The sequence below is a fragment of the Hyperoodon ampullatus genome (assembly GCF_949752795.1).
Source record: "Hyperoodon ampullatus genome assembly, chromosome: 13".
NCBI classification, from domain to species: Eukaryota; Metazoa; Chordata; class Mammalia; order Artiodactyla; family Ziphiidae; genus Hyperoodon; species Hyperoodon ampullatus.
Genome location: NC_136926.1, coordinates 29,247,929 through 29,500,285, shown reverse-complemented (window position 1 = coordinate 29,500,285; position 252,357 = coordinate 29,247,929). Strand labels below are relative to the sequence as shown.

At 40.9% G+C, this 252,357-nt stretch overlaps 2 protein-coding genes across 2 annotated transcripts; one reads left to right on the top strand and one right to left on the bottom strand.

Annotated features, from left to right (window-relative positions):
- Positions 1-5,229: 5,229 nt before the first annotated feature.
- Positions 5,230-24,550, top strand: PRELID3A (PRELI domain containing 3A; the record flags this gene model as incomplete). The annotated part of the gene is made up of 6 exons (XM_079717034.1): positions 5,230-5,261; positions 20,708-20,876; positions 21,513-21,602; positions 22,774-22,844; positions 22,937-23,039; positions 24,497-24,550. The coding sequence occupies 6 exons, from the start codon at positions 5,230-5,232 to the stop codon at positions 24,548-24,550; spliced, it is 519 nt and encodes a 172-aa protein (XP_079573160.1).
- A 36,056-nt stretch (positions 24,551-60,606) lies between these two features.
- On the bottom strand, positions 60,607-243,071 carry SPIRE1 (spire type actin nucleation factor 1; the record flags this gene model as incomplete). Its single annotated transcript, XM_079717033.1, is given in 18 exon segments — positions 60,607-60,865; positions 63,132-63,268; positions 63,365-63,427; positions 63,429-63,441; positions 63,913-63,983; positions 64,570-64,707; positions 68,463-68,636; positions 70,867-71,009; positions 75,482-75,569; positions 85,235-85,407; positions 94,766-94,895; positions 96,070-96,156; positions 102,584-102,748; positions 106,410-106,487; positions 127,846-127,971; positions 140,717-140,950; positions 218,724-218,758; positions 242,774-243,071. Coding segments are annotated over 18 exon segments (2,412 nt in total).
- Positions 243,072-252,357: the final 9,286 nt, after the last annotated feature.

The window sequence follows — 252,357 nt, the reverse complement described above, 5'->3', positions numbered from 1 at the left end:
ATAAGAGAATGAATTACAACATCAAACCCTAACAATGCAAGTTTCATGAATGATAATAGCAGAACATTTAGAATATTCCTAGTCACCACTTTACTTGGTAGTGATCAAACATTTTTCTAAAACTGTTGGTCACAGTAGTGCACAAAAATCATAAAGTTCCTAGATTTTTCCTAGTTGTATCTTCTTGAGAGAAAACTGATGATTGTTTTGGACACCAGACCCCTTGGTCATAAGCCATCTTTGCAATGCCAGAGGCATAATGGGAATTGGATAGAATTAAAGTGCCTAGAAACAGAAATAAGGAGCAAAAATTAGACTACCTATTGTAGAGACTTACTTCAGGAATTGTATTTAAGGGTTGGGAAGAGGAATTAATTACATAGAAGCATATACCATAGAAAGTAAAAGGTCACAGAGATATACTGTTTTAGTAAAACATGAGAATATCTTGGCTGTGTTGAGGTTCAGGATAGTTCTGACTCTGGTTAGAGAACTGTCTCTGGATAACAATAATATTCCTACATAGGATCTTGGAAGATCTAGATGCTGATGGTGCCGGCTGGAATCCTGCCTTCCTGCCCTCTTGTTCTAACTGCATGGAGGGTTGAGGAATCCCTGTAAGTCAGATCTTCATGATCATTGTATTTCAGGATCAATTAAACATCAGAGCCTAATGAAGAATATCCATGACAGTGGGAAAGGAACGGCTCCAAAAGTTCTTCAAAACTCCTTACCTGCTGGGAGATTGATTTTCTCTCTAAATTAAAAAGCTATTCTGGTACAGCACTTTTCAAACTTATTTTTTTTAGCAGCAGACTCTTGTAAAAGTGAAATTTTGACACCGAATCTCGATATATAAACTGTGAATAGATTAACAAAAAAGACTAGGACCACCGGTTGAAAAGCCTCTCAATTTACCCCACAGGTGACCCACAAAGGCACTAGGGTTTCCTAAACTCGACCAGGTGGCTCTGCAGTGGTGACAACAGATGGAGCCCCACCCACCCTGGCCAAACTGCTCCCAGGTTCATGACGCCCTTGGAGTCATCCTTGACTCACTGAACAAGCACTTATCTGGAGCTCACTGTTTGCCAGGTACTGGGACTGAGCGTGGGCACAGAGAAATGAGCCAGGCCTGGTCCCATCCCAGAGCTCAGTCTAGTGCAGGACGCCTTTCCAAACTCCAGAGCGCTGTGATTGCCTTGGCTGCTCATTAACAATGCCTGTTCCTGGGCCTCACCTCAGAGATAACAATTCAAAAGCTAAGAGAGAGGTTGAGTCTAGACACCTGCTTCCTTAATAAGCATAATCTGGTGGGAGAGACAGAAACACAAACTGGTGCAGTAAGTCTAAAATACTGTGCCGAGAGTAACGATGGAGGTATCGGGAGCAGCCGCAGGAGGGTGAGGGGGCCGAGGACCACCCCAGGGCACGGCCAAACAGAGCTCTGGAGGGTGTGTGGCAGGGTCATGGGACACCGCTCTGAGGGGCCAGCTAGGGAGCTGTGCAGGAAGCCGGAGAGGGTGGTGCTGGATGGAGCCAGGTCAGGAGTCAGCAGGGATGGTGACAGCAATACTAACCACAGTCATGTACTCTGTCCTCATTAATTCCTACAAGTCCCAAAGGACTTTGTTTTTTTTACTAGTAGCGTTCCCATGTCAAGGATGATGATACTGACATTTGGAGAGGTTAGCAATTTGCAGAATGGGAGCCAGGACTGGAACCCAGGTTTGTTCCTCTTCAAACCCATGCCTTCAGCTACAACTATTAAATCGTATTGGCTCTTAAAGAATGCGGAAGAAGTAAGGGATTAAAACAATCTAGAAGAGGTAAATCCCAAAGGACTCGATGATCGTTTGGATGTAGGGGTCCGAGTCTAGCTTGGGGCGCCTGGGTGTTGCCAGGGGCCTGGGCAGTGAATCCTAGGAGAGGAGTCTGTTTAAGGTGGGAGATGCGTGGCCATGATGCGTTTGAAGTAGGACCTAGAGAACACCCCGTGGGCAACTGGACAGATGGGTAGGAATGAGATGGAGAGGCAGGCTGGGGACTTAGAGGAAACCAGGACACTCAGTGAATCACTCAGGGAGCAGGTGTAGAGGGGGAAGAACAGAGAGGGAAGAGGCGTGTGTCCTGGGAAGGACCAGTACAGAGGATGCAGAGGGAGCAGAGGTCTCAGGAGAGAAAGCCCAGTACTTCTCATGCAGCACAGAGGCCCGGGGCAGGGGGACAGAACAGCACCCGTTGGACTGGAAGTGCGATGGTTACTGATGACTAACGAGAGGTTTCGGGAGCCTGTTCCAGCCTGCGGTGGAATACATAGCAGTAAAGGAGCAGGAAGAGCAGGTGTGGACTCTTGCTTTGAAAGGTTTGGATGTGAAGTGGGGCACAGCTCCCAAGATGCTGTGTGGTGGGGCCAGGGGTCTCCATTTCTAACAGGCTCCCGGGCAGCTCTGCTGCTCCTGGACCAGATTTGGTGGAACAGAGTGAGTGAAATGGTGGTCTTTGTCCAAAAATGGAGGTAGCAGTATAGGACTTGAAGCCGGGTGTGACGTTCATCTGTGTTCAACAGTCATTGATTTATTGTGTGCCTATTAGGTTTCTGACTCTGGAAGTAACAAGGATAATGCTAACCTAGTTCCTGATGGTCATAACACGTAGTGGTAAGTCTCAGATGCAAGTACGTACAAGTAGTGATGGAACCACAGAGGTGCTGACACCTGAGCCAGGCTTGGCCGCTGGGACCCAACAGCTGTGTGTGAGATGGCTTTGAAGGTGAGGCGGGTGCAGGTCACAGTGAGCCTGAAGGCCACCCTCACTGCACTCCTGCCCTCGGGCCCCAGCTCCACCACTAAGTAGTGTCTCTACAGAGATGTTTCCTGGTTAGGGTCTTGGTTTCCCCACAAACTCTCACTGCAGTGTCTTCTGTCACCATCGGCCCAATTTCTTCAGCCTCATGCTCAATCGTGTTTGTGGAAAATGCTGATTGTAAATGATGATGCTTTTTTTTTTAAACTTTTTTTTCAGTGGTTTGAGAGACGACAATTTATTTATTTATTTGTTTGTTTGTTTTTTTGTTTATTTATTTATTTATTTTTGGCTGCATTGGGTCTTCATTGCTGCGCGCGGGCTTTCCTCTATTTGCGGTGAGCGGGGGCTACTCTTCGTTGCAGTGCACGGGCTTCTCATTGCGGTGGCTTCTCTTGTTGCGCAGCATGGGCCATAGGCACGAGGGCTTCAGTAGTTGTGCCACGCAGGCTCAGTAGTTGTGGCTCACAGGCTCTAGAGCGCAGGCTTAGTAGTTGTGGCACACGGGCTTAGTTGCTCCACAGTATGTGGGATCTTCCCGGACCAGGGCTCAAACCTGTGTCCCCTGCATTGGCAGGCAGATTCTTAACCACTGTGACACCAGGGAAGTCCAGTGATGATGCTTTTTAAAGCCAGAATGACAGCACTGAGCTCAGAGCCCAGCACAGGGCGTGTTCCATAGCTGGCCACAACGGCCAGTGACTGCAGCATGGCTGTGGGGGACTCATCTCAGCTCTGCCCTCAGAGTGTGATCACTTGGCGCACTTTTACACCTCCTCAAACCCCAGTCTGCTTGCTAATAAAATGGGCAGCAGCGCTGACATGGGAAGATCGCCATGAGGTTAGAGCGCATGTGGCAAAGGTGGAGTGTGTGGAGCATGGAGATGGTGGGGCCAGGGTCCTAGCCCAGGTCTTTGGGCTGCTTCTGCTCTGCCCCCACTTCACTGACTCATCACACACGTAGGCTCGGGATGACTGCTCACTGTGGGTGTTGCGCTGGGTACTGCCCTTACACCCCAGCTCTTTCTGCAGAGGGTCACCCTCTTCTCAAACTAGCATCTCGCTTCTCTGCATTTGAACTGTATTTGTGGAAGCGCAGGGTAAATACAAATCTACAGTAAAAATGATTTTTCCCGAGTGCAAAAGGGAAAGGGTCTCTCCTTTATCCTTTCTTAGAGCATCTACTCTAAAACACTTCTAAGTTGTCTTTTTGAGATCTATGTAAATGTTTTTATTTATTTTTAGTTAAAAAAATTTTTTTTGGCTGCTTTGGATCCTCACTGCACGCGGGCTTTCTCTAGTTGAGGCGAGCGGGGGCTACTCTTCGTTGCGCTGCCTGTGCTTCTCATTGCAGTGGCTTCTCTTGTTGCGGAACATGGGCTCTAGGCACGCAGCCTTCAGTAGTTGCGGCACGCGGGCTCAGTAGTTGCAACAGGCGGGCCCTAGAGCGTGCGGGCTTCAGTAGTTGTGGCTTGCAGGCTCTAGAGTGCAGGATCAGTAGTTGTGGCGCACGGGCTTAATTGCTCTGCGGCATGTGGGATCTTCCTGGGCCAGGGCTTGAACCCATATCCCCTGAGTTGGCAGGCGGATTCTTAATCACTGCGCCACCAGCAAAGTCCTATGTAAATGTTTTTAAAGGCTAAGTAGGCCTTCGGCCAGCTGAACAACCCAGGAATGGAATGTTTTTTCTCAGGGACTTGGGAGCCATCCTTTTGAAACATTAGCCTAACTTACAGGGAGCACCTGGCTTCAGGCTGCAACCCTACCTCCTATGGGAATGAGAAATATATTTCTCCTTTGGACAAAGACAAGTAGTGAACTCAAGTGGCCACTCCAATTGCTGGATGAACTTAGGATGAGCTCTGACAAGTGGTGCTGTCAGTCCTTTCACTTGACATCCGGGTCTCGAGGGTCGCACCTGCCTGGCTACATAAAGGGTTGGATTTCGTGGGGTCTTTGAACCACACAGCGGACTGCCTGCGAGGGGCCTCACGTTCTGGTTTAAGGCCTTTCCACACCTGCTGCTTCCCTACCGCCCCCCGCCCCAACTCCGCGGAGAGACTTGTCGGGCTGGTGGGACACACTGTTCCTTATCCTTCCCAACAGTGGGAACCGGCGTGGCTGGAAGGAGCTTTGGGAGAATTTGGACCACCTGACCAGTAGGAATGAGCCCCGCCCCCATCTCTGCAGTGGCACCAGGGGCCCCGCCCCCGCCCCGCTGCGTAGTCGGTGCTCGCCGCCGGCACAGCTACTGCCAGTCCCTCCGCGCAGCCTTGGTGCCGCCGCTCTCGTGATGGGCGGACGCCCAGTCCGGACCCGCCCACTCCCTGAACTGCCCACACACCGCGTCCACACGCCCCGCCCCCAGCGGAGCGGAGCATCCGGGGCCTGGAGCACCCTGGGCCGCGCTCTGCGTGGGCGGCAATGAGGGTCTGGAGCTCGGAGCATGTGTTCGGGTGAGCCGGCTGCGGCCGCAGTGAGTCCAGACTGGCCTGGGCCTGAGCCGCGGCCTCCGGGAGGGCGGGCTCTGTCCTTCTTTGGGCTGCGCTGCGGGCAGTGACCTGCAAGGGCCTGGGGTGGGGGGACCGCGTATTCGCCCCTGCTGGCCTGGCCTCACCTCGCGCGGGGCTGTCACAGGGGGTGGGGGCAGGACCCGCCGAGTGGCTGATCACGGCCTCCAGAGGGATCCGGCGTGGGCACGTGGGGGCTTTGGCCCTGAATGCACTGTGGGCACTGGAAAGCCTCCAGCTGATTAAAAGTGCCCTCGTGACCTAGGCGGTATCTTCTCTTGTCACTTCATCTGTGACACTCTGAGCTCATTCTTTCATATTTTTTAAAGGAACTAAGATTTTTAAATTCCTTGATCCCACTTAGAACAGCATTTCGTTGTTTAATTTAAAAAATACTGCATGAAATAGAATTGTCATCCTTTGAACTTTTCATGTAAAATTATAATGAAAATTTATCAGTGGGTTAGAAACCTCCGAAATTGGGCTTCCCTGGTGGCGCAGTGGTTGGGAGTCCGCCTGCTGATGCAGGGGACACGGCTTCGTGCCCCGGTCCGGGAGGATCCCGCGTGCCGCGGAGCGGCTGGGCCCGTGAGCCGTGGCTGCTGAGCCTGCGCGTCCGGAGCCTGTGCTCCGCAACGGGAGAGGCCACAACAGTGAGAGGCCCACGTACCGCAAAAAAAACCTCCGAAATTATTTTAATGAAATCTTTACACTTGATGGGATCCAATTTTAGTGTTGAGTTTTGTACAGCCTGCAGCCTGTAGAAAAATCTCATCTGGGGTTCCATTCCCAGACTTACTCCAGAGATTTTCTCAGTTCTCCCAAAGATGGGACATGCCGGGCACCATCTGGATGCAGAGGGGACAGGTTAAGTTCCTGCAGATGGTGAATGCCCAGGCTGTGCACCTCAGGCCAGGACTGCCCTACAAATTCAGGAAATGTTGGTCGACAAGCAGAAGTGAATTGTCAGCTGTGAAAAGTCACTATTGATAATATTCACCCATTTAAATCATACAATTCAACGACTTTTAGTAAATTTACATAGTTGTACACAGCTCCATAGTCCAGTTTTAGAACATTTCCTCATCCTACAAAGACCTCTCATGCCCGTCTGCAGTCACTCTCCACTCCTCTCCCCAGCTAGATCAGTATCTGCTTCCTGTTTCTATGGATTTGCCTTTTCTGGACATTTCACATAAATGCAATCATACACCAAACCGTCTTCTGTGTTTGGCTGCTTTCACTTAGCATGATTGTTGAGGTTCATCCGTGTGGTAGTGTGCATCCTTGCTTCAACCCTCACTTCATTCATTTTGTGTCCCTGGCATGTAGTAGGTGCTCAGTGAGGGACCAAGAAATATCCTGGGGAGCAGATGTCCTTTGAAATGAGGGCGACTGGCCACCAGAGGAATTCCCGTCAACCCCTGAGCTCCTGTGGACTGGGCACAGATCTCCTCCCATTGATTTTTGAACTTAAAAGCCAAGTGCCATGATGAGAATTGACAAATGTGGAAGACAGCTGGGGGGAGGTCACGCGGCTGCCAGGGCGGGTGACATGATGCTGTGTGGCAGCATCACATCTGCAGGACGGTACCGATTTGGAAGCCTGGCTTTCTAGCTGAGCTTCCCGTGGAGTTTTCCCCTTGCTTAGTCCCTTGAAATCCCTGATTTTTTTCCTCTGAGGATTACACACCTTTTTCTTTCTGTACTTGTTTTCTTTTTATATGTTTGTTGAATATTTAATTGGAAATAATAAATTTACTCTTGAAAGGCCAAAAATAATCAGGCACAAAGACTTAAAAATTTTTTTTATTGAAATACAGTTGATTTACAATGTTGTATTAGTCCCCCCCACCCCCTGCTGCACCACAGACATGTGGGATCTTAGTTCCCTGACCAGGGCTCAAACTGCACCCCTGCAGTAGAAGCATGGAGTCTCAACCACTGGACCACCAGGGAAGTCCAACAATGTTGTATTTGTTTTAGGTGTACTGCAAAGTGATTCAGATTATATATACACACACACACACACACACACACACACTCTTTTTTAGATTCTTTTCCATTATAGGTTATTACAAGATACTGAGTATAGTTCCCTGTGCTATACACAGGCCCTTGTTGGTTATGTATTTTATATATAGCAGTGTGTATACTTTAATTCCCAACTCCTAATTTAATTCCCTCCCTTCCCCCTTTGGTAATGGTAAGTTTGTTTTCTATGTCTGTGAGTCTATTTCTGTTTTGTAAGTAAGTTCATTTGTATCATTTTTTTTAAGATTCCACATGTAAGCAATATCATATGATATTTGTCTTTGCTTGACTTTTACTTCACTTGGTATGATAATCTCCAGGTCCATCCACGTTGCTGCAAATGACATTACTTCATTCTTTTTTTATAGCTGAATAGTATTCCATCGCGTACGTATACCACATCTTTATCCGTTCATCTTTAGATGGACATTCAGGTTGCTTCCATATCTTGGCTATTGTAAATAGTGCTGCAGTGAACGTTGGGGGTGCATGTATCTTTTAGAATTATAGTTTTATCTGGATATATGCCCAGGAATTGGATTGCAGGATCATATGGTAACTCTATTTTTAGTTTTTTTGAGGAATGTCCCTACTGTTTTCCATAGTGGCTGCACCAATTTACATTTGCACAAACAGTGTAAGAGGGTTCCCTTTTCTCCACACCCTCTCCAGCATTTGTTATTTGTAGACTTTTTAATGATGGCAGCTCTGACTGGTGTGAGGTGGTACCTCATTGTAGGTTTGATTTACATTTCTCTAAGGATTAGCAATGTTGACCACCTTTTCATGTGCCTATTGGCCATCTGTGTGTCTTCTTTGGAGAAATGTCTATTTAGGTCTTCTGCCCATTTTTGGATTGGGTTTTTTTGTTGTTGTTATTGAGCTGTATGAGCTGTTTGTATATTTTGGAAATTAATCAGTTGCATAGTTTGCAAAAATTTCTCCCATTCCATAGGTTGTCTGTTTGTTTCATTTTGTTTCCTTTGCTAGGGCACGAAAACTTTTGAGTCAAGTTTTCCTCCATTGTTCACACGCCAAAGAAACCCTGGGCACTGGAGATCAGACAGAGCTGAGAGCAGTATAAACTCCCACAGAAATGGAGAGCCCTTTGGTTTAAAGTAGATTAAATAGTAGTGGAAAATATAGGGCCGAAATACAAACATATAGAAAGGGGCACTTAAAAATTAACAGGCTGGTAAATGCAGGCTTATAAATCCCATCCTTACAGCATTGACTGAGGTTTCAGGTGGACTATAACAAAATCTTTAATAACAGCCAGTATGAGTAGATTCCCAGCAGAGTCAAGGCTGTACACTGCTTGGATTCCAGCAGCTCCCAGGAGAGGTCTCTAGTAGGCAGTGTCCCTCTCAGGGAAGTAAGGAGGAGAGGCTGCCCTAAAGCAGGCTTGCTCTCTGGCCAGGAGGAGGGAACCCCCTCCCTTTTTAAATAAGAGAAATGGAATGTTACAGGTAGGAGGTGAAGTGCCCACTGTCCCCTCCTAGTGCTGTTCCCTCCTCTCTCTCACAGGCGGTCATGATTGTGAACCTGGTGGGTAGCCTCCCGAAGGTATATGTTCCATAAACAAAATGTAGTATTGTTTGTTTTTTTAAAATAGAAATCACTGGCACCATCTTGTATAGATCTTTTCAGTTTCCCTTTCTTCTCAACAGTGTGTTCCTGAGATCTGTGCATGTGTGTGTGTGTATCTATTTGAGATCTGTGTGTATACATGTACACATACACATTTGTATCTCAGCCATATAGTATTCCAATATTTCATTTATTCCATAAAGAATATGTCACCATTTTTTCTTTCTCTTATTGAAGGGACATCGTTTCCCCCTTATTACAAATCGTGTTGTGGTGACCACTCCTGTGTATATTTCTGGGTCACTTAATCAAGGACATTTACTTAGGCCAGAAATCCTCAAACTCGTCAGCAGTAGGACCTCTTTACACTCTTAGAAAATATTGGGGACCCAAACAGTGTTTGTTTATGTGGGTTAAATCTACTAATATTTACCATATTAGAAATTAAAACTGATAAATTTAAAGATATTTATTAATTTATTAAAATTAACAGTAATAAACCTATTACATTAAGGTAAATAACATTTCTTAAATTTAAAAAACCTGTAGTTTCCAAAACCCCTCAAAGTAGTAAGAGTGGCACTGTTTTGTTTATTTTTTCCCAATTTCTATAATGTCAGGCTGCATAGACAGTTTTTTTATTGTCAACAGATTTTATTTTTTTTAATTTTATTAAAAAATAATTTAATTAATTAATTTTTGGCTGCGTTGGGTCTTCGTTGCGGCACGCGGAATCTTCGTTGCAGCATGTGGGATCTTTCATTGCAGCACCCAAGGTTCTCTCTAGTGGCACATGGGCTCCAGAGCCTGTGGGCTCTCTAGTTGAGGCACACAGGCTCAGTAGTTGTGGTGTGCAGGCTTAGTTGCCCTGTGGCACGTGGGATCTTAGTTCTCCGACCAGGGATCAAACCCGTGTCCCCTGCATTGGAAGGTGGATTCTTTACCACTGGACTACCAGGGAGGTCCCTGTATGGACGCTAACTTGATGGTCCTGTCGGCTTTTGCATTCAGTGTTTGCAGTCTGTTGTTTTGGTTGAAGTAAATTATTAAAATCCAGCCTCACACTGTATGTGAGTAAAACCTAGTTGGCAAAGGTATTTCGAAAGTCTTTAAAAATAGTCATGGCTGTTCTTTGCTACTGCAACGAAACAAGCAGTAGTTTCTCAAATTAATTGCAGTGTAAAATCTGACACCACGAGGACCAGAGTAACTGGCCCGTCTCGTACTTTGAATGAGTCCTTCTCCCATGTGATCTGTGACATCTCGCACTGGTCACTTGGCTGTGTGGGTCACCGGGTACAGTGTGGGGCAAGCAGCAGGCCCATGGTAGTGATGCAAGTTTTCTAAAATTCCAGTTTTCACTTAGAAGCTCAAGTTTTATCTTTGGCAGCAAATGCCATCAGGTGTTTTCCTCCAAGTGACAGGCTCACTTCATTCATCTTTGAGAAAATGCCTGTCCGACACCCACGTCTGAGTGACCACAGTTTGTGGTCAGTAGTTTCAAGGAGAAGTGGTGGCTGGGGAAGCACAGTAGCTGAGCTGCCACCCATGTGGCCGCCAGTGCTTCCCGACCAGCAAGGCCTCCCGCGTCCTTTCTGTGCCCTCGCTCAGAACGAGGGATCCAGGTGTAGTAAAATGAGTCCTTTTACTCTCTCATCAGGGATGGGCCCTGAGTGCACAGCTCAGCAGTGACCACCATGCAGCCTTGGCCCGGCCATCACTCCTGGGGAGAGGCTGGCAGTTTGTGGTCTGACTTGGGCTCCTGCAGCTTTGGCTGATGTCGTGCAGCCAGAAGGGCAGGCCCTCCCAGCAGCGCCCAGGCTCCCGGAGGGGCCAGAGAGCCCAGCTTTGTGGGCCTTGCTCCAAGAACCACTGGGCTGGCCCTGGGTCTCTTGGGGTCTGAGCACTTTTCCTTCATCTTTTTTTGTTTAAACATATATTTATTTTATTTCATTTCATTTCCATTCCATTTTATTTTTTTTTTATTTCATCACGCTGGGTCTTAGTTGCGGCAGGTGGGCTTTCTTTTTTTTAAAATAAATTTATTTATTTATTTATTTATGGTTGTGTTAGGTCTTCATTGCTGCATGCGGGCTTTCTCTAGTTGCGGCACGTGGGGGCTAGTCTTTGTTGCGGTGCATGGGCTTTTCATTGCAGTGGCTTCTCTTGTTGCGGAGCACGGGCTCTAGGTGCATGGACTTCAGTAGTTGTGGCACGCGAGCTCAGTAGTTGTGGCTCGTGGGCTTGGTTGCCCCGTGGCATATGGGATCTTCCCAGCCCAGGGCTTGAACCTGTGTCCCCTGCATTGGCAGGCGGATTCTTAACCACTGCACCACCAGGGAAGTCCCCACACAGGCTTTTTTAGTTGCAGCTCACGGGCTCCTCAGCTGTGGCCTGCAGGCCCCTTAATTGTGGCATGTGAACTCCCAGCCGCAGCATGTGGCATCCAGTTCCCTGACCAGAGATCAAACCTGGGCCCCCTGCATTGGGAGAGCAGGGTCCTAATCACTGTGCCACCAGGGAAGTCCCTCCTTCAATTTTTTTTTGGACTCATTATTATGCACATTATGCAAGAGTGGAGACTGGAATAATGAGTGCAGTGCCCTCCTGCATGCTAACGGTGCCTCTCACAGATGTCTGGTCTCATGCGCCCCCATTTCCTGCTCCTTCCCCTGGGTTGTTGTAGGCAGGTCCCAGGCACTCTGTGTCCTCACCCCACTTCGTATTTCCGACATCCTCGCTGAGCCTAGAGTTGCCTTGTTCTTCCTCACCAATGCCCCTGAGTGGGACCAGCAATTGCCCCCTCCCTGGCTGCCAGTCCAGACGTGCGCCCCCAGCCCCCAGTGCTGCTGCTGGCCCGTTCCTGCAGCACGGGCACGGAGCGTGCTGGGGCAGCTCACAGGCCACCGTGCTCACCATTAGCCTCTGCCAAGGCCGGGGACCTTTATCCCGAGGATGAACTTCAGCAAGTCTCCCTTCTGCCTCCCCCAGGAGTGGGGCCCATTCACATGTCCACCTGTAGGCCTGGCTTCCTGCTCCCACATCCTCCCGACACTTGGCATTGCCAGACTTCTCAGCTTTTCCCAGTCAAATGAGTATTGGGCTATTTTCTTTAACCAAGAAGTGTGTGATACTGACTTGTGTACTTAAACCTTGTAATTTAAAAAATATTATTTTTTAAAATGAATTTATTTATTTATTTAGTTTTGGCTGTGTTGGGTCTTCATTGCTGCACGTGGGCTTTCTCTAGTTGTGGCGAGTGGGGGCTACTCTTCATTGCTGTGCACGGGCTTCTCATTGTGGTGGCTTTTCTTGTTGCGGAGCACGGCCTCTAGGTGCGTGGGCTTCAGTAGCTGTGGCATGCAGGCTCAGTAGTTGCGGCACACAGGCTTAGTTGCTACGCGGTATGCGGGATCTTCCCAGACCAGGGATAGAACCCGTGTTCCCTACATTGGCAGGTGGATTCCTAACCACTGTGCCACCAGGAAAGTCCCTAAAAAATATTATTATGTTTATCCTTTTCCTGCTTCATTCTGTTGATGTCTGGAAATTATTTTTTATGTGTTTTAAGCACGTTGTATTTAGTTGAAATCATCAATTAGAAAGATGCAAGGTTTCTATATAAAAGAAAGCATTGTGTTGGGCTTCCCTGGTGGCGCAGTGGTTGAGAATCCACCTGCCGATGCAGGGGACATGGGTTCGTGCCCCGGTCCGGGAAGATCCCACATGCCGCGGAGCGGCTGGGCCCGTGAGCCATGGCCGCTGAGCCTGCGCGTCCGGAGCCTGTGCTCCACAACGGGAGAGGCCACAACACTGAGAGGCCCGCGTACCGCAAAAAAAAAAAAAAAGCATTGTGTGAGATGTGCTTAATACAAATGTATATCAACTTTCAGATAATTTCAAGTAATTTTAGAAGACAGACCCTATTCTGCCTAAAGTAATGATTTTTATGGGAACTACTCTGGGGACCTTGACTTACAAAGCTCACAGCTTATTTCACTGGGCAGCCCCCATCCCCCGCCTCTGCTTTCATGAGTATGTGGATTCTCCCTCCTTCCGCAGAGTTGTCGACTGCGCCCCTGACAGTTCTTTTCCTGAGAAGAAAGGCTTCCTGTCCCCTGCAGAGTGATCAGGACCAGCCTCATCTTTGCTTCTTTGGAGCTGGTGGACATGTTAGTGCAGTGACACGATTCCATGGCTTGAAAAAGCATTTCTTGGTTAAAGAGCAGGGCTTCTGGACCTGACAGTGCAGAGGCCGTGGGTGTGACAGAAAGATTGTGGAGTAGGGGCTGGGAGGCCCAGCTCTAGTCTGCATCTCATTGCTAGCTTTTTGACCTGGGATGAGCGTTTTATGAGGATAAAGTAAATTCATGGTCAATAAGTTATATTTAAAAAGGACATCAAAGATGAAACAAAAACCTTCAATATGTTCATAATCTTTGATGTTTAATTTAGTAATTCCATTCTAGAAATTTATCCTAAGGAAAAAGACATATGTTGAAAGGCTGGTGTGAACCAGTTTTCCCTGCTGCCTTCATTGTACAGTGAAGGTTGGATGTGATCAAAATAATCCGCCAGAGAAGATTGGTTCAAGATGGCAGAGTAGAAGGATGTGTGCTCACTCCCTCTTGTGAGAGCACCGGAATAACAACTAACTGCTGAACAGTCATCGGCAGGAAGACACTGGAACTCACCAAAAAACATAACCCATATCCAAAGACGAAGGAGAAGCCACAGTGAAACAGTAGGAGGGGCTCAATCACAATAAAACCAAATCCCATAACTGCTGGGTGGGTGACTCACAAACTGGAGAGCACTTATACCACAGAAGTCCACCCACTGGAGTGAAGGTTCTGAGCCCCACGTCAGGTTTCCCAACCTGGGGGTCTGGCAAAGGGAGGAGGAATTCCTAGAGAATCAGACTTTGAAGGCTAGTGGGATATGATTGCAGGACTTCGACAGGACTGGGGGAAACAGAGACTCCACTCTTGGAGGGCACACACAAAGTAGTGTGTGCATCAGGACCCAGGGGAAGGAGCAGTGACCCCATAGGAGTCTGAACCAGACCTACCTGCTAGTGTTGGAGGGTCTCCTGCAGAGGAGGGGGTAGCTGTGTCTCACTGCAGGGACAACACACTGGCAGCAGAAGTTCTGGGAAGTTCTCCTTGGTGTGAACCCTCCCAGAGTCTGCCATTAGCCCCACCAAAGAGCAGGGTAGGCTCCTGTGTTGGGTCACCTCAGGCCAAACAACCAACAGGGAGGGAACCCAGCCCCACCCATCAGCAGTCAAGTGGATTAAAGTTTTACTGAGCTCTGCCCACCAGAGCAACACCCAGCTCTACCCACCACCAGTCCCTCCCATCAGGAAACTGGCACAGACCTCTTAGATAGCCTCATCCACCAGAGGGCAGACAGCAGAAACAAGAAGAACTATAGTCCTGCAGCCGGTGGAACAAAAACCACATTCACAGAAAGATAGACAAGATGAAAATGCAGAGGGCTATGTACCAGATGAAGGAACAAAATAAAACCCAGAAAAACAACTAAATGAAGTGGAGATAGGCAACCTTCCAGAAAAAGAATTCAGAAAAATGATAGTGAAGATGATTCAGGACCTCGGAAAAAGAATGGAGGCAAAGATGGAGAAGATGCAAGAAATGTTTAACAAAGACCTAGAAGAATTAAAGAACAAACACCTAGAAGAATTAAAGAACAAACAAACAGAGATGACTCATACAATAACTGAAATGAAAAATACACTAGAAGGAATCAATAGCAGAATAACTGAGGCAGAAGACCAGATAAGTGACCTGGAAGACAGAATGGTGGAATTCACTGCTGCAGAACAGAATAAAGAAAAAAGAATGAAAAGAAATGAAGACAGCCTAAGAGACCTCTGGACAACATTAAATGCAACAACATTCGCATTATAGGGGTCTCGGAAGGAGAAGAGAGAGAGAAAGGACTCAAGAAAATATTTGAAGAGATTATAGTCGAAAACTTCCCTAACATGGGAAAGGAAATAGCCACCGAAGTCCAGGAAGGGCAGAGAGTCCCAGGCAGGATAAACCTAAGGAGAAACATGCCGAGACACATAGTAATCAAATTGACAAGAATTAAAGGCAAAAATTATTGAAAGAAACAAGGGAAAAATGACAACATACAAGGGAACTCCCATAAGGTTAACAGCTGATTTCTCAGCAGAAACTCTACAAGCCAAAGGGGAGTGGCATGATATATTTAAAGTGATGAAAGGGAAGAACCTACAACCAAGATTACTCTACCCAGCAAGAATCTCATTCAGATTCGATGGAGAAATCAAAAGCTTTACAGACAAGCAAAAGCTAAGAGAATTCAGCACCACCAAATCAGCTCTACAACAAATGCTAAAGGAAATTCTCTAAGTGGGAAACACAAGAGAAGAAAAGGACCTACAAAAACAAACCCATAGCAATTAAGAAAATGGTACTAGTAACATACATATCGATAATTACCTTAAACATGAATGGATTAAATGCTCCAACCAAAAGACACAGGCTTGCTGAATAGATACAAAAACAAGACCTGTACATATGCTGTCTACAAGAGACCCACTTCAGACCTAGGGACGCAAACAGACCGAAAGTGAGGGGATGGAAAAGATATTCCAGACAAATGGAAATCAAAAGAAAGCTGGAGTAGCAATATTCATATCAGATAAAATAGACTTTAAAGTAATGTTACAAGAGACAAGGACACTACATAATGATCAAGGGATCAATCCAAGAAGAAAATATAACAATTATAAATGTATATGCACCCAATATAGGAGCACCTGAATACATATGGCAACTGCTAACAGCTATAAAAGAGGAAATCAACAGTAACACAATAATAGTGGCAGACTTTAACACCTCACTTGCACCAATGGACAGATCATCCAAAATGAAAATAAATAAGGGAACAGAAGCTTTAAATGATACAATAGACCAGATAGATTTAATTGATATTTATAGGACATTCCATCCCAAAACAGCAGATTACACTTTCTTTTCAAGTGCACATGGAACATTCTCCAGGATAGATCACATCTTGGGTCACAAATCAAGCCTCAGTAAATTTAAGAAAATTGAAATCATATCAAGCATCTTTTCTGACCATAACGCTATGAGATTAGAAATCAATTACAGGGAAAAAAACGTAAAAAACAAAAACACATGGAGGCTAAACAATACGTTACTAAACAACCAAGAGATCACTGAAGAAATCAAAGAGGAAATCAGAAAATACTTAGAGACAAATTACAATGAAAACACGATGGTCCAAAACCTATGGGATGCAGCAAAAGCAGTTCTAAGAGGGAAGTTTATAGCAATTTAAGCCTACCTCAAGAAACAAGAAAAATCTCAATCTATCCTTACACCTAAAGGAACTAGAGAAAGAAGAATAGACAAAACCCAAAGTTAGTAGAAGGAAAGAAATCATAAAGATCAGAGCAGAAATAAATGAAAAAGAAACAAAGAAAACAGTAGCAAAGATCAATAAAACTAAAAGCTGGTTCTTTGAGAAGATAAGCAAAATTGATAGACCATTAGCCAGACTCATCAAGAAAAAGAGGGAGAGGACTCAAATCAATAAAATTAGAAATGACAAAGGAGAAGTTACAACACACACTGCAGAAATGCAAAGCATCCTAAGAGACTACTACAAGCAGCTCTATGCCAATAAAATGGACAACCTGGAAGAAATGAACAAATTCTTAGAAAGGTATAACCTTCCAAGAATGAACCAGGAAGAAACAGAAAATATGAACAGACCAATCACAAGTATTGAAATTGAAACTGTGATTAAAAATCTTCCAACAAACAAAAGTCCGGGAACAGATGGCTTCACAGATGAATTCTGTCAAACATTAGAGAAGAGCTAACACCCATCCTTCTCAAACTCTTCCAGAAAATTGCAGAGGAAGGAATACTCCCAAACTCATTCTATGAGGCCACCATCACCCTGATACCAACCCAGACAAAGATATCACAGAAAAAGAAAATTACAGACCAATATCACTGATGAACATAGACACAAAAATGCTCAACAAAATACTAGCAAACTGAATCCAACAACACATTAAAAGGATCATACCCCATGATCAAGTGGGATTTATCCCAGGGATGCAAGGATTCTTCAGTGTGTGCAAATCAATCTGTGTGATACACCATATTAACAAATTGAAGAATAAAAAACTATATAATCATCTCAACAGATGCAGAAAAAGCATTTGACAAAATTCAACACCCATTTATGATAAAAACTCTCCAGAAAGTGGGCATAGAGGGAACCTACCTCACCATAATAAAGGCCATATATGACAAACCCACAGCAAACATCATTCTCAATGGTGAAAAACTGAAAGCATTTCCTCTAAGATCAGGAACAAGACAAGGATGTCCACCTTCGCCGCTGTTATTCAACATAGTTTTGGAAGTTTTAGCCACAGCAATCAGAGAAGAAAAAGAAAAAAAAGGAATCCAAATCAGAAAAGAAGAAGTAAAATTGTCACTGTTTGCAGATGACATGATACTATACGTAGAGAATCCCAAAGATACCACCAGAAAAGTACTAGAGCTAATCAATGAATTTGGTAATGTAGCAGCATACAAAATTAATGCACAGAAATCTCTTGCATTCCTGTACACTAATGATGAAAAATCTGAAAAAGAAATTAAGGAAACACTCCCATTTACCATTGCAACAAAAAGAATAAAATACCTAGGAATAAACCTACCTGGGAGACAAAGGACCTGTATGCAGAAAACTATAAGACACTGATGAGAAAAATTAAAGATGATACAAACAGATGGAGAGATATACCATTTTCTTGGATTGGAAGAATCAATATTGTGAAAATGACTCTACTACCCAAAGCAATCTACAGATTCAGTGCAATCCCTATCAAATAACCAATGGCATTTTTTACAGAACTAGAACAAAAAGTCTTAAAATTTGTATGGAGACACAAAAGACCCCGAATAGCCATAGCAGTCTTGAGGGATAAAGACAGAGCTGGAGGAATCAGACTCCCTGACTTCAGACTATACTACAAAGTTACAGTAATCAAGACAATATGGTACTGGCACAAACACAGAAATATAGATCAATGAAACAGGATAGAAAGCCCAGAGATAATATCCACGCACCTATGGTGAAGTAATCTATGACAAAGGAGGCAAGGGTATACAATGGAGAAAAGACAGTGTCTTCAATAAGTGATGCTGGGAAAACTGGACAGCTACAGGTAAAAGAATGAAATTAGAACACTCCCTAACACCATACACAAAAATAAACTCGAAGTGGATTAGAGACCTAAATGTAAGACCGGACTCTATAAAACTCTTAGAGGAAAACATAGGAAGAACACTCTTTGACATAAATCACAGCAAGATCTTTTTTGACCCACCTCCTAGAGTAATGGAAATAAAAACAAAAATAAACAAACTGGACCTAATGAAACTTAAAAGCTTTTGCAAAGCAAAGGAAACTACAAACAAGACGAAAAGACAACCTTCAGAATGGGAGAAAATATTTGCAAACGAATCAACGGACAAAGGATTAATCTCCAAAATATATAAACAGCTCATACAGCTCAATATTAAAAAAACAAACAACTCAATCAGAAAATGGGCAGAAGACCTAAATAGACATTTCTCCAAAGAAGACGTACAGATGGCCAAGAAGCACGTGAAAAGCTGCTCAACATCACTAATTATTAGAGAAATGCAAATCAAAACTACACGAGGTATCTCACCTCACACCAGTTAGAATGGGCATCATCAGAAAATCTACAAACAACTAATGCTGGAGAGGGTGTGGAGAAAAGGGAACCCTCTTGCACTGTTGGTGGGAATGTAAATTGATAACAGCCACTATGCAGAACAGTATGGAAGTTCCTTAAAAAACTAAAAATAGAATTACCATATGACCCAGCAATCCCACTAGTGGGTATATAGCCAGAGAAAACCATATTTCAAAATGAAAAATGCACCCCAATATTCATTGCAGCACTATTTACAACAGCCAGGTCATGGAAGCAACCTAAATGCCCAGCAAGAGACGAATGGATAAAGAAAATGTGGTACATATATACAATGGAATATTACTCAGCCATAAAAAGGAATGAAATTGGGTCATTTGTAGAGACGTGGATGGATCTACAGACTGTCATGCAGAGTGAAGTAAGTCAGAAAGAGAAAAACAAATCTCGTATATTAACACATATATGTGGAACCTAGAAAAATGGTACAGACGAACCAGTTTGCAGGGCAGAAACAGAGACACGGATGTAGAGAATAAATTTATGGACACCAAGGGGGGAAAGTGGTGGGGGGGGGGTGGTGTGATGAATAGGGAGATTGGGATTAACATATATACACTAATATGTATAAAATGGATAACTAATAAGAACCTGCTGTATAAAAAAATAAATAAAATAAAATTCAAAAAAATACCAAAAAAAAAGAAATGTAAGGTGTCCAGGATTAAATGATGATGAAAGTAATATAAATAAAAGAAAAACTAGATTTAAAACATAATAATAATCCACCAGAGGGGTCTGGTTACAGCACTGTCCACAGAGTGGCCTGTTGTGCAGTTACTTAGAGTCATATTTCTGAAAATAGCCTCATGATGCAGGAAAATGTTCGTCTGTTACATATAAAAAGCGGTGATCAGTGCATGTAAGGAGCATGATCCCAGTTTAATTTCTGAGCGTGTGCACGTCTGTGCATGCATGCATGTCTCCAGGTCTGGGGTCTGGGCTGTGTCTGTACATGCCGCTCAAACCGGTGTGGGTACATATGGGGAAACAACAGTGTTGTTGAGACGCACTCACCTCTGTGGGGATGCACCTGGGTGCGCATCCTGAAGGAAAACCCAGGATAGCAGCGCCTGGGGAAGGTCCACCCTGAGTACCCTGGACTCTGAGCCGTTGGACGCCCTTAGGGCTGCCAGCCTCAACAGGCACAGAGCTCTGGGGAGCAGGGGCAGCTGTGTGGTCTCTGATGGCAGGAAACAAACAGGGACACTGGTGTCCACCCCTCACTCCAGGGCTCAGGGCCAGAGGGGAGGGGTGGCGTCTACAGGACGCCTGCACAGACTTGTCTCCAGATAGTGAAATTGTGGATTTTTATTTTCCTCATCCTGCGTTATTTTTTGAATTTTCAAATACATTTTTTAATAATCAGAAAACATATGTAGCCATTTCAAGTCACATACTGCTTAGAAGTTGGAACAAAGTAGTTGCTTCAGGACCTCATAGCTGGGCAGCAGCTGTGGGCGATCCGTGTTGGGCAGGTGTGCTGCTTTGGCCTGTGGTGGGCTGCAGGGGTGAGGCGGGTGGTCAGCAAAAAGGCCCCCACAGTTACTGCGACCAGGTGGAGGCGGGAATGAGCCCTGGCCCCCTGGCCTTGCAGCCCACAGAGCAGCACGGGAGGTGGTAACAGGCAGGGGATAGGGACATTGTCTCTTGCCCAGAAGCCCCAGACCAAAGGGTTCTGCCTCTTTAGGCTCTGCAGGGCTGGGGAAGGAGGGGGCCCTCAGCCAAGCTGGGACGGCCAGGCCTGAGCCTGGTCTGCGCCCCCCGCCCGCCCCCTGGTTGCCCGGGGGATCAGGGATCCAGGATCTGGGTCCAGAGCCCAACTCCTCAGGTGTATTTGTTGGAACAAAGCTTGAAGAACAGGGTTGACCTGACTTTGGACCCACTGCCCACTCATGCTGGTGGTTGCGTTTTCCTCCAGCCACCCGTGGGACACAGTCATCAAGGCTGCCATGAGGAAGTACCCGAATCCCATGAACCCCAGTGTCGTGGGCGTTGACGTGCTGGAGCGCAGTGTGGACAACCGGGGCCGGCTTCACAGCCACCGCCTCCTTAGCACCGAGTGGGGGCTGCCTGGCCTCGTGAGAGTGGTGAGCCCCCAGTGGAGCCTGGCTGCACCCGCATGACCCCCAGCTACACTCACACAGCCATCTACACCCGCCGGCCCAGCTGGCACCCATATGCAGGGAATGACAACCTTCCCATTTGGGATTTCTGGGAAGCCCCAGAGATGGTTTGTTTCTCTGTGAATTGAGTTAATCGTCCACCTGAGTGTTCAACACATCCCCTGACCCACCTGCAGTGGGGACACTGCCCACAGGACCCCCAAAACCCCATGACCCCCAGCCCCCCACCCCAGCCTCATCGTCCTGCTTGGTGTGGCCTGAACCCCAGAGTTGGCTCCACACAGTGGGGCCTGGGGGGTGGGGGTCAGGGTCGGTCCACAGCTGACTCACCAGCCGGACCTTGTCCTCAACCTTGACCTCAGCGCCCCAGTTCCTGCCCTGCTTTCTCCTCTGTCTAAGCACCGGTTCCTATGTCCCTGATTTGTGTGTCCGTTCCACCTGCTGGACAGAGGCACCTGGAGGAGCTGGAGGCGCTGCTGCAGCCACACCTGCATCCCTGGTTGAAGAGATGGGTAGCGGATAGGAAATGGCGGTCAGTGTTCCAGGATATAAGGTGGAGTTTCTAACACGTCACTATGCTGGTTTTGCTTTGTTTTTCAGATTTTGGGAACCAGTAGGACTTTGACATACATCAGAGAACATTCTATTGTGGATCCAGTGGGAAAGAAAATGGAGCTCTGTTCCACCAATGTAAGCAATGGCCACGATGGTGCGTAATGTCTTCATTTAATTTTATTTCCAGCCCACCTTTCGTCTAAATGATCTTTTATTTTTAATAGAAAGGCTGACTTTATTTAGCAGTATCTTACTTGTCTTTTATTCCAGTATAAAAATGTATAGAAGAACACACATAATGATGTGAACACACCTTTGTAACCAGTGGGCAGGCCAGGAGACAGACTGGCAGCCCTGGGGCCCCCGTGCTCCTCCCCAGTGCCTCCCCACCGCCCCCCCCAGCCGCCATCCTGCCCGCCAACAACACACTTGGCTCTTTGCAGCCACTGAAACAGCCACTTTTCTCCTGGCCTCCTCTCTCACGTCTCACAATGAAGAACCATTGATATTGGCCTAATGCACATTCAAAGAGCGTGTTGGGGAAAACGGGTGGCCCAGGAGCATGGTTTATGTCAGATCCATTAGCCTGTGGGTCATGTCACTGTGTGCGGAGGCTCCTTGGTTTACTGCCTGGACCTCTGCCGGGGACCCCCTTTCCTCGGCCCAGGCAGCCCTTCCGCAAAGTCACAGGGAGCCGGGTGGGTGTGTCCACATGACCCATTACTGACAGTTTATATATTGTTCTCTCTTCTCTTTCACTTGGAAAATTCCTCTTCCTCCTTCAAGAAGGCTTAGTTGTCGGTAAAGAGGGATGGTTCTTGCTGTTGTAGGAGTTCTAGTGGAAAGGAAGGGCTTTGGGCGGGACAGCCGCATGCCTGCGTCCTGGTTATCACAGAATCGCTGTTGGCTGCGGGTGTCAGTGATCAACCTGTTCTGAGCCTCACTTTCCTTTTCTAAAAAAGAGCCAACCTCACCGTATTGTCCTGAGGATTAATGAAAGAAAATTAGGTTTATTAAATACAGAGCCTGGCATAAAAATATTGCACATACAATGATGACAGCTAATGAGCCCGACTCAGGTTTGGGTGGGGTGTGGAGGGAGGGCGGTGACTGTCGCCAGGAGCCGCCAGGACTCGGTGTCCCTGGACCGTACTTTGGCCGTGCCTCCTGGGCCTTGGCGGGCCTTGGCGTTTCTTCTGCTCTGGCTCCAGTAAGTGCAGATTCGGGGATGGGAGGAGTGGGAGCAGATGGTCTGGGAGGAAATGCAAGAGAAATAGAACCTACAGCCATTGTTTCCTGTTTTAAGATCACACTCACAAACTGGGTGTCAGTGAGTGAGAGGCTGGTGTACACACCCCACCCAGAGGACCCAGGAAGGTAAGCGGACATTGAAGTCCAAGGCTGGGGTGGGGCGGGGGCTCCCCCCGCCCTCCGGCTGCTCAGCCCCTTCACTTCTCGCTCTCCTGCAGGACCGTGCTCACCCAAGAAGCCGTCATCACCGTGAAGGGGATCAGCCTCGGCAGCTATCTGGAAAGTTTGATGGCCAACACGATATCGTCCAATGCAAAGAAGGTACCGTCTCTAGCTGTTCGGGGGCCAGATGAGCGGGGGTCCTACTGACCACGGGCAGGTGGGGAGGGCTCCAGGCCTGGGGGAGCACAGGCCATCAAGGCAGCCACCCCTTCCAGGAGCCGAGCCATCTGGGCTCAGTTAACAAGACACACCCCACACGTCCAGGACAGGTATTGGCGTGGGCAGGCAGGACACTCGGGATTTTCAGCAGTTTCATATTTAATCGGTATTGAGTGGCTCCGGCTGAGCTTCTCCGTGTGCAGGGTTTCCCTTTGCCTCTCGCTCTGGTGGGATTTGGGAGCGAGCCTTGTGGAGGGAGTGGGGGAGGGATGGACCAGGAGGAGGCTGTCAGCCCTGGCCTCCTCTCCAGCGGGGTTGGCAAGAAGAGCTTGGGTGTTTGGGAGGCACACCCCAGGCAGTGCTGGGTGCCAGAACAGGGCCTGGCTGTTCGCCCAGCTCCCCTTGCCGTCCTCCTTCTGCTGCCACCCCGACTCTCCCCTTCTCTCTCTCGTTCTTTTTGGTCAGAAGAGATTCTTCATTCTGGGACCAGTGGGATGGCACCTAAGCCGTCCTTCCCTTCCTACCACGCTCAGGTCACGGCTTGGCCAAGAGCCATTTATTCTTGCATTTAGGCTCATTGGTCTAGTCACTAATACAGAGCCAGTCTGCCCTATTTTTAGAAAAATCCAGATTTGAGGAAGGTCGGCAGTAGCTCAGCTCAGTTCACGAAAGTCGGGGAGGCCTCCTGCCCAGAGCAGCATGCATCATGTCTACTCTGCGAGCCCTGGGGACAGAACCTGACTGACTCACTCTGTGTGTCCAGAGTCTGGCTTAGGGCAGGCCTGAGTGTTTGCTGAAGAATATTTTGGGAGGAAGGCAGCACTGGGTGAGACCAGAGTCACCTCAGCCCTTAATGAGAAAAGTCAGGGGAAACTTAGGCCAGATCAAGGTCTTTTATTTCACTTTATTTGGGGGTTGCTGTTTTGGAGGCCTATGGAGAATCATGGCCGCCCAGCTGTGGTTGCCATCCGACAGCATCCCAGACAAGTTTGGGGGATGCGGGGGCAGCCAGTGGCCTGAAGATGGAGGAGGAGCCAGAGAGAGAGGAAGATGGAGGTGGAGAGGCAGGTGGCCCCGCACGCGGTTCAGGAGCCAGAAGTTAGGGGTGACTCACGGAGGAGGCTGAGGGGCTGCGCTCCCCTCACTGCCCTCAGTAGGTGACGGCACTCATGAGGGGTGCGGACTCAGCATAGCTCAAACTGGTGCGGGAATTTCAGGCAGAACAGGTGCCACCTTATTTCTGGGGCTGAGAAGCTGCCTGCAGAACGTCTTGGCTGTGTTTGCTTCAGAGCCGCAGGGCTGTCCCTGTGCATTTATGTGACCTGCATAGCCTGCTGTCTGTGGTGAGACAGGCAGGACTTCTGACACCACGTTGAAATCTTTCTGTGTTGCTCCAGGGGTGGGCTGCTATTGAGTGGATAATTGAAAATGCTGAACGTGCCGTGAGCTAACGAGGCCTGCAGCGCCCCTTGTGCTGAGCGGCGGTAACTACAGGATTCTTGAACCTGGGGAGGATCTGGTGCCTGCTCACCGTGTGCATGGCCTGCGTGCTGGGAGGGGGTCTGCAAGACACAGCTGCATGGGGGTCTCCAGCCCTGTAGTGAAAAACCTAACTGGGTTCATCCTCCTCTGAATGCACCAACTCGTTTCGTGGCAGGATTTATGTTCAGGTTTGTTATCTCGTCTCTGAGGGCAGTTCATCTTCTCCTTCAGGCTGTTCTCAGCACATGGTCATGCGTCCCGGGACTGGTGTGTCCTCAGCAGGAAGGCTCTCACGAGCAGGTCCAGACAGTGTGAAGGGCTGATCTTTTTTTTTTTTTTAATTTTTATTTTTATTTTTATTTTTTTATTAGTTTCTGCTTTATAACAAAGTGAATCAGTCATACATATACATCTGTTCCCACATCCCCTCCCTCATGCATCTCCCTCCCTCCCACCCTCCCCATCCCACCCCTCCAGGCGGTCACAAAGCACCGAGCTGATCTCCCTGTGCTCTGCGGCTGCTTCCCACTATCTATCTACCTTACGTTTGGTAGTGTATATATGTCCATGCCTCTCTTTCCCTTTGTCACAGCTTACCCTTACCCTTCCCCATATCCTCCAGTCCATTCTCAAGTAGGTCTGTGTCTTTATTCCCGTTTTACCCCTAGGTTCTTCATGACATTTTTTTTTTTTAAATTCCATATATATGTGTTAGCATACGGTATTTGTCTTTCTCTTTCTGACTTACTTCACTCTGTATGACAGACTCTAGGTCTATCCACCTCATTACAAATAGCTCAGTTTCGTTCCTTTTTATGGCTGAGTAATATTCCATTGTATATATGTGCCACATCTTCTTTATCCATTCATCCGATGATGGACACTTAGGTTGTTTCCAGCTCCGGGCTATTGTGAATAGAGCTGCAATGAACATTTTGGTACATGTCTCTTTTTGAATTATGGTTTTCTCAGGGTATATGCCTAGTAGTGGGATTGCTGGGTCATATGGTAGTTCTATTTTTAGTTTTTTAAGGAACCTCCATACTGTTCTCCATAGTGGCTGTACCAATTCACATTCCCACCAGCAGTGCAAGAGTGTTCCCTTTTCTCCACACCCTCTCCAGCATTTATTGTTTCTAGATTTCTTGATGATGGCCATTCTGACTGGTGTGAGATGATATCTCATTGTAGTTTTGATTTGCATTTCTCTAATGATTAATGATGTTGAGCATTCTTTCATGTGTTTGTTGGCAGTCTGTATATCTTCTTTGGAGAAATGCCTATTTAAGTCTTCTGCCCATTTTTGGATTGGGTTGTTTGTTTTTTTGCTATTGAGCTGCATGAGCTGTTTATAAATTTTGGAGATTAATCCTTTGTCAGTTGCTTCATTTGCAAATATTTTCTCCCATTCTGAGGGTTGTCTTTTGGTCTTGTTTATGGTTTCCTTTGCTGTGCAAAAGCTTTGAAGTTTCATTAGGTCCCATTTGTTTATCTTTGTTTTTATTTGCATTTCTCTAGGAGGTGGGTCCAAAAGGATCTTGCTGTGATTTATGTCATAGAGTGTTCTACCTATGTTTTCCTCTAAGAGTTTGATAGTTTCTGGCCTTACATTTAGGTCTTTAATTCATTTTGAGCTTATTTTTGTGTATGGTGTTAGGGAATGATCTAATCTCATACTTTTACATGTCCCTGTCCAGTTTTCCCAGCACCACTTATTGAAGAGGCTGTCCTTTCTCCACTGTACATTCCTGCCTCCTTTATCAAAGATAAGTTGGCCATATGTGCGTGGGTTTATCTCTGGGCTTTCTATCCTGATCCACTGATCTATCTTTCTGTTTTTATGCCAGTACCACACTGTCTTAAGTACTGTAGCTTTGTAGTATAGTCTGAAGTCAGGCAGCCTGATTCCTCCAGCTCCGTTTTTCGTTCTCAAGATTGCTTTGGCTATTCGGGGTCTTTTGTTTTTCCAAACAAATTTTGAAATTTTTTGTTCTACTTCTGTGAAAAATGCCAGTGGTAGTTTGATAGGGATTGCATTGAATCTGTAGATTGCTTTGGGTAGTAGAGTCATTTTCACAATATTGATTCTTCCAATCCAGGAGCATGGTATATCTCTCCATCTATTTATATCATCTTTAATTTCTTTCATCAGTGTCTTATAATTTTCTGCATACAGGTCTTTTGTCTCCTTAGGTAGGTTTATTCCTAGATATTTTATTCTTTTTGTTGCAATGGTAAATGGGAGTGTTTTCTTGATTTCATTTTCAGATTTTTCATCATTAGTGTACAGGAATGCCAGAGATTTCTGTGCATTAATTTTGTATCCTGCTACTTTACCAAATTCATTGATTAGCTCTAGTAGTTTTTCGGTAGCATCTTTAGGAGGGCTGATCTTATGGGGGCAGTTTTCACTGGGGGCAAGACTAGAATACCTGCCCACGTTCCTGTGAAGTTGCCCCAGGCCTGGGCGTCAGTGCTGTGGTGAGAAGGCAGCCCTCCTCCCCTCGTGCTGCCAGCTGTGCATCCTCACTGGCCAGTCGCTTTTAGTGGCCGAAGCCATCTGCAGCATCTCCATGAGCTTCACAAACACTCCTTGGTTTCCTAGACCAAGTGGCTGGGGTGTCAGAGCGGACTTGACACTCGTGTGGTCAGCAGTCATCTCTGTACTTCGTAAGGTCAGAGTTTCCTGCTTCCCTCTGTTCAGGGAATCCTTACACTCCTTCCTTGAACCTCCTCTCACTCTTGGCTTTCCGAGCTGTGCTGCTCTGGGCCCTGCTTCCCACCATTGGTCGGTCGGTCGGTCTGTCTGTCTATAGCATGTGTGCACACTCAGTGCCTCTGTCAACAGACGTGAGCCCCGTGGCTCAGGCTCCTTTAAGAACTTCCTGCTAATTTTGTTTAAGCCACTGACGCTTAGGTTTGCCAGGACCTTCACCTTGAACCTAGGATCATGACCTTCTTCCTTGGATGAACCAGTAGGGTGACCTCATGCAGAGCGCCTGCCCACCTTGTGGGCGTCCTGCTTGTGCATGTGCATGTGCATGTGTGTGTTTGATGGTGTGTGTGGAGTGTGTGTGGTGTATATGTGATGCTGTTCCTTTGAGTTGTGGACTCTGTCACATTCTGTTTCCTCATAAACTAGAGCTAAACTGCCTCAATCTTTAATCAGATGCCTCACCAAAAAAACCATCAAAAAGCAGGAAAAGGAAGAGAAGAAGGAAGAAGCAAGTCTGGAGTGTGGTCCTGGCTGGGTTGGGAGAGGCGGGAGCTGCTGGGCCACAGCCTCCACCAGGCTTGTCGGTCATGACCACACAGGGCAGGAGGCCCGGCTGGTGGTGGCACCCGTGGAGTGAGGCCCGGGGAGCAGACCTGCTGGGAGGAGGCCGGGCCGCCGCTCTGCCCACTCCACGCTGAGCCACACACCTGCTCTGCCACCTGAGCTGGGTTTGCTCAGACGGCTCTGGGGACTTATCTGTCCTTCCTCAGCTCCAGCTCTCCTGCCGACTCTCGGGGTCTCACTAAAGAGCTTGTCTCTTTTCAGAGGACACCCCATTTCCCTCACTCGCCCTTGATCCACGGTCTCACTGCTGGTCTCTTCACACATATCTGGCCACCAGTTGTCACCTCAGAGGCAGTTGACGTGTGTCCCTGTCTTACCCCCGTCACGGATCTGCACACGCTAGAGTCGGGGTGTCCACCCCAATGGCGACACAGGGACAGTTAGGATTGGTGGGCATAGCCGCGTGCTCTGCCCTTGGGCTGCAACTAGACTGTCCCACTGTCCGGGGCCCCCGGCCGGACCGCAGCCTGTGCTGCTCCTCACCACGCAGGCACCTGCAGCCACTATCAGGAGGTCGCAGCAAAAGGGCTGTGATTTCAAGCTCTCAGCTGTCCTCTTAGCGTCAAGGTACCTCCCACTGGGAGTTCTAATTTTCTCATTTTCAAAAGTAAAATGTAGTATCTCTTCTGGTGTGTTTCAAATTATAAAAACTTTAGAGAAGCTCTCCTCTGTAAAGGATGGGTAGAACTATATTCTACTGTGGTTTTTTTAGATACTGCTTTTTCTTTGATAATAGTACTTCCAATCCAAAATGAAATGAAATTCATTTTTATTTTTAGGAGAATATTTTATGCACATAGCATATGGTGAAATAGAGTTAAAAGTTTTATGACAAAAACAATCCCTCTTACCTCTTCTGCAAAGCACTCTTCTACCCTTCTGAGGGGACTGTTCACTCTTTTGATAGTTTTGGCATTTACTGTTAGATTTCTAAATAAAGAAGCATATTCTGCTATTTCTTGATTCAACAATTTTAGACTTTATCTGCTGACTTCCTGCCATGGTAGGTGGTTATTTTCTCTCTTAAATCTTCCCCTCTCCCATTTCTCCAATGTAGCTATATTGTAACTTATTGTTAAAAGCACATTGGTTCCATAATTAAAACATACATAACTTGTTTACTACCAAGTGAAAAAGTGTACTGTAATTACATTTTCTTTCTTTTTTAAAAAAAATTATTTATTTATTTATTTTGGCTGCGCCGGGTCCTATTTGCGGCATGCGGGATCTTCGCTGCGGCATGCAGGATCTTTAGTTGTGGCATGTGGACTTCTTAGTTGAGGCATGTGGGCTCTAGTTCCCTGACCAGGGATTGAACCTGGGCCCCCTGCATCAGGAGCACGGACTCTTACCCACTGGACCACCAGGGAAGTTCCTACATTTTCTTTCTTACATAGCTTTTTTCTCCTTGAAGGTAGTAACTGTCTTATCCTCTTCATCTGTTTAATCTTATTTTTAGAAGTCTCTGGCTGAGTCCCCCACACTCTTCACCTCTTCGCCTGCTCTCTGCAGCACCTTGTGACATCCTTTTCCAAGGTCAGACCCTGTAGGTAGCACATCCCTTTCTCATTTCTCTGGCGCTGTACTTCCTGGAGGCCGGTCTTGCTCTCTCTGACTAGCAGCTGTGTGGCTGTCATCCCTCCTGGCCATTTCCTCGGCCCGTCTCCCCTCCTGGAGCCCTTGTCTCCTGGCCTCCCTGCCTTCCTCTCTCTGTTTCTTACCACAGGATGGGGAAGGACACCCCATAGTAGCTTCCAAGATTTGGCACATCTGAAAATGTCCCTTCTGTTCCCACTCTTCACTCAGAGTTTGGTTGGACATACAGCTGTAGATAAAGATACTTTCAGAATTTTGAAGGCACTGCACCATCGTTTTCCACTCCAATTCCTGAGCCTCTGTATGTGGCTTTTTTTTCTCTCTGAAAGCTTTCAGGATCTCTTTGTTCCTGCTGTGAAATTTCATACAGCTAAGCCTTGCTTGAAGTGATCTTTTTAAAGCTCTCTGTGCTGCACTATGTGTGTTAAATTCCTGGTTTTGATGCTGCGCTACAATTATGTAAAACGTTACTGAGGGATGTCGGCTGTTCCTGTACTACCTTTGCAGCTTCCAGTGAGTCTACATTAATTTCAAAATTAAAGGTTAAAAAAATACATAAATAGTGACTTCATGGAAAATGGTAGAGGTGGGTGCTCCCACTTCTGAAACAAATCAATAAATAGTCCTCCCATTGAAACAGTCAATAAACTAGCAAGAAAAAGTATGACAGAATCAACTTTTGTAGAACTCTGGATTCTAGTCAAATACCTAAACCAACAAGTGGGGCGCTGAAGGAATCTTGATTAACCCACCCTGCAGATTTTGGACTTCGCAGCCTCCAAAAGTAGAGCAGCCAATTCATTAAAATAAATCCCTGTGTGTATGTGTGTATGTGTGTGTATACACACACATACACACACACACACATTCTATTGGTTCTGTTTCTCTGGAGAACCCTAATACACTATTGAAGCTAAAACTGGTATCAGTTCAAACTAGATTTTTATGAATTTAAGATGATAATTATAATTACCAGGATACCCAGTAAGAAAATAACTAAAAACTATATAACAAATAAAGGGGGAATCAAAATGTTATACTAGAAGAAAATCAAACATAATAGGAGGCAGTGAAGAAAGAATTCAGGAACAAAAGTGAAATTTATAGAAAACAAATAGCAAAATGTAAGAAGTTAGTACATCTTTAACATTTACTTTAAAGGTAAATGGATTAAGTTTACCAATTAAAAGACAGAGATTGGCAGAATGAATGAAAAAACATGATCCTACTATATATGCTGCCTATAAAAGACTCACTTTAAAGCCAAAGAGATAAATAGGTTAAATGTGAAAGGATAGAAAAAGATATTCCATGAAAATGGTAACTAAAAGAGAGCTGAGCTGGGTGGCCACACTAATATCAGAAAAGACGGGCTTTAAGGCAAAAATTGTTACAAAAGGCAAAGAAAGATATATATATATACCACACTACAGAACCCTCAAATATATTCAGCAAACATTAGCAGAAGAGAGAAATAGACAATTCTATGATAGAGACTTCAGTAGTCCACTTTCAATAATGGATAGAATGTCCATTATTGGATAGACAGAAGATCAGTAAATAAATGGAGGATTTGAAGTACACTGTAAACCAACTTGACCTAACACATATATAGAACACTTCACCTAATAACAGCAGAATACACATTCTTCTCAAGAGCACATGGAATATTCTCCAGGATAGACCATATGTTAGGCCAAAAACCAAGTGTCAGTAAATTTAAGAAGACTGAAATTATAGAAAGTATCTTTTGTCATCACAATGAAATGAAGTTAGAAATCAGTAGCATAAGGAAAACTGGAAAATTCACAAATGTGGAATTAAAAAAACATACATCTAACAACCAGTGAGTTAAAGAAGAAATTATAAGTGAAATCATAAAATGGGATGAATGAAAATGAAAACAACATATTAAAACTTATGCAGTGAGAGCAGTGCTCAGATGGAAATTCATAGTTACAAACACATAGGTTAAAAAAAGAGGAAAGCTGTCAAATCATTAACCTGACTTTAAGGACCTAGAAAATGAAGAAGAAGATAAATCCATGGCTTGCAGAAGGAAAGAAATGATAAAGATTAGAGAGGAGATGAAATAGAAACTAGGAAAATAATGGAATTATTGAAACTAAAAGTTGTTTTGAAAGATTAACAAAATTGACAAACCTTTAGTTAGACCAAGAACAAAAGAGGATTCAAAATAAAAAAATCAGAATTGAAAGCGGGGGCATTACTACAGACCTTACAGAAGTAACAGGATATAAGAAAATACAGGCATACCTCATTTTACTGCATTTCACTTTGCTGCACTTTGCAGATACTGCATTTTTTTTTTTTTTTACAAATCGAAGGTTTATGGCACCTCTGCCTCAAGCAAGTCTGTTGGCACCATTTTTCCAATAGCATTTGCTCACATCATGTCTCTGTGTCATGGTTTGGTAATTCTTGCAATATTTCAAACTTTTTCATTATTATTATATTTGTTACGGGGATCTGTTATCAGTGATCTTTGATGTCACTACTACAACATGCTGAAGGCTCAGATAATTAGCATTTTTTTAGCAATAAAGTATTTTTAAATTAAAGTATGTATACATATTTTTAGACATAGTGGTATTGCATACTTAATATACTACAGTATAGCATAAAATTAACTTTTATATGCACTGGGAAATCAAAAATTTCTTGTGACTCGCTTTATTGTGATATTCGCTTTATTTTCATGGTCTGGAATTGAACCTGCCATATCTCCAAGTTATGCCTGTACTATGAATGATTATACCAGAACAAATTAGATAACCTAAGTGAGATGGACAAATTTCTAGAAACACACAACTTAACCAAAACTGATTCAGGAAGAAACAGAAAATCTCAACAGGCCTGTAACAGGTAGAGATTGAATCAGTAATTAAAAACCTCCCAACAAAGAAAAGTCCAAACATTAAAGAAGAATTAACACCAATCCTTCACAAACTCTTCCAAAAAAACAGAGGAGGGAATACATCCTAACATTCAGAGATAGGTATTAGCCTGATACTAAAATTAGGCAAAGACACCCCCAGAAAATAAAACTACAGACTGATATCCTTTATGAATATTGATGCAAAAATCCTTAACAAGGGCTTCCCTGGTGGCGCAGTGGTTGAGAGTCCGCCTGCCGATGCAGGGGACACGGGTTCGTGCCCCGGTCTGGGAAGATCCCACATGCCGCGGAGCGGCTGGGCCCGTGAGCCATGGCCACTGAGCCTGTGCTCCGGAGCCTGTGCTCCGCAAGGGGAGAGGCCACAACAGTGAGAGGCCCGCCTACCGCAAAAAAAAAAAAAAAAAAAATCCTTAACAAAATACTTGTAAGCTGAGTAGGAAATAGAGAGTAGGAAAATAATAGAATTATTAAACCAGAGTTGTTTTGTTGAAAAGATTAACAAAATTGACAAACCTTCCAACTTTTTCACTAGTTTTTATCTTGGCAGACTGTTCTAGATTTCTAAATCTTTCCTGTTCATTATGGCATCCTGTCCTTGCTTCCCTCCTGTCTATGGAGATGAGTGTGAAGGGAGCTTTCCTCTGTGTCCGTCTGTGTTGGGGGCTTCACTCTGACACACTCAGTGCGAAGCATTGCCCTCTACACTGGGTGACCCTTTTCTGCAGTGAACCTCTTGTTCCATGACCTCTAGGTAACTCTGTATAATCTCATAGAGGTAATGGTCTAAAGTTGTCATGTAGGGAGTTCTGTTCTAGAGGGAGACATGAATATTTGTCATTTTGGAAACCATGGTTTTTACAAATATATATATATACACATACATTTTTATTGCAGTATAGTTGATTTACAGTATTTTATGTAAGTTTCAGGTGTACTACATAGTAATTCACAATTTTTAATGGTTATATTCCATTTATAGTTATTATAAAATATTGACTATATTCCCTATGCTGTACAATATATCCTTATTGCTTCTCTATTTTATACGTAGTAGATTGTTCCTCTTAATCCCCCACCCCTATTGTGCCCCTTCCCTCTCCCCACTGGTAACCTCTAGTTTGTTTTCTGTATCTGTGAGTCTGTGCAAACCACATTTTTTTTTTTTTTTTTGTGGTATGCGGGCCTCTCACTGTTGTGGCCTCTCCTGTTGCGGAGCACAGGCTCTGGACGTGCAGGCTCAGCGGCCATAGCTCACGGGCCCAGCCGCTCCGCGGCATGTGGGATCTTCGCAGACCGGGGCACAAACCCGTGTCCCCTGCATCAGCAGGCGGACTCTCAACCACTGCGCCACCAGGGAAGCCCTGCAAACCACATTTTTGAAGCGGGGATAAAAGTGCCAGAAAGGGTGGATTCTTGTGAGTCTTCTACAATGGCTATGGTGTGCAGAAATCCCCTGCGTAGTTTTGGAGGAAGATTGCATTTTTAGGGCAAGGACAGTTGTAAATGTCAGTTATTTGGACTCTTTAATTTTCTGGTAGAATGAAGTTGGGTAAAAATAAGCACATGCATGTGCTGGGTTTTTATTCTCCTATGTTTTCCATTATCAATACATTTTTTCCTTGGGGGGTGTTAGTCATTAAGAAAGCAGTAGTGATTATCTTCAAAATTTGTTTAGTGCAAAAGTGTTTGGCTTTGTAACTTTCAGTTTGGTCTGGAAGTGGATTCAATATTTATTTGTATTTGGAATTCACCATTAGTACAGTAGCAAATGTTGTCTGACAGAATACACGAAGCTGAGTGTGGATGGTCCTGTGAAACTTAACCTTGATTTCTAATTTGAGAAATACTCTCTGCTAGCGTTTCTTAATGAGTATCTGTCAACGCTGCTGTTGCACTGACCTTCAGAAGGTACCCCCAGCACCCAGGGGCGGCCCCCTCTCCTGAGATGACCTAGGCAGGAGGCTGGAGAACATGAGCGTGGTGGGACCTGACCGAGGCCTTCTTCCCCGGGAGGATCCTCACTGCTATTCTCTCAGCCGGGTCACAAGGCCTTGGAGTGGGTTATCGGCTGCCTGAACTCAGAGCTGGTGGGGCTGGCAGCCCCCACCTGCGCCAGGGCTTGAAGCACCACTGGCACCTAGCCTTGTGGTTCCCTGCACCCAGGACAGGAGACACAGAGTCCAGGCAGCAAGTTGACAGCCGGGGCTGCACACACACGCTCTACATGTGTGTCCAAGGGAACATTCGCGGTTACTGCATGCGTGCCTGGGGATACTGAGGAGAAGGACTCTGGAAGGGGGCTGAATTTGCTACATGTGGGCCTGTTGTTCACCTTTACCTTTCTTTTTTTGGTGGAAACATTTTTTAAGAAGTTAAACTTTTTTTTTTTTTTTGTCATACGCGGGCCTCTCACTGCTGTGGCCTCTCCCGTTGCGGAGCACAGGCTCCGGACGCGCAGGCTCAGCGGCCATGGCTCACAGGCCTAGCCACTCCGCGGCATGTGGGATCTTCCCGGACCGGGGCACAAACCCGTGTCCCCTGCATTGGCAGGCCGACTCTCAACCACTGCGCCACCAGGGAAGCCCCAAGAAGTTAAACTTTTTTTTTTTTTTTTTTTTTTTTTTTTTTTGCTGTACGTGGGCCTCTCACTGCCGTGGCCCCTCCCATTGCGGAGCACAGGCTCCGGACGCGCAGGCCCAACGGCCATGGCCCACGGGCCCAACCGCTCCGCGGCACGTGGGATCCTCCCAGACCGGGGCACGAACCCGCGTCCCCTGCATCGGCAGGCGGACTCCCAACCACTGCGCCACCAGGGAAGCCCAGAAGTTAAACTTTTGATATCCCTTCCCTAGAAACCAAAGTATCAGGGTGAAAAAGGAATGGCTTTCTCACACTCCGTAACCTCCCACATTCAAATGGAAAGTTCTTGTGGGTGCTGATCCGCAGGTTTGCTGGGTGGATATTTGCCTCGGATTCTCAGGAAGGATGACCGGTCAGAGGGCGGGAGTAGGTTTTAAAGGTGAGAGGCTGAGGTTGGCCTTGGAGCTTGTTAACATGACACATTCCAGGCCTCAGCCCCGGGGCTCCTGCCAGGTCCGGCTGTGACTGCTCAGACCAGGCCTGGCGCTCAGTGGCCCAGGAGCCCTGTGCTCCATCAAGGGCTGGGCGTGGCCTCTGCCCAGCCTCCACCGACCTGCCCGTACTCAAGTCTCGTGTTCTACAAACATCACTTAATTTGTCAGATTTCATTATCTCCCACTGACCACAGACCTTAGACTTAATTACAGACATGTGTTTTTAATTATACGTATATAGTAACATAAAGCATCCTTATTTCATTTTAGTTTCTGAACATGAAATGGGATACATTTTTATGTTTAACCAAACCAACCAGTTTAGTGTTTTAGAGAAATGAGTATCAGGAGGAGGTGTTTATTTTGATAATGTATTACTTGCGTAAGGTTTATTTTTTTGCCAAAAGCATAGAAAGAAATCCAGAATTCTGCTGCCTTTCCTCAGTTTCCTGTGTTACATCCCTGTTATTGTGGCCCTGAAGTCTGGTAGGAATAAAGTTGAAATGCACTAGTTACTGTGTCAAGTATGCAGATAAACCAGAAGTTAGTGGGCTGATGTTCAAGAGAAACCGAGAGTATTTTCCGGAAGCTGGGCCCCAGGCCATCCCGTGGTCTGTGTAGGCGCCAGCCTCCTGGTCAGGTGGCCCCGCCTCGCCGTTACTGTAGAAGCAGTGCCAGGGGCTCTGGGATCAGAGGCTTCTCTTCTTGTAGGAAAAGCGATGGTGCTGAATATCCTTTGAAGAGTCTTCTGCCCATTTGGCATTAGAACCAACTGTTGCAAATGTCTCTGATTTGAGCCAGTGTCTTTTGTCTTTGTAAGAGTGGGTGACTGTTTGCGCCAGCATTTCTGTCCTCATGTTAAGGAACGGGGTGCTTTGATGTAGGAGTTACCTGCTGGGTGTCTGTTACGAGTTACATTTTCTTCCAGAGTAGTCTTCCCTAGCGGACCTCCACTTACAGCTAGGCCTTAGTGAATGCCCATATATTAAGAACAGATTTTCACAGGTTCTGTTACAACTTCAGTATCCAAAGGAGAGGCAGGGTTGTTCTGGTGACTCTGGCGGCTAGGGAGAGAGCACTTTGCCAGCCCACCGTGGGGCTAAAAGCGTGCGGGAGTGAACCGGGCAGACCACGTGACCCCTGAGCTTTGTTCCTGTCTGTAAAGTGTGGACACTGGGACCTACCTCAAAGTATCCAACCAGAAAGTGAGGTGAAGGTCTCATGGCTCCCGGTCCACAGCGCTGTTTCTGCCTGTGCTGGCCTGTCGCTGGGCTGCAGAGTCCCTTGAGGGGACCACTGGTGGGGCTGGAATTGGGAACACTGGGCTTCACTGATGGAACATACTTTTTTTTAACAATGGTATGTTTTGTTTTTTAAAAAAACTTCTATAATCACTAGTAAGAGTTAACTATCAACAGTGAAAGAGGCAGGCAGTAAGAAATGAATGGACACTGACTCAGTAGTGAATTGGATTTCTGGCCTTGACTTCTTCTCATCACGTTCTATGCTTGTGTTTTCAGCTGTTATAGGACAGTTTGCTTAGGGCAGGATTTGGCAAACCACAGCCCATGAGGTGGGAATGGTTTTTGTATATTTAAGGGTTATAAATAAACCCCTCCACACAGGAGCGTATGTGACAAGAGACCTAAGAGGCCCATGAAGGCTGAAATATTTACCATCTGGCCTTTTACAGAAAAAGTTTCTGTAAAGCCAACCCCTTTCTTAGAAATTCCACCATATCTTTCAATCAGCATAAATAAAACTAAATTTGGTCCCTTCCACCAAACTGCTTTCCTCTCCCTGCTTTCTAATCAGTGCTCCTTCTATTTCCCAAGTACAAAACCTGAGGTATTTGAGACGTCTTCCCCCTGCTCGTTCTCTGTAGCCATTTGGAAACCAAATATTGCTCTAAAAGGTCTCATCAATTCTCTGTCTTCTCATTTCACCGTCTCTGTCTGGTTTAGGTGCTTATTGCGTGGGGTGGCTGGCTGTCTCCTGCTGACCACGCCCACATGTGGCCTCCTCCATAGAAAGGGCTGACCTGTGGGGTCAGTGAAATACTGCAGAATACCCCATCATGGGCGTGGCTTCCCAGGCTTGTCATGAAAGATGTGCTCTGGGGCAAGCTGGATGCCAGGTTGTGCGGACATGGGAGGAGCCGTCCTGGAAGCAGATCCTCTGGCCCCAGTGAAGCCTTCAACTAAGTGCCACCTGCATTAGAGACCCAGACTGGAACCACCCAGCTAGAGCTGCACCCCACCTCCTGACCCATAGAAACCTGTGAGGCACTAAATGTTTATTATTAACTGATACTTCACCATGTACTAAGTACACTCACCTTTGAACTGGTCTCCCTTTCCTTCTGTTCCACTTCTTGTCAGATTATCAAAAATAATCCTGTCATAACTCCCTTTGATTAAAAAGCTAGAGCAATTTCTCATTACCTTTTTTTATTTTTTATTTTTAAATTTTATTGGAGTATAGTTGACTTAGTGTTGTGTTAGTTCCAGGTGTACAGCAAAGTGATTTAGTTATACATGTATTCATTCTTTTTCAGATTGTTTTCTCAAATAGGTTTTCACAGAATATTGAGTAGAGTTCCCTGCGCTATACAGTAGGCCCTTGTTGGTTATCTGTCTTATATATAGCAGTGTGATTTATCCCTCTCCACCACGTTTCCTCTTTGGTAACCACAAGTTTGTTTCCGATATGTGTAAGTCTGTTTGTTTTGTAAATAAGTTCATTTGTATCATTTAAAAAAATTAGATTCCACATATGAGTGCTATCATATATTTGTCTTTCTCTGTCTGACTTACTTCACTTAGTGTGATAATCTGTAGGTTCATCCATGTTGCTGCAAATGGCATTGTTTCATTCTTTTTTATGGCAGAGTAATACTCCATCATATATATGTACCACATCTTCTTTATCCATTCCTCTGTCGATGGACATTTAGGTTGCATCCATGTCTTGGCCATTGTAAATAGTGCTGCAGTGAACACTGGGGTGCATGTATCTTTTTGAATTATGATTTTCTCTGGATATAGGCCCAGGAGTGGGATCGTTGGATCATATGGTAGCTCTATTTTTAGTTTAAGGAAGCTCCATACTGTTCTTCATATTGGCTGTAACAATTCACATTCCCCACAACAGTGTACGAGGGTTCCCTTTCTCCACACCCTCTCTAGCATTTACTGTTTGTAGACTTTTTGATGGTGGTCATTCTGACAGAAGTGATACTTCATTGTAGTTTTGATTTGCATTCCTCTGATAATTAGTGATGTTGATGTCTTTTTATGTGTTTTTTGGCCATTTCTTTGTCTTCTTTGGAGAAATGTCTATTTAGATCTTCTGCCCATTTTGCGATCGGGTTGTTTGGTTTCTTTCTTTTTTTTTTTTTGATATAGAGCTGCATGAGCTGTTTGTATATTTTGTAGATTAATACTTTGTTGGTCACTTTGTTGGCAAATGGGGTAGGCAACACCATTCTGTGGGTTGTCTTTTCATTTTGTTTATGCTGTGAAAAAGCTTTTAAGTTTAATTAGGTCCCATTTGTTTATTTTTGTTTTTATTTTCATTACTTCTACAAGGTGGATTGAAGACATTGCTGCAATTTATGTCCAAGAGTGTTCTGCCTATGTTTTCCTCTAGGAGTTTTATAGTGTCCAGCCTTACATTTAGGTCTTTGATCCATTCTGAGTTTATTTTTGTGTATGGTGTTAGAGAGTGTTCTAATTTCATTTTTTTACATGTAGCTGTTCAGTTTTCCCAGCACCATTTATTGAAGAGACTGTCTTTTCTCCACTGTATTTTCTTGCCTCCTCTGTCATAGATAAATTGACCATAGGTGCATAGGTTTATTTTGGGGCTTTCTATCCTGTTCCATTGATCTATATTTCTGTTTTTGCACCAGTACCATACTGTTTTGATGACTGTAGCTTTGTAGTATAGTCTGAAGTCAGGGAGCCTGATTCCTCCAGCTCCATTTTTCTTTCTCAGGATTGCTTTGGCTATTTGGGGTCTTTTGTGTTTCCATACAAATTTAAAAATTTTTTGTTCTAGTTCTGTGAAAAATGCCATTGGTAATTTTTTTTCTGGCCGTGCCCAACAGCATGTGGGATCTTAGTTCCCTGACAAGGGATAAAACCTGTGCCCCCTGCATTGGAAGTGTGGAGCCTTAACCACTGGACTATCAGGGAAGTCCGCCATTGGTAATTTGATAGGGATTGCTCTGAATCTGTAGATTGCTGTGGGTAGTATAGTCATTTTGACAATATTGATTCTTCCAATCAAGAACATGGTATATCTTTCCATCTATTTGAGTGATCTTCGATTTCTTTCATCAGCATCTTATAGTTTTCAGAGTAAAGGTCTTTTGTCTTCTCAGGTATGTTTACTCCTATATGTGTATATATATATATATTTTTTTAAGATATATTTATTTTTATTTTTGGCTGCATTGCGTCTTCATTGTGGCATGCGGGATCTTTCATTGTGGCATGTGGGCTCTTCATTGTGGTGCGCGGGGTTCTCTCTAGTTGTGGCATGTGGGTTTTCTCTTCTCTAGTTGTGGTGCACAGGCTCCAGAACGTGTGGGCTCTGTAGTTTGCGGCATGCAGGCTCTAGTTGAGGCGCACAAGCTCAGTAGTTGTGGCATGCGGGCTTAGTTGCCCTGTGGCATGTGGGATCCAATTTTCCTGACCAGGGATGGAACCCAAGTCCCCTGCATTGTAAGGCGGATTCTTTACCACTGGACCACCAGAGAAGTCCCTATTGCTATTTTATTCTTTTTGATGCGATGGTAAATGGGATTGTCTCCTTAATTCCTCTTTCTGATCTTTTGCTGTTAGTATGTAGGAATGCAAGAGATTTCTGTGTATTAATTTTGTATTCTGCAACTTTACTGAATTCACTGATGAGCTCTAGTAGTTTTCTGGTCGCATCTTTAGGATTTTCTATGTATAGTATCATGTCATCTGCAAACAGTGACTGTTTTACTTCTTTTCCAGTTTGGATCCCTTTTATTTCTTTTTCTTCTCTGACTGCCGTGGCTAGGACTTCCACCAGTATGTTGAATAAAAGTCGCAACAGTGGACATCCTTGTCTTATTCCTGATCTTGGAGGGAATGCTTTCAGCTTTTCACTGTTGAGAATGATGTTAGCTCTGGGTTTGTTGTATATGGCGTTTATTATGTTGAGGTAAGTTCCCTCTATGCCCACTCTCTCACTGGAATCAAAACCAAGGTCTAGGCATTGGCCCAGATGATTCTGATCCAGGTGTCATCAGACCACACTTTGGGGCATATTGGGTCCCCTCCCTCCTCTGAACCTACCTTGAAATCTACTTCCATGAAGGTGTTCTTGAATGACACCAGCTCACAGCTTACTACAAATTCCTAGACATTTATATTGCTTTGGATTTTTTTGAACTATTTACACATGTATTTGACCAGGAGCCAAGATGAGATGTTTACTTTGCACGCACAGCCCTGGGCATTCACTGAGTGCTTGGTGATGTGAGGACTGGATTCAGAATCATAGCCCTTGGTGGGAAAAGCAGGTGGAAACACAGCAGGGTCATGAGCACAGCATTGGAAGTGGTGACCTCAGGTGTGATGCTGGGCTAGTAGTTTGACCTTGGGCAAATGACCACCTTGCTGTTCCTGTTTTTCAGATGTAAAAGAGGGTATGCACAGCACCTGCTTAGAGTTGAGTATCAGAGTTGTGGGTGAGGGTACTTTGCACAGTACTTGATATGGAAAAGTGCTTGAAACCAAGCAGGACCCTGCAGGGCCTTTGTGGTGACAGACCCCACCCTCCCGTGTCCCCTGCCTCTTGTTTGTAGAAAAGCTTTAGCCTGCTAGGCCTTCCCCAATTTGCAAAGAGCAAATTTAATCAGAGAATGGAGAAAATGCAGAAACAAATGAAAACAGTCAAGCAAGTCAAAGTAATGATAATTTAGCCATTAAATGAACTCAAGGACCTTTAATTCCTCCTCAAGGGCTATAAGTAATATCCTGAACTATATCCTGAGTTGCTTTGCAGATACTAAACCCTCACCAGGTGGAGAAGTTAACTGCATGTTGACCACAAGCATATAGACCCCTAGAGTGGTTAGAATCAGAAGGTTGATGATGTTAGCTGTTGAAATACCACCCTGTTACCTCACCACCCACCAATCAGACAAATGTCCACAGGCTGATATGGCACCCATGACCCTCTCCCTCACCTTGTCTTTAAAAACCCTTGCCTGAAGGACATCAGGGAGTTTGGGTCTTTTGGTCACGAGCTGCCCATTCTCCTTGCTTGACCCCATGTTGGGTGCCTTGCAATAAATGCTGTACTTTCCTTCACCACAACCCAGTGTCAGTAGGTTGGCTTTGCTGCCTGTTGGGCGAGTGGACCCAAATTTGGCTGGAAAACAATTTTGGTGACCCAGGTGGGCCTTCCATCCCAAGTGGGCATCTTGCCAATGGCACACTGGCCCCTGGCCATTGGCAGCTCATGGATCCTGTCCAGCAGCTGCCTGAGCACTTTTTTCTCAGGAGCAGCCCCAAGTGCTTGCACTGACTGGACATTGCTGGCTCATGGCAGTTTTGATTCAATGGTGAAGGAAACAAGGCTCTGGTCCTGATCTGGTCTGGTCCGTGAGATCTCTCTGGTAAATGGCAGAACTTCCTATGTGACTACACCAGGGTATTCTTCCCTACTGGGCTGCCTTGCTTGGAATTTTCCTTTTGGCGGGGGCTGTGTGGAGGGGAGACGTAAAACTTGGTCATCTGGTTTTAAGTGGAATGCCACTTTAATTGGATTTCCCCTTCTGGGTCGAGGAGTCCCTCAGCCATCCAGCACTGCCTGAGTGGTAACTGGAAAACTCCCTGTTAGACCAAGGCTGATCTGCACCCCTGTCTGGAATTCCAGATAAGAAACTTTCCATTCTCATGCTAGGGAACTACAACCCTGAAAGGCCACCAGATGACACTCTGCCTGGTTCTGATGTGTTTCTGGAAATATCCACAAAATGAGAAAAAAGGGGGGGGGGGAATCGGAGCTCTGTTCCATCTCGTATTCCCCTGGGATGTATTTTGCAAAACTGGGAGAGCTTTAGTTATGCTTCTACAAAGAGATAGAAAGAAAATGATTTTTCCAACACTGTGTGGCCACAATATTCTTTAGGCTTGAGAAAAATTCCAAAACTGGTTCTTTTTTTACTCAGAGAAAACTGGCTTGATAAACTATTTTTTCAAAATTCTGACCCTGAGAGAACAAAAGTATTCCTAGGAGAAAGCTTTAAGTTATAACTCTTATCATGTACTTGGAATGCAAACACAGTCCACAATGCCTGAGACTATAGCCTTGGGTTAATAAGTAGAACCTGAAACTGAAAGGAAAAAAGGGAAAAGAGGCTTAAAATTCAAGTGAGTAAACTTACTCCAACTGTTATTTATAAACTAATGAGTTTTATAATGTCTGATTCATGACTAAGTTTTAAAATAAAGCTATGAGATCTCTGATTCTGTCTTCATGTAAAAATGAATCTATGAATGAGCTCTATTTAATTTGCTTAAAGGAAATGAAGTGCTATATAAAATCTCAGAAATACAACAAACTCTCACGTGATCTGGGGAATATTCAATATTAAATTAATATCTGGCATTAAAGTTTCAGTTTGTTGGTTTAATTAATACAGAAATGTCTTTAGAGTCATCAATATTAAATATAATACTTTTATCATACCTAGATTTAATAGAAGCCAAATAAGTTCATATTATATTTGCTGTAAAATTTGTCAGCAAAAAAATTAACTTGGTATGATGATATTTTCATAAGCACTGAAATAGAGATAAATGGGATAGAAGCTTTTAGGTGAACTCTTTAGGAATAATTATGCTTTAATTTCTCCAGAGGTTGGTAACTTGAAATTTTAGAATTTTACTAAATTAAGGTAAATGATGAGAATTCATTGAATGTCTAGATCATTTTTAATTAAGATAAAATACTGGAATATTGATTGCTAGGCAAGTCTAAGTTTGCCTATCTTCTTATGAGAGAAAAGCTAAAAACGTATGTTTATCAGACAAACGTCTTGGACCATGTTAAAAGAAAGAAATTATGCTATGAGAAAATGTATGTTTTTAAAGGTTATGGAACGTTTTCATTAAATGTGCCAGTCAGGAAATGCTGATGTAAGAAACAGTTCACAATTGCTTGCTTCTTGGTTTTTGCTAGAGAATAAGGTTTTTAAAGCTTAAAAATTACAATATATATGCAATTAAACTACTAAAGATAGTAAGGGAAGCTTTACAATATGTAAAGAAAGTAGTATATATGTTGTCAGTGAGAGCAGGTATAAAGAATGGAAATATTTTGTTAAGTGAAAAGAAGAGTAATTTTATCCTAGAGCTGGTTGTTTCTGGATGAGAAATAAAATAAGGGACAAACTAATATGGATACAGAAAGTGATAGAATGTTTGTGGAAAAGGAACCTTGAGGAAAGAGTTTTTTTGTTCGTGGTCAACATTGGCTAAGATTAGATTCAATTTAATTAAGTAAATAAATTTTGTTACTAAAAGTAGGCTGGTACAAACTGGAGTTTGATTTTCTCTGTTAAGAGAACAAAGTTTTCCTGCAATATTGAGCTGCTTTTGATAACAGATGGTAAGCTTCATAGGTTTTTCTTTCTCTTTGGGATGTTTCAAAGGGCCCGTAAAGCATCTCAGTGAGAAATATTAAACTAATTAGAATTATTTGGTATATTAAATTACATGAGAAGCATTGGCAAATAAGTGGTGATAAACATTCTTAGGTTATACTGTATGGATAAATGTCATTAGTATAAGTGTTCTAGAAATTATATGAGGTTCCTAAAATTTGAATATGTCCTGATACTATGTTATCAGTCAATTTTAGCTATTATCTTAAAATGTTGTATATCAACTTGGTTAAGTTTGTCCAATTGCATTTTAATCAGATCTTTACCTGTGCCTTTTTAAGTCTTTTTTCATCCATGGAGAGTTATTGTTTCACTCTGATGCTTTTGCAAAAATGCTTCATCTTCAGGACGATTCATAGAAAGGACTTTTGGACAAGTACAGGTTTCTGATAACTTTCAGATCATACAGCTGAACTTGGTAAGAAATTAAAGAATTATAATAGAAACCCTAATGACCTCATAAAACTGTTTACCAAATGTTTGTCTCCGTATTAAAATGGAAAGAACATTCTCTAGTAAAGCTGTCACAGAGTATAACTAATCATGACATGTATCACTGCTTGTTTTAAGTCTGTTGTTAGAAGCACATGTACAATGTTTATGGGACAATTCAGTATAATTGATAAAATGTATAGCCTATAAAATGCTTCCCCATTAATCTAGCTCTGAGCTTGTTTACTGTCAGTTTTCCCCCAATGTGGACAACTAGGCAAATGTGTGTACACACAAAAGTAGGCCTAGCACTGAGGGACAGGATAACCAGGGTAGGCAACTACCACCCTGGGCATCGCAGGGCAGGCAACTACCACCCTGGCATCGAGGGACAAATATTTTGATCATCAATGCTTTCTGTAGAAAGATTTGCAATCAAAAGGGGAAAATGATGGAGGAAAATTCTCACATATTGAGGTAGGGGGATGTCATTCTGGTGTACACATGATTTAACTTGAACTTTAGGCTAATCAAAACAGTCTGTTTATGGCCTATTAAACATACATCATACATCCGCTTTAACCACTAAATGAAATAATGCATTTAAAAAAATAGAATAACCATGGTTCAGGCATCCAAATGGAGCTGGGTGTCCGTTGTGGACATGGTTTCAGACATATTCCTGTATTACTGAGAACTTAAATTTTCTGAATTGTATCAGACTCAGGGACACCACCAGCTGTTCTCAAAACATTATCTGCTAGCAGCTGCCACCTTATGGTCATAAGGTCTCCTCTTGTAACTATGAAACCTTTCTCTTACTTTAGGAATAGTAATGACAAGTGAGACAACTCTAGACGCAGCCTCCCAGCAGAAGGCACTACATTCTTTAACAAGAATAATACGAGAAAGTAAAATTGCTTTAAATTTTGTTTTAGCAAAAAAGGAGATATATGTGTAATGGCCAGTAGCTCCTGCTATGTATATTAACACCCCAGAAAAGGTGAAACCCAAATAAATAGAATAATTCCGAAGGTTACTTGGTTACAGAATGTATGTAAAAAGGAATGACCCACTTCAAAACTTATTTTTTCTGATTGCTATCTGGAATAGGAAGACTCTTTCAGGGACTACTACCAGGGTGTGCATTTTGGTCATTATCATCACTGTAATATGAGTACTAATTTTCAAATATTTGTTCAGGTGCTATGACAAAGGAATCAGGGACTTCCCTGGTGATCCAGTGGTTAAGACTCCCATGTTTCCACTGCAGGGGGGTACAGGTTCAATCCCTGGTCATGGAATTAAGATCCTGCGTGCTGTGCGGTGAAAAAAAAAAGACAAAGCAATCAGAGAGGTAATATTTTTCATAATACAAAATATTGATGCTAAGCTTGAGACTTCTTTAAAATTAAAGTCAATGAAAGATTTGACAGCCAATATGGTGGAGTAGAAAGACCCTGAGCTCACTTCCTCTCACGAGCATGCCAAAATCACAACTATCTGCAGAACAACTACTGACGAAAAAGACTGGAACCTACCAGAAAAGATCTTCTAAAAAAAGCAATCCCAACAAGACAGGAGGGGCATACACATGATATAATCAAAATTCCATACCCCTCCCTTGGGTGGGCAACACACACCTGGAGAATAATTATATTGCAGAGATTCTCCTACAGCAGTGAGAGTTCTGAGCCCCATGTCAGGCTCCCCAGTCTGGAGGCCCAACACCGGCAAGATGAGCCCCCAGAGCATTTGGCTTTGAAGGCCAGCAGGGCTTAACTGGAGGAGGCCCACAGGACTGGGGAAATAAGAGACTTCACTCTTAAAGGGTGCACACAAAACCTCATGCACACTGGGACCCAGGGCGAAAGCAGTAATTTGATAGGAGCCTGGGCCAGACCTACCTGCAGGTCTTGAAGAGTCTCCTGGAGAGGTGGGGGGTGGCTGCAGCTCACCCTGGAGACATAGACACTGGGGGCAGACATAGTGGGGAACTTTCAGCTGTGTGAGCACTACTGGGGCTGGTGGCTGACATCTTGGATCATTAGTGCCAAGACCTGGCCCCACCAAACAGTCTGCAGGTGCCAGTGCTGGGACACCTACCGAAGGCCACTTCTCCAAGGTCAAGAAATGTAACCAACCTACCACATACATAAAAATACAAATAGCAACTTAGACAAAATGATGCGGCAGAAGATTATGTTCCAGACGAAGGAAAAAGATAAAACCCCAGAAGAAGAACTAAGTGAAATGGAGATAGGTAATCTACCCGAGAAAGAGTTCAGAGTAGAGATGATCAGAAGAACTCTGGAGGGGAATGGATGCACAGAGCAAGAAGTTAGAAGTTTTTCACAAAGAATTAGAAAACAGAACAACCAGAGATGAATAATACAGTAACTGAAATGAAGAATGCACGAGAAGGAATCAATAGTAGACTAAATGATTCAGAAGAACGGATCAATGAGCTGGAAGACAGAGTAGCAGAAATCACTGCCGCTGAACAGAAAAAAGTAAAAATGAAGAGAAATGGGGACAATTTGAGACCTCTGGGACAATATCAAGTGCACTAGTAGGGGTCCCAGAAGGAGAAGAGAGGGAGAAAGGGCCTGAGAAAATATATGAAGAGATAATAGCTGAAAACCTCCCTAACCTGGGAAAGGAAAGAGTTACCCAAGATCAGGAAAGAGGAACACACTAAGATGCACTGCAGTCAAAATGACAAAATTTATAAAAGATAGAATATGAAAAGCAGAAAATAACATACAAAGGAGCTCCCATAAGGCTATCAGCTGATTTTTCAGCAGAAACTCTTCAGGCCAAAAGGGACTGGCACAATATATTTAAAGTGATGAAAGGGAAAAACCTACAACCAAGAACACTCTACCCAGCAAGGCTCTCATTCATATTTGATGGAGAAATCAAAAATTTTACAGACAAGCAAAAGCTAAAAGAATTCAGCACCGCCACACCAGTTTTCAACAAATGTTAAAGGAAGTTCTCTAGGTGAAAAATAAAAGTTCACAGCTAGAAACAAGAAAGTTGCAGAATGAAAAAGCTCACCAGTAAAGACAAACATACAGTAAAGGTAGGAAATCATCTACACACAAAGCTAGAAGGGAGGTTAAAAGACAAAAGTAGTAAAATCATCTGTATCCACAATAAGCAGTTAAGGGATAACAAAAACAATTAGATGTAAAATATGATATCAAAAACAGAAATTGTGAGGGGAGGAGAGTACAAATGCAGGGTATTTAAAATGCATTGGAAATTAAGAGATCAGCAACTTAAAATAATCATGTATATATAAATACTGCTATACCAAAACCTCATGGTAACCACAAGCCAAAAATCTGTAATAGATAAACACACAAAAAAGAAAAAGGAATCCAGACATAATACTAAAGATAGTCATCAAATCACAACAGAACAAAGGAAGGAAAGAGGGAAAAAAAAGACCTACAAAAACAAATCCAAAATAATTAATGGGACTTCCCTGGTGGTCCAGTGGTTAAGACTGTGTGCTTCCACCTCAGGGGATGTGGGTTCAATCCCTGGCCCAGGAACTAAGATCCCACATGCTGCACAGCCAAAAAAAAAAAAAAAAAAAAATGGCAGTAAGAACATATGTACTGATAACTACATTGAATGTAAATGGACTAAATCCTCCAACCAAGAGACACAGACTGGCTAAATGGATACAAAAACAAGACCCATATATATGCTACCTACAAGAGACTCACTTCAGATCTAGAAATTCATACAGACTGAAAATGAGGGGATGGAAAAACGTGTTCCACGCAAACGGAAATCAAAAGAGAGCAAGAGTAGCAATACTTACATCAGACAAAATAGGCTTTAAATTGAAGACTGTTACAAGAGACAAAGAGGGACAGTACGTAAGAAGATATAACAATTGTAAACATAGGCACCCAACATAGGAGCACCTCAATATATAAGGCAAATATTAACAGACATAAAAGGAGAAAGTGACAGTAACACAACAGTAGTGGGGGACCATAATACCCCACTTACACCAATGGACAACTCATCCAGACAGAAAATCAATAAGAAAACACAGGCTTTAAATAACACATTAGACCAACTTGACTTGATTAATATTGATAGAGCATTCCATCCAAAAGCAGCAGAATACACATTTTTTTCCAACTGCACATGGAACATTCTCCAGGATAGATCACATGGTAGGTCACAAAACAAGCCTTGGTATGTTTAAGAAAATTGAAATCACACAAGCATCTTTTCCAACCACAACACTATGAGACTAGAAATGAACTACAAAAAAACAAAAAAAAAACCTGCAAGAAACCCAAACAGGTGGAAGCTAAACAACATGCCACTAAACAACCAATGGCTCACTGAAGAAATCAAAGAGGAAGTTAAAAAATACCTAGAGACAAATGAAAATGAAAACACAATGACCCAAAAACCTATAGGACACGGCAAAAGCAGTTCTAAGAAGGAAGGTTATAAAGATACAAGCTTACCTCAGGAAACAGGTAAAGTCTCAAACAGCCTAATTTTACACCTAAAGCAACTAGAGAAAGAAGAACAAACAAAATCCAAAGTTAGTAGAAGGAAAGAAATCATAAAGATCAGAGCAGAAATAAATGAAATAGAGACTAAAACAAAAACAAAACCAAAAAACAACAGAAAAGATCAATGAAACCAAAAGCTGTTTCTTTGAAAAGATAAACAAAATTGATAAACCTTTAACCAGACTCATCAGGAAAAAGGGCCCAAATCAATAAAATCACAAAAGAAAAAGAAGTTACAACCAATACCACAGAAATACAAAGGATCATAAGAGACTACTACAAGCAACTATATGCCAATAAAATGGACAACCTAGAAGAAATAGGCAAATTCTTAGGTACAATCTCCCAAGACTGAACAAGGAATAATTAGAATATGAACAGACCAATTATCAATACTAAAATTGATTAAGTAATTTAAAAACTCCCCCAAAACAGAAGTCCAGGACCAGATGGCTTCTTCACAGGTGAATTAGCGAAGAGTTAACACCCATCCTTCTGAAGCTATTCAGAAAAATTGAAGAGGAAGGAACACTTCCAAACTCATTCTATGAGGCCACAATCACCCTGATGCCCAAACCAGACAAAGATATCACACTCAAAAAAAGAAAATTACAGGCCAATATCACTGATGAACATAGACGTAAAACTCAACAAAATACTAGTGAACTAACTCCAACAATACATTAAAAGGATCATACACCATGATCAAGTGGGATTTATCCCAGGGATGCAAGTATTTCTCAATGTCCATGAATCAATCAATGCAATATAACATATTAACAAACTGAAGGATAAAAAACATTCGATCATCTCAGTAGATGCAGAAAAAGCTTTTGATAAAATTCAACATCCACCTATGATAAACTCTTCAGAAAGTGGGCATAGAGAGAACATACCTCAACATAATAAACGCCATATATGACAAACTCATACACAACAGCTAATATCATACTTAACAGTGAAAAGCTAAAACCATTCCCTATAAGATAAGGAACAAGACAAGGATGACCACATTTGCCACTTTTATTCAACATAGTTTTGGAAGTCCTAGCCATGGCAATCAGAGAAGAAAATGTAATAAAAGGGATCCAAACTGGAAAGGAAGAGGTAAAACTGTCACTGTTTGCAGATGACATACTATACCTAGAAAATCCTAAAGATGCCACCTGAAAACTACTAGAGCTCATCAATGAATCTGGTAAAGTTGCAGGATACAAAATTAATACACAGAAATCTGTTGCATTTCTATAGATTTAACAATGAACTATCAGAAAGAGAAATTAAGGAAACAGTCCTATGTACCATTGCATCAAAAAGAATAAAATACTTAGGTATAAACCTACCTAAGGAGGCAAAAGACCCGTACTCTGAAAACTATAAAACACTGATGAAAGAAATTGAAGACCACACAGATGGAAAGATATAGTGTGTTCTTGGATTGGAAGACTCAATATTGTTAAAATGACTGTACTACCCAAAGTAATCTACAGATTCAATGAAATCCCTATCAAATTACCAATGGCATTTTTCACAGGATTAGAACAAAAAAATTTTTTTAATTTATATGGAAACAGAAAAGACCCTGAATAGCCAGAACAATCTTGGGAAAGAATGGAGCTGGAGCAATCATGCTCCCTGACTTCAGACTATACTACAAAGCTACAGTCATCAAACAGTATGGTACTGGCACAGAAAAAGACACATAGATCAATGGAACAGGATAGATAGCCCAGAAATAAACCCATGAACTTATGGTCAATTAATCTATGACAAAGGAGGCAAGAATATACAATGGAGAAAAGACAGTCTTTTCAATAAGTGATGCTGGGAAAACTGGACAGTTACAGCTAAAAGAAGGAAATTAGAACATTCTCTAACACCATATACAAAAATAAACTCAAAATGGATTAAAGACCTAAATGTAAGACCAGACACTATAAAACTACTAGAGGAAAACATAGGCAGAATGCTCTTTGACATAAATTGCAGCAATATTTTTTTGGACTTCCTGGAGTAATGGAAACAAAAGCAGAAATAGATAAACAAACTAATTAAACTTAAAAGCTTTTGCACAGCAAAGGAAACCATAAACAAAACGAAAAGACAACCTATGGAATGGGAGAAAATTTTGCAAATGATGCAACCGACAAGGGATTGATTTCCAAAATATACAAATAGCTCATACAATTCAATAACAAAAAACCCAAACAACCCAATCAAAAAATGGGCAGAACAGAACTGCTGAGCCTGTGCTCTAGAGCCTGCGAGCCACAACTGCTGAGCCCGGGTGCCACAACTGCTGAAGCCTGCGTGCCTGGAGCCTGTGCTCCTCAACGGGAGAGGCCACCACAGTGAGAAGCCCACTCACCACAATGGAGAGTAGCCCCCGCTCGCCGCAACCAGAGAAAGCCCATGCACAGCAACAAAGACCCAACACAGCCAAAAATAAATAAATAAATAAAATAAATTTATTTAAAAAAAATGGGCAGAAAATCTAAATAGACATTTCTCCAAAGAAGACATGCAGATGGCCAACAGGCATGTGAAAAGATGCTCAACATCACTAATTATTAGAGAAATGCAAATCAAAACTACAATGAGGTATCACCTCACACCGGTCAGAATGGCCATCATCAAAAAATCTACAAATAATAAATGCTGGAGAGGATGTGGGGGAAAGGGAACCCTCTTACACTGTTTTGGCAGGAATGTAAATTGGTGCAGCCACTACAGAGAACAGTATGGAGGTTCCTTAAAAAACTAAAAACAGAGTTACCATATGATCCAACAATCCCATTCCTGGGCATATATCTGGAAAAGATAAAAACTCTAATTCAAAGAGATACATGCACCCCAATGTTCATAGCAGAACTATTTACAATAGCCAAGACATGGAAGCAACCTAAATGTCCATCAATGGATGGATGAATAAAGAAGCTGTGGTACATACATACAGTGGAATATTACTCAGCCATAAAAAAGAGTGAAATAATGCCATTTGCAACAACAACAAGGATGGACCTAGAGATTATACTAAGTGAAGTCAGAGAAAGACAAATATCATGCATCACTTATATGTGGAAAAAATGATATAAATGAACTTATATACAAACAGAAATGGACCCACGGACATAGAAAACAAATTTACAGTTACCAAAGGGGGATGGGGGTGACAGATAAATTAGGATTTGGGAATTAACATATACACACTACTATATATAAAACAGATAATCAACTGTATAGCACAGAGAACTATACTCAGTATACTGTAATAACCTATAAGGGAAAAGAATCTGAAAGAGAATACGTGTGTGTTGTGTGTATACCCACACCCATGTATAACTGAATTACTTTGTTGTACACCTGAAACACTGTAAATCAATTATACCTTTACTTAAAAAAATAATAAAGTCAATGACTTTCTCTCCTCTTATACTGAAAATTTGGCTTTGCCCCCATTCAGCAGTTAGTAGCCAGAGCAGTCATCATCCCTGTTCCCCTCAGGATTGAGGAATATCAAAGAAAAGGGGGGACTGAAACTGGGCAGGACCCTGTGGGGCCTTCCTTGTGACAGAACCCACCCTCCTGTGTCCCCTGCCTCTTGTTTGTAGAAAAGTTTTAGCCTCCTAGGCCTTCCCCAATGTCCAAAGAGCAGATTTAATCAGAGAAGTGAGAAAATGCAGAAACAAAGGAAGACAGTTAAGCAAAACAATAGTTTAGCCATAAAACAAAGTCAAGGACCTTTAGTTCTTCCTCAAGGGCAATAGAAAATATCCTGAGTTTTGCAGATACTAAATCCCCCACCAGGTGGAGAAGTTAACTACACGCTGACCATCGGCACACAGACCCCCCAGAGTGGTTGGAACCAGAAGGTTGATGATGTTGACTCCTGAAATACCACCCTGTTACCTCACCACCCACCAATCAAACAAACGTCCACAAGTTGATTAGGCACCCTGACCCTCTCCCTCACCTTGCCTTTAAAAATGCTTACCTGAAAGCCATCAGGGAGTTCTGGTCTTTTGATCATGAGCTGCCCATTCTCCTTGCCTGGCCCCATGTTGGGTGCCCTGCAGTAAATGCCGCACTTCCCTTCACAACCCAGTGTCAGTAGATTAGCTTTGCTGTGTGTCAGGCGAGTGAAATCAAGTTTGGTTCAGTAGTTCAGTAACGTGCTCAATTATTGGTAGCTATTAGCTACTAAAAATCAGCAAAATATTTTAAAAGTTATCAATAGTAACAGCACAAAATATCTAATCTCATAAAGCTTACCTTTTATCTTCCCTTATCTTCTTGGCCAAATTATTTTAATATGACAAATTTGAAATCATTTAATATATTTTATTTCAGCCCAGTTGGCACATTAATTTTAATCAAAGTATTATGATTACTACCATACTATGAAAGGGGCAAGTAGTAAAAAGGTAATGAGTACGAGCTCAGTGCTGATAAACATATGCTTTGCATTTATGTAGTGGCTTCAATTATGGGTCTTTAACATCTGCCCATCAATTTGTTAATGGAAAAAAGCTGGGTCAGGAGGCTGGGCTGTACATGGTGGCTCCACCCAGGGGCTCTGGAAGTGGAAGAGTACCTGGAGAGGAACTGTGATGAGTGGCATTTACAAGAGAGGGGTCAGAAACCCAGACTGGCAAGTAGGGTTTCTGCGAGCTGCAGGTAACCAGCAGATGCATGAGCTGCTGACTCAAGCCTCCCTATTCTAATGGCCCACGTTAGGCCTGCAGTGATTTGTTGACTTAGGATTGTACTCCTGCCTTAAAGGAAAAACACAGGGCTGTACGTGGCCCTTACGTGTTAAAGAGCACAGACTACACACTGTGTCAGCTCTTTTGAAGATGTTGATGGTTCCATCTTTGTATTGCTTTTTCTCATTTCCATATTGAACCTGCTCATTCATTGACTCCACAAACATTTACTGAGCACCTGTTGCATGCCAGATAGTTTTCCAAATCTAGGGATGTGGTGGTAAAGAAATCGGACAAATATCCGTGTTTTCATGGAACAATGTAATAGATGCTGAGTGCAGTGGAGAAAAAGAAGATGCAGGAGGAGTAGGAAGGGCAGGAAGCACTGCAGAGACACGGCAGTCGAGAAGCTATTGGAAGCAGCCCCTGGCCAGGGAGGAAGCCCGGTCTGTAGAGCTGTGAGACAGAACCAGGGAGTAAACGACTGCGTGAATGACACAAGGCCTCCGTCCCAGTTATTGGACCTGTTCAGTGATGGAATTTGGCAGAGCATAAGCATCTGCCTGGCCCTCGATGTGTTTCATCATGGCTGAGAACTGCGAGGGCCAAAGAGACAAGCTTCTTGGCTGGGGGTCCCATTACCACACATGGGAGGTGTGTAGACTGGGGACCCCTGTAGCTGTGGTAACTATTTCTTTGATCAAGCTGGACAGCAAGAGTTGTCTGTACTTTTGTTTCCACTTAACACAATTAAAAGTCTGTTACATGTAGTCATCCCTTCAGCTACTTGCTTCCCTTTACGTCTCGACAGGAGCACACGTCACACTGTGGGAACAGAGACCTGCCAAGACAGACCACGTCTTTCCATTGTGCAGGGCTGGGAGATGAACCACCAGTAACCAGACAGTGCCAACACAAAGTGGCGGGTGCAGAGGTGTGTGTTTGGGTTTTTTGGTCTGTTTTTAATATATGTCAACTCATCTTTCTGTTTTTTTTTTTTTTTTTTTAATTTTGGGAGATGGACTCAGGTTCTTTATAGCAAATAGTAAAACCGAACTTGCCTTTGCCTCCCCAGGTTTCAAATAAATGCAGCATATACTGTTTCTTGCATTCATGTAATATAATCAGGTTCGTCATCAATACAGAAATATTGTTTAATAACACTTGGCTTCAGTAAAAGTGCTGGCGTGGATGCACAGAGATCTCTCTGAGTTTCTCACTACAGTGGGTCATGCTCTCGGTTACTCAGCTGTTCAGTGTTTGTGCAGTATTGGTTCTTTGACCCTGTGTGTTGTGTCTCTCCTGGTTAAAAGTGACCTCAGAGACCACCTCATCCAACACCCTCACTTTAAAATGGAAGAAACTGAAATCCAGAAATGTTAAGGTGCCTTCCCAATGTCTGATAGCTGTTTTGCTGCCATGCTGGAGCACAGTTTAGTTAGAACCATTTCAGATACTTGAGACCAGGTACTGCTGGAAGGCTCTGCTTCACTAATTACAGACTAGTTTTTTTTTTTTCCAGTTATCAGAAAGCTCTTTTTGCAAGTGAATACCATTGTGGAGCAGGGTCAGCTCCAGTTCCTACCATGAAGGAGGTGTGCCCACCACCGGCTACACCAGGAGGAGTGCCTTAGGCCACCACAGGAGCCGCACAGAAGTGGGGGTGTCCAGCCAATTACACCCACAGTGCTCAGTCCAAGCTCACAGTCTGTGGATCTGACTCCTTAAATGACCTTGAGATTGTGGTAGGATGACCCAAGTCATCTTCCCTTCCTTGGTGGACAGCTGAAATCTTCTCAGGCTTCTTCTGTCTTTGGGGTGTCTAAGATCAAAGTTTTTTCCCTTTAAATGAGAAGTTATTCTGTTTTCTATTTACACCTTAGGCTCCCTGCTGCAGGAGCTACACTGCTGAGGTTTACCTGTGCAGAATCTTGCTGTTCCTTCTCTTTCTCCCAAGTGATTTCCTGAAGCTTTTACACCATGTTTGCTTAGGAATTTGATATTCAGGTTAGCTTTCCAGAAATCCTCAATTTCTCTTTGGCACTTCCACTCTCCCAAACACTGTTGCTTCCGGAAAAGTTTGGGGTGTGACATTTTCTGCTGTGTTACCCTAGGGAAAGGAACTGGAGGAGGTAGGCCAGGGACCAACAGATGATTCCTGCAGTTACATGGGAACATCAAAGCAAAGAAGAATTATACAGAAGGGCACACTTCTAGTGAGGCTGCCCCTTCTTTCTAGCCACTCCCGAGGGAAGGAAGTTCTGCCTTTTCTTCAATTCATAGACAGTCACGTTCGTTGGAGCTGCTCTGAGAGCACTCACTCCTAGTACAGGAGCCAGCGTCTGGCCCCCTGGGTGAGTGGAACATCCAGGTGATCCCTCAGCTTTTAAGCCCCAGGGACATAAGTGAACTTTAATTAATGCCCCAGTTTTCAAGAGCCTACTTTTAGAGAACTGTGTCCTGTCAGTTCTGAAGCCCTTTTACTTTCACTACTTCGATGGTAAGGAAGTGGCTCAGATTTTGCCACCAGCATCACAATCCAACAGCAGAAACAGAGCTGTAGAATGTTCCACACAGTAAAATCTATTCTAAATAGATAAATATATATACATCATACACATTTTAATGGAACGAGCCAGAACAGCATTATGAATTCAGTCTGCCAGGTAACTCCACCTGAACATTTAATTAGTGCAAGCAGAATTTTATATTAAGTAGGTTCTTAGCTCTTTAATTTTTTTGAATGAGCAAAGGGAGATGTTTCTAGAAGTGGGCCTTAGGCTGACATGCAGGAAGAAGGTGCATTCTGATGAATGTATGTGTATGTGTGTGTGTAACTGGAGTCTTGAAACACATCATATGTGCAATCAAGCCCTTACCTAGAAGAGTTCTCCTTATGAAATTCTAGACTCTGATGATTTGCAACTATACAACTTCTCAACAGGAGCTGAGAAGGAAAAAGAAAGATGCAGTTAAATAAGGGTTACCCAGAGCTTCCCTTCCTGGTACCCAACCTCTGTGTATCTGGAATCCAGGAGGCACAAGGCAAGGGCTGTGACCCGGATTCAGAAAGTCAGTGAACATTAGAATTATGAGCTGACATCTTGTTACACACATGTCACAGAGAAACTTTAGCGGAAGAAGAGCCTAAAATATATCTGGCAAATAAGTAATGAATTAATATCCCACTCAATATCACGTAATGTTTAAGATACGTAAAGGGCTAATGATGCTCTATATTTAGTTAACATAAAGACAAAAGAACTTTCCTAAATTCATTCTGGGTTTAATCTTCCTAATTTTTTCTTGACCCTTTAAGAGCTACAGCAAGAAATTTTCTTCATTGGACATTTTAAGAATATATACCTTGAGGAATTCGATTTAGGAAAAAAACTAAAAGCTTTATCTTTCTATACATAATTTGTCTCCATAGATGTGACTTCTTATATAATAATTGTTACATATACTATTTATAGATTTTAGTTTCCTACCCTGCTGAGCTGAAAAAGGAGGCAGGCTGCTCGGTGACACAGCAGAGTTACAGTGACTGCTCATTTTCATTTATTTTTCCAGTGTGGTCCTTGTAGATTGTATTTCTCAAGCTGATCGTAAACTGCTGATGTCATAATAAATATATCTTGTCTTCCCAACCTAGGTGGTTTCCAACAGCTAGTTACCAAAAGACATCATCATTTTACAACAGGAACTCCACACAGAAGGTATGATGTAAAGTCATTTATTTTCCCCTCGATAAATTTTAAAAGACTTTAATGGAAAACGTTTAGTACTGTCATGTCACGCTGAATGCCAGCAGTACCTTGACTTTTATACACACAGGAAGCCAGGTCAACGTGTACACATGTCCCCATGGCCCTTCAACAGTTTTGCATGTACAAAATTGTCTGCTATTTTGCTTTAGCAAACAGCAACATAATTTAAAACTTTCATGTCTCCTATGTGACACCTAAAATCAGTCCAACATTTATTAATACAGTTAGAAAAATAAAAGCCTTAAAAAATTCATGGTATGAGCTCATGGTGCTAATCACATGACATGAGTTTATGAGTTCATGGGATCTCATCAAATGTAAGATCATTTTAAAAATTCCTACATAACAACTTTCTGGTTTAATTTGAAAGGCTTAAGACTTGAAATCTAGTAAGACTGTTAAGTCGATGTACAAATCAATTACTTGATTTAACTTTTACTTGCCTTGGGAGAGTTAATTCTCATTGTCCACTGAATGAACGCCTTTCAAATATTAATAACTATATTACAGTATTTACAAGCTTTCTTATCTATCCTGAACTGATAGAAAGTTCAGCTGTGAGAAGGGTGAGCTCATGAGGCGGGGGATGCAAGGGAGGGTGTGAGCCTGGAGGGAGAGGGCGAAAGTGAAGCCCCCCGCTGGGATACATCAGGCTCCAGGAGACCAGCCAGCCAATGACACTGTTGTTGTCAGACCAGAAGTAAGTGCCAACAACCAGGACAAAGAGGAGGCCTGGGAAGGTGTGTTATCCCAGTAGGAAGGAAGGAAGAAGCTAGGCCTCAGGTCAAACGAGGCTGAGGACTGAAAGCATGCCCCACAGGCTGGCAGTGAATGACCCTCTGGAAGTTACCCGATTTGGTTGAGGTGCTGGGGATACATGCCATGGATAAGGGAGGGGGTAAGTGCAAGAATTTGTTTTGGCACCAGATAGTGATGCTGATTTGATTTCTACAATATTAGCTGTGCCATGTGCCCTTTTCTACTGTACTTTCTGCAAACTGTCCCACGGAGACCTACCACCCACTTGACCTCTTCAATACACTTGGCAAAGCCTGTTAGTGCTGTGGACAGTGCTGTGGACGCTCTGCTAAGAGGCGCCCACAATGCCCAGACAGCCTGCACAGTGTCACAAACCTGGAGAAGTGAAGTCAAAGACTAGATGTGCTAGATTTTATGTGCCTTGTGAATGTCGATGGGATTCTCATTTGGGGGGTTTAGTTTCTTGTGTTTTAATAACACCTGTAAACTAGTCGTTATTTTAAAAAGCACACTCTCCTAGGTCTGGTCTGTGCATGGATACAAACACCACCCCATCTCCCTTGCACCCTTCCTGGTGGCTGTTTAGAAGCTGCTCACACCAAAACTTTATAAATGAGATTCACTCAATATAATGTTTAAAGCTCTTACGTGAGAGTCTTTAAAACTTTAAACGTTTCCATAATCAGTAAGGGTTCTCTGGTGGCCCACTTTTACATGCAAATACAGACAAACTGTTAACATGCATTACTTCAGTCAATTGGTAAAGTTTATTTTGTAAGTGTAAGTAATTTTAAGCCATTTACTAATTTATAAATTTCGGTCACGTAAAACCACTACCAGGGCAGTTCTGAGGTATTACTGTTAATTCACTATAGAAATGTTCCTGTATTGTGAGGTGGTGTGAAGTGTGACTGCCCTGCCTTTTGGTGGCGCTGACTACAGATGTGTCCTAGAGAGCGTTCAGGAAACTGCTGTGTGTGTGCGTTAACTGAGCTTCCAAACGTGACTGGCAACTTGACTGGCTGGTCTGCCAAGCGAACCAAAATCATAACGACGGCCACGGAATGGGCCACACAAGTCGAGAAATGACAGATGTATGGTGCTGCCTCAACCTGGCTTCATCAAAACCCGTCCTACTCAAGTCACTTACAAGGAGAATGTGTGCAAAAAGCATCCACAAAGCCTATCAGCAGGTTAATTTTAAATGAACTAGACCATGTTTTTGCTTTTAAAATTCATTTATAAAAATAAATTTCAGTTTGAGACCTTAGATACCAAATTGTGGCTTAATTTAGTCGTGATGGCAAGACTAAAGTTAAGAAAACCGCAGTTGGAAATGTGAGCACTCCAGCTCGTTCCCTGCGGCGTGGCCGACGCGCTCACAGCCCTTCTCCTATTGGCCAAAATACTCAACTTCTGGACAAACTTCTAGCCTGCCCTTGTCCCCAAGCGCCACAAAACTTTAAACCTTAGACCTCCAATATAAAACTACTAGTAACCATAATACATTCAAGATAAGGAAAGCCCTGCACCTGCCTCGAGAGACACCGCCTCACCGCCCGGGCACAGACACAGCGTGGGGGACATGGGCGCCCACTTGAGCGTACAGCTTATTCAGATGCTTTGTACTGGAGCGCAGAGTAAAGTCCCTCCCAAGTCTTTATCTCAGAGCAACAGTAATTTAAAACCAGTTTGAGAGCATGAGCAAATCCTTGTAGGTTCTGTGCTGTGAGACGGTAACAGCCTGGCCCAGCCTCCAGGGATCTGTGTGCATCAGGTAGGAACACTGTCGGGTGGAAATGCCAATATTACTTAATGCTTAGACTGTGCTGACTTCGACGCCTGTGTTAGACTGATTTCTCACACCAGAAGCTTTCTGCCTCAGTCAGAAAATTATTTGCGGGACAGTAAAGAACTGAACTAAGGAAAAAGTTTCTGGCCTCCAAATCCCCAGACACACAGAAGCAAGTTTCAAACTACTGTCCTCTCTCAGTGCAGACAAGGGACTGGCTGATATGAACACAGTGTTCAGTCTGTGGAACAGTGTGATGCAGCAAAACCCTGATCTCATGCAAACCCGAACCAGTTAACTGCGAGAAGACAGCCCCGCTCAGTGTTCTCTCGTGAATGCGACTCTGCACACGAATGCATGGGGCTCAGACCTCACTGATGGTCCTCTCTGAAGGGCAGTACTCCGAAGGGCCTGCCGAGGACATGTAGAAAGACTGCGTTTTCCTTTTCAATCGGGCTCTTTTGTTGGCCAGCACCAGGCTATGCCGGCTTGAGTTGATGATTTCTGAAATGAACTTTTTGCAGTCTACACACACCTCCATGGTGCTCCAGTCCTCCATCAACTCTTTGGGAAATTGGAGTTCTTCATCTGATTTGTCCACAGACTTGGATTTTGAGGACAATCTGGAAAAAAACAAAACATTTACAACATCCATTATTATTACTTATAGTTCTACTGCAATAGTAAGAAAATATGTGCAAAAAAAGTAAATCTGTTGGCAAAACATGATGGAATGGGTGGGTGATTTAGTCATGTCAGTTTTTGTCCAAAGAAGAAGTTATAATTGGCGACAACTTTCCAAATATTTTTGGGGACTTCTATGGTGGCACAGTGGTTAAGAATCCACCTGCCAATGCAGGGGACACGGGTTCGATTCCTGGTACGGGAAGATCCCACATGCCGTGGAGCAACTAAGCCCGTGTGCCACAACTACTGAAGCCCATGTGCCATGACAACTGACCCGTGTGCTGCAACTACTGAAGCCTGCGTGCCTAGAGCCTGTGCTCCGCAACGAGAAGCCACCGCAATGAGAAGCCTGCGCACCGCAATGAAGAGTAGCTCCCGCTCACCACAACTAGAGAAAGCCCACACGCAGCAATGAGATCCAACGCAGCCAAAAATAAAAAAAATAAAGACATGTCAAATTATTTTTTAAAAAAACAAAATATTTTTTAAGAAAGAAACCAGGAAACCTTTTATTAAGAAATAATAATATGGGGCTTCCCTGGTGGCACAGTGGTTAAGAATCCACCTGCCAATGCAGGGGACACAGATTCGAGCCCTGGTTCGGGAAGATGCCACATGCCACGGAGAAACTAAGCCCGTGCGCCACAACTACTGAGCCTGCGCTCTAGAGCCTGTGAGCCATAACTACTGAGACCGTGTGCCACAACTACTGAAGCCTGTGCACCTAGAGCCTGTGCTCCGCAACAAGAGAAGCCACTGCAGTGAGAAGCCCGCACACCACGACGAAGAGTAGCCTCCACTCGCTGCAACTAGAGAAAGCCCACACGCAGCAACGAAGACCCAACGCAGCCAAAAATAAAAATAAATGAATAATGTTATATTAAAAAAAATACTACTACTAAAAGCACTTACTAACCCTTCTAGAATTTTTGGAAAATAGGATATTCAGAGTATTCACCTGACTACTATACATAGATAGATCATGAACTTTAACAACTGAAATGAAATGAAATACATGTTGCTAATCTCTCTGATTGAGAGAGAACTTCAAGTTCTTTCTCCAGTGACCCTGTGTCATGGTTAATGAACATTAGTTAACTGTAGATGGTAGGTCAGACTATAAGAAGCTGAAGTAAATTTATCTTAATCCTACGACAAATCCTGAAAAATTATCTTTGGACCAGCTTTCTTGTCATTTCGTATTTATCACATGTGCTTCCGCCTCCACAACAATTCTCTATATCTGGGTGACTGACTATTTGGATTCCAGAGAGCTGGAGTTAACTAGACCAACATCATCATAAATGTTTTGGGTAGTTTTTGGAAATAACTAGGAACCATCTACTCATTCACTATCTTAATTAAACCAAACAGGAACACAGAGCTAGTGCAGGAAAGAAGAGACCGTAGTTCGCCTGCCCTGAGCCCGTGGACAGCAGCCCATACTCAGAGGTCAGGATGGGGACTGAGCACAGGGGCAGGAACCTCGGGTACAGGTTACTGCTGGGCTCTCAGCTCCCTCACCTCACTGTCCACAGACCCTGACATGCAGAATGGCTACCGTCCAGCATCTGGCACCAACACCAGTGTCCCTCCCAAACAGGAGGCCGCTGGTGCATAAAATCCCAACACCCTGGGACCTGCCAGTGTGTGGTCTGACCTCCTGTCTTTCTTAAGGACCAACACTAACCTTACTCTGCATTAAATGCAAAGGGATGGGTATTCGGGCACCTTTTTTCTTTTAAATTGTCAGCTCTTGGCATAAAGCTTTATTTCTGCCTTTACAATAGGAAAGTAAGCCAAAGTTATCACAGACTACTGTAAACACAGGATTAAAAAGATTTTTTTTCAAAACTAAAGAAGGAAAGAAAGATTAGACTGTTATGTGCAAGTTTTCAACTCCATTGAAAACAAGGTCAGTTTTAAAGATGACTTTTAAAGGACACACAAAAGTAATTACTTCCAAAGTAGAAAAAAAATTAAACTGAGAGATTAAGTATCTTTCAGGGAGCTAGCCATCATCCCTTGTCATGTGACCTTTGGCAAGTTTTGGAGATTTGTGTACAAGTCAAAACTATATTAAAACCAAGCCACCCACCCACCCAAACCCCTGCAAGCCAAAACCCCACCATATCACCACAGTCCTCAAAAGAGCTCTCGTCTTTCACAAAGGATACACTGGAGACCCGGCCCCTTGCTCACCTGGCAATGCTCCGAAGTGGCCGATGGTGGCCAGTGGAGGGTTTTTCTGGCCTCATACAACTTTCCCCTCTCTGCAAGGCAGAAGGTCCCAATGAAAAGATAGGAAGGGTGGAGTATGGCTTGGAGGGCAGCCGCATCTAGTATCCCAAATAAAACGGAGAATGAGCAGTACTGTTAAAGAGGCAGAGTCAATAAAATTAGCACAAGTTGTGATTTCACTAAGCTTAGCTTACCTTTTTGCAACACTGTGAGCACACCGGCCTGTACACAAAATCAGAAGTGTTACTCAGCATGATAACCACGAATGCAACTGCAGAGTTAGAGAAGCTGCAGGCTGCGTGGCTGTGAATTTCTACAGTAAGTCCCCTGGACTCTCTGCTTCTTCTATCAGAACGTAACAAACTGAGACAACTAGATTGCCAAAAAGACAATCACACTGTAAAACTTAACTCTTACACTGTGTCCTATGAAAGGATCAACTTAAGTCTGTTTGGGATTTTCTTACTTGTCTATCCTGGGATCACATGACAGTCACATCTATTTTTTTCTGTTCAACATGACATATTATTATTAGACCTATCTTGGATATGAAAAGAAATACATGCAGAGAAACTTTCCAGGCTTAACATCAAATAATTGTCCACTCTTGAAGCAATCACTATTACTAACTTACAAGCACAGCACATGATAACAGACTGGATTATTTCTAGTATTGTGCCTCAGAGAAAAATGATGAAAACAGTGGATCCTTGACTGCTGTCATCAATTACAAAAGCCTTACCTCTTACAGAACTGACAGGTATAAGACCAAGTGAAGAAGGAAAATCTCCTGGTTCGGCAACAAAAGCAGAGCTACAAAATAAAAATTTTAAAGGAGAAAAAGGCATTGCCAATAATTAATTTCCTAATTTGCATGTCTGGACACATTTATATGTGGAAAGTTTAGTAGACAAAGGGAGAAGAGCATTTAGAGACCCTTTTATTAAGTCTGGTTCTGTGATCATTATAATCTGCTCTGTATTTGATTATAATTCTACCTTTAAATGGTAATAAAAGGCCACAGTTCTCAAGGGTCTTGCCACCATGGAAGCAACGTGAAGAAGGTTCTGAAAAAGTCTTCTCTGTTTCTCAGATACATTTTCTCTACAATCCTTTAAAAGTGTAACAACTAAGGGCAGACCTTGTTTTATGAAGGCATACCATTATTTATAATGGTGGTTTTAACCTTCTGGTTTTCAATTTCCCAGGGAGAAATAAAAATACTCACTTTTGTGAGCAAGGCAGAAGAGGGACTGCCTGCCACGGGGTAAGCCTCTTACCTCCTAGAATCCCCCCAAAGTCCTATGCCATCTGGCCAGCAGACAGTGTCCTCAGGGGACATGCCTGTGACCGACCACTCTTCTAACCCTGCTGATCCACCAACTGTAAGTGGCTCTACCTTTCCTTTTTTCAGAGCAGTGTAGACATCTTTATACTGTTGGTATTTTTCCAGCTCTGCCTTCACCAGGACCTGACGAATATGCATCACCTCCTCCACAGTAAGTGCTAGGCATTCCACTGGGTAGCAGAATTCCTCCTGAAATTCAAAATTCCACATGAATAAGAAGCTCCCACCACCCTTCTGGCAAGGCAAAGTTCCCCTTCAGATCAGTCACCTGGTTAGTAGCTTCAGAGAAGAAAAGAGGTTTCCCAGTAAACACTGGAGCAGAGCCGGCTCACTCTGGGGACCACACAGTTTCTAGTTACACTGAAACAAGAGGTGGCAGAAAACTTCCAGGGACCATGTGAAACACTGTAGCCACTGAAATTTCCAATTAACAAAATTTCCTCACATTTGTTTAAATGTTTTGCCTCAGGTATCTCTATTCCATGAAGTGGAGCTACATATCTATGAATTGAAATCTTGGGAAAAAAATGTTATTGTTCTAAACCAAATTTCTGTCAGTTTTCTCCTATGATTACACAAAGATATTATTTAGTTTTGTATTGTATATATCTGCTAATAGATAAATAGCAAATCTACAACATTGGTACTGTTTTAAAAACTGATTTGTGGTACCCAGAAGAGCCAAAAGAAGGTGGTTAGTAATCGATATTGAGAAGCGTTATTTAGTGGTAAGTTACATCAGCACAGCCTAAAAACTCCTAACAGTGTGAGTGGAACTGGACCTGGAAGCCAGCAGGCACTCCCGTCAGGCTGCCCCACGCTCTCCAGATCTCTCATCACTTTTAAACAACTGCGGAAGCACAGTCCGCACTGGACAGATGTGGAGACACTCAGAGAACTCTGACGATAAATATTGAAGTTGGCTGTCTTATGTTAATGGTTTCCCTAACAACAGTGGAGGAAGATGTTGATGTAACTGATCCCACTGAATAAAGAGCCTCACACCATCTGCTCCCCAGCCGGCCCTGCGCTTGATTGGTGGGCCCAGTAGAAAGACAGAACGGTTTTGTGCGCCCGCACCCTGCTGAACTTCACAAGGGCCATTGTGGCGAAGCGACACAACCCCGATGTCCTCGGTGCACACACGCTGTAACTCACGCCCACACACACAATAGTGCTGCTCACAGGCATTCTGGAATCAAACAAGCCAAAGGAGACAGCACAGGACTATGAGTGCAGTCAGTTTATGGAGTTTTAACATTTAGTTCTGTCTTTCAATCAGAGAAAAACAAAAATAAATCTAGGTTGCAAACTTGAAAAACATTAGCATTTACTAAAAAAAAAAAAGTAGTTTGCAGAACTACTGCTTCTTACAAATAATGCAAAATCATCTCTGTTCAAGCTAACTTAGGGAAGATTAAATTTGCTAAAAATGTTTTGGAAAAGATCCTGCAATTGAAGGTTTAAGATGAAGAGCTTAGTATCTGGAGGGTGGGAGGATAATTCATGTGCTCTAGGATGTCTGATATACTCAAAAAAACCCACCATCACCCAATTTTCTTTCAACGGGAAGAGCTTTCAAAGTTGGCACGTCCAGTATTTCCTGAGCTTCGCTTGACCCTGAGAACAGAGTGTGGGAATGGGCTCGTCTCTGAACGCTGGGCATCACAACTGTGCACAGATAGTAGGGTCGGCTGCACATGTCTGAACAGCGACTTTTCTCAGCTTCTGACACAGTTCGTAAGAAGTATCCCTACGGTCATCTTTATTCATCAGCAACAAGCATGACTATCGTACATTTTCTGACAGTTACCTATGTGACAATATTGCTGAGCTGGAGTAAAATAACATATGAATCTAACAAACAAGCAGAAGACCACTCCCTGAGATTGGCTGTAGTGTATTAGGAAGATGGTGATGGTGCCAATGTCACAGCTGCAACGCCTGGGTGGCGGGGATGCTCCACACACAGCAACCCAGACAGCCCGCAGCTCCCAGTCCTCAGTCTCAAGTCATAAAGGGGCCAGTCAAGCACACTTCCGACTTACTGCTTTGACCCATGCACAAATCCAGTGTTCCATCAGATGTAATAAGAAATTGTGCATTTTTTTGCGTTCTTGTTTTTTAAAATTTCAAGCAGATTACCCTTTAGTAAAATACCTTCCATCAGGTCAAATGCTAATGTTTTAATTCTGGTGCTTTTCCAAGGACAACAAAACTTTAATGCAACATGAAAGAAGATAATAGTTACTAGAATAGCTTTCATTATTTTTTTCAACTGACAAAAAATATTAATTCAACATCCTCAAAGCCAAATTAAACCTTAACGGATCTTGCTGAGATGCTGATGCCCCAAACTGTGAAGAGCACTCAGGGTTCCACCCGTGAGCCGAGCCCTAGTCCCCGCTGTTACGACGGGCCGGGTCACGTCTGCAGCAGGCACTGACCTCTGTTCATGGCATGGACTCCAGGGACCAGAGCAGCACAACTCTGATTCTCTGGCTGCCCTGTGCTTCAGTGTGGCTTCCAAATTTAGGAAAGGGAAGCTAAATCTTGAAGAGTTTTAATAGAGATTACAATATACTGTAGGAGCAGATGTGCCTTTAGAATCCACTGTTACGTACGTCACTAAAATGGCTGAGTTTTTGTTAAATATTCTGGTTATATTTACCATTCAAAAGGGGTCAGAGTTAGGGAGCACAGAAATCAGAGAGCATGGTGTATAATCTGGTTACTGAGCCAGAGAAGTTGAAATGGTCAAATTTAAAGAGTGTTCTTGGTTAGCAAAAACTTTATAAATAAGTAGCAGATATTTGACAATTATCCAAAACAACCATTGGTTTTTGTTTTTAATAAACCAAAGGAAGGCAGATTTAAATAAAAATAGCAAATATTAAGTTTAATTACTCTTCTTTTTTCAAGTTCACCTTTAAATTTCAAGGTGTTCTCTGTCTAAAGTCACATGTAGACTTAGTAGACAGACTGTTTGGGGAGGGTTGAAAATAAAAATAAAATAACAGCAGCAGGAGGGACAGGATTAAATGCCACCTCCACATCTGACCATGTGCTCACAGGGCCAGATCTAAAATGAAAAACGAGATTTATCCTGTATTTCACGGCAAATAAAGAGAAAGGAATCTGTTGTACCTCATTTACATTCAGTCTCTTTTCTAAACCAAGATGGGTCATAAAGAAAAACAAAGAAACCAGCTGCTGGTTCGCTTATCCAGGACAGGTCTGGTAAACAGAGGACTGTGGAGAGCCTGGCTGGGCGGCTGCCGACACCTGGTCAGCAGGTCAGCAGCTTGGGTCACACTGGGGGCAGGGGAAACCTCAATATGGTCTGAGGCTTTTTATCCCACTTAAGTTTGGAAACTATTATACTTCCTTTATAAAATGTATTCTGTATGAAAATCTCAAAAACAATACAAAATGAGATTTTAAATCACATCAATTAAAAAAAAACTTCAAATTTCTCTCTACAGAGAAGCACGGTGTTTTTTCATAACAACCACATAACATCCTGACCATCACAACACAGCTTTAAAGGTGCTGGAGAAGAGAAAGACTGCCCGAGCCTCCCTGGCCAGGCACCTGAGTGTATGGGCAACGGCTCTTCTGAGGGTGGGGCGGCCCTGGGCTGAGGGAAGGCCCTGATTGGGGGGTGAGGGGTGGGGGGACGTGGTTCAATCAGGGGGCTCAGAAGCACCGCCCACAGCTCCTCTGTGCTGATGCCGCTGCATTCTGAGTTTGTTGTCCTTTCGCTATCGTCCCGTCAATTGAGATCATGGTGTGATCTACGCATCTACCAAAGATTGGAATCAACAGTCAGAAGCGAAGTGTCCATCTAAGCTGTTAATTTTTGCAGAGTGCAGTAGCTGAGGGATCACTGCCAAAGAGGCAGAGAGGAAAATAATTCCCAGAACCAGCAGAAAGAGGCCAACCTTTGCGGATTTCCACCTGCTGGTAAAAGCTTTCTCACACAGATAATACATAGCCCCTGCTACCCCCAACAAGGCTGCCTCCAAAGGGTGAGAGCCGAGCAGAGAAGCTGTTTGAAGGGTAGAAAAAAGCGGTCGGAAAGGTGTCGTTGGCCATACTCTGGTTATCCTAGGAACCTGAACAATAGATAAAGGAAAAGAAAACGGCAGGGGAAAAAGAAAAGGAGAAAATAATGCTGAATATGAGTGACCTACAAATAGCGATTACAGAGCATGAAACAAAAATAAACAAAACGGAAACACCATGGAGGACGTTAATGGTAGATTCCACATGCAAGTCCATGCCATCGTCTGCATCCACATGTATCAGTCAGGAGCCCAACCATGCCTAGAGAACCTCAGAGTTCACATGGCAACACTTAAGCTTTCTGGAACTCGGTTGTCCTGTGAACACTGAGTCTCCTGCACGGGGCTCGGTGGGATGCAGGCCAGAGGCGAATGCAGAAACATACACCACGCAGCCGCCCCTCCCCCGGTCGGTACTTAAAAACAAGTCGCCTTCATTTAGAGGCATCATCCACAATCATCTGACCAAATGATGAAAAGAATTACACTTTCAACATCCTAAGGAAAGGGAGGAAGATACAATAAAAATGAAAATCAGTAACAACAAAGACATTTCTGCCATTTTTAGTTCAGAGCTTATAAATACAAAATGATTCCATGTTTTCTAAACCATAGCTAAAATTCTAAATTATCATACTTTAAAAACAATACTTACCAAGCTAGACAGCACTACCATTAAAGGAGTGTGATTTTATGGATTTCCCAAGATAAGCTAAGGCAAGAAAAGTCAGGACTTTGACCTGGAGGTTCTTTTGTCTCAGCTGGTGTCTAGAGGCACTTCGGGGGCAGAGTTCTGTGCCGACCACAGGTCTCCCCTGTCTGCTCACTGAGCCCCTTCTCCACCATGGCATGTGGGTTGTATCTTCCTCTCCTTCTCCACAAAAAACAACTGACAGCCGGACCACACACACACTGAGTTCCCCTTTACCAGGAAATATACCTCACGGGCCTTTCTTGGCAAAGCTTCCATCACTAGCCAAAAAATCCTTGTAGTTGATCTGACAGTTTCTTTACACTGATAATTTTAAAATTTAAGTCTAACCTCAACAATGATGTCATATGATCACAAGGCCAGGTACACAGCTGAATGCTAAACTGACTTCTAGGAAAAGCTGTGAAGAAAAGAATCTCCTAATCGTTGGACTTGTGAAAAAAAAAAAGGAGTTCTCTCTTTTTCAGTTGTGACAGTATTTTTCAGTTGTGACAATAACTGTGTATTTTGCTAAATAACTTATTAACAAAGTCTTTGGATTTTAAACTTTGAACCTGTCGGGTTAGAGTTCTGTTTTTCAGTTGGTAAACCACTGATGAGGCTGTACTTCACCATATATCAGCGTGTGGTGATTATTTAGGAGTTAGAGGAATCCTAACAGGAGTTGCCATGAAATCATTAGTTCTTTAATCACATTATTTGGGAACAGAGAAGACTGATCAATTTCAACACTATCAGCGTGGTTCAAACTTCGTTTCTTCACAAGATCCATACTACCTCCCTTCACCTGGACAGAGGGACCTCTATCATTGCTTCATTTGAACCCCTGATGATTCATCACAGCCTAAAAGTATGGACTGAGTGTAGTCCAGTGTTTTATTCATGAGAATCTGAAGAACGATTAGGTATCAGGTTGGCTGCTGGTAGAATTATTGACTGAAGCCCTGCATCTTGCCTGCAAGTATTTCAGAAGTCAAGTGGGACAGAAAGAGTCTTCGCAGGCTTCCTCTGGCTGGCAGACCTGTTAGCTCTTCCTGAAAGGGCCTCGTGTGCCACATCCCCTGTCTGAGAAATGAGTAGCCACTACATGAGCCTGGAAGTCTCCGGAAAACAGCAAAAACTGTTAACCCGTCCAAATAGCTGCTTTGGCTCCAATATCACAAAACATGCTCGAAAACAATGAACAATGGTTTTTCATGGATCAAAATTCTCCCCTTGGACTTCTGCCTCAATAAAAGAGTCTACTGTAGTCAGACTTCACTAAGTTTTCTGTTTAGTTTCAACAATTTTTAAGTGGATTAATGCCCTTTGAAAGGAAGAAAGTATTTCTTTAATAAATATCCATACTTTCAACCATTAAGTCTTCTGGGGGAAAAAAAGTACTTTAAATGAACAAAGAATGGTCAGACTTCATTTGGGTTACTCTTAGGTTTGGTTTTCTTTAGCTACTAAAAACCAATAAGGTTATTTAAAGTTCAGTCTAGCTTTTGGAAGCTTCTCAAGGAAGCTAATGATTCCAGACCCTCTAACTGCTCACAAGTTACTCTGCAGAGTCTGTCGGCTACTTACGAGAGACCGGGAGCTCTGCCTGGACGCTGGCAGGAACTGTCTCACGTTAGTGGGTGTTTCCTTTTCAATGGAATGTCGTCTCTGGGGTGGCTGCCGTCGTTCTGGCTGGGGTGTGGAGGATATGGGCAAGAACTTCGGAGGCTCTAAAGAAATGGAATGAACCACACTGAAATCAACTCTCTTATAAAAAAAACTTAGGTTTTGAATTTCTAACAGAAAACCCTTTGTCATTTGTGACAAACACTGCATTCAAAGATGAAGTGTTTATTTTGTTGGAGAGGTATATTAAGATTGGAGGTCCCTAGGGGGATACTGGAAGGACTGTTATAGAAGAATCTTTGCAAGATAAACTTGCTACATAAATAGCAAGGAAAAGGAAAAAACAGTTTTTAACATTCATTCAAATTCATGCATAAAATACAATATAAATAGTCTCTCAGATTTGTAATACAAATGCCATCATGTTATTTTCCACAGAATTTTGCAGTTAAAGAGTCTCAGGCTTTATTTAAATTTTTTTTAAATTGGACAAAAGACTTGTATTCAATAAAAAATTTTAAGAGCAAAAAAATCAAGAAATAGATCTTGGGCTTTATTTTAAAAGCATGTAAAAATTATGTATTCTGTGTGTCAAATCATACCAAAATTCTCAAGTGTACCCTCCTTTTACATTCTCCTTTTTGAAAATAAAAAATGAAAACTCTTTCTTCTTGATGTGTATCAAGACATTTTATCCTTAGGTTTAAATCAAGCTTTATTTAAATTTCAAAAAATAAATTTCAGCTTCAATGTTAATACTATATATGCCACTGCTCCTCTGCCTAGGAATATTTGGGGACAGGGTTTAACAGGAGAATGTCTCAGGGTCTGATTCACATTTTGGAAACATGAGGAGGACAACAGAAATCATTTCTGCTGTCAGAGCTTTACTTCTGTTATTGATTTCTTATCAATTGGTAGCCACCCCAGCTCACTTTTGGTTACTCTCTGCATGGAATATCTTTTTCTGTCCTTTCACTTTTAATCTGTTTATGTGTTTGCATCTCAGGGAGTCTTGTGTATACAGCATGTAGTTGGATCATGTGTTTATCCATTCTGCAAATATCTGTCTTTTGATTAGAGAGTTTAATCCATTTACATTGAAAGTAATTACTGATAAGAAGGGACTTACTTCTGTCATTGTGCTATTTGTTTTCTATATGCCTTATATCATTTCGTTCCTCATTTTCTGCATTCCTGTCCTGTTTTGTGTTTAGTTGATTTTTTATAGTGAAATGTTTAAATTCCTTTCTCATTTACTTTTTGTTTATATCCTATAGCTATTTTCTTTGTGGTTACCATAGGGATTATATTTAAGATCCTAACTTTATAACACTATAATTTGGATTAATACCTGCTTAACTTCAGTAACACACAAAACCTCTGCTCCTATACAGCTCTGTCCCCATCCCTTTTAGTTCACGGTGTCACAGAATTACATCTTTATATATTGTCTGCCCCAAATCAGACTAATAACTCTTTTAAATGCTTAAGTCTCTCAAATTATATAGAAAACAAGATTTGGAATTACAAACCAAAGTTACAGTAAAACTAGCTTCTGTACTAATAGTTCTTTTCTTCTTTAAATGTATTAGTTAAGTCATGCAGAAAACAAACAGTTACAACCCATTGTTATAATAATATTAGCTTTCATAATTGCCGATCTATTTATCTTTATTGAGATCTTTATTTCTCCATATGGCTTTGAGTTACTGTCTAGTGTCCTATCATTTCACCCTACAGGACTCTGTTGAGCATTTCTTGAAAGGAAGGTCTAATGGTCTTGAGTTCCCTCAGCTTTTGTTTATATGAGAATGTCTTGATTTCTCCCTCACTCTTGAAGGACAGTTTTGCCAGATATAGGATTCTCAGTTAATGACTTTTTTCTTTTAGCACTTAGAATATAGTGGCCCAGGGTCTACTGGCCTCCAAAGTTTCTGATGAGAAGTCTGCTGAAAATCTTACTGAGATCCCTTGTGTGTGATGACACTCTTCTCTCTTGCTGCTTTCAAGATTCTTCGTCTTTTGAAATTTTGAATATACGGGTTTCCCCCACTATCTGAAAGAGTATTCCTATGAATCCTTTCATAAACTGAAATGGTATAAAGCAAAGAAGTAAATACCTTAGGACACATCTTGCTAACGAATACACAAAATAAATCAAGGTAAAGCACAGATGCTCACAGACACAGTTCAAAGTTATGGTGGCCTGATGCAAAGGCTGAACACTTTTTTTTTTGTTTTTTTAAGAAAATTGGGCTGGAGATTTAAATTTATTTATTTATTTTAATTTTTGGCTGCATTGGGTCTTCGTTGCTGCACGCAGGCTTTCTCTAGTTGCGGTGAGCAGGGGCTACTCTTGGTTGTGGTGCACAGGCTTCTCACTGCAGTGGCTTGTTGCGGAGCACGGGCTCTAGGCACATGAGCTTCAGTAGTTGTGGCACGCGGGCTCTAGAGCGCAGGCTCAGCAGTTGTGGCTCACGGGCTTATTTGCTCTGCAGCATGTGGGATCTTCCTGGACCAGGGCTCGAAGCCGTGCCCCCTGCATTGGCAGGTGGATTCTTAACCACTGTGCCACCAGGGAAGCCCTGAACACTAGTTTTGCTTTTCAGCTTTTTTTTTTTTTGTAAAAGCAAAAATCCTCTGCTGATTTCTTTCAGTTAGTGAAAACAGGTACCAATGTAGGTCTTCTGTAAAAGTGAAGGGACATAAGATGAACTTTTGAAAAGCAGGGGATACCTGTAATGTGTCTTGGTGTGGGTCTCTTGACTTCACCTAAGTTGAGCTTCTTGGCTATTTATATTCATGTCTTTCATCAAACGTAGGAAGTTTTAGCCAGTATTTCTGCAAATATTCTGCCCCTTTCTTTCTCCTTTGCTCCTGGGACTCCCACAACGCATATGTTGGTCCATTTGATGGTGTTCCATAAGTCCCTTAGTCTGCTTTTTTCAATCTTTTTTCTTTCTGTTCTTCAGTCTTGATAATTTCCACTTGCTAATTCTTTCTTTTGCCTACTCAAATCTTTGAATGCCTCTAGTGAATTTTTCATATCAGTTATTGTACTTTTCAGCCCCAGAATTTCTTTTTTGTTTCTTTCTAGGTTTTCTCTCTACTGATATTTCCATTTTGTTCACACGTTGTTTTTTTTAACTTTCTTCACATCTTCATTTCTTTGAGCATCTTTAAAATTTTTGTTTTAATGTCTTTGTCTAGTATATCTGTCATCAGGTCTTTTTCTGGGACCCGTTTCTGTTATTTTGTTCTTCTGAATGAGCCATATTTTCCTGTTTCTTTATATGCCTTGTGATTTTTTGTTGAACACTGAACATTTGAATTTATCAATGTGGTAACTCTGGAAGTCAGATTTTCCCCTACCCAGGGTTTGTTGGGGTTTGTTATTGTTTTTGTTTATTGTTTTTCTTACTGTTGAAGGCTGATCTCTGAAGATCAGCCTGAGGTGTAAACTTAACATTTCCTCAGGTCTTTTATGAGCCATTCCCTGGGCAATCATAGTCACTTTCTAATTCTCCCATATGCATATGCTATTGTTTTTGAATGTTCTAGGCTTTTCACTCTCAAAAGGGGAAACATGAAAAATGAAGGGGTGGGGGAAAGGCACCAGCCCTTTAAATCCCCTGGAGATGACTTCAGCTAGAGGGGAGGGGGTGAAGCTAGCAACAGGGCAACAATGGCTGCCTGCCTCTTTGCACTTTTGAAATCAGAAGCAGTAATCAGCAATCAGAGGACAGATCCCCAATATTTGGAGGACAGGGTCCTTTTTGTCCACCCTGGCTCCTGCAAGCTGCTCTAAGAACAGCACACAGCCGCCTGTCATGTGGCTGGGGGTGGGGGATGAGTAGCTGCCACTGTGCTATGAGCTGAAATCTACTGAAATTAACCCTGGAAGTTTTAGGCATTCAACAGACTCCAGAGTTCCAAAAATAATTACATCAGACAGATTCTACCACTGCAGTTATTGTCTAGGTGAAAAGATAAATTCCGGTGCCTCCTACTCTGCCATCTTCCCAGAATCCTCCCCTTTAATATATAATTTTTAATCCTTTATATTAATCTTATAAATGAAAAGATTACCAATAGTATTTTTTAAATCACTTAACTTTAGATTCTGTATTGCCTGAAGAGTTATAAAGGTGTTTTTACTATCTACACATGTACGTGGGTAAGGATGTATGTGTGTGTGTGGGGGGGATGATAACAAGTGTGATTATTCAGAGCTTCTGGCTTTAATTTAGATAAGGAGGTAATTAACCTAAAAAATACAGAGAGACAGTTGACCTATTCCCTACAACTATTATCTGTAAGCCCAAAGGTGACTGATTTGTTATAAGGTGAGAATCTGAGACCCAATTGCCTGTTTAGCCCTAACTTATGATGTCATTCTAGGAAAATAACAATATTTCTCTTCCTGACTAGTGAAATTCCAGGGTTAGTTCTCTAATTAACTAGTTACCCCAAATGACAACAAGGCACTTTGGGATTCCCTTTTTTAGGTCAGGTATGTTTTTTAAGTTTTTTAAGGCATCTGACACTAGTTCTTTGTACTACAAATACTCACTCTTCCTTGTGGACACAGCCTCCAGAAAGGGAGCTTCAAGGAAGGAGGGAGATGCACTGCTACTGGCTGACCTGGGCAGAGTTTCTTCCTGAGAAAGGCAGAGAGAGAGAGAGAGAGAGAGAGAGAGAGAGAGATCTCATGCTAATTAATAATGTTCACTCATAAATATTTAACATGAGGCACCAAATTTTAATGTCAAAGGTTCAAGGCAAGTTGGAGACAAGCTAGAAGGGATCTAAAACTAGACATGTCTGGGTTGTGCCCTGGCTTTGTCCCTCATTAGAGTGATGTGACACTGAGCAAGTTTCTTATCTTAGTTTCATAATTTCCATAGGTCGCTACAAGGACAGATCTGAGAACACATTTAAAATGCTTACCATATTACCTAGCACACAAGAAATGGTGATTAGTATTATCATTAGTGGAGTATTTAACACATTTATAAAAGTAATAGAATTGGAACCCCACAAGGGTAGATGTGGTGTATCTTGTTCATCGTTGTTACCTAGTACCAAATCCATCACTTACTAAGTAATGAATAAATATTTGTTAAATGAATGAAAATAAATATTTCATGAAATGTCACATGAATCTAGAAAAATGTCTGCATTGTGCCAAATAAAGTTTAAATTACTATTACCAGTGAGAAGAGACCTTCTTAATTTGTTTTAGACTCTACCAAAATAAAGTCTAATATTTATTCATGAAAAATTTACTATTTACTACGTGACAGGGGATATACATTAACTAGAAGACAACTTATTTCCATAATATGTATAGAAAACTGCTAAATATTTAAAAATATACAAGTAAGTTAGATTAATATATTAATCTATGACTATGTGAAACAAATAGTGAAAATTCTCTCTGACCTACTTAGTTAAGGTGACTTTAAGAATTAGCCATTCACTAAAAACTGGCTTTACCTAAAACCTACTGCTGAAAGCGTTAGTTTTGAACACGCCTCACTACGAAGGATCTGGCCAAGGAACAAGAGAAGAAGAAAGCCTTGTAAACCGCACAGTCCAAACAAAGCCAGTCTGAGCAGCAACCTCCGCATTCTTGATACTCACCACCAAGAACAAGTCAGGCAACGTAAGCAAAGACTCACCCCAGACATGCTGGAGGTCACACAAGTCTCTAGAAAAGCCAGCAAGAACTAGCATAATCCCCTTCTGCTTATGGAAGGTCAAAAAGGAAATAAAAGCTAAGAGTATCTCATAGGAAAAGAAAAAAGGAGTCACACCAGGACTTTCCAGTAGTTATGAGGTGGGAGCTAGAAACAAACAGCAGAAACCATCCCCATTGCACATATTTCAGCCAACCTTCCCTAGAATCATTTTTATAGCCTAATTTCACGTAAGTCTGAGATATGTCCATGCCTTGCACCCCACTACTTACTGGTCTGAGATCCCCCCACTGAGAACAGCCAAGAGCCTGTCCTGGGCAGGCAGGGCCATTGCAGGGACTGGGTGTGGCTCAGGGCCTCTTGGGATTTGCTCCCAGAAGCTGTGGTTGGTCCTCTGGCTCTGCATGCCCACCTCAGGCAGTTGCACCCACTTTCAGACTACTTGAAAACTAATCCTACCATTAAAAAAATAAACTCAAACTGGATTAAAGACCTAAATGCAGAGGAAAACATAGGCAGAACAGTCTTTGACATAAATCGTAGCAATATTTTTTTGGATTCGTCTCTTAAAACAGGAAATAAAAGCAAAAATAAACAAATGGGACCTAATAAAACTTAAACTTCCTTTTGCACATCAAAGGAAACCACTGACAAAATGAAAAGACAACCTACTAAAGGGGAGAAAATATTTGCAAATAGTATGACTGATAAGGGGTTAATATCCAACATATATAAACAGTTCATACTATTTTTTTTTTTTTTCTGCGGTATGTGGGCCTCTCACTGTTGTGGCCTCTCCCGTTGCGGAGCACAGGCTCCGGACGCGCAGGCTCAACGGCCATGGCTCATGGGCCCAGCCGCTCCGTGGCATGTGGGATCCTCCCAGCCCGGGGCACGAACCCGTGTCCCCTGCATCGGCAGGCGGACTCTCAACCACTGCGCCACCAGGGAAGCCCCAGTTCATACTATTAAACATAAAAAAAAAACATTAAAAAAATGGGCAGAAGAACTGAACAGACATTTTTCCAAACAGGAAATGCAGGTGGCCAACAGGCACATGAAAAGATGCTCAACACTGCTAATCATCAGGGAAATGCAAATCAAAACCACAATGAGCTATCACCTCACACCTGTCATTTTGATGTCAGAATCGCTATCATCAAAAAACAAAAAAAAAAACCCCACAACTAACAAATGCTGGAGAGGATGCGGAGAAAAGGGACCCTGGTACACTACTGACAAGAATGTAAATTGGTTTAGCCACTGTAAAAAACAGTATGGTGATTTCTCAATAAACTAAAAATAGAACTACCATATAACCCAGCAATTCCACTCCTGGGTATGTATCTGAAAAAAAAAACCCACTAATTCAGAAAGATACATGAACCCCAATGTTCACAGCAGTATTATTTACAGTAGCCAAAATATGGAAGCAACCTAACTGTCCACCAATAGATGAGTGGCTAAAGAAGATGTGGTATATATATATATACACACACACACACAAATACACATATACATACAATGGAATATTAGCCATGAAAAAGAATAAAATTATGCCATTTGCAGCAACATGGATGGATATGGAGGGCATTGTGCTGAGTGAAATAAGTCAGAGAAAGGCAAATACTGTATGATCTCAATTATATGTGGGATCTAAAAAATACAACAAACTAGTGAATATAACAAAAAAGAAGCAAACTCACAGATATAGAGAACAAACTAGTGATTACCAGTGGTGAGAGGCAGTGGGGGAGGGGCAATAGAGGGGTAGGGGATTAAGAGGTACAAACTACTATGTATATAATAAGCCACAAGGGCTTCCCTGGTGGCGCAGTGGTTAAGAATCCGCCTGCCAATGCAGGGGACTCGGGTTCAAGCCCCGGCCAGGAAGATCCCACATGCCATGGAGCAACTAAGCCCATGTGTCACAACTACTGAGCCCGCATGCCACAACTACTGAAGCCTGCACACCTAGAGCCTGTGCTCCGCAACAAGAGAAGCCACCACAATGAGACGCCTGCGCAACGCAATGAAGCGTAGTAGCCCCTGCTTGCCGCAATTAGACAAAGCCCATGTGCAGCAATGAAGACCCAATGCAGCCAAATAAATAAAATTTAAAAATAAAATAAGCTACAAGTATATATTGTACAACGTGGGGAATATAGCCAATTTTTTGTTTGTTTGTTTTGTTTTGTTTTGCGGTGCGTGGGCCTCTCACTGTTGTGGCCTCTCCCGTTGCGGAGCACAGGCTCCGGACGCGCAGGCTCAGTGGCCATGGCTCACGGGCCTAGCCGCTCCGTAGCACGTGGGATCTTCCCAGACCGGGGCACGAACCCATATCCCCTGCATCGGCAGGCAGACTCTCAACCACTGTGCCACCAGGGAAGCCCCGCCAATATTTTTTAATGAGTATAAATGGAGGATAACCTTTAAAAATTGTCAATTACTGTATTTTACACCTGTAACGTATAAAATTATACATCAACTATATATATAAAGTATTTATTTTATAGAAAGAAAGAGAGAAAGGAAGAAAGAAAGAAAACTAATCTTCACCAGGATTAGTTCCTGCCCCAGAGGAGTCACGGAGACACCCAGAAGGGAACCTGGGGGCATGTGGTGTTCCTGTTATGTCCACTCCCATGGACTAAACATATTCTGCCTGGCTGAGGTGTTTCAATGGGTCTCTGACATCTCTTAACATTAGTCTTTTCTACAGCCTGGTCTGAAATTTGCTTATTTGTATTGTCTGATCCAAGTTACTAGTCTCTGACACTAAGTTAGGCCTTTTCTAGTTCTATGTCCTGACCATTGACTCTTAATCAGGTCCTGGATGCAATGAGGTCACTGTCAGAAGTCCCCCAGCTTTGCTCCTGGGGTGGCGCTGTCACTGAAGGCTGCCAGAATCGTCTCAGATGCCAGCCTGGCACCTGACTCACTTAACAGGAAGGAAAATCTCCTTCTTCCTGAAAAGAATCCCAGTGAAGGCACAGATACAGCTCCTTTGCTTAGTTTTCCTACTGAAAGCTTTGATATAGCTCCAATCAAAGCTTATCTTGACTTTTAAAATGTTACCTGGGACAGGCTAGCAGAGGTTATTAAAGATAAGCAAGAAACATTGAGGTTTAGAGTTTTAGGAAGAGAAAAAAAAGTGATGGAAAAAGATCTGGTGTTGGGAGGTCTGGTTTAGCAGGGATTCTGCTACTGAAAAGTTGTCTGACTTTCTATAGTTGGTCTCTATCTCTACTAGGGGCTCAGTTTTTCTCACTGAAAAGTAATGACGTTGAACAAGATTTCTAAGCCCCTTTCCAGTTTATGTTATTTTAAATTCAAGCATTCTCATATACTGCTAGTTGGAATACTACAAAGTTTATGAGATATGCAGATTTTGGAGTTAGACTTGGGTTTCAAATCCGTCTCTATAATTTACTCTTTAACAATCTTAGTTCAAAGACAACACCTTTCTGTGTGTCTGTTTCCTTATCTTTTATATAAGGATCATAGCTACTTCTAGGGTCTGATCAATTTATAATACCTAAAGTATAACATAGAGTTGGCTCAATAAAAAGTAGATATTAGAGCTTTCTTTAAGCAACTTGGCAATATGTATCAAAAGCTATAAATACGTACATTCTTTCACCTAGCAAACATTCTTCTAGAAATATCCTGAAAAATAATTCAAAGCAAAAATGTATCATAAGGATGTTCACAATATTATTGTTATTTATAATAACAGAAAATTGGTAACAGCTTAAATGTTCAAAAACAGGGGACTGGTTAAATATAATATGGCAAATTATTATGATAGAATACCACACAGATATTTGGCATCATGTTGAAAAAGGATTAATCAGATGGGAAAATGCTCATAGTATTCTGTTAAGTAAAAAACATGGGTTAGTTCCAGTTCTGGCAAAATGGCAGATTAGATAACCTATTCCTACGGCCTCAAGTAGGGTATAAAGTCTCTGGGTCACTACCAATAGCCCAGTTTCACAACTAGAAACTTTTAAGGACATCAATTCAAGCTTGTAGTTAATGCTGATTATTTAACTATTATAATTTAAACACACAAAGCTGCTGGGTAAATCTAAGAAAAAAAATCCCTTTACTGGTTCTGCAACTGGAGGTCTCACTTGACAGAAAGGAAGAAAATGCATTTCCTTGATGGAACAAAGGACGCACGGCATTAAGAAGACTGAGGGCAGGTCGTCATCTCATGGCTCTGAACAGGATTAAGGAGTTTTTCTCTCTACATAAAGCAGCTGAGTTTATGTTGATAAAGTAAATAATCATTAATATCCATTTCATAAGAATATCTGACTTATAATAATATATTGACTCTTTACAGGGAAATTCACTACTCAATGGGGAATATTTAGACAGGAACCTGTTCTTTGTGATAATTTGGGCCCAAGTTTAAGTTAACCTCAAAGACAGCAAGGGGCAACAGGAACTTTCTGGTGCACAATGGAGTCAAATGAAATATGTCTGCAGAGGTGAGCAGAGCTGCTACCCTGGAACGGTGGCAGTTACCTCTTAGTATGAAGTCTCTGTGGAAGAGAAAATTAAATGAGATCATGTACGAACGAGTTCACTATACAGTCGGTATTCTGGTGGCTGGGTTTTTTTGGTCTGTTTTTTTGTTTTTGGCTGTGCCGCATGGCTTGTAGGATCTTAGTTCCCCAACCAGGGATTGAACCCAGGGCCCTGGCAGTGAGAGCCTGCAGTCCTAACCACTGGACCACCAGAGAATTCCCCTGGAAGGTATTTCTTAAACCTGAGGGAAAAACCTCCGGTGGAGACTGCAAGGCCAGCAGGAGACGTGTGATCATGCACAGCAGCACTTCCTCCAGGAGTGAGTAGGGTGCCCCGTCCGCAGAGGGACGAGCTCAGTGTCAGGCGTGCTGGGACTTCCTAGGGGACACTTCCTCTGAGAACGGAAAAGGCATGAAGATGGGGAGGTGGCAGGGTAGGGAGTGGAGGGCAGGGCCTAGCCCCGCCTCCATTTCTAACTGACATGCCTTGTACTTCTACAGCTTTGATGTGAAGAAAAAGTTTTGGTCCTTAAAAAAAAAATTTGGAAGCCAATCAGTAAATGGGAGGGAAGGAGGAAAAATGGAGAAGTGGTAATAAAATTGAGGGGATGGAAGAAAAGAGTAAGACCAGCCTTTTCTGAGCTTCTTCTTTATTTGGCCTCCACTGTCCTTCCACTACAGGCCTGAGTCTTAGTCTTTGTTCCTGTGCAACCTCCACCAGGAATGGTTTAGACAAGTCAGAGAGGCGGGGTCAGTCCGCTCCTCCGCCCCCAGGGGAAGTCTAGGCCAGTAGGGGAGAAACAGGAGACCAGCTGTGACCTGGCCTGGCACGTGCCACAAACAGCGGAAGCCCTCTGCCCACTGCTCTCCTCGCCTGACTCCTCAGCCCAGGTCCTCCCTCTCCCTGAGGCTTCTCCAGCCCCCGGCCCCCAGGTGGCATCACACATGGGTGGCTCAAAAGGTGCCTGGCAGGCCGCAAGCACTCACCAAACACGTGTAATAACTCAGTGTATGCTTCTTATTTCTCATTTGGATTATGAGCAAGGGGACAAAGCCTATCACACTGCTGTCCCTTTACTGCTTACTGAAGGCATCTGGCAAATACATGAATGGAAAAAAATGGAGAGGCATTGGAAAAAAAAGAAGTTGGCGAAAAGGAAAAACAGGAGAAGAGTTAAAGAAAAAAGTGTGGAAAAACGTTACTATAAAATGTGAATGAAGACACTGCAATGTGATGTGGGATATATCTGTCTTAGTATCTGTGGCCATTTTTATAAGTGAGCAAATAGGACCAGAGATAAATCAATCTTGGTTTAGGAATTCCCTGACATCAGGAATCCATTAAGGTGGGGAAAAGAACACCCATCCATCAATTTAGAGAAGGCAGGACTCCTCAGCCTCTTTTCCGCTTTCATACTTATGCACAGAACTGCCACATTCTGGAGCTGGAGGAGACCTCAGATGGAGGACACAGTGGAGGCTGACACAAAGGGACCTGTCTTCGTGTCCTGTCCACAAAGCAGAGCCAGAGCCCACGGCACGTTCCTCACTAACTCACACTGTAAGGAAACCCGGCTTGAGTTTCAAGGTGCTTTGTTCATGTCTATAGAAACATCGGTTAATTGTCAGGCTTTACAAGAGACATTTTTCTGAGTTGGCTTCAACCAGTCAGTAGATAATCTTAAAGAGGCTAACGTTAAGAAAGCTTTTTAGGATGAACACAACTAATCTACCACAATTAAATTAAAGCCGAGTTTCATCAAAAGAAACCCTACGGAGCCTCAGAGAGGGCACCAAAAAAAAAAATACTGAAACTTTGATTATCACAAAGCCCAAGTTTGATTGAAATATAGCTGTTTAAAATTAAAGGCTTCTGCTCATCTGTGTTTTCTAAATTTTAAAGTTTGAACATATTTAGAAGTTTTTAAATTCTATATTCAGAAGTTAAAAAAAAAAAGGAATGTAAGGCATCTCACGTTCAGCATCTGTGCCCTGCCCCTCCTTAGTACTTTAGAGCATCAGCTGTAAGGGAAGAGGACAGAGGGGGGTGCTTGCTCCAGTCCTGGTCCAGGACCATTCCGTCTGTTCCAGAAATCAGAGGTCCCCACCTTACTCCCAATCATGGGAGCCATGATTGCCCAGGCCTGGACCAGCAGCCAGACAAAGACCAGGCTCAACACTTCTCAGCACCGTATTTCACACTTCCTTTCTAACTAATGGGCAGGCACGCAAACACAGCCTCGCTCTGATTAAGAGAACTGTGTCTAGCAAATCATCTCAAGATTTGGATTTAGGGCATCAGCACGATATTTTCACGAAGAGGAAAACTAAGACAACTGCAGAGGCTGCCCACTGCCCTCCTCATGGCCTGGGCGTTCTAGCTCAGGGCAGTGAAGGACGAAGAAAGGACAGGAAGGGGGTCCTGGACACGGGACGGCATGCTCCCTGCACCGGACACAGGTGCTCCCAGCAGACTCTGCGAGGGCGGCACTGGTGTCGGCACCATCCAGCTTGGTCACCTCCAGCCACACGTGAGAACTCAATGAACTGAGTTTTAAATTTATTTAATATAATTTACATTTCAATCATCACAGTTCTAGTGGCTAACCACTAGATCTTCTTTTAATTTAAACTGTTGTTCTCACAGGTTAGCATGAATTTCTTTAAATATGTGAGTGTCTGCTGGGGATTAGGACCTGGGAATATAAAGTGAGTTCCGCACCTTCCCTCCTGGGAGCTTGCACTTGGTGAGAGAGAGAAAAAATGGATAATTATATTACAAAGGGTCAAGTGCTCTAACACAACAGACGGATCAGAGGGTTATTATGGAATCAGAGAGGAGCTGGGTTTAGGCTGCACGCAGATGCACAGAGCGGAGCAACAGGGAGTGAGCAGGAAAGAGCAAGGGGCCCAGTGGGGCTGAAGGGTAAACTGAGGCAGAGTGATGTTGCAGGCACCAGATGGCGCAGGCTCTGACGCAGCTTCTTCAGGGACAGGAGCTTAGTCCTGTAAGTGGCAGGAAGCCTTCAAAAGGTTTCAAAGACAAAGACCCTAGTGGTATTTGCAAGATGGAATCAGGGATGCTAGGAAGAAGGAAGGTAAGATATGACTGATGAGAGAGCACATGCACTGAATTGGGCAGTAATAAGAATACTTCTTTACTATTCTTGAAGTTTGAAAAACATTTAGTGGCAAAATTGTTATTACTGATATTGCTGGATGAGGTGTGGAGACCGGTGAGGGCATTATGAGAGAATAACTCCTCAAGTTCTAACTTGGATGAATGAGGAGAGAATGGAGCCAGCAACCGAGACAGCAGACAGGAGACTAGAAGCCTGCTGTGTGTGGCGTGGTTTGGCAGGGGGCGGGGAAATCATTTCATTTTATATAAGCTGACTTTGAGGGTCGGGCAGTGGAGACACACAATAGTGACACTGCAGACAGAGGCTTGCAGAGATCTGGGAGCACCCACATCAGGAACAGGAAGGATCCGCAGGGCATGGGCACAGTGTTGGGGGACTTGTCTGTTGGTGTTACTATTACAGAAAGAAGAAGCTTCAGTATGGATATGGGTGTGTGTGTGTGTGTGTGTGTGTGTGTGTGTGTGTGTGTGTGTGTGTGTGTGTGTGTGTGTTCGTTCGTTCTAGAGAGGGAAGAATCTATGAAGATGTTTTTCTTTCAGTATGGATATGGGTGTGTGTGTGTGTGTGTGTGTGTGTTCGTTCTAGAGAGGGAAGAATCTATGAAGATGTTTTTCTTTTTCCTTCCCCAAAACAAAGGGAAACATATTTAAGAAAATACAGGTTTGAAAATTGTTGACTTATTTTAACCCCACTGTAATCTAAGACTACATATGTATGTCACAAGTTATTCTATAAACTACAGCCACTATATTGGCCTTTATTAAAGAACAGTAACTAATCCACTGTTTCATTTCCTGCTAAATGAATGAATTTTAAACCTAACTTTAATTGACTGAAAAATGGGAAGAGATTAAGTAACAGCTGGAGCAACACGAGGACCGGTCGGAGGGCGCTCGCCTCCTGACCCCGAATCGGGACATGGGGGGCCGCGGGGCCTCACCTCCGAGTCAGAGCTGTCCAGCTCGGCCAGAGTTGGGGCTTTGAGGAGTTTCTTCCGCTGCACAGGCACCTGCTGTATGGCACCTGCCCCATTTTCTTTTGATTGTGACGTTAAACCTCCATTCACCATCGATGATTCCAGGACATTCTTTGGAGATTCAGGGGTAGCTACCTCTGGTAAAACAAAGGTGAAAGCTTACCTTTTCTTGAGCACAGAAAGGTAATCAGTGAACCAAACACACTTTTCCAAGTATCTGCACTTGGAATCGCACCCGAGGTGATACGGCATTTCTACGTCATGCAAATACAACACAGAGGCTAGACACAGTAACACCTATGCATATACAACACTTGTGTTGACATTAACTGTCAGATTCAAATAAAGGAAACCTTTAAGTGAATAATTATATTTCACATTTGTAGATAAAAATTTAGAGCTAGAAGAAATACAGATAACTGACTCCAACTTCTCTATTTTCCAGAGGCCCAGAGAGGCTAACTTTCCTTTTAGCCTCTAAAGAGCTAGTGATCGACGGATCAGAGTGATGGCATGCACATATGGCTGTAAGATCTGAAAGTGGTTTGATTTTAAAGTAAAAATAGCTAATAATCTATATGCATATAAACATGAACACAAAGACTCTGGGATACATTTCCTCTGATAAAGCTGATTTTGATTATCCAAAGCTCAAATCTGGATGGGAAGGCAGTGAAAGAAATGTGGCAGCACAGAGCATGGAGTACAGAGTACAGACTACAGAACACAGAGCGTACAGTATGGAGTACAGTGTACAGAGTACAGAATAAGAGTATGTAGCATAACGTATAAAGTTTAGAGTATACAGTATAGTTAAGATGCAGAGGGCCTGGATTCAAAGTCTAGCTCTAGTTGTTTGACCTCGAGCAAGTTACTTAAACTTTCATTCCTCAACTGTAAAATGGGGCTAACAACAGAAATGGGCTTGTTGTGTTAACAACTGCACATAAAATACTTCAGTGTGTGTAGTAAAGGCAGTGCACAGTAAATGTTACCAATTGTTAACACTGACTTTTATCTCCATTTGTAAGTGAGTGAACTAAGGCTAAGGGTGATTCAGCCAGTCACACAGCCAGCGCGGCACAGCTGACACTAGAATCCCTGTCGGTACTGATTCTAAAAGGCCATCTTTTTTTGTACTGGAGCCTGTAATCTTCCAATGCAAGTGGAACTAATTTTCTTCAGTATTTCAAAAACTAATAATTTTAATAACTAACTACTACATTAGAGTATTTAAAAGTGAGAAAAAGCAGTCCTGCATGATTTAACTCACAGACCAGCCCCTAACCTGGCTTTTGCCCATGGAGCAGTCTGCGAAACTCCCATGGTCGGGGGTAAAAAGTATGCTGGGCACTGAAAAGACAGGATTAATGCTCGTTTGTGGTGGGCGGGGGGAAGCGTTGTACTTGAAGTAACTATAAAATACAAGAATGTTCTATTTATAGTAGCTCCCCCCAACATGTAATAGTTTTATACTTGAAGTGGAAGAGGTGGATTTCCAGGTAACATTCAGAATGTAAGTATGTTCTAGTACAGCCTTCCTTGACATTATTTAAAAGAATTATGTCGGGCTTCCCTGGTGGCGCAGTGGTTGAGAGTCCGCCTGCCGATGCAGGGGACACGGGTTCGTGCCCTGGTCCGGGAAGATCCCACATGCCGCGGAGCGGCTGGGCCCGTGAGCCATGGCCGCTGAGCCTGCGCGTCCGGAGCCTGTGCTCCACAATGGGAGAGGCCACAACAGTGAGAGGCCCACATACCGCAAAAAAAAAAAAAAAAGAATTATGTAAATTATTTATTATAAATGATGTATATCTAACTTAATATTCACAATTTCTGCGTATTTTTAGATATCAAGAAGGCCAGAACTAGAACTGCCCTTGTGAACTAGAAGGAAGGGTTTGAGTGAGCAAGAAAGGAATGAAGAAAGGAAAAAAGGAAGGAAGAAGACAGACTTGTCATAAATCATTTATCATTTTACATAAAATGTTTAACAGAAAACTTGACAACACATGAGTTGACAACACATGAGTTAATTTTGTTATTACCTCTCCAGGTATTAAGTAGCTAGAACAAATATGTGATTGGGGGGATGGGGTGTGCTGAAGGGACAAAAGGGCAAAAGCAGCACGTTTTTACAAAATTACAAAGGTTAAAATATTTAAATAAACCTTTCATAAGGTGTAGAGAGCAGTAGGCTGCCACACTTAGGAGTGTAATTTAAAAGTCTTCCAGAGAGCAAAGGAGGAAATGATTGGGCTAATTGATTAATTCCTATTCAAGAAAAAAGGTAATGTTTTAATATGGTCTTGAAGTATCTTTTGAAAAATCATATTCTATAGCACACATTTTTTACACACTTCCTCCAGAGGTTCACGCAGTAGCAGCAGCCAGTCTTCCAAGAAAAAGCACATGCATCTCTCACGGGTTCAACTATCCACACCCAACTGAGGCTCTGCCTGGAGATACAGTGAGCTTCTCCAGGCGGGTCTCACAGGTCCAAGCCAGAGTTTCCCTAAGGGTGAAGTCACCAGTGGTGTGTGGAGGAACATTAACACAGTTTTAATGGTTATATATTTAATGTTTCAGAAAAAATATAATTACTATATCAGATACATGATTTTATGGATGTTTTTGCTTAAGAAAAATTTAAAAGTCATTTATGGTAGATTTAAAAAGTTTAAACAGTACTGGTGGCACTTAAGTCTGGTAAAATCATGAGGATGATGTCTGCACTGAAGTTTAGGGAATACCGTTAAGTGACAGTGGCTGCCATGAGCTAATTTCATTCTCAATGCAAGGGATCTGAGAAATTACCCAATAGCTCTCTAACTGCCTGAAGACTTTGCTGAGGTTGGTAACTGTACTTGAGCTCACTGACTCAAACTACTGAAATAAACACCTAATACTCAATTCAAAGCTTTGGGATAAATGGAATTAATAGAAGAACATGTTATGTCCCAGTCAGGCTTCAGGATGATCTCCGTATGTAAGACTAAATATTGTGTGTGATTTTATCTAATACTGCATATTTGTTAAAGCCCCAGTTGAACATACTTTTAAGAGATATTTTAAAGTAGTTTGATTACTTATACTTTTCTGTTCAAATGAATGAATCCTCATTATCACTTCAGTGTATCTGGTGAGAAAACCAAACCCTTGGATAAGATTTTAGACTTCTATATAAGACAGAATTTCTGGTGATATTTATAGTAAGCAAACTATTTAAGATGCTACACAGAGCTTTAGAAGTCACATGCCTCAGGTTCAGAATCTAAAACACACAACCATGATATTAAATACCTTATGTAATAACTTCTATTATTACACAGTATAATAATTATGTCTGTTAGATACACCCAGGCTGCTGCCTTATTTAGTTGGAGGAAATACGGCTGAAATAAATATTGTATATTTAATATTTGCATCAGAAAAATAAATTATACTTACCTTAATTAATGTTGACTGGATTAACATTTTCCACTAAGAATTAATATTTCTAAAACATACCTGAGCAGCAGAACATACTTCAATGTGTCCTATTCTACACTTACGTGCATTACCTACACTACACGTTTAAATATTTACGCCTTAGTTAGCTAATTTCCCAACTTAGACAAGAAATGCATCCCGATCTTTGCATTTAGGTTAGAAGAATAGATCAGTCTTCTCCATTTATAATTTGGGACATTTAAATTGGTTAGTCAAAATGACACAATGAAAACACAAGAAATCGAGAATGAAGCGTGTGGAAATTGCAAAGTACACTAAGGTACAAAATAAATTATGGTAAATGATAAGCAGTGAAAGCAAATCAAAATTTTTTGTTGCTCCTTTACATCGAGGAAGCTCAGCACCAAGAGCTTTCTTCCCAACACAAGAACCCATCATATAACCTGTAAGACACGAACACACCTACATACATGTGTGTGGGCATGCACGCCATCAAGGTCAGCCACCTGTGCCTACTTCACGGGAGCCAGCAGCCAGTGTGCTTAGGCAGCGGCCACTCCAAGAGAGCCCGCCAGGGAGGAACATCTTTAGTAGATATTTAGAAGAGATGGATCTTAGTATGTGTTGCCAACTTTTGGAGATTAGCAGTAACACATATGTTCTCAAACATTTCTGAGTTTATTTTCCAGACCAAGTTTTTTTTTTTTACAAAGTTACTCTGCAAATGGTTGATAAAATAAAAATTGTCAAATGGATAAAGAAAATAGAAAAAGCTCCTCAGTGGTCAGTCAAAAGTAGTAAGTGAAGACTATAACATATTTATCTGAGTTTCTTGAAAGTGCAAATATTAGTCATGCCTAAGAGAACTACAAATACACACAGAAATTCAAAAAGCAGTTGGGAACTATTTTAGCAGTTGGAAGATACTCAGTAAATATTCACAGACAGAACATGATACTAGAACTCTCTGGTTCTTTAAATATGAATTTGTATGTAAGATATGCCAACAATTCCATGGCATGTAAAAGAAAATTCTGGAAGGAAATACTAGTGCCAATATCTTATCTCACTTTACATTCAAAACAGCAGCTTCCAAAGTCTAAAATTCTAACGTGCAAAACATTTTATTGGGACTAAGCTGGCTTTGAAAATTTGCTCATATATAATTTAAAAATTCAATTTAAAAGGGGGGCTGATTTTACAGATCAAATTTAATCATTAATAGCTACTTGTTTCACTATTAGTCCCTGTCTATTTAACAGAAGGGCTCTAAACGTGTCCTACAAACTCGGGACACATGATTATATTTTACAACCAAAGCCATTACAACGCTCATGTGTTTTTAGACTCTTAACCAGCACACAGAACCAGCATGACAAGGCCCTACGCACAGGAGCACTGGGTACGCAGATAGCTCTTGCCCCTCAACTGAGGAGCCGTCGTCCTCTGAAGCAGCTGACAGTTCTGAGTTCAGCTACCTGAATAACTGAGTGCTTTAGGGAGTAAGAAGTGTCAAAACGTTGTTTCTTGAGAGTGTTTTCTATGCTCTGAAGGCAGAGTTCTGTTAGACTCTGACCGCTGCTTTATGAGATTGGGGGTGCGGTGGGCACTGTGTTCCATGACCACAAGTGTCACGGTTCTTCCACAGGCTCTTGCAAGGCAAGACTTATTACAGTGTTAATTTTTTTTAAGTATACTATTTTCAAAGAAACAGAATGTTTTATTTGACTGACCACAGCTTAGAAGAAGCCTTTCAATTTTCTTTTTTGACGTATTTGAACAAGCAGATGAATGAAATGTATTTCACAGAGACCACAAAACCCACGTCAGGTGTGAAAGTGCTTTTTTTTTTTTTTACCTGACAAGTCAAAACTGTAAGACATGCTAAGTGGCCGCATTGCTGAAAAAAGAAAACAAACAATAAAAAGAAAATAATTCAGCTGTTAGGATATACAGGGAAGATGAAAAAGGGAGGAGGGTTCAAGACCTGTGGTGGCACATTTCACACTTTAAGTCAGAAGGCAGTGAAAAACAATCTGAAATACAATAAAACCATGAGCCTTAGTTTTAATTATATTACTAAAACTTGAATGGAGTAACAATAAAAGAAAAAAAATAACTTTTAAAGAACATGTTAAAAATGAAAGCATGTTAAAGATACAAACATTTTAGAATCATAGTATAGAACTTTTTACTTAAATATAAAAGAGTTCAAAAGAAAAAACTAGCCATGTTTTAAAACATGATTTTATGGAACATACAAAACCTTTAAAATTTAACAACAAATGTATTCTTAAATAATTAATTTCAAGATGAAAATGTGGCTCTGTGCATACAGGTGAAACATCTTATCAAAAATCTCATTCAGGTACTACCAGCATCACAAAGTGTCACTAATTGTCTATTGTAGGCAGTGTAACCTGGCAGTTGAAGCGAGGCCTCAGGAGCCAGAGAGCCTGAGTTTGAACCTCAGCTCTGCCACTTACTAGCAGTGTGATTCCGGGCAAGTTACTTAATCTCTCTGTGCTTCAGTTACTTCATCTGTAAAATGGGAATAATATACCTATTTCATGGGATTGTTATAAAAATTAAATGATTCCATACAAAAAAAGGTGCTCAGAATAGTGCTTAGCACATAGTATAAGTTAAATAAATACAATCTCCTATGAATAAACTTATTTCTTTCCTGTTGAAATCATTTGTTTTAAAATTTTTATTACATATACTAAAAAACACTGAATTGTATATTTTAAATGGGTGAATTTTATGGTAGGTAAATTATATCTCAATAAAGCTGATTTAAAAAAGGTTATTACCAAGGTTTGATGAATTTGGGTATTCATAAGAATGAGAATTACCTATTTTCACTGTAGCCCCATCCATCCTATGCCCCAGGTCAGGGAGGACAGGTGGCTGTGTGGTCGGAAGGAGAGAACCGCAGGTCCACAGGCTTGTCAGGCACAATGTCCCCCCAGCTCATGTTTCCAAGGCAGCCCACATACAGTTCTAACACCCAAATTTAATAGAATGAAAGTATCTCTCCATATGCTTTTGGCAGATGTTTTTAAAGGAACAATTTACATTTACAACCCCAAATCTCATAGTATGAGATGTTAGAAAAGGTGTTGGGAAAAAGAAAATGATAAGATATGAACAAAGACTGATGCAAAAGGATACTAATTTCAGACTTAACAGGAAAAAAATGGAGCTAGCCTGTAAAACAATAGGGAAATAGGTGAGTAAAAGACAACTTAGCCATGTGTTAGTAATCACGTCCTTATAAATAATGTTGTGGGGCATATTTAACGACGTGGGACGATGTTCCTGCCCCACACAATGTTACATGGGGACATCAGACACTGTGCACACAGCTCTTGTCTCCACCTCATGATGCACAAGCTCCATCACAGTGAATGCCTCTGCTGGTGAAACTACGGGTAACAGTTCTTCTTTAAACATTTCCCCAATTTCTACAGTGGGTTTCTACTTGCAATTACATGGAGGGGTAAGGTTTTAAAACTATTTAGGGAACTTTTATTCAAGATAATTCTGCCAACTTTACCCAAACTCCCCAAGGGGAAACTTTATAGTAAGAACAAATGTAGGTCTGCAGAAAGAAGAGCCCAAATCTCTTACTTTCCAATTAAGGTGCATGATCAATTTTAAAAGTAAGACTCTCATAGAACAATCACTTTCAGTAAAGCTCAATTCTGGTTGTTGTGAAACACCAATTCATAAGGTTAAAATAAAATAAGATATACTATACAGAAAACTGATATTTAATTATTCTAAAGTAGATTTCCTGCTAGTTAGCATCTAACTTGTTGAAAATGAAACAGAAGAATATGTATATGACGAGGGCATGTGATGCCCCTTCTATGCAACGTGCGGTGTCCCGTTGCCACCCACAAGGACTGCTGGTCTCCCGAACGCTCAGCCCCGGCCAACCCCATGCCCCTGACGGGCTGCTGTCGGCGCTGCAGGGGGAACATGTACCTGCTGCCCCGAGCCCTTCCTCTGTCAGCGCCTGTGGGCAGGGACTCTGACTGCTCGTCTCTCTACTCGAATAGCTGACACGGCTGTTTAATAAACACTTAGAAAAATGAAGGAACTGTATGTCAAATATCATCGAAATCACACAAGCACGTTACGCCTGTCTTGTTGCTTTCTCTGTCCTGTTGGTGCTTCCACTGGAGTTTATAATCCCTCCTGTTTTCTCCTGAAAATTGTGAAGCTTACTTTTCTCATGGTAATATTTTTGTTTTGCCTTATAATTTTGTTGAAATCTTTTCTATTACCCCATTATTCCTTCTCAAGGTACAGTAATTTTTTAAAATCCAGTCTTAAGCAGCCGTCCTATAACACCGTTTCCTTATTTTTCCATAGTGGTTCTTACTCTTTGAGGCTGTGGACCCTTTAGGAATCTGAGCAAAGCTATGAACCCCCTCTCCAGAAAATGCACGTACATACACTTTAGGAAATAAATACAAATTTGTTATATTTCAAGGGATTCACAGACCGTCCTCAGGCTCATGCAAGGACTCCCAGAATAAGAACTCTCCATTTACGTCATGTATATGTTCTGGCTCATTATTATATAAATGCTCATATGGATTTGTTTTAAACATCATTTTAAAGGGAAACACTTGCTGCCATAAAAATCAGACAGAGATAAATTCACACAGCCTGCCCTCACTCTGAAGCTCTGTACGTGGAAGGTACGTGCTATTATTTCAACACCTCTGGGAGTACTTTTCATCACTGTCCCTGCAGTGGAGACCAGGACATAACAACCGACAAGACAGACGTGGGCCCTGCTGCCACGGAGGCCACGGTGTGACAGAATGGCCAAAAGTCAAACAAAAGAACATCAGCGCGCAGTGACAGAGTCATGGGAGGCAGGGAGAGCCGCTGGAGCGGACGCGACTGACCAGACGGAGAAGAGGAGAGCCTGGGTCAGAGGGGGGAGGACTAGAGAGACCTAGAAGTAAAACCCACAGGGCTTGGCTGTTGGGTAAGAGTCAGAGGTGATGCTGAGCAATCTGTCTCGGACTCTGAGATGGGGAACCAGGAGGAGACAGTTGGAGGAGAAAGCAGGCGAGGTCACTGCTGGCTGCGGGTCTTGTCCTGAGTGAGGGGCAAGGAGGCCCTGCTCAGCAGACGGCTGCACGTGTGGGTCTGAACTTTCAGAGAAACCTGCGCTGTAGGGCGGGAGCTGAGGAAACCAGAAACGAACCCTGGAGGAGGATGTGGTTGCTCAGGGAGAGGGAGCCCGGGATAGAAACTGGACGAGCAAGCAGGGCTTGAAAGAGGCAGAAGAGGTCGGAGGAGAGAACCAGGAGACAGTGCCACAGGGCCGGCTCCTGTCCTGTTCAGGCACCACGAGACTGTTTCCCTGAATTCTTTGGGCGTCTTTAATCTTACAAATTGGAGGACAGCTGCATAAACAAAAATGTTTACATTTTATAATATGGTTTTGCTCTAAATGAAAATCAATGTGTGCTTATAAAAAACATTAAACATAATAAATATAAAGGAACGTGAGTAATAAGTGATATCAGTAATAATTGAGTCTCTTATCACATCTTCAAACCATAATTAAGACAATAGAAACCTGAAGTAAAACTATGTATCACTTATATTTCTAAAACGTAATATCCATGTATGTATATGTATTACAATTTATAAAGTATTTTGACCATGATCCTATTTAATTCTTACATGAAAGTCATAATGAAGGTGTAGAGGACTTTTTATCCCCCTTCTGCTGACGAAGAAATCGATGCTCAGAGAGGTGAAGAGACCGTCCTAAAACCACAGCCTAGAGGTCGGCAGAGCTCTGTCCACTATGCAGCGCGGTGCTCTCCTACACTCAGCATCACGGGGCAACAATTTCCTATTCCATGAATCTCAAGTATAGACTTCCAGCGTGAGTGTGAGTGTGTGTGTGTGTGTGTGTGTGTGAGAGAGAGACAGAGAGGGCCCTGCAGACGGCAGTCTCTCACTGGGCTGCTGTGCTGTCTTCCAGCGATGCCCCGGACTCACCTAACCTGCCGCGTCTGGTTTCCTCTGGTGACACGGGCCGCAGCTTTCTTTCTGCTTTGATTTCTTCCAGGATCCTTTCATGGAGGCTCCGTGGCCGTGGTGGAGTAGGCTTCAGTTTTCTGGCTGAGGCCTTAGAAAAAATAGAATGGCTATAGACACTTGCTTGAGTGGTTGTCCTTAAATAATTTTTACTGAAGTCCACTCATATAGTACGTTATGAAATTATATTTTACTGATTGCAACACTGCTTGATAAAAGACCATTTTCAAGCAATAGGGAGATTATTGGATTTCACAGTGGTTCAGTCACATGTGCTCAAGTAACTTTAAGGAGTCAGCTTTGCTGCAGCTGTAGTCACGCCCCCTACGTGCTGTGACAGGCAATCCATTGAAATGTAAGCTGTACGTTACCTATTATGATTATTGTTTTTGAAAGTAACGTTTTTGAGTAAGTCATCACAACCTTCTTAGAGTATTATCTTCATTCTATAGTTGAGGAAATACAGGCTCAGGGAGGCCGATCAACTCTCTCAGAGACATGTGGCCACTAGGTTGTGTAGCTAGTGTGCAAAGCCGGGCCCATCTGACTCCACGCTCTTTCTGCTCCACCACAACCCACCTTCTTAAAATTATTTCCTACGTGGCCTCTTTCCCTTATTTTAAAAAGATTTATAAGAGGGATCATTAATTATGTTTTAGATGTTCACAAACTGAGAAAGAAACACCATTCCCGTTCTAGTTACTGAACATACATGGGGTTTGAGAGGCCTTGGTGAGCACTGGCTGTGGAGCTGGGGGGTAGTAAGTGTAGAACAGAGGAAACGCAAACCAACATTCAAACCAGATCAGAACACCCTGATTTCATGGTCACTAGAAAGAACCCCGCCAACAGAGGAAGATAATTAATACAAAAGAGGAGGTACAGCAGGGTGGATTTACTGTAAAACAATATCAAAATGACAATTTAATCAAGGTGAAGTGTTTGTACCATAAAGTAAACAGGGAGGGCAGCCCACACCAGGAACTACTTGGTATCATATTCAGCTGTTATTCTAGGAGGTATTTGGACAGATTTTGCACCATAACTCAGGTTGTTTGAGTTAAAATATCCTAAGACAGCCTGTATGAATAATTTTAAGTACTTTTTGTGAATTAAGAATGTAATTTACAGTTGGGCTTCATAATTCTGAGAATGAAAGCTCAGTGTAAATACTCCTTTAAGAGCTGAGTTCTAGAGGTCACAGGCTAGAGGAGAATACTTCATTATGTGCTCTCCAAACAGGGGGAATATGTCAAATTACGTACTGGATTTAAAGGAGGTCTTGATCTGATGAAGTCCAGGATGATTTCATGAGCACTTTTTTTTAACCGCGGGGGAATATCACCATTTACCTGAAAGGAGACAAAAAGTAGAAGATTCATGTGACTACAGGATTATCATTATAAGTTTCTGGGTACGTATGTCAACATATGTCACTTCAAAATTACTGAAGTGGAATCTGGCTCCACCAAGGATGCATTTCAAATCAATAAAAATGGAGAGTAAATGGCTGAATGATTCAGAGCAAAAATAACTACGCAGAACTGAAGAAACTCCACGTCCACTTTAGTTCTATATTTGGGGAAATTATATATAAGATGCATCCTTCCAACAAAAAATTTCTACAATTATGAATGTGAATGGAAAAAGTAATACTATGCTTAATTACTGTATAATTTCAAATGTCTTTGGGACTTCCCTGGTGTTCCAGTGGTTAAGACTCTGTGCTTCCACTGCAGGGGGTGCAGGTTCGGTCCCTGGTCAGGGAGCTGGGATCTCACGTGCCAGGTGGCGCAGCCAAAACAACAACAACAAAAAGTCTTTTACCTCTTATTTTCATCCTTGTACAAAATCTTGGTAATGGGAAGGAGTGGGGACATGGTTCACATTCTTAGACAAAGCTGAGGCTCAGGTCGAGGTGGTGTCTGCCCCCTTCACAGGGTCAGTGAGCAGAGGAGCCTGGCAGGGGCCTGGTCTGACTCTGACTCTTGCCCTAACATCCTCTCTTTTTAAAGAAACAGGTTACAAAAATTTTAAGAAATTTAAGAAAAACCTACCCAAAACCCCCCACCTAAACTCACATTCTGACCACTCAGAAGGCACAGTTGTGGTGACCATAAGTCATACTTATTTCCCAACCTCATATGAAAAAACAGAACTGGTAGGCACTTTCTGTCATTATTCTCATAAAAGATAGATGAAAAAAGAAATGTTAACAAATTACAAATTTAAAAAACTGATGAATACCTTAAACTCCTCAAAATCCAGAAAATCAGCATACTATTTTTATTATGAATTGCCTGAAAAACTTCTATAATACTTTTTCACTCTACTTTGGTGACCTACTCTTTATCTTGTCATATTCTAATAATTTTATAATATCAATTTTATTGGAGAGAAAAAAGATAATTTGTTTATTCCTCTAGCACCAATAGTTGATATATTTTTAATTTTGATAGGTTAGAAAGGTTTCTTTAAGCTTCACAATTTGTTACTGGAATGTCATGCCCAATTTTAGAATTATCATAAAATTTGGTCAAACTTTTTAAAAGTATTTTCTTATCTGAATTGTAAGACTTCAGGGCATGGACAGTTTTGTTATGTACTTCCCAATCTTAATTACTGTTTTAATTGCTCAGGATCATTAATCAATTGGTTATTAATTTTTTATTGCAGTATGAGTTTTGATTTTTTTGTCAATGTCACTATTTTGTGTCACTTGAGAAATGAATTAAAAAAAAAAAAAAAAAAAGAACCTGAACTGCTGCTCCCAGGCCCAGTGGCTGCCCCCCACAAATGCGACCACTCAGAGTGTGTGACAAGCCTGCTGACATCATCCACTCCCCTTTTCCCTGTGCCCCCCGCCCCCCAGTCCTGAGTGAGGACAGGACAGCCCTAAGGTTAGAGTTAGGAGTGAAAGCTGCCTGAGCTGAGCCAAGCTTGTGACCACTAGTACTTGGTTTAAGGAGGGCGTGTACCCAAGCAGCAGAGCTGGGGGCCTACCGTGGCACCACTCTTCACCCATGGACTTCATGTTACACAAGACTTCTTAAAAAATCCTTATTGTATGAACAACTTAATCAGACCTTTCTACTCCTGAACAGGATACCACATATCCTTCTAGCTATTTTTTTTTAACTGGCATTTTTCTTAATTAATTTATTTTTTAATTTTATTTTTGGCTGCACTGGGTCTTCGTTGCTGTGCTCAGGCTTCCTCTAGCTGTGACAAGCAGGGACTACTCTTCGTTGTGGTGCACGGGGTTCTCATGTTGTGAAGCATGGGCTGTGGGTGCGCGGGCTCAGTAGTTGTGGCTCGCGGGCTCTAGAGCACAGGCTCGGTAGTTGTGGCACACAGGCTTAGCTGCTCTGCAGCATGTAGGATCTTCCCGGACCAGGGCTCGAACCCGTGTCCCCTGCACTGGCAGGCAGATTCTTAACCGCTGAGCCACCAGGGAAGCCCTCTTTCTAGCTATTTTTCGTATACTTTTATTTTAATGTTCTTTCCATCACAACAGCAGGGTTGAGTGAGATAATGGAGTCAGTAAGGCCAAAGCTGTGAGTTCCATTCCCCAAAAAAGAACATTAACATCAGTTTCCTCACTAGTCAGAAACTGGATCCTGGATCCTATTACAAAATGTGTGTCAGTGCTCATAAGGGAGCTGGCAGGCCAGTATTGATGTGAGTCAGTCAGTCAAAGTCCTTACTAGCAGGAGGAAAAGTAACAGCAAATTCCATTCTGCTGCTGGGTCAGTGAAATTACTTTTTTTAAATATAAATACAGAACACACCCTGAAACAAGCTCTCTGAAGCTGCAACAATAAATGATTTCTAGATGAACACAAATAGTAGGCCCATAAGTAAATGAGACCAGTTATAGAACTTGATCTTACTTTTGAGCCACAATGCCTTAAACAAATAACTTCTATATAAAAAATGTTTAAGTTTCTACATCTTTATTTTTGCTTTGAATTTTATTTATTTATTTTTGTACAGCAGGTTCTTATTAGTTATCTATTTTATACATATTAGTCAATCCCAATCTCCCAATCATATATGTCAATCCCAGTCTCCCAATTCATCCCACCACCACCAACCCCCTGACTATACATTTTACAAGGATCTTTCATTACACTGGACTAGTCTTCTCGAATAATTGGTTTATACTTAAGAAAAAAGAGGTTAAGACAATTAGAAATAAAATGCCTCCTCTGTTAGGCTTCTATTAATCAAAGAAAGACAAAGTTTTCAAGAGCTCAAAAACATCAGAAAAACAACAGATCATCTGATCAGGCTTTAGACCAAGGTAAATAAATAGAAGGAACTTGGTAATGCTTGAAAAAAAAAAAAGACCTTTAATGAGATATAATTCACATATAAAATTCACCCCTTTATTTATTTTTTTTGGCGGCACCACTCAGCATGTGGGATCTTAGTTTCCTGACAGGGATTGAACCCACACCCCCTGTAGTGGAAGCATGGAGTCTTAACCACTGGACTGCCAGGGAAGTCCAAAATTCACCCTTTTAAAGTGTACAATTCAGGGTTCTAAGTAGTCACAAGGTTTTGCAATCACTACCAATAACTTCAGAGAAATTTTATCACCCCAAAAGTATATGCTGCACCCATTAGCACTCATTCCTCATTCTTCCCTCCCCGCAGCCACTGGCAGCCACAAATCTACTGTCTTACTGATGTGCCTACTCTGGAAATTTCAAATAAATGGAACCCCTCATACATTATGTAACCTTTTGGGTCTGGCTTCTTCCACTTAGCGTGTTTTCAAGGTTCACGCAGGTGGTAGGATGTATTGGTACTTCATTCCTTTTTATGCCTGAATAATATTCCATTGTATATTACCCACTCATGAGCTGATAAACATTTGGATGGTTTCCACTTTTTGGCTATTATAAATATGCTATGAACATTCATACATAAATTTTTGTGTGGACAAATGTTTTTATTTCTCTTAGGAGTGCATGTAATGGCTGGGCCGTAAATTCTATGTTTAACACCTTGAGGAATTAGCAAACTATTTTCCCAAGTGTGCACCATCTTACATTCCCACCAGTGATATGAGGGTTTCAATGTCTCCACATCCTCACCAGCATGTTATTTGTGTTTTTTATTTTAGCCACTCTAGTAGGTGTAAAGTAGCATCTCACTGCAGTTTTGATTAGCATTTCCCTAATGACTAATAATGTTAAGCATCTTTTCATGTGCTTATTGGCCACTTATATATCTTCTTCGGAGAATAATTCAAATTATTTGCCCACTTTCCAACTGGGTTGTCTTTTTTATTGTTGAGTTTAAAAAATTCTTTATATGTCCTGGATACAAGTCCCTTTTTGGATATATGATTTGTAAATATTTTCTCCCATTTTGTGGGTTGTGTTCACTTCCTTTATATTGTCTTTTAAATCACGAAAGTTTTAATTTTCGATCAAGTCCAATTTATTTTTTTCTTTTGTTGCTGTACTTTTGGTGTCATATCTAAGAAAGCACTGCCTAATCTAAGATCACAAACCTGTTTTCTTCTACGAGTTTTATAGTTCTAGTTCTTAAATTTAGGTCTTTCATCCATTTTGAGTTAACTTTTATATATAGTATGAGGTGGCAGTCCAACTTCATTCTTCTGCTTGTGAATATCCATCTGTCCTGGCATCATTTGTTGAAAAGACTGATATTTCCCTTTTGTCTTGGGATCCCAGAGAAATCAACTGACAACAAATGAAGGGAATTATTTCTGGACTCTCAATTCTATTCCACTGATCTATGTTTATCTTTATGCCAACATCACACTGTCTTGATTACAGTTTCTTTGTAGTAAGTTGTAAAATTAGGAAGTGTGAATCCGCCAACATTGTTCTTTTTTCAAGATTGTCTTGGCTATTCTGGGTTCCTTGTAATTCCATGTGACTTTTAGGATCTGCTCATCAATTTCTGAAATGACCAGCCAGGGAGCAGCGACAGCACCACCCAGGCATGGAGCGCAGCGCCTGGTGCGCCCGAGCACAACCACCATGGCCACCTCCCTCGGCGGGGTTGCCTGTTCGGGGCGCCCGCCCGGTTATGCGGTCCTTGGGGCACCCGCACCCTGCGCCTAGCCATTGCCGCAGCTGCCGGACAAGGCAGTTCAGCAGCCGGCCAGACTCTGGAGCAGCCGGCTGGGCTCTGGAGCACCCAAGCCCGCTTCAGGAAAGCGGCTTCTGCTCCTTGACTACTGGCAGCCGGCCGACGGCGGCCAAAAATCTACATCTTTATTTTTAAAGGTGAGTGATCTGAAGTTCTCTGTTAGAATTAAAGCATTTTACCAAAACATTTTGAAAAAATTCCATTGAAATGTTTTGTACTTCTATAACTTAATGTTCTAAATATAATCCTATATGGCTAAGCCATTCAATTCCCATCATGAGCATCACAAATATACAAAAAAAAAGTGGATTACTATGGTATAGTTATGTAGTTTAAACCTGAGGATTAAATTAAGAACATCTTAGCATACCGCTTCAGATACAGATAGACTGTGTGAAAATCCTTTGTTTTTACTCTTTACAACAAAAATTTTTTTAAAGAAATTAGAAAGTGGCATTATATTGATAACAGTAAAATTTTTAAAAAAATATATCCAGTTTTTGAATGATTAAATATGAGTAGCTGAATTTCCACTCTCATTCATCAGGTACATATACACATTAACAAGGAGCTAATCAAAATCTTAGCCTGTTAGACTAAAACTTGAAAACTTCCCCCACACGAAACCAATCACCACTAGAACTGCCATCTGCCTAGTCCCCTGTATAGAGGCTCAGTATAAACGTATCCAAGTGAACTGCATGGAATTAGCCAAAGAAAGACAGAAAAAGGAAAACAACAATGGGTACCACAGAGTAGTAACATATTCTTCTTTACTTACTACTCACAACCTCCAAACTGTATAAACACGCACATAACAGGAGTCCCAGAGGGACTGGAAAGACAAGAAAAGACAAAAAAAATGTGAAGAACTAATGGCTAAAAACTTTCAAAATTTGATAACAATACAAATCTACTCATCCAAGAAGCTCTATAAACTCCAAGCAATAAACTCCAAGAAAGCCACAACAGAACACATTATAGTCAAGTTGTTGAAATAAAAATATTGAAAGCAGCAAGAAGTGACTATCACATACAAGGGATCCTCAGTCAGATGAACAGGTGATCTCTCACTAGAAACCATAAAGGCCAAAAGGCAGTGAGATAAGTTTAAAGACAAAAAAACACTGTCAACCAATAATTCTAAACCCAGAAAAACCCTGCTTCAAAAATGAAGAAGAGGGCTTCCCTGGTGGCACAGCGGTTGAGAGTCCGCCTGCCGATGCAGGGGACACGGGTTTGTGCCCTGGTCCAGGAAGATCCCACAGGCCGCGGAGCGGCTAGGCCCATGAGCCATGGCCGCTGAGCCTGTGCTCCGCAATGGGAGAGCCCACAACAGTGAGAGGCCCGCGTATCGCAAAAAAAAAAAAAAAAAAAGAAGAAGAAATTAAGACATTCCCAGGCAAATAAACACTAAGGGGGTTCATCACTAGTAACCCTGCCCTAAAGGGAGTTGTTCAGGCTTAAAGAAAAGGACAGTAGACAGAAATTTAAAGCCATGGGTTGTAGAATTACACATTTGTAACTTTTTCTGTGAGCTTACTGTATTTTCCAACTTTTCTATATTGAGAAGAACATTTTCAACAAATAAGATTACCAAAAAACAACCATTTGAGTCCATTAACAGTTTTCTTTGTTACTTACCATCACTTTTCGCAAAGTGTATCTTTTGGATCGAATGTCATCCATTAGCATCTCATAAGGGGTGAGCTGATATTCAATGGGCAGAGGGTTGTACTGCCGCTCTTGGACCTTCTTGAGTTTTACTCCATTCCGCAAATCCCTCATCACCTGCACCCAGAATCGAGCCTGAAAGAGCCAAGGGTGGAGAGACATCCATAAATAAATTTATTAGTTTCCTCTAAAGAGCTATAGTTGTAAAGAAAATATTAAGAGCTTGGATTACAAAACACCAAGCAAACCAAAGAGAAACGATTTTAAAAATTAGATTTTAGGGTACTAAAAAGCAGGTAGGATGCCAGCAGAGAATCCACCAGCTCTAACTGCGGGGACACCTGGATAAAACCCTAACTCACCCCCTGTGCTACTTGCATCCATGGCCTCAGTTCCTCAGGCCCTCGGGTTCTATCTATCAGGTGGCTTTGCTCACTGAAGAGGTGCGTGTTTCTTACACTAGACTTTGGGTTTGGCTCTATTACTTGCTTGGCCACTGGAATTTTAGTGGATATGACATGACCAAAGGCTTCAACAACAAATGCACAATGGCTTGTCACTCTGCTCCTGTCACTGCCATGAGAACATCACGCTTGGGTTGGCACGAGGCACACTGGCAGGATTATCCAGGAGAAGGACGATGCACAGAGTAGAGCCACCACTCTGATCTGCAGACTCATGAGCTGAGTAAATGCTACCACTTTATGCCATGGTATTTTGTAGTGTTCAGTTACACAGCATTACTGTGACCACAGCTAACTGATAGCAGCCATCTACTGCTATTTGACATCCAGCAAGTTGCTTCCCCTTTCTGAACCCTGGCTTCCTCATCAATAAAAGAAAATGGCACTTTATAACTTGTTGAGATGATCAGAGCTGATGTATAGTGTTCTGCACACAGAAAATGCTCAAAAGTGACAATTTTTATGTTATTACTATCTCTGCACAAATTATTTAATATCAATTTTCTTATCTACAAATAATAGTAAGTTGCTCTGCCTGCCCTTCAAGAAAATGAAATATATGTAAAATATTTATTATAATTTAAAATATATTAAATGTGTTAATATTATTATACTTTAACCCTTTTGTTTTCCTGCCTATGAGCTATCATATTCTCGGTTTCAGTAAAGAGAAAATCAATATGATATTTAACTGAAATATTATAGGTTGTTAAACATTAATAAGTGGCTCAATAGCTACATAATATATTAAAAATCAAGTGACCTATTTCATAAGAAATGCCTATATAACTGATTAAACTTCTCAAAAATGTCCTCAAAAAATGATTCGTGATTTTTTTAAAAGGTACACCATTTCTTATTCCCAAAAGGATTTGAGGTACTTAATACTGTGGTATAGCCATCAGAACATCTTCTAAAATATTAACATTTAAGACAAGTTCTTAGATTCTGCCATTAAAGATATCCTAATATAAATCCCTAAAATATTTAGATCTCTCCTTTGGGAATGCTCGTCTCAACTTCTCTTGCTCATTCCTTGAAGATCCAATTCAAATACCATCTCATTTTTAAAATACTGTCTCTTCTCTTCACCTCCTCAGGCTTTAAGAAAACCTGACATATGAAACTTTGAATTCTCAAAACAGATAAATTAGTGATTATTACTCACATTAGAATCTTTTGCTATAATTTATAGAAAGATTCAAACAGACTCTTTTATGTAGCCAGTTCATTATATATTATTGTTGGCAAAAATTTTACAAATGACTTCTCAGAAACTAAGTAACAGTTATATAAAATAATGGACAACTGTCACTGTATGTATTCCCAGAGATTTTATCATTTACCCCTTATTACACTAGAAAGATTCTGAAATATATAGATTCTGCCATTAAACGTATTCTAATTCTCCTTCATACTATTCCTCATTCCTTCCCCATTTCATTCTAATCTTTCTAGGTAGTTCATTTTCATGATCTTATGAAAAAGAAGCTGGTGATCTAGGCAAATGTAACTCCCTTTGGAGATAGTACGTCTCTTGTCAGTGATCATACTGTTTTAGATGAGGTTGCCTTAAGACAGTTAATTAAATTTTTGGTTCAAGTTTATACTAGCCATTTGCTAACTTCTGAGCACCTGGAGTTATTTACCTGGCTTCAATGTCTTGGAAAGCAAATTTAAAAATTTATTAACCGGGCTTCCCTGGTGGCGCAGTGGTTAAGGATCCGCCTGCCAATGCAGGGGACACGGGTTCAAGCCCTGGTCCAGAAAGATCCCATATGCCACGGAGCAACTAAGCCCGTGTGCCACAACTACTGAGCCTGCGCTCTAGAGCCTGTGAACCACAACTACTGAAGCCCACGTGTCACAACTACTGAAGCCCGCGTGCCTAGAGCCTGTGCTCCGCAACAAGAGAAGCCACTGCAATGAGAGGCCCATGCACCGCAATGAAGAGTAGGCCCCACTCGCCGCAACTAGAGAAAGCCCGCGTGCAGCAACGAAGACCCAACGCAGCCAAAAATAAATTTTAAAAAAATTTATTAACCAAGATGACATACACCTAGAGCAACACTATGCAAAGGAAACTGATAATCAATATTATTCTAAAGTGACAATACTAGTTTGTAAGACAATATAGGCTACTTGTTTTTTAACCTTACTCTTAAGTATTCCTGATTAATATCATTCCAAATATCTCAGAAAAGATATCGTCCATAAATTAAGAATACTGCTAACAGGAAACACCCAAATGACCATCAACAGAAGAATGGATAAACAAATTGTGGTACTTACAATGGAATACTACTCAGCAATAAAAAGTATAAACTATGATACAGGCAACAACATGGATGAAATCTCCAAGGAATTATGCTGAATAAAAGAAGCCAAAAAACCCCAGTATATACTATGTGATTATATTTATATAAAAGTGTAGAAAATGCAAGCTAATCTATAGTGACAGAAAGCAGATCACTGGTTGCCTGGAAACTAGGGAGGAGGGAGGCAGGAAGTAGGGTTACAAAGCAATACGAGGAGACATGGGGTGATGGACAGGCTCACTGTTTTCTTATGGTGATGGTTTGTTTCACAGGTGTGAATGTGTATGCGTATATGTCAAACTTATCAAACTGTACTTTTTAAACATGTGCAGCTTGTTGTATGTAGATTACACCTTAATAAAGCTGTCAGAAAAGAATATGACAACTGAAATCTAACATGGTCAAAGGCGACTCGTTCATATCCTCCAAATCTGTATCTTTTCCGATTCTGTCATTTAATGTCATTATTTATCCAGTATCCTTAACATGGAAAGTCAGAATCCTAAAATGTGCCTTCCTACATGGATCTAGTACCATGTTGGAAAAACAGTAGACAGTCAGTGAGTCACATGAATACACTGCAATCATCTGTTCCAGAAATCTGTCTTCTGTTTCACCAGCGCAGAACGTTGTAACATATCACTCATTCTGCATCCCCAGGGCCCTAATCCAGTAACTATTCATTGGATAAATGAATGTACTACACTATAGTTTCACTATATCCTGAAACAGAGCTTAAACTTTGACTTCCACATAAGAGGATGCTATGATATTAATATAATTAGAAAGGTCAATATTTTAAAACACTGAAATTCTCAAGAGACATTGGGGTGGTTCTAATAAAATTAGATAGTTTTTAAAAAATGGAATAGCTATTTCCTCAAATGTTAGGTTAGGCTTTCAAATTGGTATAATATCATTTCATACTATAGTCCTTAAGATAGACCATTTTAAAAAACATGATATGACTTCTTCAACACTAAACAGAACAGAGAGAATACCCAGCTATCTCACCCAGTCAGCGTTTTTCAGCTCCTCCAGGTCTGTGTTAGATTCGTTACTCTTCTCCATTTCTTGAATCTTCTTCAGATTCTACCAAATTAAAATTCAAATAAAACAGTTAAGCACAAAATTTCATTAAGCTACCTTCTCAAATTAAAATTTCGAACGGATATCTTCAGATAAAATATATACAGAAGTGTTACTGAAGCAGATAGCCCAGAATCTACTCCTCTGTAAATTTCAGCCAATTTCAGTAAATTAAATGCAGTCCTGCAGAGGGATGGACTGAGATTGTTCACTCTAATTTCCTTTGAAGCCTTGTGGTTAAACCTCAGTCACAATATTAATTCACATCTTCTAAACTGTACTGACATTTCCTTCTCCATCAACCCCCACATTCAATCCATCATTAATCTCACTGATGTAACTTTCTCTCTTTATTACTAAATCCTCTTCTTTTTATCTCCACTGTAAATCCCTTAATCCAAACACCATCTTATTTGGCCTGGACCTCTGAAGCAGCCTTGCCCCGGACACTAAGTGCTAAGCCTTCAGGCAACCATCAATTTAACCCCAACCACAACCCATGTTACAGGAGAAACTGAGGCTCACAAAAGCTAACTAATATGTCTGGGGTACCCCAAGGTGAGGGACAGAGCAGGAGTGAAGCACATGGAAGTGCCCCAGGGCCTCAGAAAAGGTGAGTGATGGAGCAGGACTGAAGCAGACAGGAGGTAAGACGTATGGAAGGGACAGCACACGATGAGCAGAGTATTGGAAATGTAGCATCCAGACGCTTAAATAACCCTGAGAAAACGGACGGGTAACGTTCTACTTTAACTTGGCCAAAATGAGCATTTATGAATTGGTATTACACAAGGAAAAGAACAGGATTTATGATTTGTACCTGGGCTTTGCACATAACGGGTACTTAATAGGTGGTGTGACATTATGTCAAAATCTGCGTAATAGGGGCCTCCCTGGTGGCACAGTGATTGAGAGTCCGCCTGCCGATGCAGGGGACACGGGTTCATGCCCCAGTCCAGGAAGATCCCACATGCCGCAGAGCGGCTGGGCCCGTGAGCCATGGTCGCTGAGCCTGCGCATCTGGAGCCTGTGCTCCGCAACAGGAGAGGCCACAACAGTGAGAGGCCCGCGTACGGAAAAAAAAAAAAAAATTGTAGCTCAGATACTTCCTAGCTGTGTGACTCTGGATAGATATACAACTGCTCTAGTCTTCAGGTTGATTTTCTCACCTGTAAAATTCAGCTGCTAATAAATACCTTTTTGATTTTGTTAACATTACATAAAACACAAAAGAAATATAGCATGTGGCCTGGCTCATATTAAGCAGATTAGTAGATATTAGTTATTTAGCATTTATTTAGTAGATATTAGTTACTATAAGCCAGTGAATATCTATGAAGATTTGATTGTGAACACTTCCACTCTATCACAAAAACATTTTATTCTTTCTTTTTTTAAACATTTTATCTTTTAACAAATGAGACCTCTCTTTAGCCTCTTCATGAAGTAAAAAATCCTGACTCATCAATAAATCAGTATAAAATAGCTGAGAATCTGTAAATACTATAATTGAACAAGCTTGAACAAATATTCAACGAAGAATCTCAGGTGTTCTCATTAGCAGCAACACAAATGAGTTATTTGAAAGTAAATTACAGATTTTTATAGTTTTAGAGACACGCTTCTGTCAGTTATATTCTAGCTTCTGAATAAGTTTTCTTTTTTTGCTTGTACAAATGTAAGAACAGATGCCAACCTGTGCCTGGAATAGGGTGAGAAAGTCCTAACTGAGAGCATCCACATGGCAATTAACTCTCCCCCCATTTCTGACACAACCATTCTCAAGCTAGCAATTAGAACTGCTCTTTGTCAACATCTTTAGTTCCCAGCATCTTAAAAAATAAATAAAATCTACTCCGTGAATCACAAGTATATCAATTACTCAGAGTAATGTTAATGTAATTGCATAGATTCAACCACCACCCTTACTGACAATGTATTCATGTATTAACATAATATTTTAATAACAGCATTTTAATGATCACCCTTTTCCTCCATATTGTTAACCATTTAGAACCATTTGTTATTTAATGGTATTCCCCTGTACAATGGGTACATGTTTTCAGCTAGAAACGTTTAAATGTGTAAAAATGAATGTTTCAATAATTCCTTGAAAAAAACCTTTTTTTAACTCAGTTAAAATATGCTAATACACTTTTAAAGAAATTACTTTCATAGAGACCGTTAAATATATCTCACAAGTGACAAAGTCACTAATATAAATATTGCCTATAATAAACAGAACATGTATATTAGCCTCACAGAGTAAGAGCCATGATGTCCTTCCTAATTCAGATACTTTTACCACAGAAAAGATAAAGGACTTCGAAATTAATATTCTGGAAATTAGAGCACAAAAAAGCCCCCAATTACAGCAATTCTTGTGATAAATGGAAGTCTCCCACACATATGAAGAGCTAATGGATAATTATTAAAGAATATGATTTATATTTTCATCAACCTTTATGGCACTGTCTTAAAGATGTAACATGCTCCTTCTCCCAGAGGGGTGGAAGAGGGAGAAGACATGAGAGAAAGTCAGAGCATTTTACTTAATGAAAAATGTAAAATGTTAAGATACTAAACTATAAGTTGATATTCTGTAAAGCTCAATTTGAATTTGTACGGTTCACTGAAGAAATTAGAAAAAGTATAGATGAAATCATCAAAATGAAGGAAATGCATTTCTAGGTTCCAGGAAAGGAACACTGTTCCTCCATTCTCCCAGTATTTTTGTAGACAGACCAACACACACACACACACACACACACACACACACACACACACACTCTCTCTCTCTCTCTCTCTCTCTCTCTCTCTCTCTCTCTCTCTCTCTCTCTCTCTCTCTCACTGGCTGAGTGTTTAATGCCTGTCTCTGCCCCAAGTAGCTGGACTCACAGTATCTCCCTAAAGACATCTATCTGCCCTTTCGGTTTTTATACTCATTAACTGTTCACACCTACAGAAATGCAGTGATGATCATTATAAAACAATCATTAAAATATCAGAGACACTATTTACAAATTATATCACAAAAAGCTATTTTCTTAATAAATAAATACAAATCAATAAGAAAGACCAATACTCCATTAGAAAAATGGGCAAAGAATATGAATACACAATTGAAAAATACAAATAGCTCTTAAGCATATGAAAAGGTACCTGATCTCATTCATTGTAAGGAAAATGTAAACTAAAACTATGAGATATAAATTTTCACTTATCACATAGAAAAATACATTGTGAAGATGTAGAAAAACAGACACTCTTACACATTTCCAAGGAGAGTATCAATTGGTAAACCTCAATGGAGGACAATCTCATAAATTTTATGAAAATTATAAATGCACAATTTCTTTGACCCAGAAACTCTACTTTTAGGAATTTGTCTTACTTATGCAATCACACCCATGAAAAACAGGTTAAAAACTATCCATTGCAGCATTGTTTATAAAGAGCAAAAAATTGGAAGAGACTTATTAGTTGTCAATAGAGGACAGATTAAATCAATTACAGTCTATCCACACAACAGAACATCACGGAGACACAAGAAATGTAAACACTATGCACTGATATAAAATAATTTACAAGATTTATTATTAAATGAAAAAAGCAAGGTTCAGAACAGCATAAAAAAGGAAGAAAAAATATTGATATTTTTCTGTTAGTTATACATAAATCATCTGTGTAAGGACAAAGAAGAAATTAACAGTATTTGTTGCCTGTGGGAGAGACTGTGCAGCTAGGAGACAGAGGGAGAAGAGGGCAGCTTCCTGCACTACTTCTGGACTCCTGGAGCTTGAACCATGTGAATTTTTTTATTTGTTAAAATAAAGTTAATTAAGTTCAAAAAGTTACAGGACCTGAAAAGTCTATAACTGAGTTCTGACATGGTCTCCTACATAAAAGATTCTTCTGAAGCACTTTAACAGGGCGAGTAGTGACAAACCCAAAGAAACCTAAGGGCAGAGAGTGTAATTTCACGATTGCTGATGAGATGAGTGTTTGGCACATTTACTAACATTCACAAAATAAATCAAATAGAAAAAAGATAGACTTTGACAAGGACTCTTAAAAAGTTACAAATAATAGATGATTTAATTAAAATGAACAAAATGGCAACCTTAAACAGACATCTGGTGGTAGATTCTTTCTTTCAAAAAATATGTTCACCCCTTGGAGGACTGGGAATCCATTTTGACTCTAGGGAGAAATTTCCAGTTAACTTAAATGTCATCGCAGTTTTATTACTGGAGGTGTAGGGAGCAGACATGGAAAGGAGAGGCCAGGAATATGAGAAAGCTAACTAAAATATACTTCAACATGTGAATGAGATACAGGTTTTGTGGCTTTATCTTTGTGAGTGCATTAAAGCAGAAAACAGTCTCAAGTCATGTCACAGCAGACGTCTTAGGAGTCAGTGTTACTGGCAATGGCACTATGATGTAGGTGGACTTGGTTATACTGGCTGTGAGATACTGGGTGGGAAATAGTTACATTTGATTTTTTTCAACCAATTACAGGTTATAAAATGTGGTCATCTGATTTTAAACAACAGACAAAAGACAATTTCATAACAGCCTAATCAATTCCAAAAACTGTTTCCCCCCCCTAGCAACAGAAGATACTTTATACATACATATATAGTATTCCATTTTAAGTAAAATATTTTAGTACTATCTTGTTTAAAATTAACTGAGCTCAAAGATTTCATCACAAAATTATGATTCTTTTATAGGACTAATTGAAATAATATATGTAAATCACTTAATAAACTATTACAGCAATCATTCTGATTATATAGTGTAAAATTACTCGTATAATCTTTTGAAAATTCATAATGAACCATGCTGCTTTCCCACTCACCTTAGCCCATAATTTCAATATATGGTCAAATACTAGCAGCTAAAGATAGACTGGCTCTAATCTGGGCACCTAGAAATCATCCTTCCATTACAGGGTTTTATTAAATTTAGGGTAAGATTAGCCAATCAGAAGAATGTGACTGGTGAGGTTTAAAATAAAGTCACATGTAAGTGAGAATCCCTCAAACACTTAGAAAATGGAGACACTGGCGTAATGCTCCTTCTAACAGCTGTATCTCTGAGTACCAGAAGAGGAAACAGGTGCCTCCACGGTGCCTCCATTCACACGCCACAGCCCACATTCCACTGCTGGACTGGCTGCTCCTGGGCTGTAGCTCTTACTGGAGTATCTTGTTCACCACTGTGTCCCCAGTGAAATGTAAATAGTAAGAGTACTGAATGCATGGCTGTTGGGAGAACTGCAGAGTTAATGCACACCACAGCCTTAGAGCAGTGTCTGCACAGGATAAGTGTGGGAGAAATACTAGCTGTTATTCATTGTAGTAGCACCTGCCGTATAGGAGACACATGACACAACTGTTGCATGAATGAATAAATTTTGCCAATTGATCCTAATTCCTTTGGGACCTAGTGCTTCTTTACTCGCTAGGATTTGCAATAGCCAAATATGGCTGCTGCATTCTCACAGGTCCCCCGAAGTCCCCCAGTGTCTGCCCAACCCCACACTCAGGTTTATGGAATCCTCCTGTACATCCTCATCTCCTACTGCAAGATCCATTTTTGGTGTTTGTCACTATTTCTAAAACCTTAGAAAGGAGTGCTAATCCCAATTCTTTCTATCACTATGGGCAGCTAATTGATTATAGTTTGTTAAACTGTGCTTCAGCTTTCCTCTCTATAAAATGAGGTGGGACGCAAACAGTAGTACTGCCTACTTATCAGGACTATCACGAGGTTTAAAGTGCTCACAAAGGCAATGAATAAGAGATAGTCAGGGATTATAAATGTTTATGTGAAAGTGACATAAATTGTTTGGGCCCAGAGCTGCAGCTGTGGGCTTTGGATCTTTTTTCCCAAAGTACATACATTTCCTTAGAGTGGAAATCTTTGAAAAAATTATAAAAATCCAGTAGCACTCCACCTCACCCCCTACTCCTCAGGTTCCCACTTTGGACAGCAGCTCGAATACAAGGGGATGACTATAAAGGACTTAAGGCTGATTCTATTTTGCTCTATTTCTTCTTGAATGTTAATGTGTTAAACACTTAGGAAAATTCAACTATAGAACAAAATGTGACATTCACTAGGTTGAAAAAATCTCATTAATGAAGGGCCCTGTTGTTGCCCTAAGATGAGGAAGCAGCAAGGGGAACATACCTAAAAAGATGACAGGAGATGCTGTCCTCGGTCCCTAATTCTATGACAGGGTTGGGAATATAAACATGGTCTTTGTCCCTAAGATGTTCAGTCTAATGAGGAGACGAACGTAAATGGTAATTCCAATACAGTGTGATAAGTGACAGAAGCCAGAGCAGAGTGCTCTATGAATGAACACAGAGAATAAAGAAATTAACTTTGATCAGCAGAAGCATTTCAGAACAGTGGACATCTGAGTTAGGTCTTAAGAATAAGTAGGCATTTTCTATGTGAGAGAAGAGAGGAAAAGGACATTTCCAGCAGGTGCAGAGGCCCTCGGCAATCAGGGGCTGGAGGAAGGGTAGCAAAGCGTGAACACGTGGTGGGCAACAGGGAATGAAGAGCCCGGAGAGGTCAGATTTGGGCCCGGTTGTAAAGGGTCCCTATGCTGTGCTAAGGGGTCTAAACTTTCCACCTACAAGCGTCAAGGAGTCAACACATCTTTACACAGGGACGGAAAGCTGGAGGATAGATGGAACGCTGGAGGACAGACTGTACATGGGGACGGAACGCTGGAGGATACAGTCTATCCTCCATTAGGAGGCTTTGCCACAGCTCAGGCAAGAGACGCAGACCACTGCACGAGCAAGGCACAGGTAAGAACATGAAGGAGGCTCTGCATCTGGAGACAAGTCAGGAGTGTCAGGGGACCACGATTCGAGAGAGGTGGCAGAAATCAGATGTCCAACACGTGAACCACAGTTCTCTAAGTCATTCAACGCTGATCCAAGATTTATACAGGCGCTATTACACTGCGGTTGCAGCAGTGAACTGGAGAGAAAAGATCTCTGCCCTCAGTGAGAATGTATCCTAGTGGCAGATATGAATGAGGCGGAAAAGAGACCAGCAAAACAACTCTAGACTGTGATGGCTGCTAGAAAGGAAATACACAGAGTAATGTGACTTTAAAGAAACAGGCCGAGTGCGCTCACTACATAAGAGCGTTTAGGAGACACCTCAGACGTCCTTTCAGCTGAGGACTGAAGGATACAAATGAAGAACCATAATTCACAGGGTGAATGAACATAGCATTTATAAGAGGAGTTTAAGATGTCAACAAGCAACTAAATAATCAAGCACCACAGGTGCAGTCACACTTGAGAAGAGATAAAGATCATTATGTTCGGATAATCAGAAATGACAATCTACACTGTGATAGCCTGCCTCTGAAGAAATCCAAGATGGCTTAACGATATTAGACATCTTATCCCTCAAAGATCAAGATGTTTGGGGGTATTCTACCTTCATTCTGGGGTTGTTTACATGTATGGCACAAGAAACAGCAAGGGGAGAGAAAATTTTCATCACTTTAAGTATATAATCTTCTAACAAATTACGTGCTTTAAAAACCTTTTACGTGCCTTCTAATTAAGAGTTCTTATTGCAATGATATGAACATGTTTCATAATGTTCAATTATTTTTACTGTTCATTCACTTATGACTAATATTATTATATTAGGATTTTCTGCTTTCCAGGAATTTGCTTACCGTTAGATTTTAAAATACAGAAGTTTGGGACTTCCCTGGTGGTCCAGTAACTGAGACACTCTGTGCTCCCAATGCAGGGGGCCCGGGTTTGATCCCTGGTCAGGGAACTAGATCCCACATGCTGCAAGTAAAGATCCTGCATGCTGCAACTAAAACCTGGTGCAGTCAAATAAATAAATAATTTTAAAAATAAATAAATAAAATACAGAAGTTTTAGTCCTCACTGACATCAGTACAGTAGCAATGTCAGTATTGACTTTACAGCTCAATACTGACAACACTGAGCTTTCCTATAAAATCTACAACACTGAACAGCTTTCCTATGAAATCCATCTTGAATTTAAAATATAATATAAAACCGGATTAAAAAAACAAAAAAATGGATAAAATATGATATAAAATAGTATACATTAACTTCCTAGCAAATTTTACTGGGAATGCATTTTAAATGTTTATCTGTATATATTTTGCCTATACAAAACAAGACTGGTACAAAAATGAGGAAAATCTTGAGTGAATAGAACAAAGATTTAGTCACATGAATTGTACTTTCTGCAGAGCATTTTATGACCAGAAGGAATCTGGGCATGTCTATTTTGCCCCCACTTCCCTTTTTAAAGTGAAGTAAACAGAAATCTAGCAAAGGCTATTTGACTTAAGCAGTTGCATGACTAATGAGTGGAAGAATATGATTCACCAACACAAAAGGGGCTTTAAAAAATGACGTGTTGATATAAATATTTTAAATATAATAAAAATGAAAAATGAGTTATTTGCTTGAAAACAAGATTTTTTTTCAAAAGGTTCTTTTTAAACAGTGTACTTCCCTGATATATCAAGTTTTTTCTACAATGATAAATACAGTTACACCTCTATTGTGAAACAAAGGGTTTCCTGGAGAAGGGGGGTAGGGCACACTACACACTAAATGTGGAGGCAATAATGTTAGAGCAGGCTGGGAACATACTGGAATCAGTCAACCGACCTTCTAGTCTGGAAATAATTTTATGTCAATCTTTGACATTTCCATTTCCATATTACTTCATACCTAAACCTAACATGACACATCCCTCCTCCCATCCCATTCCCATCTGTGTGCGTGTGTGAGACAGACACAGACAGACACACACACACACACTCTTGCACACATGTTCCCTCATGAGCCCCCTTCTCCCCCAACTCAAAATTTTATTCTCTCTGGCTCACACCCCCTTCTTCCCAACCCTGATTAAAAGCCTGTATCAAAGCGTACACCTGCACTTTCCTCCAGGGACTCTTCTCAGCCATGTTCCAGGACAGTCTGTTGCAGGTGACTGTTCTTACAGGAAAACAGAAATAACTGCAGAGAGCACCTTCGCCAGGCTGGAGAGCGGGATGAGGATGGAAATACGGGCATCAGAAGTGCTGAGAACTTCCTTCCATGGGAACCTCTAAGCTAAGCCTCAGTTTACTAATCTACAAAGTGAGAGTCACAGGACTGGTCATGAAGACTAAATGAAGCAAACAACAGCAGCCACTTTGTGGCTGTAGGGCTTAAAGTATGAGGAACTGATAAATAATTTCATGTAATAATAACAAAACCAGGGACTGATGACCAAAAACTATTTAGACAGCAATGAATTAAAGCACACTGCCATAAATATAATTTCCTTTTTTCCAACAAAGTAATTTACACTTGAAATTGCCAAGCTCAATCCTCCCTTCCCCACTGCACATGCTCACCAGCTCTAGCCAGTCGAGTTGGGCTGGGGGGGGTCACTGGCACGAGGGCATGGGCCATCTCTTCTTTCACGCGACCCTATGCACTAAATGGACGGCTCAGACAGTCCCTCCATCTACACTTACATACAAGGATATCAAATTGCTTATAAGACACGGGAACATGTACTCACTTTCAAGGATATCAAATTGCCTTTGAGACACAATAACAGCAGCCTATTCAAATCTTCTCTATCGTTTGGAGAACCACCTTAAAGGGTCTCATTCATTGTTTAAGAAGGAAATCATCACATCATGAAAAGAGATCATAATGAAAATGAATTTGCTTTCTAAATAAATAGATGAACTACAAGGCCTTGTGATTTGTATAGTAGCTAGGTCTGGTAAATGTAATGACCACTTTATAGAACAATTATAACACTTGGAAATAGGTTATGGGTTTTATATTTTAATAAACTGCCAATTGAGCATATAAGAAGTTTAATATAATTAAAGTACTTTTGGTCTATCAAATCAATACATTATCAACAACTGAGCTCAAACGTTTTGATACTAATATTTTACCCTAATTTTATACATGCACACACAAGCACATGCACACACAAGCACACACACACACAGATATATGGTTGTTTGAAACATCACTGATAATCAGATAATCAATCAACCTGTTGAATCAGAGGTTATTACTTTGAAAATTCCAGTTGATATACAGTAACTCACAGGTATAGAAGAAAGATCGTCTGATTCTTTTTTTTAAAGAAATCCCATGGGTTTTTAAATAATTTATTTATTTATTTATTTATTTATTTATTGGCTGTGTTGGGTCTTCGTTGCTGCGCGCAGGCTTTCTCTAGTTGTGGCAAGCGGGGGCTACTCTTCATTGTGGGGCGCAGGCTTCTCTTGTGGAGCACGGGCTTTAGGCATGCAGGCTTCAGTAGTCGTGGTGTGTGGGCTCAGTAGCTGCAGCACACGGGCTCTAGAGTGCAGGCTCAGTCGTTGTGGCATGCAGGCTCAGTAGCTGTGGCTCATGGGCTCTAGAGTGCAGGCTCAGTAGTTGTAGCACACGGGCTTACTTGCTCCATGGCATGTGGGATCTTCCCAGACCAGAGATTGAACCCATGTCCCCTGCACTGGCAGGCCGATTCTTACCACTGTGCCACCAGGGAAGTCCCTCGTCCGATTCTAAAATTGTGTATTTTGAGATCTTCAGAAAATATATCAAATTAGCCCAGAGTTTTGTATTATTAGTGTGAATTTAGCACTCTTGAGACTAGGTTAAAGGTTAAAATGACTAACATACATATATGAACTAATATGTATGAAAATTTTCTTTAATTTCAAGAAAAATGCATACATTGAAGAGGAAAGGGAAATCCATTTGGACCCTATAAGACTTTATTCCTAAAACCTCAGTACTGACAGGCAATTTATGTAGTATAAAATCTGTAATTAAATGGTACAGAATGTTCATGCCAGGATTTCCACATATTTTATAGCTTACCTTCTCAAGACTCACTATTAAGTAAGTTCTTATGTGTAAATTTAAAGAATGGAAAGGGCACTCAAAGGCCTCATCTACAGCCCACAAAACTTCCTGTATTTACTAGAAATATCTTGGTCAAAATGTTTCTAATAGTCAAAAATGCTTTCAAAACTGGCTTCTTTCAACCAGAGCATTTCTGAAGCTCTGAAAAAACAGACATAATGCATAAATCATTTCAGTTCAACAGACATTTCTAGAGTGTTTCCTACATGCACACACTGCAATAAGAGTCACCAACAGGAAGATAATTCAAAACACAGTCATTCATCTCAAGCACTATCTGGCCCAGTTGTGGAGAAACAGTTCGAAGACAAGCAAATAACTCCCAGGGAGTATGAGACGTGCAGGACTGTGGGGTATAAGACACAGAGGGAGTGAAGGATGGAGGGAGGTACCACGTGAGCAGGCTTTAGGTGGGTAAACAGGAGCTCACCAAGAAGGCAAGGCAGGGAGAGAATGCCAGGCAGAAAGAACAGAAATGTGCTAGGGCCACAGACATACAACAAGCATGATATATTCGGAAACTATAAGTAATTCTGACTGGATAGTGTAAAATGCAAAGGAGGGAGAGTTGAAAAGGAGAATAAAAACACAGCTAGGTGAAATGCCATGAAGGCCTCGTGTGCAACACAATGGAGTTTGGTTTCACTCTCTAGGCCATGAGGAGCCAAGTTAACCAGAAAGCAAAGTGCCTTGTCGAGCTGCCAGGTGTCCAGTGATCAGGAAGGAGGAGCCAAACTGAAAGTAACAACCACGCCCTTATTCCCTTACTGCAGCAGTGCAAACAAGAGGCCAAGAAAGAGATTTTGCTCTCCTTGCTCCATTTTCCCCTCAGAATGGCGCTGGGTGAGGTCAGGTGACAGGCGGTGCAGGTGGGTGATCTTCTCACTGTGGAAGAGCACTGGACAGCAGGGCCCTGCATGTGTGGACCCGGGGCTGGTGGAGGGAAAGAGTGGAGGCAAGGGCCTTAGCCAAGGTCCTTCGAGTGCAGGCTCTGAGTGAGGAATGCAGGTGTGCATACCCCTGTGGCCTGTGGGCGTGGCACACCAAGCTCGCCATCCCCTACAGAAAACCAGAGTGCAGCACTCAAGTCCCGTGTGGAAAGGGCAGCCTGCCCCCGGGAGGCCTGCCTGGGAAAGCAGGCCTCAGGTCAGGCCTAGAAGAACACGCGGAGGTTTGGGCCTGGAGCCAGACTCCTCGGGTCAGATCTGTGACCTACAGGAATCATTCCCAATAAAGTGGAAGATGAACTGGACGGAGAGAATTTACAGAGATGAGACCAGCAGGAGGCTACTGTAATAACCCAGGTTGGATATGTGGGCCTGAACTCTTGGTGAAGTGACTAAACCTAAGCCACATAGGACAAGAAGTGAATCCAGGAAGGACTGATAAACTGTCAGAAAATAGCGGGGAGGGGAGGTCAAGGGACAATACCGGTTCAGGTGGCAGTGAGGGGACGAGCTCAATGGGCAGGGGTTACAGTCAGGGGGTGAGGAACGAAAGCCCACGATTTCCAAGGTGGAATGATCGCAGGTTATCACGAGGACAAAGGTGTGTGCAGGTAAGCAGAGTGCTGAAGTAGAGGAGGTGTCAAGGGGACAAAGCTAAAGTTTCTTTTATCAATGAAATCAGTCAAGATGATGGCAGATGACAGTGATAATGGGTTCAAGAATAACAGAAGCAGATGGCATGAGGTTTTGGTACAAGTATGAAGAGTCATTGTTTAGAAGCAGCAGAGAGAGAGAATATCACCAACTGACCCCAGTCCAAAGATCTGAAGCTGTGGAGGACAGAGCAGCCTCCCACAAGAGGGAGGCAAGAGAAAGCACTGCCCTTGGGGGAGTGGGAGTCCTGAGAAGAGCCTGAGGGTACTGAGAAGTTCTTTTTAAAAATGGAGCAGAGTTTCCAGAAAGAAGAATGGAGATTCAAGTTTGTGCTTAGATCATGTCAACAAAGCTTTTGCTTCATTTTAATGAATCATAAATTATATATTAAGAAAAAAAGGCCCTGAACCAAGATGGCGGAGTATAAGGACGTGCTCTCACTCCCGCTTGTGAGAACACCAGAATCACAACTAGCTGTTGGACAATCACTGACAGGAAGACACTGGAACTCACCAAAACACATAACCTACATCCAAAGACAAAGGAGAAGCCACAATGAGAGGGTAGGAGGGATGCAATCACAGTAAAATCAAATCCCATAACTGCTGGGTGGGTGACTCACAGACTGGAGAACACTTATACCACAAAAGTCCACCCACTGGAGTGAAGGTTCTGAGCCCCACGTCAGGCTTCCCAACCTGGGGGTCCGGCAACAGGAGGAGGAATTCCTAGAGAATGACACTTTGAAAGCTAGTGCGATCTGATTGCAGGACTTCGGCAGGACTGAGGGAAACAGAGCCGCCACTCTTGGAGGGCACACACAAAGTAGTGTGCGCATCGGGACCCAGGGGAAGGAGCAGTGACCCCAGGGGAGACTGAACCAGACCTACCTGCTAGTGTTGGAGGGTCTCCTGCAGAGGCGGGGGGTGGCTGTGGCTCACCATGGGGACACGGACACTGGCAGCAGAAGTTCTGGGAAGTACTCCTTGGTGTGAACCCTCCCAGAGTCTGCCATTGGCCCCACCAAAGAGCCCAAGTAGGCTCCAGTGTTGGGTTGCCTCAGGCCAAACAACCAACAGGGAGGGAACCCAGCCCCAACCATCAGCAGTCAAGTGGATTAAAGTTTTACTGAGCTCTGCCCACCAGAGCAACAGCCAGCTCTACCCATCACCAGTCCCTCCCATCAGGAAACTTACACAAGCCTCTTAGATAGCTTCATCCACCAGAGAGCAGACAGCAGAAGCAAGAAGAACTACAATCCTGCAGCATGTGGAACAAAAACCACATTCAAAGAAAGACAGACAAGATGAAAAGGCAGAGGGCTATGTACCAGATGAAGGAACAAGATAAAACCCCAGAAAAACAACTAAATGAAGTGCAGATAGGTAACCTTCCAGAAAAAGAATTCAGAATAATGATAGTGAAGATGATCCAGGAACTTGGAAAAACAATGAAGGCAAAGATCGAGAAGATGCAAGAAATGTTTAACAAAGACCCAGAAGAATTAAAGAACAAACAAACAGAGATGAACAATACAATAACTGAAATGAAAACTACAATGGAAGGAATCAATAGCAGAATAACTGAGGCAGAAGAACGGATAAGTGACCTGGAAGACAGAATGGTGGAATTCACTGCTGCGGAACAAATTAAAGAAAAAGGAATGAAAAGAAACGAAGACAGCCCAAGAGACCTCTGGGACAACATTAAACGCAACAGCATTCGCATTATAGGGGTCCCAGAAGGAGAAGAGAGAGAAAGGACCAGAGAAAATATTTGAAGAGATTATAGTCGAAAACTTCCCTAACATGGGTAAGTAAATAGCCAGCCAAGTCCAGGAAGCGCAGCGAATCCCATACAGGATAAACCCAAGGAGAAACATGCCGAGACACACAGTAATCAAATTGGCAAAAATTAAAGACAACAAAAAATTACTGAAAGCAGCAAGGGAAAAACTACAGATAACATACAGGAACTCCCATAAGGTTAACAGCTGATTTCTCAGCAAAAACTCTACAAGCCAGAAGGGAGTGGCATGATATACTTAAAGTGATGAAAGGGAAGAACCTACAAGCAAGATTACTCTACCCAGCAAGGATCTCATTCAGATTCCATGGAGAAATCAAAAGCTTTACAGACAAGCAAGGGCTAAGAGAATTCAGCACCACCAAACCAGCTCTACAACAAATGCTAAAGAAACTTCTCTAAGTGGGAAACACAAGAGGAGAAAAGGACCTACAAAAACAAACCCAAAACAATTAAGAAAATGGTCACAGGAACATACACATCGATAATACCTTAAACATGAACGGATTAAATGCTCCAACCAAAAGACACAGCCTTGCTGAATGGATACAAAAACAAGACCCATATATATGCTGTCTACAAGAGACCCACTTCAGACCTAGGGACACATACAGACTGAAAGTGATGGGATGGAAAAAGATATCCCATGCAAATGGAAATCAAAAGAAAGCTGGAGTAGCAATATTCATATCAGATAAAATAGACTTTAAAATAAAGAATGTTACAAGAGACAAGGAAGGACACTACATAATGATCAAGGGATCAATCCAAGAAGAAAATATAACAATTATAAATATATATGCACCCAACACAAGAGCACCTCAATACATAAGGCAACTGCTAACAGCTGTAAAAGAGGAAATTGACAGTAACACAATAATAGTGGCGGACTTTAACACCTCACTTATACCAGTGGACAGATCATCCAAAATGAAAATAAATAAGGGAACAGAAGCTTTAAATGATACAATAGACCAGATAGATTTAATTGATATCTATAGGACATTCCATCCAAAAACAGCAGACTACACTTTCTTCTCAAGTGCGCACGGAAGATTCTCCAGGATAGAGCACATCTTGGGTCACAAATCAAGCCTCGGTAAATTTAAGAAAACTGAAATCGTATCAAGCATCTTTTCTGACCACAACACTATAAGATTAGAAATGAATCACAGGGAAAAAAATGTAAAAAACAAAAACAGATGGAGGCTAAACAATACATTACTAAATAACCAAGAGATCACTGAAGAAATCAAAGAGGAAATCAGAAAATACCTAGAGACCAATGACAATGAAAACACCACGATCCAAAACCTATGGGATGCAGCAAAAGCAGTTCTAAGAAGGAAGTTTATAGCTATACAAGCCTACCTCAAGAAACAAGAGAAATCTCAAGTAAACAATCTAACCTTACACCTACAGGAACTAGAGAAAGAAGAACAAACAAAACCCAAAGTTAGTAGAAGGAAAGATATCATAAGGATCAGAGCAGAAATAAATGAAATAGAAACTAAGAAAACAGTAGCAAATATCAATAAAACTAAAAGCTGATTCTTTGAGAAGATAAACAAAATTGATAAACCATTAGCCAGATTCATCAAGAAAAAGAGGGAGAGGACTCAAATCAATAAAATTAGAAATGACAAAGGAGAAGTTACAACAGACACTGCAGAAATACAAAGCATCCTAAGAGACTACTACACGCAACTCTATGCCAATAAAATGGACAACCTGGAAGAAATGGACAAATTCTTAGAAAGGTATCACCTTCCAATACTGAACCAGGAAGAAATAGAAAATATGAACAGACTGATCACAAGTAATGAAATTGAAACTGTGATTAAAAATCTTCCAACAAACAAAAGTCCAGGACCAGGGCTTCCCTGGTGGCGCAGTGGTTGAGAGTCTGCCTGCCGATGCAGGGGATACAGGTTCGTGCCCCAGTCCGGGAAGATCCCACATGCCGTGGAGCGGCTGGGCCCGTGAGCCATGGCCGCTGAGCCTGCGCGTCCGGAGCCTGTGCTCCGCAACAGGAGAGGCCACAACAGTGAGAGGCCCGCGTACCGCAAAAAAAAAAAAAAAAAAAAAAAAAAAAATTCCAGGACCAGATGGCTTCACAGGTGAATTCTATGAAACATTCAGAGAAGAGGTAACACCTATCCTTCACAAACTCTTCCAAATTATAGCAGAAGGAGGAACACTCCCAAACTCATTCTACAAGGCCACCATCACCCTGATACCAAAACCAGACAAAGATACTATAAAAAAGGAAAATTACAGACCAATATCACTGATGAATATAGATGCAAAAATCCTCAACAAAATACTAGCAAACAGAATCCAACAACACATTAAAAGCATCGTACACCATGATCAAGTGGGATTTATCCCAGGGATACAAGGATTCTTCAATATACGCAAATCAATCAATGTGATACACCATATTAACAAACTGAAGAAGAAAAACCATATGATCATCTCAGTAGATGCAAAAAAGCTTTTGACAAAATTCAACACCCATTTATGATAAAAACTCTCCAGAAAATGGACATAGAAGGAACCTACCTCAACATAATAAAGGCCATATACAACAAACCCACAGCAAAACATCATTCTCAATGGTGAAAAACTGAAAGCATTTCCTCTAAGATCAGGAACAAGACAAGGATGTCCACTCTCACCACTATTATTCAACATAGTTTTGGAAGTCCTAGCCATGGCAATCAGAGAAGAAAAAGAATTGGAAAAGAAGAAGTAAAAGTGTCACTGTTTCCAGATGACATGGTACTATACACAGAGACTCCTAAAGATGCCACCAGGAAACTACTAGAGCTAATCAATGAATTTGGTAAAGTTGCAGGATACAAAATTAATGCACAGAAACCTCTTGCATTGCTATACACTAATGATGAAAAATCTGAAAGAGAAATTAAGGAAACACTTCCGTTTACCACTGCAACAAAAAGAATAAAATACCTAGGAATAAACCTACCTAGGGAGACAAAAGACCTGTATGCAGAAAACTATAAGACAGTGATGAAAGAAATTAAAGATGATACCAACAGATAGAGAGATATACCATGTTCTTGGTTTGGAAGAATCAATATTGTGAAAATGACTATACTACCCAAAGCAATCTACAGATTCAACGCAATCCCTATCAAATTACCAATGGCACTTTTTACGGAACTGGAACAAAAAATCTTAAAATTTGTATGGAGACACAAAAGACCCCGAATAGCCAAAGCAGTCTTGAGGGAAAAAAATGGAGCTGGAGGAATCAGGCTCCCTGACTTCGGACTATACTACAAAGCTACAGTAATCAAGACAATATGGTACTGGCACAAAAAGAGAAACATGTTATCAACGGAACAAGATAGAAAGCCCAGCAATAAACCCACACACCTATGGTCAGGTAATCTATGACAAAGAAGGCAAGGATATACTATGGAGAAAAGACAGTCTCTTCAATAAGTGGTGCTGGGAAAACTGGAGAGCTACATGTAAAAGAATGAAATTAGAACACTCCCTAACACCATACACAAAAATAAGCTCAAAATGGATTAGAGACCTAAATGTAAGACCGGACACTATAAAACTCTTAGAGGAAAACATAGGAAGAACACTCTTTGACATAAATCACAGCAAGATCTTTTTTGATCCACCTCCTAGGGTTATGGAAATAAAAACAAAAATAAACAAATGGGACCTAATGAAACTTCAAAGCTTTTGCACAGCAAAGGAAACCATAAACAAGACGAAAAGACAACCCTCAGAATGGGAGAAAATATTTGCAAACGAATCAACGGACAAAGGATTAATCTCCAAAACATATAAATAGCTCATGCAGCTCAATATTAAAGAAACAAACAACCCAATCAGAAAATGGGCAGAAGACCTAAACAGACACTTCTCCAAAGAAGACATACAGATGGCCAAGCAGCACATGAAAAGCTGCTCAACATCACTAATTACTAGAGAAATGCAAATCAAAACTACAATGAGGTATCTCACCTCACACCAGTTAGAATGGGCATCATCAGAAAATCTACAAACAACAAATGCTGGAGAGGGTGTGGAGAAAAGGGAACCCTCTTGCACTGCTGGTGGGAATGTAGATTGATACAGCCAGTATGGAGAACAGTATGGAGGTTCCTTAAAAAACTAAAAATAGAATTACCATATGATCCAGCAATCCCATTACTGGGCATATACCCAGAGAAAACCATAATTCAAAAAGACACATGCACCCCAGGGGCTTCCCTGGTGGCGCAGTGGTTGAGAGTCCGCCTGCCGATGCACGGGACACGGGTTCGTGCCCCGGTCCGGGAAGATCCCACATGCCGCGGAGCTGCTGGGCCCGTGAGCCGTGGCCGCTGAGCCTGTGCGTCCGGAGCCTGTGCTCCACAACGGGAGAGGCCACAACAGTGAGAGCCCCCCCCCAAAAAAAAAAAGACACATGCACCCCAATGTTCACTGCAGCACTATTTACAATAGCCAGGTCATGGAAGCAACCTAAATGCCCACTGACAGACGAATGGATAAAGAAGATGTGGTACATATATACAATGGAATACTAGTCAGACAGAAAAAGGAAGGAAATTGCGTCATTTGTTGAAACGTGGATGGATCTAGAGACTGTCATACAGAGTGAAGTTAAGTTAGAAAGAGAAAAACAAATATCGTATATTAATGCATGTGTGTGGAACCTAGAAAAATGGTACAGGTGAACTGGTTTGCAGGGCAGAAGTTGAGACACAGGTGTAGAGAACAAACATATGGACACCAAGGGGGAAAGCCGTGGTGGGATGGGGATGGTGGTGTGATTAATTGGGCAATTGGGATTGACATGTATACACTGATGTGTATAAAACTGATGACTAATAAGAACCTGCTCTATAAAAAAAGAAAAAAGAAAAAGAATGGAAAAGGTTGAGAAGAGATCAGCAAAGTAAGAAACAAGAGTAGGAGATGAGTAAACAGGACACAACTCGTGTCTATAAAGACCCAGATGTGGGATGGTGCCAGAAGTTGACAGGGTGAGATATGGCCAAAACCCTGACCTCAAGGGTCCCCAACATTGACCAGGGCCTGGCTGGTCTCTGTGGGCATCACAAAAGCCACCAATGGTTCCAAACACTCGTGTTCTTTTACTCCATTTGTCAGCATTTTCTTTAAATAGACTTTTATTTAAATAAATAATCCCTTTCTAAGAATTTGTTGGGCAAAGCAAAGTTTTCATCAAGAGCAAATTAACCCCACAAGACTCTACTTATGCCCTAAAAATAACACTAGCCTCCCTGGAGAAGACAATCTCAATTCCAACAAGCTAGAGAAGACAATTACCAAAAAAAAAAGTAATCTTTTTAGTAAATCTACTCTTTACTAAACCTTAATTGAGAATGTGCTTTTGGATGTTTACCCGGAAGCTTTTAACTGGACCCTTTGTCCTCTGGTTCTGTCCAGGAGGAAAAGCTAGCTTATGACGTATTTATAATTATTCTTCAAATAACAATTAGTTCACCCTTTCTACCCTGTTAAAGACTTTCTTCTTGGGTCCAATTCTATAAATTCCTAGAAAAATAGACATAACTTTTCATTAGTCTATCAAAAAAGACAGACTATAAGCAGTATCCTGGTTAGAACTAAAGAGGAATGCTTGGACCTCTTATTCATACATATAAAATGGATTTATTTAAGGTGATTTATTAAGGGTGATCTGAATAAACTTACATATTACCAGAACTAATTAGTCATACTTTATTTAATATAGGTTAGCATTTTCCTTTCTCTCTTACACATCCCATATGTGTCTCTCCCCAAACTGTGTATCATAGTGGGTTTTAAACTAGTGTTTCAGATAAACTCCATACTTCAGTCACAAAAGAAATGATACCCACCACTGATCATGTACTGAGCTCTTACTACGTGCCAGGTGCTTTACATAGATCTCAAGAATCTTCACAACTGTCTGTGGGATGTAAAATATGGCAATTCACCTTATAAATAAATTAGAATGATTCTCTTTGGACTCTATACGTAATTTTTTTCAACTAAAATGTTTTTATTACACAAAATTTTATAAAAATTGAAAAATACAGAAGTTATATAAAGTAAAAAGGGAAAGCTCCCTCTACCCCCACCCTGCCTCTGTACTCTTTCTGTTCCGTAGTACAGAGTTTGGAAGGTTTATTTTTATGTATTAAGTAGGTCAGCTGTATTTCCCATTCTTGGATAAGTGGCCTTCTATAGGAGACATTCTATGGGGTCCAGCAGCACACTCCCCTCTAGGCACCAGGGCTATATGCGACAGAAGTGACCCTCTGTGGGCTGCATGGGCCTTCAGTTGCAGCGGTGCTGACTGCTGTGGGTGCGCTGGTGAGTGTGGCTGGACCCCGGCCTGGTTGGCTGCCAGCCCCTGCCTCATGCAGTGACTAGTGGCCCACTGTGGGTGGGTACACATAGTATTTTTAACTCATAGACACTGATAGATAATAAATAAAATAGCTAAAATGAGATTCTGGATTATCTGAAAGTTAATTCACATCTCCTGCATTAAATATTTAATCACATCCACAATTATCAGATGTGTAGCTTCCTCTCTGCATCCTTATCCCTTCTGAAAGACACACTAACATTTTTTTACAATGGACAAAAGAAGAGTGGCAGAAAGAGGGTGAAAAGCAAGTCACATGGGAAACTGACTAAACCAGTTCAGTAACATTTATTTTCCATTTGTAAGGAAGCTTTATGAAAATCTTTGTTTTATTAAATGGATTCACACAGCAACATTTTAAAGAACAGATTTAATTCTGCCTAAGTTGCTTCTTTCCTGAATGATTTTCAGCACTCATCAGAAGGATGGCAATAAACATTTTAAATAATATGATAGGCAATGTTGAAAATCAGGTTTCTCTTTCACAATGCCATTAAATAGGAAAGCAGTAGTACTTACCTCCTTTGCACTCTTAATTTTAGTCAGAAATGTATGCAGCTCCATTGTCTCTGCAAACAGTGCACGACACACTGCCTGATAATGATTTGGTGCCTCTGATGCAGTTGGGAGATGAGCAGCACATAACTACAGAAGAGGAAAATAAAGGTACTTTTTTATTATCTGTGGGGTTTTTGTACCTTAAAAACAGACACACCCGGTATATTCACATTTTCATATCAGACAGCAAGGCAACTCCACAATTCCCATCACCCAAAGCTTAATGCATCACAAGACGACCACTAAAGTCCACACAATTATATGGGAAAAGTCCAGTAACTAACAAACACCCGGCAGCACAGATGAGCTTACTAGAATTAGTTAGCCTCTACTTGAAAACGACAGGGCATATGTAAAAGTTTTGGTTGGGAGTAGAAAGGGAACTACCAATTACTGAGCACTGATCAGAACTCAGGTATTTTAATAGCTACCATTTATTGAGTATTTATCATGCCATGTTTGACATGTCATATACACAGCATAATATCATTTACTCTTCAACGTAACCCTGAATTAGTACCATTATATAACAACAGAAACTAAGGCTTCAGAGGAGTCAAGTGACTTGTCCACAGTCATAAAGTTAACATAAGGGAGAAGGAGAATTTGACACAGTCCTATTTGATTCTGAAGCCCAGGATCATTCTAATACACACTGAGTTGTATAATTTAGTAAAAAGAATGTCAGGAAGACACGTGGACCACTGGGAAGATACCTCATCAGTAGATGGGGAGTGGAGGAAAGAGGGCAGAGGGCAACTGGTGATACTACCAGTCCTAACGTCCTTTACAATACACAGCCCATAACCCCCACAAAACTACTTGTAGATAAAAGATGCAATTTAACATCATGCACAACAATTTAGAAAAATCAAACACAGCTTATTAGATTGGAAAAGACATCCTGTCAAGAGCCTAGTGCATTTTATTAAAAAGATAATTTTATCTTTTTATAAAATAATAGTTTTGTATCTGTGTACAACAGTTATGTTTTAAGGTACTTCATTTGCATTAAAAAGTTGTAAGTTCTCCCTTATTCTTTACTATATTCAGTAAACTTGATATTAATACAATTACTGAAAATACAAATTTATTATATTTAATAACTTGTATCTTTTGGAGAGTAAAAGATATCTCTGTAGCTTATAATATCCTTCATAATGTGTCTTTCTGTTATTTTTTTCATTTGTAATAAGTATTGTATGCAATTTAATAGTTAGATTACTATCTTTAATAAAATACATTCTCAGGAAAATATCTTGAGTTTCAGTAAGAAACTTTTCCACGGTACCAAAAACAGGCTAAGAATTGATTCCTTGGGAGCATGAAAAGCAAAAATCTCACAAGCTTAATTATTCACAAAGTGACCAATGAACAGAGAGTATAGTTTTTGCTCAATTATTTTTGTACACAGAAAACAGCTTCCCATATAGAATTATCATTTCCAAGGTCATGAAAGGCATCTACTAGGACTTTCACCTTTCACTAATCCCACAATTTTATATTCCAATTATATGTTCTGAATATGGCATAACATTTTTTACTGTAATTCACAGTAAGAAATACATTTTAGGGGGCTTCCCTGTGGCACAGTGGTTGAGAGTCCGCCTGCCAATACAGCGGACACGAGTTCAAGCGCTGGTCTGGGAAGATCCCACATGCCGCAGAGCAACTAAGCCCGTGAGCCACAACTACTGAGCCTGCACTCTAGAGCCCATGAGCCACAACTACCGAGCCCTTGTGCCACAACTACTGAAGCCCGCGTGCCACAACTACTGAAGCCCGTGCACCTAGAGCCTGTGCTCCACAACAAGAGAAGCCACCACAATAAGAAGACCGCACACCGCAACGAAGAGTAGCCCCTGCTTGCTGCAACTAGAGAAAGCCCGCGTGCAGCAACGAAGACACAACGCAGCCAAAAATTAAATAAATAAATAGAAATACATTTTACATAAGGATTCAAACACATGCATATGTATATGTTTTATACACAAAATTTTCACAAAACAAAACTTACACATTCAATTGATTTCACAACCCACTAACAGGCTGTGCCCTGCAACTTGGAAAACACTGGTGTAAAACTCTAAAATTTTTTTAATGCACATGATATAATCATATGTAGAAAACCCACAAGAACTATTAGAACTAAGAAGCAATTTTAGCAAAGTTGTGGGATACCTGATCAACACAAAAAAGTTCTATTTCTATACAATACTAATGAACAATCAGAAAATGAAATTAGAAAACAATACCATTTTTTTAAATAGCAAAAAAATAAAATACTAAGGAATAAATTTAACCAAGGAGGTGCAAGATTTACACAGTGAAAACTCTAAAGCATTGCTGGAAGAAATTAAAGAAGACTTACATAAATGGAAAGACATCTCGTATTCATGGGTTGGAAGACTTAATATTGTTAAGACAGTAATACTAAACAAAATGATCTACAGATTGAATGCAATCCCTAACTAATTCCCAAAGGCCTTTTTAGAAGAAATGGAAAAGCTGATCCTAAAGTTCATATAGAATTGCAAGGGGCCCCAAACAGCTCAGACAATCTTGAAAGGAACAGAGCTAGCAGACTCAAACTTCCAAATTTCAAAACTTACCTCAAAGTTATACTAATCAAAACAAAGTGGTACTTGCATAAGGACAAACATACAGATCAATGAAATAGAACTGAATCCAGAAATAAACCCATATATCTATGATTGATTCATTTTTCACAAAAGTGCCCAGACCATTAAGTAGGGAAAGAATATTCTCTTCAACAAATGATACTGGGAAAACTGGATATCCACATGCAAAAAAAAAAAAAAAGAAGTAGTGGTACCCCTATCTCACACCATACATAAATATTAACTCAAAATGGATCAGAGGGCTTCCCTGGTGGCGCAGTGGTTGAGAGTCCGCCTGCCGATGCAGGGGACACGGGTTCATGCCCCGGTCCGGGAAGATCCCACATGCCGCGGAGCAGCTGGGCCCGTGAGCCATGGCTGCTGAGCCTGCGCGTCCGGAGCCTGCGCTCCGCAACGGGAGAGGCCACAACAGTGAGAGCCCCGCGTAACGCAAAAAAAAAAAAAAAAAAAAAGTCTATTTGACAACTCCATTATCTGAATTCTCTGTATAGAATCATTAATAATATTGCCAGAATCGAAATTAATTTTCTGAAACTTCATTACATACATAAGACCTTGTTATATATTTTCAACAAAACTTGAAATTATCAGCAAACCTGGGTTAGACTGATGTGACTAGAAAAAAGACAGCCTACAATACTTTCTAACATTTGGAAACATTTTTTGGTCAAATAAGTTAGCATTTGTATTTTGAAGCAATGTACCAACTATGAAAAAAATCTTTATCTGATATCAAATCAAAGATGTATGCCAGAAACTCTACTATCCATTGGCCTTTTACCCTAATTAGCGTCAAAATACTACACAGTAAAAGACCATAACTTTTTTTTTTAAACTTTGGCACAATTAATTGGGAATACAATTTTTGTTTAAACTCTAAATTACGAAGCGTTCAGCAATCCAAGTCACTCTTTATGTCTGGAGACACATACTGCAGTGTGTGTAAATAATATCACCTTAGAAGAGAAAAAAGGCATAATCAAAATTATATCTTCTGATATATTTAGGTTTTATATCACAGTCTCTTGTTGATAACATTAGACTCCAAATTTCCTCATAATTTATTCTCAACTGCTAAAATTCAAATGTTTTAAAAAATAGTTCACAAAGCTTAGAATTTTATTTGCAAAAATCTAAGTAGAATATAATTTTAAACCATAATTAAAATGTTTTGCCTAGTGAGTATAATCATGCATTTGTCATAAGAAATTAATAACAAAGATCATCTTCATTAAATGCAGCATCATATAGTTAGTTAGGATAAATTACTAAATTTTTGCCCAAACCAGTGAGAAAATTAGCACGTTCCCAGCAAATTTTAAAACTTAGAGAACAAATATTTTGAAGTACAGAGAATTGCAGTTTGTTCCTTGGAGTCACTCTAATTTGACTGACAGACTATGGTCACCCAACTAACCTATGTTAACACACCTTCACTCAGTAACTGACAAGCTCAAACAAACATTATGGCTTCCCTTGGATATACTCCATTAAACCTAGGCCAAATTTATACACAAATGAAAATAACACACTCATTCCACTTCAGCTGTCTGTAATACATGTGCAATTTGAAGATGAAGATGAACTGTGCACTGTACTAATCTAGCTTGGTATAATAAAATTAGGGACTTCCCTGGCGGTCCAGTGGTTGGGATTGCCTTCCAATGCAGGCGGTGCGGGTTCGATCTCTGGTCGGGGACCAGGGATCCCACATGCCTTGCGGCCAAAACACCAGAAAACGTAAAACAGAAGCAATATTGTGACGGAATCAATAAAGACTTTAAAAAGTGGTCCACATCAAAAAAAAAAGACTTAAAAAAAAATTAAATAATATAGGTTTTTTTTCTATTTTTAATCACACTCTACAGTACCATCCTTTTCTTAAATTTTTCTCCTGATGAGTTTTCAAAATAGCATGCAAATTCTGACATTATGTGGCAAACCAAAAACATATTAGCTTTTTATAAGCAGGGCTTATTATTTGTAAACTTTATTCTTATATTTACAGAAACATGCCAGATTTTTTTGAAAGTATGATTAACACTGGAAATATAACTTATAAAACTATTCATGGGCAATAACTTAATATAGCCATACTAAAATTTTACAATATTTTATTTATTATACAAATGCTAAACAATAAGAGGAATGGAATTTCTGAAGCCATATGGTTCCCCATGAATCACAATGCCATTAATACCATTTATGGTAAATCATAAATCAGCACAGTCTCTTTTATAAATTAAAGATTTATTGAAAACCATAACTCACCTACCATTTCTTTTTTTTTTTTACATCTTTATTAGAGTATAATTGCTTTACAATGGTGTGTTAGTTTCTGCTTTGTAACAAAGTGAATCAGTTATACATATACATATGTCTCCATATCTCTTCCCTCTTGCATCTCCCTCCCTCCCACCCTCCCTAGCCCACCCCTCTAGGTGGGAGCTGATCTCCCTGTGCTATTCGGCTGCTTCCCACTAGCTATCTATTTTACATTTGGTAGTGTATATATGTCCATGCCACTCTCTCACTTTATCCCAGCTTACCCTTCCCCCTCCCCGTATCCTCAAGTCCATTCTCTAGTAGGTCTGCATCTTTATTCCCGAGCACAGTCTCTTCTTTATACACATAGCAGTACATGCAGAATTTTGTGGTCTTTTTTCCATTTATTAAAACAAAAATTTCCCATATTGCTTTATAACCCACATAATTATAATTTAAAGACCATATGATAATCCATGTAGTTGATACACCATTTCTTTGTGAGTCATTTATTTCTAGTTTCAGAACAGAATAATGCTGTGATACACATCTCCATGTACCTATGTAACATTTTGTTTTAGAAAACATCTCTTTGTACCAAGAACAGATTAGTGATGCCAGTGGTTGGGGCTTGGGGGTACAGGGTGGGTGAAATGGTGAAGGTGGTCAAAAGGTACAAACTTCCAGTTATAAAATAAGTAAGTCCTAGGGATGTAATGTACAGCATGGTGACTAAAGTTAACAATACCGTATTATATATTTGAAAGCTGCTAAAAGAGTAGAGCTTAAAATTTCTCATCACAAGAAAAAAAATTCATAACTGTGTGGTGATGGATGTTAACTAGCCTTATTGTGCTGATCATTTTGCAATTTATACAAATAGGGAATCATTATACATATTGTACAAGTGAAACTAATATAATGTTATATGTCAGTTCTATCTAAGTTTAAAAAATTGCCCTCTTTGATAAATAAATAAAATTAAATTAAAATAAAAGTCCACAGGGCCTAGAAAACAAAAAATTGACCTCTTTGAAAAATTCCTAATAGTAGTATTACTACGTGAAAAAATTTCAAACATATAAAAAATGAGGTGAATAGTATAATGAATTACAATGTACCCATCACCCAATTTAGTAATTATCAATTCATGGCTAATCTTGTTTTATCTACATCCTCATCCACTTAAGCCTCACCCTCCAGGATTATTTTACAGCAAATCCCAGATATCTAAATTTCACATGTAAATATTTCAGCATATATCACTAAATAATGAGTTCTTTTTTAAAAAATATAACCACAATACTATTATCATATCTAAAAATATGAATAATTCCTAATATCATCAACTATAGAGTAAGAGGTCAAATTTTCCTGATTATCTCAAATATATACCCAGTTTTATAATTTATTTCTTTTAATCGAGATTCGTTCTACTGCAATTGGTATGTATTAAGTCTCTTTTAATATGTTTTTCCTCTCTCCCCTTCCTTTTAATTTGTAAGTTACTTGTTGAAGAAATTATGTGATTTGTGCTATAGTTTCCCACAATCTGATTTTGCTGATTGCGTCCCTATGGTGTTATTTTAAATGTTTCATGTTCCCTGGACTTCTTATTAATTGGTAGTTAGATTAGTTAGATCTAGAGGCTTGATCAGATTGTTTATTTGGCAAGAAGACTCCACAGGTGGTGCTGTAAACTTCCATCGGAGGCACAGAAAGTCTGCTGGTTTCTTGTGATGCCACAATGCTATTATTTTGTAGAATCAGAATATTACCATTTTGCAATCCCTATCACCTCCCTTTCATTTATTAGTTGGAATACTTTTATAAAGAGACATTCATCCAAAACTCTTTGGTTGCCTTGAGGTGGTGTCCTTATGGAAAAGGCAGAATGGATTCTGTCTATACGCCAGTTGTCAAAATAATAAGTGGGTTAACAACTTGGTTAACAACTGAACAACTGCTAAAGGTGACCAAAAGGGTTTTATTAATTATTACTTATGTGTCCAGAGAATGCAGAATATTTGGTCTGCTTTAATCCATCACAGCTACTATTCTTATTGATGATCAAATTCTTCCATCTGACCAATGCGGGAGCCTCCTTGAGTTGGCTTCTGAGTCCTTTTTACATAATTTAGTAATCTTGGATGGTCTGTTTGCTTTCTGGTATGACAAGATGTCCTAGGCTATTTTACACATTTCCTTCCCAGATCTGGAATTAGTCATTTCTCTAAGGAATTCTGGAATTCTTTTAGTAGGGAATGGTATTGAGCTGGTGGCAGCTGTGCTCACTGCTACTATGTGATTGTTGCTTTCCAGGTCTGTCTATGTGGTCACGTTTCTGATGCGGTAACAGTTAGGCTCAGTTTGCTTTGGATTTGAGGGGATTATACTTCCATATTCAGTTTTGTTTCATAATTATGTAAAATATTTATATGGTTTCTAAATCAAATCCACAGAATCAAGTACACTCATAGATGTGTAGCTTTAATGACTGTCCTGGTTTCTACTCTGGTTTATCTTTCCTCTTTTTTAAAAAAAAATATAAGCAAATACTTTATATATATTCTTATCCATACATTTTCTTAGATAAATGCTGGCATACTATACATAATTTTCTACACCTTGTTTTCTCATGTAAATGATATATCCTGGAGATCTTTCCGCAGCCCTTTTGATAGTGATATAGTACGCCACTAGTTGGCTGTACCACAGTTAATTCACCATTTCCCTATTAATGGACATCTGGGATATTTCTAGCATTCTGCTATTATAAATAGTGAATAGTTTTAGACATCTTAATATACTGTCAAATTATTTTATGTAAGAGCTATGTAAATTTACACTGAAGCTATCAATTACTGAGCAAAAAAAATTTACCATAATTTCTAATTTCAACAAAAGTAAATTCTTGCTTTCAAAAGAATGGCAGGGCCTCCCTGGTGGCGCAGTGGTTGAGAGTCCGCCTGCCGATGCAGGGGATACGGGTTCGTGTCCCGGTCTGGGAGGATCCCATATGCCGCGGAGCGGCTGGGCCCGTGAGCCATGGCTGCTGAGCCTGCGCATCCGGAGCCTGTGCTCCGCAACGGGAGAGGCCACAACAGTGAGAGGCCCGCATACCACAAAAAAAAAAAAAAAAAAAAAAAGAATGGCAAATGGTATTGCTTTATTTGAATTCCCTGATTATTAGGGGGACTGGATTGTGTAAGAGAACCAGGATCCACCAGGCTGAGTTCAGTGCCCCTCTCTGTGCCCTACAAGCCTCCCATGAACCAGTGCTGGCCCACCACTTTCATATGTTCAGATTATTCGTAAGGGTACCCCTTCTAGAAGGACATCCTCCACATTACAGACATTGCAAATTTTTATTTATTACAATTCTCTTACACATGGAAGTACAGTATCCTGAAGAGGGAAAGCAGGTTGCTAATTTACACCAAGGTGTATGGGCTAGTATGGTCCTAGACACCAGGTCCATAATATTTACCTCACTGGGGTTCATTTAACCCCAGTTAAGTTCATCTCCAAGCACCTGACAGAGCGCTCAGAACAAGGAAGGCACACTAAATGCTCCCTAAATATCTGAGAAGGTAAATGAATGCATGAGTAAGCTGAGACTTTTACATTCGTCTCAAATGAAGAACCTGCTCATATGCTATTCTCATACTAACTTCATTCATTTCTCAAACACTCCTTTCACTCTTCCTCTCCACACACTGTCTCACGTCCTCCTCTTCCATCATCCTAGCCCTGGTCTCCTTAATCTTCCTTGCCTGCATACTTCACTCTCCATCACCACCACCATTTACTTCACGTCTACAATCGCTTTTCTTTTCAACTAATGTTAACTGAAGGAATCTTTTCTAGGATATATTTATATATAAGAAAATAATTTTTAAGAATGATCTTTTCTTAATACTTCCTGTAAGGCTCCACTTAGTTCTATATGTTTCTCAACAAACAATCTGAAAGAAAAATATTTTAGGTGTTATATTCTTAATTTAAGAGAAGAACACATTCTATCGCTGACATAAATTTGTGCCTGCAATTTATTATGACCTATATGCAGTGGCAAAAAGCCTTGGAATGACTCAGAAAAAAATGATATATGTGTTTATACTTTACTTGTTTATATCCTGTTTTTCTCCATTACAATTAAGAACCATAAAAACAGGGACCAATTGTATGTTGTTACTGGTATATCCCTAGCACCTAGAAAAATGCCTGGCATATAGTAAGTGTTATTAAATTTTTATTCATGACAAGCACTATACTAGGTACTTTATATTAATTATGTTATTTAATTTAATCTGCACAAAACTCAATCAGGCAGATATTCTCTCTTTACATAAGAATAAGGATCGGGGGGGGCTTCCCTGGTGGCGCAGTGGTTAAGAGTCCGCCTGCCGATGCAGGGGACATGGGTTCGTGCCCTGGACCGGGAAGATCCCACATGCCGCGGAGCGGCTGGTCCCGTGAGCCATGGCCGCTGGGCCTGCGCGTCCGGAGCCTGTGCTCCGCAATGGGAGAGGCCACAACAGTGAGAGGCCCGCGTAACGCAAAAAAAAAAAAAAAAAAAAAAGAATAAGGATTGGGCTTCCCTGGTGGCGCAGTGGTTGGGAGTCCTCCTGCCGATGCAGGGGACACGGGTTCGTGCCCCGGTCCGGGAAGATCCCACATGTCACGGAGCAGCTGGGCCTGTGAGCCGTGGCCACTGGGCCTGCGTGTCCGGAGCCTGTGCTCCGCTACGGGAGAGGCCACAGCAGTGAGAGGCCCGCGTACCGCAAAAAAAAAAAAAAAAAAAAAGAATAAGGACCATAGGATTAAATAATCCAGGGTAAAACAACTGGTACAAAACTGGCAAAAACAGGGTTCCAATCTAAATCCTACCTGACTATAAACCTCTGAATTTAACTTCCTCTCATTCACTCAGTTCAAAGAATTTGGACAAGTCACACGCCTCTTTGAGCCTTAGTTCTTTCATTTCTAAAATGGGTATAACAATGCCAACCCAATACCTCACAGTGTTACCCTAAGTCTCAGATAACAATGGACGTGAAAGTAATTTTCAAGTGTAACACACCATATAACAAATTGAAAGACTGGTAGGAATAAACAACTGTTCGGGGGGAAAAGTTACACAATAAAAAGGTCTTGCTCACTAAGAATTAAAAACAAATTGTCTCCAAGTTCCTAAATATTCTATTATTTACATTATTCAAACTTAGTTTCACATTTCCACTTTCAACAAGGAGAAAGCATATATTTCTTCAGTTAATTCTTGTCTTCTCTTCCAACAATGTAAACAGGAGCCAATTTACTAATTGAAGATTTCAACCCACTGAGCAAATCAGAAACTCCTATGTGTCACTATCTGGCCATGAATAATGGGTTTTATGATATATAAAATTCAGTTTACTTGTCAAATGTTTCAGCAATTATTTTTCTTCTCATGTAGCTAAAAGAAATATTCAGAACATATTGTTACAGATGTGGAAATTTTTGCTGATCAGTTTTGGTTAACATAGAAACTAAGAAACAAGGGGTGAGTATATGATATTCTCCAATAAAATTCCTAAGAATGGAATTGGTAAACTTAGTTTTACTCCAATCTATAAAACCTTTCTAAAAAAGCATTTTAATTGTTTATTTTTCATATTATGATAGAAATAAGATAGGCAGAAGGGCAGACATAGTAGCTCAAATTAAAAAAACAATAAAACAGTGTAAGAGTTATCAGTTCAAACTGATGAATGTCCAAGAATCTTTGTTTTATAAGTTAACATACTGAATGTCATTGAGTAGAACTGTAAGATTCCAATAACTCTCCAGGCCTCATCTTCCAAATCTGTAATATACAAGAGCAATCTGGCCATGACATCTGTCATTTGACTGGTGCCAGGGTTAACCTACTGACATGGTTGGTTGGGTGGGTGTCCCCTCCTCCTTCACCATGCCCTGTTCCCCCCACCCCACAAACACCCACTAAACCACTACCAAAAACTGTTAGCTCAGTTTCAGAGGTATAGACAGTTTTGTTTCTTTTTTTTTTTTAATTTATTTTTTAATTTATGGCTGTGTTGGGTCTTCATTGCTGTGCGTGGCCTTTCTCTAGTTGTGGTGAGCGGGGGCTATTCTTCATTGTAGTGCACAGGCTTCTCGTTGCGGTGGCTTCTCTTGTTGCAGAGCACGGGCTCTAGGTGCTCAGGCTTCAGTAGTTGTGGCTCGTGGGCTTAGCTGCTCCGCAGCATGTGGGATCTTCCCAGGCCAGGGCTTGCACCCGTGTCCCCCGCATTGGCAGGTGGATTCTTAACCGCTGCCACACCAGGGAAGTCCCAGTTTTGTTTCTTAATGGAAAACTTTTTACTCCTCATTTATCACAGAATCAAGTATTTTTAGTTCCTTATTCACTTCATTTATGTTTTTTTCATTTGCATCATTTTTTAATTAGATTCCACATATAAGTGATATCATATAATATTTGTCTTTCTCTGACTTACTTCACTTAGTATGTTAATCTCTAGGTCCATCCATGTTGTTGCAAATGGCATTATTTCATTCTTTTTATGGCTGAGTAACATTCCACTGTATATATACACCGCATCTTCTTTATCCATTCATCTGTCGATGAACATTTAGGTTGCTTCCATGTCTTGGCTACTGTAAATAATGCTGCAATGAACACTGGAGTGCAAGTATCTTTTTGAATTATGGTTTTCTCCAGATATATGCCCAGGAGTGGGACTGCTGGATCATATGGCAACTCTATTTTTAGTTTTTTAAGGAACCTCCACACTATTCTCCATAGTGGCTGTACCAATTTACATTCCCAGCAACTGTGTAGAAGGGTTCCCTTTTCTCCACACCCTCTCTAGCATTTATTGTTTGTAGATTTTTTGATGATGGCCATTCTGACCACTGTGAGATGATACTTCATCATAGTTCTGATTTACATTTCTCTAATAATTAGTGATGTTGAGCATCTTTTCATGTGCTTTTTGGACATCTGTCTATCTTTTTTGGAGAAATGTCTATTTAGATCTTCTGCCCATTTTTTGATTGGGTTATTTGGTTTTTTGATATAGAGCTGCATGAGCCGTTTGTATATTTTGGAGATTAATCCCCTGTTGGTTGCTTCATTTGTAAATATTTTCTCCCATTCTGTGGGTTGTCTTTTCATTTTGTTTATGATTTCCTTTGCTATGCAAAAGTTTTTAAGTTTAATTAGGTACCACTTTTTTATTTTTGTTTTTATTTCCATTACACTAGGAGGTGGATCAAAAAAGATATTGCTGCAATTTATGTCAGAGAGTGTTCTGCCTATGTTTTCCTCTAAAAGTTTTATAGTATCCGGACTAACATTTAGGTCTTTAATCCATTTTGAGTTTATTTTCATGCATGGTGTTAGAGAGTGTTCTAATCTACAGATTCAATGAAATCCTTATCAAATTACCAATGGCATTTTTCACAGAAGTAGAACAAAAAAATTTTAAATTTGTATGGAAACACAAAAGACCTTGAATAGCCAAAGCAATCTTGAGAAAGAAAAACAGAGCTGGATGAATCAGGCTTCCTGACTTCAGACTATACTACAAAGCTACAATAATCAAAACAGTATGGTACTGGCACAAAAACAGAAATATAGATCAATGGAACAGGATAGAAAGCCCAGAGATAAACCCACGCACCTATGGTCAACTAATCTATGACAAGGGAGGCAAGGATATATGATGGAGAAAAGACAGTCTCTTCAATAGGTGGTGCTGAGAAAACTGGACAGCTACATGTAAAAGAATGAAATTAGAACACATTTCACTTATAGCTCAAAGTCTAAGTACTATTATCAAATGCTAAATCACCATTCAGTTTTTTAAAGTGAAATAACAACTCTTCAAAGAAAGAGGTACTATTGTAAACTTTACCTTCATGACATCTCTATAGGACCGGATTGCTGAGATTTTTCTCTTCTCATCTTCCTCCTCCTCCAGACCTTCATCTGCAGCCTCATAGCCCTCATCATTGCTGCCATCAGCCTCTACCGTGTTGGCCATGCGATCGATGAGCTGCTCCAGGGGAGGGCTTAATTCCCTTTCTTCATTCTCCTTCAAGCCATAGTCCAGTGCCTTATAAATAATAATTCCCAAAGATTCAATAACCTAGGAACATTAAGGAAGGTGGTTAATAGAGATGACTAAACATTTTTATAGAACTAACTGTAAGGCATAAAATATTTAGTATGATATAAGCTAGGTCTAATTTATTCCATTTCAGAAACATGACAAATCAAATTTGAAGAGATATTTAAAAGTCTCAACTATGCTTTTAAAAAAATCTCAGATGGAAATTTTTGTGTGATTTCTTCAAACTAGTATATAACACATACACAAACCCTTTTCATGTTTCTTAGATTTATATCATACACTAAAATCTGTATTCTCCATTTATATAAAATACCAACAATACAAACCAGGTTGATTTTCCACATTTCCAAAAGATATTTTTGAAAACGGACAGAGTTATCAAAGATCATATCCATTCAGAACTCTTATGGCAATGCTTATCTAATTAGGGATTTCATAGACATACCAAGGATCTGAGACTGAAAAATCAATGATTGGTAGCAGCTAACGTAAGCTTAAACAACAACAACAACAAAATCTATTAATAGCCATATATGTACTGCTCATTGAGTTCCATTCAGTTATTAGAAACACATATCCCTCATATGATGCAAACAAGTGAGAGACTTTCAAACTCTGAACTTTCAGTGTAGTGCATAGATAATCCTCCCTGTCACTCACCTCCACCACTACTATCTCCCAAGAAATACGAACCTGATTTATGAACACTGAATATACATCCCTGTCTACTATCACCCTGACAAATGCTTTGGGCTTTGGCCAATACAAGGAATTCCACTTTATTCCACAACACTACCTTCTTTTCTGCTCAGAAAAATCACAGATAAATAGCTGTTTTTAAAAAATTTTTACAATGCCAACAGCTCATTTTACCTTAGCTATTTTGGAGGGAAGAACACAGGAAATAAAGCCAAACATGTAGGATTTTGCCACTTTTACCACTAACCATTTGACTCAGGGCAAATTATTTATTTTAGTTAAATTATTTATTTTCTTATCTGTAAAATAGGTATCAATGATATCTACATCTCATGGGGTTTTGTTAAGGCTAAATGCATTTGTTACACATGGAAGTACTTAGTACATGACTTCTAATGCGTACTGAATAAATGTTATCTGCCCCCAGCTCACCCTTTTCCAATGTTTATCCAGTTAATATACAGACATGCATACATCATTCCTTCCCTTTATTCCATTTGTAGCCATAGTCAGTGCTGTGTTGTTGGTTTTTTTTTTAAGTTGTTTATTTGGTACCAAAGAAAAGGAAAACACAGAAGTTTTGACGATGAGTTAAATACATGGAGTCACTGTCAGCATATATTATAGCCCTTAAAAGCACTCAAGCATTCACTCAAAAAATCTCCACAAAATCTGAAATCTACCTTATCAAGTGAAATAATATTTTCTCAACACAAATTTCAAAATGAATAAAAGGCTTATAAATTCTCAGCTTCTAATTTTTAAATAATACTGGGTTGTTTCTTTGTAATATTTCTCATTGAAAATATGTAATATTTTCATTAGTTGTTTGTTTGTTTGTTTGTTTTGCGTGGGCCTCTCACTGTTGTGGCCTCTCCCATTGCGGAGCACAGGCTCCGGACGCACAGGCTCAGCGGCCATGGCTCATGGGCCCAGCCGCTCTGTGGCATGTGGGATCTTCCCGGACCGGGGCACGAACCCACGTCCCCTGCATCAGCAGGCGGACTCTCAATGACTGCGCCACCAGGGAAGCCCCTTTTCATTAGTTTTTAATGGTCTGACTGGAACTCTAACCACTATTTTCAAAGTTGTTTCGTGTGACAATGGATCTTCTGAGTTCCAAGTCAGCTGACTACTGTGGTCACCTCTTCTGGGGACCAAACCTCCCTCAACACCCCACCCCCATCCACCCATCTGTCCTGGAAAGGGTACCTGTTCTGTGTTTCCCTGGCAGAAGGTCCACACAGTCAGGGACTCTCTCACCACAGGCAGGTAGTACTTAGGGCAGGGATTTTACCTTTCAGTTCAATGTCAGCAGAGCCTGGCATTGTGATGTATGTGTAATAAACACCCATCGACTTGAACCTAGAGCAATCACTTTAACAATCAGAGCATCATAGCTAATATAATGAAAACCTTAGACATCAAGAAAAGTTAAATTATGTTCAGTACATTCTTTTTAAGGCTGAGAAGGATTTATTTATTTATTTACTTACTTATTTATTTGGCTATGCTAGGTCTTAGTTGCAGCACGGGGGATCTTTGTTGCCACGTGTGGGATATTTAGTTGCAGCACATGGGATCTTTCAGTTGTGGCATGCTAACTCTTAGCTGCGGCATGTGGGATATAGTTCCCTGACCAGGGATCGAACCTGGGCCCCCTGCACTGGGAGCGCGGAGTCTTAGCCACTGGACCACCAGGGAAGTCCCAAGGCCGAGAAGGTCTTAATGCAATTATTCTCGCACAGAAGTTACATTTAACTGAGTCTTACGTGCTTGGATGAATCTAGCCATCTATATCCCTACCCTACCCCCACCCGAGCTGAAAAAAAGAATCCACAGTAAATACCAACACCAATGATGGCTTCCGACCTTAGCAAGGACCCCAGAGCTGCCCAGAAAGCTTCATCCCCTTCCCCAATCAGGACTTTCCCTCAAGGGGCCGTCTGTTCCTCAACTCTGCAGACCTCCAACACCCCTTTTGCCTCACTGGGTCTCAGCTGATAACTCTCCTTCATACTCCACTACAAAGTGAAAGTCCCTAGATGAAAATGCACTCATTTTCCCACCTTCAAACGCATAATTTGATAGGCATCTACACTTACTTTGCCCTTCCTTCCTTTCACAGTGGAGGAAGTGTTTCTCTTCCTATCAAAGGTCAATCCCACTCTCCCTGAACCTCTCATGCCCCTCCAGCCACAATCCCGTTTCTGTGCTCCCTTTCCCAGCAAAGCTTCTCATAAGGGGCCGTCTTACATATACTGTCTCTCTTCTCTCTCCTTCTATTCACTGTTTAAGCCATTCCAGTCTGGCATCTAATCTTTTGAAGCCCCTGAAACCACAGGTAAAATCACAAACGATCTCTATATGCCAAAACTATTGAACTACTCTGTCCTCATCCCAAATGGCTGTTCAGTGGCATCAGACACAACTGACAACAGTCTTCTGTTCTAAGGACTCTGGACTTCTGATTTCCTCTCAACTCAGCAGCTTCTCCTCCTCAGTCTGCCTGTAGGTACCTTCTCCTGCAGCTGCATAAATGATGGAGTTCCTCAGAGTTCATGCATTCTACTCTCTTCCACGGTCTCCTGCAAAGTACTTTTATCCATTACCAGTTCTACAAATATGATATGTGCTCTGCTGTTTCCTTAACTTATATTTCTAGCTCAGAGAAACTTGTTGCCTAGGTAGCTGAAAGAGCCTAACTGGTCTTCCTTTCCCCAGTATCTCTTCATTTCTATTCATTGTATACAGTGATGCAGGATTAATCTTTCCAAAGTGGTTTCAAACTATTTAACCTAGCAGTGACTAAATCTGTATCAGTCAGGATTAACCAAATGTGTATTAGGTCAGGGCTCTCTAGAGAGAACCAATAGGATGTATATATTTATACAGAAAGCGATTTACCATAAGGAATTGGCTCATGCAGTCATGGAGACCAATAAGTCCCAAATCTGCAGGGTGAGTTAGGAGGCTGGAGACCCAGGAGAGCCGATGGAATGGTTCCCAGTCCAAAGGCCAGCAAGCTTGAGACCCAGGAGGAGCCAATATTTCAATCTGACTGCAAAGGCAGGAAAAAAGCCAATGTTCCAGCCCAAAAGCCATCAGGAAAAATTTTCTCTCTTACTCACAGGAGGTCAGCTTTTTGTTCTATTCAGGCCTTCAACAGATTGGATCAGGCCCATCCACATTAGGAAGGACAATCTGCTTTGCTCAGTCTACTGATTTAAATGTTAATCTCATTCAAAAACACCTTCATGGAAACACCTAGAATAATGCTTGATCAAATATCTGGGCAGCCCATGACTCAGTCAAGTTGACACATAAAACTAATTCCTTGTCAACTTGGCACTCATAAAGGTCTCCTTAAACCTTCATCACCAAAAGAAGACAATAACAAAGTCACAATTCCACCTAGCACGACACAACTCTCTCGTATACAACCAAAAATCACTAACCCCTTCACATGAGGATCAAAATCCTTGAGTGATTTTTACTCTTCTCCTTTGATATCCCACAAGTTTAAATGTAAAGTTAATAATACCTAAGTATTATGTATAAAATCAATACATCTTATGTTACATAACAAAGGGATCAGAGAGGGAAGAAAACAGAGATACTTGAGATACACATACATACATACTCAAACGAAATAAGGAGGAAATACTCATGACAATTGCAGTCCTCGGGTCTGTAACTGGTCATGTGGTCATAGATGGTATTTATAACCACCTTCTTCCAGTATCCATTCCACATTCCCTTTGCCTTTAGTAAGCACCTCAGTCGGTCGTGGTTCTTTCCTTGGTGGTGTGACATAAACCTTCATTCCTGCCATTAGTAGTCCTGCCTGGATTGGGTTGTGGTTCTCCCCTGGTTTTAATCACAGGGCATGGTAATTCTAAGAGACACCTTAAGGGCTCTCCTGTATTCCAGACATACTCTTCCTTAGCTCCACTGAGGAGGAGCAGCCCAATCTCCCCTTGGGAATCAGGGCCAATCACCCCAGACAGCACGGTAACTCCTTCTTTGCCTGCTGATTCACAGGAATGAGGAACCTGAAGTGGACGAGAAGCAGTCTTAACTTCCAATTCAATGGACTCATTGTTGCGTCTCCTGATGGAATTAGGACCTTCAGGCCAGCAGAGCAGAGCAGAGGCAGAGCAGGAACAAAAAGCAAAAATGTCACTGTGGGTCACTAGGGGCAATGGTGAGTGGTGGCCCTCCCATTTCTACCCCTTGATTCCTGACTTTGAGAAAAACAGCACCATATATTGGAGAACCCTGCCCCAGCCCTGCAAGGGACTGCCACCTAGCTGTCACTGTAACAGAGTCTTTCAAAAGGCCATTCCACCATTCTATCACGACTGCTGCTTCAGGACGGCGGGGAACAGAGTAAGACCAGTGAATTCCATGGGCAGGGGCCCACTGCCATACTTCATTTGCTGTGAAGAGAGTTCCTTGATCAGAAGCAATGCTGTGTGCACTCCATGATGGCAATCTGTAAGTCCATGGATGGGAGTTTTGGAAGAAGCACTGCATGAGGGAAGGTAAGTCCATACCCAGAGTCAATGTGTCTTCCAGGAAGGACAGAATACTGCCCCTTCCATGATGGAAGTGGTCCAACGTAATCAACCTGCCACCAGGTAGCTGGCTGGTCACCCTGGGGAATGATGCCATACTGGGGACTCAGTGCTGGTGTCTGCTGCTTCAGACTGAGCATCAGTGGTGGCCATAGCCAGGTTAGCCTTGGGTGAGTGGAAATCCATGTGTAACCCCCACCCCTGCCCCTGTAGCCACGTTCATGAGCCCACTGGGTGATGACAGGGGTGGCTGGGTGGTGTCCATACAACGGGTCATCCTATCCACTTGAATATTAAAATCCTCCTCTGCTGAGGTCACTCTTTGGTGAGCATTCACATGGGACACACATATCTTCATGTTTTTTGCCCATTCAGGGAGGTCTATCCACATCTCTCTCCCCAAATTTCCTTGTCACCAACTTTCCAGTCATGTTCCTTCCAAGTCCTTGACCATCAAGTCACAGCCCAGCAGGGATCGGTGTACAGTTGTACCTCTGACCATTTCTCTTTCAAGGAACAACCAGGTGCACTGCTGGAAGTTCTGCCCACCAGGAGGGCTTCTGCTCACCACTGTCCTTTGGGGGTGTCCCAGAGATGGGCGGCAGTGGTGCAGCTGGTGCCCACAGGCCAGGCAGAACCGTCTGTCTATCTGGCCTGAGTTTTCTCTTCCTCAGTCAACTGACTGTGGGCAACGCCCCATGAGGCCACAGGCAGGGACTGAAACAGAGAAGATAGTGTGGTCGGGTGGGGGGGGGCAACGACTCCACTCAAAACTAGCAGTTTTCTGTGTCACTTGGTAAATGGGCTGGAGTAGCACTCAAGTGAGGAATATGTTGCCTTCAAAGTCCAAAGAGGCCACCAGTCATTGTGCCTCTTTTTTGGTTGCAGAAGGGGCCTTGGAAGGGTTATCTTGACATGCCCCACACCACTGGACCCCTAGAAATTTCACTGAGGCAGACGGTCCCTAAATTTTTGTCAGATTTATTTCCCACCCTCTGACACACAAATGTCTTGCCAGTAAGTTTGGCAGAGTTGCTACTTCTCGCTCACCAGATCCAATCAGCATAATGTCAGGAATAATGCACGAGTGTGGTATCTTGTGGAAGAGAAAGGCAATCAGGACCCCTGTGAACTAAATTATGACACAGGGCTGGAGAGCTGATACACCCCTGAGGTAGGTCAGTGAAGGTGCAGTGCTGGCCTTGCCAGATGAAAGCAAATTGCTTCTAGTGGTCTTTACTGACAGGTACGGCGAGAAAGGCATTTGTCAGGTCAATAGCTGTATACTAGGCGCCAAGGGATGTGTAAGTTGCCCAAGCAATGAAGCCACATCTGGTACAGCAGCTGCAACTGGAGCTACCACCTGGCTAAACTTACAATAATCTAATGTCATTCTCCAAGATCCATCTCTCTTCTGCACAAGCCAAATAGGCAGGTTGAATGGAGCTATGGTGGGAGTCAGCACGCCTGCATCTTTCAAGTCCTGGATGGTAACACTAATCTCCGCAGTCCCTCCAGGAATGCAGCGTTGTTGCTTTTGGTGTACTACTTTCCTAGGTAGAGGCCACTCTGCTGGCTTCCACTTGGTCTTCCCCACATACCAGCCCTTACTTCACAGGTCAGGGAACCAGACCTGTGAGGATGTCTATGCACACCAGAACTGGAGATGACTGGGGAAATAACCAGATTAAGGATGGGTTCAGGAGCACACTGGCCTCACTGTGAGACAGATCTGAACTAAAACTCTAGTGATCATCCAACCTCCATAAGCGCTGTTCTAACTGCTATACTGAGGTCACATTTTGAGTCTCCTAGAATCAGTGTCAGTTCAGAGCCAGTGTCCAGTAGTCCCCAAAAGGTCTGCTTGTTTCCTCTTCTCCAATGCTCAGTTACCACGGTAAAAGGCTGTAGGTCCCTTTGGGGAAGGCTGGGAGAAAGATGAACAATGTAAATATCTGGCAGCATATTGGGGTCCTCTCCCCAAGGGGACCTCGACTCTCCTTCATTCAAAGGATTCTGGGCTTGTAAACGGCTCAAGTCTGGGAATTGATTGAGAAGCCATGACTCTCAGTTTTTATGATTCAAAAGTTAGACTTCTGTTCACTTAACCTAGAACTTTTCTGTTTATACCTATCAAGTGAGAATTTAGTGGGCTTCCTTCCTATCTATGTCACTTCTAAGAACACCATTATCAAGTAGCTAATGCCATAGGTCTCTGGGAGTCAGAGTATTCTAAATGCTGCTTTAAAAAATAAATAAATAAATGCTGCTTTGACTCCGCAGTGTATTATGGTGACCACACCCATCGTGCGTTGTGGGTGTGGCTAAGCGCTACCACCGCAGGATCCAGTTATTCCCATTGCCTTTAGGTTTCCCAATTCAGTGACTGCAGTCCCTCCTCTGTAAGATCTAACCTACAAAGAAGGATGATCATAAAGCTCTTCAAGGGTACCAGGGCCCCCCTCATAAATTTATTTCTCACAATCATGGTAAAAGCTGTGTCTTCTAGACATTCCCAGGGTGGGTGAGTAGATCTTAAATGACAAATCCACTCATACCTTTTTTCTCATCTTGCTATAACTTTTCAACCTAATTTTCTTTTATTATCACTCATGAGCGCTGTGATCCGAATATACTAATTTCTTATTCTTTCCTTTAAATGCTCTACACTTTGTCCCTATGCTAGTATTCAGCATCATTCCTACTTTCTACATGGTCTTTCCCCTGTATTTTTGTATGTCCAAATCCTACTCGTTTTTCCATCCCCCTACTCAAAGCAATCTCCTCCATGGAAGACTCGTTAACTCTGATTTTACCATCACATCACAGTCTCTACCTACACTTTTTTCCTACATGAAAACAGTAATTTCTTCTTCAGACTAGCCATGACATTGACTTACACCCTTATGTGCTTACGTTTCACTTTTTTTTAAAATTTTATTTATTTATTTATGGCTGCGTTGGGTCTTCGTTTCTGTGCGAGGGCTTTCTCTAGTTGCGGCAAGCGGGGGCCACTCCTCATCGTGGTGCGTGGGCCTCTCATTATCGCGGCCTCTCTTGCTGCGGAGCACAGGCTCCAGACGCGCAGGCTCAGCAATTGTGGCTCACGGGGCTAGCTGCTCCGCGGCATGTGGGATCCTCCCAGACAAGGGCCTGAACCCATGTCCCCTGCATCGGCAGGCAGACTCTCAACCACTGCACCACCAGGGAAGCCCACGTTTCACTTTTTAAACTTGGGTTACAGTTAATTATGTATATATCTTAATCCCCCAACAAGACTAAGCTCCTTGATGACAAAATCTTCTACGATTCATCTTCATATCTTAACATTATTTTATAAAGAGCAAAGACTCAATAGTTAATAAATGAATTAACCAAAATATAAATTTCTTCCACTCTTATGGAAGTGGACATGTACGGACAGCTGGATACAGATTTTATGGACAGAAGCCATGCCACCTAGTGGCATCCCAGCCCCAAACAGCTCTGAAACATTTTGGAGGGTCTCTTAACTCAAGGATAAACTATGTCCAACCTGGTTTAAATGTCCCAAACTTATTCACCATTCCCGATTTAAACCTGAGCCATGCGGCAGTCCTATATTTAAACCAACCTCTTAGAAACATAGCATAACAAGGCTGGGCATTATTAGACTGACATGTACACCAGGTGACTCACCACTTTCACGGACTAAGGGAACCTCTAGCCTTTTGTTAGAGAAGCATATACCTAGTTCTTCACACAGTCTTGAGCTGGGGATAAAGGGTGACCACCCAAAAAATAACTGAAACGTAGCAGTACATGGACATACCAGCTTGCCTAAATATATACTTATTTATACTAATTTTAGAAGCTCATTTTCCAAAACTTGTGGAAATGTTAAGAAAATCCAAGAGAAAGAGCAGTGTCAGATCTGAATATTAATCTGAGTCACCTGTCTCCAAACAGCTGGAAAATCATCACTCATGTCCTGTCACAGTGGCACCTCTAACATTCATTAAAGTGAGCAGGAAGTGCAGTATAAAACCTTAATGTTAAATGGAACAAGTGAAGCACAGAAAGCTGTGGTTTTTAAGCCTAACTGATTGACAAAGGGCGGGAGAAGAAGGTATTAAATAAAACCACACATTCCAAAATTTAAGGCTGCTCCGTCATGCCTAATTACCTCTCAGCTAGTGACAGGCGGCTATGAAGCCCATGGCTCTGGGGTAACAAGACACAGGAATGGAACTGCCTGGTCCCTGGCCTCAGATCCAGCCGTGCCGTCCCAAGGGCAGCCCCACACAGGACAGCAGCCCACGCGCTAACACCATGCTTCGTGTGACCACCCAAGGTTAGCTACAAGCCCACCAAACCCATATCCCATCTTCCTCTGACCACACCACCCTTCATCTAGCCCCTCTTCATGTTGACTTGTACTTCCTAAAAATATCTGAGTCTGTATCTGTCTCCTTTACTAAAATATAAACTTCTCTAGGACAGGGGTCAAGTATGATTCTTCCTGGTATTTGCTACAATGCCTAGCGCTTTGCTTTACACAGAGTATATACTTTAAAATCTTTGTTAAACATGTAAACTGCAGTAGCACAAAAGCCTTTAATGCCAAATCTGATGAAATGGGAATGACCCATATCAAGGGTGTCAAGCACAGCACCTGGCACTTGAGCTGACACCAACAAACAACAGCTGCTCTTGCCGTCACCGTCCTGCCTCACTGCCAAAAAACACCCCCCGCCGCCAGCCTAAAAATTAAAATAAAAAGTTTCTTCATCTCTTCAAGTCCCCTTGCCAATTAGACAAATGGGACTTCCTTATATCTGTATAGCATTTTATTAAGCACGTTTTCCTTTATTCGTCACAATCCTGTTAAGTAGACATTATCCACATTTTAAAGATGAGGGAACTGAGCTTGAAAGAGGGTCAATAAATTGCTAATCGTCAGACAGTTAACAAGTAACAAAGCCAGCGGGGACTCCAACCTGGCCTTGTTACATATGAAATTCCATACCCAGAATTCTACTATACCACAAAGCTTCACGTGTGAACATCTCCTAGTCTGCCAGTGTTTGTCTAAAATGTGGCATCCAGAATTAAATCCTATTCCATGTGCGGTACAATCATCAGAGAATATACCAAATGAGCACCTCCCTCATTGCGCACCACATGCCTCTATAAATACACCCTGTTTGCTATTCAAATTTCTGGTCAACTCATTAAATTGCTGATACCCTGGGTTTACAGTCAACCACAGTAGCCAAGTCAGAACCACCACATATTAGTTAAACATTTTTCTCTCTTAGTCTGCGTTTCTAAAGATTTTTTTTTAAGACATGGTAAAGGGTTTTACATTTTTCTCAAATCTATTTTATCCTATTTATTGTGACTAATCATTTTAGCTTAGGAAAATCACTTAAAATCTAGAGTCCACCATTTAATTCATTATCTATCACTCCTAAACTTACAAAACCTACCAATTTGGGTATGCCTTCTGAGGCTTCAGAAAAGTGATTTAAATATTAAATAGGAGAGTTCCAACCAAGAAGACCTTCAGAAAACCAGAGACATTTTTCCCATGCTGACATCGATTACAATCTACCTTTGTAAATACTGACCTGACACTTATCCATCTTGCTCACAAAAATACTACAAAAGACTTACTAAAATTTCCTGTTGCAATCTCTAAATACTAACTGTGGTACACTCATATCTAGTAAAACTTATCCCCCAAAAGCCTAGTTTTCTATTAGTTAATCTAGCTAATGTCCAGTGTACTTAGCGCCCTTCCCTTCACTCATTAATTCAGTCAACAGATATTTACTAAGAATTAAGTATATGTGGCGATGAAGGGATAGATGAGGTCTCTGGCCTTCAAAAAGCTTTTGTCCTAGGGAAAACAGATAATAAATAAGACAAATGATTGTGCTACACATTATAAAAAAAAAAAGGAAGGGTGTCATGAGAGCATAATTTAATAGGGAGCCCTAATCTAGTCTGAAGATCAAGGAAGCCTTCATTAAGAAAATAAATTTTAGGACTTCCCTGGTGATGCAGTGGTTGAGAATCCGCCTCCCAATGCAGGGGACACGGGTTCGATCCCTGGTCTGGGAAGATCCCACATGCCGCGGAGCAACTAAGCTCGTGCACCACAACTACTGAGCCTGTGCTCTAGAGCCCACGAGCCACAACTACTGAGCCCATGAGCTGCAACTACTGAAGCCCGAGCACCTAGAGCCCATGCTCCACAACAAGAGAAGCCACTGCAATGAGAAGCCCATGCACCGCAACGAAGAGTAGCCCTCGCTTGCCACAACTAGAGAAAGCCGCGCAGCAACAAAGACCTAACGCAGCCAAAAAATAAAGAAAGAGAGAGAAGAAGGAAGGAAGAAAGGGAGGGAGGGGGGAAGGGAGGAAGGGAGGGAGGAAGGAAGGGAGGAAGGAAGGGAGGGAAGAAGGAAATAAATTTTAAACTGAAACCTGAAAGGTAAGTAGAGTTAACCAGGATCAGAGGGGGTTAGAAAAGAAATCCAAAGAGAGAAAACAGTGAGTATGAGGGCCTAGAGGTCAGGAAGAACATGGAAGAAAAAGGGTAAGCTGGGAAAAAGTGAGAGAGTGCATGTACATACATACATTACCAAACGTAAAACCGCTAGCTAGTGGGAAGCAGCCTCATAGCACAGGGAGATCAGCTCGGTGCTTTGTGACCACCTAGAGGGCTGGGATAGGGAGGGTGGGAGGGAGGGAGACACAAGAGGGAAGAGATATGGGGATATATGTATATGTATAGCTGATTCACTAAGCTATAAAGCAGAAACACGTCACTGTAAAGCAATTATACTCCAATAAAGATGTTTAAAAAAATAAAATAAAATAAAAGGATAGTCTTTTCTTCAAGTGGTGCTGGAGCAGCTGGACATCCACATGCAAAAATATGAGTCTAGATTCAGGCCTTACACCGTACACAAAATTCACTCAAAAGGCATCACAGGGCTTCCCTGGTGGCACAGTGGTGGGGGTCCGCCTGCCGATGCAAGGGACACGGGTTCGTGCCCCGGTCCGGGAGGATCCCGCGTGCCGTGGAGCGGCTGGGCCCGTGAGCCATGGCCACTGGGCCTGCGCGTCCAGAGCCTGTGCTCCACGACAGGAGAGGCCACAACGGTGAGAGGCCCGCGTACCACACACAAAAAAAAAAGCATCACAAACCTAAAAGTAAAATACAGAACTCTAAAACTAAAAGATAGCGTAGGAGAAAATCTAGATGAGTTCGGGTTTGGTGATTTTTTAAAGATACAATGCATGACCCATGAAAGAGAAAATTGGTAAGTTGGACTTCATTATAATTAACAAATTCTGCTCCATGAAAAGCACTGTTCAGAGAATGAAACAACAAGCCACAGCTAGAAGAAAATATTTGCCAGATACATGTCTGATAATGGACTGGTATCCAAAATATACAAAGAATTCTTAAAACTCAAGAAGAAAATAACACTGGGAGTTCCCTGGTGGCCTAGTGGTTAGGATTCTGGGCTTTCACTGCCATGGCCTGGGTTTAATCCCTGGTTGAGGAACTGAGATCCCGCATGCCGCATGGTGTGGTCAAAAAATAAATAAATAAAAATTACCCGGGTCTTCCCTGGTGGCGCAGTGGTTAAGAATCTGCCTGCCAATGCAGGGGACACAGATTCGAGCCCTGGTCCGGGAAGGTCCTACATGCCGCAGAGCAACTAAGCCCATGCACCACAACTACTGAGCCTGCGCTCCACAGCCCGCAAGCCACAAGTACTGAAGCCCGCACACCTAGAGCCTGTGCTCCGCAACAAGAAGCCACCACAATGAGAAGCCCGCGCACCACAACGAAGAGTAGCCCCCACTCGCCGCAACTAGAGAAAGCCCATGCACAGCAACAAAGACCAACACAGCCAAAAATAAATAAAATAAAATAAAATAATTTTAAAAAAACGCTTAAAAAATTATCCAATTACAAAATGTGCAGGTAATCAGAAGAGATACCTCACCAAAGAAGATATACAGATGGCAAAGAACATATGAAATGATGCTCAAGATCATGTCATCACAACTCGTACCAATGTTTTCTTAGGTGAGTCTCCCAAGGCAATATAAATAAAAGCAAAAATGAACAAATGGGACCTAATCAAACGTACAAGCTTTTGTACAACAAAGGACATCATAAATGAAATGAAAAGCAGCCTATGGACTAGGAGAAAATATCTGCAAATGATGCGACTGACAAGGGCTTAATACAATCCAAAATACATGAACAGCTCATACAACTCAACAACAAAAAAACTTACAACCCAACAGAAAAATGGGCAGAAGACCTACATAGACATTTCTCCAAAAAAGACACACAGATGGCCAACAGGCACATGGAAAGATGCTCAACATCGCTAATTATTAGTGAAAAGCAAATCTAAACTATGAGGTACCACCACACGCTGGTCAGATGGCCATCACTAAAAAGACTACAAATAACAAATGCTGGAGAGGGTGTGGAGAAAAGGAAACTCTCCTACACTGTTGGTGGGAATGTAAGCTGGTGCAGCCACTATGAAAAACAGTATGGAGGTTCCTCAAAAAGCTCAAAATAGAGTTGCCATGTGATTCAGCAATCCCACTCCTGGGCATATATTCTGGACAAAACTATAATTCAAAAAGATACATACACCCCAATGTTCATAGCAGCACTATTCACAATAGCCAAGACACGGAAACAACCTAGATGTCCATCAACGGATGAATGGATAAAGAAGATATGATACACTCAATGGAATACTACTCAGCCATAAAAAAGAATGAAGTAATGCCATTTGCAACAACATGGATGGACTTAGAGATTACCACACTAAGTAAAGTAAGTCAAAAAGAGAAAGACAACTACCATATGATATCACTTATATGTGGAATCTGAAACATGACACAAATGAACCTATCTATGAAACAGAAACAGACTCACAAAGAGTACAGACTTGTGGTTGCCAAGGGGGAGGGAGGAAAGGATGGATCGGGAGTTTGGTGTTAGCAAATGCAAACTATTACATATAGAATGGAAATACAACAAGGTCCTACTGTATATCACAGGAAACTATCAATATATTCAATATCCTATGATAAACCATAATGGAAAAGAATATAAAAAAGAATGTTAAAAAAAATCATATGTCATCAGGCAGTTGCAAATTAAAACAATGAGATCCCACTATAAGCCTACTAGAATGGCTAAAATCCAAAACAGTGGCATCATCAAATGCTGTTGAGAATGTGGGGCAACAGGAACTCTCATTAATGGTTGGTGGCAATACAAAATGGTTCATTCAATGTGGAAGACATTTTGGCAGTTTCTCACACAACTGAACATGCTCTTATCATACAATCAAGCAACTGCACTCCTTGGTATTTACCCAAATAAGGTGAAAACTCATGTCCACACAAATGTTTAGAGTAACTTTATTCATAACTGCCAAAACTTGGAAGCAACCAAGATGTTCTTCAATAGGTGAATGGATCAACTATGCTAAATCCATACAATGGACTATTATTATTCAAAGAAAAAGAGAGCTGTCAAACTACAAAGACATGGAGGAAACTTAAAAGTAGATTGCTAAGTGAAAGAAGCCAATCTGAAAAGGCTAAATTCTAACTATATGACATTCTGGAAAAGGCAAAACTATGGAGAAAGTAAAAAGATCAGTGGCTGCTAAGGGTTGGGGTCGGGGGTGGGGGTGGGAAGAGATGAAATGGTGGAGCACAGGGATTTCTGAGGCAGTGAAATTGCTCTATATAATACATTAATGAGGGACATGTCATATTTATGTGTCACAACCCAACACAAAGAATGAACCCTAATGTAAACTATGGATTTTAGTTAATAATAGTAATAATAATGTATCAATATTGGTTAGTTAATTGTAACAAATGTACCACACCAATACAAGATGTAAATAATCAGGGAAACTGGAGGAGGAGAGGGATATATAGGAACTCTGTACGTTCCAACCAATTTTTCTGTTAACGTAAAACTGCCCTAAAAGATATAAAGTCTATTAATTAAAATTTAAAAAAACACAGTATGGCTTAAAAAATATAGTATTAGAGAATGGATCCAAAATGGGCTAGAGCAGCTGTGGTAAGATTAGCTAGGGGACTACTGCAGTAGTGTCCAGCTTAGGGATGATGGCTTCTTGGGCCAGGGTGATAAGAGTGGGTAGAAAGGAAATGGTGAGGATTTGAAGAGCTTTTGTGGGGGGATGGGGTGGAATGGATAACGGATAGGACTGGGCAATGCAATAAATGGAGGGAAAAGGAACCAAAGTGATTCCTGGGTTTCTAGCTTGAGTTAGTACAGAGAGTGGTACCATTTACTAACATGGAAAACTGGAGGAAAAAGAGTTTCTGAGAGAAAGGTAAGTTCAGACACCTATGAGAAACACAATCACAGGTGTTAGATAGGCAGCTATGTGGACTGCGAAGAGACTGTGAGCTGGGGTCATGAAGTGGGATTCCTTGGCAAGTAACTGGTCCATGAACTCATGAGAGTGTATGAGACAACCCCCGGAGAAAAACTACCCAAGAGATGGAGAACCAAACACTTAATGACTGGCCAGAGGACTAGACTGTAAAGGAGCAAGAGTATTGAGGAAGGGAGGGAAGGAGGAAATCAAAAGACTCTGATATCACAAAAATCAAAGAGAGAAAATACTTCAAGAAGGAGGTCATGGTCCTTTGCACTGAATGTGGATTAGAGGTAAGAAGAGGCCTAGGACACAGCTGCTGGATTTAGTGAGGCAGAGGTCACTGGTGACTTCATCAAGGGCAGTCTGGGTGAGTAAACAGTGCCCTGTGTAAATAGTACACTCAAAATTTTTATGAATAGGAAGGGAAATATATGGCAGCAGCTAGAGATGAAGACAGGGCAGAGGCAGGGCTTTTTAAATTACTTTATTTGAAGACTACAAGTCTTAACCATGTTTAAATGGTGATGGAAAGAAAATGGAAAGGAAAAAGCTGAAGATAATGAAAAGATAAGGGATCAGAATTCCTGACAGTGACCTTTGTTTGGCAAATCAGACCTCCAAAAGAGGTTAGTTACTTCTCAAAAACAAAAATCTTTCCATGAAATTTAGATATGTTTTTTCTTTTATTAAGTGGGGAAAAAAAAGAGGTCCACTTACACATTCAAGAGAGTTAGTCTTTTATTCAAAATTACTTCCTGAGCATTTTCTAAGTGAACATCTGATAAATTCCTTAAGATGCCATTTTAAGTCTTTTACATTCTGAGCCCAGTGAACTTTTCTGTTCACAGCTCCACAAAGAGCCTATCATTTCAGTCATTTTCCTTTTGCTGTACCTTTCTTTATTCATGTCATCCTCTGCCTATGGCATTTTTTGTCTGACAAATCCTACCTATACTCTTATCCCTCAGATCCCAGTGCAGTGTGACCTGCTCTGTGAGACATTCCTAGTCACCCAGAGTTGATCATTTCCAACCTTGCCACCTTTCCCTGCTCTGCTTATCCAACTTTTATCATAGTACATGTGACTATTAATTGAATCCAAAACTGAAGAATCTTTCTTTTCAAGTGTATCTGGAATGTTCACCAAGACAAACCCTATGCTGTGCCAAAAAATAAAATAAGTCTCAATAAATTTCAAGATTGAAATATCAAAGATTATGTTTTCTGGCAATGGAATGAAATAAGAAATCAGCCTACAAAGTAACTGGAACATTCCTAAGTACTGAAAAATTAAATAGCACACTTCTAAATCCTGGGGTCAAAGAAGAAATCTCAAGGGAAATTTTAAAATATTTAATGATAATGAAAACATATACACAAATTTGTGGGATGCAACTAAAGCAGTTCTTAGAAATTTATAGCTTCAGATGAATAGACAAACTCCCTGGAAGACACAACTTATCAAAATTTGCAAGATCCCAACACTAAAAACTACAAAGCATTGCTGAAAGAAATCAAAGATCTAAGTAAGCAGAGAAATACACCAAATTCTTGGATTGAAACACTAAATACTGTTACAATGTCAGTTCTTTCAAACTGATGAAAAAGTCAATGCAATCCCAATAAAAACTCTACTAGGACTTTTGGAGAAAATAACAAACTAATTTAAAAATGCATGTGGAAATGCAAATGACCTAGAACAGCCAATTTTGGAAAAGAAGAACAAAGTTGGACGACTTACACTACCTGATATCAAGGCTTACAAAAAAGCTGCAGTAATCAAGCCTGTATGGTATTGGCATATGGAACAACAGAGAATCCGTAATTAATCCTACACTATAAGAGCAACTGATTTTCAACAAAAATGCCAAAGTAGTTCAAAGGGGGAAGGATATCATTTCAACCAATGGTGCTGGAACAACTAGGTATCCATATGGAAAATTAATAAACACAGACCCCTACATCATATCATACACAAAAATTATTTTTAAATGGACCATACATTAAAATGTAAAACGTAAATCTTTTAAACTTCTAGCAAAAAAACACAAGAAAAAATCTATATAACACTATAGTTTTTCATAGATTTTACATATTTTCTACATATATCATCATGTTGTCTTTGAGATAGGCAAATATTTCTTATACAAAACACAAAAAGCATTCATCATAAAATGAGAAAATTAACAAATTAGATTTCATCAAAATTAAAAACTCTGCTCTTCAAAAGACAACAATAACAAAATGAAAAGGCAAGTCACAGACCGTGCAAAAATATCTATAATATAGATGTATATACCTGACAAAAGACTTCAATCTAGTATACATTTTAAAATTCTTACGACTCAATAAGATAAATAATCCAATTAAAATGGGTAAAAGATTTAAACATAAACTTCACGAAAGAATATCCACAAATGGCCTATAAGCATGTGAATAAATGTTCTGCATCAACAGTCATTGGGGAAATGCACATTAAAATGACTAGATCATAATTTACATCCTCTAGAATGGCTAGCACTAAAAGACTGACAAGTATTGGTAAAGATGTGAAACAACTTGAACTCTCATACACTGCTGCTGTAAATACAAAATGATACAACCACATCATAAAACAGTTTGGCAGTGTCTCACAAAAGTCAAACATACATTTACCATATGAAACACCAATTCCACTCCCAGTTATTTACCCAAGAAAAACAAAAATATATGTCCACAAAAGACTCATACATAAATGCTCGCAGAATCTTTATTTGCAATAGCCAAAAACTGGAAACAACCCAACTGTCAATCAGCAAATGAATGGATGAACACATTGCAATAGATCTACCCAGTGGACTACTACTCAGCCCTAATAGGAGCACACTATTAGTGCACGTAACAACACAGAGGAATCTCAAAAACACTCTGCTGAGCAAAACAGTGAACTCACAAGTACATTCTGCATGGTTACATTTATGTGAAATTGGGGCTGGGGGGATTGACTGCAGAGGGAATTTTCTGGGGCAATGAAATGATTGGGGTGGTGGTTACATGAGTGTACAAATTTGTTAAAACTCATCAAACTTGACATATAAAATATCTGCATTTTGTTAGCTTGGTCCAGTCACTTAATCTCTATGCATCTAAGCCTCTACAAGAGTAAACTTGAAGAAAAATCATTGAAGTCCTTTCCAATCCTAATTCCTACAAGAACAGGAAAACTGCAGAACTGGAACACTAAAAGAAAATACAAAGGCTGTAACTATGTGGAGGTTTGCTTACGAAAATGTCACAGTTGAAGCATCAGAGGTTAATTGGACTTTTTTTCTAAGTAGCCCTTTGAGTAAATTGTACTTTAACAGGAGTAAAGTAAAATGACAGCAACTGCGGTCTCTGAAAACCCTAACCGTCATAATGGGAACTTACCTGGACTGCTTTGTGGGGTCATTCAATTCTGGAACTGATTCCCAACTTAAAAAACAACAACAAAAAATCCCCCCAAAACTCAGACCCTAAGGACTTTTTAGGAAAGGAAAAAAAAACATACACACAAAAACATGTCAAGGACAATCAAATCTGAACAAGGCTAAGACCAAACCAGGAATTTTCCACTCTTGAGAGGAAAACATTTACATACACACATACAATGACTAGTAATAAAACGTACTTTTAAATGATTAGGGCTATACATACAATGAAATAGTGTTCAGACTTAAAAAGGAATGAAATTCTGATATATGCTGCACCACGGATGACCCTTAATGAAAGAAACCAGACACAAAAATACAAACATTATATAAATCCACTTATATGAAATATCTAGACTAGAGAAATTCATAAAAACAGAAAGTAGATTAGAGGTCAGCAGGGAACTGGGGAAGGGGCAGGGAGTACTGTTTAAAGAACACAGAGGTTTTTTAAAAATAAATAAATTGGGCTTCCCTGGTGGCGCAGTGGTTGAGAGTCTGCCTGCCGATGCAGGGGACACAGGTTCGTGCCCCGGTCCGGGAAGATCCCACATGCCGCGGAGTGGCTGGGCCCGTGAGCCATGGCCGCTAAGCCTGCGCGTCCGGAGCCTGTGCTCCACAACGGGAGAGGCCACAACAGTGAGAGGCCCGCGTATCGCAAAAAAAAAAAAAAAAAATTTTATTTATTTATTTTTATTATTTATTTATTTATTTATTTTTGGCTGTGTTGGGTCTTTGTTGCTGCGCGTGAGCTTTCTCTAGTTGCGGCGAGCAGGGGCTACTCTTCATTGCAGTGCGCAGGCTTCTCATTGCGGTAGCTTCTCTTGTTGCGGAGCCTGGGCTCTAGGCATGTGGGCTTCAGTAGTTGCGGCACACGGGCTCAGTAGTTGTGGCTCGCAGGCTCTAGAGCACAGGCTCAGCAGTTGTGGAGCACGGGCTTAGTTGCTCTGCAGCATGTGGGATCTTCCCCGACCAGGGCCCGGGCCTGTGTCCCCTGCACTGGCAGGTGGATTCTTAACCACTGCGCTACCAGGGAAGTCCCAAACACAGGGTTTCTATTCGGGATGATGAAAAAGTTTTGAAAAAGATAGCAGTGATAGTTGCACAACATTGTGAATGTAATTAATGCCACTGTACACTTAAAATTTTATGCTATGTGTATTTTTACCACAATAATAATAAAAAAAATGATGGTGGCTGCTCAGTTTCTCAGGAAGTGCTATTACTCAGCAACACTCAGAAAGGTCTGATTCTTCTCACCTACAGGGGTTACTAAGGTTTCCAAAAAGAAATAAACGGACCAACTCACCTCTCTACTTGGACACCAGAACCCCTTCTGAGCCACAGTTCCACTCCACACCACTGTTCTGTTTACAGCCCTGAGTGGAGGCTCTAGGTACTTGAATCATCAAGCCTTGGAAACCACCTCTCACCAGCATTTGACAGAGTTGACCAGGCCCTATTTTTTTTTAATTGTCTTCTCGTGATTCCACACTCTTCTATTTTTCTTCCTCTCTGTATTGATGACCAAGACTAGAACTTTTGATAGAGTGGGTCTCAGTGAAAACATGAGGAGAAGAAATGGTGACCGTGGAACAGGATATGAACAGCCCTTTCTGGCTATTTCTGAAATGATGTTCTTAACAGGTATTTGGTACAGATGCAGCAAGGCAAATAGGGCGGTGGGAGAATGTGAAAATTCTCTTCAGGTTGCGTCTATTTTCTTGAGTGATGCCGGGGACACGGGTTCGTGTCCCAGTCCAGGAAAATCCCACATGCTGCGGAGCGGCTGGGCCCATAAGCCATGGCTGCTGAGCCTGCGCGTCCGGAGCCTGTGCTCTGCAATGGGAGAGGCCACAACAGTGAGAGGCCCACGTACTGCAAAAAAAAAAAAAAGCAGAGCTCATGGAACATTCTCCAGGATAGATCATATCTTGGGTCACAAATCAAGCCTTGGTAAATTTAAGAAAACTGAAATCGTATCAATTATCTTTTCTGACCACAACGCTATGAGACTAGATATCAATTACAGGAAAAGATCTGTAAAAAATACAAACACATGGAGGCTAGACAACACACTACTTAATAACCAAGTGATCACTGAAGAAATCAAAGCGGAAATCAAAAAATACGTAGAACCAAATGACAATGGAGACACGACGACCCAAAACCTATGAGATGCAGCAAAAGCAGTTCTAAGAGGGAAGTTTATAGCAATACAATCCTACATTAAGAAACAGGAAATATCTCAAATAAACAACCTAACCTTGCACCTAAAGCAATTAGAGAAAGAAGAACAAAACAACCCCAAAGTTGGCAGAAGGGAAGAAATCATAAAGATCAGAACAGAAATAAATGAAAAAGAAATGAAGGAAACGATAGCAAAGATCGATAAAACTAAAAGCTGGTTCTTTGAGAAGATAAACAAAATTGATAAACCATTAGCCAGACTCATCAAGAAAAAAAGAGAAGACTCAAATCAATAGAATTAGAAATGAAAAAGGAGAAGTAACAACTGACACTGCAGAAATACAAAGGATCATGAGAGATTACTACAAGCAACTCTATGCCAATAAAATGGACAACCTGGAAGAAATGGACAAATTCTTAGAAATGAACAACCTGCCAAGACTGAACCAGGAAGAAATAGAAAATATGAACAGACCAATCACAAGCACTGAAATTGAAACTGTGATTAAAAATCTTCCAACAGGGCTTCCCTGGTGGCGCAGTGGTTCAGAGTCCGCCTGCCGATGCAGGGGACACGGGTTCGTGCCCCGGTCCGGGAAGATCCCACATGCCGCGGAGCAGCTGGGCCCGTGGGCCATGGCCGCTGAGCCTGCGCATCCAGAGCCTGTGCTCCACAACGGGAGAGGCCACAGCAGTGAGAGGCCCGCGTACCGCAAAAAAAAAAAAAAAAAAAAAATCTTCCAACAAACAAAAGCCCAGGACCAGATGGCTTCACAGGCGAATTCTATCAAACATTTAGAGAAGAGCTAACACCTATCCTTTTCAAACTCTTCCAAAATATAGCAGAGGGAGGAACACTCCCAAACTCATTCTACAAGGCCACCATCACCCTGATACCAAAACCACACAAAGATGTCACAAATAAAGAAAATTACAGGCCAATATCACTGATGAACATAGACGCAAAAATCCTCAACAAAATACTAGCAAACTGAATCCAACAACACATTAAAAGGATCATACACCATGATCAAGTGGGGATGCAAGTATTCTTCAACATATGCAAATCAATCGATGTGATAAACCATGTTAACAAATCGAAGGAGAAAAACCATATGATCATCTCAATAGATGCAGAGAAAGCTTTCGGCAAGATTCGACACCCATTTATGATAAAAACCCTCCAGAAAGCAGGCATAGAGGGAACTTTCCTCAACATAATAAAGGCCATATATGACAAACCCACAGCCAACATTGTCCTCAGTGGTGAAAAACTGAAACTATTTCGACTAAGATCAGGAACAAGACAAGGTTGCCCACTCTCACCACTATTATTTAACATAGTTTTGGAAGTTTCAGCCACAGCAATCAGAGAAGAAAAAGAAATAAAAGGAATCCAAATCGGAAAAGACGTAAAGCTGCCACTGTTTGCAGATGACATGCTACTCTACATAGAGAATCCTAACGATGCTACCAGAAAACTACTAGAGCTAATCAATGAATTTGGTAAAGTGGCAGGATACAAAATTAATGCACAGAAATCTCTTACATTCCTATATACTAATGATGAAAAATCTGAAAGTGAAATTAAGAAAACACTCCCATTTACTACTGCAACAAAAAGAATAAAATATCTAGGAATAAACCTACCTAAGGAGACAAAAGACCTGTATGCAGAAACTATAAAACACTGATGAAAGAAATCAAAGCTGACATCAACAGATGGAGAGATATACCATGTTCTTGGATTGGAAGAATCAACATTGTGAAAATGACTCTACTACCCAAAGCAATCTACAGATTCAATGCAATCCCTATCAAACTGCCACTAGCATTTTTCACAGAACTAGAACAAAAAATTTCACAATTTGTATGGAAACACAAAAGACCCTGAATAGCCAAAGCAATCTTGAGAACGAAAAATGGAGCTGGAGAAATCAGGCTCCCTGACTTCAAACTATACTACAAAGCTACAGTAATCAAGACAGTATGGTACTGGCACAAAAACAGAAATATAGATCAATGGAACAGGATAGAAACCCCAGAGATAAACCCACACACATATGGTCACCTTATCTTTGATAAAGGAGGCAAAAATATACAGTGGAGAAAAGACAGCCTCTTCAATAAGTGGTGATGGGAAAACTGGACAGGTACATGTAAAAGTATGAAATTAGAACACTCCCTAACACCATACACAAAAATACACTCAAATGGATTAAAGACCTAAATGTAAGGCCAGACACTATCAAACTCTTAGAGGAAAACAGGCAGAACACTCTATGACATAAATCACAGCAAGATCCTTACCACCTCCTAGAGAAATGGAAATAAAAACAAAAATAAACAAATGGGACCTAATGAAATGTAAAAGCTTTTGCACAGCAAAGGAAACCATAAACAAGACCACAAGACAACCCTCAGAATGGGAGAAAATATTTGTAAATGAAGCAACTGACAAAGGATTAATCTCCAAGATTTACAAGCAGCTCATGCAGCTCAACAACAAAAAAACAAATAACCCAATCCAAAAATGGGCAGAAGACCTAAACAGACATTTCTCCAAAGAAGATATACAGATTGCAAACAAACACATGAAAGAATGCTCAACATCATTAATCATTAGAGAAATGCAAATCAAAACTACAAATGAGATATCATCTCACACCAGTCAGAATGGCCATCATCAAAAAGTCTAGAAACAATAAATGCTGGAGAGGGTGTGGAGAAAAGGGAACCCTCTTGCACTGTTGGTGGGAATGTAAATTGATACAGCCACTATGGAGAAGAGTATGGAGCTTCCTTAAAAAACTAAAAATAGAACTACCATACGACCCAGCGATCCCACTACTGGGCATATACCCTAAGAAAACCATAATTCAGAAAGAGTCATGTACCAAAATGTTCATTGCAGCTCTATTTACAATAGCCAGGACATGGAAGCAACCTAAGTGTCCATTATCAGATGAATGGATAAAGAAGATGTGGCACATAAATACAATGGAATATTACTCAGCCATAAAAAGAAATGAAATTGAGATATTTGTAGTGAGGTGGATGGACCTAGAGTCTGTCATACAGAGTGAAGTAAGTCAGAAAGAGAAAAACAAATACCGTATGCTAACACATATATATGGAATCTAAGAAAAAAATAAAAAAGGTCATGAAGAACCTAGGGGTAAGATGGGAATAAAGACACAGACCTACTAGAGAATGGACTTGAGGATATGGGAAGGGGGAAGGGTAAGCTGTGACAAAGTGAGAGAGTGGCATGGACATATATACACTACCAAACGTAAAATAGATAGCTAGTGGGAAGCAGCTGCATAGCACAAGGAGATCAGCTTGGTGGTTTGTGACCACTTAGAGGGGTGGGAGGGAGGGAGACGCAAGAGGGAAGAGATATGGGAACATATGTATATGTATAACTGATTCACTTTGTTATAAAGCAGAAACTAACACATCACTGTGAAGCAATTATACTCCAATAAAGATGTTTAAAAAAAAAAAAAAAAAAGCAGAGCTGCAGCTGGGAGTGTTGGAGGGATAAAGGAAGAGAAAAGGTATGAAACAGTTCCCCAGCCATCAGGAAATGTGGTCTCTTCTTTAAAAAGCCAAGTTTTATCATAACCCTCTCTTGCTAAAATCCTTCACTGCTTAAAAAAAAACTGAAGGGCACTACATGAAAGAATCTCCCCGTAACTCCAGATCACATGTAGGAATGATTTATTCAGTCAGAGGGAAAGTGGTGTGGGTGCGTCTGTGCAACAGGACACACACACAAGCCCGGCCGAGCCCCTGAGACTAAGTGTGGACGGGGCGGCCGTGCCTGCTCCAACGTCACAGAGATATCTACCATGAGTGAGTGCAACGCCCAAGAGCTATAAGTTTATTTCCATTTTATTCACAAACTCAATTTTAATTAGAAAGAACTGGGCGATAAGCAATGAGGACAGTGTCGGGGTGAATCCACAGCTACGCCACACACATGAGATGCTACGAATATTTGCCAATTACCAAATAAACAAGGTGATGCAAGTGAAATCCATAATAGTTAATGACATTATTAACATTAAAATCTATACATTTTAGGTGTCCTAGTTTTAACAGTAAAATAAGGCTTATTTATGCTTTTTTTCAAATAGCAGATACTTGATTGCTTCATTTATGTTTAGGAAGTGAAGGTCTAGAAAACAACAAATCAAGACTTTATTTTTTCAATGAAGTTCAATTTAAAATTAGATTACACATATTTATTTTTCCTCATAACATGGCAATATCCCGAGTTCTTTATACAACTAATTTTACTTTAAAAAGATTATAAAACATAGTAATGTCCCAAATGTCCATCACCTGATGAATGGATAAACAAAATGTGGTAGAGCCACACAACAGACTATTATCCAGCCACAAAAAGGAATGAACCTTGAAAGCATTACACTAAGTGAAAGAAGCCAGCTACAATAGGACACAGATTGTATGGTTCTATTTATATGAAATATCCAGGAACTTCCCTGGTGGTGCAATGGTTAAGAATCCGCCTACCAATGCAGGGGACATGGGTTCGATCCCTGGTCCAGGAAAATCCCACATGCTGCAGAACAACTAAGCCCGCGTGCCACGACTACTGAGCCCGTGCGCCACAACTACTGAGCCCGCATGCCACAACTACTGAAGCCTGTGCGCCTAGAGCCCATGCTCCACAAGAGAGAAACCACCGCAATGAGAAGCCCATGCACCACGACAAAGAGTAGCCCCCGCTCGCCGCAACTAGAGAAAGCCCACGCATAGCAATGAAGACCCAGCAAAGCCAAAAACTAAAAATAAAATAAAAAAAGAAAGAAAAAGAAATATCCAGAATTGGCAAATCTATTGAGACAAAAAGTAGATTACTGGTTGCCAAGGGCCGGGGCATTGGGGGAAATGAGGAATAAATGCTAATGGATGCAAGAATTATTTTTGGGATGAAGAAAACGTTCTAAAATTGATCATGGTGATGATTGCACAGCTCTGTGAATATACTAAAAACCACTGAAACTATACACTTTAAATGGACAAATTGTATGCCATGTGAATTGTATCTCATTAAAGCTGTAGAGACTTCCCTGGTGGCACAGTGGTTAAGAATCCACCTGCCAATGCAGGGCACACGGGTTCGATCCCTGCTCCAGGAAGATCCCACATGCCACGGAGCAACTAAGCCTGTGCGCCACAACTACTGAGCCTGCACTCTAGAGCCCGCTCACCACAACTACTGAAGCCTGTGTGCCTAGAGCCTGTGTTCTGCAACAAAGAGAAGCCACTGCAATGAGAAGCTCACACACCGCAACGAGAGTAGCCCCTGCCCACCACAACTAGAGAAAGCCCACATGCAGCAACGAAGACCCAACACAGCCAAAAATTAATTAATTAATTAATTAATTAATTAATAAAATAAAGTTTGAGGCGACCTGAACCACAGGAAGAACTGCAAACTCCTCGGGTGCGCAAGGCCCCTGAGACCAGACTCTGCTCACCCCTCTAGCTTTCTCCCCCCAACTCTCTGGCCCAGTCACACTCCAACAGCTTTACTCACAGTGCCTCATGCCTCTGGGTCTCTGTGCATGTTGGTCCTATGTGGACCACTTCACAACCTAACAAACACATATACATCCTTCTTTATTTACCATCAGTTCAACATGGCATTTGGGAGTTACAACCATAAGAAGCTGGAGAAAAAGGAACTTGCCCTGAAATCCATCTCCTTCCACAGAATTACCAAATATGAATCATGACCTCTTTTCCAAGAACATTACTTACCATAAAGGAAAAACAATCCCATTTACTAGGTTCCTATTAAACTGGCTACTGTGTTAAGATATATACCCTAACTCACTTAACCCCAAGAAATAGATGAGGTAATAGACTGAGGAAAGTTAAGTATCTTTTTCAAGGCCAGAGCAGGAATCTGAACTTAAGTCGAGATAATTACGAACCACATGATCTTTCTACTATACCAACTTGCTCTCCCAAAGTTGCCTCTTATATACAATGACGAGGAAAGCTCCTTGGATCTCTGGGACTCAGAACGTTAATGCAGTTGAAATGTCAGTCAAAAAAACCTAGAATAAAACCCAACATTAATGGAATGATGTGGTATCATACAGAAAGAACTGAAATCTAAGTACCATATTAAGAAATAGTATTTGTAATATTGCAAAAGAAATACCGAGGTAAGAAATGGAAAAAGGCTAAGAACCACAGGATGGTTTGTCTAAAATTGTAGCTTAGAGTACAGATATGATGACAGAGTCCACTGGAGTCAATCGGTATAGATAAAAATGGGCAGCAATGCTTTATTCTAAACTGCAGCACTGCCTAGTAGGACTTTTTGGGTGACAACATGGTCTATATTTGTGCTGCCCAATATTATAACCACTAGCCACACTTGAAATGTAGCCAGTATGACTGAGAAGCCAAAATTTTAACTTTATTTCATTTTAACTAATTTAAACTTAAAAAGACACAGGACGGTAGTGGCTGCCATTCTGGACAATGCAGGTCTAGAGAATGGAAAACAGTGCCTTCTAGTGAGTCTACGCACAGGCTAGAGACAACAGAAAGAGCAGGGTATAATCACCAGAAAGGCCCAAAGTTTGAAAGTTGGGGAGCATTTTACAGCCCATTTTACAGACCTACAGGGTAATAAAGACAGGTAGTGCCTAAAAGACACTAATATTTAACTGTCTTACGGATGTTGCACAACAAAGGGACCAAGTCTTGTTATAAGCATCAGCTGATGCAGTTTATGTGAAAGCACTACTATATAAATGTAAGATAAATGTATATAAATTTTTACCATCAGGATAGACCTGGAGAGGACAGAAATTCACTTTTCTTTTTTCCAGGTGACTCTTCTATTTATCCTCAAGGGTAGGGGTTATGTTTTATTAGGTCTCTCTCCTGCGCCTAGCGCAATGCCATGCACATGGCAGGTACTCCATAAACGTCTAATGAACTACTAACTCTTTACTGAGTTTCCAACCCAAGGGTGAAGGACAAGAACTCGAGAATAACCCACAGGTGAGTCCAGGAATCCCTGAAAATGGGGAATATGTCCCATGTCATCAAAAATAATCCTGACAGGACTTCCCTGGTGGCCCAGTGGGTAAGACTCCGTGCTCCCAATGCAGGGGGCTCAGGTTCAATTCCCTGGTCAGGGAACTAAATCCCGCATGCATGCTGCAAATAAGACCTGGCGCAGCATGCATGCACGCATGAATGAATGAATGAATGAATAACTATTTTATAAAAGAAAAACCCATCCTAAAATTTTAAATGTCAGGATTATTATTATTAATTTTTTTTTTTTTTTTTTTTTTTGCAGTACGCAGGCCTCTCACTGTTGTGGCCTCTCCCGTTGAGGAGCACAGGCTCCGGACGCGCCAGCTCAGCGGCCATGGCTCACGGGCCCAGCCTTTCTGCGGCATGTGGGATCTTCCCGGACCGGGGCACAAACCCGTGTCCCCTGCATCAGCAGGCGGACTCTCAACCACTGCGCCACCAGGGAAGCCCTATTATTAACTTTTAAGTCAACAATCCTATGTTAGTCATTTCCATTGAAAGTTCTGAAACTACTTATTTAAAACATTATTACTATAGTACTTTGAGCTAAAGTAACTTTCATCTATGTTGCTTAAAGCACTTAATTAGTAACCATTATTTAAAGTTCCATACTGTACAAAGTATAATTTCCATTTGCAAACAGGCAGATTAAAAGGTCAAAGTAAAAAAGCAAAAAGCCACACTTTTTTTTAACTCTAACTTGATTAAATCTGAAAACACTAGCCCCACTAATATTTTTCCTTAACTATATCTACTGAATCAAAATTCATTATGAGAGACTAATGTTCTAAACGCTTAGTTTCAGAATACAGACAAGGGACCTGAATAACTACTTTTTCAATTATAGGTTTCACTAACAATTTTCTGCAAATCTAAAAGATTCACATTCCCACGAAGTTTGCTCCTTGAAAGTAAGTTAGTTTCCTTACTCCACAAATGACAACTCAAAACAATATCATGCGTACAAAAAAGTAAACAAAAATCAGAATCAAGTCCTCTGAATCCTAGTCAGTTCTATATACTATAAACCATGATGAATGTCAGCTAAGAGAATCAGTATCTTAAAAATAGGAAGAAGCCTAAGACCACCAGCCCAGACACTCATTCCGGGCTTTCATCCCTCTGCCGAATGTTTCCAATGATTGACACTGTTGATATAAAGGCTCAGGGCTTCCCTGGTGGCACAGTGGTTGAGAGTCCACCTGCCGATATGCAGGGGACGCGGGTTTGTGCCCCGGTCCGGGAGGATCCCACATGCTGCGGAGCGCTGGGCCTGCGCGTCCAGAGCCTATGCTCTGCAACGGGAGAAGCCACAGCAGTGAGAGGCCCGCGTACCGCAAAAAAATAAATAAATAAAATAAAATAAAAATTAAAAAAATAAACAAAAAATAAAGGCCCAGAGGCATGTTCAGCCCAACTATCTCCTGTAGGGCACACGAAAAAGATGCAGGAAAGCTGAAAGAATTATTTGAGAAAAAAGGAAAAATTTACCATTGCTGCTTTAGTGTTATTCAAATGGTGATAATCAGGTATAACTTAAAAAAGAGAGAGAGAGAGCGCTAAAGTGTGGTATGTTTCCTTGCTTTAGGGGATCAGTGTTTCACTTCACAATTATTAACTATATCAAGAGAGTCACAAGTTGTCTCAAGATAAAAAAAAGTCCATAAAACATCAGTCCAGATTATTCCAAATCTAGCTCATAATCATATTATCTGGTGGAATTTTTTGTTTGTTTCTTAACATATGTATCCAGGCTCCATATCAGACCTACCAAATCAAAATCTCCAGGGTATGGGGCCAGCCAGGTATGAGTACATTTTAAAGCTACCTAGATAGGGGCTTCCCTGGTGGTGCAGTGGTTGAGAGTCCGCCTGCCGATGCAGGGAACACGGGTTCGTGCCCCAGTCCGGGAGGATCCCACATGCCGCAGAGCAGCTAGGCCCGTGAGCCATGGCCACTGAGCCTGCGGTCCAGAGCCTGTGCTCTGCAACGGGAGAGGCTGCAACACTGAGAGGCCCGCGTACTGCACAAAAAAAAAAAAAAAAAAGCTACCTAGATAATTCTAATAATCACCTATCCATTAATTGATTTGTTCAATAAATGTTCACTGAGCACCTATGTACCAGGTATCATGCCTGGTGGTAGGGGATCAGTGGTAAAGGAAGCAGACATAGTCTGGACCCTACACTCATGGAACTTAGTGTAGGGATCACAGAGATATACTGAACATCCACGTGAGGACTGTGGCAAACTGGAGAGTACAGCTCCTAAAAAAAGGAAGCAGCTTTACTATTTTAGCTGAATGTTTCCATGTAGGAGTGCATGACTGATATCGCCATATGTGATTTTTCAAGAAGGTAGGAAAAGGGGGTTGGCGGATCTAAATCAAAACGTGACAGATAGCTAACACAAAATAAGATAAAGGAAATGAGTTCAAATATATCAGAAATAATAATAAATGTAAATAGGTGAAACATGTCTATAAAAAGAAAAAGACTCTCAGATGAGATTTAAAAAAGAGATAATCTAGCAACATATTATTCACCACAATTACACCCAAAACAAAACAACACAGAAAGGCTTAAAATAAAAGGAGGGAAATGTGCATTCCAGAAAAATACAAATCAGAAGAAAGCCACAGTAACAATGTTAATATCCAAAAATGAGAACTTAAGGAAAGCAGTATTTAAAAGGGTAAAAAGGGGCATCTCAAAAAATAATAATTATGAACTTGCATGTACCAAAAAATGTAGCCTTAAAATATAACCACAAATATTTTACCTAAAACTAAAACTGTCAGAATTACAAAGTGAAAATGATAAGTCCTTAGTCACAATAGGAAATTTTAAAACATTTCCTTCAGAAACTTAGAAAACAGACAAAAAAATTAAGATGAAGAGTGTCTGAATAATATGATGAACCAGCCAAATGGAAAACATACACATACACACACGTACATGCTTGTGTGTGACACTGGAGTAGTAAAACATGTCACCCTTCAAAGAATAAGCATAATTTTCCATTAGAAAAGCAAAAGTTAAGAGAAACTGGAAAACTAAGAAACTTTGAGAGACGGAGAGAAGAGAAAGGAATAGCTAGGGTCCCACCAGACAGAAGGCTTTCAACAACAGTAACAATTTAGATGTCAGAGCGAAATATAATTCAGAAAGAAAATTCAGATAATTCTCTCCTTTGCTGAAAGCTAGTTATTCCTTCCAACCATATAAAAATAAGGTAAAGGCTAGAAAATTTAATAAAACATTTACAAAAAAATAAGTTATAATAGGACTTCCCTGGTGGCACAGTGTTTAAGAACCCACCTGCCAATGCAGGGGACACAGGTTCGAACCCTGGTCTGGGAAGATCCCACATGCCGCGGAGTAACTAAGCCAGTGCGCCACAGTTACTGAACCTGTGCTCTAGAGCCCACAAGCCACAACTACTGAGCCTACGTGTTGCAACTACTGAAGCCCGCGAGTCTAGAGCCTGGGCTCCGCAACAAGAGAAGCCACCGCAATGAGAAGCCCGTGCACCGCAACGAAGAGTAGCCCCTGCTCACCGCAACCAGAGAAAGCCCACGTGCAGCAACGAAGACCCAACACGGCCAAAAATTAAATAAATAAATTAAAAGTTATAATGAAAAACAGAAAATAATGTGATGTCTGTCCATAGCGAAATGTCATGCTTTGGTTAAAAAGGCAGTCTCTAAAGTTACTTGCCTGGGTTCACATCCTGGCTCCATTACTCATGTGCTGTTGGAAAAGTTGCCTCACATATCTCTATGCCTGTCAGCTCATGTATAAAATGGGGATAATAACTGTACCTACTTCATAAGGTTCTTGTGAAGATAAAATGAGGTAACAATATATGCAAAGAGCTTAGAACAGTGCCTAGCATACTGTAGCTTTCAAACCTGTTAGTGTTCCATCAATGAGGTACACAATGAGGCAGCTCTATGTGTATCAATACATAAAAAGATGCCCAGCATGTATTATGGTTTAAAAGGCAGCTGCATAAAAACAATGATATACAAAAGAAATATGTGTATAATAAACATATATGCCTGTGTATACATATACATTTATCTAGAAGAATATACAAACTGTTAACAGTTACCTCTGGTAAGTGAGACCAGAAGAGCTTGGCAAACTGTTTCTTTCTGTATTATGTGAATTTTTTGTAAGAGCCTATATTACTTTTATAAATTTTAAATTACAAAAAATGTAAAAATCATTTTTCACAACTCAGTTATTTTGCCACCATAATCCTAAAACATTAAGCCCTATAAACTGTTATTCGCACAACAAATTTGGTTTGACCCATGCCTACATTCATTCCTATGCCCATAAAACAATGGTTCTTGAACCAAGATCCCAGGTTACCTTGGTATCCCACAGGCTGGAATGAAGCATCATGCCACCAAGATCCAAGAATAATAGCCTCTTCTAAATCACAGAAATGCTTGAATTAATGAAGACAATTCTCTCAAACCCATCTAATACACTTTTACTAGCAGATGATCAAACAAATTAACAACATGCAAATTTAAAATAACATCTATTTACAAGGAGTTGATTAGGCTTCATTCTATAGCTTTCTCACGGATGTGTACGCTTAAAGGGAATTTATATTATATAGATACAGTAAAGTCATTCTCTGCTAGTAAAATTATTTCGAGTTTATAAGACAGTTTATCATGTGTTCTATAACAAGCATGATGGCTCCATCCTCTGAATAAATTTGATAATCACTGCTCTGGGTTTATCATCAGAAAAATTATAAGGTCTGTCAGAAAAATTATAATGTAGATATGTTGAGAAAATGCATATTTCATTTAACTGTCCTTTTAAAGATATTCCTGAATCTAGACCCTTAAAGAAAGCAAATACTGTCTGAGTCTATTATTAGAAATGACAGCTAACATTTACTTCGCATGAACCGTGTGCCAGTGACTATGCCAAGCACTCCACATGTACTCTGTATCATTAAATCATCACAGCAGTTCTATCAATAAGCATTATTCTTACCATTTCCTTCTGATTAAGAAACTGAAGCACAGAGAAGTTAAGCAATTTGTTCAAAGTCACAGAGCCAATAAAGAAGCAGAGCCACTAAAAAGCAGGTAGTACCTAAATCTGTGGAGGTCATGGGGGTGGTAAGGGATTATTATATACAAAATAAGATTCTACAAGACGAATGGAAAGACTACTGGATTGGGAAAAAGCAGACCAAAATCTGGATTCCAATTCTCCCACTTAGTAGCTCTGAGACTATCAAGAAAAAATTTAACTTCCCTGGCTTCAGCTGCCTGGTCTATAATAAGGCAATGCTAGAGTGGTTCTGATGTAATTTCAAACTCTAAATAAATTGCTAAATATATATCTTAGTACTCATAAGGCAGCCAGAGCAACTGAATAAAAACAAAGGTTGGATCAACAGACCCAGGAAAACATTCTAAGAGAACTCTCTCCCTGAATCGTTCTCAGTTTCTGATACAGAGAACAGCTGATTCCTTGGGGTACCAGTTAAAAAGAGTCCCAGCCCTTCCCAGTCCTGCCGAATTAGAACCTGCAAAGGAGGGTCTGGGACTCCACACTGTAACGACTCCTTAAGTGACCAGCATGCACTGGAGGTGGTGTCCCCTGACTTAGGTATTAGGGAGAATCCAGCTCAGTGTAAATGATCTATTCAACACCTGTGCTTTTTGAAGTTAGGAATTCCTTAAAGTTGTTTAATTAAAAAAAAATTAACAGCTTTCTTAAGATATAATCACATACCACACAATTCACCCATTTAAAGTGGATAATTCAGTGGTTTTTCATATATTAACAGAGTTATGCAATCATGACCACAATCAATTTTAGAATATTTTCATCACCCCAAAAGAAACCCCAGACCCATTAGCAGTCACCATTTTTCCCCAACCCCATCCTCTTCCCCCCCAGTAGACAACCATTAAACTACTTTGTCTCTTTAGATTTACCTATTCTGGACATTTCATACAAATGGAGTCATACAATATGTGATCTTTTGTGACCAGCTTCTTTCACTTAGCATGTCTCACTACACGCTCCATCCATGTGTCACTACTTCATTTCTTTTTATTGCCAAACAACATTACATTGTGTGAAGGTACCTCATTTTATTCACCCATTTATCAGCTAATGACTATTTAGTTGTTTCTAAAATTGCCTAATTTTAATAGAGAAAAAAAGGATATTAGATAAAAATTTTTTGCATTAAGATTTTTCCAGGTAAACGTATCAACGTACTCAATATGTTCACTACAGTAAACCTTACTACAATGTAAAAAAGGTACTACTTAGAGTTAATAGCATACTTTTACATATTACTAAAACAAATAGGCTACCAAAATATGAATATGATGATCACATGTTTAATAGCAGAGGTTTTTATTTCTAAACCGAATACTCTTTCTTTCAAAACCAGTTGTTAAATTCTGATTCTGCCACAGGAGGTTATGGCTTCTGTGCTGGAAAACTACTGACTTCACATTACAGCTCACAATTGCTCTCCTTGTCCCACTTTTTTTTTTTTTTTTTTTTTTTAAGCTCCGTGGACTTGCTCCAGTCTACTTCACAGACCTCGTTCTTTCTCCTCCCTTCCTTACTTGTCCAGTGCTGACCTACTAATTGTCCTTACAGACAAATCTGTCAGCTTGTGGAAGCACTTTTATTCAAAACTCTGGAAAACTACACTGATTTTCCTAAATCTTTTTTTTAACTTCAGAATTCTTTATTAAGCTTTCAATTTAAAACTTTATCCCTGCTTCAATTTAAATTTCTTTTTCCACTTGAGATTAGGTAAAAAGCTTGCTTCTAATAATTGACAAGTTCCATGGCACAACCATCTTTCTCACTGGACTCAGTGTGGTCAGGCTCACACCTGTTTTGGTCATTGTATTCTCAGCACCCAGCAGAGAACACGGGTAGTTATTCATAGTCTCGTTGAAAGAGTGAAAACAGAAATGCAGCTTGAAGTAGATTTTTATCATATAGCTAACATGTATTGAGCTTATTTATACATGCAGGGGCCTAGGCTAAACATTCTCATGCACATCTTACTGAATTCTCATCACAGTACCATTAAACAGGTAGTATGCACACTACCCCCTCCCAATTCGAAAGATGAAAAAACTGAGATTCAGTAAGCAACAGAGCCAGAACTCAAACCCAGGTCTGCCTCAAAGCCCATGAACTTAACCACTGTGCAGCTCTATTCACACAGTCAAAGGCAACAAAGCTAAAGCCAGAACAGCAAGCAAAAAAGAAGGAACACTCGTGACCACAGATCACACCACTTGGGGACCAAGGGAGGAGGTCCGAAGGTGGCCTGTCCCTTTGGGGTTTCTGTAGAGAACGCAGGCACACTCTTTCTACGACCTCTCTTCAAACATGCACTCAGGACAGAAGAGGCACAAAAATTTCCACGATACATGAAATGTCTTTCTCAGCCCCAGGGGCTACTGAAGTTGCTCTTATGAAACAGGAGCTCGTTCTGAGTGGTTCACACCTCATAACTTCTGAAGCAAAAAGCTTATGTGCTAAACTGAAAAAACAAACAAAAAAGGACAACCTGAGAAGAGTCAGGGCAAGGACAGCTGCTAATAACCAACTGCCGGCTCCTGCTGGTTCTAATGGAGTCACAGCCACCACCTCAATACTCACGCTCATCTGTGTCAAAACAGGGAAGCAGGGAACACATTTCTTTAAAGATTAAATTAACCTCGCTACAGAGAGTGGTTTAATGTGACAATGATATTAGGTTATCAAAATAAGTACTTTTCCGTTGTCTGTTCATATTCAATTTATCTCCATAAAGCAAAATTTTTTTTTTCGGTATGCGGGCCTCCCACTGTTGTGGCCTCTCCCGTTGCAGAGCACAGGCTCCGGACGCGCAGGCTCAGCAGCCATGGCTCACGGGCCTAGCCGCTCCGCGGCATGTGGGATCTTCCCGGACTGGGGCACGAACCCGTGTCCCCTGCATCGGCAGGCGGACTCTCAACCACTGCGCCACCAGGGAAGCCCCATAAAGCAAATTTATATTGATAAAGAACAGAGATTTGCATTTTTAAAAGCTTAGATGCATAATAAATACTTTCAGGACTAGCTGGGATATTAGGATATTTTAATCTTGCCTCTCTTAGTAACATTTTTCCTACGTAACAATGAAGACGTCATTCTAAAAGGCAACTCCTAAAAAATGGTTCTGAAGAACCTAGGGGCAGGATAGGAATAAAGACGCAGACGTAGAGAATGGACTTGAGGACACAGGGAGGGGGAAGGGTAAGCTGGGACGAAGTGAGAGAGTAGCACTGACATATATACACTACCAAATGTAAAACAGAGAGCTAGTGGGAAGCAGCTGCATAGCACAGGGAGATCACAGGGAGGGTGGGAGGGAGACGCAAGACAGAGGAGATATGGGAATATATGTATATGTATAGCTGATTCACTTTGTTATACAGCAGAAACTAACACACCATTGTAAAGCAATTATACTCCAATAAAGATGTTAAATAAATACATAAATACATACATACATACATACATACATACATACATAAATAAAAGGCATCTCCTAACTTCTGAATGGGTTATGTTCCAAAGTTCCCTTTCAGTGCAGTCTGAAAACTAGAAATTAATTTTTCCCATAGAAGTTATAAACAATTCCAATATTAGGCCACAATCGACTATTTAAATTGAAAATAAAGTGCCATACGGGGAGGGGGAAGGGTAAGCTGGGACAAAGTGAGAGAGTGGCATGGACATATATACACTACCAAACGTAAAATAGATAGCTAGTGGGAAGCAGCCACATAGCACAAGGAGATCAGCTCAGTGCTTTGTGACCACCTAGTGGGGTGGGATAGGGAGGGTGGGAGGAAGACACAAGAGGGAGAAGATATGGGGACATATGTATATGTATAGCTGATTCACTTTGTTATAAAGCAGAAACTAACACACCATTGTAAAGCAATTATACTCCAATAAAGATGTTAAAAAAAGAAAAGAAAGTGCAAAAGGAGTCTGAGCCCCACACCCACCCCAGAGCCCTGGGAGCCCTGAGCAGTGGAAGGCAGCACAGGCACTGCGGAGTCTCCACAGCCAGCTGTGCGGCAGCAGCAGGGAGAGAAGGAGTGAGAAGACCCTCAGGGAGGCCCCTGCAGCACTAGCAGCAGGAGCACTGCAGCCTGCGGGGCCACACAGCACCCTGCTTGAGTCAAGGACCTCCTTCTGCACACGCTACTGTATACAGTTTGTGAAATGGGTTATGCAACGCCCATGACCTCTTCAGCTTTAATATACACTCACTGGGGAGTACTCAGTCAAAATGGTATCTATAAACAATATATAACCCCTTATTATCATCTCTATTTTTACAGATGGGAAAAGAGATTCTACAGATTAAGTTATTTGCCAAATATCACAAAGCCACTGACACAGCAATGAAACAAACAGATAAGCCCTGCCCTCCAAAGTCGACATTCTAGAAGAAAGAAAGAGAGACAACAAACAAGACTAATAAATAAATTACAGTATTATTAGAAGGTGCTGTGTGCTGTGGGGGAAAATGCCGTGTGAAGTGCCAGGGTGGTGGTGGGAGCAGCCTGCAATGTGAGCAGACAGTCAGTGTAGACCTTACACCAGATGGTTACACAGGAGCAACTGGAAGGAGGTGATAGGGCAGTACGTGAACATTGGGGAGAGAGTTTCAGGTAGAAGGAACAGGCAGTGCAAAGGCCTTGAGGAGGAAGTGTGCCTGGAATGTCCTGTCAATAGCAAGGTGGCCAGTATGTCTGAAGAAAAGCAAGCGAGAGTATGAATGAGAAGTAATGGAGCACCAGGCGCACGGGACCTTGCCAACTGCTCTAAGGACTCTGCCTTTTACACTGAGGGAGATAGGGAGCCACTGAAGGTTGTGAGCAGAGGAATGACAATGCCATAACTTACAACTAAAAATGAGAGCTTCTGGCTCTGAGACTCCAGCAGAATAAGGGCAGGAGGAAGGAGTGCTGGTGAGAGGTGGGCAGCTCCTGGTTGTATCAGGAATGAATGAGGACACCAAAGTTTCTGTCTTGAGCAAATATGTTAGACTCTAGGAATAGTAGGTTTCGTGGGGAGGGGATCAGGAATTCAGTTTTAGGCAGATTAAGTTTGAGATGCCCGTTAGATTTCTCAGAGGACCAGTAAACTGGCAGGCAATTTCAGGGGAGCAATGCAGGTTACAGATATCAAGTTGTAAGTCGTCAGCACCGAGATGATATTTAAAACAATGAGGCCAGATGAGATCACTGTCCTAGATTCAAAAGCTTGAATATAAAGAAAAGAATTCACCAGGATTTTCCTTATTCCGAGATAATAAAGAATTGTCAGCAGTTTTTAATTACTGAAGATTCATTTGAAGGGCTTTTACAATGTATGAAAATACTAATAATCTGTTAAACAAACATAATATTATCACATTTTACACAAAGGAATAATCCCCTTTTTCATTCATGTGTCTTCTCTCAAGGGCAAGATTTTTCCTGTATATTTGGTCATCAGAAAAATCAGATCATTTCTGAGTTTACGGATCATCTAATCCAATTCCTTTCCTTTACAGAAAGAAAGATGAAGGTGAAGACAGGTAGGACAACCTACCTGCCTAAATTCACACAACCAACCAGTGGCAGACCCCACGCCTGGTGTCCCTTCCACCCCAGCAGTCTTCCTGCAGAGCAGCGGCTCCCAGCCCACGCCTGTCTGCACACACCATAGTCTACGCTCACCATGGATGGCAATGGAACTGCCGTGTGGGGAGAGGGCAGAGCGGCTGACAAAGTTCCTCTGGGGACCCCCCCAGGGCTGCCCTCACCCCAAGGCTGTGCTGCTTCCCAGTGGGATCACTACTGGAAGGAGTTAGTAAGATGAAAAAAGAAGGAAAAGAAAGGATAACCGTCAATTAATGACAATGCAGAGAACTGTGAAGAATTCACTACTACTATCTTATAAGCCTAATCAAGTGCTCTTATTTTCTGCTACTATTAGGTTCTCTGACCCGTATCCAAATATTTGTTGTATGGTTATTTTTCTTGTTACCTGATCAAAGCCCAATTATTACGAGCCATTAGATACAAAAAAATAAGAGCCTTCAGCTTCATGTTATAGTTTTAAATCAAAATAATAGCATAATTACAAAAGTTTCATCAGAGTTTATATCTAATTATTACTTAAGACAGGCTTAAAATATAAATAATATAACCTATTAACTGAAATTTGTTTAGAAGGCAAATTCTCTACTTAGAAAAGTTAAGACTGCAGATAAGAGAATTACTAACATTATTGCTTAACTATCAATAAAGACTAATATATTAAGTATTCAAATAACAGATCAATTCATTTGCAATGCATAATACCAATAAATTTAACAATACAAAATAAGAGTTGAAAATATTCTGTATACTAAAAACCACTTTACAAATAAAAGGTATTATTAATTATCATGCTTATCTGATAAATAAAAATACGAGATTGTTAAAGATCATCACTTAATGAACACTGGAAACTGAGGGGGTTTTTCATGCATTCATTCATTCAAAAATATATTTACTAAGAAGTTCGTCCTATATACCTGGCACTGCACTTAGGGCTGAGAAATACAATCGGAAATAAGACATAGTCCCTTTCCTGAAGGAGTTCATAATCTAGTGGGAGACACACTTAAGAAAGCATGCAATTAAAATACAGTGGACTGAGTGCTTCCAACAAAATGCCACCTATCAAGCACACTGAAGGGTCAACTAATTCAGTCTGGGAAAACTTCCAAGAAGAAGGAATAATAAGCTTAGGCTTAGCTAGGCAAAGCAGGAAGTGTGCTATGAGCAGAAGGAAGAGCAAAGCAAATATCTGGAAGTGAAAGAAAGATGAAGCTTTCAAAGCCTTAAAGGTGGATCAACATTACCAAAGTAAAGAATAGGATGGGAAAGGGATGAAATGAGAGAGACATGCATGATTAAATACTCTATTAAGTGAATAAATAACTACCCTAAACATTGAGTAATGTAAGATTGGTTAAATAAATTATATCCATATAATAGAATATCGATAAAGTAGAATAAATATCCATATAATAGAACACTATGCAAACATAAAATATGATGCTAAAATATATTTGATAACACGGAAAGTATTCTTTAAACAAGTATCTATTGAGCATCTATTAGGCACTGAGCTAGCTAGACAAAAAAATCAGGTTGCAAACCAGTATGTTCACATGTGATATAACTCTTATGGAAAACATACAAATCTCCATGGGAATAAAGATAAAATTACAAAATGCTAACAGCATTATTGGGGAATGTGGTTGCACTTGACTTTTTTCTTTTTTTTGTTTATCTTCATTTTCTAACCTTTCCCACTTATTACAGAAGTTAGTATAAACAATCCAAAGTAGATTAGAAGCCTTTCCATAGGGCCAAGTGTTATTTAAAGAAAACTACATGGGTAAATCTTCTATCACTGGGGAATTCCCTGGTGGCACAGTGGTTAAGAATCCGCCTGCCAATGCAGGGGACACAGGTTTGAGCCCTGGTCCAGGAAGATCCCACATGCCGCGGAACAACTAAGCCCGTGCGCCACAACTACTGAGCCTGCGCTCTAGAGCCCATGAGCCACAACTACTGAAGCCCGTGTGCCTAGAGCCCGTGCTCCACAACGAAGAGTGGCCCCCTCTCACTGCAACTAGAGAAAGCCCATGCGCAGCAACGAAGACCCAACGCAGGCAAAAAAAAAAAAAAAAAAATCTTCTATCACTGGCTCTGGCAAACAGCAGACACCTAGAGTTGTATATGTGTTTTTAAAACAATTATCCAACTAACCTTTACTGAATGCCTGCCTTTTACCAGGCACTGAAATATGGATACAAAGATAAATGAGGCACGTGTTCTATTCAGTTTTATCATGTGTGCAGGTTCCTGTGTGAACCATCACAGTCAAGATACAGAGCAGTTCCATCACCAAGAGGATCCCTTGTGTTGCCCTTTTATACCCACACCCCTGCCCTCTTGCACCTTCCCTCACTCCTAACTCCTGACAAGCACTCATCTGTTCTCCATTTATATCCTTTGGTCATTTCAGAAATGTTATATAAATGTTATATAAATTCCATTTTGGAATTGGCTTTTTCTTTATTTTATTTTCTTTATTTTTTTATTCTTTACTTAAAGTATTTTTATTTTAAAACTGCTTAATATTTAAAAAGTGTTTTTAAAAATTTAAAAAGTAATGAATATTAGAAAGAAAGTTAATACAAATTCATGATGAAAAAAAGTTCAGACAGTACAAGAGAATACACAGGAAGTCCCCCTCCCACCTCAGACCCCCCAGTTTTCCAGACCTTCTCAGAAACAACCACTTCTATCAGTCTCCTGGATGACTTTCTATGCAATATAAGCTTTGAAAAAAACCTTTTTTAAAAAAATTTTTTTGAATTATATTTATTTTTTTATATAGCAGGTTCTTATTAGTCATCAATTTTATACACATCAGTGTATACATGTCAATCCCAATCGCCCAATTCATCACACCCCCACCCCCACCCCCCTGCGGCTTTCCCCGCTTGGTGTCCATACTTTTGTTCTCTACATCTGTGTCTCAATTTCTGCCCTGCAAACCAGTTCATCTGTACCATTTTTCTAGGTTCCACATATATGCGTTAATATATGATATTTGTTTTTCTCTTTCTGACTTACTTCACTCTGTATGACAGTCTCTAGATTGGAATTGGCTTTTTCATTCAGCATAACTCCCTGGGGATTCATCCAAGTTGTTGTGTGTATCAATATTTTCTTGCTGAGTAATATCCATGATGTGGATATACCAGTTGGTTGACAGCTGGATTGTTTCCAGTTTTTGACTATTATGGATAAAGTTGTTTTGAACATTCATGACAAAATATATATATATATAAATGAGGCACAGTCCTTGCCCTGAAAGGGCTCACAATCAAGTGGAGAAGACAGACATGCAAACAGAAAGCACGACAGGGTGAGGGAACTTTAGCAGAGACGACAAAGTGCTCCAGAAGCACTGAGGACAAATACTTGCAGAAGGTCAGAGCTGTAAGACAAGCATACCACTTCTGGCACTGCAGAAGCTGCTCTTAATATGTGCCTTATGGTTTCTCAAAAAACTGAAAACAGAACTACCATATGACCAGCAATTCCACTCCTGGATATGTATCTGAAAAAACAAACAAACCCCAAAACTATAATTCAGAAAGATAAAAGCACCCCAGTGATCACAGCAGCACTATTTAGAATTGCCAATATATGGAAGCAACCTAAGTGTCCGTCAACAGATGAATGAATAAAGAAGATGTGGTACATATGTACAATGGAATACTACTCAGTCATAAAAAAGAATGAAATTTTGCCATTTGCAACAACATGGATGGACTTGAAGGGCATTATGCTGGGTGAAATAAGTCAGACAGAGAAAGGTAAGCACTGTGTAATGTGATTTATATGTGGAATCTAAAAAATATGACAAACTAGTGAATATTAACAAAAAAGAAACAGATTCACGGATATAGAGAAGAAACTAGTGGTTACCAGTGAGAAGAGGGAAGGGGGGAGGAGCAAGATAAGGGTAGCAGATTAAGAGGTACAAACTACTATGTATAAAATAAGCTACAAAGATATATAGTACAACACAGGGAATATAGCCAATATTTTATAATAACTATAAATGGAATATAACCTTTAAAAATTGTGAATCACTACATTGTATACCTGAAACTTACATAATATTGTACAATAAAGATACCTCAATTTTTTAAAATGTGCTTCATGTACCCAGTGAGTCACATTTATCCCACATCACTTTGATCAATTTGCCACAAGAAAATAAAGGTGGGGAGGGATTGGAGGAGACAGCAATTACACAGACCAACCAGGCTCACAATGCAGGGCTGACACACTAAACCTGCCTTACAAGGAGGCTTTGTGGGAGCTGCACAATGGCCCGCCCAGGAGAGCGGGTCAGACAGTCTCACTCCGGGCTGTCAAGGGCAGACACGCAGCTGGGTCTGACTGTGGAGGGACAGGGAGCTTTCTACTAAAGCCAAATAGCCAGAAAAGAGGAAGCCCAATATCACCCATCTTTCAGTGAAAGAAAACAATTGAAGGGCAAAATAAAAGCCAGGAAAGAAGGCTAGAGTCTGCTCTTATTTCATCTGCCAAATAAACCCAAACAATAATTTTCCCTTTGCTTTCACCTTAAAAACTTATCACCAGGGGATCCCTGGTGGCGCAGTGGTTCAGAATCCGCCTGCCAATGCAGGGGACACGGGTTCGAGCCCTGGTCTGGGAAGATCCCACAAGCCACGGAGCAACTAAGCCCGTGTGCCACAACTACTGAACCTGCGCTCTAGAGCCCGCAAGCCACAACTACTGAGCCCGCGTGCCTAGAGCCCGTGCTCAGCAACAAGAGAAGCCACAGCAATGAGAAGCCCGTGCACCACAACAAAGAGTGGCCCCCTCTCACCACAACTAGAAAAAGCCCGTGTGCAGCAACGAAGACCCAACACAGCCAAAAATAAATAAAATAAATTAATTTTTTTTAAAAAAACTCTTGAAATAGTTTTAATTTCCTACACTTATGTTGCCTTTTTCATTTCACAGACATTTCATTTTTCTCCTTCACCATACCACATCCAGTTTTCTTTTAAAAAGGTACGAAAAATCAAATATAAGTATCAATCTAGCCACTTTGATTATTTAAACCTCTGTTACACACAAACTTAGGAAGAAATCTTTTTTCCTACAAAATTCAAAGAGAAACAGGAAATATCCCAACAGTGTAAATCACATAAACAATTGTAATTTATTACTCATGTCAGATATTCACTTGAAATGTCATTAGGAGGAGAAATCCATGGCTTGTATAAAATTCATATAGTACAAAATGACTGTGGCACTGAACCTAATTTAAAATCACACCTAATTTTGTTAACACATGGTTAATATTAATATTTAAAATGATGTGTCAATTCACAAAACACACAGCTGGGAGATAACGACTTTTTTCATTGACTTTGTAACCGTCTATTGCATGTTCTTTAAGATCAATGTGGAGATGAGACCCTAACAGCACAGGTGCAGGAATGTACTGCCTGTTACCCCTTCCCTATTTCCTCCTCTGCCTGGAAGGAGTGACCACGAAAAGCCTGCTCCAATCCTCACTACCCTATTACTTTATTCTAGCCAATAACAACAGCTCGTGACACAGGCCTTCCTGTCTTTCTTCCTTTGCTCCTTTACAATAACCAAAGTACCCCATTTGCATCATCTCTTACCTCAAAACATCTACTTTTCATTTCATTTTTGCAACTTTAGTCTGTCTGTCTCTCTCTCTCACACAGTTATCTCAAACACCTGGCTTATTTGCAGTCCCCGATGGGAAGAGAGCCCACCCACTGGGACCACTCCCGCTCTTTTCTGGGCCCGTGTTTTGGAGCAAGCCTGAAGAACTGAAGAAGCTGTCAGGTCTGAAATCCCAGTGAATCATGCACCACCCACAGGTAAGAGACATCTGGGGTGAGACAGGGAGTGATCAGCCTCTGCTTTAACCCCTGCTGATAGACCTTGAAGACTCACCCACAGGTATGAGCCAGAACAGCTTTCCTCTCCAAACTGGTGCCAAAAACTAAGGAGAAGCTGTACTATTATCTCTGCACCTGCCATTTTTCAGCATTTGCCGAACAAATGGTTTCATCTCAGGGCCTCCAAAATTCAACTGCTTAAAGGAATGTTTGGAAAAAAAGGAAACTCTGCATAGTGATAATCTGCTGAGAATTAAATACTAACAAACTCCACAGCTGGCTTCTCTTGCACTCAGAGTATTCAAAAAAGCAGAGTAGATATGGTCTCCACCAATTTTTTTTTTTTTTTTTTACATCTGCTCACCTGCCTGCAACAGCTGCTTAACTTCTTTGCTCTGCTTTCTAGAGGGCATAACTAACTATGCAGGCTGGAGGAAGAGGAAAAGAGTGGACTCAAATGGCACGGATGACCAGATGACTGCATAGCTCAGTGTGTGGCCCTCCCTGCCCCCGGGGCTCCCCACCTTCACTCCATCCAGCCCAGGACTGGACAGCACCGGAGTGGAGGCGGTAGTGAGGAGAGCCAGGGCCACCGGCCAGCGTGCATGTGCAGAGGCGGCAGAGACTCCACATACTTTGGATTCTACACAAGACACTAGCTTGAGTCACTGAACTAAAGGGTATAGTTGAAATTTTTTTAAATATGTGGTATAAAATAAGAAAACAAAGTAATATCTATATCATTTACTCCTAACATATTTTTCTTATATGTCTTTGATATAATTATGTCTTCCTAAAATACACAATTTATTTTTCAAACTAAATTAGAATTATACAATGATTATAAGACACTTCAAACCTAAAATTCCTGTCAAATTATGTTGGAAGCAATAATTCTTTCAAGAATACTCCCTAAATTCCTGGTTCTTTATTAAAAGAAATATTCTGAATCCTGCCTACGATCTCCTTTGGAGAGTACATAAAATTCAAATTACATCTTAATGACCACATAAAAGAAAAAGTGTACTTTTTTTTTTTTTTTTTTTTGCTGGGTGCAGGCTTTCTCTAGTTGCGGTAAGCGGGGGCTACTCTTCTTTGTGGTGCGCGGGCTTCTCATTGCGGTGGTTTCTCTTGTTCCGGAGCAGAGGCATAGGTGCATAGGCTTCAGTAGTTGTGGCTCGTGAGTTCTAGAGTGCAGGCTCAGCAGTTGGCACATGGACTTAGTTGCTCTGTGGCGCATGGGATCTTCCCTGACCAGGGCTCGAACCCATGTCCCCTACATTGGCAGGCAGATTCTTAACCATTGCGCCACCAGGGAAGCCCCAAAAAATGTACTTCTATCACCACTTGCTTTCAGGCTGTATTTGTCCCAACATATCTTTAACGTAAATCACTGATTACATGTTTTTTGGTTTAAAAAAAAAATAACAATGAAACTTCACCAGCCAAAATTACTACCAATTTAACAAAAGTTTAAATGGCAGAATAAGCTTTTTAAATGCAATTATTACCTAATGTTATCAATAAAATCTATTTTGATGAAAAAATACATAGTTTTAAGTTATCATTATTTATCTGTAAATAGATCCCCCAAATTAAGGTTAGTACTTCATGATCAACAGGGCAATAACAAAAAATAAGCCCATAAATTAACCTTAGTATATATATAGATAACAAACATTCCATTTCAAATCAGTGAAGAAAAGTAGAAGAATCGTTAGTTAACGTCTTAGAAAACAATAAAATAGCATCCTTCACGTTGAACCATCCCCAAATTTTCAGGTAAGACTAAAATTTACTTTTAAAAGTACTAGAAAAAATGTGAAAATTTATCTGCCAATGGTATGGAAAAGACTTCTTGCCTATTTAAGAGCAAAGAAATAATCCATTTTTTAAATTCTGTAGGACAACAAAAATAAACAAATGGGACCTAATGAAACTTAAAAGCTTTTGCACAGCAAAGGAAACCATAAACAAGATGAAAAGACAACCCTCAGAATGGGAGAAAATATCTGCAAATGAAGCAACGGACAAAGGATTAATCTCCAAAATATACAAGCAACTCAATATCAAAAAAAAAACAACCGAATCCAAAAATGGGCAGAAGACCTAAACAGACATTTCTCCAAAGAAGACATACAGATTGCCAACAAACACATGAAAAGATGCTCAATATCACTAATCATTAGAGAAATACAAATCAAAACCACAATAAGGTATCACCTCACACCAGTCAGAATGGCCATCATCAAAAAATTTAGAAACAATAAATGCTGGAGAGGGTGTGGAGAAAAGGGCACCCTCCTGCATAGTTGGTAGGAATGTAAATTGATACAGCCACTATGGAGAATAGTATGGAGGTTCCTTAAAAACTAAAAATAGGAATACCATACTACCCAGCAATCCCACTACTGGGCATATACCCTGAGAAAACCATAATTCAAAAAGAGTCATGTACCGCCATGTTCATTGCAGCACTATGTACAATAGCCAGGACATGGAACCAACCTAAATGTTCATCGACAGATGAATGGATAAAGAAGATGTGGCACACATATACAATGGAATACTACTCAGCTATAAAAAGGAACGAAATTGAGTTATTTGTAATGAGGTGGATGGACCTAGAGTCTGTCATACAGAGTGAAGTAAGTCAGAAAGAGAAAAACAAATACAGTATGCTAACACACATATATGGAATCTAAAAACACGGTACTGATGAACCTAGTGGCAGGGCAGGAATAAAGACGCAGACATAAAGAACGGACTTGAGGACACAGCGGGGGAAGGGGAAGCTGGGACAAAGTGAGACAGTAGCACTGACATTATACACTACCAAATGTAAAATGGATAGCTAGTGGGAAGCTGCTGCATAGCACGGGGAGATCAGCTCGATGTTTTGTGACGATCTAGAGGGGTGAGATAGGGAGGGTGGGAAGGAGGCTCAAGAAGGAGAGGACATGGGAATATATATATACATATAGCTGATTCACTTTGTTGTACAGCAGAAACTAACACAACATTGTAAAGCAATTATACTCCAATAAAGATATAAAAAAAGTGAATTCTGTAGGACAAAAATACCATATATAATGTAAAAATGCCAAGAAATTGATTACAAACATTGCTAACATATACAACAGAACAATAAGACATAACAAATAATGGGCTCTTACCCAACACGAAGATGAATATCGCAACAGAAAAGCAAGCAAAAGACATGAATGAACATATCACTAAAAAAGTTTAATCAAAAATATGGTTTTTGTTGGTGTTGTTAAAAGTTCAATCACACTGACAATCAGAGAAGTATATATTTTTTAATGAGATGTCATTTCTGCCTACCCATTTAGAAAATATTCTTAAATGCTGATACTCAAAATATCACTCACTGTTCAGAAAAATGAACATTCTTTCTTTCACATCATTTGTAGATCATAAATTGGCACAATCTTTTGGGTGAACAATTTGGAAATACGTCATCTTAAAAAATGTGTATACCCTTTGGTCTAGCTACTCCACTTCTCTGAATATTTCCTTATGATAAATTCATAGATGTAACATTTAGTTTGTTTACCAAAGAATTACTCATAATATAAAAAAACTGGAATCCTAATGTTCTACCCCAAAGGACTGGTTAAATGTACAGCCTTACAACTTAATGCTATATAATTGCCATATTATCAGATATTTAATGATATGTAAAATATCCACAATATCCACAGCAATACGTATAATTCCATGCCTGTAAAACAAATTTTATATAGACACACACACACACACACACACACTCCCCAATGGAAGAATATACAGTGTAATCCTATATCCATTATCAAGGATTGGTTCAGGAACAGGCAAGTCACAGTATCCGAGTCAACTGGAGACAAAGAAAGGTTTGCTGGGAGTGACTATCTCCCCAGGTGGGTAACTCTAGAAAAAGGAAATACAGAAATTCTCGAGACTTTTCTTGAGACTTTTTCTTTAAGTTTAAAATCATATCAAAGTGAAAACTTCCAAAAAACTCAAACTGACATGAATGGCAAGGATATTTATTGGCTCAATGAGAAAGCATGCAGCTCTGACTGTTACTGGCAACCATCTACAACCTCAGAGCAACCAGCTTTAGGATGAAGCTGACACTATGTGCTACAGAGCGGAAGGATGGAAAGAACCTGGCTATTTCCTAAGATTGCTGAGCTGCTAAATAAAGCCAACCCTAAAACCCACCCCTCTGGACTTCCAGCTTTTGAGCCAATAAACGCCCTTGTCATTTGAGTTTTTTAGAACTTTTCATTTCAATATAATTTTAAACTAACAGAAAAGTCTCAACAACAGTCCTAACGCTTCACTCAAATTTATCAATAGTTAACATTCTGCCCCATTCGCTTTATGTTCTCTCTGTCCCAAACACACACACACACACACACACACACACACACACACAAACTCCTGAAACCATCTGAGAGTAAGTTACATACATCATGCCCATCTCTTCTCCAAATATTGTAGTGTTTATTTCCTAAAAATAAGAACCTGTCTTAGATGACCATAGTACAATTATCAAACTCAGGAAACTTAACATTGATAAAACCTAATCCACAGTCTATACTCAAATTTCACCAACTGTTCCCAAAATATGTCCTTTGTTGCTATTTTTCCTAACCCAGGGTCACCCATCCCATCTGCTGTCATGTCTCATTCATCTCCTTTAATCTGGGGCAGTTCCTCTGCCTTGCATGACAATGACACTTGTGAAGAGCACCAGCCAGACTCTGGTCTCTCTCACATCTCCTCAGGTTCCGTACACTTGGCAGAATACCTCAGAAGCGGTGCTGTGTCCCTTTCAGTGGGACAGGAGGCACACGGTGCTGGTTTGTGCCAATACTGGTGATGTCGACTTTGATACTGTGGCAGACAGACTCAAGTGTCCCCGTGACCCCAACCTCCTCGTGTTCATGCCCTGTGCGCCCTCCCTTGAGAGTGGGCAGGACCTGTGACTTGCTTCTAACCAAGAGAACAAAGATGACAGGATGTTCGTGACTGCAAGTAAGTGATTATGTTACATAAGAGGTAACTTCCATCTTGCTGGAGCCCCCTCTCCCTTGCTGGCTGTGAGGAAGCAAGTGGCCACAATGGGGAAGCCACCTGCAAAGAAAAGAAGCGAGAGACAGCCTCTAGGCACTGAGGGCTTCCTCCCGCCAATGGCCAGCAAAACAGTGGAGCTGTCAGTCTTAAACCACAAGGAATGGAGTGCAGCCAACAAGCACATAAACAGGAAGTGGACCTGCCACAGTCTCACCTCCAGATAACCCAGCCCTGGGTTAAAGTGTCATCAGACCCTAAGCAGAGGCCCCAGCAAAGCCATGCCCAGGCTTCTGACGCACAGAAACTATGAGGTAATTTTAAGCTGCTAAATTTGTGGTAATAACTTTCTGGGCATTGTTACACAGCAATAGAAAATGAATACAGTCACACTTAAGGTGGTTCTGCCAGATTACCCCAATGTATTCTTTTTCCCTTTGAAATCAATATATAATTTATGGGAAGTTCCTCTGTAACTATGCCAACACCATAGGCCTCATCAAACTTTCACAGACTTAATAATCACTGGTGATTCTTGCTTAAGCCAACTATTACTACCATGTTTGGAAAATTATGATGTTCTATCCATCATCCCTTCTACATATATTAGTTGGCAATATGGGGAAAGAAGAACTTTCCCTTCTCCCCCATTTATTTATTCATGAATTTATTTACATGTCAAATACACTCATGGATTATTTTATTCCATAACAGATTTAATCCACTGTCATTATTTATTGTGATCCTCAAATAACCAGATTTGGCCAGTGGGAGCTTCTTCAAGCTAACTCCTGAGTCCTTTTGACAAATCCCATAACTTTTTTTTTAACTGCCTTAATGAGGTATCCTTTCCTAACCATAAAATTCACTTATTGATTGATTGATTGATTGATTTAAATAGATCTTTATTGGAGTATAATTGCTTCACAATACTGTGTTAGTTTCTGTTGCACAACAAAGCTAATCAGCCATATGCATACACATGTCCCCATATCCCCTGCCTCTTGAGCCTCCCTCCCATCCTCCCTATCCCACCCCTCTAGGTCATCACAAAGCACCGAGCCGATCTCCCTGTCCTATGCTGCTGCTTCCCACCAGCCAACTATTTTACATTCGGTACTGTATAAATGTCGATGCTACTCTCACTTTGCCCCAGCTTTGCCCTCCCACCCCATGTCCTCAAGTCCACTCTCTATGTCTACCTCTTTATTCCTGCCCTGCAACTAGGTTCATCAGCACCATTTTTTTTGCGGGGGGGTGCGTCCATATATATGTGTTAGCATACGGTATTTTTTTTCTCTTTCTGACTTACTTCACTCTGTCTGACAGAATCTAGGTCCATCCACCTTGCCACAAATAACTCAGTTTTGTTTCTTTTCATGGCTAATATTCCATTGTATATATGTGTCACATCTTCTTTATCCATTCATCTGTCGATGGACATTTAGGTTGGTTCCATGTCCTGGTTACTGTAAATAGTGCTGCAATGAACATGGCAGTACATGTCTCTTTTTTTTTTTTTTTTTTTTTGCGGTACACGGGCCTCTCACTGTTGTGGCCTCTCCCGTTGTGGAGCACAGGCTCCAGACGTGCAGGCTCAGCGCCCATGGCTCACAGGCCCAGCCGCTCCGCAGCATGTGGGATCTTCCCAGACCGGGGCACGAACCCGCATCCCCTGCATCGGCAGGCGGACTCTCAACCACTGCACCACCAGGGAAGCCCACATTTAGGTTTTTAATCCATTTGGAGCTTATTTTTGTGTACGGTGTTAGGTAGTGTTCTAATTTCATTCTTTTACATGTAGCTGTCCAGTTTTCCCAGCACGACTTATTGAAGAGGCTGTCTTTTCTCCACTGTATATTCTTGCCTCCTTTGCCGTAAATTAGGTGCTCATATGTGCGTGGGTTTATCTCTGGACATTCTATCATGTACCATTGATCTATATTTCTGTTTTTGTGCCAGTACCATACTGTCTTGATTACTGTAGCTTTGTGATATAGTTTGAGGTCAGGGAGCCTGATTCCTCCAACTCTGTTTTTCTTTCTCAAGATTGCTTTGGCTATTCAGGGTCTTTTTTTTTTTTTTTTTTTTTTTTTGTGGTACACGGGCCTCTCACTGCTGTGGCCTCTCCCAATGCGGAGCACAGGCTCCGGACGCGCAGGCTCAGCGGCCATGGCTCATGGGCCTAGCCACTCTGCAGCATGTGGGATCTTCCCGGACCAGGGCACGAACCTGTGTCCCCTGCATCGGCTGGCGGACTCTCAACGACTGCGCCACCAGGGAAGCCCTATTCGGGGTCTTTTGTGTTTCCATACAAATTGTAAACTTTTTTGTCCTAATTCTGTGAAGAATGCCATTCGTAGTTTGACAGGGATTGCACTGAATCTGTAGATTGCTTTGGGTAGTACAGTCAGTTTCACAATATTGATTCTTCCAATCCAAGAACATGGTATAGCTCTCCATCTGTTGATGTCAGCTTTGATTTCTTTCATCAGTGTTTTATAGTTTTCTGAGTACAAGTCTTTCACCTCCTTAGGCAGGTTTATTCCTAGGTATTTTATTCTTTTTGTTGCAATGGTAAATGGGAGTGTTTCCTTAAGTTCTCATTCAGATTTTTCATCATTAGTGTATAGGAATGCAAGAGATTTCTGTACATTAATTTTGTATCCTGCAGCCTTGCCAAATTCATTGATTAGTTCTAGTAGTTTTCTAGCGGCATCTTTAGGATTTTCTATGTATAGGATCATGTCATCCGCAAACAGTGACGGTTTTACTTCTTCTTTTCCAATTTGTATTCCTTTTATTTCTTTTTCTTCTCTGATTGCTGTGGCTAGGACTTCCAAAACTATGTTGAGTAAGAGTGGCTGGAGTGGACATCCTTGTCTTGTTCCTGATCTTAGTGGAAATGCTTTGTTTTTCACCATTGAGTATGATGCTTGGTGTGGGTTTGTCATATATGGCCTTTATTGTGTTGAGGTAGGTTCCCTCTATGCCCATTTTCTGGAGAGTTTTTATCATAAATTGATATGGAATTTTATCAAAAGCTTTTTCTTCATCTATTGAGATGATCATATGGTTTTTTATTCCTTAATTTGTTAATGTGGTGTATCACATTGATTGATTTGCATATATTGAAGAATCCTTGCATCCCTGGGATAAATTCCACTTGATGATGGTTTATGTTCCTTTGAATGTTCTGTTGGATTCTGTTTGCTAGTATTTTGTTCAGGACTTTTGCAACTATATTCATCAGTGATATTGGTCTATAATCTTCTTTTTCTGTGATATTTTTCTGGTTTTGGTATCAGGGTGATGGTGGCTTCATAGAATGAATTTGGGAGTGTTTCTCCCTCTGCAACTTTTTGGAAGAGTTTGAGATGGATCAGTGTTAGCTCTTCTCTAAATGTTTGATAGAATTCGCCTGTGAAGCCATCTGGTCCTGGACTTTTGTTTGTTGGAAGAGTTTTTTTTTTTTTTTTTTTTGCGGTATGCGGGCCTCTCACTGTTGTGGCCTATTCCATGGTGGAGCACAGGCTCCGGACGCACAGGCTCAGCGGCCATGGCTCACGGGCCCAGCGGCTCCGTGGCACGTGGGATCTTCCCGGACCAGGGCACGAACCCGTGTCCCCTACATCGGCAGGAGGACTCTCAACCACTGCGCCACCAGGGAAACCCTGTTGACAGAGTTTTAATTATAGTTTCAATTTCAATACTTGTGATAGATCTGTTTATATTTTCTAATTCTTCCTGGTTCAGTCTTGGAAAATTGTTCCTTTCCAAGAATTGGTCCATTTCTTCGTGGTTGTCTATTTTATTGGCATATAGTTGTTTGTAGTAGTCTCTTATAATCCTTTGTATTTCTGCAGTGTCAGATGTGATTTCTCCTTTTTCATTTCTAATTTTATTGATTTGCATCCTCTCCCTTTTTCTTCTTGATGAGTCTGGCTAAGGGTTTATTGATTTTGTTTATCTTCTCAAAGAACCAGCTTTTAGTTTTACTGATATTTGTTATTGTTTTCTTCATTTCTATTTCTTCTCTGATGTTTATGAATTCTTTCCTTCTACTGATTTTGCATTTTCTTTGTTCTTCTCTCTCTAGTTGTTTTATATGTAGGGTTAGATTGTTTATTTGAGATTTCTCTTGTTTCTTGAGGTGAGATTGAATTGCTATAAAGTTCTCTCTTAGAACTGTTTTTGCTGCGTCCCATATGTTTTGGGTCGTCGTGTTTCCATTGTCAAAATTTGTTTCTATGTATTTTTTATTTCTTCTTTGATCTCTTGGTTATTTAGTAACGTACTGTTTATTTAGCCTCCATGTATTTGTGTTTTTTACAGTTTTTTCCTGTAACTGATTTCCAATCTCATAGCGTTGTGGTCAGAAAAGATGCTTGATACGATTTCAATTTTCTTAAATTTTCCAAGGCCTGATTTGTGACCCAAGATGTGATCTACCCTGGAGAATATTCCATGTGCACTTGATCCTTTGATCTGCCACTTTTGGGTGGAATGTCCTATAAATATCAATTAGATCTATCTGGTCTATTGTGTCTTTTAAAGCTTGGGTTTCCTTATTAATTTTCTGTTTGAATGATCTGTCCATTGGTGTAAGCGGGGTGTTAAAATCCCCTACTATTATTGTGTTACTGTCGATTTCTCCTTTCATGGTTGTTAGCATTTGCCTTATGTATTGAGGTGCTCCTATGTTGGGTGCATAAACATTTATAATTGTTATATCTTCTTCTTAGATTGATCCTTTGATCATTATGTAGTGTCCCTCCTTATCTCTTGTAACAGTCCTTATTTAAAGTCTATTTTATCTGATATAAGTATTGCCACTCCAGCTTTCTTTTGATTTCCATTTGCATGGAATATCTTTTTCCATCCCTTCACTTTCAGTCTGTATGTGTCCCTAGGTCTGAAGTGGGTCTCTTGTAGACAGCATATATATGGGTCTTATTTTTATATCCATTCAGCCAATCTATGTCTTTTGGTTGGGGCATTTAATCCATTTACATTCAAGGTAATTATCAATATGTATGTTCCTATTACCATTTTCTTAATTGTTTTGGGTTTGTTTTAGTGGGTCTTTTTCTTCTCTTGTGTTTCCCGCTTAGAGAAGTTTCTTTAGCATTTGTTGTAAAGCTGTTTTGGTGGTGCTGAATTCTCTTAGCTTTTGCTTGTCATAAAAGCTTTTGACTTCTCCATCGAATCTGAATGAGATCCTTGCTGGGTGGAATAATCTTGGTTGTAGGTTTTTCTCTTTCATCACTTTAAGTATATCCTGCCATTCCCTTCTGTCCTGCAGAGTTTCTGCTGAAAAATCAGCTGATAACCTTATGGGGATTCCTTTGTATATTATTTTTTGTTTTTCCCCTGTTGCTTTTAATATTTTTTATTTGAATTTAATTTTTGTTAGTTTGATTAATATGTGTCTTGAAGCTCAGCAGGCTCCCCAGGCCAAATGGGTCGTGCAATCACCCTCCACTCCTCTCCCGCTCCACCCAGAGGGCCCCTCCTGCCTACCTCTCCTGATCTCCCCAGCCTCAGGGGTGCTGATCCTGTCTGGCCTCCACTTCTCCTCCCCCCTCTGTCCCCCTGTGTCCTACTGGTTCACTTTGGGGTTCCGCCTGTCTCCTTGGGCGTCAGAATTCCTCCACCAGCAGCCGGCAGGCACCCGAGTTGTGGGGAGATGACAACTCCGTGTCTTCTCACACTGCCATCTTGACCAATATTAGCCTTTTCTTAATTCACTTATTTAAAGTATACAATTTTGAGATTTTTAGTTTATTTATAAAATTGTACAACCATCACCACAATCTAATTCTCAAATTTTAATTTTTTTATCACTCAAAATACAAACTTCATGCCCATTTGCAGTCACCACCCCTCCAAATCCCAGCTCTGGGAAACCATTCATCTATTTTCTGTTTCTACAGATTTCCTTTTCTGGACATTTCATATAAATGAAATCACATAAAATGTGGTCTTTTGTGTCTGGATATTTTTCACATAGCATGTTTCTGAGGGTCATCTGTGTTGTAGCCCTTGTTCCTCTTTACTGGCAAATAATATCTCATTGTATGTACATGCTCCCTAATGTTTTGTATGCTTCCTTACTTCTCAGCACAAGATGTTCTGGGATCGTCTTGTAATTTTCCTTCCCCAGTCCTGGCATCTGCCATTTCTCCAAGGAACCTTGGCTACTTTTAGTGGCGAAGGCTATTTAGAAACCAATATCTGGGTGGCTAGGAGTGCTCAGTGTTACAGGGGTGCCCCTACTGCTTCCAGGCCCTTTTGTAATACATGTATATGTACATATATGTTTCTATAAACATAGACACACATATATACATACACACAAACATAAAAGGTTGACCTACTTTTTGTTGCTTGCAATTGAAAGCATCCTAACTCACACAGACATCAGAGATGAAATAAAAATCCCTTCCTTTCAGGACTTCCCTGGTGGTCCAGTGGTTAACAATCTGCCTTCCAATCCAGGGGAAACGGGTTTAATCCCTGGTTGGAGAACTAAGATCCTACACGCCACAGGGCAACTAAGCCCTCTAGAGGCCACGAACCACAACTAGAGAAAAGCCCATGCACTACTACGAAAGATCCCGTATGCCACAACTATGACCCGACGCAGACAAATAAATAAATATTTTTTCAAAAATCCCTTCCTTTTTCCATCTAGGAAGGAAAGGGCAGTAAAAAACAGATTAAACTTTTAATTTCATTCTGTTTTATAACTCTGAAACATATACACGAAAGGCTTTGCTTGGGCCTTTTGACAAAAATCTCTTCCAAGCAATGATCTCAAACGCTCGACGTTAAATTTTTATTTTTACTTTCCTCTCTAGAAATCTGCATAGTAGGTACAAAACTATTTTGGTTGAGTCAAGGGACACCCACCCCCTCCCCGCCAATGGCTATCAATTCATACACTGGCTTAGAGAATAGCCAGTGAAGGGGAATTTCTCAGTCATGTGTTAGACTGAGTGTGAACTGTGAGTTCACCCTTTCAGACTGTCATTCCACATCAAACACATTCCAGATAAATGACAGCTAATTTTTTTTTTTTTTTACCTTTGTGAGATACAGCCATGCTCAAAAAATGATCAGCATCTCCATGGACCAGAGACAAACAGAAAAACAGCAATAAAAGGGCTGCAGTCATGGTCTCTCAGCTTCTGTATCCAGTAGCAGCCAGGAGTTAGGGACTCATGCACAGGTGGAGACTTGAAATCAGTCTACTGTGTATGGCGGGGATAAGTCTGTCCTGCCATGAAATAAGGCTGATGAAAACTGCAAATGCTGTGTAGCCTACAATTTGTAGTAAGTGGCACTGCCTGCTCAGGGACTGAATCTATGAGATCTCTGATATCACTATAGGATGAGCACTCCACGCCACCAGTATAAGCCAAAGAGTCAATGCCCTAGTTATATATCAAGTCCTTCTATGGGCATCAGGGGTTAAAGAACCCACTGACATTTTAGGTAAACAGTTAGTATATTTGAGTGCTTGTTTTTCTGAGGAAGGTTTCATGTTTTTCATCAGATTTTCAATGAGGTCTGTGATCCCCATATAGTAAAGGACCACTGACCTAATACGTGTGTGAGTTAACACAGCGTAAATCACTTGGTGGCTTCCAGAGCTTGCAGCTCAGTGTTTAGTTCTGTCATTTATTTCCTCAAATATTTGAGTGCCAGACAGTTTTTAGAAATAAACACAAAACCTCTGCTTACTTATTAGTGGGGAAAGAGAAGAACCAGAGTGCAGTCTGTCTTTTTGAGAAAAAGACAGACCAAATCATGTCACTGCTCAAAACTCTCCAATGGTTGCACACCTGTGTCCACTGCAGTACTATTTACAATGGCCAAGGCGGGGAATCAACCCAAGGGACCACCAAGAAATGAATGAATAAACAAAATGTGTTCTAAACATAGAGTGGAATATTATTCAACCTTAACAAGGAAGAAAATTCTGACACATGCTACAACGCGAATGAACCTTGAGACATCATGCTAAGTGAAATAAGCCAACCACAAAAAGACAACTACTGTGTGATCCCACTTATATGAAGTACCTAGAGCAGTCAAGTTCACACAGACAGAAAGTAGAATGGTGATTGCCAGGGACTGTGGGGAGGGAGAGTTCTTGCTAGTAGTTCAGAGTTTCACTTTTTCAAGATGAAAAGATTCTGGAGCTCTGTTGCACAGCAATGTGAATACATTTAACACTGCTTAACTGTATGCTTAAAAATGGTTAAGATGGTAAATTTTATGTGTTTTTTACCACAATAAAATTTTTTTAATCACATTATTTTGTTTGCTAGCAAATCCTAGAGGACAAATGTCCTAACAACAAACCAGCAATAAGAGAAAAACTCAGAAATGTGATTAAAAATATCTCATACGTTACCAATTATCAAAATACGGAGACCTGTATGTAATAATTCAATTACATTGTCTGTGAGCTGAATCATTCCTAGGTAAGAGGGAATTAAATATGTAACAGTCCTCAAATAAATCTCTGTTGAATAGGTATGTCAATATCTATATTAGTGAGAGCAGTACTAGTTGCTGTAATAAACAAAGCTCTCCAGTGGTTTCCACATACTCTGTGGATGCTCACTGTGGCTGACAGGGCCCTGCATGACCTGGCCAGCTGCTACCTGGCTGACCTCACCCACCACCTCCCCGAGCCACACTGGCCTCCTTGATGTTCTGTGACCACCTGGGTACCTCTCTGTACAGTGCCTTCACACTTGCTTTTTCTTCTGCCTGGCTTATTCCCTCACATCATTCAGATCTCTGCTCAAATGTCACCATGAAAGAGACCCTCACTCCTACAATATACCCTTCTCTCCTCTGTCCACTCCACCCCCTTGCCCACTTACGTTCTATTCCCTTGCCCTCCTTTATTTTCCTTCATAGCTCTTAATACCATATATTATTTTATATACATTTATTAGCATGTTATCTATAAACAATAGAATGTAAATCCACACAAGCAGAGGTTTTTGTCTGTCTTGCCCATTGTTATACTCTCAAAGCCTAAAACAGTGTCTGGCACAGAGTAGGTGCTTTCTTGTAGAAAGAAGGAAAAGGAAAGATAGAGGTACAAGGAGAGAGGGAGGAGGGAGAGAAGGAGAAAGAAAGAGGGAGGAGGAAGAGGGAGGGCAGGGGGAGGGCAGGGGGAGGGGGTGTCTCTGCGCCTCCCTAGCTCAGGGGCTACTCTCCTGGTCTAGCTCCTTTCCAGGGCTGCTTATTTTACTAAAACCAGTAAATTATTTTCTCCCTTAATTACTCGACTTTTACAGTTAACAGTGTTAATGTTCCCTTTTATTAGTACTCTACACATAATTAAAAACCTGACTTACTCTTGTACCTGCTGAACAATGGGATAAAAGATAACTTTGTTAGGACATGCAACTTGCTTTTTACTTAGCTCAAGGTAAACAAACTTCAGAAAATATTTCAGTTATCTGAGAAGTCATCTGGTATAAGAACCACACTGGATCTCTCAGCTTTGTTACTATATTTGTTTGACTGTGTGACTCATGTACTGGTTTACATAAGATCAAATTTCCTGGTTTCTAATTGCTTGAGTAACTTGTGACGATCACAAGGTCCTGTTTCTTGAAAATGGATTGTGCTAATTCAACAATATTCCTGGAAAGGCTTTAAAAGAAATTGCAGTTCATCTTTTTAGGATGGTCTGCAACTGCTAACTTTCCCCTATGTCTCACATTTTTTTCTTTTGGGTCACCTTGTCAGATGCTTTCCACCTCAACCCTATTTCAATCTTCTCTCCTAGTGAAAATCATCGAAATCCCTAAAGACACTGAATTTTATGGGAATCTACTACACTATCGCTGACTTGTGGCCAGGCTCTAAGGCAATGGACATGGCTTGTTGCCTCCCCTGCTCATCCCAGGCTTGGTCACAGGACTGGGTCTGAGTTTGGACAAATGGTGCAGAATGCTCGAGTCACTCAGAACTAGTAAGAAAGCAAATGTATGTTCACCTCACATACCTCCTCTCCACCCCAATATATATCCATGATGTTTCTTTTCTTATTACAAAAGCAAAATATATCCATTAGAAATCTCGGGGGCTTCCCTGGTGGCGCAGTGGTTGAGAGTTCTGCCTGCCGATGCAGGGGACACGGGTTCGTGCCCCGGGCCGGGAAGATTCCACATGCCACGGAGCGGCTAGGCCTATGAGCCATGGCTGCTGAGCCTGCACGTCCGGAGCCTGTGCTCCGCAATGGGAGAGGCCACAACAGTGAGAGGCCCGTGTACCACCAAAAAAAAAAAAAAAAGAAATCTCGGAAAATACAAGCAATCTAAAGGAACATTATAGGATGGACCTAGAGATGATCATACTAAGTGAAGTCAGACAAAGAAAGACAAATACCATATATCACTTACATGTGGAATCTAAAATATGATTCAAGTGCACTTATCTATGAAACAGAAACAGACTCACAGACATAGAAAACAAACTATGGTTACCAAAGGGGAAGGGGGGGAATAAATTAGGAGTTTGGGATTAGCAGATACAAACTACTATATATAAAACAGATAAACAACAAAGTCCTACTGTATAGCACAGGGAACTATATTCATTATCTTATAATAATCCATAAAGGAAAAGAATATGAAAAAGAATATATACATGAATGAATCATTTTGCTGTACACCAGAAATTAAAACATTGTAAATCAACTATACTTCAATGAAAAAAAAATTTTTAATGAAAAACACTTATGACCTGACCAATAAATGGAAGCATAATCCCTAATTTAAAAATATATATATTTCAACATTAAAAAATAAAAGAACATTTTATATATATATAATATATATCTATATCTCACTATTAACAGTTCATTATATTTGTCCTGTTCATATTTGTTAATAAAAATTGGATCATTTGGTACCTACTATTTGATAACCTGTTTTATATACCATAATGGACCATCTTTTCACACAAACAATTCTATTCCATCCATTTGTTTTTAATAATGTAGAGTCTTCTGTTGCACAACAGTGAGACAACTAGACAGATGCTAACTTTTCTCTCTTATAAAAAGTGCTGCATTATAACTGAATCACTTTGCTGTACACCTGAAACTGATACAACATTTTTAATCAACTATGCTCCAATATAAAATAAATTATTTTTAAAAGTGCTGCAAATAAATATCTTCTTGCTACATTTTTGCACACATTCAGAGTTATTTCCTTTGAAAAAGTTCCTAGAAATATAATTAATGGATTAAACCCATGCTCTTCAATGATAAATTGCTCTCCAAAACATTAACTGCAATCTCTACTCCTACGTTTGCATATGAAAATGCAGTATATAATCTGGTTTGTGAATTCCTTTTAACAAAGTTTTACATTAAGGTGATGACAATAATAATAATAGCAATAGTATCTGCCATGCCAGGAGCCGTCCTAGGCACTTTTCCTATCTGATCTCTAATCCTTACAACCACCCCAGGGACAGGTGGTAATATCATCAGTTTACTGACAGGAAACTGGGGCTCACTAACGTTAGGGGCTATACAGAAGCAAAATTGAGGATTAGTACTAGTTCCAGGCCTGCCTAACTCCAAAGCTCCCAAATGGGGCGAAATGATTTTAAAGAGAACACACGGAGTCAGCCCTACAGCGCACGGTGCGCTGCAGAGCCCAGAGCCACTAATCCGGAGCCTGGGGGAAGAATTTCAGAATTTTGCAAGCTGGCTGGTTAAACTTCTGATAGCTTAAAATTGGCCAAGCGGCAGGATTTAGACCACAGAAATCAGTGTTGTTTTATTTTGTTTTGAGAGCCAGTTCACCAACACAGCAAATTCAAGTACTGAAGTCTGACTTGCTTTCCCCCCAATCTCTCCCCGTCATTACCCAGGTGAGAAGGGCTGTTGCCTCTTTTTTCCCTAAGCAGTTGCCTGCTCCACTGCCAGGGAGAAGTCAGGGTCTCCCACCTGCTGGCATCACAGGTAGCCCCACGCACTCCTCTCCAGTGCCCACCGCCCTACACCTCAACTGCCCTGAGACCTGCACCAGCACTAAGACCACCCTGCCTGTGTCCCCGCTGATGGCAACGGGGACAGAAGCCACAGGCGCCCGTGACCCACCTCCCCACCTCGCATCCCACGAGGCTCCACGGTCCCCTCTTCTAGGCCTGGGCCCACCCCTCCCCAACTCTTGAAATCCTTCTGTTGTGCACAACTAAGGGTTCCCTATATCTTCAATTTCTCTGAATGCTCCCCCTTCCCCTTCTTGCTCTAACCTAAGCCTGAATCTCCCCAGGGGCAGTGCTGGTCCTGGCTGGCCTTTCTGTAATAATTCTCAAATTGCTGGGCCTGGAATTGGGAAGATGTCCTCCTTGCTTCTCACAGTGCCTCCTCGCCCACCTCCCTGACTCCCCCTCAAAGCTCCCCAGCTTTGCCTCTTCTGTCCCAGACCACACCTGCCCTCCTTGCTGCTCTCATCTGTGACTGTACCCCGCACAGTGCCAGGACGTGACCTGTGGCTTCACTGTCCTTCTCCTCCCTCAACTCTTGGTGATGTTAACAGGACCTTTCCACACCCTGGCCTCTGGTTTCTGTGCCATCCACTGCCGTGGCAATACCCGAGACCCCCTCATTACCAATAAGTGCAACTTTCCATCACCTCCATTTCAAGGGTCCCTTTCTTTGACAACCTCCTTCTAGCTTTCTAGTTCATTCCCTCTAGGATCTGACTCGAATAATCTTTTGACCCCACCAGGATCTCCAATCCATTGATCCTATGTTCTTTTCACTCTCCCTCACCTCCTTTGACTACACCACACACTGGTTAAACCCCACTCTTCACCTGCCTTTGACAACTGAATGTGGCTGGAGCAAAACAGAAAACTGTACTGACTGATCTTGCTTTAAATTTATTTAAATTTACAATTCTGCCTCTCATGTGGCTGGCTAATGAAGCCCAGAAGCCACCAACATTTCCTTAGCCCATGGACTCTCCCACTGTCCCAGCTGACTATCTCCCCTCCTCTCCCATGCCCACACGCCAAGAAGGACCCTGCTGCCCATGTCACTGCGAGGGCTGAAGTCATCAGAAGAGCACGTCCACAAACCCCCTGCCATCACGTCTAACTGCCTTTGAACACCTCCCATACACAGACTCTGTCCTCCCTCCTGTTACTCCACATGGACTGTCCTCATCCTGTGTGACGCTGATTCCCAAGTCCTTCACTTGTGCCCTAGCTCCCACCCTCAAGGATAATTCGCCAGCAATTTTCCCCTCTATTCTGCATCAACAGTCCTCCTTTGTGTACTGGATCATTCCTGGATCAACATACAAATATGCTGTTACTTCTTTTACTTCTTTTATCAATTCAAAAATAAAACAAAAACTAAGAACTCTTTGGGATCCCACCTTCCTCTCCAGCTATGGTCCTAACTCTCCTGCTCGCCGGGTTAGCCAGACTCCCAGGTGGCCCCTGATAGTCCCCACACTTGGCACCTATTCTCTCATGTAGTGCCTCCCACACTGTGTCCACAGGACCAACAGAAAACAGCACAAGTGACGGAATGTGACTTCTAAGGCTAGGGCATCAAAGACATTCTAGCTTCTCGATCTTGGGTCACACTCTATGCAAGAAGCCAGCCGCCGTGCTGCCTACGAGAAGGCCATGCGGTGAGGAACTGAGGGCCCCGCCAGCAGCTGTGTGAGGGAGCCACAGTGGAAGCAGAGGCCCTCCCCACCCCCCAGCTGAGCCCTAGGATGACCGCAACCCTGGCCAATATCCTGACTAAACCTCCTGAGAAACACGAGCCAGAGCACTCAGATAAGCCATTCCTGACCCACAGGAATGGTGAGAGAGCAAATGTTTGTTGTTTTAAGCCACTAAGTTTCAGAGTTATTTGTTATGTAGTAGATTAACTGATATACCCACAGTTTACAGGAAAATGCCTCAATAAGTTGCCCTTATTTACTGTCTCCAATTTCTTTCCTTTCTCTTTTAAACTCACTGCAGTATGACTTTTGCCCCCACACCACTACACCAACGCTGCCTGTCAGCAACCACCACACTGTCAAACTCAATAACCAATTCCTAGTTCTCATCTCACTTACCTGTTAGACAGCATTTCATACAGTAGGCCACTTCCTCCTCCTAGATGTGCTTTAGTTACTCAGTGTCCTGGACACGACCCTCACATGGTTTTCCGCCTACTTTTCTGGTCACTTCTTCTGAGGCTTCTTCACTGGTTCCTCCTTGTCTCACCACCCTCTTAATGTTGGGGTATTCCAGGGCTTAGCCCTTAGTCCCTTCTCTTTTCTGTCTACCCTCATTCCTTTGGTGATCTCTAAAGTCTCGTATTTACATAGTCCTACAATTGCCTTTAAGGCCCTACATCCTTGCTAATCAAAGTGTGGTCCTAACATCAGCAGCAGCAGCACCTGAGAGTTTGTTATCTCTGGCTCCACTCAAAACCAACCAAATCAGAATCTAAATTTTACCAAGATCCTTAGGGGGGTTGTATGCATATTAAGGTTGGAGAAGCACTACCTTGGTGATCTGGTACCCCATTCCTCTATGCTCCCACCACAATGGCCTCCTGCCATCACAGGAGCTCAGCAGATACTCTCCCACCTTCAGACCGGAGCAGTACTGTTCCCCCTGTCTGAAATGCTCTTCCCCAGATATCTAGATACTTGCTCCCTTACCTCCTTCAAGCTTTTGCTCATTTGTAACCATTTTGGGAAGTCCATTCTAATCACCTTGTTAAAAAATGCAAACCTACCACCATCACTACTACCACCATGCTCCCCATCACAGTTCTCTATATTGTTTTTCTCCAACACACTCATAACCTTCTACATACTATAGTTTACTTATTTATCATATTTATTTTCTGTCTACCCCTAGTATAATGCAAATATTTGAGGGCCAAGATTTTTGTCTGTTTTGTTCACTGGTGTATCCCAAATCCTAGAAGAGAGCCTAGACACAGCAGGTGCTCAAGAAATGTTTGTTGAAAAAGGACTCTAGTCTCCAATAGCTTCTTCAAGCGCTTGGTAATCAACTCTGTGACTCAGGTGCCCCTGAAATCACTTCATTAGCACAGTTATTCATGCCTGGAATCTCTCTCCCCCTTGCCTACCTAGAATCTACTCAGTATATCTGAGAATAGGCATCTACTGTTTTACCAAGATTTAACCAAGCCCCTCAACATTCTGTTACTGCCTCCCCACTAAGCCTCATGATTTTTTTTTTTTTTTTTTGCGGTACGCGGGCCTCTCACCGTTGCGGCCTCTCCCGTTGTGGAGCACAGGCTCCGGATGCGCAGGCCCAGCGGCCATGGCTCACAGGCCCAGCCGCTCCGCGGCACGTGGGATCCTCCCGGACCGGGGCACGAACCCGTGTCCCCTGCATCGGCAGGCGGACTCTCAACCACTGCGCCACCAGGGAAGCCCAGCCTCATGATTTTTTAAAGATAATTCAGAACTAAAACTATTCTGGTCCCTTCAAATTTCTCATTTCTTAAATATTTCCATTCTTTCTTCTCCTTTCTTTAACCAAATGTGGCTATTGAGCACTTGAAGTGTGGCTAGCCCAAATTGAGAAGTGCTGAAGCAAAATACACACCAGATTTGAAAGACTTAGTATGAAAAAAAAAGATACAAAATAGTTCATTAATAATTCTCATATTGACTACATGTTGACATGATAATTCAGAAACAGTGGGTTAAATACAATATATTATAAAAACTGATTTCACCTGTTTCATTTTATTTTTTAATGTGGCACTAGAACATTTAAAATTACATATGTGGTCCCCTGTTATATTTCTATTGGACAGCACTGCTCTAAACAAGTTCCAAACAGAATGGTTGCTTCCTTCCTGGAAGAAATTCTTCCCGTAGTTTTTGTTTTAACAAGCAGGAGACTGGGAAAGAATGTGGGGGAATGCAACATGCAATTAAAAACAGAAACTAAAAATCTGTAATGCTTTGAAATTATCACTTTGATGGTCACTTGAAATCGAACATTTTAAGATAATATTCTTCAAAGACATATATAATAATAGAGTACACTTAAGTGACATTAAAATACAATATTATCACTATCTGTAAAAATTTATCAAGCTACAACCTAATAATCTGTGCACTTTTTTCAATGTCTTATACTTAAATATTTTAAAATATAATGTTAACACCACACAAATTAATTAATCCAAACAAAGTGATTCTGTGTTTAAGGAAAAAGAAGATTCTCGCTTTTGCATGCTTCCTAAAAGTTAAAAGGAGTGAAATAAAAGCACCCTCCTCCTTTCATTTCCTCCCTTTAAAGTCAGAGCTCAGTAACAGATCATTTAAATACTACCCCTTCTCATCAGAATCTCCTTAGCAACCTTTTACTGCTTGTCATGGGTGGCAGAATTTTCCCATCTCTCATTCTTAAAAGGACCTGTGTCCCTTTCAGAACAAAGGAATTTAAAACAGAAAACAACAAGCTGTTTAAAAAAAATTTTAAGGTCACAATCTCCTTCAATGCTTTTGCCAGCTCCTTTCCTGTAAGCATTCTGCTTTCCTCCCTTCCCAAGTTAAAATCAGATCTGGTAACAATGACTCCTGCAAAAACAACAGGGGACACCTCTAACAATACCTGGCAGTCATAATTACAGGCCATACCTACTGGCCCAATACCATGAGACCCTGGGCCCATTTCACAATTACAGGTTGTGGAACCATTTTTAATTAATTTATTAAATTTCTTTCCTGTTTAAGCTGTATAACAGTAATAGAATAATATATTTGAAAATACCTTAATAAGAAAAGTACCAAATAATACAAATGATAATTGTTTTGCTCCTTTTTATTATGTTGGAATTAACTACCTAATTTTATTAACCATGCAGAAGGAAAAAATAAAATTCCAAGTTTAATAAAGCCAAATTTATATAAATAAGTTTAAGAAATCAGGTACTACTGCCTCTAGAGTAAAGAGGGAATACTTGTGTTCAAAGCGTGTATCCACTGTTCTCATTTGTGCCATGTTCATGTAATCCTAACCAAATTATTTACTTATTTATGTATTAAAACACAAGCTCAGGGACTTCCCTGGTGGCACAGTGGTTCAGAATCCGCCTGCCAATGCAGGGGACACGGGTTCGAGCCCTGGTCCAGGAAGATCCCACATGCCGCGGAGCAACTAAGCCCATGCATGACAACTACTGAGCCTGCACTCTAGAGCCCGCAAGCCACAACTACTGAGCCCATGTGCCACAACTACTGAAGCCTGCGCACCTACAGCCCATGCTCTGCAACAAGAGAAGCCCCCGCAATGAGAAGCCCGCACACTGCAATGAAGAGTAGCCCCCGCTCATTGCAACTAGAGAAAGCCCGTGCAAAGCAACGAAGACCCAACGCAGCCAAAAATTAATTAATTAAAAAAAAAACTCTGAATAAAAACATGGGAGTGCAACAAGTAAAGTCAGTCACCAACTCCTCACTGGAAAGCCATACATACCTTTTAAACTTATATTCTAGAAAGCACTCTTGCAATAATAAAGTTGATACTCTAAATAGAAAATGATCCTAAGGGGAAACAAAAAACAGCTCAAAATTCAGTTATACTAGGCCAAACTATGTTTCAACGCACAAAAAGTTTATATTTCTACTTGAAATATAAATTATATAAAGATTATTTCAAAAGTCTCTGATTCAGCATTCAAATATTTAAATATTCTCTCATAAAACAGATTTGAAGTAAATTACTTAAAGAGTTTGAGGGATTACTCCACCCTCTGACTCTGAGTTCCAGAAAAACAATTTTTAAAAAGAAACAGCAAGGGACTTCCCTGGTGGAGCAGCGTTTAAGAATCCGCCTGCCAATGCAGGGGACACGGGTTCAATACCTGGTCCGGGAATATCCCACATGCTGCAGAGCAACTAAGCCCATGCGCCACAACTACTGAGCCTGTGCTCTGGAGCCCGCGAGCTACAACTACTGAGCCCACGCACCTAGAGCCCGTGCTCCGCAACAAGAGAAGCCACCACAATGAGAAGCCTGCGCATCACAACAAAGAGTAGTCCCTGCTCACCGCAACTAGAGAAAGCCCGCGCACAGCAACGAAGACTCAACGCAGCCAAAAAATTTTAATTTTTTTTAAAAAGGCTTAAAAAAAAAAAAAGAAACAGCAAGAAAATGAAATAAAAGACATCCATATTGGAAGTGAAGAAGAAAAGCTATCTCTATTCACAGATGACATGATCTCGTACATAGAAAATCCTAGGGAATCTACTAAGAAATTACTAAAACTAATAAATGACTTCAGCAAGATTGCAGGATACAAGATCATTATACAAAAATAAACTGTACTTCTAAATATTTACAGTGAACAATCCAAAAATGAAATTAAAAAAACAATCCCATTTATAATCACATCAGGTCAACTGATTTTTGACAAGGGTACCAAGAGCATTCAATGAAGAAAAATAGTCCCTTCAAGATATAGCTCTGGAACAACTGGATATCCACATGCAAAAGAATGATGTTGGACCCTTCATACCATATCTAAAAATTAATTTTTCTTTCTTTCTTTATTTTTGGCTGTGCCACACGGCATGCGGGATCTTAATTCCCTGACGAGGGATTAAACCCACACCCCCTGCAGTGGAAGCATGGAGTCTTAACCACCAGACCACCAGGGAAGTCCCTAGCAATGCATTTCTAGATATGCCACCAAAACGAGAAAGAAAAAACAGAAGATTGGTCTTCATCAAATTAAAAACTTTTGTGCTTGAAAGGATACCATCAAAAAAATGAAAAGAAAACTCACAGAATGGGGGGAAATATCTGCAAATCATATATCTGACAAGGGACTTGTCTCTAGAATATATAAAGAACTATTATGACTCAATAATAAAAAGACAAATAACCCAATTTAAAAATGGGCAAAGGATCCAAACAGACATTTCTACAAAGATGTACAAATGTCCAATAAGCACATGAAAACATGCTCTGCTCAACATCATCAGTCATCAGGGAAATGCAAATCCATACCACGAGATGCCATTTCACACCCACTAGGATGGCTAGAACAAAAGTCAGATGATAAGGGGTATTGGCGAGGATGTGGAAAAACCAAAACTTTCATACACTGCTGGTGCAGTGTGGCAGTTCCTCAAAAGTTAAAACACAGAGTTACCAGTTGACCCAAAAAATTCTGCTCTTGTGTATATATCCAAGAGAAATGAAAACTTACATCCACACAAAAACCTGTACAGAAATGTTTATAGGAGTGTTATACATAATGGCCAAATGGTGGAAGTGACTCATATGTCCACCAACTAATGAATGGGTAAAAACAAAATATGGTCTATCCATACAGTTGAATATTCAGAAATAAAAAGGAGTGAAGTATTGATACATGCTATTATAACACAGATGAAGCCTGAAAACATTATGTTAAGTGAAAATCACAGTCACAAAAGACAACATATTATGATTCACTTACATGGAATGTCCAGAGCAGACAAATCTATAGAGAAAGAAAGTAAATTAGTGGTTGCTAGGGGAAGTGGGAAGATGGGGGATGATAGCTAAAGGGTAACAGATTTCTTTTAGAGGTGACAAAAATGTTCTAAAAGTGATTGTGGTGATGGCTGCATAATTCTGTGAATATAACAAAAGTTAATGAATCACACACTTTAAATGGTCGGTTGACTTGTACAGTTTGTGAATTACATTTCAATAAACCTCTCACAAAAAATTAAGAAACACCATCATCAAAAGAAATTAGGTAATTATCACAATATCACAACATCAATTTTACTGCTAACAGGCTTTTCTTTTAAATATGTCTTACAATATCTGCCAAATACAGTAAAATCTCTACAAAATTTAGGGAAGATGCCAAGAGACACCACACTGAACAGCAGAAGCTCTCTTAGTCAGCCTCTATCTAGCTGACTTACCCATCTCACACTCCCCAGTCCTCTAGAGACCATACTGACTGATCTCCGTGACAACTACTGGCCATGAACAGGCTAGCTACTCTTAGGTCACCAGGTATGGGAGCTGAACGTTTACCACAGGGCAGTTGAGTCTGGTCCCAAACCTATTCATACAACTCTACTTATGTGACTACAAAAACAATTTAATTAAATGATGCTTTAACTGATGAAATGTGAATGCATAAAAACGATACCCCTCTCCTAACTACAAGCAAATGAAGATACATAGCAAAATAAGAATGACCGTAATGAAACAAGAAAATTTCAGAAGGAAATGATTTTTCCCTTGAAGAGACACTGGATCTACATCCAATCTTTAATACAGCCTCTAAGACCTGGCACCACTTGTCTGCCTCCATTTCCTATACCTTCCCCCTCAAACTCTCCATGCTGACATCCTGCTGTCAGTTTCAACAACAGCTTGCTCTCTGAGTCCTCACTATGATGTCCTTTTGCCTGGAAAGTTCCACTCCATATCCAAACCCTTTCCATCAGCCTGGCTAACTCCTTAAAGCCAAGTTTGTCATTCACGCAAAGATGCATGTATCCCTAAGAGTAGCACAGAAAGGTGCTCAAAGAATAAGTCAACTTTATTATGTATATATGGGAAGAAATGTCTAGAAGAATATTCTAAACAGTCATTACAACTAGATGGTAGGGTATGAAGTTATTTTTACTTCCTTCTCTGTATCTGCCTGTGGTACAAAATACAACAAGCTAACATAATTTCTATAAATGAAGAAAGGTACTTTGAAAAGGAAATAAAAATCTAGCTCCTTTGGACTTCCCTGGTGGCACAGTGATTAAGAATCAGCCTGCCAACACAGGGGACACAGGTTCGAGCCCTGGTCCAGGAAGATCCCACATGCCACGGAGCAACTAAGCCCGTGCGCCACAACTGCTGAGCCTGCGCTACAACTACTGAGCCTGCGCTCTAGAGCCTGCAAGCCACAACTACTGAGCCCGCGTGCTGCAACTACTGAAGCCCACATGCCTAGAGCCCATGCTCTGCAAAGAGGCCACCACAATGAGAAGCCTGCACACTGCAACAAGGAGTAGCTCCCACTCACAACTAGAGAAAGCCCACGCACGACAACGAAGACCCGACGCAGCCAAAAATAAATTAATTTTTTAAAAAAGGCTCACTATGCAGCTAAAGCTGATGCAAATATTTCTGTAAAGATACTACATACTTCTTTCATGTTAATTTTTTAGTTACATTTGAAACTAACTGAGGGCTATCAAATGTCAATTAAAAGAGAGATTACTCATCCAGCCATCACCATGAGTCTACATGAGCCAGAGGTAAAATCAAAGTACAGGGGGCTGATTTAGCTGAAGACAAAATGGATATTTTTTTTCATATTATACTCTGCGTTAAAGCAGCAAACACCCACATACTACCTTTGGCAGTTTATTTTAGGCTGCTCAGGAAACATTAAAATTTTTCACATAGTCCAGTTTGTATCAAAAACTGTACATAGGGCCTCCCTGGTGGCGCAGTGGTTGAGAGTCCGCCTGCCGATGCAGGGGATACGGGTTCGTGCCCCGGTCTGGGAGGATCCCATATGCCGCGGAGCGGCTGGGCCCGTGAGCCATGGCTGCTGAGCCTGCGCGTCCGGAGCCTGTGCTCCGCAACGGGAGAGGCCACAACAGTGAGAGGCCCGCGTACCACAAAAAAAAAAAAAAAAAAAAAAAAAAAAAAAAAAAAAAAAAAAAAAAAACTGTACATAACCAGAATGCAATAAGTCCAAATACTAACTATGATGTATTTCTTGGCTTGTTCTCAAAATCTTTGGGTTTCCCCACAAAGCAGACTAATTCTAGGTCTGATTTCCCAGGAGGTTAAAATATCGATATGCAGCGTAATTCTTGAGTCATTCTGAGTAATTTAGAATCAGACTAATTCACAAATTACTCCAGTACAGACCCTACATTCACCTAACAATGGGGCTGGAGGTTCGTGGGTGGCATTCGTTCACTCCTTTTTCTGGTTTCCATTCAAAAGAAACATATTCCAGGGCTACATAATGCCCGGACTGAAAGAGTCATAGGTGAGAAGCATATACAGAATAAGGACAATTTCACTGTCCCCAATGGGGCATAAAATTATCAGCATTATGCAGATGCCTCACACAGCAGACAAATAAAGGCTGGATAAACACAAACATAAGAAAGGTGAAGAGACATGGTTCTGCAACATACTGGCTATATGGCCTTGGGCAAGTTACTTAACCTCTCCGTACTTTAGCTCTCATTTCCAAAATGCAAATAATAGTATCCACTTCATAAATTTGTTGTGAGAATTAAATTAATGCCTGTAACAGTAACTCAGCATAGAGTAAGCTCTAAAGTATTTTTTAAAGATGTATGTGGGGGGCTTCCCTGGTGACGCAGTGGTTGAGAGTCCGCCTGCCGATGCAGGGGACACGGTTCGTGCCCCGGTCCAGGAAGATCCCACATGGCCGCTAAGCCTGCGCATCCGGAGCCTGTGCTCCGCAACGGGAGAGACCACAGCAGTGAGAGGCCTGCGTACCGCAAAAAAAAAAAAAAAAAAAAAAAGAAATGTATGTGGGAATGAAACAGTAAGTACTTATATACAGTACACATGAACTTTATTTCTAAGATGGGAAGATGAACCTTTTTCATAGTTTCCCTCAGTAAAGCTTAAATTTTTACGCTATGCTCTGATTTTTACAAACTAGCTCTATCAAGATTAAAGTATTGACAAAAGTTATTTAACTTTATATAATGCTTTAACCAATTCCACTTAAAATACAGCAAATCCATCAAGGAGAACAGAACAGGATTGTCCTGGTTACTCATTTAACCTTCTTGCCTGCTAAAGGGAAAGGGCCTGAGTGCTACATAATTAACTGTAGTTAATAGAAGACAGAATGTGATGAAATTTGGAAAGCTAAAAACAATGAAAAGGTCTCAATTAAGATGCTTGAAAATTCAAATCTTTTATGTTTTAGTATTTTTAAGTGCTTAGCCTTTTCTTCAAGTATAAGAATATATAACCCACAAGACTATTTAAATAATGGCAGAAGGAAAAACTTGTAAACTGGGAGTGAAAGTTCCCCTAAACTGTGGTTGGGACTGCTTCCTTGACAAGCAAATCCCAAGTACAGTCAGTCACTCAAGACTTTTTTTGGCTTTTTTTTTTCCACTCAAGAGTTTATAAATCACCAATTTGAGCTGTGAGCCATTCCAGGAGGGGAGGCCGAGGGAGAGTAACACACTATTTACCTTGCAGGTCCTCCTCAAAACCAAAGGGACAGAATACAGATCAGTGGTTGCCAGGAGTTGTGAGGTGGGGAGGGAAAGACAAGAGGGGGAGTGGGGGGGAACCAGGGTGGGGGTGATGGAACTTGAACTTGACTGTGGAGATGGTGTTTGTCAAAACTCGAATAATTTTAACTAAAAAGTTTAAATTCTACTGTATGTAAATTATATCTTCAAAAAATAGAAACAGGGGCTTCCCTGGTGGCGCAGTGGTTGAGAGTCCGCCTGCCGATGCAGGGGACACGGGTTCGTGCCCCAGTCCGGGAGGATCCCACATGCTGTGGAGCGGCTGGGCCCGTGAGCCATGGCTGCTGAGCCTGCGCGTCCGGAGCCTGTGCTCCGCAACGGGAGAGGCCACAACAGTGAGAGGCCCGCGTACCGCAAAAAAAAAAAAAAAAAAAAAAAAATAGAAACAAAGCTGTAAAAAAAATTTTAATTGCCTATTAAAGTAAAAATTTTGCATGTCTTTTAAAACAAATTACATGAAAGATTTCCCTTCATGAGTTCAAACGCTGGAAAATACTCGTATAATCCAGTGTATTAAAAAAAATTTCCACACAGTGAGAAATAAGGAAAAACACCCGATTTTAATAAACATTAAGATATTCTTGAGGTACAAAATCCCGTAACAGTTGGCTGAATGCCTATGTATGGCCTCCTTGCTTTCTCTAGAGTCCTAGTTTTGCTTGGTTTTTATGAATACAGGTAAAGTATTAAAAAGAGGACTATCAGTAAAACTAGAAAAGAATTCATAATATGATTTTTATGTACTAAGAAAACTATTAAAAAACAGTCAAACACTTAAAGTCACGTCTTTCAGCCACGTGGAAAGGTGAGGGGGCTGCGGCTCCCCTCGGGTCTGGGAGCCTCGCCAGGAGTCGGACCACCGGGAAGCCGCAAGCGTCCGCCGTGTTCATTCACCGGCTCCCACGCCCACGACCCCACCCGGGTTCATTCACCGGCTCCCACGACCACGACCCCACCGTGTTCATTCACCGGCTCCACACTCAAGGCTCGACCTGTACAGCGAGCCCCCTTAGGACAAGACGAGAGCGAAGAAAATGGGGCACTGACGGAGCTCAGGCGCGCCCCTCCCTCCTCCCAGGGAGAGGCTGGGCGCACGTGCGCCGTGGGCCTCCAAGTGCTCTCGGTGGTCGAGGCCCCTTCCCACTCTTCCCACATGCACCGGGGTTCGCAGCCCTGGCTGGAGTGGACCCAACTCCAGAGAGGGCCCGTGGGGCTTCTCACTTACAGGAGGTACAGGGAATCTCTTTTCTCAACAGAAAAGCAATTTTAGGGTGAAAAGAGGCTCTAGAAGTCACCGTTCTGACCCTCGCTCTCAAAACAGATTGGCTTCATCCCTATATCACGGCTTTCCTCACATTCCACCATCCACGTTAGGGCTCTGGTATGACCTCTCTCGACCCCCAATTCCATTTCTCAGGAAGAAGTACCTCTGCTCTTCAGGCCCCAGCCCAACAGTTCTCAAACTAGTTAGTTTCAGGACCCCTTTTACACTCAAAAATTACCAGGGAGTCCAAGGAGCTTTTGTTTATATGAGCTATAACCTATCAAACATTTATTGTATTAGAAATTAAAACTGAGAAATTTTTTTAACATCTTTATTGGAGTATAATTGCTTTACAATGGTGTGTTACTTTCTGCTTTATAACAAAGTGAATCAGTTATACATACACATATGTTCCCATATCTCTTCCCTCTTGCCTCTCCCTCCCTCCCACCCACCCTATCCCACCCCTCTAGGTGGTCACAAAGCACCAAGCTGATCTCCCTGTGCTATGCAGCTGCTTCCCACTAGCTATCTATTTTACGTTTGGTAGTGTATATATGCCACTCTCTCACTTTGTCACAGCGTACTCTTCCTCCTCCCCATATCCTCAAGTCCATTCTCTAGTAGGTCTGTGTCTTTATTCCCGTCTTACCCCTAGGTTCTTCATGACTTTTCTTTTTCTTATAGATTCCATATATATGTGTTAGCATATTTGTTTTTCTCTTTCTGACTTACTTCACTCTGTCTGACAGAGTCTAGGTCCATCCACCTCACTACAAATAACTCAATTTCGTTTCTTTTTATGGCTGAGTAATATTCCATTGTATATATGTGCCACATCTTCTTTATCCATTCATCTGATGATGGACACTTAGGTTGCTTCCATCTCCTGGCTATTGTAAATAGAGCTGCAATGAACATTTTGGTACATGACTCTTTTTGAATTATGGTTTTCTCAGGGTATATGCCCAGTAGTGGGATTGCTGGGTCGTATGGTAGTTCTGTTTGTATAAAACTAAGATATTTTGATTGAATCATTCAAATTAAATTGTTTAAAATAATATTAAATGTTAATATGTGTAACATTTTTATAGAAACTCAAAAAAATAGTGAAAAGGGTGGTATTATTTTACATTTTTGCAAAATCCCCCTCTCTCTCTCTGTGTCTCTCTCTCTGCCCCCTTTCTACCACTACCAGCACCAAATGTATGGTCTTACCCAAGCTAAAAAACAAAACAAAACAAAACAAAATAAAACTTCCTACTTAAACTATCTCCTCCTTCTCTGGAGTCAAACTTCTTGAAAAAGTTCCCACTCCCTCTCCTGCCCCTCCTTTTTATTATTTTAATTATCAAAGTAATATGCAGTGACATTCTCATTTCAAAACAAATCCAAGCAATATAGATAAACCACCATCCACAATCCCAATCTCTTCCCCAGAGGTAATGACCACTGTTACTCTAAAAAATACCTTGAACCCATTCTGTAAACTGAATATCACACTGAACTTTTTCTTTTCTCATGATTTTCCCTCACCAAACAGACCAAAAAAAAAAAAAAATCTGAGAGTTCTGTTTAGATTCCAGTTCTTTTGGTGATCCAAGTTACGGATCAAAGAGGAGATAACATGAAGTGACATTCCTATACAAAGCAAGTGCTAAACAAAATGTTAAAACCATGTTGATTTTATGGCAACAAAACATAGTAAGAATAATAAGATTTATGACTATGCCTTGTATGTAATATCCTCACATTTCATTACCTAAATGCAGATGAATGCTGATTATATTTGTATCATTCTGATGCAGATAACAGTGTCTTTAGAGTTTATAAAATTTTTTCACCTATATAATCACTTTAAAATTTTACAACCCATGAGATTAACAGAGATTATCTTTAACATTTTAAAAGTAAGAAAGCCAAAGTTTTGAGAGAAAAAACTACTTGCTCAAAATTAGATAGCTAGAAAGATGCACACCAGAAACCACAGACAGAACTTGTATTTTTGGACTCAAATCAAATCCCAATCCTTTATATCATGTTGAACAATACATCAAAAATTGTCACAATATAAAAATATTAAGTTCTTGCTCATTTTTACAGCTAATTTAGAAGAAATTACCTCTACTTCTCAAGTTGAACAGAAAACATAAAATGCGTTGAATAACTTCTGAATGCAAAAAAGAATAAATTATTTTTGCTTCTTTATTATATAATATAATCCCTTAGGAAGCTTACATCTTACTTAAAGTAACAATTAAAATTTAATAAAACCTACATCAACATGTAAATGTATCATAAAATTAGAAAAATAACTTCTTAAATCCTTAATTAGGCATTGCCATTAACAAAAGACCTAAGACTCCTAATTAAGGATGACGCAACAGCTCCAGAAAAGACCACCACACATACATAATTCATCAATGCTGCCCTCATATTTCAGTGTCACCACTGAAATTTCTGCAAGGGACACATGGAGTCGCATTAAATTTCACAATCAGAATTTTAAATTATTTAAATTATTAGAAAATAATAAACCTACTTATACAAATGACAAAGCATTTAATTCATCAATAATCTTGCTGAAACACTTTCCAAGTCCCTATTTTTTCCTACTCCCAGGCAACTCCATAGGAGTCCAACACATTTAAAAGATTTACTATGACACTACTTTGGATTATTAAAAAATTGAATGTAAACTACTTCCTATTAAGGGCTCTGAATCTTAGTTAACTCCATTTCATAAACAACAACATAGGAAATTTTTTAAACTGTGACTAGGCTGATCTTTATAACACACCTTGACATTTTAAAAAGTATGGACGAGATAACTGATTTTTCTTCACATTTTACTCTTCCTAAATATAAAAGATATATACTTGCTCTCAGTACATCCTCATCAGAAAACCAAAAACCCATAGTGAGATATTTCAGAACTGAAGTTAGTCTAAATAGAACTTCAAAGCTGCATTACTGAGAAATATTTGAGGATTTCTCTTACCTCTGTTTCTGTACAATGTGAATATTCCAATTTACCTGTAATGAAAATACAAAAAGTTACTTTCAGATGATTTTGGGGTTTTTTATCATTGACAAAAAATATCTGAGCTATTCTGACTATGGCTTCATTATATCTATGAAAATTTATACAAAAAAAAAGGTGTTAGAATGACCAAATTTCTGGAAGGTCCTGCTTAAGGATTTAAGTTTTAAAATACCCATAAGAGAATAATAAAGAAAAAGATGGGAAGAACATGCTTAACTGTAATAAGATATAAAACATACACACATATTTAATATACATATATAAATTAATGAAAGTAAAATAAAAATATTTTTTCTTGCTTTCTTTTTAAAATAACTTAAAATACTTTAAAGGCCTTTAAAAGGTACCATTTAAAATACTTTTAAATACCTTAAAAAAATCTTTAAAAGACTCTTGGGCTCTTCCCTAAATATATTTCCAGTTTAAAGTTACACTGATCATTTCTTTTTTTTTTTTTTTTTTTTGTGGTACGCGGGCCTCTCACTGTTGTGGCCTCTCCCGTTGCGGAGCACAGGCTCCGGACGCGCAGGCTCAGCAGCCATGGCTCACGGGCCCAGCCGCTCCGCGGCATATGGGATCCTCCCAGACCGGGGCACGAACCCGTATCCCCTGCATCGGCAGGCGGACTCTCAACCACTGCGCCACCAGGGAGGCCCTACACTGATCATTTCAATTAAAGCGGAAATGTTTCAAACTCCTATTTAATATACAATGGTTGTTTTTCTTTAATACATGAATAGACACAACCATATAATTAATTTAGTAATTCTTCCAGTAGAGGATCATCTATAGAATAACCAGACTGAACAATATTTGGCTGCACCAACGTTAACATTTTCTCGTCATCACTGAGACATAATACCAAAGAACATGTACAGTTACATATTTCTGTCAATTTGGGTGATTAAAACATACTTTCAAAATAAAAAGACCGCTATTTTTAAAGGAGAATCACTTATTAAATAGCTTTAACAAAAAGAATACATAATATATTTATATTGGATGCTAAAAAACTTAATTTCCCCAGTCTACATTTCTTAAATTTCATTGTCCTAAGTTCAAATACCTATTTATCTCTACCTCTTTCCCTCCACCCAAAACTATCTTTCCTCCTAGCTAACTCCTTCTCCCCAGCAACTATGGGTTGTTCCATCAGTCTGTAATTTTTTTTTAATGATTAATGAGAATTTATATACCTTAGAGTCTATGATGATACCACCAAAAAAAAAATCATAAATAATGTTTTTATATGCCTCCTAACTCTTAAGATGAAAAATAAAGTTGAAACCCACATTTCTGTTGACCTAATGATACTAATGTGAAATACTGGCTGAAATTGAGACCAGAAAATAAGGAACTTTGGCTTCTGTGAATTAAAAATGATATATAAGCAATAAATAATTTTAAATTATATGAAGACACAGATAAAATGGGTTTAATATATGTGTGTATATACTAGAGTTTGATAAATATATAACTGTTATTTATATATTTAGTGTTATATAAAATTATATACTATAGTTACATTTTTCATGTTATATATTATCTTTTATTTATTTATATATGACTGCTCAGAACATTAGTGCTTTTGGTAGATATTACACTTCACTCCTATGGAAATGGTAATTAATTTAACATAGAAAAGTACTGTGGACAGGAATAGCTCACAAAAGGACACAGAATACCTCTCAGCAAATATTTACTGAGTGTCTACTCTGTAAAGCAGGAAGAGGGAGGGAGAAATACAGTATTAAGACAAGCCATAACAGAGAGTAACCTCTTTGAGAGTACATGGATATACATCTTCAGTATGATACATTCTCAGAGTAAAGAGAATTACAAAGAAAAACAATTTTATGTAGTAGGTTTTTTGTTGGTAATAGCGTTGGTGAAAAATTCTGAAACTATTTTGTATGTACTGTAGCACTGAGGAAACTAGTAAATACAGTGATATTGTTGGGAATCAGCAACAGAGGGAAAAGAATATACAAACCTAACATGTGGGAAGGAGAGAAGAGCCCTGCAGTCGCGAACTAGACCAAGAGGTATTATACAACTTCAGAAAACCATCTATTTCCTAGCTCTGCCCTCCAAAAGAGGGAGAAGCAACAGCACCCCAGTTTGCAAGAGCATTCCTAGTCCATTCCCACTCAAAGGAACCAGGACTCTGGGAAATTGGCAGAAATCAGGGCTGGGACAGGTAAAAATGATAAGCTGGAAATTATAAGATAAGCTTCATTACTTTGCACTAGAAAGTAATGAAGTGCTCAAAGAATGACAGAGGTACAAGTTCTGTAAGATTTTTTCAGTGACCTCCACTATAAAACTGAAAACGCTTTCCTGTAAGAGTACCAAAATTTTTGTGAGAACACACACTGCTTTCGGCTATTCAATCTGAACTAGTAAGTCACACAAATATGAAAAGGTGGTTAGGGACTTCCCTGGTGGTGTAGTAGTTAAGAATCAGCCTGTCAATGTAGGGGACACAGGTTCGAACCCTGGTCCAGGAAGATTCCACATGCCGGGGAGCAACTAAGCCCACGATCCACAAATACTGAAGCCTGCGTGCCTAGAGCCCATGCTCCGCAACAAGAGAAGCCACCGCAATGAGAAATCCGCGCACCGCAACGAAGAGTAGCCCCCGCTCAACGCAACTACTGAAAGCCCGTGTGCAGCAGCAAAGACCCAACGCAGCCAAAAATTAAATTTAAATAAAAAAATAAATAAAAAATAATAAATAAATAAATAAATAAATAAATAAATAAGAAAAGGTGGTTAAGTATGCAGTGCCTGACCACCTGCACCACTCTGCCATCCAAATCCCTGCTCAGACTTTGACCCAGGAATCAGAAAAACCCAATTACATGACAGCAGAGCTTCAAGGAACCCTGGAAATGATCTTGCCCAATCCACTCATCCGTAAATGGGTAATCTGAGCCTGAGGAGCCAAGCATGCACAAAATGACAGAGCGAAGAGAGGCCTCCAAGGCTCCGACCCCCGCACGAGTATCAGTGTGCTTTTGTTACCCTGCTCCTCCATTCCCACTTGCAGGGGCCAGCGTCCCAGCTACCTACCACTGATGACATTGTTTCTGGGGAAAGGCACCCCCCGATTTAACAGTTGGAAACTTCCAGTACAGCACCTAGGATTTTCATGTGACACCTCTGAGCCTTTCTTCAAAGGCTGGCCACCTCTGTTTACAGAACCAGACCTAAGGAATCCCTCTAAAACCTACAATCTTATGACTTCACTTTCAACAATCCCATGACTTCACTTTCAACAATCCCAGTAACCTAAGCTGATGGTAGGCCTAAGCAAGGTCTGAGATTATTAAATGCAGTAAATTAGTTCTTTCAATTAAAGTAACAACTTTACTATTTATTGATTCTATTAATTTTTATTAGGTTGAATTTAATTAGAAGGCTAGATTAACTATGTGATGATACAAAACAAAATCAAATTATCTGAAATAGTATTTAAACATTAAGTTTCAAAATATTTTAACATTATCAAAGTACTTACACACTAGGAAGAGGGATGATTTCCATAGCAAGCCAAAAATTCAGTTCAGTATTTCTCAAAAGGAAAGAGCATTTTAACAATGCTGCAAGAATCAAGGCTGGGGTTTAGACCCTTCTTTTTAACTAATTCTGAAATATCTGATGCTCTTAAGATTTACTAGACAAGTTCCCTCATGTCCCAGGAAACAGAAAAACTAATGTCTTCCTATAAATTAACATAGAACGGCTTTAAAAAACCACACTAGTCCTAGTATGAAATGTCTGTCATAAAGAACTCATCACCTAAGAAACACTGTCATCTTTAGCAGACATTTTAAATCTCAAATATTGATAATCAGATAATCCCACTCAGCAGGCCTGCTCAATAAGGTACCAGAGGGAACACATCCCACCCAGTAGGCCACTCAGAGCCCTGCTGTTCACACAGCACTTTCTGAAACAGCCTCACCTCAATGGAATCACAAATTTTGATGAACCACACAACTATCTCGTGGAAATTAAGACATAGTTTCAAAAAAATTCACAGATGTTCAGAGGTGAATAACAGTTTTAAATTAAGGTAGTACTCCAGTCTTCGGGGTAGAAACCTCAGCATATGGCTGAATTATCACACAGTCACATTATCAATATGATTCAAATTAGTTGAATACACAAAAGGCAAACTATGCCTGCCAAAAAGACACAGAATCCCGGTAACTTTTAGGATGAATAAATGGCTCTGAGAATTACTCTACAATTTTTTCCTATGTGACCAAACTCTGGGCAGTGTCTAGGTCTATCTGTTCTTTTTCATGGTGAAACAAAGCAGTATCAATAGGTACCTCCGCCTTCTCGCCAGCTCACTCCTATCCCCCTCGTTCCTTCAATAAATATTTACTGAATACCTACTAAATACCACTGGTAACACTGATGATAAAGCAGCAAACAAGTCAGGCATGGTCCCTGCCCCATAGGGCTTACGTTAGTGAACAGAGACCAAAGAAGGCAATCAAATAAAATAATTACAACTGGTAATCAATGCCATTAAGGACAGAAAAGGGAGAGAAAGAAAACAGCAGGAAAGACTCCTTGAGAAGATGACATTTAAATAGAGACCTTGAAGTGGGGTAGCAACTCACTGCAGGGTTGGAGAAGCCGCTGCTCTGTCTGGAACGAGGTAGCAGCTGTGGGAGGGCCCTGGAAGCTTCTGCAAGGACAGGTTGGGGCAGATCACATGGGCCTTGAAAGACAGTACAGGGAGTTTCAATTTGAGGTGAAGTACAGTGGGAAGCTCATGGAGGATACTAGGAAGAGCGTGAGCTGGTGCGAGATAGGTTTCCAGGTCAGTCATGCCATATGAAGAAAGCAGCAGAGAGGGTCAAAGTGAAAGCCTGCGGCCAGTGAGGAGGCCACTGTCACTGTCTTGGGGAGCAACAGGGCTGCCAGCCTGGTGGTGGCAGCATCCAGGAAGAAAAGCAGCGGATGCAAGGTATGAATCAGGAGCAGAACGCACAGAACCTGCTGATGGGCTAATCAGGGGTGGAGTAGGGGAAGAAGGAAAGAAGGATGCCCTGACCATGCTCCATTTTTCCAAGTATTCTCAACGACTTGATCAAAACTGATCAACAACAGCACTAGCTTAAGAACTCAAATATTTTATAAGAAAGAAGTAGTAGGCTTTTTGGACAGTTTTTATATTAATACCAGAAAAAAAAAGAGAATAGTTTTGAACAGTTAACAGGCTGAAATTTAGCAATAAAATAATTCCTGCAGCCTAACCAAGCCTAGATTTCTGAAACACCATGGCCACTGAGGGCTTAGAATCCATGATCAGCATATATTTTAGTTTGCTGTGGGGGTTTTGTTTGTTTGTGTGTTTGTTTTTAGGCCACGCCATGCAGCATGTGGGTGGGATCTTAGTTTCCCGACCAGAGATCGAACCATGCTCCCTACACTGGGAGAACAGAGCCTTAACCACTGGACCACCAGGGAAGTCCCTATTTTGCTGTTTCTGTATCAAAAGTAAGGACAGGGAAACTATGTAATCATTAGTTTATACCCAGCTCCCCCATAAAATCATTTTTTCCGAGTTACATTTTTAATGAGGGGAAAAAAAGCTATGCATTTGACACAAGAAACAGCTACATAGAGGATACTTTTATTTTAACTGTTAAATTATAAAATCATTATCCTCTATGTCAAACAAATTCACTACTATAAATGCTCAAAGGTTAACAGGAACTTAGAATTTAGAAATGGGAGAAAACTAGTATACTCTCTGACCAACTAAAGAGTTTCATTAAGTTTCTCTTCTTGTCCTGGCTGTCAGGAAGAATGAAATAAAATTTAACTTTTGGGCTTCCCTGGTGGTGCAGTGGTTGAGAGTCCGCCTGCCGATGCAGGGGACACGGGTTCGTGCCCTCGTCCGGGAAGATCCCACATGCTGCGGAGCAGCTGGGTCCGTGAGCCATGGCCGCTGAGCCTGCACCTCTGGAGCCCGTGCTCCGCAAAGGGAGGCCACAGCAGTGAGAGGCCCGCATACCGCAAAAAAAAAAAAAAAAATTTAACTTTCCACCGCCATAATGGCCCTGTGCTAATATATTTCTTCACAACTGCTGATGTTCAAGCAGTTGAGTATCTAAGTAAGCATTCTCTTGGCTGCCTTGGTAAGGCCATCTGGTAGAATAAGTATCAAGAACAAGCCTTTAGATTTTAACAGGCCTAGGTTCAAATCGTCCTTCTATCACTTAATAACTGTGTGATGCGACTTTAAAATAAGATACTTCCCAGAGTTTTCAGCTTTCTCATCTACAAAAAAAAGTGGGATAATTCCAACCTCATGAGGCAAATACGAAAATTAAATGAAATAAAAAATGTTTTGAAGCGCTCTGCACAATGCCTACAGTAGGGGCTCAGCAACTGGTGGGCTTATCACCACAACCCTGTGGAAAGAAGGGTGATGTGGACACATGAAAATAAAGTCCTAAGTAAAACCGGCAGCGTGAATTAACAGAAAGATCTTAGTATTCTTCAAAACTCTTGTGAAAAAATGTTCTATAGAGAAACTGAATATAAATTTTTATGTTTACCAGATTACAACCATGTAAAAGAGGTATAGACTTTGAAATATAAAAAGTAGCTAAGTCATATGATGGATTGTTGTAAAATTCAGCTCATTTTTATACCTGCTCACTAAGATCTTTAAAAGCCACTACCTTTTACTCTACACCTCTCTCAGAGCTTCCTAACACACACTCTCTCCTCTCCTCATGTGATGGTATCTGGGGGGACGACATCAGCAGAGGCTCAGGCCAGGGTAGTGAGAAGGGGGGTTTCATCAGTTATTACTCAAAAGTGAAAATAAGAAAGTCTGGAATGGCCATATCTATCATCAACCCATAAAGAGACTAAATAAACCAAATAATGACACCCCTCCCAAACATGTCCACATCCTCATCCTCAGACTCTGTGAATATATTACTTTAATGGCAAAGTGATTTGCAGCTGTGGTTAGGGGTCTTGAGGTGGGGAAGAGTACCCTGGATTATCCAGGTGGGACCAATGCGATCACAAGGGGCCTTACAAGAGATCCAGAGAAGGAGTGGTGGTGATGGAAGCAGAGGCTGGAGTGACATGATTGCAAGAAGGGGGACACAAAGCCAAGGAATGTGGAAAGCCTCTCTAGAGGCTGGAAAAGGCAAGGAACAGGTTTTCCCCTGGAGGCTCCTGAAGGAATACAGCCCTGCCAACAGCTCAATTTTAGCCCACAGGACCCATTTTCAGACTTCTGACTGACAAAACTGTAGGATAATAATTTTGTATTGTTTTAAGCCACAAAATTATTGGTGATTTGTTACAGAAAACAAATACACAGACCATCAAAAAGTTAAAGCAATATGACGTCCTCTCACCATCCCAAACATGACCCTCAGGCCACCCTGTATACTGGCTAATCCCATAGAGAATGACCCACAGGGCACAGGACAACAGAGCACAGTGGTTAAGAGCAAGGACTCCAGGCCAGACTTTTGGGGTTTGAATCCCAGGTGGGCTGTTGGCTGTACTTAAGGTCTCTACACTTCACATCTGTAAGGTGGAGGTTAATAACAGTACCTATCACAGGGTTGTTGTGAGGAGCACAAGTAATAATCAAAGTAAACTGCTTAGCCTGTCACCTGTCACACAATAAGTACTTGATAAAACATTAGCTCTATTACCACTTAAGTCTTTGAAGCATTCTCTCCAGAGGGAAAATAAGTCAAAAAGACTTTCCTCTTCCAAACCCAAAAAGCTGTGGTCCACAGACTGCTTGACCCCTCAGATATGGAGGTATAATTGACAGGCCCACATCCGTGCCCTGGCCTGTAAGGAGGAAGCCTGCCATGCCGTCTGTCCACCTTGAGTCCCCTGCACCTGTACGTGCTGCGCCAGCCACAGGAGAAGACTCGGGGCTCACGGCCCTCACCCCACTCTCCTCTGCCCTCCCCTCACCATCTTCTCTCCTTCCTGTCCCATCCAGGGCATGTAGTGCTCATCGTCCACTGCCTGTGCACAGGCAGAGAGTCTTACCTTACCTCTCAAGTTCTCCTTCCAAAACTGACAGTACTAAGAATGATTCTGGTTATTATAATTTTTCATCTCCCTACCCTGAATAACTCTGGTTGAAAGCTTCATTCAGATGGACTGACATTTTCACAAGGCGCCAATCTTAAAGGAAATGCTATGATCAATGGAACTATTCTGAACACCTCTGCCAAAAACATATTAAAGACAAAAGGCATCCATCCAAAATTTCCTAGACATTTCTAGATATCCATGCCATTCAAACCACCCCCACAATGCTCTTTTAAATTCTAAGAAAATAAATTATTGTTAATGAAATATTAATACTTCAAATTAATCCACACTTGCTTTATATGATCAAACATTCTACCTGCTGGTGTGAAGCCCAGACCTGAGAAGCACTGCTGTAAAACCTTCATTTTTACAGCTGGGGAAGCTCAAGCTCTGAAGAATAAAACGACTCAGTGAAGGTCAAAGAACTGGGACCAGGGCTTCCCTGGTGGCGCAGTGGTTGAGAGTCTGCTTGCCGATGCAGGAGACACGGGTTCGTGCCCCGGTCCGGGAAGATTCCACATGCCACGGAGCAACTAGGCCCGTGAGCCATGGCCGCTGGGCCTGCGCGTCCGGAGCCTGTGCTCCGCAACAGGAGAGGCCACAACAGTGAGAGGCCCGTGTACCGCAAAAAAAAAAAAAAGATAAGGGATAGAAAGTTAATACAGAACTGGTGGGACAAATGGAAAGAGTAAGATAATGTGCTTTTAAATTACTGATTTTAAAAATCCGTAATTACATTAAATGTAAATAAAATAAATAATCCAATTTAAAAGTACATATTGCTATATCAGATTAAAAAACAAACCCAAACAATATCCTCCTTGTAAAAGACACACCTTAAATGTAAAAATATAAAAAAATTGATAGTGAAATTATGAAAAGGAATATACCATGCAAACATTAGTCAAAGAAAGCTGATGTAACTTTATACACGTAACTATAGCCACATTGACAAAAAGGTCAATCCACCAAGACGTTATCACAACTCTAAATTTGTATGCATCTAAAAATATAGTCTCAATATAAATAAAAACTGACAGAATAACCCATGGATCAAAGAAGAAATTACAATGGAAATCAGGAAGATACTTGAATTTAGTGATAATAAAAATGTGATGATATATCAAAACTTCTAGGAGAGTGACATCAGAAATATAGCAGAGTGAAAAACTTCTATTCATCAAAACACACCATTAGGGCTTCCCTGGTGGCGCAGTGGTTGAGAATCCGCCTGCCAATGCAGGGGACATGGGTTCAAGCCCTGGCCCGGGAAGATCCCACATGCCACAGAGCAGTTAAGCCCGTGCGCTACAACTACTGAGCCCGCACTCTAGAGCCTGCGAGCCACAACTAATGAAGCCCATGCGCCTAGAGCCCGTGCACCGCAACGAAAAGTAGCCCCCGCTTGCAGCAACCAGAGAAAGCCCGCGCGCAGCAACAAAGACCCATCGCAGCCAAAAATAAATAAATATATTTATTAAAAAAATAAAACTACACCATTAACAATGTGAAAAGGAAAGCCACAGAGTTGGAGAAGATAACTGCAATACACACAGCTGGCCAATGGTTCGTATCCGGAGTACACAAAAATCAGAACATGTAAAAGTAAGGAGAGACAAAAAACAATAGAAGTAGAGTTGCGGTTACCAGGGGCTGGGGAAGGGGAGAACCAGCAGTTACTGCTTAACGGTTACAGTTTCAGTTTGGGGTGATGAAAAATTTTGGAAATACATAGTGGAGATGGTTGTACGACACTGTGAATGTAATTAATGCCATTAAATTAAACAGTTAAAATGGTAATTTTTATCTTATATATCTTATAAGAATAAAACCTAATAGAAAAATGGTCAAAAGACCTGAACAGGAACTTCACAAAAGAGATATCCTCATGGCCAATAAACATATGAAAAGGCACTCAACCTGATTAGCCATCAGATAAACACAACTTAAAACCATTATGAGATACGTACTATTCAAACAGCCAAACTTATTTTTTAAATAACATTTCCAAGTATTAGAGTGGATGTGGAGCAGCAGATACACTGCTAGTAAGAAAGGTAAACTGAAACCAGCACTTTGTAAAACTGCTTGGCAATATCTACTAAAACTCAAGAGACACACATTCAACAATCCAGCAAGTCTACTAGATATATACCTAACAGAAGTACATACATATATTCAGAAGTGTTCATAGCAATGTTATTTGAAATAACTAAAAACTTCAAACAATTCATACATCCATCAACAGCAGAATGGGTAAATCAACTTTGGTTTTTTCATGCAGTTGAATACTGTATAGCAATAAAAACAAACTAAAGCAACATGCAACAACAAGTAATTTATCTCACAAACATGATGTTGAACAAAAGCAGCCAGACACAAAAAACACATAATGTAAGATTCCACACATATAAAGTTCATAAGCAAGCAAGCAAGCCCAATGTATGGTGATAAACTAAGACACTGGGGCCTCCCTGGTGGCGCAGTGGTTGAGAGTCCGCCTGCCGATGCAGGGGATACGGGTTCGTGCCCCGGTCTGGGAGGATCCCATATGCCGCGGAGCGGCTGGGCCCGTGAGCCATGGCTGCTGAGCCTGCGCATCCGGAGCCTGTGCTCCGCAACGGGAGAGGCCACAACAGTGAGAGGCCCGCGTACCACAAAAAAAAAAAAAAAAAAAAAAAAAAAAAAAAAAAAAAAACTAAGACACTGATTACATGTGGAAGGCTACTTGTAATGTTCCTTTGTTCTTAATCAGGTTGGTATTTATGTGATTGTGTCATTAATGATTTGTGCACTTTTCTGTACATATACTGAACTTCCAAAAGAGTTTTAAAAAGCCCAAGAAAATAAGTTTTGAGGAGGAAATGTCAAAAGAAATTAGATTTTTAGACAGAAGTGGTCAGTGATTTAATTATCTTCAAATAGATACAACATAACCAGAGTCTTTAAGAAATTCTGATTACCAGCCTGTCAACACTAAAACCAAAAACAGCTGTTGAACTCTCATGCAACTAGATGAAAACTGCTCAAATTGCATAAAAATCTGGTATAACATTCTCTTAATGTATTTTCTTTGTATGATAAGGATAATGCAAGCTGCAAAACAAAACAAGGTATCTATTTAAAATCAATAGAATGCCAGTTAGATACTTCCCTGAGAACAGCAGTCTGGACCAGATAAGCCGAATAATAAATTCAATGCCCGTGCAGGAAAAAAAAAATCTTGTCTTGTCCTGACCTTGTTATACTACCACTCGAAAGTACCTACACAGAAGTTAGAATTAGGGAAAATACCACTACCTTTCCTAATAAATACACATTACTATTTATATAAATCAGTATTTTTCTGGTCCCCTAAAATAATCACAATCCCAGGTAACAGTCAAATACTTAGACAAGACCAAAAACCATTTCCTCAATGATAGATACTTAGTTTTCATCTCTTTTGTTTGTTTGGTTTAAGACATTTTACAAGCATTTTATCTACATGTTACACTTCAGAGCCATAATGAAAATTCGTAGGAACTTCCCTGGTGGTTCAGAGGTTAAGGCTCTGCACTCCCAATGCAGGAGGCTTGGGTTCGATCCCTGGGCAGGGAACTAGATCCCACACACTGTAACTAAAGATCCCACGTGCTGCAACTAAGACCCAGCGCAGCCAAATAAATAAATATTTTTTAAAAAAGTGTGATACCCATTAAAAAAAAGTTAAAAAAGAAAATGCACACTTACAAAATGGGGAACTATTTCAAATCTGGTTGGTTGTCAACATTCTGCACGGTTCTGCTGCTATTTTAGGGACTCCTCTAGCCCAGAGGTGCCAGAAGTACCTTCAAGAGGGAGGCCAGTGGTCACAAGATTTGTCCCAAACCAGTTCTTTTTTTTTTTTTTTTTTTTAATTTTTTTTTTTGGCTGCGTTGGGTTTTCATTGCTGCGTGCGGGCTTTCTCTAGTTGCAGACAGCGGGATCTACCGGGCATTGCAGTAAGCGTGCTTCTCAGTGCAGTGGCTTCTCTTGTTGCGGAGCACGGGCTCTAGGCAGGCAGGCTTCAGTAGTTGTGGCTCACGGGCTCTAGAGCGCAGGCTCAGTAGTTGTGGCACACGGGCTTAGTTGCTCCGTGGCATGTGGGATCTTCCTGGACCAGAGCTCAAACCCGTGTCTCCTGCACTGGCAGGCGGATTCTCAACCACTGCACCACCAGGGAAGTGCCCAAACCAGTTCTTGAGCATCTATGTATCTTGGTCACTCCACACTTGACACCAGGTCACATATCACTGACCTCCCCTCAGCTCCAGTCCATCCAAGTGTATACCCCAATACAGGCTCCTCTGCCTTCAGTTCCCAGGTATATCTCCCTTCTGAGAAACAGGATGGGCAGACTGCTCTCTCCAAGCCTCCCTACTCAACTTGGCTCTATGGTATTTAATAAACAACTGCTAAACAAAGGAATGAATAGAATATACAGGCAGACAGTGGTGGGCAAGCCAGTAAAAGCAAGATACCAGACAGAGATACTTCCCAGATCTAACGAAGTGTGAACAACAAAAATAACCAAAACTTTTACCATTTCAATTTTTCTTCTGTATTGAAAACAAAAGCAGGGCAGAAGCAAGAAGAACTACAATCCGGCAACCTGTGGAACAAAGACCACATTCACAGAAAGATAGACAAGATGAAAAGGCAGAGGGCTATGTACCAGATGAAGGAACAAGATAAAACCCCAGAAAAACAACTAAATGAAGTGCAGATAGGCAACCTTCCAGAAAAAGAATTCAGAATAATGATAGTGAAGATGATCCAGGACCTCGGAAAAAGAATGGAGGCAAAGATCGAGAAGATGCAAGAAATGTTTAACAAAGACCCAGAAGAATAAAAGAACAAACAAACAGAGATGAACAATACAATAACTGAAATGAAAACTACACTAGAAGGAATCAACAGAAGAATAACTGAGGCAGAAGAACAGATAAGTGACCTGGAAAACAGAATGGTGGAATTCACTGCCATGGAACAGAATAAAGAAAAAAGAATGAAAAGAAATGAAGACAGCCTAAGAGACCTCTGGGACAACATTAAACGCAACGCCATTCGCATTATAGGGGTCCCAGAAGGAGAAAAGAGAGAGAAAGGACCAGAGAAAATATTTGAGGAGATTTTAGTCGAAAACTTCCCTAACATGGGAAAGGAAATAGCCACTCAAAGTCCAGGAAACACAGCGAGTCCCATACAGAATAAATTCAAGGAGAAACATGCCGAGACACATAGTAATCAAATTGGCAAAAATTAAAGACAAAGAAAAATTATTGAAAGCAGCAAGGGAAAAATGACAAATAACATACAAGGGAACTCCCATAAGGTAAACAGCTGATTTCTCAGCAGAAACTCTACAAGCCAGAGGGGAGTGGCACGATATACTTAAAGTGATGAAAGGCAAGAAGCTACAACCAAAATTACTCAACCCGGCAAGGATCTCATTCAGATTCGATGGACAAATCAAAAGCTTTACAGAAAAGAAAAAGCTAAGAGAATTCAGCACCACTAACACAGCTCTACAACAAATGCTAAAGGAACTTCTCTAAGTGGGAAACACAAGAGAAGAAAAGGACCTACAGAAACAAACCCAAAACAATTAAGAAAATGGTCACAGGAACATACATATCGGTAATTACCTTAAACGTGAATGGATTAAATGCTCCAACCAAAAGACACAGGCTTGCTGAATGGATAAAAAAAAAAGATCCATATATATGCTGTCTACAAGAGACCCACTTCAGTCAGACCTAGGGACACATACAGACTGAAAGTGATGGGATGGAAAAAGATATCCCATGCAAATGGAAATCAAAAGAAAGCTGGAGTAGCTATACTCGTATCAGATAAAATAGACTTCAAAATAAAGAATGTTACAAGAGACATGGAAGGACAATACATAATGATCAAGGGATCAATCCAAGAAGAAGATATAACAATTATAAATATATATGCACCCAACACAGGAGCACCTCAATACATGAGGGAACTACTAACAGCTATAAAAGAGGAAATCGACAGTAACACAATAATAGTGGGGGACTTTAACACCTCACTTACACCAATGGACAGATAATCCAAAATGAAAATAAATAAGGAAACAGAAGCTTTAAATGACACAACAGACCAGACAGATTTAATTGATATCTATAGGACATTCCATCCAAAAACAGCAGATTACACTTTCTTCTCAAGTGCGCATGGAACATTCTCCAGGATAGATCACATCTTGGGTCACAAACCAAGCCTCAGGAAATTTAAGAAAACTGAAATCATATCAAGCATCTTTTCTGACCACAACACTATGAGATTAGAAATGAATTACAGGGGAAAAAACGTAAAAAACACAAACACATGGAGGCTAAACCATATGTTACTAAATAACCAAGAGATCACTGAAGAAATCAAAGAGGAAATCAAAAAATACCCACAGACAAATGACAATGAAAACACGACGATCCAAAACCTATGGGATGCAGCAAAAGCAGTTCTAAGAGGGAAGTTTATAGCTATACAAGCCTACCTCAAGAAACAAGAGAAATCTCAAGTAAACAATCTAACCTTACACCTACAGGAACTAGAGAAAGAAGAACAAACAAAGCCCAAAGTTAGCAGAAGGAAAGAAATCATAAAGATCAGAGCAGAAATAAATGAAATAGAAACTAAAAAAACAATAGCAAAGATCAATAAAACTAAAAGCTGGTTCTTTGAGAAGATAAATAAAATTGATAAACCATTAGCCAGACTCATCAAGAAAAAGAGGGAGAGGACTCAAATCAATAAAATTAGATATGAAAAAGGAGAAGTTACAACAGACACCACAGAAATACAAAGCATCCTAAGAGACTACTACAAGCAACTCTATGCCAATAAAATGGACAACCTGGAAGAAATGGACAAATTCTTAGAAAGGTATAACCTTCCAAGACTAAACCAGGAAGAAATAGAAAATATGAACAGACTGATCACAAGTAATGAAATTGTAACTGTGATTAAAAATCTTCCAACAAACAAAAGTCCAGGACCAGATGGCTTCACAGGTGAATTCTATCAAACATTTAGAGAAGAGCTAACACCCATCCTTATCAAACTCTTCCAAAAAATTGCAGAGGAAGAAACACTCCCAAACTCATTCTATGAGGCCACCATCACCCTGATACCAAAACCAGACAAAGATACTACAAAAAAAGAAAATTACAGACCAATATCACTGATGAATATAGATGTAAAAATCCTCAACAAAATACTAGCAAACAGAATCCAACAACACATTAAAAGGATCATACACCAGGATCAAGTGGCATTTATCCCAGGGATGCAAGGATTCTTCAATATACGCAAATCAATCAATGTGATACACCATATTAACAAATTGGAGAAGAAAAACCATATGATCATCTCAATAGATGCAGAGAAAGCTTTTGACAAAATTCAACACCCGTTTATGATAAAAACTCTCCAGAAAGTGGACATAGAGGGAACCTACCTCAACATAATAAAGGCCATATATGACAAACCCACAGCAAACATCATTCTCAATGGTGAAAAACTAAAAGCATTTCCTCTAAGATCAGGAACGAGACAAGGATGTCCACTCTCACCACTATTATTCAACATAGTTTTGGAAGTCCTAGCCACGGCAATCAGAGAAGAAAAGAAAAGAAAACGAATACAAATTGGAAAAGAAGTAAAACTGGCACTGTTTGCAGATGACATGATACTATACATAGAGAATCCTAAAAATGCCACCAGAAAACTACTAGAGCTAATTAATGAATTTGGTAAAGTTGCAGGATACAAAATTAATGCACAGAAATCTCTTGCATTCCTATACACTAATGATGAAAAATCTGAAAGAGAAATTATGGAAACACTCCCACTTACCATTGCAACAAAAAGAATAAAATACCTAGGAATAAACCTACCTAGGGAAACAGAAGACCTGTATGCAGAAACCTATAAGACACTGATGAGAAAAATAAAGATGATGCAAACAGATGTAGAGATATACCATGTTCTTGGATTGGAAGAATCAATACTGTGAAAATGACTATACTACCCAAAGCAATCTAAAGATTCAATGCTATCCCTATCAAATTACCAATGGCATTTTTTACGGAACTAGAACAAATCATCTCAAAATTTGTATAGAGACACAAAAGACCCCGAATAGCCAAAGCAGTCTTGAGGGAAAAAAGCGGAGCTGGAGGAATCAGATTCCCTGACTTCGGACTATACTACAAAGCTACAGTAATCAAGACAGTATGGTACTGGCACAAAAACAGAAATATAGATCAATGGAACAAGATAGAAAGCCCAGAGATAAACCCACACACCTATGGTCAACTAATCTATGACAAAGGAGGCAAGGATATACAATGGAGAAAAGACAGTCTCTTCAATTAAGTGGTGCTGGGAAAACTGGACTGCTACATGTAAAAGAATGAAATCAGAACACTCCCTAACACCATATACAAAAATAAACTCAAAATGGATTCGAGACCCAAATGTAAGACCGGACACTATAAAACTCTTAGAGGAAAACACAGGAAGAACACTCTTTGACATAAATCACAGCAAGATCTTTTTTGATCTACCTCCTAGAGTAATGGAAATAAAAACAAAAATAAACAAATGGGACCTAATGAAACTTCAAAGCTTTTGCACAGCAAAGGAAACCATAAACAAGACAAAAAGACAACCCTCAGAATGGGAGAAAATATTTGCAAACGAATCAACGGACAAAGGATTAATCTACAAGATATATAAACAGCTCATGCAGCTCAATATTAAAGAAACAAACAACCCAATCAGAAAATGGGCAGAAGACCTAAATAGACATTTCTCCAAAGAAGACGTACAGATGGCCAAGAAGCACATGAAAAGCTGCTCAACATCACTAATTATTAGAGAAATGCAAATCAAAACTACAATGAGGTGTCACCTCACACCAGTTAGAATGGGCATCATCAGAACATCTACAAACAACAAATGCTGGAGAGGGTGTGGAGAAAAGGGAACCCTCTTGCACTGTTGGTGGGAATGTAAATTGATACAGCCAGTATGGAGAACAGTATGGAGGTTCCTTAAAAAACTAAAAATAGAATTACCATATGATCCAGCAATCCCACTACTGGGGATATACCCAGAGAAAACCATAATTCAAAAAGACACATGCACCCCAATGTTCACTGCAGCACTATTTACAATAGCCAGGTCATGGAAGCAACCTAAATGCCCATCGACCAACGAATGGATAAAGAAGATGTGGTACATATCTACAATGGAATATTACTCAGCCATAAAAAGGAATGAAATTGAGTCATTTGTTGAAACGTGGATGGATCTAGAGACTGTCAAACAGACTGAAGTTAAGTCAGAAAGAGAAAATCAAATATCGTAATTTAATACATGTATGTGGAACCTAGAAAAATGGTACAGATGAACCGGTATGCAGGGCAGAAGTTGAGACACAGATGTAGAGAACAAATGTATGGACACCAAGGGGGGAAAGCCGCAGTTGGGTGGGGATGGTGGTGTGCTGAATTGGACGATTGGGATTGACATGTATACACTGATGTGTATAAAATTGATGACTAATAAGAACTTGCAATATAAAAAAACAAACAAAAAAAACAACTAATACTAAACTTTCTTTGGGTTATTTGTATGGAAATATGTTAATATAAATGTTTACATGAAATTTCATTACATGAAATTACATTACATGAAATTTCTAAAAATCTTGTATGTTCTGGTATAATGTTGTTAGTCATAATTCTAGTTATTACTTTAAAATGTATATCTTAGAAAAAAAAAAAAAGAAACACCTCAGTAACAACAAGGACACCCAGCCCTGAGCTCCTTGGAGATATATCTGATTCTACGGCTGGGGCAGAAAATACACATGATAAGCCTTGAAGCATCTTGTAGTGCCAGAAAGTAAGGATGTGCTCAAAAACACAAAAGGATGGGGCACATCAAAGGGAGATTGTAGCCAACCTGAAGGAGCTTCCAATGGCCACAGCTGGAACAATTTGAGCAAAAAAAGAAATAACATGGTAACAGATAACAAAGCGTAAAACATACATGGATCCAGACTTAATAAATGATTGAATAAATAAGTAAATGGGGAGAAGAATCAAATCTTCCTTACAGAAGAATTCCAAAAAATACTAAGTAGATATTCACCACTCCAGGAGGAGGCCCCTGTGAATGCAGACTGGACTCAGTAACTCCCTTCCAAAGAATAAAGTATAGAAAAGGGAAAAACAGTAAAACTCTTTATTGGAGAAACCTGGCAAACAAGGCTCATATCCCCAGTGGTGCTGTGTGGATATCATGTGCCTCAATCCAGTGTGACGAGGGGAGCCCTTCCCCTTTCTGGTACTCTTTGCTCAAACGCATAGCCCCAGCTTAGTCAAGAGAACAGCAGGCACACCTAAATGCAGGGACATTCTGCAAAACCCCCAACCAGTACTCCTCAAGACTCTCAAGGTCATGGGAAACAAGGAAAGTCTGAGAAACTACCACAGAGAGAAGAGACTAATGAGCCATGATGACTAAACGCAACCAGGTGTCCTGGGTGGGATTCTGGAACAGAAAAAGGACACTAATAGAAAAACTAGGAAACTCCAAGTGAAGTCTGAAGTTTAGTTAATAGTAATATGCCGTTAGTTCGTTTTGACCAACGTACCCAATAATATAAGATGTTAACATTAAGGGAAACAGGTGAGAGGCACACAGGAACCCTCTGCACTATGTTTGCAACTTTTCTTCAATCTAAAATGATCTCAAAATTTAAAATTTATTTTAAAAACATTAAATTTGGCAACTTAGCAACACGCAATATTTTCCTCATAGTTTTAAACAAGAATCTGGGAGACGGTAGTTTCTTATTTTTCTACTTAGCCAACAGAAAGCAAATGGGAAATATAATATGACTCCAATATTATGAAAGTGGGATGGGAACTGTTGCCATTTTACAGAACCTACGAAGCAGGAAAGCGATTCCCACCTTACAAATAAAACAGGCAGAGTGTGACTCATCATCTCCTATCAACATATAGTCCTTGGTAGATCAGTGATTTTTTTTCCTTCTAAAGTTGAGTCAAAACTCTTAGTAAGACAAATCATTTCCCAAAAGAGTCCCAACTTACTTACGTACCAATATGTATATGTGACTGATATTTTCCCACCATTTTCCTTTGCATAAGGCAGAAATACAGGTACAAAACCACAAATGCATTATTCCAAAATTTCTCCCAAAAATGTCTGTGGCCATTCTCACACAACCCAAATGGAAGTACGCTGGAGAGTAAACTGGAGTCAAAAGTGACAGCAATCTTAACTGATTATGGCTAAAATATCTTAATCTTGCAAATGGTCATCTGGACACATGGTTAAAGCCCCCCCAGGGGCCTAGAAGGGGACCGTGTAAGGGAGCAGGTTCCAAGTTGACCTGCATTAGCTTCACGGTAAACTGATCACTGTTTATGTTCTATTTTCTCCTCTATAATGACTAAACTTGGACACTGCTTGCACGTAGCAGGGACTCAGTGCATGTTTTTAAAAGTGAATTAAGCCTACATATCTGGACATATTGTTCACATGGAATAATTCTTACCTATTGTTGTTAACTGACAAGGTATTTCACCAACCCCTAATACTGTCATTCACCCCCAACCGCTACCCTGGACACACACACACCTCAAGTATTCCTTTCATTTAATGATCGGAATATAAACACTCAAGAAAAATATCAAGAGTGAACAAAAATTAATCTTTTTAAACACGTTTTCACTATTTCAACCTTCTCCGCAAATATTCTGTCTCTCTTTAAATTCAAAAAGGATATTATTCCAAGACCACTTCCCCACCAAATTGGCATGAACCCTGCTGAGAAGCCTCATGGATCACATCCTCTTTTCAAATCCCAAACAAAGCCCCAATGTTCCCTATACCAAGGGATGCCTTTATTAATATGCACGCAGTCCTTCATTGTTCCTCCCAGGAAAACCTATCACTAACCTTACAATGATTTTAAATCAAGATGTGCTCATAATTTTGAAAGTGTTCTTTATACATCTAAAGCTAAAGGTACATCAAAAATTTTGAAACCAAATCTGAAACAAAGTTATTTTTGTCAGATGGGTATTTAAGGTCTACAAGGCTGCTAAGACCATGCAGTGGTTCTAAGCTCTAGTACTACCATTAATAATTCTTTGTGGCATCCCAGAAAAAAACGAGTTATAATCTTGTGGAGATTGGAATATAACCTAAATTCCATCAATGACTACTTTCTAAAGAAAGTGTATACTAAAATGTGTCTAAAGACCAGTTAAGTGCCCTGGTTAAAAACAGCAGATTGTATATCAAGAGCCTGAGTGCCTTTGACTCATTAATTAATGGTGTGAATGAAAACCTCACCAACCTGTAATAAACTTTTACCAAACAATAAGGTCTTTTTATGACTACAAGTTTATAAACATTGGGGAAAGTAAAAATTTTAAGTCAGCCACCTAAGATAAATCATAAACCCTCTTGATTGTAATCAACAAATCACTCTTCCGTCATCACAGAAATACTTCATAAAATATACTGCCCATTTTAAGATCCTGATTCATAATTTAATCTCTTCCTCTTAAGGTATTCTCTAAAGAACTAGTTTTCCTTCTTCTTTAATCTCCTTCAGTCCTATATCACACTGCTTTCATGGCCATGTTAGTAAATGACTTTGAATTACACCTGAATGCTAAATAAAATTATACATTCTTCACTGTCTTCCAATATTGGTTTCATTTCCATGCCTCCCACATTTTTCTATTTCTCTTATATGTATTTCTAATTTTTTAAATTCAACCTGAATGTGAATATTCTGTACGTGTCGATACTATTAAAACAAGAATAAAATCAATTACTGATACATTCAATTCCAAAACAAGTCAAGAATGAGTGTGAAGTGCTATTTCTTCCTATGGGACTAAATGGAGCGATACTGCTGATAGTGGTAAGAACCAACTATTCAACTCAACAGCAGAGAACAGTGGCCAGCTGAAAGATTCACACGCTTGAAGAATACAGCTGGGATCCATTTCCCCACACTAAACACAATCCACGGCACCACCCAATCACTGGCTAAACCAATGGTTCTCAACAGGGGACAGGTGGCCATGGCTGAAGAGTTTACTCAGGGAAGGGGGCAGGTAATTACTGGCATCTGGTGGGTAGAGACCAGGGATGCTGCTAAACATCCTACACAGGCACAGGACAGCCCCCACACAAAGAGTTATTCAGTCAAAAATGTCAGTGCATAGGCTGAGAATCCCTGACCTAGACATGTGTCCCAATTCTGAGCAAAAAATACAGAACAGCTGGACAGAGGCACCGTGGTGCTGTGAAAGGACAGCAAGATCAGGAGAGGGAGAAACCTAAAACTTACTGAGTACCTGCTACATACCAAGCCTTGCGTTAGGCACTTTACACATACCATCTCACTTAAACCACTATCCCGTAGGGAAAAAGTGATCTATTCTCACTTTACAGATGAGAAGGTTGCACTCAGGGAGATTAAGGAACTTATTCAAGGTCACTCAACTAGAAAGGGGAGGAATCATGATTCCAATTCAAACCAAATCTGTTCCATTCCACAATACTACAAAGGCTAGAGGTTAAAAGACCTGGATTTGATCCAACGAGTTACCAGTATGAATTCAAGCACATCACTTAACTTCCTAAACCTGCATTTAGAAAATAAGTCAATGGATAACACGTGAAAAAACAAATGCTGTCGACTGCCACCATACAATCATGTTAAACATCTTACAATGAAAAACAAAGTGCTTCTTAGAATGGAGGTTCAAGATTACCATTTTTCCTTAAAAATAGAATTTATACAAGTGTGCAGAGTACCAAGTTATACAGAGTTTTTAAGAATCAGGGTAAATGTTCAGAAGACGTTGTGCCTTCCATAGCCACACAACTACTCTTAATACTAAGAAGAAATAAATTATCTAATATAAACACTACTTTAGTATGAACTTCCCAAATTTTTAATCAATCAGCCCTAAAATGCTCAAGACCATATCGGCAACTTTGATTGGGCTCTCTCCACAAGTGGCAGCAAAGGTCACAAGCAGAACTAAGTAGGAAGAGGATGGATTACAAGTCCATTACTGCTGCTGCAGGAAACAACTCTGCCATTCTGTCCAGAGAGAGTGTATTACATTGAAGTCAACACGTTATCATTCATATGACTGATGCAAAAAGTAATTCATTTCAACATAAGGTTATGATTTTTTTAAAAACTACCACCAGAATCCATTAGTCTTTGACAACTAAACTACTAGTAGGTCCACAAACATAACTTGAACTCTGGGATTAAGTTCAGGGACAATGTAAATCCAGTTTGTTCCCTCTGGAAATCACCACTACCAATGCTACTTCTAAAAGAAGGTTGCATACAACCATTTTCCCCCTTGAAACACTGGATCTCAAGGCATGACTTTGCTGGATTTTATGAAAGTATCCTTTCATATCATATTAATACACTGTAAATAAATTATAATTGCAAGTATTTCCCACTAATATTGTCCAAGTTTAAAAGCAACACACATCAAATGAACTAAAAAAACTGTTTGAAATAATTTCAAAAGAATCGTAAAGAGACTGGCTTTAAATAAATTAAAATTCTAAAAGTCTGTTTACCTGACACCAAAAATAAATAATAAATGTTCTGTTGGAATTGAAAGAATTGATAACATACTCTTGACTGTTCTCTATTTTAATCAATTTAATAAGTCACTTTACTAATTCTTAAGTACATCTTTCACCTTAAGCATTTTGACACTTCCATCAACTTTTTAAGTAAGGGTGGATTTTCTTTTTTTAATGTTTTTAATAGATATGTCTCTCAAAATAATGAATTAGATAAAAACTGATTGGAGAAACCTATTATCAACCTTCTCTTCATCATCAGTAGGTATCTGGGTAAACCGTAGCTATATGTTGATGGGTAGGTGATAATCATGAAGAATTTACATTAGATAATGACCTAAGTAAAATCCATTTATCTGACATGCTGTCAACTTTTTACTTTACAAGCTTGTTTTTCATCACAACAAATATTAATGTACAGGAAAATCGTATTGTTTATTTTTATGTTAATTCAACCTCTTCTTCCTTTCTCCCAAAATAGCAGCATTCTCCTCAGGGCTCAGATTTTTTTACATTCCCAACCGAGGGAATATCGTTGCCAGTCTTTGAAAAGTACAATCGGCTGACAGCTCCTTGCGAAAGCGCAGCCCTCCTGCCAGCGCATCACCCCCCCGACCAGGTCTTGGCGAACGCCTGCAGCGCCGAACACATCCCACCCGGGCTCGGCCGCGAGCAGCACGAGCGCGCAGAGCCGGCCTCCCGCGTCGGGGGACCGACCCCACTCCCCTTCTCCGGGGCCTCGGTGCCCCGACAGGCCGCGCACTGACACTCGGACCCCCGCCCCACTCCCGGCGCAGCCGCCCGCCCCCCGCCCACGCTCCTGCCCACGCTCAGACCTACGCGGGCCGCGCTCGGCCGCAGGCCCTGCCCGCTTCCCTGGCCTCCCGTGAGGGATGGGGGGCCGCGGGGCGGAAAGGCCCGGGGCCTTGGCGAGGGTCCTCCAGTAGGAGACTGGGGGGGAGGGGGGGCGGGGGAGCGGCGCCGGGGCGGAAGGGCCGGGGCCGGGATGGGGGTCCTCCGTGGGCCGTGGGAGATGGGGGCCGCGGAGCGGAAGGGCACGGGGCTAGGGGTCGCGGGGGCTGGGGGAAGGGCCCGCGGCGGGGTCCTTCTGTGGGAGAAGGGGGTCGCAGGGGGCGGCTCACCCGCGGCGGCGGCCGGCTCTCCCGCGTCGTCGGCGGCGGGCGCCAGGGTGACGGCGCCGTCCCTCCACACGCGGATCTGCGCGGCCGAGCGCACCCGGCGGCGGGGCTGGCGGTGGCCGGCGTCCGCGGCGCGCAGGGAGCCGCAGCACTGGTAGCACACGGCCCACGCCTGCTCCTCGTTAATGGGCTGATTGTAGAGTCGTAGGATTTCCTCCAGGCTCAGCGCGTGCTGCGGGCCCGCGGCCGCCCCGGGGTCCGGAGGCCCCACGCCGCCCTCCGGGCCGGCCGGCTGAGCCATCCCGTGGGTCGCGCCGCGGTCCGGGCGCCGCGTCTCCTCAGCTGCCAAGCATAGTCTCCGCGCACCGCCGCCGCCGCCTCATCCCCGGAACCCCGCCCAGCGGGCCGCGCGCGCCGCCGCGGAGACGGGGGTGGACGGGGCGGAGACTAGGCCGGGGACGGACCACCGGCCGGGCCGGAGAACCGGACAGGGAAAAGCCAGGCTACGAGGCACGATGCTGCGCGCTCTACAAGACCGCAGCCAGCCGGTAGCAGCGCAATGGCGTCCGCGGACCCGCCCTCCGAGCCCCGCCCCAGGGGCGCGCCCCGCCCATAACCCCGCCCCCGCTTAGAACCCCGCCTCCATGGTCCGCCTGGGTCCTCCCCGCCCTCTGAGTCCCGCCTCTGTCCCGGGTTCTCCAGGCACGCCGAGCCCCGCCCCCGGGTTGGCCCCGCCCCGGGGGGTCCACCCCGCCCCGCACGTGCACCCACACCCGCGCCAACTCCCGCGCCCTGGTCCAGTCTCCGCGCACTGGCCGACTTCGTAGTCCCCTGGCCTCGCCCCCCGCGTCCCCATGCCCTGCCCTGCTCCGTCGTCCCCATGCCCTGCCCTGCTCCGTCGAATACTGTCGCCATCAACGCACCGGACCGTTCGCTTGGATAACCTCCCTCTCCACTCGCAACTCCATCCTAAGCCCCATGAGGAGAGGGTCTTTTCGGGTTTTGCTCACTGGCTTCTCCCAAGCGCACAGATCAGGGCCTGGGGTACAAGCTTGTTGCAAACAATCTGCAGACGTCCCTCGGATTCGCTTGTGACATTTGTACAACTCTTCACCAAGATGATGTTCCCAGTGACCACACGCCTCGTAGCCCAGTTAACCCAGTCTATTCATACCTCATAGAACCGATAGCACAGGGGCAAAACTGAACTGGGGCATTCAGCCATAGAATAAAAGACAGAAGTCCTCCTGGGCCTGGGCCTCGCTGAACTCATTCAGTGTACAATAAAACACATAATTCTTAGATAAAACAATCGCTCATTGGCAAATACGTTTAACTGGTAACATTCCATTCTGAGACTAGTCCCGTATGAGAACCTTAGAGTTGAAAGCATCAACCAACTAAGAAATGGATCTATACTAAGTACCAATAAACCTTCTAAGGCAGTTTTATGTGCAGTATTAATATTGCACTCTCAACAACTGCATCTTGCCATAGAAATTACAACAGTCATTGTAATGCCTGAGACACCACAGTACATACAGCAGGAGTGGGGAGAAGAAAGGAAAGCAGAAGGATATAAGAGTAAGAAATTGAAAGACGGGAGAAAAAAGTTTCTCCCTAGGCACCCTATTATAATTTCATTACAAGAGATACAAAAAAAAACCTTTAAAGTACCATCACTTAATTATGTGTTCATAATCCAATTTGTAAAAATGCATATGTGTGCCACATCCCTGACAAGAAAAGGTCTAATGCCTTATATGATATAGATAGGATAGATAGATATAGATATACAAAACCTCTTGATTAAAAACATAGAAGCAATTACTAAATTTTGCTAGTTTGCTTAGGCCCTGTGTGAATTTTGAAAATACAGACGGCTTTAAAATACTGACTTTTTTTGGCATCGCAGTGCCCCGATCAGGGATAGAACTCGTGCCTCTTGCCGTGGAAGAGCGGAGTCTTAACCACAGGACCGCCAGAGAAGTCCCTAAAATGGTAGTTTGAACAATGCAGTAAAACAGCGGGTCTGCTTTTATAGACAATAGCACCATCTTCTGGCCTTATGGGATATTGCTGTAGTGTTGCGCTTGGACAACAACAGCCAAAATCACTAACATTTTTGTCCTTTCCTCACCCTTCCAAAGACAAGCAAATGATTTAATCAACTGAGCAATCCATGAGCCAGACACCTGCTACCCCTGGCACAGGGCAGCAAGTAAATCTCAACTAAAGATAACGATGACAGGAAGAAGGAAGGGAGTGGAAGTGAGGAAAAGAAGTCTTTATCTTTAAGACTTTAAAACCAATTCACAACAGAAGGATGTTTTTCCCTTCCTAAGTGATACTTTTTTTAAATATGAATACCTTTTAGTAATAAAAATACTTTGGTACTGAATCACAGGAATATACAATATTACATACAACAAAAGGGCTTTTGTTTTGTTTTTGCCAAACACAAATTCATGACTAATATACTGTGTTTGAAGCAAACTTCTTGCCTTTGTGAGCTTATATGGAATTAAGTTGAGGCAAGATGACAAGTTTAATGTTTGATCCTTCTGTATGCAGTAAAAATAAAAGGTAAACCCTTAAAAAATCCTAGCTATCTCCTATTATATTGATAAATCTAGTCAATGTATACCCTGAACACTTGATGCTTTTTTATACAAAGACAGTATAATTGTACTAATATTTATATGATTTTCAGAACCCTTTGCAATTTTGATAAGCCCCACTGTCCATCACCCCCAGGACTCTTAGAAAGTGACTGCTGACAGCTCAAAGGCTCTCAGAGGCTGACACGATCTCTGCAGGTCCAAGCAACACTGTAGGATAACCCGGGACCTCCCCATTTTCTCATTTTCAACTCAAAATCGAAGATTCAAATACCTTTATGTACAGTATACTTTGTTCCAATTTCTGTCATTGATTTTATTTTTTTATCCTGTGCCTTCACCACCCTTAAAAAATTGCTCTGTGTAGTTAAAATATCTGAACTCAAATCAACATTTGAATGCCATCTTCAAAGTGCCGTGAAGTCTGTGAAAAGGGGTGGCCTGTGTTAACTCTGAATATGACTTTAGTTTTCGTTGATTTTATTGTTGTATTTATTTAAAAAACAGAACCCTTGAAATGTTGTCTTATATTTAATTATCATTTTTGCAGAATAAATGTGCTTCATGCTTCACACTCTCGATGTGCCGGCTGAACTGCTCCGAATCTTTCAGGGAGCACACTGCCTGTGCAGCCCAAGCTTATCCCAGACATTCCCAGACAATTGCTCCTAAGAGTCACATTCACCTAGAAAAGTGCACCAAAAAGGAAAAAATAAAACAGCATATTTTTCTCAGTGTTATAACCTAAATTTTTCACTGCCTACAATTATAATACCTTATAACTTTACAGTGATATTTTATACTTTCAAAGTGCTTTCTTCAGTTTTACAACTTGAAGATCAGATATTATTTATCTCACAGAGGACATCGTACAGGTGACAAAATACAGGGCTGGTAATGAAAGATGTAGACTGGGATCCAGGCCTCCTGATCAGCCCAGCTCTTTCTGCTACACTAAAACGTCTCTCAACTAGCCCAGAACAATTAAAAAAGTCCTCACACTTCATCCCACCCTGTACCAAGCAGGGGTACAGTAAAAAGCAGATGCTTTAAAATTTGTACGTACCAATATGATCGATTAAACTTCTGATAGTTTAAACACTTTAAATAAATGATGTGATGCCCCATCTCCCTTGATTGGTCCTTGTGAATTCATTAGCACTTAAGTTTCACCCCAGCAGTTATCTCCCCACAGTAGTACTCATCTTCAAAGCAATCTATATGATTTCATCCCCATCAAAGGGCTGTAAATGATCACTCCTCTAAGGAGGTGAATTCCATCAACAATCCTAAATGCAATTTGAAACTCATCTCTTGTAATCAGTTATCAGATTGAATATTAACCAAAATCTTTAAAATCTGTCATGAAAATTAGCATGTAACCTTATATGCAGAACTAGAAGTACATAGGCCAGATAAGAACACAACAGAATTGGTTTCCTCAAATCTATAAACTTGTAAAGAATTAGCTTTTTTCTTATGGCAAAAATACATGTTTATTGGAAAACATTTAGTAAATATCCATTAATGCCCTTTTACTAAGTTATAACCTAAACCAGTGTTTTTCCACATTTTCATTCTGCATCATCTAATATGTAAGTTTACCTATCCTACCTTGATTAGATAAATTTATATACCTATTGATAAAAATTGAGGAAAAGTAGAGGAATGAGGTAAAACATACAAACAGTAGCATATCAGTATGTCCATGGGGGACTCTGGAAAATCCTAGGCCAAACAAACAATAGTCATGTTTCAACTTCTTAATGTGATTCTCCTTTGAAACAATTATTTTAAAACCAACAAGAAGAGATGGTATTCTCATCCTGAATATAAGTAAAATTATTAGCTTCAATTAGTTAAGAAGATTTGATCTGTAAAAATCTCATAGATCTAAATTTTAAGCCAAGCCACTATATTACTCTTAGGGAAATTTGAGTCTGCAGGAGATATGTGATTTACTTGAAATTACTGCTAGTTGCCAAAAGTAATTCAAATATACTTCCTATAACATAAGCTTTCCAGATGCTCTTTTTTAGCCATATTGCCTAGCTTTCATTGGATTTCAAAAGTTAGGATAAGCAGTAGTTTACTTCTTAATTCCAATGGGAAATAGAAAATAACATAAGGCACAAATATATAGAAAAATGTTGATGTTAACAATAATTGCTTGAAAATATAGATTCTCAATAAAACTTTTAAGAGACCAGAGTCTCTTATGGTAAAGAGACTTAATCCATTTTCAGGCCAAACTCATACCTTATTGATGAGACAAAGCTAAACTATTTCTTTCAAACCTCTGTTAATTTCTTTTTATCTTTATACCAAAAAAAGAAAAAGAAAAATGGCCCTTTCTTTTTGCTCAAAAAACCTTGTCTTTTTCCCCTAACGTACACAGGTAGAAGTCTAGAGCTGCTCTCACATCTAGAATTCTACTCTGACCCTGTGAAAGGCTCATTTCTCTTCCAAAGTCAACATGTAACCAACACACGTGTGGGTCACCTTCTAATTAAATAAGCAATGAATTAAGCACCTTCTAGTTAACCTCTAAGCCTTGCCTTGGTAATTTTTGTGGAAGGATATAGGTACGGCTGTACTCCTTATATTTATTCACTCACTGTTCTGTGAACCTGAATTCCTGTGGCCTCTTAATCCTTTCTCAAGAGTCATTCATGGAGCACGTCTTTCTCCTATTTGCTATGCATGCTCATTCCTCTCAAGAACTGAAAGTTGTAACCCTTGCTCCTACTTTCTGCCTAGTCATCATAATCCTTTTAAAGAGAAGAAAATCATTGACATTGAAATTCATAAAGACATGACTCCCAGATTTCAACCTGAAGCTCTACAATATTTTTAACACACTTCCTCACTATTCTTTTAATGGTATTATTATTCCCTTGCAAGATTTGGTAAGTAATGGTCATTCTTCAACTGTAATACTTTCATAATGCCACTGACATTTTCAGTTTTAACTAAATTATATACATTTTTTTCTTTTTAGCAGAAGAAAATTTTAATTTTACTTATGTTACAGGATTATAAATATTGGGCCAACTTTCCTCATCCACAGCAGAGCACCAGAGTAACCATCCACAGCAGAGCACCAGAGTAACCACCCAGATAATGTAGGCCAACTATTCACAACCTTTATTCTGATTTAACACATAAGATAGAAGGCATTCATTTACATAACAATCCTACAAGCATATCTAGGGACATCTGAAATTCTCAGCCACCTACCTATTTATACTTCCACTGATTTCTCTCCACTCAAGAAAGCATGTCATTATGCAAGACAATGAACATGACAAAACTAAACACCTAACAGCATAGGCTTAGCACCTTAAGTTTGCCTTAATTATTTTACAGTAAATTAACACATTAATATTTAAATGAAAGTCTTTCAAAGCACCTAAAAATGTGTAAAATAACTAAGAAGAACTTATAAAGTAATAGAAGTGTATTAAAAGAGATTACCCACAACTCCAGGCAGGTTCCCTCCCATAATCTCATTTTACAAACAGGCAAATGAGGCCTGGCCCAGAAAGATCAGCCTGCTGCAGTCCTGTCGTTATCAACTCAGATATAAGACCATAGCTGGCCATCAACTTTTACCTGTACAGACCACAACACGAAAACTAGCATTTTTCAGTGATTAAGTAGAGTACCAACTGATTGGAATCTCTATTATACATATTTTAGAATGAAAATATAACATGTGAAGACATTCAATATCTCAAAAAGACTTTAATTAATTCTGAATATGTCTTTGAAAAAGAACATAATATTGCCAGGGAAAATTAAAAAGAAGTAACTACTGAATTAATTTCATCTACCATATTTAAAACAACCTCTACTTGTAATATACAAGCTATTTAACCAATTCTTACAATCAGGTTTATTAAAAACTGAAGGTTCCAATTTAACATGTTTTAACTAATCCAAAGACACTAGTTTTAGTAATATAATGCCAGAAAAAAAGTAATCAAGTTTGATTTGAAACATTATTTACAACTTTAGTTTTAAAATTCCATATATTTAACAATCCAGTCAAAAGGTAGAGTGGAAAAAAAACAAGATTCTACTATATGCCATCCATGGGAGATACACTTTATGTTGAAAGATACAGATTACTTGAAAGTTAAAGGATGGAAGAAGATATAATCATGCAGACAGCAACATAAGAAAGCAAAACAGAGTTTAAAACAAAAATATTATTATACATAGGGCTTCCCTGGTGGCGCAGTGGTTGACAGTCCGCCTGCCGGTGCAGGGGACATGGGTTCGTGCCCCGGTCCAGGAGGATCCCGCATGCCACGGAGTGGCTAGGCTCGTGAGCCATGGCTGCTGGGCCTGCGCGTCCGGAGCCTGTGCTCCACAACGGGAGAGGCCGCAGCAGTGAGAGGCCCGCGTATCGCAAAAAAAAAAAAAAAATTATTATACATAAATTAAAATATTATTAGAGATAAAAGGATATATGCGTATAACAATTATAAATATATATAACAGAGCACCAAAATACATGAAGCAAAAACTGACAGGAATGGAGACTTCCCTCGTGGTCCAGTGGTTAGGACTCTGCACTTTCACTGCTGTGAGCCTGGGTTCAATCCCTGGTCAGGGAACTAAGATCCCGCAAGTGGCATGGAATGGCAAAAAAAAAAAAAAAACCTGACTGGAATGAAGGGAGATATAGGCAATTCAACAGTAACAGTTGTTGACTTCAATATTCTACTTTCATTAGTGATTGAACAACTAGGTTAGAACCACTAATGGACAGATCAGCACGGAAATAGTTGAACAACACTATACCCAGCAGGCATCTAGAGAACACTCCATCCAACAACAGAATACACATTTTTCTCAAGTGCACACATGAACATTCTCCAGGATAAGCAGTATATTATAAAAACAAACCTCAATAAATGTAAAAGGATAGAAATAATACAGAGTATGTTCCCCAACCACAATAGAATGAAATTAGAAATCAATGTAGCAGGGGAAAAAATTGGGTAACTCACAAATACATGGAAATCAACACATTCCTAAATAGCCAATGGGTTAAAGAAGAAATCAAATGGGAAATCAGAAAATACTTTGAGATGGAGGAAAATGAAGAACAACATACCAAAACTTATGGGATGCACCTAAAACAGTGCTTAGAGGAAAATTTATAGCTGTAAATGACTATATTAAGAAGAACAATCTCAAATCAATAACCTGTGTACCTTACACTAGAAAAAGAAGAGCAACTAAACCTAAAGCAAGAAGGACACAAATAACAAAGATCAGGGTGGAAATTAATGAAACAGGGAATAGAAAAACAAAGAAAAACCAATAAAACCAAAACCCAATTCTTTGAAAAGACCAACAAAATTGACAAACCCTTAGCTAGACTGACCAAGAAAAAAAAAGGGAGAGAGAGCAGACTCCAATTACTAGAATAAGAAATGAAGGAGAGGACATTACCGTTGACCTTACAGGAATAAAAAGGTATAAAGGAATACTATGAACAATTGTATTATACATCAAAATTAGATAACTTAGATGAAATGGACAAATTCCTATAGAGACACAAACTACCAAAACTGCCTTAAGAAGAAAAATAGACAATCTGCATAGACCTATAACACCTGAAGAGATTGACTTAGTAATCAAAAAACTACACAACGTAACACCCAGGCCCAGATGGCTTCCAAATTCTACCAATTAAAGTAAGAAATGACAAAAAATTTTCACAAACTCTTCCCAAAAAATAGAAGCGGGGGGCGGGGGGGGACACTTCCAACTCATTTTATGAGACCAGTATTACTCTGATACCAAAATCAAAGACATCATCACAAGGAAAGTAAACTACAAACCAGTATCGCTTATGAATATGGACACAAAAATCCTCAACAAAATAGTACTAGCGAACTGAACATAGCAACATATAAAAAGAATTATACACCTTGACCAAGTACAATTTGTCCCAGAAATTCGGTTGGTTTAACATTTGATAATTAATTCATGTAATACACCATATCAATAGAATAAGAAACAAAAATCACATGATCGTCTCAAGAGACACAGAAAGAGTATTTGACAAAACCCAGTACCCTTTTGTTATAAAAATTTTTTAAAGGAGTAAAATGGAACTCCCTCAACCTAATAAAGGGCATCAATGAAAAAACCAGTCAACATCACACTTAATGGTGAAAGACTAGATGATTCCCCTGAGATCATGAATAAGACAAGGATGTCCGCTTTCACCACTTCTATTCAACATTGTGCTTGGGGCTACCAGCCAGGGCAATTAGGCAAATAAGTGAATGAATAAGTAAATACATCCAGATCGGAAAAGAAGTAAAACTATCTCTCCTTGCAGATAACTTGATTGTGTATAAAGAAAATCCTAAGGAATCTACCAAAAGAAAAAAACTATTAGAACTAACAAGTGAGTTCAGCAAGGTTGCAGGATACATCAATATACAGAAATAAATTGTATTTCTATACACCTTCAATGAACAATGCAAAATAAAATTAAGGGAAAAAATCCATTTACAATAGCATCAAAAAGAATAATAGGAATAAATTTAACAAAAGAAGTACAAAACTTACACTCTGAAAACTACAAACATTGTTGAAGGAAATTAGATTTAAAATAAATGTGAAAACAACCCATGCTCATGAATCGTAAGGTTTAACATTATTAAGATGGTGATACTACCCAAAGCAAGGCACAAATTCAAGGCAACATAGAATCCTGCCTGCCTTTTTGTAGAAATTGACAAGCTGATTCTAAAATTCATATGGAATTGCAAAGGACCCAGAATAGCCAAAACAATCTTGAAAAAGGACAAAGTTGGAACTCTCACACTTCCCAATTTCAAAACTTACAACACAGTAGTGATAATCAAAATGTATGGTACCAACACAACAGAAGAGACCAGCACAACAGGAACATGCATTTGTAATTATAACTGA